This window comes from Caretta caretta, chromosome 11 (assembly GCF_965140235.1).
Source record: "Caretta caretta isolate rCarCar2 chromosome 11, rCarCar1.hap1, whole genome shotgun sequence".
Lineage (NCBI taxonomy): Eukaryota > Metazoa > Chordata > Testudines > Cheloniidae > Caretta > Caretta caretta.
The window spans coordinates 13,482,093-13,724,390 of NC_134216.1; the positions used below are offsets into that span (position 1 = coordinate 13,482,093).

The 242,298-nt window shown below is 42.5% G+C and overlaps 6 protein-coding genes across 16 annotated transcripts; 2 read left to right on the plus strand and 4 right to left on the minus strand.

Moving 5' to 3' along the window:
- Positions 1–2,590: 2,590 nt before the first annotated feature.
- On the minus strand, positions 2,591–47,484 carry PARP14 (poly(ADP-ribose) polymerase family member 14). 5 transcript variants are annotated; one of them, XM_075117755.1, is made up of 19 exons: positions 47,195–47,484; positions 42,915–43,051; positions 42,773–42,806; positions 40,015–40,032; positions 37,036–37,224; positions 33,007–33,273; positions 31,115–31,351; positions 26,608–28,886; positions 24,518–24,754; positions 24,053–24,274; positions 22,626–22,719; positions 21,300–21,449; positions 19,960–20,022; positions 18,705–18,872; positions 17,817–18,026; positions 17,117–17,716; positions 14,334–14,476; positions 10,981–11,155; positions 2,591–4,278 (listed from the first exon to the last, which is right to left on the minus strand). In XM_075117755.1, exons 1-19 carry the CDS (start codon positions 47,379–47,381, stop codon positions 3,989–3,991), a joined length of 5,700 nt encoding a protein of 1,899 aa, XP_074973856.1. In that variant the 5' UTR covers positions 47,382–47,484; the 3' UTR covers positions 2,591–3,988. The 5 variants fall into 5 exon arrangements, with proteins under 5 accessions (XP_074973856.1, XP_048724494.2, XP_074973857.1 ...); XM_048868537.2 differs by having other exon boundaries at positions 40,015–40,065; XM_075117756.1 differs by lacking the exon at positions 40,015–40,032 and having other exon boundaries at positions 47,195–47,483.
- A 6,693-nt stretch (positions 47,485–54,177) lies between these two features.
- On the minus strand, positions 54,178–69,816 carry DTX3L (deltex E3 ubiquitin ligase 3L). The gene is made up of 5 exons (XM_048869122.2): positions 69,536–69,816; positions 68,065–68,300; positions 65,464–67,011; positions 63,452–63,669; positions 54,178–54,718 (listed from the first exon to the last, which is right to left on the minus strand). Exons 1-5 carry the CDS (start codon positions 69,714–69,716, stop codon positions 54,649–54,651), a joined length of 2,253 nt encoding a protein of 750 aa, XP_048725079.2. The 5' UTR covers positions 69,717–69,816; the 3' UTR covers positions 54,178–54,648.
- PARP9 (poly(ADP-ribose) polymerase family member 9) lies at positions 69,754–104,049 on the plus strand. Of its 3 annotated transcripts, none has more exons than XM_048869119.2 (10): positions 69,754–69,822; positions 79,489–79,528; positions 85,607–86,448; positions 87,192–87,422; positions 87,510–87,728; positions 89,832–89,907; positions 92,495–92,869; positions 94,265–94,416; positions 95,824–95,998; positions 102,933–104,049. In XM_048869119.2, exons 3-10 carry the CDS (start codon positions 85,615–85,617, stop codon positions 103,370–103,372), a joined length of 2,502 nt encoding a protein of 833 aa, XP_048725076.1. In that variant the 5' UTR covers positions 69,754–69,822; positions 79,489–79,528; positions 85,607–85,614; the 3' UTR covers positions 103,373–104,049. The 3 variants fall into 3 exon arrangements, with proteins under 3 accessions (XP_048725076.1, XP_048725077.1, XP_074973860.1); XM_048869120.2 differs by lacking the exon at positions 69,754–69,822 and adding an exon at positions 69,844–70,134; XM_075117759.1 differs by lacking the exon at positions 69,754–69,822 and adding an exon at positions 69,844–70,101.
- A 2,467-nt stretch (positions 104,050–106,516) lies between these two features.
- On the minus strand, positions 106,517–114,984 carry FAIM (Fas apoptotic inhibitory molecule). Of its 2 annotated transcripts, XM_048869135.2 has the most exons (6): positions 114,790–114,927; positions 112,389–112,447; positions 111,152–111,287; positions 109,982–110,210; positions 108,593–108,642; positions 106,517–106,992 (listed from the first exon to the last, which is right to left on the minus strand). In XM_048869135.2, the coding sequence occupies exons 2-6, from the start codon at positions 112,430–112,432 to the stop codon at positions 106,843–106,845; spliced, it is 609 nt and encodes a 202-aa protein (XP_048725092.1). In that variant the 5' UTR covers positions 112,433–112,447; positions 114,790–114,927; the 3' UTR covers positions 106,517–106,842. The 2 variants fall into 2 exon arrangements, with proteins under 2 accessions (XP_048725092.1, XP_048725091.1); XM_048869134.2 differs by lacking the exon at positions 112,389–112,447 and having other exon boundaries at positions 114,790–114,984.
- A 103-nt stretch (positions 114,985–115,087) lies between these two features.
- CEP70 (centrosomal protein 70) lies at positions 115,088–137,046 on the plus strand. Of its 4 annotated transcripts, XM_048869124.2 has the most exons (19): positions 115,088–115,214; positions 116,145–116,222; positions 119,739–119,846; positions 120,206–120,305; positions 120,463–120,586; positions 121,014–121,194; positions 121,645–121,814; positions 122,914–122,973; positions 123,899–123,998; positions 124,347–124,435; positions 125,091–125,165; positions 126,772–126,874; positions 129,678–129,848; positions 130,863–131,006; positions 131,528–131,696; positions 133,837–133,951; positions 135,156–135,235; positions 136,544–136,631; positions 136,766–137,046. In XM_048869124.2, the coding sequence occupies exons 2-18, from the start codon at positions 116,214–116,216 to the stop codon at positions 136,603–136,605; spliced, it is 1,860 nt and encodes a 619-aa protein (XP_048725081.2). In that variant the 5' UTR covers positions 115,088–115,214; positions 116,145–116,213; the 3' UTR covers positions 136,606–136,631; positions 136,766–137,046. The 4 variants fall into 4 exon arrangements, with proteins under 4 accessions (XP_048725081.2, XP_048725080.2, XP_048725082.2 ...); XM_048869123.2 differs by lacking the exon at positions 136,766–137,046 and having other exon boundaries at positions 136,544–136,738; XM_048869125.2 differs by lacking the exon at positions 136,766–137,046 and having other exon boundaries at positions 123,902–123,998; positions 136,544–136,738.
- Positions 137,047–137,476: 430 nt separating this feature from the next.
- Positions 137,477–197,322, minus strand: ESYT3 (extended synaptotagmin 3). Its single transcript, XM_048869114.2, has 23 exons — positions 196,780–197,322; positions 182,555–182,596; positions 180,558–180,692; positions 179,684–179,760; positions 169,214–169,280; positions 168,054–168,143; positions 164,468–164,523; positions 160,877–160,997; positions 159,007–159,168; positions 156,142–156,224; positions 152,944–152,992; positions 152,236–152,325; positions 150,741–150,803; positions 150,585–150,650; positions 148,410–148,475; positions 146,776–146,862; positions 146,163–146,312; positions 144,302–144,720; positions 142,854–142,952; positions 142,068–142,199; positions 140,210–140,315; positions 139,469–139,518; positions 137,477–138,299 (listed from the first exon to the last, which is right to left on the minus strand). Exons 1-23 carry the CDS (start codon positions 197,101–197,103, stop codon positions 138,263–138,265), a joined length of 2,571 nt encoding a protein of 856 aa, XP_048725071.1. The 5' UTR covers positions 197,104–197,322; the 3' UTR covers positions 137,477–138,262.
- Positions 197,323–242,298: the final 44,976 nt, after the last annotated feature.

A 242,298-nucleotide genomic window follows, 5' to 3' on the forward strand; every position in this document is an offset into this window, starting at 1 on the left:
CTCCATCAGAATGGCTCGGAGCCGAATGTCCCCTTCCTTCTTGGTCCGATGCTTGAAGGATCTGCAAATTTTGCAGCGATCGCTGAGATGGGTTTCCCCCAGACAGCGTAAAAAGTCTGCGTGCAGATCACTCGCTGCCATCGGCCACCTGCAAGTGTCGCACGACTTAAAGCCTGGGGCACGGGGCATGCCCCGACCCGGGTGCACTAAACTAAGCTAACGCTAAACTAAACTACTTTAACTACAGGTACTACTGACGATGAATGAACAAGAGTTCAAGGGGGAAGCTGCAGCCACACTGGGGCAGAGCAGTTCCGACGCACCTTCGCTGGCGGCAAGAAGGAACTGAGGGTGGGGGGAGGGTGCAGCGCCCCTTATACTGCGCCATGGAGGTGCCACTCCAGGGGTGGCTAGGGGTGCTCCCCTACGGGTACTGCTAGGGGAAAAACTTCTGGCACCGGTGCAGGTGGCGAGCATGCACACCTATTGTGGAATGGACATGAGCAATCACTCAAAGCAGCTCAGTGCCTTGGGCATCTGTGATCACCCTGGGAAACAACGTACTACATCAGTAGCCTTTTTCTCAGGTGAGTACTGTACATGGACAGCAAAATAGGTTCCACTTCCAAATGCTGTGGCTGTGGCAAGAGACACAAGTTTTGAACCATTTTAATGAGCAAATGATGTAGCCCCTGATGTAGCCCCCTTTCACACTGATGTAGCCCCTGAAATCAGCAACCTTTTCCAAACCTTGTTAAATAAAAATAACCTGAGACTGAAATTTAGGGCTGCAGCATTGTTCTAGCCTAAGCACAAGTCTACTAAGATGACTGTTCATTATCACTGCTAATCATGCAGCCTTCCATTCCCGTTTTTTATTATTCTCATCATGGCGGAGAAAAATTACACCTTCTACCACTAAAAAGAAAAGGAGTACTTGTGGCACCTTAGAGACTAACCAATTTATTTGAGCATAAGCTTTCGTGAGCTACAGCTCAGAAGTGCCACAAGTACTCCTTTTCTTTTTGTGAATACAGACTAACACGGCTGTTACTCTGAAACCTTCTACCACTGTTCAAGTTTTCTACTGAAAAGTTAATTACTTTGTACTAACATATTGAGACAAAAAACAATTATCTAATTAGGATTATATTACCCAAACTATGAACAAAAAACAAGAAAGAAACGAGATCTGTCACCCCTTTCTTTCCTCCTGTGCAAAGCAAACCAGGACCTGTCTAGGCCACTCCTGGATCTCCCTCCCCAGCCCCCAATTTCTTCTGGCTCTGGAAGTGGCAGAGGAGTTTTTTCTTCTGGCTCTTGGGGAGATCTGACCCCCCCACCCCCCAACCTGTCCACCAGCACAAGGAAGGGGTCCTTCACCTCCCTGGCCAGGATCAGCTACTTCTGAGGGATAAAGGAGGGAGCTTGGCCTTACTTCCCCCCCTACCCCCAATCACTCAAGCCCACCAAATTATTAATTTCTCTGCAGGAAATTAATCTTTCGCTCCCATTCCTTTCTGTAACACACCCAGATATTGGGTGTTTCACTTTCATTTCTCTGTAGGAGGATCCTCCCTGCTCCTATTCACTTTCATTTCTCTGTAGGAGGATCCTCCCTGCTCCTATTCCTTTTTGTAACATGATCCAGCACTCATCCTTCATAAAGTTCCTCAGCTGCTGCTGCTCTCCTCCGATTTTCTTCCTCCTCCAAATAAACCCCAACCTACTGCTCACATTTCCATTCCTCTATCCCAGGCAAACTTCCACACACTCCTACATCCCTACCCCTCACCCAGGAGTCAAACCTCCAACCTTCCTCCCCAACTGCCCTCATCCCCTCACCCCATCGTTTCCAATTCCAACGTGCTGACTATTTTCGGAAGACTTTCCTGTAAATTATATGAACTATAAGAAGCGAAAGCCAAAGTATGATTGTGAATGTGTGTGGGAGAGAGACAGTGGCAGTGAAGTGTTAAGCTTTAGTAAAGAGGTAGAACTTTCCAAGGGCTTGTCTACATTAAGGATTTTTGCACTGCAGAAAAACTGCGCCACCATACAGAAGGATTTGCAATTGTGCAACTTACCCCGACAAACCAGGTACATCACTGTAGCTACCATGGAGCAAAACCCCTTCAGGCTTGTCTACATGAGGAAATTTACTGCCAGAACTATACCGGTATAATTATACTGTTATAGCTGTGCTAGTATATCTCCCCACTTTTATTTCAGAATGAGTGCTTTTTTGTGGTATAGCATACCAGAAAAAGTGTTATAAATTATTATGCAAACAATGGGTCCAATCTTGCAACCATCCACTACTGAATTAAGTAAGTTTTTGGAAGGTCAGACCCTACGCTATGTGCTGCTGCTGAATGAAAGATTATGGAATGGGATATTGCTGATATGGTCTATTCATATAGAAAAATCCTGAGAGTAAAGTTTTTCTAAAAAAGAAAAAGCTGATTAGAGAATTTGCAGTCCATATTTTCATAGCTGAATTATGAAAACACAGTGACAGAGATTTGTAACAGAAATACAAACTACCCCCGCACAAATGCTATCAGTATAACACAACATGCAACAACCATTTACTGTAACTAATTCAGCTTTATTGCAGGTACTATAAATATAACATGATGACATCTTGACTGAAGATGCAGAGTAAGAAGCTAACTGCCTGAAGTACAATTGTTCAGTATATTAGCATCATAAGGCTTAGGACATTCACTTATTAATTGGTACTATTCTAAGTTTATTTGTTCCTTGATTTACAGTGTCAGACACTGCTGTAAAATATACAAACTCATGAACTGAATACCTGGCTTGTAGAATTATTAGTTGTGCTCAGTCATAATTCTGAATAAGAAAGACTAATAATTAAAATGTGTTTGGATACAATGCAAGAATATTTTTCATTTGGTTGATATGTAATGTAATTGAGCAGTTTTCATTTTTGAAAATTGAACTCGAAACTTCATGCAGTGTAAACGGTTAGCATGTTCTAGTACAGTGGTGGGCAAACTTTTTGGCCCGAGGGCCACATCTAGGTATGGAAATTGTACGGCAGGCCACGAACGCTCACAAAATTGGGGGTTGGGGTGTGGGAGGGGGTGAGGGCTCTGGCTGGGGTGCGGGTTCTGGGGTGGGGCTAGAAATGAGTTCAGGGTGTGGGAGGGGGCTCTGGGCTGGGGCAGAGAGTTGAGGTGTGGGGGTGGGCGTGAGGGCTCCGGCTGGGTGTGTGGGCTCTGGGGTGGGGTTGGGGATGAGGGGTTGGGGGGGATCAGGGATGGGGCACGGAGTTGGGGGGCTGGAAGGGGTCAGGGATGCAGACTCTGGGCAGTGCTTACCTCAAGCAGTTCCTGGAAACAGTGGCATGTCCCCTCTCCGGCTCCTATATGGAAGCGCGGCCTGGCGGCTCTGCGCGCTGCCACATCCACAGGTGCTGCCCCTGCAGCTTCCATTGGCCGCGGTTCCCAGCCAATGGGAGCTGCAGGTGCTGCATTTGGGGCGGGGGCAGCGTGCGAACCCCCTGGCTGCCCCTATGTGTAGGAGCCAGAGCGGGGACATGCCATGGCTTCCGGGAGCCGTGCAGAGCCTTGGCATGTGCGGAGTGGGGCAACCCCCCGACTCCGCTCCCTGGCTGGAGCGCCAGAGTGGGGCAAGCCCTGGATCCCGCTCCTCAGCGAGAGCTCAAGGGCCGGATTAAAATGTCTGAAGGGCTGGATGTGGCCGCCGGGCTGTAGTTTGCTCACCCCTGTTCCAGTAGTTGCAAATATTTTTTATAAGTAGGCTCTCTTGTTTTTTGACTATTACAAAAGTATATTTAAGCAACTGGGCATATACATAACAATCAAACTTTAAAAAGCTAACATAGTAAAATATGTTTTACCATCTTTCATTGCAAATTTTTTCTCATTAACTTATGGTCTTTGAGGTAATCTTACAAAATAAAGATTAAAAGTTTCTTGCATGTAACAAAGAATGCTTATTTAGTGAAAGTAATAAGATATTCTGGGTAAGCTTGAATGTCATTAAATATGACAAACATTGATGGATTTGGCTTATTGTCAGTCACACTATCAAACAGATCTGTCGGATCAGTGTTGTTTTTTGATGGTGGTGCAATTATTCCTTTTTGTCCAGCACAATATTCTCCAACGAGGACTCGGGCCAGGTACATGTATTTTTTCCCATTTGCATCTGGTTTTGAGTAGGTATCATGGGCAGAATAATTGGCATTGACAGCAAAGTACGTTCCATTCCCATAGCATGCAGCTGCGATCAGAAAGAGAAAGATCTGAGAATTTTTCATGAACAACCATCATTTGTCTTTCACTTTTCTATATCCAAGATGCCTACAACCTTCGCCAAACCTTGCCATGAATAAAAGAGAACATCTGGAATTGAAATTAGGGCCACAGCACCATTCCAGACTTACTTGGTATGGAGCCTTTTACCAATGTCAAGTGTAATATCATCAAGCTGGCAGTTTATCACTTAGCTCCAGGTTCTTCTCTCACTGTGGAGCTGCTGCAGGACATTATACTCTCTCTCTTGGTTTATCCTAGAATCTATGGAATCTATCTTTCACACTGTTACAATTTAATATATTGTTGTTACAGATGTCATGACTGCAGTGGAACCATGTTTCTTGCACTGGGGCCCATTCCTTCTTGCTGGTATCTGGAGAAAATTGCTAAAACAAATAGTATTTCATAAGCAGAATGGCCCTGAAGTGCAGAGATATCAAATATGCCTTGAATAGACTGTAACTATACACAATCAGGAAAATGATCACCCCATTGAGTATACAAACAAGGTTAGAACATAAGAACGGCCATACTGGGTCAGACCAAAGGTCCATCTAGCCCAGGATCCTGTCTTCTGACAGTGGCCAATGCCAGGTGCCCCAGAAGGAAAGAACAGAACAGGTAATCATCAAGTGATCCATCCCCTGTCACCCATTCCCAGCTTCTGGCAAACAGAGGCTCGGGACACTATCCCTGTCCATCTTGGCTAATAGCCATTCATGGACCTATCCTCCATTAACTTATCTAGTTTTTTTTTTGAATCCTGTTATAGTCTTGGCCTTCACAACATCCTCTGGCAAGGAGTTCTACAGGTTGACTGTGCGTTGTGTGAAAAAATACTTCCTTTTGTTTGTTTTAAACCTGCTGCCTATTAATTTAATTTGGTGACCCTCTAGTTCTTGTGTTATGAGAAGGAGTAAATAACACTTCCTTATTTACTGTCTCCACACCAGTCATGATTTTATAGACCTCAATCATATCCCCCCTTAATTGACTCTTTTCTAAGCTGAAAAGTCCCAGTTTTATTAATCTCTCCTCATATGGCAGCCGTTCCATTGTTACAAGATGAGATTACAGATGTACCTTTGTTCATCCCACCTCTGCTTGCTCACAACAGAAGACCAACAATCCATATGTTTAATGCGTGAGGTGTTAGGATATAGATATTCAAGCCTGTCTGTAAAGGCCTATACTCTAAGAATTTAGGTGTATTCTTATCACTTGGCTAGTTATAAAGGTACAAAAGAGAATCAAAATCACTGTCTGCCAGTGTAAGGGCCTTTTCTTACTGTGACAGTCTGAGGCCCTGTTCTTAGGCTAAGGCCTTTGGCTAAGCAGCAGAGGCAGCCATAAGCTAGGAAGCGACCGGTCACATCCTCACATTCCAAACTAGTCACATTGAAAGAAGGTGCTATTGGGCTGTTAGGAATACAGTCCTGTCCTGATAATGCTTATCACCTCCAGAGAAAGGGAAGTGCCTAGAAAATGTAAAAGGAAACAGCATCCTGTCTGGCAAGAACTCACTTCTCAATACTGGGATGTGAAATCCTCACTTCTGTATTGTTTTGTCATTATAGTTCCCACTTTGCTATTGTTTGTCTGTATAATCTCTGTCTGGTTCTGTGATTGTTCCTGTCTGCTGTATAATTAATTTTGCTGGGTGTAAACTAATTAAGGTGGTGGGATATAATTGGTTACATAATCATGTTACAATATGTTAGGATTGGTTAGTTAAATTTCAGGAAAATGATTGGTTAAGGTATAGCTAAGCAGAACTCAAGTTTTACTATATAATCTGTAGTCAATGAGGAAGTGAGTGGGCGTGGGTGGGAGGGGGTGTGTGTGGGGGGAGATGGGAACAGGGAATGGGGGTGCAGAAATTGGAATCATGCTTTGCTAAAGAGGGGAAATGGGAACAGGGAATAGGGGTAAGGAAATTGCAATCATGTTTTGCTAAAGGGGGAAATGGGAACAGGGAATGGGAGTAAGGAAATTGGAATAATGTTTGGCTAAGGGCAGGAATGGGAACAGGGACACAGGTGTAAGGCTCTGTGGTGTCAGAGCTGGGAAGGAGGATACTAAAGAAGGAAACTGGAATCATGCTTGCTGGAAGTTCACCCCAATAAACATCGAATTGTTTGCACCTTTGGACTTCGGGTATTGTTGCTCTCTGTTCATGCGAGAAGGACCAGGGAAATAAGTGGGTGAAGGAATAAGCCCCCTAACATGAGGCATGTCTAAGGAATCCCAGATAAATTGAAGTTGGAAGCTCTCTTCCACCAGGAATAAGAAACTGGTTGGGTCTGCACACTTTCTAGTCAGACTTCAAGGAAATTTATTTGAGGATTTTAACTAAGTGATTCTATAAAAATGTTTCTCCTTTGTAAGTTCAAGCAAACTAGACTAGTAGAATGTCAAAGAAAACTTTTAAGCAATTGTTTTTGATGTGTTAAACTAGTCCATTTCAAATCAAACCCTAGACAAAGTGCATCTTTACATCTTGCAGAATGACCTGAAGATTGATAAATGCATTAGAAATACTGAAGAACTGACAACTGTTGATTATATACCTGTGGGGTTCTGGGTGAATTAATAAAAACTTGTTCATTGGTTATGAATAACTGTGTCCTGATCTGAGACACACTGTTGAAGGTAAAAGTAGACCTGAGAAGAACTGTCTAGGTGGAGAGGAGAGCAGATGCTGCATACTCTCCAAGGCTAATGCATCGGCCACACTTTCTGCTTCAAATACAATGCCTCCTAGAGCTTCCATTGGAGCACTGAGTCATCAGCTAAAACAGGCAGAGCAGAACACTGAAGATGAGCATATTAAGCTACATTGAGCTTCTGCAGACAACTATATTGATTCACAGACTGGCAAAGCAGCCTAATTCTCCCCTTACCCTCACCCCAATAAGAAATCTGAGTCCTATCCCAGCTGTTGAAACCTCCTACTACATACACCCCCCCCCAAACACACAGCACCTACCAGCTGCCTAAACTCTCCTCCTATAACCTCTCCACACCAAAAAAATAAACCACAAAGACCCATCCACGCCACTCCCAACACAGTCCTGCAAATCCTCGATAAACAAATAGGCAAGAACTGCTTCCAGCCCCCACGAGGTACTCAGTTTCCAAGTGTCATCTACCCGGAAATTGGGTAGTATTGTAAGGGTTAGATATCATCAGTACATCATACTAAAAACAACAGGCAAATATTAGAGCTACGTGTCACAGCCATGGGAGATGCTCTATTTGTCCACAGTGAACACTATTTAAATATATATATATATATATATATATATATATATATATATATATAAAAATCAGTATTTGCCAACAGCATTTTCCAGACAGCAGTACCTGAGATATCACTTTTTTCTGACACCTTGAACAGAAAATAAATTGGATGTACGGTAGGTTGGCAAACGTTATCTTTTAATGGCTCTCTCTGTATCTCTGTCTTAGGTGTACCTAATGCACCCATCAACATGGAAAATGAGGGGGTATTTCCTGTAAGAAGGCAGAGATGGGGGGGTTCTGAAAATGGGAAACAAACAGGGAGTTTCTGGAGGGATGCTGGGGCCGAGAAGGGAAGCAGAGACAGAAAGATGGATGATCTGACATAGTATTGTCATGAAAGCTCACGAAAGCTCATGCTCAAATAAATTGGTTAGTCTCTAAGGTGCCACACGTACTCCTTTTCTTTTTGCGAATACAGACTAACACGGCTGTTACTCTGAAACCTGTCATAGTATTGTCAGTTATACAGCAGTAAATAGTATTGTCTCGCAGTACTCCACAAATCTGGGGGCCTGTGAGAGGACTCTGGGACAGGACATCTAGAGAATCTCCCTGCAGCATTTCTCCTCTATCATTTTGTTTTGAGAACAGACTGTGGGGCTCATTTCCATTTTTGAGTGATCCCAGGAAGTCAGGTTCTCCACAGCTCCCTGGAAGCACAGATTCATTAGAACCGCTTCACCAGGGACTCAGTCCATTCACAGTTGTCCCCATACCAAAAAGAACATTTAGTACTATGCTGTATTATCTTTTCTGATTAACCTTCACAGGTCCAAATGGACAAAATAGTTATACGCTCCCATCCAATTCACAAATCTCTCTGATCTGCCATTCTCCACCCCTTTCCATTCTGCAAAGGAGGTTTATCCTTCTTCAACATGGCAGGTATGAGATCCGCATGTGGAGGGAGACAATCCAGACTGATGTTAACAGAAGACGAATGCCTCCACTGACGACTGTGGTGGGGTTGTCAGCACAACAATTAGTTCAGGGGTCTCAAACACGTGGCTCATGGGCTATTTCCTGCGGCCCGCCAAGCTTCCCGCACCCCCCCCCCTACTTCTGGGCCAGGGTTGGGCAAACTACAGCCTGTGGGCCGAGATTGGCCCCCCTGGCACCACGAGCCCCACACTGCTCCTGGCACCACGTCCCTGAGGGTGGGGGGGGGGCTGCGCGCAGAGGGCTCCGTGCGTTGCTTCCAGGCGTGCCCCCCACAGCTCCCATTGGCCGGGAACAGGGAACCGCAGCCAATGGGAGCTTTGGTGGAGGTACCTGGAGGAGCGGCAAAAGCAGCGCATGGAGCCCTGTGCTCCCCCTCCCCCAGGGGCAGCAGGGACGTGGTTGCGGCTGCTTCCCGGAGCAGGGCTGGAGCAGGCCAGGGGGCCTGCCCTGGCCCCGGTGCGCACTGCTGCCACCCCAGAGCCACTCTAGGTAAGCAGAGCAGAACCGAGCCGGAGCCCGCACCCCTCTTGCACCCCAACCCCCTGACCTGAGCCCCCTGCTACACCGCACACCCCTCCTGCACCCCAACCCCCTGCCCTGAGCCCCCTGCTGCACCCCCACCCCCTGAGCCCCTTGCCGCACCCCTCACCCCTCCTGCACCCCACACTCCAACTCCCTGCCCTGACCCCCTGCCACACCCCAACTCCCTGCCCTGAACCCCCTGCCGCACCCTGCACCCCTGCCACACCCCTCCTGCACCGTCTGGGGGCAGGAAGGGGGCGGAGTTGGGGTGGGGACTTTGGGGAAGGGGTTGGAATGGGGGCGGGGAAGGGGTGGGAAGAGGTGGGGCAGGGGCGGGGCCTTATAAAAGGGGGGAGTGGGGTGGGGCCAAGGGCAGCAAGAGGGGGGCGTGTCAATGATGCAGCCCTCGGGCCAACGCACTAGTCCTCATGTGGCCCTCGTGGTCATTTGAATTTGAGACCCCTGAATTAGTTTAACTTTTAAAGTAATACTGTCCCATAAAATCACCTTGCTGATTCCAGGCTCACAAGAGAACTAATCAGTTGGTCACATTCGAATTTTATTTTATGTTGGCTGCACATATGTATCTCTGATGCACTAACTGGCACACACACAAAAAGAGGGCTGGTAGTCAAAACGCCCAAGTTTCAGAGTAGCAGCCATGTTAGTCTGTATTCGCAAAAAGAAAAGGAGTACTTGTGGCACCTTAGAGACTAACCAATTTATTTGAGCATAAGCTTTCGTGAGCTACAGCTCACTTCATCACTTTATGCATCCGATGAAGTGAGCTGTAGCTCACGAAAGCTTATGCTCAAATAAATTGGTTAGTCTTTAAGGTGCCACAAGTACTCCTTTTCTTTTTGCGAAAACTCCCAAGGTCTATTTTCAGTTCTGCTATTGGTCCCTTGGGAAGATGCTGAAAGTCTTTATGCTTTTGTTTCCCCATCTATAATATGAGGATACTTCCTTGCTTTACAGGGGTGGTAGGAGCCTAAATGCATTAATGTTTGTGAAGTGCTTTAAGATCATCTGATGAAAGGAAGTGTAGAAGTGTTAAGAATCATTATTGTATTATTACGTCTAAAGCTGAGTCATGACTGCAATGGAGAACAGCTGAGGCACATAAAGAATACAACTTAAGTCAGAGGTGGGCAAACTATGGCCCGCAGGCCACTTCCGGCCCATGGGACCCTCCTGCCCGGCCCCTGAGCTCCTGGCCCGGGAGACTAGCCCCCGGCCCCTCCCCCGCAGCCTCAGTGCGCCATGCTGCCCGTGTAGTGTATTAAACTGCTCCACGTAGGAATGTGCTACTGGTAGCAGTTACGGAGAGCCATTTACACCGGCGCAACGCTCTCGGCGGCGCGGCTGTAGCACCGCCAGCCACCGGTGCTCTGTGCTGCACGTTAAGGGGGGCAGAGAGCAGGGGGGTCGGATAGAGGGCAGGGGAGTTCGGGGTGGTGGTCAGGGGGCGGGGGGTGTGGATGGGGTCGGGGTGGTCAGAGGGTGGGGAACAGAGGTGGGGGGGTTGAATGGGGGGTCGGGGGGAAGTCAGGGGACAGGGGTTCCAGGGGCGGCCCGTCAGGGAATGGGGGGGGGCGGGGTTTGGATGGGGCAGGAGTCCGGAGGGGGGCTGTCAGGGGGCGAGAAGCAAGGGGGGTCGGAGGCACAGCCTCCTCTAACTGGCCCTCCATACAATTTCCAAAACCCAATGTGGCCCTCAGGCCAAAAAAAGTTTGCCCGCCCCTGACCTATGTACAGAAAGGAATAGTCTCCAGGGCCAATAAGGAATCACTGTGCATCGGAGACATGTGTATTTTGACAGCATGAAAACGTTACACCTTGTCATCCTATTTTATCCCATGCTTATGAAAGCAACATGCTTTAAATTTCACATTACCATTCATTCCGGCGTAACTGCGATTAAATCCCTTATTATTAATAATGGTTAATGAGCCACTCGTTGTTCCATGAAATAGAAGCCTCTCATTATTTGTATGGCCATTTTTGGAATCCATCTCCTGCTTTTTTATTTGGTAGGCCTGCCAGTAGTAAGGATTTTGTATCCTTTCAATCTACAACATGAGAAAATAAAATATTATTGATAATGACTAACACCCTTGGCATCAAATCAGAAAAACAGGATGATTAATTACAAAGGGGCATTTTCTAGCCTTATTTATATTGATATTTCTCTTGAGCAACTCCACTAAACTCACTGTAATTTCTCCAAATTGACATGGGTATAACTGGTTGTGTGACTGGCACTGATTGTGTCACTGTGATTAGTTATGATAAATGCAGCACTACGTATCCCATGAAATAGAAGCTTCTCATTATTTGTGCTGCCATTTTTGGTATCCATCTCCTGCTTCTTTATGAGGTTGGCCTGCCAGTAGTAATGATGTTGTATGCTCTCAAACTACAAAGTTAAAAAATGAGACATGATATTGATAATGACCAACATCTTCAATTAAAGCAGCTTGATACTGGCATCACTTGAGAGGAGCACCTGGCCCACAATGTGATACAAAATATTTTGCTTTCAGAGCCTCACTCTGTGACCAATGTGTCATTTTTATAGTTGGTTAACAGGATATCAAAAATAAATAGAATGTGCAATAAGACTAGTAGTAGTTATAAAAACAACATATCCATTTAGGTAGATTCGTAGATTCGTTAGTTAGATTCTCTGTGTACCATTTCACTGCTGTCCCATATCTTTTATACATCTTCAGTGAGGTGCTATCTTTCAAATGCACATTGCAGTGGTTAAAATATATCAAAATATGATGGGGAGATCACCAGTTTTGGTGGATGTTAACTGTCTTGCTATTATATGATGATGTAGTAGCTTCTTGTGATGATCGGCATGCATCAAAAAGAAAAGAGTAGAGACCAGCAAAGAAGTGTATCTGAAAGGAATCAGTGCCCCACCAGACCTATATCCAGCTAAACAAGTGTATGCGTGTGTGTATTAGCAATGTAGTAATCTGTGTAGCAGAACATCTCAATTCCTCTAATTGCCATCATTTAGACTTGAGCAGGATGGCGCATCTGTACTGATGTAACAATTATTATAACTGGCAGATCTAAAGTCCTGCTTCAGGACAGGTTAGAGGATTTACAGGTATTTCAAAAGAGGGATTTTGCATAAAATTAAATGATTATGTACTGTTTATCTGTCTTTTCTCCTCTGCAAATGGAGAAGCAACAGACAGCGTTCGGTCTAGAAAAGAGAGGGAGATGGCCAGTAGGCAGAACTTCTTTTATAGGAGAGGAAGTGGAAAGGTACCTCCTCCTATTGCTCGCACTTCAGAGTCTCTTACTTGGAAAGTCCTCACTACCCCAGCCAGAAAGAAGTGGGAGCTCCCCCAAACCAGTGGGATGAAGAGGAAGGAGAACTTATCCTCCTTATTTTAGCTTCTTGGTTGCTGGAAATTAAACAGTACATTGCTATGCTTCACTGTAGGAGAAAGGCTACTATGAAAGGGTTAATATCACTGTTTACTAAACATATGACATACGCTGCATAAGATTTGCTTTGAATATCTTAACTGTGATGTTAACTTTGATAATGGTTAGTATTATGGTGATATTGATACCATCTGCTTTGCCAGTGTAAGATTCTTTTTGTAGATCATTAATATTCTCCCAAATCATCTAACTAGCAGGTTGTATGCACACACCAGTAGGTGAGTCATTGATTTTGTCTACACTAGCAACTTTCCTAAAGTCTCCCACCTTTGAAGTACCCCTGGTGCAACTGCACCGCGGGTAGTAACAGTGGAAGTGCGAGTGCAGACAAGGTATTGGCAGCCAGCGTTTTAAACATCACGGACCAGATTTTTACAGACATTTAGGCACATAAAGATGCTGACAGGAGCTGAGTGGGATTTTCAAAGGCACTTAGGTGTCTAACTCCCATTGATTTCAACCACTAGGTGCCTATCTGCATTTTTCGGCACCTAAATACCTTTAAAAATCTGACCCCATGTTGCTTTGACTTGCTCTCAGCAGGGTTAGACTACATAGTGATTACAACCCCAGCAACTGGTCTATAGTATGCTCCCACTGGCAGAGCTGCACGTAGTGCAATACGGAGAGATTTTAGGAAGAAAGCTAGTGTAGATATAATGGTAGCAACCGTCTTCATGGTCAAGTCCCTTTTTATTATATTTTTTGTAAGGAATTCCCTGTGTGTAGTAAGCTCTAGTGTGCAGTTAGCTCTTAAAAAAGCACAGCAGTAGAACCAATTAGAGGAGCTATTGGGTCTTGCTTTTCCTGACTAGTTACACTTAGGAAGATCTCACAAGGAATTTGGAGATTCCAGGGGAAATCTCCATGAAGCATCAGAAGTTTCTGAAAGGGGAATGCTGGTCACTCCCTAAAAGCACTGGACAGGGGAGGGGCCATCAACCACCTCATAAAGACTCTAGAGAGGAGAGATGATCTCCTAAATTCTTTTGATAGATGCTAGCAGACTGATGAGCTTCCCTCCCAAGAAGACCTGTCATAGGAGATCAGGACCCAGATATTCAGCTGATATAAACCAGCATAATTTCATTGGCTTCAATGGAACCAAGCTGATTTACACCAGCAGAGGTTCTGGTCCGAGATGTAGGGTGGAAGAAAGGTAGCGCTGACGGATTTCCATCACCAGCCCCCATTCTCAGCACTGTCTTGAGAAGTCTTGTTCTGAGAAACAGTCTCACTATAAGGTTGGGCAGAGTGACTTTGCTAGACTTCTGAAAACTGGTGCTACATCTGCAATAGCTTAGCTTCTTTTCAAAGCAATAATAGGATCTACATATATTATAAATAAAAACAGACTAGGAAAGGATTTTTTTCACTGTGTCTGCTCATGGTTGAAAGTTGAAGCTAGACAAATTCAGACTGGAAAGAAGGCATAAATTTTTAACAGCAAGGGTAATTAACATTTACCATTTGTCCTGGTGGATTCTCTATCACTGACAATTTTAAAATCAAGATTAGATGTTTTTAAAAAGATCTGCTCTTGTTCAAAACGAATTATTTTGCCGAAGTTCTATGGTCTGTTTTATACAGGTGGTCAGATTAGATGATCGCAATGATCCTTTCTGACCTTGGAATGTATGAATCTATTAATCCTTCCTCTCCTATCAAGGAACTATCCAAATTTAGAAAGCTAAACCAACCCCTCGTCCATCCTTCGTCATTATCTAATCTAGTGCCAGTCACCAAGATATCTAGAAACTAGGGCAGCATTTTAACCTTTTCAATTTTGAATGCTGAACACGTCTGTTGAAACTTCATCTGAACATCTCGATATTCTTTCATTTCTTGATGTAACTCCACCACTTTGACACGTTCTTGTTTCATATCACACCACTCTTCAGGGAGAGCTACTAATTTACCTGCAAAGTAAACATTCTGTTAATATTATTTACACTAGATTCCTCTGGTATGCAGGCATATACCTTATTATAAATCCTTTCTGAAAGTAGAACACCCATTTATTATTCAATCTCTAATTAATGCCATTCTTCGTCAAGAGAATGCATAATCCTATCTTAGGCCTGGTCTACGCTGGGGGGGGGGGGGGGGGAAATCGATCTAAGATACGCAACTTCAGCTACAAGAATAGCGTAGCTGAAGTTGACGTATCTGAGATCGACTTAGAATCACTTACTTCGTGTCCTCGTGGCACGGGATCGACGTCGGCTGCTCCCCCGTCGACTCCGCTTCCGCCTCTTGCCGTGATGGAGTTCTGGAGTCGACGGCAGAGCGATCGGGGATCGATTTATCGCGTCTACAATAGACATGATAAATCGATCCCCGATAGATTGATCACTACATGCCGATCTGGCGGGTAGTGTAGACATGGCCTTAGCCAGACATCTGAAGGTTCACAGGTAAGAACATAAGAATGGTCACACTGGGTCAGACCAAAGGTCCAACTAGCCCAGGATCCTGTCTTCCAACAGTGGCCAGTGCCAGGTGCCCCAGAGGGAATGAACAGAACAGGTAATCAAGTGATCCATTCCCTGTCGCCCATTCCCAGCTTCTGGCAAACAGAGGCTAGGGACACCATCCCTGACCATCCTAGCTAATAGCCATTGATGGACCTATCCTCCACAAATTTATCTAATTCTTTTTTGAACCCTGTTATAGTCTTGGCCTTCACAACATCCTCTGGCAAGGAGTTCCCCACAGGTTGACTGTGCATTGTGTGAAAAAATACTTCCTTTTGTTTGTTTTAAACCTGCTGCCTATTAATTTCATTTGGTGACCCGTAGTTCTTGTGTTATGAGGAGTAAATAACACTTCCTTATTTACTTTCTCCACACCAGTCATGATTTTATAGATCTCAATCATATCGCCCCTAAGTTGTCTTTTTTCCAAGCTGAAAAGTCCCAGTTTTATTAATCTCTCCTCACACGGCAGCCGTTCCATATGCCTAATCATTTTTGTTGCCCTTTTCTGAACCGTTCCCAATTCCCATATACTTTTGAGATGGGGCAACCACATCTGCACGCAGTATTCAAGATGTGGGCGTACCATAGATTTATATAGAGGCAATATGATATTTTCTGTCTTATCTATCCCTTTCTTAATGATTCCCAATATTGTTTGCTTTTTTTTTTTTTTTTACTGCCACTGCACAGAGTGGATGTTTTCACAGAACTATCCACAATGACTCCAAGATCTCTTTCTTGAGTAGTAACAGCTAATTAGGCCCTATCATTTTATATGTATATTTGGAATTATGTTTTCCAATGTGCATTACTTTGCATTTATCAACGTTTAATTTCATCTGCCACTTTGTTGCCCAGTCACCCAGTTTTGAGAGATTCTTGTGTAGCTTTTCGCAGTCTGCCTGGGACTTAACTGTCTTGAGTAGTTTTGTATCATCTGCAAATTTTGCCACTTCACTGTTTACCCCTTTTTCCAGATCATTTATGAATATGTTGAATAGGACTGGGCCCAGTACAGACCCCGGGGGACACCACTATTTACCTCTCTCCATTTTGAAAACTGACCATTTATTCCTGCCCCTTGTTTACTATCTTTTAACCAGTTACCATTCCATGAGAGGACCGTCCCTCTTATCCCATGACTGCTTACTTTGCTCAGGAGCCTTTGGTGAGGGCTTGACAAAGGCTTTCTGAAAATCTAATTACACTATATACAGGTGGTCAGTTGGCATCTGGGAGAACAAGGGAGTTTCCTTATTAAACTAAACATAACCTCCCTTCAAAATATAAAGGCCAAACTCCATCACAGCTGCATTTCTCTTTCTCAGTTCATGTCAGAGAGGCTAAGACCTTAGCTGTGTTGTCAGTCAGCGTGAAACTGGCTTGGATTTAAAGCAAAGGAACCCTCTGTTTAAGTCCTCCTCAATCACGTCTTTTCAAGAATAATAAAGATTTAATAAAAACTGAAACTCTCTCCCAAGAACAAAAAGAAAGAAAAAAGCAGGGGCCTCTGAGAGAACAAAGATCACCCTTCATGACTGCAATTGTAGTATTCCTTAAACATTTATTCTGGTGGGGGGAGATGATGAACAGCTCTCATTAGGCATCTCCTATGTGTTACAGTAGCACTTAGAGGCTACAATGCCACTGTGCTAGACACTGTACATAGTTAATAGAAAGATGGCCCCTGCCCTGAAGCGTTTATATAATTCAAGTGTAAGATGAGAGACAACAGATGGATATAACAAACAAAAGAGGGGGAATCTCAGGGTAAGAATGAGATGATTCTGATCTACGTGAGAAGTGGTGGTCACCGCACACTAGCTGCCGAATTATTATTGAGTTCTTCGTAGGCACCATGGTATTTATTTTCTGTATTTATCAGTTTTAATAAATCCAAGAGCCTTTATCATCTTTGTTTCTGAGCACCTCTCTCATATGACTGCTCAGAACTGTTAGTATTTCAGATGTGCACAGGAACTGCTACTTTGTTTGTCCCTTGTATAGTCTCCCCACAACTCACTCATGCTAAGCTAGACACAGTATGGCCCGAAGTAACATCGAACAGCTTTCATTCACCTTCATCTTTTGAGATTCGTAGAATGGCCATAATTTTCCCTGTGTCATCTATAGCACGTCTGGCTTCCAGATCCACTTGATAGTTTTTATTCCAAATGGTGATGTTAATCTCTTTTTGGTTTAATGCTGCAGCATCCTCTAAGCGTAGATTTGTTAGGCTGTCAAAAGGCAGGTACTGATTATTTTTTAAATATTGCCACTCAACTAGGTTGCTGAGAAGTTCTGCCTTGGACTGTTCTTCTTGAACAGCTCTAACTCTTTTGATCATTTCTTGAATTTCCAAGCAAGCACGCAAGACGTCTTTGGTAACACCAGAAACTCGAATTAAAGGCACAGGATACTTGTATTCCAGCTGAATGGACAGTTTCTTCTGGAGGTTTGCCAGTTCCTTATATTCTTGGTCATCAAAGCTTGAAATCCATTCATCTGAGATAGTGTTTTCATGCTGTTCCTTTAAAATCAGGTTTTTAATCCAGGATATAGCATCTTCCATGTTTTTTTGGCTTTCACCACAAATCTGAAAAACAGTTCTCTCAATTTTCTTTTGCAAAACCATTGCAGGCTTTTTTTCTGTAGCACGTTTTCCCAAGCCGAAGAATGCTGTAATGAAGTATAAATACTTGCGGTTACTCAGTTGCTAAAATTAAATAAGGGTTATTTATGCCTCCACTTAAAAATGAACAACCAGACATCTACTTACAAGCACATTTTGAGAAGAAGGACTCTGATGCAGGTGCATTAGCAGTACTTTCTCTTTTCTGCATGTTTGCATGGAACACACTTAGTAGTTGTGGCTGGAAGATGATAATTTTAATGTTTTTCACAATTTGAACAGATTTATCACTTGCAAAATCAACTACAGCATCCATCATGTTATCAGCTACTACTGTTGGATCAAGGCCTGCCTGACCTGTAACAAATGTAACAATACAAAAAAAAAATACATGTATCAATGTGCTGAAAGACATTTAATACAGATATAATTTTATTCAAGTAATGGACCCATGCACAACTAGATCTTAAACATAGCGCCCAATTCTGCATTCTTTTATTCCAATGATTCTCATTGATTTGAATGGAAATTTTGAGTGATCAAGGAATGCAGAAGCAGGGCTAAGGAAGAATCCGGCCTACAGAGATAGGTTTATATCCCATCCATCTAAGGCCTGTTCCTGGTCCTACAGAAGTCAGAGTAGAAACTTCCACTGACTTCAGTAGGAGCAGAAATAGGCACATAGACACCTTCCAGTGGGATATCCATGAACATCAGTTGAGACAAGTATTCATGGTTCTCTAGATGGTAATATCATATGGATATTCTCAAGTCTCTAACGTTAAAACAGGACAGTCTTAAATCACTTTATATTTAAGTTAACAACAGTGATCTCCAGCTTCCTTATCGTTTCAAAATCCTTGCTCTGAGCTTCACTAGCTGTTATTTGTCACAACAATTTTCTTAATATAGGAGAATAAACTTTTCAGGTAAATCAATTGGCTGAAGCACTGATGTCAATGGAATCGCACAGGATGAATCTGGTCTCAAGAAGGCTGATTGGTTTTAGTTTAATTTTCCAACAAAAACATAAACCTGTTCCAATTGCTGGGAAGGCAACCGATGTGTACTTCTTCAGTTCACACTCCTGGAGCACTTTGGAGACTAAAGATTTGGTATCGTTCTGGGCAACAAGATGAATTATTTTTTTGCACATCAGGTTTCCTGCTTGTGTGGTTATAAGGTCATCGTGAGGTTGTGAGGCTGAAAGATGAAAGAAAATATATAAGGCATAACAGAAAGTGATAAGTCCTTTAATTATCCATAATGCAAACTTTTCTAAATCATCTTCATCGTCTTCACCTGCCACCTGCCTGTACTACCCTTTCCTTGAGCCCCTGCATTGGCTTCCAATCTCCTTCTGCACCAGATTCAAACCCCTCATCCCTGCTTTCAAGGCCACAGCTCAGCTTCCGTCCACATCTTATCTGGCCTTACTCCTCAGCTTGCTCTGTGCACTCAGACAGCTTGGTGCAACTCAGTGCTCCACTGGTATTCGGACTTTCCTCTCTGGTTCTGTGGACTACACAGCCTCACTCCTCTTTCAACTCTCCCATCAGATCCACTTCCTTCAATTGCCTTTCCGTGCTAACCTACACATTTACCTCTTCCCTGTAGTTAAACACAGAACTCAATTTTTTCCTGTTGGATCTTTATCTTGCATAGGTTGTATCTATCATTCTTCAATAGATTATGTCTAAAATTAGATACAAGTTCCATTAAGATAGGAACTTTCCTTTTTTACTTGTCTCTAAGCCATGCGGAGGATGCTGTGGGTTGCTGGTATAAGCCAGCAGCACATTACTACTTCCTAACTTCAGAAAAAGGGACACAAAAGAAAAAGTCAGTCAGAGGATTGTGTCAGAAGCACAATGTCTTCTGAGGCTGCTGCTGGGTGGTGAAGCTCATTTCTTTACATATAAATATGTACCACCAGTGCTCAGGCTCTGACCAAAGGCACCATCTAACCCTTTGTACTTTTGCCCTGTTTTGAAGGTTTTACTGGCACAAGAGGAAGAGTCATATAGCGGAGCAGGTTCTTTTAATTTACCTTGATGCTGACATCTCTTAAGTATTTTTCTTCTGCTTTGTACTTTATTTTAACATCTCTTAAGATGTTTTACACACATCATATTAATTAATTAAGGAGTTGTGAGATCATGGATAAACACAAATACAATAGTAGGTTAATTTTCAGCAGTGGTATGCACCCACCGCTCCCACTGTCTTCAGTGGAAACTGTGGGTGCTCAGTGCCCCTAGAAAGCAAGTCACACATGTTGTATTCATACCTAGCTGAGCACATTCTGCTTCAACCTGTGGTCCAGCACCTTCCAGAATTGCCTTAGAGACACCTGAAATAGGAAGAGCCATATTAGCTTGACAAATCAAATTAAGAGTACTCAAAGTCTCACCCAGGTCAACAAGACCGAGTACACAATATCCTCTCACATCTGGCAAAAGAATAGGTCAAGATTTTTAAAAAATAGAAGCCTGCATCAGATGTTAAGGCATCTTCCTAATCTTCAGAAGTGCTGAATACCGAACAGTTCCCAATGAGGTCAAATAAAACTGTTACTTCCTTATAGATAAGTCCTATAAAATGTAATAGGGATAAACCAATAACTTGGTTTATAAATATTATAAAGCTTATAATATTTAAAAGAGAAAGCTTTACTTCCTATGTAATGTTTAAACTTCATACAGACTGTAAAAGGTCAGGATGGCTTGCCTCTTGAGGGCTGGAGGGCGTAGGGGTAGTGAACCCTTATTACTAAAGATGCACACCTGGATTAGATCAGGTAGTTCCCAACAAAGGGCAGCAAGTGGCTGCAGTGCAGTTGGAAGTTCAGGAAACTGTAGGAAGTAAAAAAGGTTTCTGCAAGTAAGAACCTAATCCCAGGGGGATTTGGAAGCAAGAACCACAAACCTGAGGCTCCAGCTAGATTGTGCCTGGGAGTGGCAAAAGGGGGAAAGGCCCCAGGCAGGAAGGCCTGTAGGGTGAATTGGAGACTGCTGGGAGCGATCAGACTCTAGCAGAAAAACTTGGGACGTAAGGTTTCCCTATTGAGACTACAGGCAGGAAAAGTTTGGGAGTGACCTGACAAGAGGGTAAAACAGATGGACTGTGTTTTGCAACTCTTGGGTTTTATTTTGGAGCTTTATTTAGGTGAATAAACTTGGACCCCTGAGAAGGGGTGGTGGTGAATGGATCAGAAATGCCTGTGTGGAGTTTGTTTAAAAAGCCCTTTGAGGGAGAAATTGTTAGTAGGTACCGCAGAAGCACCCCCGGCCATGAGGGGTACATGGGAGGCAGCTGACCCCACTGCACAGAACATAAGACAATGAATGATTCCCTGCTATAGAATTCTATAGGGAGGTTTAAACGTTCTAGAGAAAGATTCTCATTCTCTATTAAATTCTATAGGATTTTTCTATATACTGGGGCGAACAGTAACAAATTATATTAAAATACTTCCTAGTACGGCTTTCCCAGTTTGAAAATGCCAGGGCACAATGTATAAAAGAAGACTTGTATATATTGAAAATTCTTCCCTCCCATCCCCTTACGCATGCACTCAAACCACTCAAAATGTATTTCTCATTAATCTCAATCACTAGGCTAAAGTACCTGTTTTGAGGTTAAACGTTTGATTTGATATGTTCACAATGACATCTGTTTTTTGCGTGGTAATGTCTCCACTTGCTATTTGGAATGTAATGGAACCAATCTGCACTTCATGCACTCCCTGTTTTGGGGTTGAAATGGGCCCAAAGAAAGCTGCAAGAGAAAAGAAATTAAAATGATAGAAGTGTATCTCAGCAAAGGTTCTATTCCCTAGAGCAAGGGACTCACCTGCCTCTATGTGCATTTAGTAGAGAGCTCACAAAAAGTTTGATTTTTGGTCTTAGTCCGTCACATTCCCATGGAGAAGATTACAAACATACCCAGTTTACAATATAAAATTATATTGTGTTCACCCACACAAAGCCCAGGTAACTGTGTGGGAGAAAGTTGAGCCAGGGCAAGGAGATCCACCCCCAAGCTGGGTCTAGGGCACAAAGCTTCAAAACAACCTATCCTGCTATAGCTGCTGCTCCAATACGTAGGCTCAAATAGCAGCTATAGCCCCGCAATACCAATGTGTTGGAGCCACTGCCTCTTTGTAAATGGAAAGTCCCTGGTCTCTGTCTTTACCTGTTCCCATCACTGCCCTCCAATCTGGGGCAGCACAGAAAACACTTTTACAGTGTACATGGAGTAGAGAGATCCCTCTGTGATTGTAAACTCATACCATATGGGCCCACTGCAGGATATATGAGTGGAAATGTGACTTAGTATGAAAATAAGCAAGCTTGTGGATTCTCATTTTTTTCAGTAGCCTTTGAGCAGGATCTGAATATTATATTTTTTAAAAAATCTAATTAAGTGTGCAATATTTATCCTGCTCTTTGTAATCCTGTCAGGTTGGACAATGAAAAAAAAAAAAAAACTATTTAGTTTCACATTTGTTTCTCATCAGTCTTACTTTCTTGCAGAATGTCCAATGATTTTAATAGGAGCAAGACTGGCCCCATGGGATGTATGATCCAGTAATTCACCAGGCATCACAGGTGGTAGTAAGACTGTTTACCTGCTCAGAATCTTCGTTAGTTAGTACGCTGGTAAAAATACCTGTGTTCTGTCTACACTACAGCTTCTACTACGGTTATGACTGGTAGTGAATTATGGGCATGATTTTTACAAGTGTACACAAACCTATTGCTGGAGAGATACAATTTTCTGCTTTAACTGATTTTTACTAATAGGATTATCACTGTCTTACTTTGAACACTGGGACAGACATGTTCACCAAACCAATATCAAAAAAATATATATTAGGTGAAAATTTTAAGAATTTTTTTCAATCACTAGAATAGTTATAAAACTTACAAAACATTAACAAAACAAACTTACCTTGTCCTTGCTGGGCATTCTCTGGCACAGGCTTGTGCATTTTGACATTGGTAATATTTCCACTTGCTCTATTTTGCAGTTCATCTGAAAATGCCTAGAAAGAGAACCATAGTCATCACCTGTAGGCACCTCTTTAGAGTTTTCTCAGTAGTAATACAGATTTGAAAAATAAAAATTAGATCTAAAATTTTTTAGAAAAAACAAAAAGGTGATGGACTAGATGCTGTCCACCAAGCAATCTTATTCAACACTGAATGGAAATATTGATAAATTGGAATCATAAAGGAACCGTGATTCCTTCAAAATTATGAGCAAGGGAGAGAAACTGGCAAACTGCTTCAGGTTTAACACCTTCAGGCAGTACAGTGAAAATCTAATTAGCATGTAATAGGGTGCACAGACAGAGGGCTTATTCCTAACATGAGTGATACCTCTAACTCAATTCCTGTCCACACACAAAAAACCTTAAAACTCAAGTTTGGTGGTGCTTTAAACTCAAGTTGGATGGCCCATCATGGAGTATAGGCAGCAGCTCAAGTTAGCACAACTCGACAGCTGCTAACACAATCACTGTATGCTGCTTGCAGCAGCACAGTGTGGCTGCTCTCGTTCAAGCTAAGTGAACTCAGGAGGAGTTAAACTCAAGTGTAGATAACTTGAGTTAACTATTCAGTGAGGACAGAGCCAGAGAGAGGAGGGGGAAAGAGAATGCTACCTGAGGCTATGCATGAAAGATTCACATGGCTCCATGGGCTAAGGAATATTTCAGTGTTAACTTGTGCCAGCTCCAGCAAATGAGAAAAAAACTGTGCAGGAAAGGCAGGGGACTGCATATGGAAGAATCAAAGGGCAACTTTACATTCTAGGTGGAGTCCAATGGCAATTCAATCAGAGTAGGAGCAGCGATCACCTCACAGGACAGTGCCTGAATATTATCATCAAGATGGAAATCCAAGGATACTTTCTTGACTAGCATGTTAATGAGGATGTTGACACCTGCCCACATCAGAAGCAACATAATTTAACGGCCTCCAGACCAAACAGGAATCTGACACTGGACGATGACATGAGACACACTGTCTTTGTCCCCAACAGTGCTTTTCCTAATATTGCTCTGGCACCAGTGAAGCTCTACCAGTGCTAGCAACGGTGGAAGCACAAAGTAGACTGGCAACCAGTGTTTCCGCCACTCTTTATTGAGCTCTTAGCGGTAAAAATGCCCGTGGCTGGCTTACACTAGCACGTCCACCATTGCTACCAGACCAACAGTGCAAGGAGGACTGACCATTCCCGGGGTAGAGGCAGGAGGGAGAGAAGGATGAGACTTTACAGTGTTTTTGTCAGTAGTTTCCTGATCTAGGTCTGGGCCTGACATCATTTCCTTAACCCATGTGTAACAGAAAGCACAGTAATAGGATACAAGTTACCTGAATATTATCTGTATCATCTGGATACAACAGAAAGTGAACGTCCTGAAGAGACTGAATATTTTTTTTATGACTAAATTTGAACACCTGGTCAAACATTAATTTAGCAACAACAGGCTTAGGAAACCCTAAATTCCCTGTTCCAATTGCTGGGAATGTGATTGACTTTAAAGACAGTTGCTCAGCAGTCTGAAGACATTCTGTGATGATGTCTCTTAGGAGCTGTGAATCACAACAAAGTTTGCATTAGTACATGCAGTTTAATATTTTTAATAGTGTATTTTATATTAAAATGTCATAATTAACCATGGATTAATTCAAAATGACCTTAGTTACATCAAAATTAACAGAGCTGACCCCTAGGAAATGCTCCGCTGATTTCAGTGGAGAATTCACATTAAATCTACATTACTGCCAACTGAGAACCCATTCAATCAAATGAGAATTAGGAAAATAGCCTTCTACCTTCTGTACAGATTCTTGCCCATTTTTCCATCCAGGAACAATGGCATGAAGCACGAAACGGCAGCCCAGATTACATCCATCTGTTTTGAACACAGACCCTTCGCTAGCTACTTTTGCTAGCCCTTCTTCACATAATTGTTCTTGGAGCATCGGACCTGCCTTGCTCAGCAAGGCTTTAGAAAGTGGACCTTTATCAAGCTGTAGATCTCGGGCAACGCTGTTTACGATGACGTCCGTCTTAAACAAAATCAAATATCTGTTATAAGATCAAACTTGAAACATTTAAGGCTAAGTGATTATAACAGCACCTGCAGATTTAAGAAATAAAGCAAATTTAAAAAGTAGAAAGCTGGAATAAAGCAAATCTTTTGAACAAAATGAGCCAAATTATGCTCGGTTATACGTACATCATCCCACCGACTTTTGTGGGGTAGCTTGTGTATAACAGAATGAAATTTGTCCCTTATGCAGCAGTTTATATTTTACATGGAAATGTCAGAATCCTGTGTTCTTACTCTACTCCAGGTCCACTTGAAAAACCCGCATATATGATTCTCCAGCAGGGGGATCACATACTCTTAATGGTCCTGCCCATATTGCATCCCCATCAGCAGAGTAAAACTGACATGATGCTACTACTGAATTTCAGATGCCTTGCTGCTCCTGTTGGCACCACAGGGTAAACTGGTATGAGAAGGAGCAACCACATGGGTGCAGTTATGTGGAAAGGGAAGTGAAGGAGAAGTTACAGAAGAGAAAGAGGGAAAAAAAGACAAGGAATAAACTGAAGGAGAGAGAGAGGAGAGGGAAAGGGTTAATTCTCTTACTCCATAGGTCAACATGGGTTATGAACGATGTGCAAACAGCACAGTCAGTCCTGTAGAGGAGTGCAGTACATCATGCTCTAATAAACCTCTCTGACCAAAGGAGGACGTTATGTTTACAGGCTGTGGCAGCTACAGCCAGCACTCTCAGGATGGCCAGCTGGTTATCATGTGGATCCTCTGAGTGGCACTAAAAGGGGCAAAAATAAGGATTCAGAAGATGCTCTCTGCCTCAGACAAAGGGAGAGATTGCTGAATCAAAGAGAGTGAGAGTGACAGATATAAAAAGAACAAGGAGATAAAGACTGGACAGAAATAAAGTGGTGGAGATGGAAGAGAAATGCATCAACTTGAAATCCAGAGGGAAAAGACAAAGACTTTAAGGAAAAAGAAGAGATAGTTAGAAAACAGAGAAGGAAATAAGTGAGTTACTTAATTGGGAGTTTTGGCTGTTGGTCCAATTAATGGTTAAAATAATTCAATGCTGGTGGAATCTGAAAATTGGTAGGCAGTTAACATTGCATGGAGTATGCAAGACCCATTCACTACAGGTACCAGAGATAATTAATCCTTCCCAGGTAACGAATCTTTGAGAGACATGATCCAAAGCACCACTAAGACACGGAGATACTGCAGCAATGGGGCCATGTACGTTTACAAATAGAAGATAGCTCACTGTTACAGGCTCATATGTCACCAGGGCCAAGTTTCAATGGCATTTAAGGGTGTTCAGGATCAACAATTTAATTTTTACTTGTTTAAACATTTGAAGTTCCGTCATTTCCCCTCATGGAGACTATAGGCAGTTGCTACCCACTCCCCTTATAGACTAAGTAGCTATTCTCACACAGCTGGTGAGAGCACAAGAGTGCAAAGGTCAGCTTGAAAGTACTAGCAGTCCTCGTTTCACAGCTGGTTTCAGCTCATATCACAGTGTGAACTATAAACACAGACAAAACCATAAAGAAATGATGGAAGAGAAACACGTGGTTGCAACAGCTTAATGTGACAATGAATACAGTTCAAACAACAAAATACAGTCAGTCTAAAATATGTTTTCTCATCTCTATATGTGTATAGACAGCATGAAAAACTAAACCTGTCTAACCTATACAATTGTGTTAATCAATTATGACTTATATTAACATATTGTCTATGTTTAATTGTTAATTATAACTGAAAATCTAAGCATCTTTTCATATATTTTATAACTGAAAACCAACTTTACATAAAGTTGGATATCATCTGATAACTTAAAATACCTACTGTAGCATCTTCAATGCCTCCTATCTCCAGTATGATGCTTAATCCTTCATCGGTTGTTACCATCTGGAGACCCTTTCTACTTCGAGCATTTCTACTTTTTCTGGGTTTGAAGGCTGCTTCAGATGGAGGTGACGAAATGTGTCGGGGTGATTTATCTCTAAACACATCTTTGAAGGCATCAGTGAAAGCCTGAACTGTTTTCTCTGAAGAGTCCACAAGATGAATCTCTTTCAAGCAGCTTTCCCCCGGAGAATCTTCCAAGGTTTCCTTGATAGATGTTGCAATTGACTGTGCACACAGTTTTAACGGGAATCCAAATATCCCAGAGCTGATAGCCGGGATGGCTATGGAATGATGATTGTATGTTTCAGCCAGGCGTAGGCTTTCCTTTACTGCTCTTTTTAACAGGCGCACACACTTTTCTGCCTCGTGATCCCTCCACCTGGGCCCAACAGCATGAATCACCTGTTTACATGGGAGGTTCCCAGCATCTGTAATAACAGCACGGCCGGGCTGCAAAGGGCCTCGTTTCTGCACAATACGGTCACATTCTGTTTGTAGTTCTGGCCCTGCAGCTTTTGAAAGGGCCTCAGCAAGGCCACCAATATGCTTTAAGTCCTCATTTGATGCATTCACCACAACGTCAGCTGGATGACTGCACAAGTCCCCTTTATAAACTGCTACTGCAACTCCATCTTGCAGGATCTTTTCACAGTGGGGCTGGCCTTGTTTCTTATACACATTACTAACTTCACCATCTTCTCTTTGTTCTTCTTCATCTTCTCGCAGCCTGATCAGACAGTTAAATTGTTGTTTCACACCAGTCACATACAAGTGTTCTTGTTCTTTAAAAAACACCTTGGCCCCTGGTTTATCAATTACCACATTTTCTGAATGTAGAGAAGACAGAATTTGTTCAAGTTTGGTGACTGCCTGGAACACTTCCACTCTCGGTCCACTCAGGGAAATACCTTTACGTTTATTCTGTGTGCCAAATTCAATTTTCACACCTTTCTTTTTTAATTCAAGCCAAATACTGGACTTTTCCTTCTCCACAAACATTACAACTGCCACAGACTTGGCTATTATGACTTTTTGTACCTGAGTGTGTTTATCTACAAAATCAGAAAGTTGCTGATATGCTTCTGCTACTGCTCTGAAATAACCAGCAATGACTACTTGATTCTCCAACTCAACAATTATTACAGTTCCTTTGGAACAGTTATGTGCCTTGTACAAATGACTGATGAGCTCGCTCCATTCTCTCTTTTTGAGGACTGAGTTGTCCTCCAGGTCAATGCATTTGTAAATCAAAACCTTCTTAATTTCTTCTTCTGCATCTAGAAGAACTTCAGGAGAACCTGCTATCAGCATTATGTTATCAGTGCCAAGCTCATAAAAGGCAATAATTTGATTTGACATAAATAAGAGCTGTGACAGAGTTTCATTATCTACATGTTCTAGGAACTGGAAAACGTAAGGATGGACATTGATTGATTTCTGTGCCATGCTGTGCACTTTTTCTAGTATTTCACTTTTGACTTTAAATACTTCTGCAGCCACTCCACACAGACGAATACTCTTTGATGATGCATCACAACATATCTTCAGAGACGGGTACTCCTTGTAAACATTCTCCTCTAGCCCAGCAAGGCGTAAAATTGCATACTTTCCTGGGCCAACTGACAGAGTTTGTTCTATGCTCTGCTTTTCTCTTTCAATTTTTTTCCTGGCATTTTCTATTAGCTCCTTCAGTTCTTGCTCTGCACCCTTTATAATCTCTGTGTTACCAACTAAGACAACCATGTTCTGGGAAATGTCAGGTGCGATCAAAACACCATCTTTTACCAAGCTGTTTCTTATGGCTTCCCACACCACTGAATTTACTTCACATTTAATGGCCTTGTACTTTGACATGCTATGTGAGAACTTTTTAGCAACATCTTCATTCCATGTCTTGATCAACCTGATCATTGATCTCTGTTTAGATAAGGCATTTGAGGGACACAGTGTTATTTCTGGATTTGCACGGTTGGGTTGAGGCCACATTAGTTCACATTTGCAATCTGCCATTTCATGATTTATTTCCTGGATTAGCCTATTATCTGTCTGTAAAAACTGCCAGATGTAAGGATCCAGAGACATTGTAATTGGTTCTGGCATCTCTATTTGAGGCCTCTCCTTTCCATATAGAGCTGTACCCAATGAGCTGTAGTACGGATACACAGAAATTGGTACTTTGTTGAGTGAATGCTGCTTTGCCAAGACAGTGTTTATATCTAAATATAAAATAAAACAAAAATTACCCAAGTCAAATCAATTAACTGTAACACTTCTAAGCTAATTAGCTTCAGTTTTTTTTAAAAAGTTGCAATTCATGAGTCACTGCATTTCCTTTTGATTCTGACAGGAGTGCTTTTTAGGTTGAATAAGTTTTTTTTAAACTGAATAAGAATATTCCCAAGTTACTGACAAGTGACATTTTTCTAAGTACCCAAAGGCTTGTATATACTGTACATGTCCACAGCATAACAAGCCATCATACTAGACAGGACTACACAACGGTAATACTTACTCTTGCCATGTTATAAATAAATCTGAGACACTCCATCCAGAAAAAAAAAAAAAGTTACATTGTAAAGCTCCCTCTCCTTTTTTATGTATAGCATATCCATTGTGTGAACAATGAACAAGAGTCTGATTAAACAGGTGTAACTATTGCATAATTGCAGAGTCAGACCAAATATATTCTAGTCAGACTGCTGAGGAAAAAAATTGATTTATGGTAATGGGATTTTAGATGGACCTACAGAATTATAACGTTCCACATGGAAGTTTAACACAGACATTGGCGTTCTATACTTTTAACCTCTTAGCACCAGATGCCGCTTGCCTGACTTATACATAGACTTGGCAGGATTCAATTATAATCGATAACTGTAGGTAAACATCTATGTCCGCTGATACACTGAAACTGATGAAAAATAAAAATCAATGGGTCAGTGAGCCTGCAGGGATCGGGTGTCACAGCTCTGTTGCACCGCAGGGAGCCACGTGCAGCTCTTGGGAGCGGCTCCATGACAGCAGAGCTGCATGCGCTCCCACAGGGCTGGTGACACCCGATCTCTGCAGACACAAGTGCATTGGAGGGTGTGGTTGTCCTGGTCCAGCAGAGCAGAGACCCCCACCCCCGGCCAACACTTTAAGGAGGAGGAGGCCACCCCGCTGCTTAACAGTTCCTTTAAGGGGACAGCTCCCACGCTCCTGGCTGGGGAGTGAGAAAGCCAAACCTACCTATACAATTAAGGCCAGATCCTCAGCTGGGGTAAACAAACGGTGCTATTTTGATTTACTCCAGCTGAGGATCTGGTCCTATATTGAAGCTACTGGAACTTCTTGCATGAGAGACTTCTCCCATAGCGGTTTGTTTATTGCTACAAAACAGAGCTACATTTCCCATTTTAGGAGACTGGTTAAAATGTAACTGGGCAAATATATATTATTTTAAAGGATCTGGCATAATTATAGCCAAAATTAATATTGCATCAGAATTAATTCAAATACTACTGTGGCATCTAGCCAAAGAGATTGAAAGTAGTTAAGGACTGTTTATACAGTGCCAGTCATCTACAACACAATCTATAATCTTAGGTGTCTAACGTTAGGCACCTAAATCCATATTTAGGCAACTACATAAAAGATGTGAGTGCTCAGCACTAGTGCCTAATTTATAAAAATTTGGGGCCAGATTCTTCATTGCATTCTTGGAGTCACCTGAGGAGAAGTTCTCAGCTGGTGCAGAGCTAGTATACAGGCTTCTGCACAATACTCTGCATTCTGCACACAGCTTGAACCAATCCACAGGGAGCCATTCCAGCTGATGTAAATTTGCGTAACCTCAGGACTAAGGGAGCATAAGGCTCAGGGCTGCTGTAATGAAGCTGGGAGCTGAACTCACCCCCCTCGGGCCCCAGGAGTGCCGAGGGAAGAAATGTGGTAATAACACCATCTCTGCCCACCCAGCCACCCCTCAGATGTACTGAGCTCAGCTCAAGTGCCCACAAGAATTGAGCCTCTGAAAGGAACTTGGATACCATGGTGAGGAACACAGACTAAAAATCTAGGTAGAAAGACAGAAGAGTCTATCCAGGCTCCTAAGAATGCCTGATGAAAATGCACCTTCAACTTATGTGGCATTGTTGTTGGCTTTGGAGTCCCTAATTTAAGAAACAGAAAGGACAGAATCCTTGTGCAGACTCAGAAGACATTGCAGAGATCCTAACACAATGTAATATATGTCCACTGGAAACTAAGTGCCTCATATTAGTCATATTATATCCAGTCCCAAATCTAGGTTTCTAACCTAACAGAGTAAAAACCTGCCAAACCATCAAACCAGTTAACTTTTTTCTAAGGGTAAGTTAGCCATTTCTTAAAAGAGCACATTCATTTTCATGTTGATCTTTTAACTGCAAGATTAAATAAATGATTCATATTTATATGTCACCTTTCTGATCATGAAAAGTAATGATAGCTGAATTCTCTTCAGGTAACTGTTCAACATTTGACACTTGTGCACTTCCATTTCTTTTACTTTCAAAGTAGACAGTTATATAGTCATTAGATATGTTAGGTGGTAAATTTTCAGCCTTAATGCTTTTTGTCACCTCAAGATGCCGTGCTGTAATATTTTGTTGCTTTGCCCTATGGTTTTGGTTGAACTTTTCAACAAATTCCCTTAGATCTATAAACAGAAAAGAAAAACATTTGACAGATTTTTACTATTATGATGTTAGAAAGACAGAAGAAAATAAGCAATAGGTGTAGGGATCAAGATGTTCAGTTATACATAATTAATCCTTATTAACCAGCTTTGCAAAATTCTACTTTCCCACTTGCCTGAGTGATTTTTTTTTATTTTTTTTGAACAGGGAAACAAAATATCATTAATTTTTTCACTATCATCAGTCATCATGGTAGAGGGTGGATGAGTAGATTTTGTGCCTGGTCCTGTAAATAGCAGTTTTACAAATGTAAAATGATTTCCCCAAGGCTACAGAGGGAATCGGTAGCAGAGTCAGGATTAGAGAATTTAGACATTCCTGACTTCCAACTGGATGCTAATTCCCATAGAACATACTCCCCCAGAGATCTGTATTTTACACAGTGGGTTACTTATATCGGACTAATCTTTTTGCAGTTAGTATGTCTGGCAGTTGGAATCCTTTGGTATCATAAATAACCCTACTGTCTTATTCAACCTAATTTAAAAATAAGATAGCTATGTACCACTTTAAATTGCTCAAGTTCTATCTTCTAAAAAAAATAATTGTTGTTTTCTTATACAGGGTACTTCTCTTTTTTAAGTCAAAAACACGTTGAAATGCTGTATAATGGTAATACTGGAATTATGTTGTCCTAAAAGAACTCATGTATACCAGGGACTATGGATGCTGTAATTAGTGTAAAACTGTCAGCCCAATTCAACCCTACTGATAAGCAGGTGCTACTCCCTTTACTGCAACAACAGTTTTGCCTGCTTATACCATACCTGAATTTGGTCTTATGCATAGTGGCTATTGTTCTCCATACAATCAGATCTGATTTGTTAGTCAGATCAACTAAAATTCTTGTTCAGGACAAATTCACGTACACTTCTCACTGCTACATAATACAAGGGAATGCATGTCTTCTGGAATGGTTGTAATCATAATGTTCCCTATCCTACATACTGATCAGAGACACGGATGTAAATAAGAACATATTATATAAAACAGACTAAAGTATCACTCAAGAGAGTACACTATGACTGTTATATATGCGTATGTTGACACACAGAGAATAGATTTGTATAGGTTTGAAAAAAAATCACCTTTTAATGACCATTCATTACGTAGGATCAAATAATTTTCCCATTGCGGTCAATGGCAAAACTATCGCAGTGACTTTAATGGAACAAGGTTTTGGCCCTTAATGATTATTTGATAATGTCTTCTGACTTAATAAACATGCACCATTCCATTAACAGTTCTGCTGATAAAATGATGGCATCATATGGCCCATAATTATAATTCGCCAGGCACAAAATACTATTTTATATAATTTGCAATAGTTCTTTTTACACACTGCCAGCTGCCCAGCACTCCTGTACACAGGATGGTAATTAAATGACTGTAGTTCCCTCTTCAATTACTAAACTGATCTTTACTCTGGTGTAACTCCATTTACTTTAGTGGAGTTACTCCTGGTTTACAATGATGTAAGTGAGACTGGATTTTATCTGAAGCCTGTGACAGAATACGTTCCTCTGTTTTTCAGCTCAGCTAAAGTGTTAGCTGAATAGCCCCCTTTAAAGCATCAAGTGAAGACAACATATTGTACATACACATTCTATCTTACCAATATCTTTGATAAATGTAACTACAGCCGCATTAATTTCAGGTATCATTTCCATACTGAAGTCATTGTCATCTTCTGATAAGCCACTGATGTTCTCCACCAGTATAGTTAACATGTATTGTTTTATAGTCTCTTGTATATTTTCAAGGACAACTAGGGATGAAGCCATTTGTGGGAGTTCTTGGATATTCTCCGCTTGCCATGGTTTCACATGGAGTGCAATTTTCTTTACTGAGTGATCCTTTTTTCCCAAGACTTCTTGTGCATCTAGTTCCACAGAAACACAAATAAATGGAGATCTCTGTTATATACCTGTACTTACTCAGAATGGATCAATATATTAAGTTCTGTTTTATTTTAAAAGCTTCTCTCAAGTGGATTCTTGTTTTAATCTTTTCTGTAACAAGAGAATAAGTCATGTGGTCAAAATTTATGATCAAATCAAAAGTTATTCTACAGCCCCTTAAAGTGACATCCAGAGTATCCCAGTCTCCTTTTAAAAAATGCAGTTAACCCTAGTACTAAATGTTATTAGTGCCAATTAATCCTAAAGTTCCAAATATTGTTCTCTAGATTAGATCTGAAATGACAACATTCAGTGAGGGCTAATGAAGCGGATTTATTCCTGAAATATAAATATATGTATTTAGGACCCAATGTAGCAAAGTTACCACAGGCATCATTAAAGTTCATCGGGTTATTCAGGCTGGGATTTTCAAAGGGAGTTAGGTGCCCAAATCCCTTTGGATTTTTAATAGGAAATGTGTCCCTAATTTCCCTAGGCTCCTTTGAAAAAACTAGCTGAAGTGCTTTGCTAGATCTGGACTTGAAGTTGACAGTGCCACACTTAAATATCACACCTGTGTCTGAAATGTTCTTCACCATTATTTTTACAACACCTAAAATGACTATTAGTAAGACTAGAGAAAACATATTTTTCTAGTCTGTTTATTTGACAGCTCTTTGTGTATAGTCAGTTTTGCCATTTCCCCTGCATAGCAGCCAATTTCTCCTGTTTGTTTGGATCCCTCACACAGCAACAAGCAGAGAAAAGCATTTTAGAGCATATGGAAACATGACTGTAAAACCATGGAAAAGGTAAGGGGAAATTCAGGGACAGGTGTAAAACCTGAGGCTACTTTAAACTCATTTTTTGAAATTGGTTAGATGGTGCCCCATTAACCTGCCACTGAACTATGTGGTCAAGCAATTATCATCTAATAAAACTGTTCTTGATGGCTGTAGGACTATGCCACATAAGGCTTCACTCACTGAAGCCTTACTATACAGACAAACACACACATTCCTGACCTGCCAGCCACAGGACCTCTTATAGCACTCTTTTCTCCATTTGGTCAGTTCTCTTCTTGTCTCTTGGTTTAAGTATTATAATTTATCTCCCTGTTGCTCCCCTAATTACCATCTAATGGTAAATCGTGTGGAGTGAAGGGTGGGCAGTACTTGAGGCCAAGCCTGCTGACGGGGGGGCAAAGGGGTCAACTGCCCAGGTGTCCGGCAATTTAAAAGGGCCTGGACAGATGGGATAGATACGTACTTCTTTTAATAAAAATTAAGATTAAAAAAAAAAAAAGAAAAGGAAAGAAATCCGGTTTCCTGCTCCTGCTCTGTACAGAGTGCCGTCCCTCATTGTGACAATAACAGTTTGCCAGAGGGCTGCTACATCCTGCTGGTCTGGCAGAGCATCAGCAACAGCAGCCTGAGTAAGCGTGTGACATCTCAAATGAAACGTGGAGTGTCGTATTTCGAATCGGTCCTTACTGTTCATTATGGAGTACAAACGTAAGTTCCAAGCTCAGAAACTGAGAGAAAAACAAGACAAAGAAGCCCTACTTGAAAAAAGTAAGAAGGCAGTCGTACTTCATTTGATTGTGTCGTAAACCTCAGCCATACCTTTCTAGGGGGGCCCAGAATTGCTGTCGGTGAGCCTGCTTGAGGCTGTGTGGAGCCTCACAAGAAGTGAGGGTGTGAGCCAGCTCAGCCTGGGAGGGCCACAGTCAGACAACAAGCAGCTAGAGTGTGGTCCAAAAGGAAGACAGACGAATGATGCACCACATGTCTCAGTTTGACTAAGATTCTAGGGGGAAAAAATCTGAAAAGCTCTCCTGAATACTGTCATTATAGTAAGGGAAAAGCAGGTCTTAAATTTTAAAGTTGTAGGTGAGAAACCTGAGATATGCTAGGAGTCTGTTTTCCACTAAAGACCTGTGAGTTTCAACAGACCTTGGCTTCTGCACCCAGCTCAGCGATTCTGCAGAAAAAACAATTTCAAGGAGGCACACAGATGCCAGCCACGGAGATTTATGTACTTTATCTTAATCAGTCTTTCTGCCCTATGCAGCAACTTGCCTTAAACAGGAGAGTCAAACAAGGAGTTAGGAGATTCTAGTTTCTCTTGGAAGCTGCATGGTATAGATGTTTTTGGTTTTCAGGTTCAAGGCCCCCAGTTCAGGAAGGTAAATAAAGACCTTTCTGAATGGGTGCCTAATTGCAGAAGAGGAGAAACAGTCAAGGAGGTAATTTATTTGCTAATTGAAGATGAGGATGTAGTTTACTTGCCTAGGATGGTAACTTGGTTCCAGAACTCTTGACTTTACCCCCTTTTTAATTCCGTTGAGATTCCATATTATCAGGTGAATAACTAACTACCACATCAGTACAAAGCTAACCTAACCTAAAGAAAAGCCATCTGAATCTTATTTATGACTATAAATCCTTTCATCTTCCTTATCCCTATCTTAGCTGCTGCCCTGTACCTTGTATCCAGAATTTCCAGCAACTCCTCAGCCAACTGGAAAAGTTTTCCCTGCACATGGTGCCATGGCAGACTGAGTATAATATGAAGAATTTTGACAAACAGCAGTAGTGTTTCTCTGATTTTCACAATGGCATGAAACTTACTGCCTTCCTTTCCCAACTTCCAAAACCTAAAAAAAAAAAAAAATGGGACTTGTGTGGGGCAAAAGGCCAATGAGAGAATTTACCTCCTAACTGCAGCCAGTATGTAGGGTAGTTCCCCACTTGCTATTTTTGCCCATGAACAGGCTGCCCTGCCATTCACCTTACATAGTGGTTTCCATGCGTGAGATCTACATGGATCCAGTGATTTCTCCCTAGACTTATCCCAGTACTAGTGTATTCATAGCTGACATGACACCCACATCTTCAGTGCACAAAGGGTACAGGTACAGTTATTCTGTTCAGACCAGTCATCCAGGAATAACGTGTCATCAGATGTTCGGCTGCATGCGTGTTCTCCCTGTGTGCTGTCCCAGCTCAGCGCAGATAGCTGGCGACAGCAGATCCTGAGCGAATCGCCCAATGACCACAAAATCTGTTAAGTTGCGAAGGCACCCAGCCAAGTTTATTGTTGATGAAGCATGGTAATAGCACCTAGCAGACTCTATGAGGATACTAAGACATATATGCCCGTGATAATGGACACAGCTCAGTCAGTGGTGGGACTTTCCACTGCTCCCTCGGCTGGGCAAAGACACTCCCTCTGAGATACATCTTTGTACACAGATACCAACAAATTACGTACCACCCCTCTGACGTAGTTAGGTGCCACCTTCTGATGTGGCTAACCACCACACATTACCTTGTACCTAATGGTTTGATCAAAACATTTCTATCCATCATGCTGTCGTCCTGACTTTATTTTTAGGATAGGTCAGTGTGTTTCTGTTATCTTTGGGGAATGTGCTGGTATTGAGGTGTTCTGGTACCACCTTTCTGGAATGTGTTTGTGTATATATTCTTATGCCTAGCACTACTTAGGAATGTGTGTTTCTGCAATATCAGCCCTATTCTTGCCAGATTCTGTAAGCAGGGCCTGCCTCTTGCTCACAACTTAAATTTTGCTTTATATTAGCAAGTTCTGGCCATTACTTTAGTTCAGGCCTCAGATACAAGGGCTTATGTCTCAGGCTCTCTTCCTACTACAACATGGAATTTCAAAGACCCATTACCAAAGAGGGCATATTTTTGAGAAGTAGGTCTATATCATACCTTCAGCATTTTCAAAGGTGATGATTATTTGTTGATTATTTCTGATGCAGGATTTGATGGGTCCCCCACCTGACCGCATTTTATTTTCTAAGTACATGCTCACAAGGTCATCATCAATTTCCTCCCCTGGGGCAGTGATGATTACTACAGTGGATTGCTCAGAGGATGTCATCTCTTTTCCCAAATTCCCTAAGAGGATGAAATCAAAGATCAGAAATCTGATTGACTGAACAAAATTAAAAAGGAAAAATGATCTTTTTATCTTTCTTAGCATTAATATCAAGCTTATCAGCACAAAAATAATGACAGAAGAAAGGGAAATAGAGAGCTATTTCTAAAATGACTTTCCTTAAATTTGTTTCACAAAATTCTTCTAAAAAGTCAAATAAACTGAATGTATGCTAGTGAAAGGTTGTGGATCCACAGTCTGGAGACAATGTCTCCGCCACAAAACCAGGACAGCAGAGGAATGGCTGTACAAACTTCTCCACAATGCCCAGTTTGGCTCATCCATGACAAAGAGGACCACCTGTAACACTTTGATTATACAAGACATTTTCTTCTTACATTTCCTACTGTTATCACCACTAGTGCAGCTCCACCAGTGCCAGCAATGATGGGACCTCTAGCATAAACAGGGTACTGGTGTTTTAAACCACCATGACGTCTAAACTCATTCAGATCAGTGTAGGATAACAATGTTTATGTCCACCACTGTCAGTGGAAACAATGGGAAATTTGTGTAGACACAGCCAACAGTGAGAGAGGAAGTCAGTATTCAGGCTCATTCAATACTTGGCCTCTTCTGAGATTGCCAGTGAGGCTAGCGGTTCTGTGCTGTGAATACTTACGTGGCAAACTGGGAAAATGTCTGGATTATTTCTTGCATGCAGTCTTAGTTCTAGCCATATTGATCCCAGGATATTAGAAAGCCAAGGTGGGTGAGATAATATCTTTTATTGGATCAAATTCTATAGGTAAAAGAGAGACAAGCTGTGATGCTGAGAGTTCCTTTCCCAGACCTGAAGACCTCTGAGTGGCTTGAAAGCTTGTCTCTCTCACCAACAGAAGTTGGTCCAATAAAAGATATTACCTCACCCACCTTGTCTCTCTGGATTATTTTTTAGCAATATTTTGTATGACTTGGTTTCCCTTTTCAATTTTATATTGCTGCATGACTGAATGCATAGAGTTCCTTTACAGTCTCCTTTGATGCACTTTGTTAAGGAACTTCCCAAGAAAGGTAAAACAATGATACATAGAAGTCAGCCTCATTTAAGGATCTTCAAAGGAATTAAGATAACAATGGCTGGGCCATCAATTGGTAGGTGAGCTCTCCTGATTCCCTACAGGCTAAAACTGGAAACAAAGGAGACCAATCCCCTCACAGCCCCTTGCAGAAAGTGATATGCGGTAGTCAGAGAGGTTAGCCGAGATGTGTCAGTGAAAAGGCTGACTGAGGCCTGTGATACACTACAGACTTTGGTAAATGCAGGGTGGCTTACACTGACCTAATTACGTCAGTGTCTACATTAGAAATGCTGCGTCTACTGAAGTAAGTCCCCCGCTACACCGACATAATAATTACACTACAGACTTTGGTAAATGCAGGGTGGCTCACGTTGACCTAATTACATCAGTGCCTACATTAGAATGCTGCGTCTACTGAAGTAAGTCCCCTGCTACACCGACATAATAATTCCACCTTCACAAGAGGCATAGTGCTTACGTTGATGTAGTTAGGGCGACGCAGTGTCTGTTAAAACACTGCATTACTTACGTCATCTGTTGGCTGTCAGCCCCGAGTGTGGCTGATGGCTGACAGCTGGAGCTCCCCCCCCGCGGACAACCTGAGCTGTCAGCTGGGCACTGGTATACAGCTGACCTCTGGCCCCTGAGTGCTGACAACCTGAGCTGTCAGCTGGATGCAGGGATCACCCAGCCCCTGACTGACAACTCAAGCTGTCAGAGCCAGGGGCCCAACTGTGAGCCCATGCCTGGCTGACAGCTTCTGGCTGTCAGCCCTGGAGTGACTGTCAGTGGTGGGACAGGAAAAGCAGCTGCTGGACTGCCAGGTTCCAGCTGTCAGCGTAACCACAATGTCCCACTTCAGTCGGTGGAAGCACTCCTCTGAGGATGTGCACCACTGACAGAAAGAGCAAGTGTGGATGTGAACCATTGCTTTATTTACTGCGGTGGCTGTATGTCAACTTAACTTAAGTGGACTTAATTTTGTAGCGTAGTAAAGCCCTGAGACAGGCTGCAAGCAGCGTAGGCTGGTTCTCTCAACTCAGAGATGGGGAATAAACCAGACCTGCCTCAGCTGTGGAAACAGCCATTTAGGGATCTGGGGCAAAAATTGGGAATTGGTCCTGCTTTGAGCAGGGGGTTGGACTAGATGACCTCCTGAGGTCCCTTCCAACCCTGATATTCTATGATTCTAATATAAGGGAATATGCATGAAGATCTCCTTGTTGCTTTTAAATCCACTTTTTAAAGTGCTGTGTACCTCTGGGCAAAAATAAATCACGCATTGTTCTGAAGAAGTGGTTTCTGTCTCTCTGCAAATGTATGATATCACAGGCTCCCAAAATCAAAGCCTTGCAGGGTCCAATCCCAGATGGGCTAGCTGCATTAGTCATGGTTGATACCAGGGGGCTGTAACCCAGGCCCTGGTCTGAGAGTGGGTAAACTGGTCAATTCCACCTTAGGAGAAGTGAAGGCTCAATGCTTGACACCTGTGGGGTACAGTCAGAGAGACCCCACAAAGAAAGAGTGGGCAGGCTCCTCAAGGTCAGTGGCACCTTACAAAAGACACAGTCTGTATTTTTTAGACTCGTGTAATTAAGTCTACTTTGCATTAAACAAACAGCCATTAAATTTTCCATGAAGCTGTTATAGTTTAAATTTCGATGAAAACCATCAATTAATGCAAGAGTAGAATTTGTGATTGTCCTATTTAACAAACTGCATACATACCTGTCCTCTTTTCCTGCTCTACAGACACAGAATTCCCATCATCAGAGCCGACTTGAAAAGATACATAGCATTCATTAATTGAAAAAAAAAAAAAAAATCCCATAAGGTTAAATAAATGTGATTGCTTGGTGCTTATTGCAGTTGAAGGAACACTGTCACAATTTTTAGAGCTCCAAATTAATCTCCTTTGATTGTTGTGTCCTTTGACTGCAGTTACCTTAGCATTACACTTTGTGACATATCTTTTTATTTCAAACCAAGTATTATGTCACTCAAAAATAACACAAACCTCAAAAATTATGATGCATCATATTAAAAACAAACTAGTGCACCAACAGTCTGTTAGATTGTATCCATCCACTTTGTGAGAAACATGGCTAAGAACCTTTGCCATCTGTTACTTTAAAGTAAACTCTGGCTCTTGCGAAATGGATGCTGTTGAACAAGAGATCTGTGGGACAGAATCTTTTTGTTGTGAGAAGCATTACTAAGGGCTCCTGATCCTGACTGGACCCCTGGGCACTACCACAATACAAATATATAATAGTAACACGAAAGGGAGAAGGTAAAATGACAAAAGCTGCCAAACTGCGTTTATGGCCTGAAACTTTGACCCCTTTCTCACATGTGCAAGTAAGGATTACTCAAGTAAGCACTTATGATGTAGGGGTATGCAGGAGGCTAACTAATAGGAAGGGAGAGTCTTACCCATCTCTTAGCTAAAAATCTTGCAACAAAAACTGCATACCAGATGAGTTCTCTAGTCCTGTAGCACAAGGGGCTCTTTAATTTTCATTCAATTACTGGAGATTAGTTAAGGAGCTTTGTTTTATCAAATGGGAGGGTTATTTTTAAAGACCTCAATGTGGATTAAAGAAAAGTTGGTGTGTAATTACTTTCTAATTAGGCCAAGAAAAATGCAGATATGCACAGGGTTGAAAGAATCCTAAAAGCCAAAAGGTTTAAACAAATATTTCTGATGATTATACAAGTCTTTAAGAGAGATTTCACCCCACAATCTGGCCCTGAAATGTTGCTGTAGTGACATGTAGGAGCCACCAACAGCTCACAAAGGGCTGAAGGGAGTTTCATATGTATGACTTCACGCTGAGCCTAGGCACATGGCCATTGATTACTGAAATACTAGCTCATATCAAGAACAAAGCTAACATCATCCACTGATAGAATTGCTCATTGAAAACTTTCAATAGACAAGGGATCCTTTATGTATAGATTTGTTTCCTCTGTGACTCACAGTGAATTCAGGTGTTGATGGGTGGAACTGACAAAGCAAAAATCAGTTTTAAAAATAGACCATGGAGCACAGATACCAGGGTTTAGCATGAGAGTTGCATGTTAATTTTAAAGCTAAACAATGTTGACAGTGTCCCTTTAAAGTGCCACTGCTTACATTATCTTTCATCAAGCCTCAATAAAAATAAATTAACTTTTGAACTGCATTAACACTCTTAATACTGTTTCTTCAGGGCAACTGTTGTGCTGCCGATGTTTCACTGATGTTTCACAGATGAGGATTGACTGTTGATCACACTGAGTAGCACAGCTGGGCCCTGAGGGCACCTGAAATGTTCAGCAGCAATCCCCTTACTAGTGTAGTTGTAGGCATGTTGGTCCCAGGATATTAGGGACACAGGGTGGGTGAGACAATATCTTTTATTGGACCGACTTCTGTTGGTGAGAGAGACAAGCTTTCGAGCCGCACTGAGCTTCAGGAAGAAGAATCGCTTAGTGTGGCTCGAAAGCTTGTCTCTCTCACCAACAGAAGTTGGTCCAATAAAAGATATTACCACACCCACCTGGTTTCTCAGCTGCAATCAACCAGTTAAGGGAATATGCTATGGCTGCTGTAGTTCAGAGCTAGACTAACGATAAAAACTGGAGGAGAAAAATAGCTTTCACAAGAGTAACAAATTAAAAACTTTCTGCAGGAATTAGAGAGGAGGAGTAAAGCATTATAGGTGCTGATCCAGCAAAGCAATTAAGCACATGATAAACTTTAAGCACATGAATAATCCCTTTGAAGTCAATGATATTACTCTCAGTGCTAAAAGTTAACCATGTACTTAAGTATTTTGCTGGACTGGGACATGACATCGGAGCCTGAGAAGAGCCTACAGCAAGAGATAATAGAACTCACTGATCATGTCCAAAACACTACTCCCTTCTTAGGATTTGTCTGTGCTAGAACTGGAAAACGTAAATTCCAGCTTGAGGAGACTTACCCGCACTAACTGTGACTGAGCTAGCGCACTAAAAACAGCGTATCCATGGTGGCATAGCTGCCTCAGGTACATAGTTATGGGTTTGGATGGGATCATACTCAGGATGGCTAGCCTCTCCTACCATGAGTGGCTACACTTCTGGTTTTAGCACACTAGCTGGATCACTTTCCAGCTGTTGTGTACACATAGGCAGTTAACTTAGGGTTTCTGAATAACTATATTCAGCCAGGCTGCACAACCCAAATCCAGGCAGAAAAATCACATATTAGAATTTCTGCTGAATAAATCTCCAGAGGATGCAGTTCAGCTTTTCTGGATTTTTTCATTGACTTCAATGTGTTCTACATTGAGCCAAGGATTAGCAGTCATTGTGGAAAGAGTTTTCTCTCCCTTAAAAGTAGTTTTTATCTTCCATACATCATTCCTCAACACAGACGAAAAAGCTTCATTTCTCACAAATAATATTCTAGTTTTTATAAACATTAAATATTTCAGTTTTGTTTTGAAAACCTTACCTGGTTCTTGGGGTTTGCTTGGTGTCTCGGACTCCTAAAACAAAAAGCACAGTAAGCCAACTAAAAACAGCATGTGACATTCTTGCTATTACTTCAAAACTCTGAACACTGCAGGTTAGGATTCCGTTTCATATTTATTTACCTCTTTAGGACCCGGCACTTCCCCAGACAAGTCTTTTTTGGTTGCACCTGTTTCAGGATGCATGACAATCAGCTTTAATTTTCCTTTCGCTGCCCAGTCAAGCTCATGGGTCTTTTTGTTAAGAACTCGCTGCCTCACTAAAGCACAAATAAAGAAAACTGTTATAATCTTGGTAGAAGGGATGTTAGTCTATAGGTCTATGCACCATTATGGGCAACATACTCCTCCCTGCTGAGCACTGTTAACAAATCATACAACAAAACTCCAACAATTAAATAAGAACATTTAAAAAAATCATGGCACTAGACTGATGGGCTAAACATCATTCAATAAAACTGCTCTTCATTACCTCCCATTTCTTTTCCCTTGTTTGCATGTTGCCTAGTTAAGGCTAATTTTGCTCCCATTGACTTCAGGACAGGGAAGATCGTGCCCTTAGGTTTCAGGCAGTTTGGGGAAGGGACCTTGTCACACCAGTCTCTAAAGCGCCTAACACATTGTTGATGCTATATAAATAAAAGATTAAATAATTAATACATACACTACATTAGTTTCCTCACAACTTCCTTCCAATTGTTCCATTAGTAATAGTGGGGTGAGTAGAGGCATGGAACTGGGAGGGTGTTTGATTCCCTAAACCCATAGATTTGTGAGGATCTTGAGAAATCTGCAGGAACATGGGGCTTCTACACAGCATGGCAGCATGGCATTTCCCCCATGGCAGCATGGTCCCCACTGGGTGATGCTCCAGAGCCCACCTTTGGAGGAGTGTTGAATAAATATATATGGGGAGTTATTCATCTTAGCCAGTAGTAACTTCTGAGTGGATTTCTGATCTTGTGGAGTTGCAGGAAACATAAAAAATGTCATAAAAGTGTTTTATTTGGAAGAGGGCAGAGAAGAGAGAAATATATATAAGCCTGTTATTTGTATTACAGTGACACCAGTTAAATCAGAGTGCTTCACAAATACTGCAGCAAATGATCTACTCACATGAATAAGAGGGCCTATGGCTGTAACTTCTTCAGTGCAAGGACTGTCTCTTACTGTGTGTTCATAAATCATTCAGTGTAACTGGGCCACAATGCTACTGGTGTGTCTGCGCGCTTTTGTAATGCTAACAGGACTACTCATATGTGTAAAGTTAAGCATGAGCATAAGTACATGCAGGTTTGGGGCATTAGGTGGATCTGGTCAATGCACTACGAGGGGAACCCATCACAGAAAATTTCCGCTGTGCATAGCAACATAAGTATCATGGCATCATTCAGAGCACATTAGAGGATTACTCCATCCTTTATATTGGATATAGAGTGTGCCATGAAACCAGAACTCATTTACTTCCTAGTACAGTGTTTTTGCACAACTGGCTCCATCTAGCAATTGCTTTTTCTTTTTTTTTTTTTTAAAAGATGTGTTCCAAGTAAAAGATATGTATGTGGCAGGATTGTGGTAGGGACAAATGAAAGGTTTTAATCAAGAAAACACAAATATGCACAGCTTTCTGGCATGACATTCAAAAATTACAGGACACAAGAAATGAGCATCAGAAAGTCTGAGATCGACTCAGTCTGATGTGCATAGGAAAGGAAGAGTGGACATATAGATGATACCCTCTTTCCAGTCAAGAGTTATGGCCCAACGTTAGCAGGTGTAAATTCTGTACAGAAAAAGTTTGTAATATATAACAACATATTTACTGGACATTAACATAGCATTTTCCTTCCAAGTGCTTTACAGAGTTTGAGTCAGACTCTCTCTGCCACTAACATGGCTATGCGTGGGACTGTGGGAGTTATAAGGTTTACTCCACGCTTGTATGCAACCTGTCCCATTCCCAAGTCAAGCATGTGGAGGCCAATACAACGTCCTGCTTGTCAGCAACTAGGTGCAGAATGGTGGAGACAGGTACTGTGGGCTCTAACCCCCACAAAGCTTTGACAAGCAGAGCTGAGCTGACAAGAGGGAAGTATGCTCTGCCCTGTAAAAGGCTGCAGTAACCTCGCTTATCCTCCAGATCATAATTTCTTCCCAAGACTCCTCATGGGGCAATGTGCTTACAAACTACCCCTTACTCAGGGCAGGAGCAAAGGCTCCATCTACCCCTTGTATATATGCAAGAAACATTTCACCCAGCACTGAAATGCAGCCACCTCAGGCATGATACACAGGAACTGTTTAACAGCACACAGCACAGGAGTTGCAGGGATCCCACTGACTTCAAAAAAATCATATTTCTGTCTGAACTCCCCCACCCCCATAGTTACAAGAACAAAAGATTGGGGGAGGGAGGGGGGAATCGTTGTCTTTCCCCCCAGTTTGCTCAACTTCTCCAACACTATGTAGAATCATTTTCACTATTTCCCCTGCACAGTCAGTCAGTTCCCCTTGTTCAGGGTGGTATCTCACACCAGAACAGGAGAGAGAAAAATATTTGAAAAAAAAAAAAAAATTTTGTTTTTAATTCCAGTGGCACAAAAATTGGCAGGGGGGCTCGCGGGCAGGCGGAATACTGAAAGGACTTGTAACTGGCTTTTCAAAAGTGACTAGAGTTCACATTGATGGCATCTTTTTAAGGACAGGAAGAGACAGAATAGCCTAGTTAATTGAAACAGGACCTTCTGACACACACTCTCTTAGAATACACGTAGGGGGGCTTGCAGGGGCAGTAGCCACCCTAAAATTTGCCTTGTCCACCCCATAGCCACCCCTCCCAGTGCAAAGGTCACTCTTACTTCTGCAAAAAGAAAAGGAGTACTTGTGGCACCTTAGAGACTAACCAATTTATTTGAGCATGAGCTTTCGTGAGCTACAGCTCACTTCATCAGATGCATACCGTGGAAACTGCAGAAGACATTATATACACACAGAGACCATGAAACAATACCTCCTCCCACCCCACTGTCCTGCTGGTAATAGTTCTGGTTAAACTTGGATTTAAACTTGGAGAGTGGTCAGTTTGGATGAGTGAGTTTGTGTGTGTGTGTGTTTCCGGGGGTGGGGTGGGGGGGTGAGAAAGCCTGGATTTGTGCTGGAAATGACCCACCTTGATTACCATGCACATTGTAGGGAGAGTGGTCACTTTGGATGAGCTATTACCAGCAGGAGAGCGAGTCTGTGGGTGTATGGGGGTGGGGGGTGAGAAAACCTGGATTTGTGCTGGAAATGGCCCAACTTGATGATCACTTTAGATCAGCTATTACCAGCAGGACAGCGGGGTGGGAGGAGGTATTGTTTCATGGTCTCTGTGTGTATATAACGTCTTCTGCAGTTTCCACGGTATGCATCCGATGAAGTGAGCTGTAGCTCAAGAAAGCTCATGCTCAAATAAATTGGTTAGTCTCTAAGGTGCCACAAGTACTCCTTTTCTTTTTGCAAAGACAGACTAACACGGCTGCTACCCTGAAATCTTACTTCTGCAGGTCTGTGCTGCTGCTACCCTCAGAGCTGGGTGCCAAGGCAGCAGCTGTTGCACTCCCACCACCCAGCTCTGAAGGCAGCGTGGCCAGCAGCAGCAGCGATGGGGGCCATATGAGCACAGGGAAAGCGGGAGCAAGGAAATAACAAACGTGGAGAGGGAGCATCCAGGGAGAGATATGGGGAGGAGTGTGCATAAGAGAGAAGGTTCACAGGTGGGGGGAATGGGAAATCACAGGCGGGGAAGGGCAGCATCATGGGGAGGGGGATCACAGACGGGGGAAGGGGGACATGCACAGAGGAAGGCGAATCATGGGGCTGGGGCAGGATGCACAGACAAGAGGGAATCACAGCGGGGTGAGGGGACGTGCTTAGGGGAAGCGGGGGGCGCGGACTGCCCCGAACAGCGGGCGTGGGGCCTGGGGAGGAGCCCCACACGTGCAGGCACCGTGCGAGGAGCCGCGCCCGAGCTGGGAGCCCCCGGGACGCTGCTGCTGCGAGAGGGCCGGGCCGGAGCCGGGGCCGCGGCTGTCCGAGGGCTGCTAACCGCGGGCTCGGGGCTGACCTCGAGCAGCAGGTCGGGCGGCTCGGGGCCTCTCCCGCCAAGACAGGCAGCGAGAGGCCAGAGCCCGCATGCTCGGGCCCTGCGTGGGGGCGGGGGAGTCTCAGTGCCTCCCTGGGCGTGCCCACAAGCTCCGTAGTCACCCACCCCGCCGCGCCGCGCCATTTTCTGTGCAGCCCATCTCAGCTCCTCCTCCCCCGCCCCCGCCGGGGCTGGCACCGCCCCGGCTTTAACCCCAAACTGCAAAAAATAAACGTTAAGAGACGGGTCAGGGTCTCCCCCCCCCCCCCAGACGCCTTACCCTCCTCCTGGGCGAAGCAAACCAGGACCTGGCCGGGCCGCTCCTGGATCTCGCACTCCCCCCCTCCGGATTTCTTCCCGCTCTGGAAGTAGCAGAGGAGTTTTTTCTTTAGGTTCTTGGGGAGCCCCGAGCCCCCCCAGGCCCCCTCCACCAGCAGCGGGAAGGGGCACGTCGCCTCCCCGGCCATGACCAGCTCCTGCTGAGGGGCAAACCGCCCACCGGAGGAAATCTGCCTCCTCACGGTACGAAAAACACCCCAGTTGCTGAGCTGCTTTCACTTTCGCTTCTCAGAAAGCGCCTCCCAGGGTTTCTTGTCTGCAACGTGATCCCGGCCTGCCTCTGAGATAGGAAACTAGGGCGGGGGCAGGTGTTCGCTTTACGCGTGCAGCGTCCCGCCCCCCCGCCGCCTCTCTTGCGGCGTGCCCCAGATAAACCTCCCCACCTTGGGTCATGGCACCCTGCAAGCCTCCAACCTCACCCCGGGCATCCCCGTCCTCTGCCAGCACAGCCCTACATGCATCTGTACCAAATAAGCACAACAAAGATAAAGCAGCATGTAAGGATGCTGGCTTTGGTGGGACCCAACTGAGAGTACCAATTCAGGACAAATTGTTGAGAGTAGGACAGTTACAGCGCAAGGCTGAGGTTCCTTTGCACACCAAGGCAAACCAAACCAGCCAGCCAGAGAGGACTTTGGTTTTACTCCACTGGCTAACCATAAGTCACACAAGCAATTCCCTTAGATGCTCCAGTTTCCCAGTATCACCACCAGTGCCACTCCTTATAGGGATAAATGATTATGAAAGCCAATGCCCCAGTAAAAGAAAAAAGGTTATCCTGATCCCAAAGGGCCAAGCCCCAGACCCAAGTCAATATACAAATCAGATCTTACCCACAAATTACTCTGTTGCTACTCCTTTAGAATCTAAAAATCTAAAGGTTTATTCATAAAAGGAAAAAAAGTATAGATGAGAGCTAGGATTGGTTAAATGGAATCAATTACATACAGTAATGGCAAAGTTCTTGGTTCAGGCTTGTAACAGTGATGGCATAAGCTTCATGTTTAAATCAAGTCTCTGGAGTACATCGATGGTGGGGATGGGTCATGCAGTCCTTTGTTCAGAGCTTCCATTTGTAGCAAAGTTACTCCAGAGGCAAGAAGCAGGATTGAAGACCAAATGGAGGCATTTTCAGGGCCTTTTATATCCTCTGCCCTGTGGAAGATCACAGCAGCAAGATGGAGCCTGGAGTCACGTGGGCAAGCCACATATCCATGCATGACACAGTTCTTTACAGGCTGACCCCCATTGTTTACATGTTAGTTTGAAAGTTCCCAGGAAAGCTCAGATGTGGATTGGCGTCTCCCAAAGTTCATTGTTAGCCAAGTGTTTCTTGATTGGGCACTTACTGAGAATAGTCCTTTCTTAAGAAGCTGACCAAATGCTTCACTGAGGCTTCTTAGAATCAAAACACATTGAGATACAAGTACATAGCCAATATTCATAACTTTAACTACAAAAATGGTACACACATACAGACAACATAATCATAACCAGAAAATTATAACCTTTCCATAAACACCTTACACGACAACCTTTGTACAATATTTGCTGCAAATATATAACAGTGGTTGCAACAATCATCTATACAGTCACAGGTTATGTCTGTAACGTCATACAACACAACTGGGGACACCCTCTCCCCTCGCACGGTTTAAAGGGTTGTAAAATGAAAGAAATCAAGGACCCCGGTGGTTGTGGGACAATCTGCTAGAAATACACTCATCTATGTAATGAGATTTCAGGATTGTCTCCTCTCTTGTTGTAAACCCTTGAAGGTTGGTTGAGCTAGTGGAAAGGGATGGAAACAGCTACAAGCATGCTGGAGAGCTCTTTTTGTTGAGACTGTCACCAGGTTAGATAGATCATCATCGGGATTCATGGTCTGTTACTGTCCAATTTTTTAACTTCTCAGCTCTTTTCAACTTTTTTACACTTTCTGAATTACACCCCTATGACAACAGGAGTTTTCACTGGCCTAGTCTTTTATAGCCTTCTAAATCCTTCTGCAGTGCAAGGATCCCTAGGAAGGGGAATTTCCACTATACAGTCTGGTAAGTCCTAGCACTTCACCCTATGAATAAAATGGGAAAAGGTTAGATTTGCTGAAAGTTTTTCATTACAGCTGGCACTTCTGAGCCTCCTGCTGGGAGCAGCCATGTTGTGGGGATGTACTGTGTTTCATATGTGAAAGTGTGCAGTGTTGTAGCTGTGTTGATCCCAGGATATTAGAGAGATATAGTAAGGTGTGAAAGTGGCAGTGTGTAGGTCCAGTCCCTGGCTAGCCTGAGAATATGGAGCCTGCAAAATTGGCATAACTGAGAATTGCAGCTATTGGCTCTTGCTCTGCCCTTTAGCCACACCTCCTCCCTCTCTATTACAACACTTAACACTTTTTTGTTGTAATTTTTTATTTCCCCTCCCATATACAAAACCAATCTAGGAAGAAAACAAATATATGGAAATAAAAATACTGGTCTCAAATCCGCAGCTGAGTCAAAGCAAACATCAGTGTTACATAGCTGACCAAACAAAATCAGTTGCTGGGCAAAAAGCAGGAGTTACCAAAAAAAAAAAAAAAAGTCACTAAAATACACTGTTAAGCAAGCAGTTTTCCAAGCAGTAAGTCTGGCCATGATATTTCCTTATTACAGCCATCTTAGACTATATCCAGACTTCCTGTTTTTTCACTTACCTTAGTATGTACAGAGAGGGAGATAAATGTGATAGCTATTTCCCCTCTCCCTTCCCCCCAGCTTGCGTTTGTTATGCTAAGTTCCTGCAAAGGCCTGCTAAGTGCAACAAGCAGAATAATTGATAGTCCAGCCCAGTAATTGGCAGTGGCTAGGACACCTGGCTGGTTGCTGAAATTCACCCTACAGATGAGCCATTCCAGCAACATCTGTCAGTTTGGAAGGCAATATACAGACTCAGCTGCAAGCGAGACACCAGCTGTTTTTCCATATTATTGCTCATGTCACATATTCTGCTAGATACTATATTGTTTGATAGAGGAACAATTTCTAATTGCTTTCCTTGCTTCTCTGCTAGCATTATGTTTGTCATGTCCTTCACTGCTGGAAGAATCAGTTCTTCAGCAATTGTATGAGGTTTCCCAGCTTTAGCAATTCTGTAGCTAACTTTGTATGAAGTTTGAGTGCTTTATTGTTGACATGGGTTGTGTTAATAACACGCAGTTTTCCAGTCTTCAATTTGCTTAATTTTCATTTGAAAAATTCTGCAGGTTTATCTGTATACAGAGCGTGTTTTGTAGCTAAATTATGGCTGAGTTTGGCAGGTACAGTAACTCCTCGCTTAACATTGTAGTTATGTTCCTGAAAAATGCTATTTTAAGCAAAACGATGTTAAGCTAATCCAATTTCCTCATAAGAATTAATGTAAATAGGGGGCGCTAGGTTCCAGAGAAATTTTTTTTGCCAGACTAAAGACTATACACATATACACAGTATAAGTTTTAAACAAACAATTTAATACTGTACACAGCAACGATGATTGTGAAGCTTGGTTGAGGTGGTGAAGTAAGAGGGTGGGATATTTCCCAGGGGATGCCTTACTGCTAAATGATGAACTAGCACTCAGCCGAGCCTTCAAGGGTTCACATGTTGTTAATGTAGCCTCACACTCTACAAGGCAGCAGGAATGGAGGGAGGGGAGACAGAGACATACACACTGTGTGAGAGAGAGATATGCATTGCCCCTTTAAGTACGCTGACCCCATTGTAAGTACACTGCCCTTTTAAGTAGACCAGCAAGTTGAGACAGCAGCTGCTGCCAGGAAGCTCCCTCCGTCCTGAGCCTTGTTGTGTCCTCGTCCCCCTGCCCCAGTGCTCTATGGAGATGGGGTAAGCGGGGTTGTGGGGGGTAGGAGCAGCACCCTCACATTAGCACCTTTCTTCCTCCCTGCCCCGCACAGCAAGCAGGAGGCTCCCAGGAGCAGCTCCAAGGCAGAGGGTAGGAGCAGCACATGGCAGTGGGTGGAAGGACAGCTGAACTGCTGGCAATTGATAGCCTGCTGGGTGGCTGCTGCACAGGGAATTTAGGGGAGGGGGGAGCTGATAGGGGGCTGCTGGTCCACCCTGGTTCCAAGCCCCCACCAACTAGCTCCAACGGGCTGCTCTTTCTGCAAGCAGTGGACAAAGGTGACGGCATGGATCACTTGATGAGAATCTGTCTATTCATTCCCTTTGGGGCACTTGCCATTGGCTGCTGTCAGAGGACAGGATACTGGGCTTGATGGACCTTTTGTCTGACCCAGTATGGCCATTCTTATGTTCTTATGTAAAGCAGGTGGCTGCCAAACAACGTTATAAGGGAGCATTGTGGAACTTTAAATGAGCATATTCTCTAATTGATCAGCAAGGAAACCACATTAAGCGGGAAGATTTTAAGTGAGGATTTACTGTATTAAACACTAAATAGAAAGCATTTTATAACACGAAACACACTGCAGCGATTATCTACTTCTGGGGGAATTCTGCACCACTGCACAATGCAGAATTTGTGCAGAACATTAATTCTGTGCAGAATTTCATTCCCCCCCCCCACAGAATTGACATTGCAGAGCTGTTGGTTGCCACTAGGGCCCACACAGTGCCTGGCTCCTCAGCCCCCAAATGGAGGACGCTGCTGGGATAGTGGGGGACAACTAGGAGCTGGAGGGTTCTCAGCAGCTGCTGTTCCTGGCACACCCTGAAGGAAGGACGCAGCATGCGGGAAACTCCACACAAGCCCACTCTGACCAGCATCAGGCTGTTTCTCCCTCTGGATCTCTGGGCTCTGGGGGAAGGAGGTGCGGGTGTCTGGCCTGAGACTGGGCACAGGGGTGGGGGGTGGTGGTTTGCAGGTGTCTGGGTTGAGGGGCATCCTGTAGCTGGGCTTTTTTGGGGGTGGGGGGTGCAGGTGCCTGGCCCTACTGCTCAGCTTTGGGGGTGAGGGTGTCTGGTCCAGGGGGCCACATGCAGCCACCTCCAGCACCCCCCAAATACCCTCTCCCAGTAAACACAAATCCCTCCAGCACCTCCCAATGGTACCTCCCTCCCACCAGCAGTGTCAGGATAGGGACAGGATGAAAAAAGGAGAATCAACTAAAAAAACAGAGGGACAGAATTTTACCCAAGATGTGCCCAGATGGCACATATGATACACACAGACTGAGGCGCCCAACAAAAGCATGACAAAGAAACAGAAATTGGGTTGTCATAGGGGTTTTTTAACTCTACTACTGAAGGAATATTTTTTGTTGCCTGTATTGTTATAGACATACTTGCTGACAGGTACTTCGAAATAAATTACCAACATAATTGAAAGGGGCATGATTATACCCCATTATTTTGACAAATAAAATATGCAGAATTTTGCAATATTGTGTGCAGAATTTTTTGGCCCTGTATTTCCCCAGGACTAAGTGATTGTATATCTTCTTATATAATGCACATAAAGCCAAATCTAATGTAAAGTTCCTCATACTTCCTGTTCTTCTTTGTGCTTTCATTAATTTTGTCACCTTCCATATTTTTACATTTCACCCCAGTGACTGTTATTGAGTGTGCTTCCTTATTACTGACTACACTTGTGTTGTCACTTATGTCCTGGTTGATTTAATTTTTTTCTATCGTATACTTTTCTTCTCAATGCTTCCACTTTTTAACCACTGATCTATTTTTGTCACATCTCCCTTATTTTCTTTTTAACTAAAATTATTTTGTGGTGTAGACTTGAATGGGCAGCTGCCAGTACTACCAGAACCCCCCGCCCGTGAAATGACTCATGGTAGTATATCTTGGCGGGTTTGGGCCTTTGTAAGATGAGTGGAAAAGTAAACCACCTCCACTATGGTTGAATGTTTTTGATGCATTGCATCACAGCCACTTATATGGTGCACAGAGAATGTTGGTGAGACCTACGTGAAGGCTCCACCCTCGGTGCCCTCCTGTGCATGTCCAGTACAGGGTTGTGGATGGTGTAACAAGACAGGGCTTCTCCCCTTCTCTCCCAAGGGACCCCCTGCCACACCCAGAGTCTCTTTTAGGCCGTTTTATTTTCCAAACTTAAGCCAAAACAACAAACACAGTTCCTCAGCTCACCACAGGCTATAACTTCCAGGAAATTTTTTCTCTTTACCTTTCAGGATCTCACTGCTTCCCCTCCCAGAGGGGCCTAGCAATCCAAATGCTACAGCTTCCTAGCTGTGACTCAGTGAGTCGCCCTTCTCCAGGCCCAGGTGCCCTCTTTTAAAACTAATTTGGTCAGTTGATGTGGCACAGGTGCACTGACCTGGCTCTTTCTTAAAGGGTCACTGTCACCCTTTAATAGGTGAATATGTGATTCAGTGTGAAAATAAGCAAGTTTACCTATTCTCATTTTTCCCCAGTGGCCTTTCAGCAAGTACTGTATAAAAAATACTTTCATATACTGAAAATGCACTTCCCCCCACCCCACAAATGAGTTTATTTATCAGCAATATAAATTAACTCTAAAGTACTTGCTTGGAGGTGAGCCACTGCATGTGATTCATTTACAATGACATCTAGGTTGCAGAATCTTCTGGGATCTCTGCTACTTTCTTCTGGCTTTTTGGCAGGGGTGGTCAGTTATGTCAAAACCTCATTTTGTTGTAACACTCACCTATTCCTTCCATCCTTTGTATGTTGTCATAACTTACTGTGTTTATCAAAAGGTGGGCCTGATCCTGCAGCTCACATGTGACTATCCCCATTGATTCCACTGACTATTTCCTGCCCCTTAGATTGTAAAATCCTGGGGGCAGGAACTCTCTCTCTTCTATATTGCTGGATAGCACAATGCACACCTATGCCACTGTAAAAAAAGTAAAATATCTTTTTTACTTATTATCTGTATGTGCAGTAAAGACTGCATGGAATTGCAGAGACAACATGAGACGACTGAAGGAGACCACATTTTTACTTTGTGAAAACTACTTAGCTAATAATCACCAAGTGCACTAACTCAGAGCCATATGTTTTATAACTATAAATTTAAGAAAATTATTTTGTTAATGTAAAATATCATAGTAAAGTAAAATGTCTACAACAATCAGATCTATATCAGCAGAGAGTACTTCATCCACATGCTGGAAGATACATTGTGATTACAAGCAAAATAAAATTAAAAGCAATTTAAAATGCAATGCCTATAGGCTTGTGGTACATGTAGTCAAAGACTTGGAACCAGGTCCTGACTTTCAGAGGTGCCAGGCCTCTGGATTCAATGGGAGTTTTGGGCAATACAGAAATACTGTGCTTTTCTTGGAAGAAGTCCTCTAAACTTTATATATGCACCTGTAATCAACTGATATAATTAAGTAAATGCCATATCTCATAGTGAATAAAGCTTGAAAGCAGTTGGTTGACATCTTTATTCAATTCCTTTTGATTTCAGTTCTTCTCGAACACGTTTCAGATAATTAGGATCAGGATAACCAAACCTAGGGACAAGAGAGAAGACTTGTTTGGGCTATTTACATAATGAAACAATATTTCCCAATTCTACAGCACCTTCCATTAAAATCTCTTAAAGCACTTTTACAAACATTAGTCTTGCAATGCTCTGTGAAACAAACAGGCCCTAATTTACAGATGAGAAAAGTGAGGCACAGAAAGGTTAAAGCTAAAATTTTCAAAAGCAGCCATTCATTTTGGGTGTCCAAACTGACACCTTGAACTGGATTTTCAGACCTGCTGTGTACCTACAATTCCACTTGTAGTCTATCGCAACTGTGGGCGCTCAGCAACTCTGAAAATAAGGCCCTAATTGTTTCAAAATAGGCACAGTACTCAGGCAGACCCGGGGGTGTCAATGGGATGAGGCTACAAAAGTGGTGTCTTTCGTCTCTTTTGATCTCAGGCCATACAGGAACCACTGTGAATCCTGGTACAAATTACAGCATCCTTAGGGTTGCTCTAAGTCAGGGGTCAGCAACCTATGGCATGTGTGCCAAAGACAGCCTGCGAGCCGATTTTTAATGGCACGCTGCTGCCTGCCGGGTCCCAGCCACCGGCCCCACTCAGCCCGCTGCCGAACCCAGGCTGGGACCCCGGCAGGCAGCAGCATGCCATTAAAAATCCTGCCTGCCCCGGCCTGCAGTTCTCCGCCCCCCCCCGCGGGGGGCAGGGTGAAGAAGCTTGGTCCTGCCAGCTGCTGCTGCAGGTCAGGCAAACTCCCCCCTCCCCCGCCTCTTCCTCCAACGTGCTGGGTTCCTGCCCCTCCTCCTCTCCCTCTCTGCCACCATTTAGCTGATGGCTGTTGTGAGGGAGGGGGAGAAGTGAAGCAGCATGCTCCTGCTCCAGGGAGGAGGCAGAGAAGAGGTGGGGATGGGGCCTTGGGGAAGGAGGTGGAATCAGGGCATATCCCCTCCAGCCCCCTGCCGTGAGCCACTCTGGGCAGGGGGCTGGGACCATCTCCTCCACCCTAGCCCACACCCCCAGCCCTCTGTCCTGACCCTTTCACATGCCTCCAGCCCTGACCCCTGCACTCTCCACACATGCCCCCAGCCCTCTGCCCTGACCCCTGCATCCCCCCCAACCCCAGCCTTGACTCCAGCACCCCCCTCACACTCTCCCAGCCCTCTGCCCTGACTCCTGCACCCTCCTCACAGACCCCCAGCACTGTGCCCTGACCCCTGCACCCCCCCTCACACACACCCAGCCCTCTGCCCTGACCCCTGCACCTCCCCACAACCCCAGCCTTGACTCCAGCCCCCCCAACATACCCAGCCCTCTGCCCTGACTCCTGCACCCTCCTCACACTCCCCCAACCCTCTGCCCTGACCCCTGCAGCCTCCTCACACACACCTAGCCCTCTGCCCTGATCCCTGCACCCCCCCACAACCCCAGTCTTGACTCCAGCCCCCCCCACACATACCCAGCTCCCCCCCAGCCCTCTGCCTTGACTCCTCCACCCTCCTCACACTCCCCCAGCTCTCTGCCCTGACCCCTGCACCCCCCCAACCCCAGCCTTCATTCCAGCCCCCCCCACATACCCAGCCCCCCCATGCCCTGACTCCTGAACCCTCCTCACACACCACCAGCCCCTGCCCTGACTACTGCACCCCCCCACATACCCAGCCCCCCCCACCCTGTGCCCTGACTCTTGCACCCCCACATTCTCACCCCCACCCAGAGCACCAAACAGGAGCTCCTGCACTCCCCCCCCCCCACATTCCTACCTGCACCCCTCAGACCAAATGGGAGCTTCCCAGGTAAGCACTCCACACCCAAACCTCCTGCCCCAACCCTGAGCCCCCTCCTTCATTCTTGCTCCTGGCCAAACCCTTCACCCCAACCCCCAGCCTGCTCCTTCCCCCCCAGCCCTGTGCTCAGTGCACTCCCACCCTCAGCTCAGTGCAGAGAGAGAGGAAGAGAATGGGCTAGAACAGGGAGAAGGTAGGTACCCACTGTATGTGGGCAGGGCCAGGATCCCAGACCAGCAGCGGGCTGAGCAGGGCCGGCAGCTGGGACCCTGGGTGGCAGGAGCCAGTGGAAGGAACCCCAGACCGGCAGCGGGCTGAGTGGCAGCAGGCTGAGCCGCTCAGCCCACTGCTGGTCTGGGGTCCTGGCCGCTGGCTCCGCTCAGCCTGCTGACGGCCCCTTTGCCAGGGGTCCCGGCCACAGGCCCTGCTCAGCCTTCTGCCGGCCTCGATGAATGGAACCCCAGGCTGGCAACGGGCTGAGCGGGCCGGTGCCATAAGATCAGCATTTTAATTTAATTTTAAATGAAGCTTCTTAAACATTTTGAAAACCTTGTTTACTTTACATACGACAATAGTTTAGTTATATAATATATAGACTTCTAGAGAGAGACCTTCTAAAAAACGTTAAAATGTATCACTGGCACGCAAAACCTTAAATTAAAGTGAATAAATGAAGACTCGGCACACCACTTCTGAAAGGTTGCTGACCCCTGCTCTAAGTGATGCAGTGGGGCTCTTATGCTAACTGGTGGCGACATGCCCCGCCTGCCTTACAAATATTTATTAATATTTCAGATGGTTTACAATAAAACGTTTCAATTATAGGATCTTGACATGTAAGTACATACCTTATTACAAAACTACCAATATTTGACAGCATGTTGTATACTAACAGTCCAGTTTATATCATTCCTTTGACCTTTTTTTCAAATGATTTAAAACAGAACTATAACTTAATGTGTGTATATTTAACCATTCATATTCAACTTTTTGAAACCTTTACTGGGAAGCTGAATGTTTTCTGGGGAGGGGAGAAGGAACTCAGGGGCTAGAAGCTATGGGAAAGCAGGTGGTGTTCAATGGCAGGACCTCAGCCCTGTAATACACAGAACTGCGGTTGTCCCTGCCTCAATGTCCCGGAGTTGGTTTGGGGAGAGGGAACTCAGGGGCTAGAAGCTATAAGAAAGCAGGTGGTGTTCAATGGCAGGACCTCAGCCCTGTAATACACAGAACTGCGGTTGTCCCTGCCTCAATGTCCCTGAGTTGGTTCAGGGATGGAACCTATATATGTCAGTCTTCATCTATAACTCCTGACCTCTGGCTGGGTTACTTGTCTCTTCCCCCCTTCCAGGACTAAAAGGAGTCTGGCCCCACCCAAAGTTCTACTGGTCGCATTAGTGGGCTTTCGATCAATCGTTCCAGGAGTCTGGCCGTCCTCTTAGGGCCTCTTCTATCCCCCTTTACAGGTTTCTTCCCTTCTTTCTTCAACAGGGCAGAAGTAAAGTAAATTAGAGCAGGAACAAAAAGCCAAAGTCCAGTATTCCTGTTATTGTTTCTACTTCTGGTCAAAGGTCGTGGCAGTCTTCACTCCTGTCAGTGTAGGGTAGGGGACCCAGACTCCTATGGGCCCCAGCCCAGGGGTGATACAGTCAGAAACTTGTTTTGTTTAAATCTCCTGCTGCTTCTCTGAGTTGCTTCCTACCTCAGGGTCTTGCAGCTACCTGCCTGGTAATCTTCTCTGATCCATTCTGGCAATAAAATGGTTTCTCTGAGCAGCTTCCTCTGGTCTGACCCTGTGGAGCTCCTTCACAGTGGCTGTTTCTCTGGATTGCAGCATTTTACCCTTGCTGTTGTTAGGGTGCCCATTGGCTGAAGCTGGGGACATGACTGCTTCCTTTTTAACACTTTAGTGTCCATTCCCTTGTAGGGTCTATATAGCTCATCATAAGGAGGATGTAATTCAGTTACTGTCTGCTATGTATACCCTTCTTGACTATCTATTGTTCCTCTGAGGACAATATCAAAGCATTTCAATTATTTCAAAAAGAAAAGGAGTACTTTTGGCACCTTAGAGACTAACAAATTATTTCAGTATTTCTGTTGTATTCATTTCCCATGCCAGGGATATACTATTACTTTCATTCATTTTTAGTGAGTTTGTCTGGCACTGCTCTCACACCGACATGGCCCTTATATGCCTTAGGTTGCAAAAAGCAGTGGGGTACGGCCAATTACCCAGATTCTACAGCACCCAGGGATTCCCCACTGCATGGGGAAACTTCGCTTGCTCCAGTAGGGCTGCTTTATGGCCTGTGACAGCAAATTGGTGCAAAAGGGCCAAACTGGGAGCCAGGTTTGGCCCCACATCTTCTTTCTTTTAGTCTTATCCCTTATCACAAGAACATCTTTTCTCCTCGATAGTTTATACAGTAATATAGTTTACTATTTTCTCATGATAGTGTAGAGAAGTTCATTAATATAGTGCTAACCATTGTAATACTGTGGGTTACATAGTACATACAATTTCTGAGCTCCAGTAACTTGTTTTCTTGTTAAACAACATACAAAACTCTAATGCTGTAATTTAAAAAAAACTGCTGATTTGTGCATTTTGTAGTGAAGGATGTGAAAAAAATTACTTCCATAGGCTGCCAGTTTATAATTCAGAATAAAACTAAAAACAGGAAGAAGACTGGATGGTTCAAAGGACTCATAAAAGGATAAAAGAGCTTTTCATTGATATGTCACTGGTATGACTATGGCTCAGGTTAGGTCTATAGGGACCATGAATCACAAGCACTCATACCACCAAAACTGTCAATGACAACTGAAACTATTGTTGGCAACCTCAGAAAAGAGGCCAAGGACACGAAGACTGAAGACCCCAAGGAGATACTACCTTTTCGTCAGAGATGCGATACATTTGAGGGGATGTTTGCACGTCTCATCTATGTTGTACCATTTTCTATGGATAAAAACAGTCTTCAAAGCTCTGTCCACGAGAAGTGAACTACTGCAACTTGCAACAGAGTGACTTCTCTTGTACAAGCTGCAACTGAGCACAGCATCTACCCCAGCCATCCTGTTTTGAGTGCACACAGTGCTCTGCACCCACAAGCAGCACTCCTTGCAAGTGGTGCAGGATACAGGGATTGTTGCACCTACCCCACAGTTCCTAGCACAGCTTCCTAGAGCAGGTGCATTAATGTCTATGGTCTACAGAGTATATGGCCACCTGTTTACATTTTGGGTTTGTTCCAATGGATGCTTCTAATAGTTCTGGCCTGTCCAAAGACATACACATGCACTATGAGGGGAAGAGCCTATGCCCTGTTACTCCCTCACCCTTGCAGATACAATGGTGGAGAGTCATCAGGATCTCTCAAAGTGCTGCTAGACTGACTCTGGGCCTGGAGATCCAGACCATATTGCAATGATCATCTAGGACAGTGGTTTTCAAACTTTTTTTCTGGTGACCCAGTTGAAGAAAATTGTTGATGCCTGCGACCCAACGGAGCTGGGGATGAGGAGTTTGGAGTGTGGGAGGGGCTCAGGGTTGGGGTGAGGGCTGCAAAGTGGGGCTGGGAATAAGGAGTTCAGGGTGTGAGGGGGTCTCTGGGATGGGGCAGGGGGTTGGGGTGCAGGCTCTGGGGTGGGGCCAGGGATGAGGGGCCTGGGATGCAGGAGGGGGCTCCGGGTCTGCAGGGGTGGGGGGGGAGGAGGCTCAAGGCTGTGGCAGAGGGTTGGGGGTGAGGGCTCTGAACTGGGGTTCAGGCTCTGGGGTGGGGCTCAGGGATGTGGCAGATGGTTGGGGTGAGGGCTCTGAGCTGGGGATGCAGGCTCTGGGGTGGGGCCCAGGATGACAGGTTTGGGATGTAGGAAGGGGCTCCAGGTTTGGGGGGGCACTCAGGGCTGGGGAAGGGGATTAGGGCATGGGCTTACCTTGAGCAGCTCCCGGTCAGCGGTGCAGCAGGGGTGCTAAGGCAGGCTTCCTGCCTGTCCTGGCACTGCAGGCCACACTGCGCCCCGGAAGCGGCCAGCAGCAGGTCCGGCTCCTAGGCGGAGGCGCGTGGCTTTCACCTGCAGGCACCGCCCCCACAGCTCCCATTGGCTGGTTTCCAGCCAGTGGGAGTGCGGACCCAGTGCTCAGGGTGGGGGCAGCGTGCGGAACCCCGTGGGGCCCCTCACCCCAACCTTAGGAGCTGGACCTGCTGCTGGCTGCTTCCAGGGCACAGTGCGGTGTCAGAACACGTAGGGACTAGCCTGCCTTAGCCGGGCAGCACCGCCAATGGGACTTTTAACGGCCCGGTCAGCGGTGCTGACCAGAGCCGCTGCGACCCAGTACTGGGTTGCAACCTGCAGTTTGAAAACCACTGATCTAGGAGATGAGAAGATTGGATTCATTTACATATTCAATTATTTTGAAATTTGACTCTTTAATTTGACTGATTATTCTGTTTTGGTATATATGTATTTATTTATGCCCTTGGAGGAGCCTCATAGGACAAACAAATAATTTAAAAACTAATTTTGCACCTGTCATAAATATAAAGGGAAGGGTAACCACCTTTCTGTCCATAGTGCTATAAAATCCCTCCTGGCCAGAGGCAAAACCCTTTCACCTGTAAAGGGTTAAGAAGCTAAGATAACCTCGCTAGCACCTGACCAAAATGACCAATGAGGAGACAAGATACTTTCAAAGGGGGTGGGGGGACAAAGGGTGTGTGTGTGTGTGAGAGAGAGAGAGAGAGAGAGAGATATGCTTTTGCTGGGAACAGATCAGGAATGCAGCTCAGAACTCCTGTAAAAAGTTAGTAAGTAATCTAGCTAGAAATGCATTAGATTTCCTTTTGTTTAATGGCTGGTAAAATAAGCTGTGCTGAATGGAATGTATATTCCTGTTTTTGCGTCTTTTTGTAACTTAAGGTTTTGCCTAGAGGGATTCTCTATGTTTTGAAACTGATTACCCTGTAAGGTATTTACCATCCTGATTTTACAGAGGTGATTCTTTTACCTTTTCTTTAATTAAAATTCTTTTTTTAAGAACCTGATTGCCTTTTCATTGTTCTTAAGATCCAAGGGTTTGGGTCTGTGTTCACCTGTGCAAGTTGGTGAGGATTTTTATCAAGCCTTCCCCAGGAAAGGGGATGTAGGGCTTGGGGGGATATTTTGGGGGAAGACATCTCCAAGTGGGCTCTTTCCCTGTTCTTTGTTTAACACGCTTGGTGGTGGCAGCATAGGGTTGAAGGACAAGGCAAAGTTTGTACCTTGGGGAAGTTTTTAACCTAAGCTGGTAAGAATAAGCTTAGGGGGTCTTTCATGCGGGTCCCCACATCTGTACCCTAGAGTTCAGAGTGGGGAAGGAACCTTGACAGTACCAAATGTGTATGTTTTTACAGAATGTTATTATGGTATTTTTCATTCTGTATCTGGGACATGTGCTGAAGTGGGAGTTGGGGTGTGGGTTCTTGGGGGATGGGTAAAGCTGAAACAGGTGGAGAACCACCACATCTGCTCTCAGACTTGCTTGTTCTGAAGAAAGGAGAGTACTTTACAGCCAGCAGAGATCAGTTGAGTAGCTACTTGGGTGCCTTTTGTCATATATGCAGCTAGTAGGTGAGTGGCTTGACAGGTGACAGAGCCAGTGCCATTAATTGTAAGTGTCACAAAGGGTGTATCATAAATATAAAGGAAGGAGTAGCATAAAATTCCTCCTTGCAGCTGTATTGAATCGCTTTACCTGTAAGGGGTTAAGAAGCTCAAATAACCTGGTTGGCACCTGACCAAAAGGACCAATAAGGAAAGAAGATACTTTCAAATCTGGGCGGGGGAGATTTTGTTTGTGCTCTCTTTGTTTGTTCCCTCTCTGGACAGAGAGAGAGAGACCAGGCAAGAAATGATCTATCTAAGATTACAAAAATTGTAAGTAAGGCAAGGAAATGCATTAGGTTACCTTTTGTTTCAGCTTGTGAATTTTCCCTATACTAAGAGGTAGTTTTATTCCTGTTTTTATAACTGTGAAGCTGAGTCCAGAGGGGAGTCCTCTGTGTTTTAAATCTTTTTATGACACTGTAAAGTTACCTTCCATCCTGATTTTGCAGGTGTGATCCTTTTACTTTTTTCTTCATAATAAAGATCTTCTTTTAAGAACCTGATTGATTTTAGTGTCCTAAAGATAAAGGGTCTGGTCTGTACTTACATTAAAGGCAACTGGTTGGTATAGTATTCTCAAACCTCCCCAGGAAAGGGGGTGAAGGAGCTTGAGGGGATATTTTGGGGGAATAGGGATTCCAAGTGACCCTTCCCTGAATTTTTATTTAAATCACTTGGTGGTGGCAGCAATACCATCCAAGGACAAGGAAAGGAATTTGTGCCTTGGGGAAGTTTTTAACCTAATCTGGTAGAATATAAGCCTAGAGGGTCTTTCATGAGGGTCCCCACATCTGTACCCCAGAGTTCAGACTGGGGAGGGAACCCTGACACGGTGCAATGTAGAATTGTATTTGGAGGAATAACAGCATTGTTGTATCTACTGTGCTTGCATTCCCTGACCACACCGGCTCTGCAACAATAAAGTGACTGAATGGAGTATGTAATGGTGCTTAGTCTTGCCTAGAGTAGGTAAAATTGCTTTGGTGGTGTTAATGCCTGTGTATTACTGAAAGAAGTTTTGTGCATGGACACAAGGGGCCTGTTTCTCCACTGCCTTGCACCTTGTGTAGTTATTTACATCTGTGCAAACTGAGTGTAAAATGTATCAAATCAGGATTCTTACAGCAACCCACTTTTCACAGTCGTAAATGACAACACAAGGTGCAAGGCAGTCGAGAGTGTGACCCAAGATGTTTTACACAAGTGCCAGTAACTTGCAATGGTGTTAGCAATGCCAAAATTATTTAGTAGAAAGAAGGTTCAGGCCTGTCAATCCAGCATGTTTGGCAAGCATTAAATTCACTTAAAAATACTCACATTTCAGGTCCCCCAGATATGCTTGTTTTATGGTGAATATCATTCCAGGTGATCGTATCATTTGCACCAGAAGTACGTGATTGCCCCACTGTGAAGATCAATCTTTGGTCAAAGGCCCTTCTAAGCAGCTGCAAAATTTCTCTTCCTTCCTTGTTGTCAGGTAAGTATGCTGTTCGACTTGTTCCAAAATATCGTCTGCCTGGGTTTGGATGGTTTTTCTGTTTTGTAAAGAATACAACACAAATGGTCTGTAAACCCAAGGCCCTTCATTTTTGGCTCTTTAAAAAAAAATTTCTTGAGAATGTATCAGTATTTATTACAACTAAAAAAAAAATGGGGAGAAGGGCAGCAGGACGGGAAATCAGTAAAAATCAAAAGTGAAGGACAGCAGGCAGGAGGGTGATGTTTGGTACTCACAGGGGTAGAGCGATGCCCGCTACATCCTGGTATTGGGTAGGTTTGGAGCAGTGCCAAGTACTTACAGGTGCAGCAGGGGACCTCATGATATAGCAGTTGAGGAAGCCTTCCACACCCTATGGGTCTGTCACTGCAGTGGTCAGGCAGCTTCAGCTGCCAGGACCCAGGTCCCTTCCCAGGTCTGCTCTCCCACTGAGCAGAGGGAGCCATGCTGAAGGGTGATGGCCAGGAGGGGAGCAGAAGACTGTGCCCTGTGAGTACTGGCTCCCCTGCTAGACAGAGCTCCCTCCCGACCCTTTAGAGAAAGTGGAAGGGACCATGCTGAAGGACTGGAGTCAGGAGGGTGTCTGTCTGATAGAGAGGCTAGTACTCATAGGGCGCAATGTTCAGCTCCCTGTAGGCCTGTTGCTGCAGTTGGGCAGTCTTGGCTGATGGGACCCAGCTCCCTGCTGTCTCTGAAAAATTCATGGGTTCCAAAAAAGCCTGGGTGAAAAATTGGTAATGCCTGAAAACTGACTTTTTCAAAACCCCAGAATTTTTCAGAGAAAATCAGTAAATATCCAAAACAAAGGGCCTTATATATACACCATAGATACTGGCAGATGTGTGAAAACGAATCTGCCACCTCAATTTCTGCAATGCTCTTTATTCCCATCTCCCCAAATCCATTCTCCAACTCCTTCAGTCTGTTCAAAATCACATTGCATGCTTAATTTGACTTTGCCTTTCTATTTACACATCTTCTCTTTCACTTCTTCACTGGTTTCCTGTGTATCTGAGGTATCACTGAAATTCATCCTCACTTTCAATAGCCTCACCAGAACTGTTCCTTGTTAGGGCATCTCATCTCTCCTTTCTTCCCTGCCCATCCCCTTCATTCAGTTTCTCACATTTTCTTGTCTCAATTAATTCATTCATTGTTGTTTCTAAATATCATGTTCTTGCTCTCCTAGCTCTCTGGAGTTCTCTCTTCCTCCTCTCCCTTCGCTTTTCTACTGATGTCATTGCAAGTGTTATTTGGTCTGCAGTAGTACCTAAGTGTCTTGATCAGGGCCCTATTGTGCTAGATGCTGTAAAAACACATAACATAATCCAAAGCCCTTACAATCATTTCCTCCCCACAATGAACTACACACTTCTGTAGCCAAGTGCTGGGCCTGATTCCCCCCTCACAGCAGCATCACTTCACTGATTTCAATTGAGTTATTTCAGATTTACACCTACATGAAAGGAGAAACAGGCTCATTGCGTATAACAGTGAGGGCTACCATTTTGGTTTTATCTTTCATTTGTATTGATTAATATTTGATATTTTTGTGTTTCCCTTGTAGCTCTGATCCAGCATTGGGTGTTAGTACTGCATATTAATAGAAGTCCATAGAGAAATATCATATTATGTGATGTGATATGAGATCCTATTTGGAAAACTGGGATTTGTAATGTATATTCAGAGTACCAGAGCCTAACAAAAATATTGGAATAAATATCTGCTGGATTAAAAAAAAAATCTCTTTAGGATTGGAAAAATATTGGATTCTATCTTCGATTTCGGTTTTGTTAACAAACACCTTTCACACACTTTCAAATATACTTACCGTTTGAACCCCACCTGGCATACAATAGTCAATCTTAATAGTCCCACACTGAGGATAGCCAGTGACTGGATAAGGAAGCTTTGAGAAAGACATTGTTCCTTCTGGCTGATTTCCTTGTATGAGTCCATAGAATGTATTACAGACAGGACAGGCAGGCTTATACTTCATTGCCTCTTGGATGCATGCTTTGCAAAATTCATGTTTGCACTTTTGCAGTACTTCTTTTTGATAGATTTTATCCATGCAAATGGCACACTCATCTTTGTCTTCCACTCCTCCTGCTAACTTTGGACTAGGTTGTTCTTTGGGAGGAACTCTATTCATTTTCCTATCATCATCTGCATCCTGGGAAGTTCCTGTAGCACCTCTCCAGCTGGCACCATAAGTAAGAGCTGTCCCTTCTTTAATCTTTACAGGGCCTTCAATGTAAAGAAAGTTCCTGATGTGCTTTTCAGCAGCATGCAGAAGATCTGGTAAACCTTTTAAACTGAGTTTCTCCTCCTTTTTCTTAAGTATTATACCTGGGTTTTCCAGTTGTAGTTTATTAAAGTGTTTATTCAGCTGTTTTTTCTGATCACCTGAAAGTTTCAAGCAGAGGTCTTTTTCAGTTATCATTGCTGAGGCCTTCTGAAATGCACTAATGAAGCTTTCATAAGCATGTGCAGACATATCTGAATCTTTGTTCTTAGGTTTAAATATGATGCATGCTCTCTGGTTCTGTGGAGAGCCCTTGTTTTCTATTATGGTATCAAATGTTTGATTTATCAGTTCAATTTCTTTACTTAATATTGTTTCCAAGAGTTTAAGCCTAACACAATCAACTTCAATTCCATTCCTATATGTGTAAGCTTCAGATGTTATTTTCACAGGTTTTTCAAGTGGGCTGTTCACATTTTTTTCATCAAGAAATTTTTTCGCAGCCAAAATCTCATGTGCTGGACCACGCAGTATTACTGTACTTCCTTCATTTTTGGCAAGAAGATTCCTATACCTGGTATTTAATTTCTGTAGTGTTTCATTTAACTGGGAACTGTTTGTCAAATAAACTTTTTCTTGTTTTAAATCTGCTATTCCTTTCTGAAAATCAGTGATAAAAGACTGCTGAGCTCTCTCTACTAATCCAGAACTCCCAACAGATATGAAGTATACTGAAGTGAGTCCATTGTCATGCTCTTTGCTTTTTATCTTTACGTTGAAACGTTGCTGTAATTCTTTAATTTGTTCTTCATAGACATGGTTAAAGTATTCATAGAGAGCTGACGGAACTTCAATATTGTTCACTTCATCCAAACCATTCTCATTCATATCTTCCAAATCATTCTTTCTTTCAAAGTGTGAAAAATCAGTGTGTTGGTCATTTTTTATAAGGAGTTCATCAAAATAGTGATACACTTTTTCAATATCTGCATAGTCTCCTGTCACTTTCTCGATGCTGTGGTCACTAGAATTTTTTTCTATTTTTAAATTTGGCCACAGAATGGTCACTTGTTGTCTTTCCTGTTTAGTGAACAGGTCGGTATTCAAGGTTGCAGACACGTGGAGAAAAATCTGAAAATGAAAGAACAAGCAGAGATCATTAGCAGTTTTCCTAAAATTCTCAGCTTGTTCTTTCAAATATTTAATTTAAAATATCTTTCTACACTAGTTCTCAATTTGCCAAGATTATTTTGTTCTTACTATATATAAACACTCTTGCATATAGTCTTCTTTGAACTCACGTATACTGATATACTGCCATTAGTATCCCTATGTACACATGCATGAGAACCAATCTTGCTCCCAATGAAATCTGTGGAAAAACTCCCATCTTCTAATGGGAACTGGAGTGGGGCAATGTAGAGGCTATCCACAGCTCTCTTAAATTGAGACCCAGTGCACATTAGCACAACATAAAAAGCAACTCATGATCTACTTTGCTGGTACGCATTATTCCTTATCCCACAGGAACTAAGGACCATCACAAACCTCATGACTCCAAGTGCAAGGCACGCTTCTTTGACCTGCCTTCCCTACCAAAAACAGACAGAGCAGTACAGACATTCAAAAACAAATAAACAACCCAAAACCCCACCAAAACAAAGCACTACATTAGATGAGAGAATGAACCACTTGTCATAGATGTGCTTGACACTTATTGTATACTGGAATGTGCTCAGATTCTACGATGACAAGAGCAGTGTAAGAACCTATATGGAATAGAATATCTGATTGTATTTATTAGTTCCTTTGAAAGGGTTCCTGTACGTGCCTCAGTAGCAGCCAGGCATACAAATTGGTTCTGAAAAATATAAATGTCCCCCAATTTCAGAGGACATACACATGCCACAAACATAATTATGACTGCAAATCCCTACCACTGCATTACAAGTCACCATGCTATACTGTATGCCTATATGTTAATTAGGAGTATGGACATGTCTCAGTGCTGCTGACCATGAAGTTTATAAATCTAATGCACAGTAACAATTTCCAACTCTTCTATTCTGGCTAGAAGGTGAAATGAGCTCTTTCTCTCCAACTGGTGTATGGCAGCAGAGGTGTACATGTGTAAGTCATGAGAATGTGAGAGCGTGGTGAGTTATTTTTCTATATTAAACATACCTTTTCAGTAAATGCTCTAGAAGATGAACTGGCATCACGTTTTTCACCAAGCTGTTTCTTATCAGATTTCTTCTGAAGTTGTGAAAAGCCTGAGGTGCTAGATTGGCCCGAGGATTGTATTGTAGGCTGGCTTTCTCCATGATCCTCTATCTCTGAATCTGCCTGGATAAATATCTTCAGACTTTTGCCATCAATTTCTAGGGCATGGTCTTCACGTGATTTCACACAGTTCTTATCTATTGTGAGGTGGGAATAAATTGGAGGAGGAGAAGGGATCCTCTGCTTATTCTGGTGTATCAATGAACACTAAACAGTCAGATTCTCCATTGCTTTGCCCCTGTGTAGTCATTTTCACATGTGTAAAAGCCTAACATTCTGATCTGGTATGGTTTTACACCCACTCTGCACCCCTATGAATGATTACACAAGGGGAAAGGAAGAGGAAAAACAATCCCCAAGGAATGCACACATACTGTGAATTTTAAGGTTTGAAACAAAATGTGTTCAAGCCTCTTTTGTACTGCCCCAGTGCTGGGGCCCTTAGGTGCTGGCCCACGCCATGGCACAAATTAGGGCCCACCATCTAACTGTTATACTGTATAGCACTTTTCGTGTGTGCATCTCAAAGAGAACTATGCTGGTTGTCAATGGCTACTAAGGTTCCCATCCATGTTCCCTTCTCCCTGACCATGTCCCTACACCAAGGACGAAGATGTGGGTAACATAGGAGCAGTTATGGGAGTTTTACATTACTCAAAGTTTGCTCTACACAGAGTAGTACAGCCGGCACTTGGCAGAGCTAGCATGCCACGGACCCAGACAGGTTCACAGCTGGGGTGCTGCCTAGGGGCATTAGCAAGTATAGCACAGGTGGCTACGGCTGGCACATCACCACCCTGCTGAATGTCATAGCTGATATGCCATCCATTGCCCCTGCTGAGTAGCAGCTTGCAAAATGTTTCAAGGGGCACAGCCTGCTGCCATGCCGAGTGACACAGTTGGCATACTGTCACACTGCACTATGGGCGCACACGATCCCTGTGGCACAACTGGTGGGCTGCTGCCATGCCATGCCGCTGAGGGACAAGACTGGCACTCTGCATCACTGGGGGCATGGATGGCACACCCCGCGTTCTCCCACCTCTAGGGCATGGCTAGCTCTCCCAGGCTGCACCCCTCACAGGCCTGGGACACACCCGGCTTGCACACACAGACACAGAGGGCACGGCGGGCACACCCTGTGGACCACCCCCCCAGGGCATGGCTGGCACACCCCCCCCCCAGCCCCTTTTGGGGCTGGCATGCACTGACATGCTGTTGAGCTAAAGGGCGCCCCTCCCCCCCCAGCCTGGCACCCCCGCCCCCCTCGAGAAGCCAGAGTGGAGTGGGCCATGCCCTCCCCTCAGCGAGGCGCCGAGGGCACCAGCCAGCACCCGGCGCCGGGCCGGGCCGGGCCGCGCACCCCCCTCACCTTTCTCCGAGCGGAAGCACACCAGGTAGGCGCCCGGCTCGGGGCCCCGCTCCACCTCGCACTCGCCTCCCCCGGAGCGCTTGGCGGACTGGAAGTAGCTCTCCAGCTTGAGCCGCAGCTTGTCGCTGGGCCGGGCCGCGGGAGAGACCCGCACCAGGAGCGGGGCCGGGAGGGCGGCCATAGCGCGGCGGCGGCTCACTTTCGCTTTCGATTCCCAGCGTCGGTCGCAAACAGCAGAAACTCCACAGCCCGCCCCGCGCCACGGCCCGGCCCGGCCCGCCTGCCAGGTACCGGGGCCACCCCGCCCCGCGGCGCGTGTGGCGGAGTCGGGGCGGGGCGGGCGCGCTAGGGCCCCCCCGGGCGCTGCTGAGGCGCGGGCCCCGGGGCTGCGGTAGGGCGCATTGTTTGCGCCCGGGCGGTGCTTCCTTCGGGGTAGCCAACTGACCGCTGCCAGCAAAGCCTTGGGCGTGCAGAGAGGGCCACATTCGGTGCTGATCTACCCCGCTGCAGTCCTGACGACAAGGGAGCAAGCAGAGTTTGGCCCCAGGAGCTGAATGGGCACATAGGTGTGGGTTTGTGGGTCCCAGATTTTGATCTCGGTAATGCGCCGTGTAAATCAGAGTGACGCCATTAACTGATTGACGTGAGAGAGACTGCTGCCCCGGCTAGGGTTCTTACAGCCAGTGGGTGGTGGTCCCTTGCGGCATCAACAGTGAGCATTGTCTTCCTGTCGTCTGGCTTCGTTGTTATCTGCTTGCACTGAGGCTGAGTTATGGTTGACCTGGGAACCATATGACACTTTTCTGAGTTGTATATATTTAAATTCTCACCCATAACATTGCATTCAAGTATTATTTTGCATTGAAATGTTTTACTATTTTAAGATAAATTAATATATCACCAATGCATCTGAGATTTTAAAGTGTGGCGTTCCCGATATTTTCGTGTTGGTATATTTTACATGTTTGGGCTAGGGTTGCCAATTTTGGTTGGATGTATTCCTGGACGTCTCATCACATGACATAATCTTTAATTAAAGATTAATCTTTTAGTCTTGGAGACTCCAGGCCAATCCTGGAAGATGGGCAACACTAGTTTTGGGCCCAAATCCTGCAGTGAGCTTTGTGGGGGAATACTTTTGCATCTGTGTGAATCCCCAGTGAAGTCAGTGGTGCAGAGTTCTGCTCATGAAGAACTCCTTGTGGGATCAGGGCCTTGAATGTGTGTAGATGCATTTACTGAAATGGTCACAGATGCATTTTTCTGAACATCCTTGAAATCATTTGGGTAAATATGACCGCATGTATCTCACTGTGCAGATGCGCCTATGCTACTGTGTGCAGTTGCATAACTGCTCCTGGTGTGCTAGCACATCAGCAATACTGCCTGTATTTAATATCCCCTCAAGGGCTTCTATGAACCTGGCCCTGAGGTATTCCTTGATGGCCTCCATGATCTGATGACCTGATTCTCTTCTTACACCTGTGAAAATCAAGAGTCACTCCACTGATACACAACTGATTTAAGTGAGAGGAGATTTGATATTGTGCCTTACTTACATCAGTGATGGTAGCTGATTGTGCTTTTGTTGTTAATGAGCTACACAGCATTTGTGTTTCGCTTTTAGAAACAAAGTTTTCCAAGATTTAGAAGCATTTGGACCTGGGGTTTTGATTTTGTCTAGTACTGAAATTAGGGTCCGGAGAAGACCAGCAGGGGGACAGAATAACATAGCCTTAATGCAGTTTTAGAGACCAAATTGCAGAAGTTTCCATTTAGCAGAAGTTTGACTCTACACCTCACCCCCCTGCATGCTTTGCATTTCCAAAAGGGCAAAGATGGGTTGCAGAAATTAAAGAGGACATTGTTCAACATTTCCAATTAAATGATACGGGCTCCTGGAGGCAGTTAAAGCAGTATTTAGGGGTTGGTTGATTAGCAGTTTCTCAACTAAAGAATGAAAGAGCTCAAGAAAAAACAGAATCAGAACAGAAGCTAAAAAGGTTATAAGATAGTCATATTGATGACATCTTCATCATCTGGACCCATGGAAAAGAAGCCCTTGAGGAATTCCACCATGATTTCAACAATTTCCATCCCACCACCAACCTCAGCCTGGTCCAGTCCACACAAGAGATCCACTTCCTGGACACTACAGTGCTAATAAACAATGGCCACATAAACACCACCCTATACTGGAAACCTACTGACCGCTATTCCTACCTGCATGCCTCCAGCTTTCACCCTGACCACACCACACGATCCATCGTCTACAGCCAAGCTCTGCGATACAACCGCATTTGCTCCAACCCCTCAGACAGAGACAAACACCTACAAGATCTCTGTCAAGCTTTCTTACAACTACAATACCCACCTGCAGAAGTAAAGAAACAGATTGATAGAGCCAGAAGAGTTCCCAGAAGTTACCTACTACAGGACAGGCCTAACAAAGAAAATAACAGAACGCCACTAGCGGTCACCTTCAGCCCCCAACTAAAACCCCTCCAACGCATTATTAAGGATCTACAACCTATCCTAAAGGATGACCCAACACTCTCACAAGTCTTGGGAGACAGGCCAGTCCTTGCCTACAGACAGCCCCGCAACCTGAAGCAAATACTCACCAACAACCACATACCACACAACAGAACCACTAACCCAGGAACTTATCCTTGCAACAAAGCCCGTTGCCAATTGTGCCCACATATCTATTCAGGGGACACCATCACAGGGCCTAATAACATCAGCCACACTATCAGAGGCTCGTTCACCTGCACATCCACCAATGTGATATATGCCATCATGTGCCAGCAATGCCCCTCTGCCATGTACATTGGTCAAACTGGACAGTCTCTACGTAAAAGAATAAATGGACACAAATCAGATGTCAAGAATTCTAACATTCATAAACCAGTCGGAGAACACTTCAATCTCTCTGGTCACGCAATCACAGACATGAAGGTCGCTATCTTAAAACAAAAAAACTTCAAATCCAGACTCCAGCGAGAAACTGCTGAATTGGAATTCATTTGCAAATTGGATACTATTAATTTAGGCTTAAATAGAGACTGGGAGTGGCTAAGTCATTATGCAAGGTAGCCTGTTTCCTCTTGTTTTTTCCTACCCCCCCTCCCCCCAGATATTCTGGTTTAACTTGGATTTAAACTTGGAGAGTGGTCAGTTTAGATGAGCTATTACCAGCAGGAGAGTGAGTTTGTGTGTGTATGGGGGTGGGGGGGAAGTGAGAAAACCTGGATCTATGCAGGAAATAGCCCGACTTGATTATGTAAAGAGTTGTCACTTTGGATGGGCTAGCACCAGCAGGAGAGTGAATTTGTGTGGGGGGGTGGAGGGTGAGAAAACCTGGATTTGTGCTGGAAATGGCCCACCTGTTGATCACTTTAGATAAGCTATTACCAGCAGGACAGTGGGGTGGGAGGAGGTATTGTTTCATATTCTCTGTGTGTATATAAAGTCTGCTGCAGTTTCCACGGTACACATCTGATGAAGTGAGCTGTGGCTCACGAAAGCTCATGCTCAAATAAATTGGTTAGTCTCTAAGGTGCCACAAGTACTCCTTTTCTTTTTGCGAATACAGACTAACACGGCTGTTCCTCTGAAACCTGTCATAAAAATACAGGCTCAGAAGAAAAAAAATTAACTAATATTAGCAGGAAATTGAATATGATGATGACAAATCCCATTGAAAAAGCCTTTAGGTATGCAAAGCAGATGTTTTATGAAAAATGAAATAAAAATGATAGGCTATTAGCATGAAAGCTTAGAGGAATTCAAGAGCAACATATTATTCCATCAATTAAGAAAAATCAGCAAAAGCTAGTTACACACCTGAATGAAATATGTGCTGTTTTTGCTGCTTATTATAAAAATCTCTAAACTTGAGATACTCCAAGCTTTGAAGTTATTCAAAAATATCTGGAAGTAGCAGGCTTGCCAAAGATGAGAAAAATTGATTTAAGAAATAACAGAAGAAGACATCCTAGAGGCAGTAGCAAGTATGAAAAGTGGTAAAACTCCAGGACCTGATGGCTTTTTAGCTGAATTTTACAAGGTATTTAAGGAGTTATTAGTGGGTCCTTTGAGAGAGGAATTCCACGACTTGTTGTTAGGGGAGGAACTTCTACAACTTATGAAAGAAGCTACTGTGAAAGTTTTCCCCTAAAGAAGGAAAAGACCTTACCTTGTGCAGTTCCTTTAGGCCCTCTGCTGTATTGTGAAATTAAGATTTTAGCAAAAATACTAACTAGCTGATTGCAGTTTATGCTCTTAGCTTATATAAATCCAGATCAAACTGGATTAATTAAGGATAGACAAATGTCAGACAATTTTCAGAGAGTACTTGGAATCATTCATAATGCCAGATCAAAAAAATCAATTTCTCTTGTTATCACTAGGTGCCTTTGGTAGAATAGAGAGGAACTTCCTATTTCAAGTCCTGTCACATGTGGACTTTGGCCACCAGTTCCTTAAATGCATAACTGCTCTTTACATCAGCCCAAAAGCAGTGGTGCGGATTAATGGGGTTAAATCTCCCCTTTTTGAATTAAACTAAGGGATTAGGCAGTGATGTCCATTGTCTCCTTTACTTTTTGCACCTGCTATGGAGCCTTTTGCACAGAGGACAAGGAATAACTATTCAGTAAAGAAACTTTTCTGTTTTAGAGATCAAAACTCATTTTTATTGGTCCACTCTTCCCTGGTACCAGTACTTTCAAGTCAGGCACTATGTTTCTTATCTTTCTAGAAAATGTGTTTTAAACAGAAAGCTAACCTTAATAAAGTGGTCAATTAGGAAACAAAAAAATAACTAATTTATATCAACCTGTGCAGACAGCTTTCCTAATAGAAAGTTGTCCATATGAGGCCCTCTGGGAAAAGGCACTGGATAGACAAGTTACCCCAGATAAATCGGGTTTGATCTGGAAAAGAGGACTAGCATCCTCAGTGTTCCAGTGGTACCTCACACCAGTCAGGTTAAAAATAAACATATAGACTGAATAGGGATAAATGTTGGAGAAATTGTGGTGAAAGAGGAGATTTTTTGCCTATATGGTGGAAATGTCTAGTCATTAGGGAGTATTGGGCTGCAGTTCATAATCAAATATCACAAATTATTGGATACTTATTACCAAATGATCCTTTGGTAATCCTCCTGGGGCTTCGTAGTGGAAATGGTCACACAAAAGTAAATGAAGAATTAATCTCTCACCTGCTAGTAGCTGCTTGGCTATTAGCAGCCTCTCATTGGAAAAAAATAAAATAGCCCAACCATTGAGGAAAGGTTCAAAAATATGGGAAACTGTGTTGATGGAAAAATTAACACACGAATTCTGTACCCAACAACATACACAGAGGATAGATAGATAGATACTTACATATTTAGTCACCTTTTATTCAGTACTCGGACAAAATACATTCACTTGCAAAAAGCTCAACCCACCTGTCCATTTTTTTTTTAACATTAGCATTTGATAGACATACCTGGTCTGTTAAATATGTGCAGATAGAGATTTTACTCAATTTAATAAAATCATTAGAAATGACATAAGTATTGCAGTGATGCTCACTGTGTAATATGGTAGCACCCTGTGAAATAGAAAGATATGATGTTTATATATTACTGTATATCTCTTTAAACAAAAGCTAACTGTTGTAATTATTGTTTTATTGCTGATGTTTACATGTCAAGAATTTGTAAACTTGTTAAAACTTATTAAATAAATAGTGGGGGGTTTTCTAAAGAAAGAAATTAGGGCCTAGAGTAACATCTGGATTTGGATCAGAACCCCATCAAATTGTGGCTCATCTAGATGAAGACATTTGGTCTTCAGAAAATGAACAGTTGGCATAAGTTATTGATATTGCTAAAGATAGACTTCAGCTCCAAAAACAGAACGCTCTAGCACTTGAGTTCAATGAGAACTTGTGAAATTGCTAGTAGCTGCTTACACATCCTAGCTAGTACAGGGCACCATATCACTTGTCCTTCCTCCTCCCCTACTGTCTCACTCACTGCATTACAATAGGCAGCAGCTGAGTCCTATGACTCCAAATGGGCAATGTTTTAGTTTTAATCTACCTCAGTCATTGTAATGATAGCAGGTGGTTAAACCCAGATTTATGTTACTATATAAATTGTCAGGAGAAACAAGGACATGATAAGGATCAAGCCTCAGACTTTTAACTGGTTTCAGAGGAACAGCCGTGTTAGTCTGTATTCGCAAAAAGAAAAGGAGTACTTGTGGCACCTTAGAGACTAACCAATTTATTTGAGCATGAGCTTTCGTGAGCTACAGCTCACTTCATCAGATGTTTACCGTGGAAACTGCAGCAGACTTTATATACACACAGAGAATATGAAACAATACCTCCTCCCACCCCACTGTCCTGCTGGTAATAGCTTATCTAAAGTGATCAACAGGTGGGCCATTTCCAGCACAAATCCAGGTTTTCTCACCCTCCACCCCCCCACACAAATTCACTCTCCTGCTGGTGCTAGCCCATCCAAAGTGACAACTCTTTACATAATCAAGTCGGGCTATTTCCTGCATAGATCCAGGTTTTCTCACATCCGCCCCACCCCCATACACACACAAACTCACTCTCCTGCTGGTAATAGCTCATCTAAACTGACCACTCTCCAAGTTTAAATCCAAGTTAAACCAGAATATCTGGGGGGAGGGGGGGTAGGAAAAAACAAGAGGAAACAGGCTACCTTGCATAATGACTTAGCCACTCCCAGTCTCTATTTAAGCCTAAATTAATAGTATCCAATTTGCAAATGAATTCCAATTCAGCAGTTTCTCGCTGGAGTCTGGATTTGAAGTTTTTTTGTTTTAAGATAGCGACCTTCATGTCTGTGATTGCGTGACCAGAGAGATTGAAGTGTTCTCCGACTGGTTTATGAATGTTATAATTCTAATTTATAATTTTAACTAGCACAGACATTCGTAATGGGTGTGCTAATTTAACACTTTACTGTCCTGTGATGCTGATTCCCTGCTCAATATACTTTGTAGGATAAGGAGTTCTGAAACCTGCACATGATGGCCTTTGACTTGCTAAACTCTTCATGTAGCAGAAGTATAAAAATCTCACCTGGGCATGAATGCGAAGAGTTCTATAGCAGTTATCTCAGTCGGTTCCTTGATTGCTTACAGGTTTCAGAGTAGCAGCTGTGTTAGTCTGTATCCGCAAAAAGAAAAGGAGTACTTGTGGCACCTTAGAGACTAACACATTTATTTGAGCATAAGCTTTCATGAGCTACAGCTCACTTCATCAGATGCATGCAGTGGAAAATACAGTGGGGAGATTTATATACACAGAGAACATGAAACAGTGGGTGTTACCATACACACTGTAATGAGAGTGATCAGGTAAGGTGAGCTATTACCAGCAGGAGAGCGGGGGAGAAAAAACCTTTTGTAGCGATAATCAAGGTGGGTCATTTCCAGCAGTTGACAAGAACGTGTGAGGAACAGTAGAGGGGAAAATAAACATGGGGAAATAGTTTTACTTTGTGTAATGACCTGTCCACTCCCAGTCTTTATTCAAGCCTAAAGTAATGGTGTCCAGTTTGCAAATGAATTCCAATTCAGCAGTCTCTTGTTGGAGTCTGTTTTTGCAGTTTTTTTGTTGAAGAATTGCAACTTTTAGGTTTGTAGTCGAGTGACCAGAGAGATTGAAGTGTTCTCTGACTGGTTTTTGAATGTTATAATTCCTGACGTCTGATTTGTGTCCATTTATCCTTTTACATAGAGACTGTCTGGTTTGGCCAATGTACATGGCAGAGGGGCATTGCTGGCACATGATGGCATATATCACATTGGTAGATGTGCAGGTGAATGAGCCTCTGATAGTATGGCTGATGTGATTAGGCCCCATGATGGTGTCCCCTGAATAGATATGTGGACACAGTTGGCAACGGGCTTTGTTGCAAGGATAGGTTCCTGGGTTAGTTGTTTTGTTGTCGGAAAACACTTCAGTCTCTTTGGTCACTCGATTACAGACCTAAAAGTGGCAATTCTTCAACAAAAAAAACTTCAAAAACAGACTCCAACGAGAGACTGCTGAATTGGAATTAATTTGCAAACTGGATACAATTAACTTAGGCTTGAATAGAGACTGGGAGTGGATATGTCATTACACAAAGTAAAACGATTTCCCCTTTTTTATTCCGCCCCCCCTCCCCCCCACTGTTCCTCAGACGTTCTTGTCAACTGCTGGAAATGGCCCACCTTGATTATCACTACAAAAGGTTTTTTTTCTCTCCTGCTGGTAATAGCTCACCTTACCTGATCACTTTCGTTACAGTGTGTATGGTAACACCCATTGTTTCATGTTCTCTGTGCATATAAAATCTCCCCACTGTATTTTCCACTGAATGCATCCGATGAAGTGAGCTGTAGCTCACGAAAACTTATGCTCAAATAAATTGGTTAGTCTCTAAGGTGCCACAAGTCCTCCTTGTCTTTTTGCGGATACAGACTAATATGGCCGCTACTCTGAAACCTGTCAAAATAAGATGCTGAGCCTGCAGGCTGAGACTCCTGTTGACAGTCATCTGGGGGCACCATGGCAACCTGCCTGGAGGGTTCCAGAGGAGTTAGGAAAAGTCTGTTGGGAAAGGCAGTTAGACCGTGGGTGCTGGAGCTGGAGGGGAGGAGAGGGCTCAGTGGGGTTGGGGAGGAGAAGGGGCTTGAAGATGGGGAACATGATGAAGATGCTGGTAAGTGACCAGGAAGAAAGGAGAGTCAAAGAAATATTGGGGGGCAAGGGTGCCAGAGTCAGGGTATTTAAGGGAGTAAGGATATTGGAGGGATTACTCCTGAGGAGGGACAGGGAGAAGACATAAACAAATGATCAGAACATCAAATTAACTTCTCTTGGTTATGTTATCCACTTCAGGAAGCTACCTACCCCAAACTGAAACATGCTCCATGTGGGAAAAATAACCAACATGGCCAGGGAATGTGCTGGGATGAATCTTGCAGGGCCAGATTCACCCCAGTGGAATCGTATTGACCTCAGTGGAGTTGTAGCAGGGATTATTTTGTCCCCTCAGTATTTCCCTGGTGATGTGTAGGAAGTCAATAAAATTGCACTGGGTGGTTTGGCCTTGCAAGATTCAACCCAGCTAATGTGAAGGGGGCAGAGTCTTTCAGTATTGTGTTAAATTAAATGTGTAAGTAGTGTAGTATAAATATATATTGAAGTTTTTATTTCTCCTTTCCCCAAAATAAATGCTCCATGATTTTTAATGAAACATTTGTGTGTGTGTGCACATCAGTTTGATCATAGGTTGAATAACAGGAATCGGTTCACATAAACGTTTTTGAACAGTGGTTTGTAGAAGTTCCACTGTATATCAGTGTTATTAATTATTTAGGAATGTGTTTATATTATAGGTGGAGCTGGTAACACAGCTTATTATTAAATTTGTTTGACATTTCCCATTATAAGACTGTGGTTTCATTTGCTTGTAACTTTGCCAATCTTTAACCATTCAGGCAGAAATTTTCCATGATGGATGTCTGTCTCAGGCTGATTTTTGTTTTGTTTTTTTTTGTTTTTTTTGTTTGGAAAATTTCAGCCAAAATGTTGAGCCATTTCCAAGAACAAGGCTAGAGAAAAATACATTGCCTTTTAATGTATTGAATGTTAAGAAGATTATTGTTGTAATGTTAAGAAAATTTAGGTGACCTTTTCTTTGAAAAGCTGTAGCTCTCCCAGGGCTTGGAACAAGGACTTGAAATTTGGCAGGAAAGTGGCCTTCTGTCCTTTTGCCATCCTTGTGAAAATCTGTCCACATTTGGCTAAATTATAAACCTTTGAAAAATCTTAGTTTGCACACGCTCACTAGAGTGTATATTTATATGTATATGTAATATAATGTTTAATTTTTTCCCCTTACTTTTTGTATTATTTCACAGACGTCCAATCCAGTGACCTGTGAGGAAGATTACGATTCAGGTAGGCTTCTTTCTTTTCATGTTACAGAGCAGACTTGAATTTATACCCTTCTTTTTTGAACTGAAATTTCACTTCAGCCAGGGTGGATTTGATTTAAATCATGATTTAAAATTTGTTAAAATTGTTTTTAACTAAAATAGTTAAATGAAATATTAAAAAAAAATTAAATAGACTATGTCAGCCAGGTCAACATGAGAAACTTAAAATATTGGCTTCTGCAGCTAACTCAGTCGTCTTCACCTTCATTTTCCTGTTTGTTCATAATCTGGAAAAGGAAAAACAAGCTTTCCTGCTTTTTCAGGTCCCAAACAATTTCTCAATTTGGAATGAATTAGTCCAAAGTAAGAAAATATTCTTTCTACACCAGCAGAAGAAGCTACTGCTGATAAAAGTGAGATTATCACTTCAACAGTCTCTGAATCCAAGTTCACTGGTGTGACTTTCTTTAAAACATCATCAGCAAACATATATTTCTTGAATGGTTCACCCTTAGTTCTGAAGTTTATTATAGTTGGCATTATGGAGGGATGATTGCTGGATGTCCATGTCATCGCCAACTCCTCTTCTTCAGCAGTTAAGGTTTGACCCTGATACCGAGTATTGAGAATATTTGCAAGAAAATGAGCTGGAGATAGTGCTTGTCCCATTCGATTCTGTAATGCTTGTAATTTAACTCTGTCATTGCATATTTCTCTTTTTAAGATCTCGCTCAGTTCCTTCCAAGTTTCAACAGCGTCTGCAATAAAACAGCTAGTTCCCTGCATTTTGTTCAAGGCTACAGAAATAGGCTTCAGGGTACTCAGCATGTGTTCAACTTTTCTCTTAATCCTAATGTTGGGAACTTTGGCTGTGACAGTGCCATCTGTTTTTTCACAATTTTGTTCACAAACTGTCATCAGATTAAGCCAGTTCTTGATATAGTGCTCAAAACAGTCCACTACTGAGTTCCATCGCACGTCTTGTGGGAGAGTTAGCTTGGTTCCTCCCACTTTTTTCAGAGCAGCTGCTGAAAAGTGGTTGTTTTGCAATTTCAACATTAGCCTTTATTTCTGGACCACTGAAGTCTTTGGCTAGGAGGTGCATCAAATGAGCACTGCAACCGTATGTTATTAGTTTGGGACTCTCTTGTAAATAATTTCTTCTCATCTTGGATACGTTTTCAGCATTGTCTGTGACCAAGCTTTGTACTAGACATTTGCATTTTTTTTCATAGTTTGTTATAGCTTTTACTGCTACTTCTTGTAAGCATTCTGCTGTGTGTGCATTTCCTGATGTATCAGTTCCCTTCTTCTGTTGGCACACAAGCACATACAACAGGATTTTGCTCCACCCATCAAGACTCAGGTTAATAATTTTACCCTCTAGACCTTTTGCACACTGCTCAATTTCTCTTTCACACACTTTATCCAGCAGTTTGCCTGCGACATCTGCTCTGTTGGGTGGACTTTGTCCTGGTCTTAATGGCTGAACCATGTTAATGAAGTGTGGGTTCTCAGTCATATGGAAAGGAGAGTTTGTTGCATAAACAAACCAGGCAATTTTTTTCATCAATTATCTCGTTTTGTAATCTGCTGGTTCTTATCACAAATTTATCTATGGTTGTTTCTGGATGATGAAGATTTATTTTTCTTTTTGCTACAGGTGATATACTGTGGCTATGTGACATACATGATGTAACGATGCTGGTTCTGGTGGGACCCAACTGAGAGTGCCAATTCAGGACAAATTGCTTAAAGCAGGGCAGTTACAGCCCAAGGCTTGGGTTTCTGTGCATACCAAGGCAAACCAAACCAGCCAAACAGAGAAGACTTTGGTTTTACCCCACTGGCTAACCATAAGTCACACAAGGAATTCCCTTAGACACTCCAGTTTCCCAGTATCACCACCAGTGCCACTCGTTATGGGGAAAAAGGTGATGAAAACCAATACCCCAGTAAAAGAAAAGAGGTTCTCCTGATCCCAAAGGACTAAGCCCCAGACCCAGGTCAAGATACAAGTTAGATCTTACCCACAAATCACGCTGTTGCCAATTCTTTAGAATCTAAAATCTAAAGGTTTATTCATAAAACGAAAAAGATATAGATGAGAGCTAGAATTGATTAAATGGAATCAATTACATACAGTAATGGCAAAATTCTTGGTTCAGGCTTGTAGCAGTGATAGAATAAACTGCAGGTTCAAATCAAGTCTCTGGAGTACATCTACAGCTGGGATTGGTCATTCAGTCCTTTGTTTAGAGCTTCCATTTGCAGCAAAGTCCCTCCAGATGCAAGAAGCAGGATTGAAGACAAGATGGAGGAGCTGCAGCAGCCTTTTATAGTCTCTTGTCATGTGGCTTCTCTTTCTTTGTTCCAAAGACAAGCATTCGGGCATATGGCAAGATAAAACCTTAGAGTTCTGTCCATAGGCATGTCCCTGCAAACCTTGCTGAGTGACAAGGTGTATCTGCCTTCTTTCAGTGGGTCAGTTGTATAGCTGATGGTCCTTAATGGGCCATCAAGCGGGCTAGGCAGAGCTGACACCAACTTGTCTGGGGTGTCACCCAGAAGCATAGCACAGAGCTTCTCAAAGCTGGTCCGCCACTTGTTCAGGGAAAGCCCCTGGCGGGCTGGGTCGGTTTGTTTACCTGACGCGTCCGCAGGTTTGCCCAATCGTGGCTCCCACTGGCTGCGGTTCAGCGCTCCAGGCCAATGGGGGCTGTGGGAAGGGCGGCCAGCTCAGCCCGTGCTGCTTCCCGCAGCCCCCATTGGCCTGGAGCCGCGAACCATGGCCAGTGGGAGCCGCGATCAGCCGAACCTGCAGACGTGGCAGGTAAACAAACCAGCCCGGCCCGCCAGGGACTTTCCCTGAGCAAGCAGTGGACCGGCTTTGAGAACCACTGGCATAGCATATGTTTGAAATACAGACAGTATAGAGCCAAAATTCCTAACTTCAACTATAAAAATGATACACACAAACAGATAGCATAATTATAACCAGCAAACCATAACCTTGTCTTAGACACCTTATTTGACCCCCTTTATACAAGATTTGGTGCCTCTACAGGACCTTGGTTGCAACAATGATTTATATGGTCCCAGTTTGTGAATAACATCACACATGATGTGACTGAAACACTATCACTGTCAGATAACTCTGAAATTATAGAAAATTATAGTGATCTTGAAGGTGGATAGTCTTCAGAATCCTGTATGTTGAGGATGGATTCTCCTAAACAAAATAAGTCAATGCAGTTATTTAATTATTATTACCAAATTGCTCATTTAGTATTACTCATTGCATTCACTGACACTCAGTACTACTTTAAAGGTGAAATTGTAAAAGGAAGATCGGCCTGTTTCAGCTATTTATTTTTTGTATCACAACTGCATCTAAAATGATAGTACCATAGAGTAACAACTATATTTTTTGCTCAAACATGAGAATTCAAGAATAGTCCAGAAGGAAGACAGGCAGTCCTTAAGAAAGAAAGTATGAAATAAAAAAGTTTACCAACCTGAAGATCCTGCATGTTCAGACATGTTCCTTTCATCGTCTTCAATGCAGCTTTCCTCCTGAGAAGGAACACTTCTCATGATGTTGTTTCATTTGGGCAACCAGGCCCAGCATTTCTTTGTTGCACTGTTTGCATTTTGCACGCATGCCTGTCTTACCCACAGGTAGAGGAACTTCATTAAAATATTCCCAAACTGGGTCTCTTTTACGGCCTGCTGCTATTATAGGTTTCCCCTTTTAGTGAGAGAATGGTATGGTAGATCTCAACTCAATGTAGGCTACACTCAGAAAGACCTCAAGACTTCTGGAATATGCTGCTCAAACAGTTTCACTTTTGTTTCTACTGCTTGTCCCTCCCTTCTCACATTTATCTCCAGACTTCTTCTTCTTGTCCATATCTATTCCGCCCCCAACAATCTTCTATTCATTGAATTTTTTGAAACTTTGCACTTTTAGAGAGAGGTAAGGGATCGACTCTGTGTACACAAATTTGCAGAGGGACAGTAGGGTTGAAATCTGTTATATCTCACCTCTCTATATTATTTATTTATTTTAAAACATTTTTGCTGTTAACAAGCATGTTATCTCTGGAGACACAAATCCACAGTTTGAGAACTGAAAAACTAAGCATCTCTGATTGTATCTTCTAGACTGAGCACTGAGTCCCATTGGGTAGATAGAAAGATTACCTAAATAATCTATACAGAACCCCTGGAACCCCATAAGATTGCATCCTTACTCCGTGAACTATTGGAACTCATTTACAAAACTTTTCTTAAACTTTACATGAATATATTGTCTCATACTATAGAATTAGAGTTTATAATCCCTATTCCATGATGAGATACCTTTGAGCTATAATGTATCCGATTTAAAAAATTTTTTTTAAATCATTGATTTTTACCCACCCTGACTGCAGCTAAAACAAGTAAAGTTGAAAGCATGCAAATGGTTTAGTTGAAAGCAAACCAAAATGTATGACTTGGATAAGGATGTCAATTTTATGTTTCGTTAGTTTTATGTGGTTTCTTCACACCTTTAAAAGTAGTGTGCTAAAGAAAAGATGTTTTGATGGAAAGCCATTTAAATTCAGTGCACCTTACTAACAATGATAGGCAGAACAGTCTATTTTTAGACTACAACTGTGCAGAGAAATAGGTACTGTAGCTCAGCTGAAAAGTGTGGTAAACTCATGCAAATTGTAAGGATTTACACAAAAAAGTTAACAAGATACCTACTGTATATAGGCGCCGACTTCTACTGATGCCGGTGGGTGCTCGCCACTCCTTTACCCCTGCCCTGACTCCACCCCTGCCCCGCCCCCTCCTGCTCCCATTCCAACCTCTTCCCCAAAGTGCCTGCCCCAACTCCGCCCCATTCCGACTCTTTCCCCAATTCCACGCCTCTTCCCCACCTTCTCCCCTGAGCGTGCCATTTTCCCATTCCTCCCTGCTCCCTCCTAGAGCTTGCTACAGCTGTTTGGCAGCGGCAAGTGCTGGGAAGTAGGCGGAGGAACGGGGACGCAGCGTGCTCGGGGAAGAGGTAGAGACGAGGCAGAGCGGAGGTGAGGGGGGCAGGCAGGGTGGGGAACTTGGCTGCCGGTGGGTGCAGAGCACCCACTCATTTTCCCCTGTGGGTGCTCCGGCCCTGGAGCACCCACAGAGTCGGCACCTATGCTACTGTGTGTAGTTCTATAGAAATCTACCAACACAGAAGAATATATATCTCTGGGGATTAGTAATGGTATAAAGACCTTTGCAGCTCTTCATTGCTAGTTCTATCCAGCATAGGCGCCAACTTCTCCTGGCGCCAGTGGGTGCTTGACCCCCGGCCCCGCCTGGACTCCGCCCCTGCCCCGCCCCCATTCCAACCCTTTCCCCAAAGTCCCTGCCTCAACTCCGCCCCCTCCCTGCCCCTATTGGACTCCTTCTCCAAATCCCTGTCCCGGCCCCGCCTTTTCCCCGCCTCCTCCCCTGAGTGCGCCACGTTCCCGCTCCTCCCCCTCCCTCCCACAGCTTGTTACGTCGCAAAACAGCTGTTTTGCAGCGGCAAGCGCTGGGAGGAGAATTGGGGATGCAGCACGCTCAGGGAAGGAGGCGGACCGGAGGTGGAGGTGAGCTGGGGTAGGGGGCGGGCGGGGAGCTTGGTTGCCAGTGAGTGCAGAGCACCCACCAATTTTTCTCAGTGTGGTCATGCGCAGTGCTGGGAGAGAGCTCTCCCAGTGCTCCTGGTAATCCATCTCCACGAGGGGATTAGTTCCAAGTGCTGGGAGCACGGCTCCCAGTGCTCAGAACCTGTCTACACTAGCGCTTTAATGTGCTCAGTCTTGCTGCTCTCAGGGGGGTGATTTTTCCCACCCCTGAGCAAGCAAGTTAGAGCACTATAAAATGTAAGTGTAGACATACCCTAAGGTAGAGTGGGAGAAGAGAAGACTATGACAAGGGAAAATTACTTACTGATCATTCCTTTTATCATTGCAAGTCAGTTTAAAAAATAATGATTGAAAGCTTTAAAATATGCTGTGCTTTAAAAATGTGTTTGACATTGGATCACTGCATTTCTCTTAATTGTTTTATTATCTAGTATCCAGCATGGAAACTGAGGAGGAAAGCTTAACAATTCCCATCAGTAAAGATGTTTATGAAATCCTTACAAGACGAGAGAGCTGTCTACGTGACCTCATTGAGAAGAAGTTTGGTTGTATATCTCTTCTTAAGAGTATAAGATGTCCTCTTGAAGTATACAGGAAAAGCCTGAAGGAAGGAATTGAGATATCTGTTTGGATGGATGATCTGACAAGACATAACGCTGATGCTTTGGTCAATGCAGCCAATGAACATCTGCAGCATATTGGAGGCCTTGCTCTTGCCCTGGTGAAAGCTGGTGGGCCAGAAATTAAACAAGAGAGTAAACGTTATATTGAGCGCCATGGAACACTCACTACTGGTCAAATAGCGGTAACAGGCGGAGGCAGGCTTTCTTGTAAGAAAATTATCCACACAGTAGGTCCAAGATGGTCTGTATATCAAAGTCAGAGATGTTGTCAAATACTTGAAGCAGCTATTATAAATGTCCTGCATTATGTTAATGCTCCAGAGAATAATATAAAGTCTGTGGCTATCCCTGCAGTGAGCTCAGGAATTTTTGGCTTCCCACTAGATTTATGTGCTCACGTGATTGTAAAGACTATAAAGAATTTTGTGGAGCTAGCTCCATTATTTGGCTGGGTCAAAGAAATCCACTTGGTGAACCTTGCTGAGCCCACAGTTGCAGCAATGAAAATGGCCTGTGAAAAGCTGCTGGGCAGGAGTGACATCAACGCACTTCAGGAGACTCCACCAGCTTCAGCAAATCAGCTTCCAGATTCGATCACAATCAATGGTCTCCACCTACATATCATAAGAGGACAAATTGAAGATCAGAAAGTAAGTCATCACAGTGGACCCTGAGGACCCTGATCTTGTAAAGTGCTGAGTGTGGAGTTGCATCCCAGCACCTTGCAGGATTGGATCCTAAGAGATTAGAGGGCATGTTGTATTGATCCAATATATATGCATCTTGCCCTCTTGTCTTTAGTCACCCAACGTTAGAATCGGTGGACCAATACAATATATACCCAGGTGTCTTCTTATAATATGTCTTTTGAGTTTGAAAAGTTTTCTTTCTGAGTGAGCCCTGCTAGGAGAGGATAGAAGACAGCAACAGATAGAATAAAGTTATTGACTGTCCTGACTCTGTTAACATTTACTTTTTTTATGTAATATTTTAATAGTTAACATTTTTTCATGTATCCCCAAGAAGTTTACTCTCCTAGTTCCTATCATGACCTGCTTTTTTTTTTTTCCCCCTGGAATGGGACGAATGCTCCTCTGAAGACGTCTATACTACTGGCTAAATTGGCACTGCTGCGATTGGTGCAGCAGTGTTGATTTGGCTGGTCTGGTGAAGACCTGCTAAGTTGATTGGAGAGCATTCTACAAAACATCGAAAGAAGCATGTAGTGTAGACGTCCCTTAAAAGGTGAAGTTTCTGGGTGGATGGAGTTTTTATAAGAAAAATTCCACCAGCTGCACAGGTACATTTGAAGTGGGGATCTGACTGCAGTGCAGGTAGAATAGCCCTTCACCTGAAGTGAAATATACTGAAAGCTTGTGTTGTTTTCTTCCAGACTGCAATTATTGTTAATTCTGTGGTCATAAATGATGATCTGTCAAGAGGAAACATTTCAAGAGCAATTCTGCAAAAAGCAGGCTCATCTCTTCAGCAAGAATTTCTGTTTGAGTTACAAAAACTTCCTCCATCTTGTGAGAAATTCATATTGACAAAAGGATACAATCTGGCCTGCAAGTCTGTGCTCCACGTAGTATGGTCATCACAAAACAGCAGTGATTCACGCAAGGTGATGTTCTGTTAGAGAAGATTTTCACTCCTCTTCTTAATGTCAAAAAGTAAAATAAGGTGTAAAACTCTCCTTTTTTTTCTGCAGGTACTAAAAACTGCAATGTCAAGATGTTTGCTTAAGATTCAGGAGTATCCATTTCCTTCAATTTCCTTCCCAGTAATTGGATCTGGAGTATTACGTTTGCCAAAGGATGAAGTGGCAAATATTATGATTGACGAAGTTTTAAGCTTTGCAAAGGAACATCCTGGAAGGAAGTTAGATGTGTATTTTGTGATCCATCCAAATAACAGTTTTGTCTACAAGGTAAGGTATTTAGTGTTAACTATAAGTAGAAGAACTCACAATAATCATGAAGAAAGTTTCCTTGAATTTCTACAAGCTAAAGTACTTTACATACCAAACTATATGTAACATTTGTAACAATAGATAGCAAGCCTCTGGTGTGTCTTGTGAAGAAACCCAGAGGAAGATCAAACCTGGTGAGGTTGGACTGGGAATTTGATTGACATCCTTCCCTGAAAGAGACAATAAATGGCATCCTGGCAGGGGATAGGAATCAGCCTATGTAAGAAACAGATCCCCCAGGAATATGAATTCTAGTCTAGCGTGGCAGGGTGCTATCCCCTCTTTTGCCCAGTTGCCAGCTTGCTTCCTGCTGCATGGCTCTGCGGAAGGGAAAATGTGCAGATGGTGTGTGTCTGCTGGTTCAATTGGCAGGAACTCCAGATAAACTCTGACTGAAATCCACCAGTCCCCTAGGGAACTTACTTAGTTGTCTTCCTATCCATAGCCCCAACAGCATGGCTGTCACTTAGGCCTCCTGCAGTTCTTGGGGCTGGCAGGGAGTATACAATGAAGGTGTTGCTTCCCACTTACTGGGGACTTTCTAAAGTACTTCTGCTGAAGTTATGCCATGGAAAATGCATTTAGCAAATTCTGTCTAATCATCTCCTGTAGCAATGTAGTGTTACAAAGGACTTTGCCTTCTATGGTGGACCAGGCTGTAGGCACATGAGGCCAAATTGTCTGCTGATGATTTCAGTGGAACTGTCCCAGTTTATGTCAGCAGAGAATTTGGCCCAGGTGATTTATACATGGCTGTTTTAGGTATCCATATATTATAAAAATATAATTATAAATTGATGCTGTTCTTGTTGAACCCAAACCTCCGACTGACCTCAGTAGGTGAGGAGTGAGCCTGTATACTGTAGCAAAAGTAATATTCGGCGCAATAGAGTGTGGGCTGGCAAAAAGGTTACATTATGCTCTTGCTTCTGCTCTGAAAGGCTATCATGGAAAATTGAATCATACTCAGGACCAAATTCAGATGTGAAGTGTAATGTATCAGTAACTGGGTGTAAGGGAGTCTGAACATAATTTACATGCTGAAGATCTGGAAAAAGGGGTAGCCACTCCTACCCTCTTGGTCCTTCCTGTTAGTTGCTTTTCCTGATACACCATCTCTTCCATGCCATTGATGTGTAGGTTACATGAATTTTGACTCCTAGAGTCAAATAAATGGACTTATACCAACTCATTGACATGTAACTTACACTACCTTGCGTGTAAACTCTGATATTGCCCCTCAGTTTTAGAAATATTTACAATAAGAATTTCCAAGTTTAATTACAGTGACTTTTACTCCTCTATGCTTTAGATCTATAGTGCAGTTGCTTCATTTTTTTGTCAGTATAATTCAGTGTAAAATCTTATTTTCTAATGTAGTATTAATTTGCAATGTACTTTTCATGGCATTTGAAGATGATTTTTATCATTTTTTCTGTGTGTCAGAACACTGACAAATTACACTTGGTTATCATTTGTCTCCGTGTTTTCTTGGACCACATGCTCACACTGCCAGTTGTTTCACTAATATGCCAAAAGCTGTCCTCGCCACAGGCCTTGAAGGCTAAAAACCAACATGAGTAGTGTATTTTCACTGCTCAGGGAGGTCAGTCTGCAGGAAGCCCAAACCCACTGCACAGAACAGTGCTCCTCAATGGTTTTCCACATGAGACTATGGAGAGGAGCTTTGTGAGTTAGCTAAGGGGATAGTCAGTGCCTCAATGCGCAGCATGGATCCATCAGCATAAAACCGTAAGTAGAAGAAATTGCTTCTGCTCTGGCCCATAAGCTATAATAGTAGCCACAGCCTGGCCACGTGGGTTCCCCACATATTACCTCCACATGGAACTGGAGAGAGTGCCACCCATGCATGCCGTCCATGTCCCTGTACAAAGCCCTGGAACCAGGTTTGGCACAGGAGACCAGCATCAGGCCCTGTGTTTAAGGAGACTGACTAAAACTGCTTTCCCAACAGAAATCTGGAGAGACAGACTCTGTTCGTTTGTGAGTGGTTTAACACATAGCTGGTTGTAAACGGATTCTAAATCTTTCTTTGTCAAGGCTTTCCAAACCAAGTTTGATTCAGCTAAAAGCAAACTGGGAGAAGATGTGAAATGCAACAAAAGTGACGATTTGGGTAAGTAAGGAGCACAAAGGGTGAGTAAAGTTCTGAAAATTATACTCTCATAATAAATATCTGTTGTCTGGGGGTGAAATCATCACACAGGAGCTCTGTGTTTAGTTTTTGACTTGTTTCATTGTTTGTCAGACTGGGTGATAAGAGGTGAAGAAGACAAGACTGGTTTTGATATAATGGGGAAAATGTGTTACCTCTTCTAAAATTGTGTTTTGGAAAACTTGTTTTAGTATTACTATATTTAGACTCCTTTTTACTTACTGGATTCTCATTCATGTAAACAAAAATGTAACTGTTGATCTAACTATTCAACTCTTCAGACTCTTTGCAGTCTTTTGCCCCTTGAAGAACCCATGTCATTGACATTGATGTTATCAAGAGTTAGGGCTGAATACTGATCTTTGGGTTTGCTAGTTCAAAAGCAGGATTTCTTAAATGTGAATACAAACGGGAGGACAGCTGAGCTTTGACAGTTATCAATTATTCTCTCTAATCAATCATCTTCATCCCAGTTCCTTCCATTTCAGGAGCCAGTGGGTATGGTAAATTGTTGACACAGAAAGTTCTAACTACTCTGCTTTGGCACCTTCATTCCAGCTCTTGCAAACAGATATAGAACATGATCAGCACCATCCTTCTGTAGAACATAGGTTTTGTTGTATCAGACTCAGATCCTTGCTGCCTCCAGCAGTGTTTGGGTAGCTGATGCTTCAGAGGAAGGCGACCCTTCTGGCCTCCAATAACTCACCTAGCCATTTGTGCCATGCCTTTTCTGGGGCAAGAGGAGTTCCTTTCTGATCCTGACGCACAAGTTTTAATAAGCTTATGCATTCTGGCTTGAATGGCTACAAGTCTAGTTAGTGACCATGAAATTATCTAGCCAGTCCTTTCCTCAGCCTAGTTAATTGTCACTGATCCAGTGAACAAAAATAAACTTTGACTAGTTCAAATCAAGAGAAAGACCAACAGAACCCTTTAAGTTAGGTATGGTGGGGCTTGATTCAGCCCTTGCGATACCCCAACTCTGAGGGAGGGAGGGAGGGTGCCCCCTGAATGTATCTTTGGGATATGCTATTAGAAACAGATATAATCTAGGCCTGAATTGTGCCCTGTGCTTTGGTTTCTAATGAATCTGAAAGGGCTCCATGTGAAAATCATCATCACTGGTTGATTTGAGAGAAAGCTCTACCAGAGGTCCCCTGCTGAGAGGACATGAACACAACTGTCCCTATTCAGCATGGTGGTGATCAAAGTTGTTTCCTTATTTTTTTCTCAGTTTTCCTTGAACCATGCCCAGAAGTTTGTACATCTGACTTTAACTTTAAAATGATAATTAAGCTTTGGGGGATGTTGGCTGAGTGCATTTTAGCTACTATAAAGTTCCAGAGCTTATTCTATATGTTCAAGTAACAGTAAAACCTGCACTGGCAATAGGCAGTGCCCTGTCTTTAGTTAACACTTCAGAGTTTCCAGTACAGTTTTGTTCAACTTTTCGCCTTGTCCTGTGAGATGCTGAACACCGTCAGTACCAACTGCAATCAGTGGGAGTTGATGGCACAAAGTACTTCATGTGATTGGGCCCTGGTGCCAAAGGGTAAAATTTTAGTTCAAGAGATGAGGATGGCATCATGGGTTAGCATTCCTTCCCTCCTTGTAGGCAGGCGAGTTGTATTTGTTTTGTGCCTCCTACGTTCAAATGATTGCTGGCAGCACTCCAGCCCATTGCCATTTATTTCTATCAATAGACTCTTTATTACAAGCTGAGAATGTTGTCATTTGAAACATATTCTAGCTAGCTAATGCAAAGTGAGTGTGAATGAAACATATTGATTTTAGCAGTGATTTACATTGTACTTAAAAAAAAAAAATCCAGGGAGAACACAGATGTAGTTAAAATGCAAAAAGTACTTCATTTATCCAGAGCCAAACACCAGAAGGGATTTAAAAGGGCTCCTTTGTGAGTAGGTCAGTGTCCTCTCCTTCACTTCCCTGTAGAACTACAGTGTATTCTCTTAACACAAAAACAGTCCTAACTAGAGACTTAAAAGCAAGATTTATGGTTTCAGTCTGTGTAAATATTTAATTTCATCATCTCCAGTGTCTCCTGAAATAGCAGCTTCTGTTTAAACCACACATTAGAGGAATGTGGAAAAACATGAAAATTAAGAACAAGTTTCTAAATGGCTCACAGAAGAGGAACTACCATTTAATTTGACTTCAAAATGTAAAGATATTATACACGTGGGATGAAACTGTATTTATTAATTATTACTAAGGCCAAATCCTGGTCCCACATAAATCAATGAGAGATTTGCCATTGACTTTAATAGGAGTGGAATTAGGCCCTTAAATGGAGATTTTCAAAGGCAGAATTGAAAGTTAATGGGAGTTACATGCCCAACTGCCATTTATATCTTTAAAAATCTACCCCTTAGTGTCTATCGTCATATCCCCATTCTGAATGTACCATAAGGGCAGTAAGGTTTCCTTGTGCTGCAAAATCTCAGGCTGCATACAGAAACTTGTGACAGTACTTGTGAACTTTTCAGTCTACTAGTTGTACTTATATAATCAGTATTTCTTTCAGGGTCACACTCTGACAGACAAACGGAGACAGAGAATAAAAAAACTGGACCGGCCATTGAACTTATTGGAAACCGCTGTGAAGCACTGGAAGCAGCAAAAATATGGATCAAAAACATAATGCAAGTCCAGGAAAGTCACCTTATCGTTATAGAAAACAATCACATTTTTAACCTTAGCAAAAAAGATCATGCAGAACTGTCTCGTCTGCAGCGTTTCGGTGTATCCATATCGGAAGAAGTGGTTGGTGGAAAGGCAAGATTAGAGATTCAAGGTCCTCCTGGTGCTGTAATTGATGCGGTGTTCATGATTGAAAATTTACTGTGTGATGTGCAAGAGAATAATAGAGCCAAACAAGAGGAACTGCTGCTGTCAAAGGGTCAGTGTGGTTAAGTGAATAAAAACAAATATGAAGCGGAGAATATGTATGTGGCTTACCAATATTTAGATGAGCTTGTATTTCAGTTTGTATGTATGATGAATATACAGTAGGGTCTGATTAGTCTGTGTGCTTAGATACTATGGTAATAGGCACTGTGCAAAGCCTTGAAAGACCATGTGTTAGTTTGTTGACTTCAGTTGATTCACTGGGCAAGGTTCCAGTGGGTTGCAGTTTATTTCACTGGGCTAGCCATGCTATTTGAGGCGGACGTGACTGTGCTGCCAATCCTCACTCTGGGAGTTCCGCTAGGAAAGGCAGCCTAACGGCCCAGCCATCTGAGGCTCCCTGGGAGATGTGTTGAATCAGTGCATACCCTTGCTGAACTGGTCCTGCATACTTTGTAGGTTGCTTGCTGCCACTCCCCTCCTGCCAGCACACCTAGTGCTATCAGCGTCCCACAGATAGTTGCTCTGGTCGGAGTGAATCAGACCCTTTGACTTCAATATAGAAATTACTGAAGTCAATTAATTTATTTCAGTGGAGTTACAATAAGAATGAATTTGAAACCTGTACCAAATACTACCTCAAAGGGCAACTTCCTGTCTTTGAAATATCCCCTTTTTCCAGGTCAGTTTTATTTGGCCTGTAGTTAAAAGCCTATTAGGCAACCATTTTTCCTGGTCATTTTGATGGTCATTTAAGATGGGTTCCGTTGTATAAAAGATAGATACACAAATGCAGAGCTATATAATGGAGATGATACATCCTGTGTCTCTTCTGTTTCTGACTTTTCGTTGGTTCCTTTAGTAGAACTTGATTTAACAGGCATAATATATTCAGCAAATTTAAATGGAAGCTGTAACGTCCTTAGCAAAGTTGAATCACTTAAAGAATTTCTAGATCTGGACAGATAGTTATTTTATTTAAATGTACAAGAGTGTAAAAAGGTGCTGTAGTGTCCATATCCAAAGTTCATTGAACTCAGTAGAAGCTTTTTCACTGACTTCAGTGAGCTCTGGATCAAGCTCCAAGTGTCCTTGATGTTTTTTAAAACAGAAATCTTAAAATTAAAACTAATTTAGCAGTAAACTCATGACTTACTGGCAATAACCAGTTGACTCTTATAGCACAAAAGAATGCACAGTATCCCAGCCTCCCTCAACAGACCTCCTAAGTCATCACTGCCCTTATCAAAGGTCTCTGTAAAGGAGGAGCCTTGATTCAGATGACCCAAATAGCTTGCTTCAGAGAATATGTAACACTCTTCTTTGTTAACTAAGCAACCAAAATAAACTATTAACTTCCTCCTCCACTGACTTTGTTGCATTTAGGGTGAGTTTAACAAGCTAAAAGTCTTAAATTATTATTAAATATCCTGCTACTTGTATCCAGGCCAACTGGAAACTGATTATCCTCCAGAAAGACTCCGAGACAAGACAAGAGGTACCAAAATGCGTTACCAGATCTCTCCAGTAGAATCATACTGCCAGGAATTCAAGGACCGAGAAAAAATATTTGAAAAAGCTGGGCTTCGTGTTCTCAAGGTAAAGAGAGTATCCTTGGTAAAATGAATCTTAAGGTATCAGACATTTATAAGAACCTGGATGCAATTAATAAGGATACATTTTTTAAAAAGAACAAGATCAAAATCAGTTGGCTCCTTATAATACTTGAATGAACTTTAGTGAAATTGCAAATGAAACCTAGATTTATTGCTCAATTAAGATGACTGTTTAAAAAAGTTACAGCTGATACATCTTTTTGAGTGAATTAAATCTTCATTTACTGTTTCAGAAGGTACTATATGTTTATTTTATATTTTGCAGCCTCAAGTCCTCAGTTATAGCAAATTCTCAGGGATCAAGGGGTTTATTCTGCTCCTGATGTAGTCAGTAGTAGATTCCAGGCTCTACTTTAATCACAAAGGGAACATGAAGATGTATAGCATATACATAGAGAAATATAAGTCTCTGTAGTAGATATATTCTCTGTGGGGAGGAGGGAGCATTATCTAATGGTATAGCAGGTAACTAGAAGCCAGGACTTTTAGATTCTGTTTCTAGTTCTATCACTGACTCCCTGTATGACCTTGGTCAAGTGCATTGACATCTCTGTCTTATTGGAAGAGAGATTGAAGCAACAGGGACTATTTCATTTAGAGGGGAGATGATGCAGAGGACACATGATAAAGATATACAGAACAATGAATGGTGTAAAGAAGGTAAATCGGACACTTCTATTTACCATCTCATAATACAAGAACAATTAAATTGAAAGGCAGCTACTATAAATCTGATAAAAGAAAATTCTATTTTACACATTGCACAGTTGGCCTGTGGAATTAATTGCCACAATGTATCATTGAGGTCAAGAGCTCAGCAGGATTCAAAATAGGATTGTACAGTGCTATGGATATGAAATCATTCACAGTTCCAGTAGATAAGATTACTTAAACAAATAAACAAACAAACCCCATCCTCTGTGATGCAGAACTGTGCCTGAAAGGCACAATTCAGTCCAAAGACTTTTCTCAGTGTGGACTTGATCTTATGAGAGATTGAATAACTTTAACTCTCACTGAAGTCAGGACCCTCACAGGATACTCTCAGCCCCTGGCTGGATCAGGTCCTAACCACATACGCAACTCTCATTAACATTTATGGTTGTTACTTACATCTGTACAACACAACTCACCCATTAGAAATCACTGGAACAGGGCACAGTGGTGCTCCGATTGACTTCAATGAGAAGCACTGGGGTCATGGTACTTTTTCTCCTGAGCAATTGCACACTTTAGATATATGCAGGCTGTGCTACTGATTAGCTCAAAATGAAAAAAAAAATGCTTGTTAAACTGAAGATTGTAAATTATACTAGTGACAGCGTGTGCTTTCAGTGGTATGGATCTATAACTGTCTGTTTATACTACTCTGTTGTTGTTTATATTACAGATAGAAAAAATACATAATCCTGTTTTATCAGCTGCCTTCCAACGGATTAAAAAATGTGTAGAAGGAAAAACTGTTGGCAAGCAGATATGCCATAGATTGTACCAGCGTGTTCCCGCTCAGTTCTGTAGCTTGGTATGCAGAGCTGGATTTCAGAGAACATACTCCCCTCCACGAGGTAGTTTACTGCTTTCGTCTTTTACAATGCTGTTGAAAGATTGCAGAAACATGCCATTAATAGTGTTTATATAATTCTGCTCCAAACAATAATGTAGCCATTCGACATGTGTCAGTTTGCTAGTATTGCTCCATACAGAAGAGTAAGGACTGGACCAGTGGTTCTCAACCTGCAGCGTGCTTGCGACCCAATCAGTACGCAGCTGTGGCCCATGTGACATCCTCAGGGCCATACAGGTAGCATGAATATTGTATGAATGTGGACCACATAACCCATAGAGAGCTGCATATGCGGTCCACAATGGTAAATAGGTTTAGAATCACTGGACTGGATATTTGAATGTTTAGTATTTTCACTTGGAGTGTGCACTTGGTGATAGGAATATTTTGCTTCTTTAAATAAAACAAATAGTAGTTGATTAGTAAAGTTCAGCTTAGGTCAGAAAAATGGCACCTTCTTACACAAGAGATCTATTTTTTATATGTGTTCAGTCATATCCACTTACCTTCAGAACAATAAGATTTTACTTTACGCTTTTCACTCCTGTTCGTACAGCAGAGCCTATGCAGCTCTGGGAGAATGAGCTGGCTTCCATTCTGGTTTGTGCATCATCAACAGAATTGTTATCACAGATCTAACTGCAGAATCTTTATTACTGATGATGATGTATGAGTTAGAAAGAACCCAGCTTTACTTTCAGATCCCAGCTTGAGTGTGGCACTGACAGAAAAAAAGCCATATCTGATTCTCTATTCCATTACATTGGTTTTACACTAGTGTAAATCCACTGAAGTTGATGGCATTACAGTGGTGGAAGACTACTTAACAGAGTGGAGAATCAGGTCCAGCATCGTTTCACTTGAAAACTGAACAAATTTGATATAAAGCAATTTTATATACATACAAGGATCCATCCAGTGTTTTTGGAATATCATTTAAGAATCCTCTGGAATAAGCTTGGTGCTTTTCAAAATGTACTGTAGAAGAAGATATAGTCTTTGGACTAAGGAGTTTACAGTCTAAATAGACAGTGCGTTTCAGACAAGTGATGTAGAACAGTGGTCTCCAAACTTTTTGGATTGCGCACCCCTAGGGCCAGCTCTAGGGAAGTGCAAAAAAAAAAAGAGGAGGAGAAGAAGAGCTATTGCCGGCGTGCTGCTGAAGAATCGACGGAGCGGGGAGAGCCGAGCTGCCGCCGAAGAATCGACGGAGCGGGGAGAGCCGAGCTGCCGCCGGCGTGCCGCCGAAGAATCAAAGGTCTGGGAGTGCAGCTGCCACCATGCCAGCAGCGCTCCTTCAGTGGTGCTCCTCCTGCCGCGCACCCCCAGGGATGGTCCTGCGCACCCCCTGTGGTGTGCGCACCCCACTTTGGAGACCACTGATGAAGAAGGTGGATTTGTCATAAAGCACAGTGCAGGACTTTGGTGGTGGTGTTTGTTTATTATTTTAGCTCGCATAACAATCCACATAGCTTCTATTCTAGAAATTTTTACAGATGAAGAGAATAAGAATTTAGGCCCCAGTCCTACAAATGATAGTATGCAGCCATCTTCCTGTGTGCTATCAATTGCAGAATCAGGGCTAAGATTGTAAGATCTTCAGAAAGCAGGAGTCATGCCTTTCCGTGTTTCTGTGAAATACGTAAGATGCTTTTGGGTGCTCAGAATAATAAACGACAAAATAGGACAACATCTAAGTCTCATTTTATCTCAAAGCAAAATAAGATTTGGAAAGAATGTGTTTAGATACAGAATATTTTCAACTTTGCCTCTGTCTACTATAACAAACTATTGCTTGTCACACTACACACAGGAATCATAGTTAAATATTATGGGAGAAATTCTTCCCTTGGATACCAACATCCACAATTTCTTCAAGTGACTGCACATGTCCATTCCACTCTTGATATGCGCATGCCTAGCACATGTTTGTTGGAAACTTTTCCCCTCAGCAGTCCTTGTGGAGTGGCTGAAGCGCCCTCTGCCTCTGTGCGCCCTTTCAAGCAGGTCTAAAGAGCAGAGATGCCCCTGATCCCCCTCAGTTCCTTCTTACTGCCTATGATGGTTGCTGAATCTCTTGGTCTTACCTTAGCAAGTTCTTTCAGTATGCCTTTTTTGTGGTAGATAGTTAGTGTTAGTGATTAAGTTTTTTTGTTTAAATGTTATTTTTCAGTTTCCTTGCTTCCAGTTCTGTTTTTGGTACCAAGGAATGCCTCGGTCAAGGGGGTTCAAGCCTTATTTTTCTTGTTCCAAGCAGATGCCTGTGAGTGACCCACACTCCAGTTGTTTAAAGTGCCTGAGTGAATCTCTCATCTCAGATTGCTATCAAATTTGTAGGAACTTCAAACCTAGGACCAAAAAACTTCATTGCGCCATGACCCCCTTCTGACATCAAGAATTACTACACGACTCCAGGAGGAGGGGACAGAAGCCTGAGCCCGTCCAAGCCCCACTGCCATGGGCAGTGAGGGGAGCCCGAGCCCTACCCCTCCGGGTGCGGGGGCCAAAGCTGAAGCCCAAGGGCTTCAGCCTGAGGAGTGGGGCTATAACCTGAGCCCCAACCCACAGCTGAAGCCCTCAGGCTTCGGCCTTGGGCAGTGAGGCCTGGGCTTCAGCCTGGTGCCCCAGAAAGTCTAAGCCAGTCCTGGTGACCCCATTTGAAGTTCCAACCCACAGATTGAGAACCGCAGCCAAAGGACACCAAAAAATCTCACTCATTTTGATAGGAATATGTATTCTACAGCTGGGTTACAACTTAGAATCACCATCCAACAGGCTTTGTTAGGGCATTATGACTTTAATATCTGGGACTTAATATTAAAGTTTAAGGACAAGTTTAAGGACAAGTTTCTTTCACTGGTAGACGAAGGAGAGCTGGTGGCTAGAACATCACTCCAAGCCAGTTTGGACTTGGCTGCTAGGGTCACGGCCATTGCTATTACCATGTGCTTGTGCTCATTGCTGCAGTCTTTGGGGCTGCCCAGAAAGTCCAGCAGATAGTTCAGGTCCTGCCATTTGAAGTATCATCTCTATTTTCAGGGTAGACAGATGACAAACTTCATGGTTTAAAAGATTCCAAGGCAACTCTAAAGTTGTGGGGCATACATAAACCTGCCTCGAAAAGAAAGCACTTCCATCTGCATCAGACCCACTTATATGCTATTCTTGCACATCAACAAGAAAAATAATAGAGGTTATAGATGCAGACCACCTCTTTCTACTGCAATGGCTCCTAGCTCATCGAGGTGCCCGGGGGCTACTAAACAAACGTTTTGATGAGTTGATGGAGGACACCGTACCGGTCTCCAAAATTCCAGCCTCTCCTTTCCCTGTGTTTGCAAACCATCTATCTCACTTCCTGGGTCCTTGGTCCTCAATCATTTCAGACCAATGGGTCTTAAGCTCTGTGGAAGTGGGATACTTCAGTTTATTTCTAACCCTCCTTCCAACCCTTCCCTAGATTTCTTCAGGGACTACTGTCACTAGGGGTGCAATCTCTGCTTTGGTTGGGAGCCGTAAATGAAGTTCCTCAGTGTCATAGAGAGGTTTTATTCCCTCTGTTTCCTTATCCTGAAAGCAAAGGGAGGTCTAGATCAATTTTAGGCCTGCATAAATTCAACAGAAAAGGATAAGTTTTTTCTATTGTCTTGCCTACTTCCATTATCCCTTCCCTGTTGCCCAGAGACTGGTATGCTGCCTTTGATTTAAAGGAGGCGTACTTCCGTATGGTGATCTATCCAGGGCCACAGGAAGTATTTAAGATACCTGGTGAACCATTCTCACTTCCAGTTCAGTGCTACCCTTTGGCTTGCCTGCAGCCTCCAGAGTTTTTACAAAATGCAAGGCAGTGGTAGCTGAGTTTCTGAGGATATTGGATATGCAAGTGTATCCCTACATGGATGGTTGACTGGTGAGAGGCCAATCCAGAGTTCAGGTACTATCCAGCATTTCTCTTATCCAGTCAACTTTCAAAGCTCTGGGACTGTCAGTCAACACGGAGACATCTATCCTCTCCCCATTTCAGACGTTAGAATTCATTGGGGCACTCCTGGATTCGACTCAAGCCAGAGCTTTCCTTCCATGGTCAAGATTGCAGACAACTTAATCAGTTGTTTTAGATGTCACGGCTCACCCAACTATTACAGCATGGAATTGCATGAGGCTTCTGGGGCAGGCAGCCTCTTGCACATATGCGGTCCGACATGCCAGATTGCTCCTCAGGGAACTACAGACTTAGCTGGCCTCTATATTATCTCTGAGCTGTCGCCCTCTAAGGCTTGTGGTGAGGTTACCCTTTCAGATTTTAGCTTCTCTGGACTGGTGGACAAATCCTGTAAACATGTGTATGTTTGTTCTGTCTCAGCCTTTCCTGATGTTAGTGATAGATGTGTCTGCTCTGGGTTGGGGGGGGCTAATCTAGGTTCCCTTCAGATGCAGGGATTATGGTCCACAAAGGACTTGTCTCTACACACAGATGTCAGGAGGTTGAGAGCTGTCTGCCTGGCATGTCAAGGTTTCTTACTCCGTATCAAGGGTAAAAGCCTGCATGTATTCTAACAGACAACACAATGACAATGTCCTGTCTCAACAGACAGGGAGGGGCTCGCTCATTCCAGCTCTGCCACAAGACAGTCAAACTCTGGGATTTTTGTACTGCCAGTTTGAGAAACCTCACAGCCTCTTACCTTTCAAGGGTGCAGAATGAACTTGCATGCAACCTAAGCAGATTGTTTGTGTCACCCCAGATGGTCTCTATGTCCGAATGTAGCCAGGTGCGTTTTCCAGCTGTGGGGGACTCCCCAGGTAGAGTTTGCAGCAAGAACCAAGAGGAAGTGCTGGCCCTTTAGCTTTCTTCAAGGCAGGGGTGGCCAACCTGTGGCTCCGGAGCCACATGCGGCTCTTCAGAAGTTAATATGTGGCTCCTTGTATAGGCACCGACTCCGGGGCTGGAGCTACGGGCGCCAACTTTCCAGTGTACCAGGGGGTGCTCACAGCTCAACCCCTGCCTCTGCGACAGGCCCTGCCCACACTCCTCCCCTGAGCCTGCCGTGCCCTCGCTCTCCCCCCCACAGCCTCCTGCATGCCACAAAACAGCTGATCGGGAGGTGTGGGGAGGGCTGATGGTGAACGGGAGGTGCTGGGAGTGGGGCGGGGGGGACGGGACCTGATGTGGGGGTTGCCGATGTATTACTGTGGCTCTTTGGCGATGTACACTGGTAAATTCTGGTTCCTTCTCAGGCTCAGGTTGGCCACCCCGCTTCAAGGTCACAGTCAAAGTTCCGTAATGGACATTTTCCTGGACAAGCAAACTCCAGTATTCTTTCCCACCAATCCCACTTCTTCACAGAATTTTGCTAAAAATTAGACAGGAACGTGCTCAACTCATATTTGTAATTCCAGGTTGGCCTCGGGAGCACTGGTTCTCCACATTCCTCTCCTTTTTGGTAAAAGCTCTGATACTGCTTCCATTGGACCCAAACGTGATTTCTCAAGACCATGGTCACCTACTCCACCCAAACTTGCAGGCACTTCATTTAACAGCCTACATGTTTCATGGATAGATCATTGGGAAGAGTCTTGTTCCAAAGATGACAGGTTTCAGAGTAACAGCCATGTTATTCTGTATTCGCAAAAAGAAAAGGAGTACTTGTGGCACCTTAGAGACTAACCAATTTATTTGAGCATAAGCTTTCGTGAGCTACAGCTCACTTCATCGCGAAAGCTTATGCTCAAATAAATTGGTTAGTCTCTAAGGTGCCACAAGTACTCCTTTTCTTTTTGTTCAGAGAGGTTCAGGATGTGCTCTTAAATAGTAGGAAGCCATCTACTAACTCTGTTTACTTGGTGAAGTGGAAATGATTCTCTGTCTGGTCCAGACAATCTGGAGTCTTGCTGACACACTCTTCATTCCAGCATATACCAGGGTCCCAGAGCCCAGCACCAGGCCAAGCCCATACGTCTACACTGCAATTTTATAGTCCCGCAGCCTGAGCCCTGCGAGCCAGAGGCAGCTGACATGCGTCAGCAGCACGTCTTTTTTATTGCAGTGTAGACCTACCCCAGGTGGAATGTACATGTGTAATCACTTGAAGAAGAAAAAACAGTTACTAACCTGTTCCATAACTGCTGTTCTTAGAGAAGTGTTGCACATGTCAACTCCATGACTCGCCCTCCTACCCCCCTGCATCGGCGTTTCTGGCATGAATGAACTGAGAGGGGTTAGGGTGGCTCCACTCTTTATGACGGTCACAAGGCTATGTAGTGGCAGATGGTGCTCAAGCTGCTCTAACGGATACTACGGAGGGAAAAAGTTTCCGACAGCAGTGCACAGGACATGCATACTCCAAGAATGGAATGGACATGTGCATCACAACTAGAAGAACAATAGTTATGGAACAGTTTAGTAACCCTTTGTTCCCTGAAGTCAGTGGGAATTGTATGCAGGTATCTGAGGGCAGAATATGTACATCAGCATCTAGAACAGAGAAAAGTATCAGCAGACGTTTCTTTCTTCAGTTTTTTTGACCAACATAGGAGCATTGTGAAAGGTAATAGGAAATGCAGTCCAGAATTGAGAGGCATCTCTAATCTTTAGGGCTGGAGCCATGAGAAAAAAATGTCACCCTATTAAGAGAGACACATTGTGGGTGAGGTAGTGTCTTTTATTGGACCAACTTCTGTTGGCGAAAGAGACAAGCTTTGAACCCACAGAGAGCTCTTCTTGAGGTCTGGGTGGTGAAAGAGCAAGCTGAAGAAGAGCTGTGTGGCTCGAAAGCTTGTCTCTTTCACCAACAGAAGTTGGTCCAATGAAAGATATTGCCTCACCCACCTTGTCTCAAATATCTTGGGAGCAACATGGCTACAACACTGCAAACCCTAATAAAACTCATTCTTTGGAGTCTACTGTTTTCATTTTTTGTTTTTTTTATTTCCAGAACAAAAATATGGAGCTGGCATCTACTTTATCAGGAACCCCAGAAATCTAGTGGAGGATACCAAGGAAAAGTGTGAATTGGACCATCTAATTTGTGTGTTTGAGGCTGAGGTAGTAACAGGCTTATACACTGAGGGCAAACAGTCTTATATTGTGCCACCAGCAGTTGATGCAGATGGCATGAATGTATATGACAGTGTAGTAGATGATGTTCACAGCCCTGAAACCTTTGTCATTTTTAACAGTAATCAGGCCGTTCCTCACTATATATTGACATGTTCCCAGATTTGGGCTGAGGGGTCAGGGCCTTACTGGGCAACCAGGGGCCCAGTAGATGAGAGCTCATCAGAACCATGGGACTTAGGCATTCCCCAGGACCGTGGGCACAGAGCCTCCCCCATAACAAAGAGTACAGAGAGCTTCCTGCTAGAACCCAAATAGTAGCATATCTGACTCTAGTACAGTAGTGTGGTGATGGTGCCTCACCTAACCATCTTGACACATCCATGTTGGTATATACAAGAGCTTAACCAGTATGATAACCTAAGAAAGTTAAAACTATATATAATTTTATATTGGAAGAGGTATTAGATACAGAATTCAGTTCACCATTCCTGTGGTGGTTACAATACACAGCTTCAAAAATATGCAGAAATTTTATTTTTCTATAAATAGCCACAGTATGCACACTATGCATTTTATTTTACTAAGGCACCAGAGATGAGTAAATATATATTTAGTCACAGAAATGTCTGTTTTATAAAAACCTGAAACTATTTTATAAACTTAAAAATCACACATTAGCAAAAACCATCTAGTCCAAAGTAATCCATTGAGATTAAAACATGTATTTAGACTGTTCATTTAGTTGATTTTTAATTCTGCTTTCACTTATTTAGCTAACCATCTACCATGTGTTTCAACAACAGCTGTGTCATTATCTTTGGAAGTGTTATTTTATAAATAAGTTTTCATGCTTATAAAAAATAAATGTATTTGCAGTGTTAGTAGCGATAATTGTGTTGCTATAATCATTTTTATTAGCTGTACAAGGTGCCAACCGCTACAGGAAACATGTTTGAGAAATAAAAAAATTGCATGACCAAAAATAAACCAAACTGTTGACGTGTTCTGATTTTTCTCCTCTTAACAGTACATTAAGGCTCCTGACTTTGACAGTCAAACTTCAGTTAGCTATCACTATGTGTTCAACATAGTCTTCTATGAAAGATTTTTATGAAAAAATAAAGCATAGTTCTGAACCTGGGACTAGCCATCATCGGGGGCCAATTGGTTTTAGGGGGGTTATGATCTTGCTTTATGGCTAGCTGGCAGGGGCCTGTGGCCTGAAACTTTTTCATTGTAATTTGCAGTCATAGTATGGAAAAGGCTGTGAACTGAATTATTAAAAAAACCAAAAAAACAGCTTAGCCATGTCCTCAGATACTTGCAAAATTGTCTCTTAGTAAAGGCTTAAACCCCTCCAGGTCATTTTAACGGAGCTAGAAGTACAAGTCCTGGGTGTGAGACTGTTGCCAGAATGGGACTTGAACTGAGGGCCCAAAGGAAAAGGCTCCTCGGTGAATCAAATCTCAAGCACTGGTTTGCATTCATGTTTTTCTTTAAAACAAAGACTGTGTAGTCTGCAACATTTATAACATCCCCAGATTCTGCTGTTAGTTACACCTGAGCAACCCATTAACTTCAATGCACTCACTGATAAACGTAAAAGTAGAACTTGGCCCATCCTCTATTGCCTGACCAGTTATGACCACCAAGAACTACATATATGTTTACTAGGACATTTTAATTTAAAATTGGTTTATATACCTGCTGACCAAAAAAATATCAACTTTTAAAAACAGCTTGTGATGCCGTAATAGTTCAGCAACAACCAAAGGGATTATCATCTAATATAAAGTCTGCTTCTGGCCTGAAAAGAAACAAGTACCTACCGCCAGAAAGGATTTTTATCTTTGTTACAGTTTAATACAACAAAACAGGGTGTGGAACAACAGGCATCCTACTCATAACTATGGCAATGCATTAGACACAGTCTGAAACCTAAAGTATAAGATGTCAATGCTTTATAAAGCTATTGTCTCACAAAAGGACTTCAGTACATACTACGGTAACTCCTCGTTTAATATTGTAGTTATGTTCCTGAAAAATGTGACTTTAAGTGAAATGATGTTAAACAAATCCAATTTCCCCATAAGAATTAATGTAAATAGCGGGGGTTAGGTTCCAGGGAAATTTTTTTCACCAGATAAAAGACTTATACACACACACACAGAGTATAAGTTTTAAACAAATAATGTAATACGATACACAGCAATGACGATTGTGAGGCTTGGTTGAGGTGGTCAAGTCAGAGGGTGGGCTATTTTCCAGTGAATGCCTTACGCTAAATGATGAACTAGCACTGGGCTGAGCCCTCAAGGGTTAACACATTGTTAATGTAGACTCACACTCTACAAGGCAGTTAGAATAGAGGGAGGGGAGACAGCATGGCAGACAGACACCCTCCCCCCCCTTTAAGTGCGCTGACCCTACTAAGTACATTGCTGATTTAAGTAGATCAGGAAGTTGACAGCAGCTGCTGCAAGCAAGCTCCCTCCCCATGTGTCATCTCCCCTCCCCCCCCACTCTATAGAGATGAGGTAAGCGGGAGATCGGAGCAGGGGGGAAGAGAGACACCCTGACATTAGGCCCCTTCTCCCCCCAATAGCAAGCAGGAGGCTCGCAGGAGCAGCACCTGGCAGTGGGAGGAGGGACAGCTGAACTGTCAGCAATTGGTAGCCTGCTGGGAAGCTGCCGCACACAGAACTTAGGGGAGCAGAGAGTTGATGAGGGGCTGCCTGTCCACGCTGGTTCCAAGCCCCCCATCAGCTAGGTGCAACGGGCTGCTCTTTCTGCAAGCAGCGGACAAAGCAGGCAGCTGCCAAATGTTATAAAGGGAGCATTGCACAACTTTAAACGAGCATGTTCTCTGATTAGCAATATAACAATGTTAACAGGTATAACTAAGTGAGGAGTTACTGTATTCCCTTGTTCACACATCAATGTAGGTTTAAGTTTTGCTTAGCTAGATGATGGATTGGAAGGGGCTTTCATAGTACTGTCAGTTTTCATCAAAATATTTTATTTAAAAAGTGTCTTGGCACCACAGTGAATTTTTAAAAGTAAATAGTTACTTCGAATGCAGAAGCTATTTAGTCATTACAGCAGTTTTAATGTACAGATGTTAGACAAACTAGTGCGATGTCCATTCCCTTTTTTTGTACAGTACCTTCCTCTCCCCCTTTACTCTTAATAAGAGTCGTATATATTAGCATAGGTGCTGTAAATATGGAATATCTAAATTTTCAATATTTTGTTTTATTAACTTCAGCAATTACATAGCTATTTATTTTCCTAACTGCAACCAAAGGAATTTTAAAGTGACATTAGCATGTTACAAGAAATATTTTATCAATAAAAAAATAGGAGCTCAGAGCTGGGTGTACTATTGTAAAAACTGTGCAGAGCAGCTGAATGTAGAACATGAAAAGAAACAACCACATGTTAAAACACTTCTCAAAATTCAATATTACACTGCTTATTTATTTTGCATTTTATTATTGTAACAAAGATTTCCTTGTAAACAATTCCTACTTAAGTCCACCTTCCCCTCCTTATACTTAGTGTTATATATTTATATAGTTTACAAAAGAACTGGTAATATCTGAGGCTGTACATAATTGGATATTTTCATCTGGTCCTCAAAAAGATTATAATAATTTCATATACAGTAACCAGAAAATAAAAAGCACAAACTAAATGTACCTGGAAGTACATATTAAAATCATTAAATTACCACAGTAATTGAAAATCCCTGATCTTTATTTCTATAACAGATTAACTCCAGGCTACTCCAAAACCTCTGGGATTTCTCTGTCATCTACAATAAGAGTATGAATGATTCCTTCCCTTCGCTTTCCACTACTGACAGCCTTAATGCAACAGTCATGATCACCAACACTGAAGTGTGTTTCTGTTCCATCTTCTACAAATTCACCCTGTGGTCGGGAAACAAAATATCATGAAAAGGAACAATATGGTTGGCTAACAAAGTCCTGCCGTGTTCATAAGGCATCTATTATCGGATTTTCAGAGGTGTGGTGCACCTGCAGCTCCAGTAATTAGAAGAAACCTGATAGGTATTTTGGTGGCTGAAAAATCACTGCATTTGATTATGCAGCAGTTTTGATTTATTTATGTACATGTGTTACAATCAGGCGGTGGTCAAAAAAAGACAAGTTTTGTAAAATATTGAGTTTTGTGACATTTGAAAAATTTCTTCTAGCACTGTGACTGATAAAGTTAATTAAAACAGGCCAAATTCGGTTCTGGTGTAATTCTACTTGAAGTCAATTAACTTGCACTGGTTTCCACCATAGCTGAATTTGGCCATAAATTAATTCAAAGGACTTAAATAAGATCTTTAACACAAGGCTTACAGGGTCTATATGGTTTAAATGGAACTTAAGTTGTGCAAAAGGCTTCATGTGTGCCCTGAATTAACAACTCTGGAGTATGTTTGTACTGCAGATGCTTAAAGAATTCCAGGTGTGTACCTCCTGTTTTGGATTATGCCATCTTGGCCAAATTGAGTTTAAGTCTATCTTCTGATACAATAAGAGGCCAGAATGCTGTTCTAACATATAAGCACAGTTTGGCAGGCAATCATGCAGGCACACTACCTGCAGGAGTTAATAGGTTAAGAACCCATGCACTAGGAATAGTGCATTGGTTCTCAATCTAGAAGTTGCAAACAGGTTTCAGGGGGGCTCAACCACTCCCCCCACCCCTTCCTTTGTGCCTAGTTAGATGGGAGGGGAATCCCAAACCTTTTTTCTGTTATAATGGGGAATGACAGTATGGAAATATTTGAGAATGCTTGGAGTAGTAAATCAGAATTTGTGCTCCAGGGGAAGCAGAAGGTTGTACTGTTAACAGTTTCTGGAAGAAGAATTCTTGGGAACGTGGTGAAAAATAGTTTCAAAGTATAGCAAAACGAAGACCTCATTTCCCTACCCTGTCTAATTTAATACAATAGGACTACTCATGACAGTAACAGATGCAGGATCAAATGTCTGGTGAGGAAATAGGTTTTGCAGTCCTTCTGCATAGGGAAAGCTTCAGAAAATATATTTTTTTCCTTTTTACTCTAATTTTCAGTAATGGTAAGATTACCAAAATGACGGACTGAGAAAATCTTCTTATCCACAGGAATAGGTACAACATGACAAACTTCCCTACACTGTTCAGTCAAGAGGCCTAAACACTGAACTGGAGGGACCATATAGAGGCATGAAAAAGTAATTTGATTTTTATGCCACTCTGAACATCAGGCCTTAAATGTTTAACATTGTTACTACTGACCTGGATAGATTTGAATTGGCTAGCTCTATAATCCACAGGGCAATTTAGTCGGCTCCCTATTCCTCCTCCCCAAAATACTTTACTTAAAAGGCCCACAGGTATTTGCCTATAGTATCTGAATTATTTCACTGATACATAACGTCAATATTAGTGTTCTAACGGTGGTGTGTTTTATTTCAGTTGTTAAATCAGAATAAGTATAACAAACAAAAGCCTTTGTAAATGATCACATACCGCTGTTTCCATTTTTTTACCATTGCACCAGACATCCATAGTGTCCTTCTCTGTAAAAATGAGAAAAACAAAAGATGCATACCTCTTTATAGACCGAAAAGATATAGAAATTCCAAATGTTTGCCATGAAATTTTAGCTATAACTCCATAAATGTGTTCCAAATAAATAGTAATATCTGAATTACAAAGTTTGTCTCCATAAGGAGAGAGGCTCTCTCATAAGGTTGCAACTAGCTTCTTTTAGAGAGCCCGATTTTTGCCTCCAAAAAATGGTTTAATCAATGTGATTTTTCTGAAACCAAAAAATGTTGTTTCTGCAAAGTTTGAAAAAAAATTAATGATTTTTGAGTTACTGACTGTAAGTTACCATGATTTGCAAGTCTGACTTTTGCCTAACTTTTTTGGGGGGGGATGTCCCTCTAACTAATACACAGCTTGTTAATTACCGTTCAAACTTTTCATGTTCTTAAATTTTTGAAAACTCATGCACCTTCCTAATTAGAAGGAAATAGGCTGCTACTAAACAATTATTAATTTTTGTTTGTTGTAAAGCACTGTTCTAATTACATTACCCAACATAACCTCCGGGAGTACGTTCACTCTAGATTTCATATTTCTGAAACTGTCTTTGTCTGGGAGTGGTTAGTGTCCTAGGATCAAATCATGTTTGCCTCTCCCATGCCATATAAAATCAATCAAAAGAGCAGGATTTGGCTCTTACTCATGGATCCCCCCCGCTCTTTTCATACCACTTGATCTTAATACAGCTTTTGGTACTATCAGTCATTCTATCCTTGAGCCTCTAGAAGAAAACATGTCTCCAGGCCTCTCCTCTCCTAGTCCTGATCCTGCATCATTAATCAATTGAGAGCTTTACCACTGACTTCAATGAGTATAAGGATCGAGTCCCTAATGTGAGCCCTCTACCTGTTACTGAAATGTGGGGGGAAGGGTTATTTATTTATGTAAATATCAAGGTAAAATGCAAATATAAATACACATCTTGGATCCAAAACATTTCCCATGTTAATTAAAATAAGTTAAAAGACAATTCAACCACAGGAAGATGTAATACTTATCAAAAAAAGCCATTTTAGAAATAGGCTAGCTGTTTAAATGGTCACATTAAACAAGACAAACTTAGGGTATCATGGTTACCACCTTCAGTTAAGAGTCATTCCCACTGGGAGTAGGCACCAAGATAAAGATGCAGATGCAAAAAGTAGGTTCTAAATACTTCTGAAAATTTTCCCCAAGTGACTTGACCGAGGTCACATAGGAACTTTGTGGTGAAGCAGGGACTTGAACCTAGAGTTCCTAAGTCCTAAAAAAGGCATATAAGATTATATAAAAAGCACAGTGACGAGAACTAACTCAATATTAACTCACCTAACACAACTCTACAATCCATACCATCCAAGCTTAATATCCAAGTATTTGTTGTTTTTGACCGGTTCTCCAGGTACTTCTTGAGGCTTTTCCCATTGATCTCCAATGTATACTCGTACGCAAAACCACTGACTGCATCAATGTTAATGGTAGCCTTTGTTTTGGCTGCTCCAACTGTAAATGTTTCTTTACCCACTAGTTTGAACATCCACTCTTTTCTTATTTCTTCCTGAAGAATAAAATAATTAAAAAGAAGAAAATGAGTGTTAATAAAAAGTCAAATATTTTTGTCTCATTATGGAAAATATCAAGCTAAGTAGCATATGGAGGAACTGGTGCAAACTACTGTTACGGTATCAGATCCAGGACCTGTAGCGAGATATGCATAGTCTCATCAATGTCAATGGGGTTCTCTAAACACAAGGATGCATTTGTGTGCAGGATCTGAGCTGTAGCATGTGAGAATGCATGGCAGGTATCAGACATTAATCCCTATTAGTATTTCTACAAACTCACACTGTAAGACAGGGGTAGTCTATTTTTTGTTAAGGTCCAAATTTCTTGGTCAAGGTATAGAAAAAGTCTAGACTCCAGAGAAAATAATAAAGAAAGATGATAAGTAAATAAAAAGATTTCAGGGTCTGTTCAAAAGCGTCTGGCAGTCCAGATTTGGCCCACAGTCTGCCTGTTAATTACCACTGCTGCAAGACAAACAAGGAGAGAGAGAGACAGAGAGAAAGGACAGTGAAGTGGATAGCACCCTGCCCTTCTTATATTGTGAAGAGGTCAATACGAGACTGGAGAAGCACTACCAGTGAATGACATCAGATATTGGTAGAGTCTAATGTTAGTACCGAACACTAGATGCCAGAAGCTATACCAATGATTCTCATGTGCAATGCAAATAGAACTACTATTTCCCAATAAGGCAGAAAGCTATCAGCCATGCTGTCCCAAAGGGATAATATCTGGGAGATGAAGATTGCAAACCCAGGTACAATATTGCAGCCTGAAATACATTCTTTCCTTTTAAGTATTACTCAGTTAACTTTGTTACAAGGGTAAAAAGCCTGCGTTCTATTTATTATTATGTTTAACAAGTCATAGTACTTTCTACACACAAAGATACATTTACATAAGTATTGGGTGTTTTGCACATACTCATTTTACCTTTCCATCTACATATACAACACGTTTTCCTGATGTAGTTCCATGTTCAAATTCAATCTTGTGAACACCATCACTTAAAGCAACCTCCCAAACAGCCACCAGATCTGTCATCTTCTCCAGGTAGCCGTAGCGAGACCTGAGGGAATAACAATTTAAAAGACTTATAATTCTTCTATTAATGTGCTGTATATTTTGTTCCAAGTTTTATTACTTCAGGATTTTTATTTTTAATTTGTTAAAGCTGACGTAACCCGATCCAGAATTGACTTAGCTGTAGATTGTAGGAAAGATTGGTTTAGCTTTTATTTATTTACTTTCTCAACCACAATCAAATATAGCAAAAAAGTTTAAAACTGAAACAGATTAAGAGACACACAATGAAATTATGTTGACCACAAAAATTAAAACAGATAGAACAGAAATAGGCAAACACAGTTTTACTTTGACAAATACTATATGCATATATATATATGTTACCTAGAGAGGTGGTGGAATCTCCTTCCTTAGAAGTTTTTTTAAGGTCAGGCTTGACAAAGCCCTGGCTGGGATGATTTAGTTGGGGACTGGTCCTGCTTTGAGCAGGGGGTTGGACTAGATGACCTCCTGAGGTCCCTTCCAACCCTGATATTCTATGATTCTATGATATACATCCATGTAAGTGCTAAAACATCTAACTACAGAAGAACAGTAGTTACAAAACTACCTAATTCCTCATTCTCATCAGTAAATTATCTTGTTTGTTGGCATCTTCTAACATACAGTAAAAACTGAGTGACCCATTACAAATCATTTTAGGTTTTTACATTTCAGAGAATTTATATAACCATTTGTGGTATTACTGTAAATCTTTTCTAGTCTATTAAACTCAACCTTAACAGTTTGTTTAATAAATATCACACAAAAAGTGTGACTAAGTTAAAAAACCTGCAGTTAGGTCACTCTTTTTCAACCTGTGGTCTGCGGACCCCTAGAAGGCTGCAGACTGTCTAAGATTTCTAAAGGGGGCCACATCTCCCTTTGTAATTTTTTAAGGGTCTGCAAATGAAAAAAGGTTGAAAACCACTGGCTTAGGTAATATCTGATGTGTGTGTGCATGCATGTATTACGATGCACTATTTGTTTAAAGAGAATAATCTGCACATCCATAGATCTGATCACAAACAACCATTAAATTTCAAATTGCAGACATCTTTCCAGACCAGTTTATACTGCAGTGAGTGTTTGGGGTTTTTTTTACCTTACTTCATCTTCATAGAGAGTAATCTCTTCACGGGATGCCATAGCAACCAGAATGGCCTTAAATCCAATTAGCAGCAAGGAAAGAGAAAAGCAGAATGGCAGCAAAGAAAATGTCGAGTACTGCAGTTCCATCTTAATTGAGAAGTAATCCCTTCCTAGTTCTTTCCATTTAATGTCCATGGATATTTTCACAAAAACATAGGGAGCTTTCACACATATGACATGTATGAAATGTAATGTAATACAGTTCTGGACTTTTGTTAGACACAACACTGAAATATAAATCAATACATGATCTGAATATTTCATTGAATTTATATTTGCAATTTATCCACATAGGTTAAAAGTACATAGTGACTCATCGCTTATTCGATGGAAGTCCTTTTGACTAACTTCAGGTCAAAAGGTTAAGATCCTTCTCCTTTGGAAGAGTTTTACGCCAGATCAAAATTTTGTGTCTCAAGTATATCTCACTTTGAGATTTGGCAGCTGAATATATAACTGTAGTGAAAATTTACAGGACATCCATACCAAAAACCAGAATTAACACAAAAATAATACACAACTGCCCAGAAATTTTAGAGAAGTCAGTCTCAAAGAAAAACGGGAAAAGGAACTTAGTCTTACTGTCACAACAGAAACCTGGGAGGATATGTGGCTTAAGGTGAAAGATACTTCAAGTTTTTCATTCTTGTGATTCTTCCAGAACAAGGTATTAAACAGGTACAACTGGATATTTATTTAAGGCTAGATTGGCAACTCACAACAACTGTCAGAGATGCAATAGCCACATGCCAACCTTTCACACATCCTCTACACCTGTCAAAAATGCATGTGTTCTGGAACACCATACTCAAGTACTCTCTCTAAAACTGTGTCACTATTTTTTCCTTCTCCAAGCTTGTGTGTTCTTGGGGTGCTGGATGAGTTGGTAATACTAAAAATGGTAATTAAGAAATGGATTGCATGAACAATTTTAGTGTCCAAAAGAGTTATTTTGAGAAAATGGAACTCTGCAATTAGACAGACTGGCTTAGTGATCTCTTTATTACAGCATTAATTGAAAAAATGATGGTCTAATCAATAGAAATGCTTGGAAAAACTATAAAGATATTTGATCACACATGAAACTATTGCCTATTTTTGCAGTTTAATATATTAGTCCCAAATACTCATAGGACATGTCACTTATTTATCTGTTTAGTCGCTTTAATAATGGATTCCCTGAATGACCTCTACAGGTTCAGGGTTTTTGTGTATATTTTTGTTTTAACTCCAGACTTTCCAAATAACGAACATTTAATTTTGTTATTTAAATCCTCTTTCCAGCGTGTGCATGTATTTATTATATACGTTCTGTTATGTTTATATTTTATATAAAGACTAGGTTAAAAAAAACAGTTTAAAAAGAGCACTCAGTATGCCCCTTCTGCTGCCACTCCCCCCCCCCCCATCGTTAGAAGTCCAGAAAATTTCTACCAATGGAGCAAGATTCATGCAAATGCTATTTATTTTATTGGTTTAGGGAGAGAAAACATCACTGCTACCAAGCTTATTACAACAAAGAATACTGATCTTAATGACAGTAAAGTATGAGATTAAGCAGAATATTTCTGTTGGAGGGGGGCTGAAGGGAGAAGAGGCCCTGCCCAAATCAATACCCCCCCCCCCCCGCAGTTGATGGCAACTAGTACTACCCTACTTTTCGGGATCTGAAAGAAGCAGTGGCCGTCGCTTTACTGCCTACCTCTAAATAAGAGCACCTGGCCAGAGACAAGCTCCGTGTGGCATTTAACCAGACACGCTGACTAAACACAGCGCCGCTTCTCACAGGCATGTTAAGTTTGACTGACCAGCCAACCTACGCTCTCCGTTGATCAGACATACACACCGCTGTTAATACGAACAGAGCCATCGCTAAGAGAGGCGGAATGACCCGTCCGTCCTCTCCTGGCCTGCTGACCCCTATCTCCATGGGAGCCAATCATCAGGAGCCACTTTTAGAAGGGAAAGGGGCGCTCCTGCGAGATCACATTAGGAGGGGGGGGCAGAAGGTCTCCGAGAAAGCGGGTCAAGGGCTCTCCCCAAGCGGGACATTTACCGCGGAGCGGGGCTGCTCGCCCCGCCAGGACGCTGGGCCTGCCCGACAGGACCGGGTCGGGTCCTGCCGCTGCCGCTGGCCGGCGGAGCGCGGGGGCCGGGGTTCCCCGAGCGGGAGGGCGCTGCGGGCCAGGCGGTGCGGCGGAGGCGGACAGGCACCGCGGGGACTCGGAGGGGTTCAGAGGCCGCGGGGGCTGCGGCCGCCCAGGCCCCGGTGGGCTTTGGGGGTGCGATGAAGTTGCAGCGCCCCGGAGGGTAGAAAGGACGAAGGGCGCCAGCCCGCCCGGGGCTTCTCGTACCTGGGCGGGTCGCGCTGCGCACCGCTCCCCGCAGCCGCCTCTCTCCCTCCGGCCCCCGCGGCCAAAATGGCGCCAGGGGGCAGGGAAGCGACGCGGAGCGCATCGATTAGAGCGACCGCCCGGCGCATCCACCGGCAGCGCCGCCGCCAGGGTGTGCGCGCCCCTCGGGCGGGGCGGCAGGGAGCGCGCGGCCCTGCCCCGCACCGCGGCGGCTCGCTGCCCGACGGCCAGTAACGGGCGGTGGGGGGCGTTTCCCTCATGCCGGCCCCCGCGCTCCGCGCCCTGGGAGGGGCGGCTCCGCCCTCCCCATCCCGCTGCTCGGGGCCAATCGCCGCCCTCTGCCCCGCCTCTGTAACGGCCGCGGAGCGTGTGGCGGGGCTGGAGGCAGAGGCCGCCCAGGGGAGGAGGGTCGGGAAGCGGCCAGGGTACGCGGTGTGGCGGGGCTGGTGGCCGAGAGAACAGCCGGGAGGGGGAGGGAACGTGTTGGGGGAGCTGTGATCGGACTGGGAGGTACCTCCCGCTAGTACAGGTACAGCCATAGCCTGCCTGGCTCGGCTCGGCTCGGCTCGGCCCGGCCCGGCCCGCGGAGTGTATTTCCCATCCTCGCCAGGCCTTGGGCCGCCTGGCCTGACCCCTCCGCGCGTCTGATTAGCGCCCGACCCCCGCCGGCCCAGCTTCTTCCCGTATTGGGCCCAGCAGCTGAGTGAGACAAGGTGGGGGCGGCAAGATCTTGTACTGGACCACTTCTGTCTCTTTCACCGAGAGAAGTTGACCCAGCCAAGGCAGTACCTCCCCCACCTTATCTCGCTAGTATCACCCCTTGTAGCGCGCCAGCAGGTACCAGGCACTTGGTAGAAAGGACTGGAGAGTGTAGCTGCTAGGTAGAGACTCAAAGGAGAGGAGGTAGCATGTACGGCCAAGCTTGAGCACACTCACACAGCCTAGTAGTTTGACAGTTTTTGTTTGGTAAAGGAATAGGGATTTTTAGCCATCTCGCCTGGTAACACAGAGTAAAGAAGCAGGCATTTAACTAGCTGTCCTTGGCCAAAATACCCCATCCACTGTTGTGTTGTATGCCAGCTGTCTGTCTTGAGGCTCTAGAGTCTGCTGCTATATGTGCATTGATTGGTCTGTATACTATCCTGGATTACATACTGTGGTATCTGTCTACAGTTAAAATGCTTTGGCATCTTTTGTGATGCAAAATCATGATGTCTGGGGCCAAACCTCTTCTGCACAATACCTATAAATGCCATTGTCTGGCAATGAAGGATTGTGCAAAATATGTATTGCAGGGTACAACTCAGTGTTGTTTTCTGACTTTTGTTGTTTTCTCTCCTTTGATACTTGAACAGCTTCCGATCAGAGATCAGTTTGATAATTTAACAATCTGGCAGTGAAAACCAACAGCACAGGAGTAACTTATGACTGAGGTATAGTACTAATTAATCTGAACTCTATATTACACCATAGAATTTATTTATTAAAGTTTATCTGCTGGATGCTTCTTTGTGTTAAAATTTCTGGAATTAGCAAATTGGCAGGCTATAGTGGACAGAACTGTCAAAGATGGTAGGCCCACAATTTGACCTACAGTACTGTTACCGTTTTGCAAAAAATAACCCTAGCCTTTCACCCTAAACAAAAAACTAAAGTACATTGCAAACACAGCACATGATAAGCCAAAAAGACTAATAATTTTCCAATATGAACTGCTGCATGTCCATACACCTCCACGTGGTAATTCATTAAAATCCTTCTGGGAATATGTCTACACTGCGAAGTTGTCAACAAAACTTCTATCTTTCACGGGTACTTAAACCCCAACCCCACCCCTGGCGAAAGACAAAAATTTTTGCAACGCAAGTGGTAATGTGAATGCGGCTTTGTTGGCAGGAGCACACTCTTGCTGACAAAGCTAATGCCGTTTGCAGGACTGAAAGTATTTTTGTCAGCAAAAGTGCCGACAAAGCGTTTACACACACTGACTTTTAGCAACAAGGCTGTGTCGACACAGCCTTGTCGCTAAAAGCTGTGTAATGTAGACAAGCCCTGGGTGTGACTTTCAAGAGGGTTGAACACTCACAACTGCTATTCAGTTCTGAAATCAGGCTCTATCTGTATAAATACAGCCACTATAGTATTTTGTTGCATTCTCTAGCTACCAAATGAAAATGCAGGCAATTATCACTATAGGAAGGAAGAGAGAAAGCAGTGAGTTTATAGAAATGCCCCTGGCCCACACTATTTGTAGGATTGCTCATAATTAATGTTCTTACTTTTAAATTAAAAGAATTACACTAAATTCTGTTTTGAATGGATGATTTTGGCAAAGATTTTCAAGAATAGAGTCCAGATCTTCAAAGGCATTTAAGCTCCTAACTTCCATTGAAATCAGTACCTAAAATAACAGAACACCACTAGCCGTCACCTTCAGCCCCCAACTAAAACCCCTCCAACGCATTATCAAGGATCTACAACCTATCCTGAAGGATGACTCAATACTCTCACAAATCTTGGGAGACAGGCCAGTCCTTGCCTACAGACAGTCCCCCAACCTGAAGCAAATACTCACCAGCAACCACATACCACACAACAGAACCAGGTTTCAGAGTAACAGCCGTGTTAGTCTGTATTCACAAAAAGAAAAGGAGTACTTGTGGCACCTTAGAGACTAAATAAATTGGTTAGTCTCTAAGGTGCCACAAGTACTCCTTTTCTTTTTACATCAGAACCACTAACCCAGGAACCTATCCTTGCAACAAAGCCCGTTGCCAACTGTGCCCACATATCTATTCAGGGGACACCATCACAGGACCTAATAACAGCCACACTATCAGAGGCTCGTTCACCTGCACATCTACCAATGTGATATATGCCATCATGTGCCAGCAATGCCCCTCTGCCATGTACATTGGTCAAACTGGACAGTCTCTACGTAAAAGAATAAATGGACACAAATCAGATGTCAAGAATTATAACATTCATAAACCAGTCGGAGAACACTTCAATCTCTCTGGTCACGCGATTACAGACATGAAAGTTGCGATATTACAACAGAAAAACTTCAAATCCAGACTCCAGCGAGAGACTGCTGAATTGGAATTCATTTGCAAATTGGATACAATTAACTTAGGCTTGAATAGAGACTGGGAGTGGCTAAGTCATTATGCAAGGTAACCTATTTCCGCTTGTTTTCCTAACTACCCCCCCCCCCAAGATGTTCTTGTTAAACCCTGGATTTGTGCTGGAAATGGCCCACCTTGATTATCTGACACATTGTAAGGAGAGTGATCACTTTAGATAAGCTATTACCAGCAGGAGAGTGGGGTGGGGGGAGAGAAAACCTTTTGTAGTGATAAACACCCATTTTTTCATGATTTGTGTGTATAAAAACAAGCATCTTCTTTATTTTCCACAGTATGCATCCAATGACGTGAGCTGTAGCTCACGAAAGCTTATGCTCAAATAAATTGGTTAGTCTCTAAGGTGCTACAAGTACTCCTTTTCTTTTTGCGAATACAGACTAACACGGCTGTTACTCTGAAACCTGGAAATACTTTTGAGGATCTGAACTTCCACTGAAATCAATGGAAGTTAGGAGCCTAAATATCTTTGAGGATCTGGGCCTATGTGCCTAAAGTTAGACTCCTAAAGCCATATTGAATTACCGAAATAAGTGTCTTAATTTTCAGAAGTGCTGAGCAACCAGCATCCTCCACTGATTTCAGATTTTTAAAGTTTTTGGCCTTTTATTAATGGTTCTCTGTAAATTGAATTAAGAAAAATATGCCTGCTTCAAAATTATAGTTTTTAGACCTCAGTGTGAGAAGTTTATAAAAACATTTGGCCTCATCCTGCAGTCCATTTTGATGTCAGTAGGCATTTTGGCCTAAATTTTCAAGAGTGAGTAATTATTTGGAGTACCTCAGTTTTCCCTAAAAGGGCCTGATTTTCTGAGGTAGGGTACTCAGCCCTTTTTGACAATCTGGGCCCTTCTAAGCTGTCGCCCCAAAACTAAGGTGCTCCAGATCACTAACCACTCTTGGAAAATTTAGGTCTTTGCATTCGGAAAGACTGGAGGATTGGGCCAATGGACAGACAAGCACTTGCAACATTTCTGTGAGGTAGGGTGAATCTAGTTCATGTTTTACGTATGCAGAAACACGATCTAACCTAGTATTTTCACAAATTTCCTAAATGGAAAAAAGGTCACTGTGAATCAGTGGTAGAACCATTATTATATCTTTGGAGCTCTTCTGCCTAGGTCTGTGTTTGGTTCATGCAGTGCTTGGTGTGTGCCATATACAAGGCCTGTTGGTTTTTATTTTTAATTTATTTTAGTTTTCCCAGGAATTTGTGAGTATTTATAAAAAATAAAAATTGGTGAAAATTAGTGCAAAAAATTTACATCACAGCTTGCTGGGTAAATATCAGGGTTAATATTGGGGGACGGGAGGATGGGAAAAAAAGCAACAGATAGAGAAAAGTGGAAGAAATACAGGAGGTGAAGGAGCCGCCTCCTTATGTTGCCTCTTCCACTCCTTCTGCTTCTGGGCCCATTTTAGAAGCAGAGATGATGCTGAGCCACCATATCTTTCCAGAGTGGGGAGCTGGGTCCAGGGAGTTCTGGCACTACTATTTTGTTAGGACTGGCGTGCTGATCTCTACTCACGCACATACTCGTGTATTTTCTGTACCATTGCCTTTCTTTAATAGACAGCCTCACATTTACACTTAGACTAGTTTATTGTTAACATAAATGCATCTACTTAATATAATGTATTTTCTTAACATAATCAGTATTTTCCTGTAAAATTCAGGTAAAAAACACATAGGCTTTTGTAAAATCCTGAACATTTTTGGTAAAAACTGAAAACAAAGGGCTTGACCGTATAGCAAGGATTAGAGGGCATTCAGCATATAACTTTTACTTTGTTCGTGTTCAGGTCCCACAAAGTTGTGCATTGTCAAGTAGTGCCCTAGCAGGCTCTATGCTGGTGACTCCAGCACAAAAGTCCGCTGAATCATGGAACTGGAATGCAATAGGGTGTCAGGTAAGTCTTTTTTTAAAAAAAGTAGAATGTGTAAATTTGCAAAGCTTTTCCCCCCTTTGAAATGTGAATATAGATTGTTTGGGGAGTTAGCATACAGTATTTAGTATACAGTTTGGTGCATTTTTCTTTACTTCTTGCACATCATCGCTGAAGGTGAACTGAAATCTTTTAAACTGCCAAGAAAGAGCTTAGGTGCTGAGTTCCTTTTATAACTGTGGCATGTTGTATTTTGTTGGTTGGCATTAGAAGAAGCATTCCATTGTGCACACAACTAGAGGGAATAGTAGAATTATTGAATACTATTAGATAACTCTCAGAATTCAGAGTCTTATCTCTTCTATCTCTCTTCCCATCTGTAGCAGGAGCAAGCAGAATGGGAAAAAGTAAACAAATTATTAGTGCGACATGGCTTAAAACCTGTGTGCCTTGCTAAACCAAGAAACAGCAGAAGTCTGTCAGGTAATGAAGTGCTGTTCTCTAGTAACTCTTATTATTTAAAAATATTAAACTTAAGTTCATAAATCGTCTTTTGATTTAACCTTCTACTTCCAGTGTTTATGGAGGTGCAAGTTGCCACTCCTTTTATCACTGTCTTGTCTATCTTAAATGTCTACAGATATGATTGTTTTAGATAAGCACTCTTCACTGGGGATAAGACTTGCATTGAAAACACTGGTGGAAGACACTGAACGACAACAGAAAATGATGCATGGCCTTATAGAGGCTAATCGCCAGCTTAGGTAAGACTTACTGTCAGTGAAAAGGAGTTTTTCACAAATGTGAAAATGTGTGCAAGAGGCATACTTTCTTAAAAATTACCAAACCATTAGTTCAACTTTCCTTTTTCTGAGTTTTGGAGTTTTTATCCTCACTTAAGTCCAAATCCTTAGTTCTTTTGTATGGGATGTGTGGGATTTATGGGTCATGGTGGTACCAGATCAGCTGCTTTGCCATTACAGCTGCTGCTTCTGTAGTCCCCTTACTCGGGGTTCTGGCCAATGGAGCTGGCCTTCCTCACTACCCTACTTGCATGGGCTGCTACTGAGAGTCCCCTTGTGCCATGTCTTTGGGGCCTATCCTCCAGAAGTACCAGTATTTCACTACATTACTGAAGTCAGTTTATTATAAATGAAGGTAGGGCTCCATTTTTTTTTTTTTTTTAATTAGGGATGATATACGCCAGGAGAGAGGTCGAGCATGTCGACAGGAACAACGAGCCAAAGAGTTGGAAAATGTTGTGGAGAACATCAAATCCAAAATTTGTCAGCTGGAAGATGAGTGTATAGCTAAAGTTTGCCAGCAACAGAATGAAGTGAAAGAACTTCAGAAAGATCAGCAAGCTTCACAGGTGCTTCTAACAGTAACTATTTGGGGACTCAAACCACAAATGCTTTTGACTGGTTTAAAGGGCTTTTGAAATATTTTCAGTGATCAAAATAACAGATGTGAAAGTGATATGGAGTTTAAGGTCAGAAGGGACCACCAGATCATCTAGTCTGACCTCTTGTATATCACAGGCCACCAGCACTACCCATCACCCTTGCACTAAACCCAACAGTCACTGCAAATTGTTATACTGTTGTATTTATGGTTTTGAACCCCTATACAATTCTTTGAAGAGTAGGGTTGTAATAAAGAATAAAATTACCCCTCTTGCCCCACTTCTCCCACCTATTCACTACATGTAGACCGCAAGAACTTAGATTTTGTGAAACAATTGTAGTTTGCCAACTCTGTATCTTGTATGGCACATTGCGTGTAAAACTCCTTTTAGAATTTTCTTATCACCTATTTGCAGACAAAGTACCATCACCAAAATGAAAAGTTGCATGAACAGGAAGAGACTATTGCACATTTGCAGAAGGAGCTCCAGAAGGTTGGGATGGAAGAGCAGCAGCGCGTTGCCACACAGAACAAAATGTTCTGCCAGTTTTGCAAGCGAGCCCCAAAGTCTCTTTTGGATCAACGGTAAGCAACTCTTTACCACCATGGTCATAAGTGTGAGTCTGATAATATTCTATGTAAAATGAAGAAACCATTTTTAAATAGCTATTCATTATAGTATTGGGTAGAAAGCATGGCCAGTTTAGAAATTACATGTCCTTTTTACATATCTGTATAATAATTATTTATGTATAATAAAACTGAGTTGGGTGAGTAGTTTCATAGAGAAGAACAAAAATTACAGACCTTGTACGCTAGGTGGAAGCAAAGGGAAGAAAGTGACACACTTTCCATAATGAGTAGAGTTCTAAATGGAGACATGTGTAAAGTATACTACTATATAGGTTGATCCTATTCTGTATTTCTAAAAATTAGGATTTAAGCCGTTTTTTTTTAAAGAAAGCAGTCTCTGCAGCCTATCCATAAACATCCAAGGCAGTTTGTGGAGGTCGCCTAGACTGTTGCCTTCACAGAGGCTTATGTGAATTCCATAGAAATTCAATTGGCAAGCTCTGTACTCCCTGACTTCCTTGTTAATGTTGGATGAGCAGGGGTGAGGCAGTTCCTCAGGTTGACTGTTTGTTGGGAGAATTGTTCAATAATTGTGCCTTGCTATTTCTTTTAGTAGATAAGACAGCCTTTCATCTCCAGTTCGTGTCTGGTTTCTTTTTAAACGAGTGTCCATAGGCTAGCTGGCACTTGTATGATCAGAATCTCCCCTATTAGGGTACTCCAGTCCTAGGGCTTGAGGAACTTTGTCAGGCTGTTAGCCCTGATGGGGATCTATTTGCAATCTGTTAGTATGTGAGGTGCTCCTTACTGCCACAGATTTGGCTTTTAACTCTGCACAGCGAGCCAACCTTCTTTTGAATGGTTACCAATTTCAGCCTGGTACAGGGCTAGCACCTCTGGTTTGCATAGCCTAGAAAGTTATGGCTGTTTTGTGCTGCGTTCATTGAACTGATATAAGCAAGAAATGGCACAGACACGAAATTTGGGATATAAGCAATTGTATCAAGCGATTTTTGGTCACAATATTTTGATTACTATATTTTAAAATTACACAGAATAATTGCTTGTGGAATATTTTTAAAGTTTAAAATATGTTTCTTTCCTCCTTCAGGTTTCTTAGTCTAATTGATTATTATGAATCTCAAATTAATCAAATGAAAAAGGAACTAAGGTAGGATTAATCCTTTCATTAGTAACACTGTTGAATTTATGGTATATAAAGTTACATTACATACTTTTCCGATTGAAGTCCGATAGGAATTTTCCCCTGGACTTCAGTGGGAAGGCTCTAAGGGTCTCAGCATCCTTAGCTACTACTGAAACCATAGGCGTTGAGGGAGCTCAGCACCTCTTGAGAGGCACTGAGCACCTTTCAGGGTTTACCCCTAATTGAAAATTAAAGTGGTTAAATGATACATATGTGTTCCAAAAATTACTAGCATGTTAGAAGCAGCAAGAGACTATAATGGCCTTCAGGTTTAGATACTATGCCCTGATTCTCATCAGCATCCATTGTAATGGAAGAGTGAATGAAGAGTGAAAGGTGCACCACCTTTTCAGGTCCTAGATCATGGAGAGGTCTGGCAACCAGCTTTGTTCATGGCATAAGATAGAGTGGCCCAGAGATTACTCCAGCTTTTGTATCTGGCTGCCCACAGTCAGGAGGCCATTCTGCAGTCAGGAAGTGCAGAGCATATATATGCCCCAGCTCTGCTGCTTTTTCCTCTGGCTATTTCCCCCTGCGAGGGTCCAGGAGATAGAACTGCTATGCTGGGGAGTTCTAGCTGGTAGTGCAAAACATCCAGCATGTAACTGACCCAATCATCTGAGATGATCTGCTTGGAAATTGAGCAGTGTAATCTGCTTGCATTGGGCTTCCCTCTAGTTGTTCCAGGGCATTTGATTCAGTAAGTGAAATGCAGCCTGAGAGAAATTAAGAGGAGTGTGTGGTCTGAGAACGGAATGCTGTTCTGCTTTTCATCTTTCATTTGTGGTCACATCATTTAGTGTAACTTCTGTTGGTTAAGCAATTTATTCATGTGTATTGAATTTCAGTAAGATGGAGTTTGTTTATTTTCCCTCTTCTCCACCCAAAGCAGATATAAAAAAGATACAGATCATGTACAAGGAGAAGGAAAAAGCAAAGAAGAATTCTTAAATCTAGATGCCACACCTAACTATAGAGCACTGCTTACGGTATGGAACTGCTAGATATTAATAAATTCAGATGTTAAGACAATGGTTACACGTGGGGAAAAAATAAGTACTTGTTCTGTATTTATTTGATTTTATTCTTCTACTCCCACTCTTGTTGTCTGGGATTGTATGCTCCTAGGTTTGTTATTGTCTTAGCTTTTTATTCACATATCATCTAGCACAATGAGTTCTCTATCTTAACTAAGGTTTCTAGGTGCTATCATAATATACATATTACAATATCCTCTTGATTTTACAGTTTTATAGATGTAAAAGTGCACAGACCAGTTAGATGGGTGCTTTGATTATGTATTGATTGAAAAAATAAAGATGCAGTCTGTATTGCAGTCTTTCCAGGATCAGCTCATTGAGACAAAAGCCAGGAATGAACAACTTATGTGTGAAAATACAGATCTCAAGAAAGATCTGGAAACAAGGTGAGAAGTGGAAATTTGTCTTTGGCAAAAGACATTTCAACAGACTTTACAGCTTTTACAAGAAAAGAAACAAACACCATCATGATGCACCAGCAATTGTACAAATATACCAAGAAATCTGCTATTAAAAACAATGCATGGACTTATCTAAGATGCTGCAGCAGTAATTTGCTTTAAGCTTTAAAGAGAACCATCAGTTACTGCATTGAGCATCCTGTCTGATAGTCCTCCCCTATTGGGTACTTGCCCTTCATTTAGTGGTCAGAGGCAGAGGAACTGAAGCCATTCGCACATGTGGGAACCTGAGACCCCCTTGATGAGCTGACTGCCAGAAGCAGCTTGTAAGAATGGGATCTCTACACTAGTAGCATTGTTACTGCTGAGGCCCATTCTGCACTAGAAGAGGTTTGCTGGTATAGCTCTACAAGCAAATCCTCCTAGTGTATACACAACTAATAGCAATAAAAGCGCTTTTATACCAGCAAATCCCCCAAAACCCTGTGTAAACAGTCTTCTTGTGGATACAGAAATACTACAAAATGAATCATACTCCCAATACACGTTGCTGTACTAGCAAGCGTTTCCAGTGTAACCCTGACTTACAGGTAGACATCAGTAAAGTATGATGTATAATAAAATATTTTCTTTCCAACAGACCAACTTCACAGGACTTAAAACTTTGCAAGCAGCAAGTGAAGAAATTGGAGAAAATGCTAAAGAAAAATATCAGGTAAGTATATTTAACTTTGAAACACATAGTAATGAATGTTTACATTCTCTGGTCTTTTAAAAGTGAAGGTGTTGTACTGTGTACAATTTATACGCTGGCTCATGAACCTGTTCCACGTTGTCATTCATGAGACTGTGGTTTATGACCAATATTTTGCTGTACATATGGAGAAATCTGATGAATCTCTGAAATGATGGGATGACATCCAAAGAAGAGAGCTGACAGTTCAGCTCTGGGCCCCATCTACCCTAGGTTTAAAACAATGTTGTTTCCATTGGTTTTTAACATAGTTTCAGACAACATGAGAAAGGTGCCAAACCATTCTGGTGTTTTTGGGAAGTTTACAAACTGTTCCAGCTATCTAGGCTAGGGTACTATTTCTAACCCAATTAGGTCACATCCACACCGGTTGAATAAGCTGTTAGATACAATTTTTGTTGCAACCTTTTTAAGCAAGAGTTTTAAAAGTTAGAAACCTAGCATAGCTGGAGGAGGTTTTTGTCTGTAGCCTCATTTGACCAGATGTTTTCTCAAAAAGTAATCCTGTTTTTGCGCGCACGTTTGTGTATATGTGGAGTACCATCTGCGCACCTAGTTATACAGAACTTGGAAGACACATAGCTTATATACACAACTTCAGGGTGTGAACTTCCAGAGATATGCAACGTTTTCTCATCTGTTAATTTTAATATATAATGTGGGTGGTGGATTTATACTGACAGGCTTCTCAGAATAAGTGCATCTTGAGGAGAGGTTGTTTGCCTCACGCAGTAAGAAAAAGAAGGTGTTCAGGAGGCAGTATGTAAGGAAGGCACTCTAATACTGTATCAAAGAGTGCTATAAAAATGTTCAAATGCCTATAAAAACTGAAGACCAAATTCTGTGGTCCCTACACAAGTAAAATTCTCATTAATTTCAATTAATTGACCACTGTAAGAACTGCAAGAATTTTTCCATTAAAGGTGGGGACAGCTTGCAAAGAGTAGGTGTGCATCTGAATTTAGAAAGGGATGGCAGTGGAGAAGTAGACTGGAATAAAATTGTGTAGTACCTTGAAGGTTAAGAGCAGAAACTTCTGAGGTTAGATGATGATACTTGAGTTTAGTAGTCTTACTCCTCAAATACTTGATGTCTCTGGGATTTATTGTATAGTCAGATACTGCTCAACATAATGAGGGTAACACAATCTAGCCCTTGCTAATTCATGCTAAACATAGTTTAAATTTGGTGGTTGCTAGGACAGTTTCATCCTTGGGTACTCTTATGTTGTATAATACTGGGCATATTGACCTTGCACCATCTAATTACAACTGGGGAATAGTGTGTTAGTGAGTTCAGTGTCAGCTTTTACATTTGAATTTTCATAAGTTTAGGGTTTAGGGCACAACTTTTAACTTTAAAACTTTCTATTTAAGATGATCTGATTTCAGTAATATGATGCAAATGAAAAAAGTGTATGTATAATGCAGTCTGTGTAACTATAAGGAGACTAAAAAAGATAGAGATTTTAGCTGTAAGTGCCAGTGTATTTTTCCTCTACTCAGGTTGAAACTAAATGCTGCTTTGAGAGACCTTGTATGAAATGCTGTATTTGTTTTGCATGTAGATCATATGGGATTATTAGTGGAGAAAAGATAAAAGAAAACAATGAATCTGAGAGTATGACAGGAGAAGATCAGCTACAAGCAGGTTGCAGGAGATACTTACAGGTATAGATACACATTTCAAGTGCGTTGTGTTCAATTATAGCTAACTGTTCTATAATGAAACAAAAGACTAATCTCATATAACTATTTAAACTTAAGCATGTAGTGTTGTGATTCAGAGTTTTCATATGTAGTCCCATGCCTCATAGTGTCTAATAGTCAGCATTTTTGCACTAAGGATAAGGCTATTCAGCACGAACCTATTATAGTGTAAATTACCACATCAGATTGCAAGGAGGCAGAGAATGAATTGACAGAGCACAGAAGTGACAGTGCCTGAAACTCTTTCCCAGACAGAAGGCCTGCTCACCTCAATGCCCTTTGCAATACTTATGCTCCATGTTAAGGGCTTAAGAGGTGTGGAGGGACTGAAGTTGTTCCTCTGTACTGTGGGAAACTTCTTCCTACAAAAAATATAGTGGGTTAGCTAAACGTGAACTCGGGGGTAACAGTGTAATGAGGGATGAGTGTTACTGTGACATGCAAGGTGAGGTATGTTTGCATTTTTGTATTTATTATTTGTATTATGGTAGTGTCTTGGATCCCTAGTCATGGACCAGGATCCATTGCGCTAGGCCGGTGGTGGGCAACCTGCAGCCCATCAGGGTAATCTGCTGGAGAGCCGCAAAACGGTGTTTATATTGACCGTCCGCAGGCACAGCTGGCTGCAGCTCCCAGTGGCCGCGGTTTGCTGTTCCCGGCCACTGGGTGCTGCAGGCAGCCGTGCCTGCGGACGGTCAATGTAAACGCTGTCTCGCGGCCTGCCAGCAGATTACCCTGACGGGCTGCAGGTTGCCCACCATTGCGCTAGGCACTGTGCAAACACAGAACAAATATGTGGTTCCTGTCCCCAAAGAACTTACAATCTAAGTAAGCATTCTGACTTTCCCCTCTCCCCATCCGGACAAGGAAGTGCCGGCACAGTGCTCCTTTCACAGATTTAGCTCCTGCTGTTTTGCCTGCTGCTTGGCACAAGTAGGAGACAAAAAGAAGCATCTTAAGACATTTTTCACAGTTTCAAGCCCTTTACAAGTGAAGTTCCATTTGAACGCATGAAAATCGCTCTGACAGAAAATTGTGAAAGGCCCAAGATGGTACCACCATCTATGGCTTCTGTAACTTCCAGAGAAGTACACTTCATACCATCTACACAACCACTTATCCAGTGGCTGTCAATCAAATGCTGCAAATGTTTCTGAATAACTCAAATAGTGATTGGTAATGTCTAGCTACTGTAAAGAACAGAATTATCAGACACATAGATGAACATGGTATGTTGGGGAAGAGTCAACATGGCTTTTTTTAAGGAAAAATCATGCCTCACCAATCTATTAGAATTATTTGAGAGGTCAATGAGCATTTGGATAAGGGTGATCCAGTTGAGATAGTATACTTGAAAGCCTTTGACAAGGTCCCACCCCAAAGGCTCTTAAACAAAGTAAGCAGTTACAGGATAAGAGGGAAGGTCCTCATGGATCAATAACTAGTTAAAATATAGGAAACAAAGGGTAGGAATAAATAGTCAGTTTTCACAGTGGAAAGAGGTAAATAGTGGGGTCCCCCAAGAATCTGTACTGGGACCAGTGCTGTTCAAAATATTCATGAATGATCTAGAAAAGGGGCATAAAGAGTGAGGTGGCAAAGTTTGCAGACAATACAAAATTACTCAAGATAGTTAAGTCCAAAGCTGACTGCAAAGAGTTACAAAGTTGAGACACAGTCAATCTATGGAACTTTTGCCAGCGGATGTTGTAAGGCCAAAGGTATAACTGGGTTCAAAAAACAATTAGATAAATTCATGGAGGATAGGTCCAACAATGGCTATTACCCATGATGGTCAGGGATGCAACCCCATGCTGTGTGTGTCCCTAAACCGCCGACTGCCAGAAGCTGTGTTTGGACAATGGGATGGATCACCTGATAATTGCCTGTTCTGTTCATTCCCTCTGAAGCATCTGGCACCAACCACTGTTGGAAGACAAGATACTGGGCTAGATGGACATTGGTCTGACTCAGTATGGCCGTTCTTATGTTCTTATGTAGCTTTGCTTGGCCATTGGTGATGCATTCCATCACTTGGTAACACCAAAGGCAAGCAGTAATGCTCTAGAACAGGGCTGATGTGTTCGCCGTTAGTCAGCAACATTGCTATTACTGCTCCCTTTTTCTTCCCCAGCCTGCTTGGCAGTCATTACTCGATAAACCTCACTATTCTGTACCAGTGACCTATCTTTACCTCCTCCCCCATTTGTGTGGATTAGCGAGGTTCTCATGTTCACTTGAACAAACATAAAATGCTGCGTGTAAGTGCCATGAAAACAATTTCCAAAGGAAACAAGTGGTTATGTGCAATGGAATAGCATGTAAAAATTCTGGCTAAAATTTGCACATTTCATTGGTTGAATTTAAGTATGTATAACAGCAGATGTTGAGATGTGTTGTAATGCATACCAAACCTCCGTGAGTGAGGCTCTGTCCTTTGTGTACACCTGTTTTGAGGGCCTGCAAAATAACTTTTTGAAGCTTGTCTTGTAAGATTTTCTCTAGTCCTCTCTTGTGAAGTATGCACACTTTTTTTTTTTTTTTTTTTACTGTTAGTGAGCATTTTAGTAAGTGGCTTGTAAATGGTGATGTGACTGACTAGATCATTGTCTTTAAATCAGTTACATAGATTAGTGTTGAAGTATACAGATACACATTCACACTGTACAGTAGTAACTATTGAAACTATGATATAATTTCCTGGGCTAAATAACAGCATTGTGTTAATTATTTGAGTAATAAAAACATTTCTTTGGTTTTAAAGGTGCTGTCCAGGATTGATTCTGTTATAAGTAGTCCAAGAGCTCCTCTGGTAATATATAAGTGGAGTAAAGGGCCAGTCCAAAATTACATGAAAGAAAATGGACAAGAATGTGGTTTTGAGCACCTTCCTCCTACAGTGGAAATGTGGGCAGACCAGCTAATGTCCCTAAAGGTAATAAATTATTGTACTTCGCTTTGCATTCCTTAACAGGTGACCATCCCTTTTTTTCCATGTTCTACGTTAACATATGTAGCTTCCAAATCTATTATGGCTTAATTTTATTTTTAAAAAATTCTCATGTTATTATTCCAGTAACTTCGTTTACGTACCCTTTTAAAATGTTGTATCCCAGCTACAGCTAGGTGATTTTTTTTTTTTAATGGAAATTTGGTGACACTGAAGAACTTTACAAATTCATGTCTTTTGCCAGATGGTTCATGGAAAACCCCTTTTCCCAAAACAACTTAAAATCAAAATGTTTTGTTTCATTTCAAAAGTGGTTTCAGTTCTTCAGTTTATAACAACTTTTTGTTTGAAAATTTCTTGTAGTTTTTTTTTTTAAAATTCATTTGTGTAAAAATGGTCAAAATTGAAACAAAGATTTTCATTTGACCTGAAACTAATTTCAGAAAGTTTAAAAAAATTACCAATGAATTGAAAAAATTAATTATTAACCAAACTATAATCCTGTGGGATGGAAAAGGACTAAATATCTTCCTCCACCCAAATATTGTATCAGACAACACATTTGTATTACTCGTTAAGTAGTTTAAGAGTCCCTGGAAAAAATCATAGGATTTATATTCTGTGTATTTTATGTTCTAGTGTTCTCTCTCTTCCTTCTTGCCAGACTGTTGGCTTTTTGATGTAAATGAAGATTTTATGTTTTAATCCAATCCCACTGTAACAAACTGCTATCTGTTAACAAAATTATATCAACTACACTTTTTAAAAAAAAAATCACATGCACAGAGAACAGTGATGATTTACTTGAGTCTGAGAATAAACAAAGAGCTTCTGTTCACTGGTTTCATGGAAACTAAATCTACAATCTGTACCCCTGGGTTATGCATTTTGCATTAAATCAATCTACTTAATTCTTATTTATAAAAGTATTAATTGCCTGGTATTCTACTTTATTAAGACTTGTGCCTTATTTAACTGTTAAATTGTTCGTTGTTAAAGGACTTGCATAGGTCCCTGAGAAAGCTATCACTGGAGTTGGTGCCCTGGCACACTGTAGATACACATAACACTGAAAGCATTCGAGTTGAAGACCTACAATTCATAGTAGATACAATCTTGGAAGAAGTAGAAAATAAGGAAAAGGTAAGTTTTCAGAAGTTAAATGTTTTCCATATCAAAAGCTACTCTGAAATTCCTATTTGTATTCCTTGTATATTGATTAGAGTTGTGCATCTGGAAGCCTGTACAAGGTTTTGGAGCAAGATGCATGAAAATAAGTATTATGGCAAAAACTATTAACATAATTAATTAATATATTAATAGTTTAATCCCAGGTGTAACTCTGTTTAAATCAAAGGAATTAGACAAGGGATGGATTTGTCTTAAGACGTGTAATCATCATTTCTTCTCTTCCCTTATTTTGTCTATTTCTAAATCAGCAAAGAGAATCCTTAAATATATTCCCCAAACCATTAAAAAAGAACATTATTGGACATTTCTGGCTAGGAACTTTTAAAGTATATCTTTTGTCTGAATAAATTCATTCCTAATGTTCCTTTCATAAGAGAAGTCTATTTTTCTTCAGAGCCTAGTTTAAATATGTTCCATGGCTTAAAGGGTATTGTTAACTTTCTCTAACAAGTTATTTTTTGTGCTTGTTACAGAATGGCCAGATGCCTTCTTTACAAACACTGTATGCAATTGTGTCTCACTTCCAAAAGTTGTTTGATGTGAGTTCTCTGAATGGAGTTTATCCACGAATGAATGAAGTTTACACAAAGCTTGGAGAAATGACCAATGCTATGAGAAACCTGCATGAGCTCTTAGAACTAGGTAAGGACTTACTGCTTTTCACTTAGTCACTTTACAAGTAACTAAAAGTTGGTTGAGAAGAAGTTGGTCTTGACATAGAGAAGAGGATGCACTAGCTGTGTTGTGAAATGAGTAGTCAGTCAGTCACAAGGGTTTGTGAGAAGAAAAATAAAAACATGGCACAGCCACCACCCATTAGTCTGAAGAGGGGAAGCTCATCTGTTATGGATTGAAAGGATCGGTGCTATGCCACAGCTTTTTAACAGTCTCTTGGAGGAACCCTTCAGTGTGCCAGACCCCCAAGGAGTCCCATTCTTCCTTCAGGGTAAGCATCACTGCCTCCTAGACTCAAGGCTCTGGGCTCCAGCTCACCATGAGCTCTGCCCAGTGAGTCTAATTGAAATAGGCTCCCTGTAGAGACTTGTACAGAGACTAATGCTCCTCAGCAAATATTTACAGTGATACCCAAGCAGCTTTTTCAAAACAGTAGGATTTATTAGTCAACTGGAACACAGCATGGAAAGTCATTCGGTTAACATAAAGACATAAAGGTAAAAGCATAGTCCATTCTGGTCAAGCCAGAGCAAACCACCAGTTAAGTTGTAGCAGATTCCATCTTAGGCTCTGTCTCTTTTTCTGACCTTTTTAGTCATCCCCGTGAGAGAACAGCCAGCCTCTTCCAGAACCAGAAGTCTGCACTTATCCTTTGCTAGTCACATCCCAGCCCTTTGTTCTCGAGCTGGAGTTTCTCCTCGGTTTCTCTGCCGAGTGTGTCAGTTCATGAGTCATTGGTGCTTGCATTGTCTCTCTGGATCTCATGTTGATCTGGATTGATTTCAACCACTTCCTTAATGACTTTTCGTTCCACCCAGACAGCCAGGTGACACACACACCTGTGCAGGAGCAATGTTAACCCCCACTGGAGAGCAGTGCAAAGTATAGAAGGAAACTGAGGCACACACAGGCTTTGAAAAACATACAGAAAATTCCTGCTTTGTCACACCATCTGTGTGATTGTTGTTTGACCTGCAGCACTCTGTGACTGGGAAGAGGTGGTGATTGAATAATGAAGGAAAGCAAAGCGAGGAAGCTTTTGTTTTTTTCAAAATATTTAATTTAAAACAATAACATTTTATATTACATCTATCTATTGACCCTCTGATTGTTATACTTGTACATTTTACTCCTTTCTCTATGTGAAGGGCATAGAGTCTAAAAAGACAATTTTCATCTGCATTTGGAGATCTTCTAGCACGTATTGAGTGTTACTACAACTTAAATAACTGAATCTGTCCCCTTAAGAACAGCCATTCTCATGCTGTTGTAGACATCTTTTATGACTCTCCTCAGTGACTTTGCTTTTCCATGCCCAATTTTCAGTCTTTCGAGAGCTTGCTTAACCTTTTTTCTTCCTTGTACTATTTTTTACAAAAAATTAGAATGTCAAAAATGGATCTATCCGACTCAAGAGAACCTACTCAGTTACTCCCAGAAGGGAATAACTACCTTGCTTACTGGTTTTTGTGTGATCATGGACTAGCTGCTGCAAGAGTCTTTCCCAGCACACTTCCCATTTGACTTACCAGTGTGGACTAGCTGTTTGACTGCTCTGGGGGTGCATATGTAAATCAGTCAGAGTAAAATACTGATCAGCCATTATATTGGGAAACAAAGGTCAGTTGTGTAGCCTGTGTTTTAGAGGCAAAATAGATGGTTGTGGTCATTGCCTCTGGCAATTTTGGGTAGCCATGGAGATTGCCTTATTTCATCATTAATACATAGGAAGGGAGGACCTTCGGTGACTGAAGGAATTAATGTTACAGTAAGTGACTGGGAAAAATGGAGCTTTCTTCTGTCAGATCCTTGTTGCAGTTAGAAGACTTAATAGCTCAGCACATTTTATTCTTTAGACTGAATTTAACACCTTTGCAACAGAAATGCTTTCTGAGCCATTAAGAGATTCCTAACTCTAAAACAGCCGTACTGATCACCATGTTTTCAGCTAATAAAGTGAAGAATTACAAGTTCTACAGCTGGAGTATCCAGAAAGAGGTGTGAAAAGATTAGTGAAAGCAGGGATACTAGAATTGCTTTGTGCGTAGAATACAGTACTTCCATGTTGTTGCTATTTTGGAAGCTATGACACCTGTGTTCTTTCCAGATCATTCAGCCCCACCCGCTGTACTGGTGAACACTGTTGGAAAGCTATGTAAGGTAATTAATGAAAATGTGACTGGACAGGTAGAGCAGCTGCTGGGGACCCAAGACATCCAAAGGTATTTGGGCTTTTATAACAGGTGTAATAACACATGATTGAGTTATGAGAACTGGTTAGGATTACTTTATAACTTTCAGCATCACCATTTTAAACTCTTACACAAATGGACTGGAGAACTTGCTTCAGGAAAATATGTTTCCAGGCTGCACTGGGGGGGCCTAAAAATTAAGGCTAAAGTCAAGATCTAAAGTTTCCGCTTTACTTGAGAATATAGTCGGTTTAAACCAATATCCTATTAAAGTTGTGAATTTTACAAGGGAGACAAAAAACAAATATTGCATGTGTGACATAGGAAGAACTATTATTACAGTGGAAACATCTTAATGGGATACTCATTGGGAAACTGGTTGGTTGAGTTAATTGAATTGATCAGGCCTGTAAATACTTTTTAAAACTTCTTTTCTAGTTCATAATGTTTTCACTTGTGAAAAATGTGCATAGCTTTGGGGCTTGTCTGTGTGATTGAACCCCGAGTGGGAAAGAACGTTACAGGAGGCAGCTGCAGGTAGATAATGGTACATCAGGCTTTCCTCTTTACCTCCAGGACATTCAGTGAAAATGAAAGGTATCAAAGTTAACTGAAAGAAATCCTTTCACACAGTGTACAAGTAGCCTGTGAAACTCACTGGCTCAAGGTATAATTGGAGAAAGGAGTTTAAACAGGATATTTATATAGATAACAGGAACAGCCAGAGTCAGTAGTAGTCCCCTACTGCAAGATTTCTTGCACCTTCCTCTGAAATAGCTGGTACTAGTCCTTGTCAGACAATATACTGGATTATATATACAGACCACTGCTCCAATCCAATCCTGTAAAGCAAGAGTAGGGAAACCTTTTTTTCTATTGGGGCCACTGACCCACAGGAAAAAAAAATCAGCTGTGGGCCCCACAGAGCTCCACAGGGGGGGGTGGAGGCTTGGGGCTTCCCCTGCAGCAGGGCAAGCCAGTGCTCACCGCTCCAGCCCTGCAGGGACGCATGGAGGCTCGGGACTTCCATCCTGCAGCAGGGAGACTTGCCGTGGGCCGGATGAAATGAAGCAGCAGGCTGCAGGTTCCCCACCCCTATTGTAAAGAACAAAGCCATGTCTCTTACAGAAACTTCTTCCTTGGTTATGGCAAAACAGAATAAGTTTGCATGGTTCCTTTGTCTAAGTCATTTGTGCAGGACTATAGACTTAAAATTACAATTGACTCATTTCAGTATCATCAACAAATTGGAAGAACATGAAGACTTCTTTCCAGTATTTCAGGCACTTATTCAAGATTTACTTTGTATTTTAGGTAAGTCATTTTTACAAAATGGTTTCAGCCAGAATTTCCTCAACCCAAAATGACTTTCAGTGGAAAGTTTAATGTGTTGTATGTGTACATAGTCATGGTGTTGTTAGGCCTTAATTCCAAAGTGAGGGAGTGGGGCGAGTGATGGTCTGCCTCCACATCTCCCATTATTACTAGCATGCTATGTATTGCTTGTTGTAGGGCACTAGAATGGGGAGCCTCGGAGCGGGTGGGATAGAACAAATTGATCCTGGATCTTAACTATGAGGTTTGTAGTGAAGACATGCCATGTATACAGCCAGAGTTAACATGGGAGCTAAGGGAAACATAACAGCCTCCCACCACCCATCTGGCCCAAGTTTAGTGGTGCTTTCATCCCAGACTAGCTGGCTTATCTAGAGCTGTGGGCTGCTAACCTACCCATGCTGAGGTGAGGAGAGACTAAGCCACTCACATGCTGATAGTCCTACAAGTCCCCACCACATGTGCCCAGAAACTTATTAGGACAGAATCTGAGGCAGTAAGTGGAACTGTTCTTAGAAGTCTTAGTGACATAGGTTGAGTGCGGCTTCCCTTTCCCAACCCATTCTTGGATCATGCCTTCCTGAGTGAGAATTGCTGTTAAAGTATATAGTGAGTCATGCAGAAGAGATCTGTTTGTCACTTAACTGAAGGTGGGTGAAGAATTTAGTCCCACACATGTGCAGCATTATTAGCTATCAATCACCTGATTTCTGGTTGAAGAGTTTAGATGAAAATGTGTAGCTTCTTGCTAGTTATGTAAATAAGGGCTTACAGCTTGGCTGAGAGGTGCATACTGCAAATGGCTCCATGTTGCATTTCTACTTGTTTTTAGAGGGTCACAGCCAGTTTGAAAAACCTTTTTGATTGTTACACCTACTGTGATTAAACTTTTTTCCTTAAGATTTTATTTATGCGCAGTAGGAATCAGTTTGAGGGTACACACACTTCCCCAGGCCTTGCAGCATGATAGGAGTAGCACTGATTAGGCAACATGCAGCAGCTGGATGCAGGGAAAAAGTGGGCCTGACCATGACTTGTTGCTCTCAACTTCAGGAGTAGATGAGATGGGTTTGCACTAGCAACCTAAAGTCCTTGATTGTAGGCTAGCATTGAAAGACCTTGACTTGACAGCCCATCACTCAAGAGAACTTAAATTTTAGATTAGAACTATCAAGGTTTTATTCTCTGAAATAGGACATTTCTAACACTGAAGCTAAAACTTCAACTTGTAGGCCATATCACTTTCTGTATGTGTGTGTCACTCCTGTGCTCTTAACTTGTTTTCAGAAATCAGTAATCTGGATGACATTGTACCTGCTGTGCACAGTCTGAAATTGCTAGCTCGATGAAGATTTTAAATGTGTAAAACTCAGCTGTAAGTAAGACTAACAATTAATACATTTACAGCTACCTCCACCTTGTTTGATCTTAATGTACAGTTTTATAATGTTTTGACTAAAATAAAAGTTGAGTAAAATCTTTTCTCTGTTGCACTTTGTCTATGAGCAGGTTAGGGAAGAGATCATGGTTCTGAAAAAAGAAGGAACAGAAAACAGCTTCAGACCATCCCTGGCTGGATTGGGTAAACTATTAATCCTTTGGCTTCTAGATCTGTTGTAAACTCAAGTACTGCATGTAGAACTATGCTGTAGAGGTTTACTCAAAAGTACAACTAAACCACTTCACACCAATCACTGCAGAAAATACTGTATGAGAATTGCAAAAAAGACAAGGAGTACTTGTGGCACCTTACAGACTAACAAATTTATTTGAGCATAAGCTTTCGTGAGCTACAGCTCACTTCACTGGATGCATTCAGTGGATGAAGTGAGCTGTAGCTCATGAAAGCTTATGCTCAAATAAATTTGTCTCTAAGGTGCTACAAGTACTCCTTTTCTTTTTGCGAATACAGACTAACACGGCTGCTACTCTGAAACCTGTATTAGAATTGAAGCGTAAGAGCCTATTCTTGCTGTATGAATTAGTGACCCATGTTAGCTGATGCTTACCCACTATTAGACTCATGGCTGGCTGCTGTAAAGGTTTTTTGGGATATTGACAGTCAGGGAAGCAGGAGTTTGATGTTCTGTGATTCAGGCAGATTGGGTTAAGTTGGTAATGTCTTACAGCTAAAACACATATTTGAAACTAGCCAGCTTTGCTGCTGAGAACTAGATCTTGGTTTTAGTCTTGCTCGTGAGACAAATGCAACCTGAGCCATCATCTTTAAACAATTTATTGTACATTTTGAAACTAAAAATATACTGAATTCCTGGAAGTATTTTGGTACATCTTAGCCCATCTTTAAATAAAAACTGTAGTTATTTTTAAGGGGGCTGTGCATTATTAGCAAGGTTCACAAGACAAAGTACAGTAATAAAATTTTCAATATTAAGGCATCACACATTAAAAACCCTCTTGATAATTTGGCACAGTTATTCACCCTGCTTTGGTGGCTCATTACATATATATCTTTCCAGATAGCACCTATAATCAACTTTATAAAAAGCTCCTGAACAGCTGAATGGTAGCACAATAGACTCTTAGTGGCTCAAATAGAAGCTATTACAATCCATATATCAGCTTGCAAAATAGACTTTTGAAACACTCCATTACAACTCCTATAGTTTAATGCATTTTGTTAAGATACAGACAGCCTGGAGAAGTGAAGTCTATCTTAAAGTCAGCCCTGCTATACTCTTGGGACTAAAGGTATTGTTTAAATGAAGACTCAACTATGGAAACTAAAGTTTCTTTGAAGATATGCTTTGTAGGACTAATCCAGGAACAGATGCTTGAGTACCTAACACATTTAGACCCAGTCTAAATCTGAAGCTTTAAATTTCTTGTATTCCTGCCTTTTATAAAATGCTAGCCAGTCATTGACAAGGGTAAACTATAAACATTTCACCTTAGAACTTGCTTTAGGTACAATATTCTGAAGTTTTAAAATAGGTTACAGAATATACATATATACATTGCATATAAGGCACATGATACAGGACATCATCTTCTGCTCCGTCTCTTTGCTATCAGCTCATACCTGCAAAGGACAGCAAGTGATATGTCTTTAAAAACTATATTTGAAAGAAGCACCTATAAGAAAACAAGCCTAGTGTAGTTTTAACAAGTGCCCTCGAGGAGGGATTTGACTCGTTTTTGTTTGTGTGAGACAAGGTGGGTGAGATCTTTTTCACCAACAGAAGTTGGTCCAATTAGAGACAAGCTTTTGAGCACTGCTTCAAGCTTGAAAAGCATGAAGCAGAGCTCAAAAGCTTCTCTTAATGTGTAACATTCATTCTGCAGGAGTAGGAAATAGCTACACAGCTCTTCATGCTTTTGAAGCTCTTCTGCTTTTCTTTATGTAACATGCATGGAATGGGGGAGGGGAAGAGAGCTGAAGCCATTAATTCCAGCACTCATTAGAAACTTTAAAACAAAGCACTGTAAACTTGCAATAGGGGAAAATTGGAAATAGAAAGAACTTAGGAACTAGGTTGAGGCCTTTTTGAACCCTAACTAAGTTTGTAACCAAAACAATATAGATGCATCTCTGGTGGCTGACATGTCTACCTGATTTCAAACTGCAAAACTGCACACAAGTCATGTTAAAAATTTGGAGCTGGTACTTCTACTAAGTATCTAATACTGCAGTGTTTTCTTTTTGCTACTGTAGCCTCAACCATGATAACTAAAGTTTTCAAATATTAAACTAGACAGGCATGATCTTGGATGCCTTGATGTTTAATAATTCCTATACAGTAATACTGTCATTTGAAATTTGTCAGAAATCAGTATTGCTGATTAAGACATAGCAAATTAAGATATTTTATCTCCAGGTTATGAAAGAAACCAAGTGCCTTGTAGCAAACAATATTCCATTGAGACGCTACTTTTGTTTTTCCCCCAGAGGCTTTAATGTAATTATTCCACATTAATCTGCAAAATATCATTAACATACAAAATATTCTTAGTTTATTAATCCTCTGAATACATTTCAAGCAGTAGGTCTTGTACTAACGAGTTAACCATTTAAATTTGGTTCCTTGTCCAAGCTAATTCTAGTTAGTTTTACATTTGCAATTGGTAATGGACTATTCACTCAACCAAAATTACAAAACATGGCCCATAATTTTTAAAATAAAAGTAACACATTTGTAATAAAGGTGTTTCACTTATGATGAACATGCTTTGAAGCTATAACAAACTTACCATTGTGAAAAGCCTTTGATTAAATCTTCCTTTGACAAATCAATCAGAACCTTTAAAAAATAAGCCATAATTTTATAGCCAACATTAAATTTACAAGACTGTTAGCAAAGTTTAAATGTATAACTGTTAACCTCTCCTCCAGTCAAAATTCTAGAGGTATTGCTCCTGTTCCAAGGAACTGAGCTTTAAGCATTCTGTTACCATCCTCAGCACTGAGAACAGTTGCTCAGGAATGCATCCGATGAAGTGAGCTGCAGCTCACGAAAGCTTATGCTCAAATAAATTTGTAAGGTGCCACAAGTACTCCTTTTCTTTTTGGGAAAATTAACTGGCAAAACTAAGATTTCCCATCAGCAAATTATTCCCATGCCTCAGCAGCCCATCAGGCAAGTTGGCAAGGGGAGCCCTGGTTCATTGGCAGCCAGGGAATGTATTTTGCAGTGGAAACATTTTTCTCTTTACTAAACTAAGTATTGCAGAATTCTAGTTCCACAAAAAATTGAGTTTGTGGCTTTTTATCCTATTTTGGCACAAAAAAATTTCCAAAAATTGTTTTCTGGCCAGCCCTAGCTGCTGGAACTACAATTTAGTGGCAGAAAGCTATCACCGGTGATACTGAGGGCCAGAAAACAGTTTAAGTGTAAGTCTTATACAAAAGTTAGATGTACAGTCAGCTTCCATGGTAAAGACATTTAAAATAAATGTTTAATATCAAATAGTACTTCATAGTTTAAAACTTACTTTTCCCAATTCCCTTCTCTCACGTGAAATAAACGGCATGCTATTTTTCACTGCAACGTCTAGTGTCCTTTTCTTAACTTCTTCCAAAGATTCAAAAAATTCAAATCTAGAAAAGAGTTTTCAAAAAAATGCATGCCAATAAAGGGACCAGAATCAATGAAGTCGAACAGTATTAACCACCAGAAACTAGACACAAGTGTCCATGGTCAGAACAAACTAGTATTGCGGAGTCAGCATGGCTGTGCTCTACAGGGTAAGGTATACTGTACAAAGCGAGTCAACACCACAGGTTGAGAACCTCACTATCCATTTGAATACAAACCTTGACAGTATTAGTGTCCAAAACAGGAGTTTTATATTTGATCAGAGCAACTTGCAGCAGGGTATGAGCCTTTCACATCGCTTGTTCAGCGGAGACTAGATCCCTACGTGTCTGTGGCACTAGTAGTAGCAGTATATCCATAGTTAACGCCTATTAACCTGAGCAGTTGTTCCAAGTCCCTTCTAGATCAGTGACAGAATACAGCAGCATTTGGGGGCGGATTAGCCCTTTCCACCACAGCAAGAGAACATGGGTAATACAGAAGACACATGTTTGGGACGAACCTCTATTTATGGCCATTTTCTCCCACATGCAGAATCGGAATGTCCACAGGACAAAATCCATCATTAGATGGAAGAAGCCCACAATCAAACCCTTACATGTGGGGGGATGTTCCTGAAATAAACTAACCCTGGGTCATATTAAGGCAAGATGAAGGAAGAAGCAGGGGAATAGAGTTCTTAGTCACAATTCTGGCACATGCGATGCTAGTCATCCAAACTGAAGACAAAATTAGGTCTGTGAGGTGCTGTGTATGGAAGAGTGAGTTTCAGCATGGTTAAAGTTTTTTCAGAAGTCAGGCTTGTAAGGTGGAGTGTTTTGAGATAGTGAATACTATGTATTTAGTGAACTGCATTACAAGTAGTACAGGACTGTTGAGATACTGGAAAGAAGGATGGGGGAGAAGAGGAAGCATTCCCGACAGCAGCGGTGAGGCAAATACACAGCAGTCATCCAGGGGAGTAAGAAACAGTAATTCCACAGTTTTAAAAAGTCCAGGGTTAAGATTTTTCAATAGTTACTGATTTTGCATGCCCAGCTTGAGACAAAGTCTCTCTCCATTTCCAGAAAGTGCTGAACCTCTGAAGTGTTAAGTGGGGCTCCAAAAATTGAAGCCCCCAAAGTCACTTTTTCAAAAATGTTGGCTGAACAGGTGAGTAGCAGCAGGTTTTAAGCACTGTTGGGCATGACCCCATACAAACTGACAGAAAATATGGTTTACAACCTAAACTAGATCATGTAATTTAGACAGGTAACAAACCAACTGGCCCAGCCTACGGCCCAGTCTCAAAAAGGTGACTTTTTAAAGTCTTTGTGGAAGAGAGAGAGGACTCAGTGGGCTTCAAAGGAAGGGTTTGGATGACAAGAAGTAGGCTGGTTTGGTACAGGGAAGACAGTCACATGCAAGAAGAGAGGATACAACAGGAACATGCCACATTAAGAGACAAGCAACAGCATTCAGCATTTACTGAACTTTGGAAAGGCAGGAGGGAGGGATGTCCCTAGAAATACAGGGAAGGCTGGTGCTTGGTTCTGCCCAAGTACCTTAATTACTGGCAAATTCCAGCCCCTAATGGTAAGTTTTGTAGAAAAGCTGTAAGTCTTTGCACCATATAGTCCTTTATACATAACAGATGTATACAGCTCTGCAAAGTATTTCATTAGGTACAGTGAGTGCCTGCTAAAGATCTTTATTATAATCAGTTTAATCTTTTCTGTTAATAGTTCAGCTGTGATATGAAGTTTCCTACTTACTTCTCATCATAATGGGGGTTCAGTGTTTTTTTCTTAACAGTCGTCTTCTTTCTGCTTGCCCATCTTTTATCTGGAAGCAGGTAGACACGAACATATGGATCTACTCCACGATTAGAAGCTGGCATCAAGTTTCTTTTAAAAGAACATAAGTCTGTGTTGATATGACAGGGAGCCTCTTTACTATGTACATTCTGAACTAGTCAAAGTCAGGCCAAACTTAGGCTAGAGGATAAAAGTAATAGTCTTGGTGGCTGATTTGTAAGCAAGGAATGATTTTAGGTGTTTCAAATTCAGTTATATAAAATTTTCCAGACTCATTGAGTTTAGTGGGAGCTGCTGGACACACTGCATTTGAGAAATGAGGCCACTTACATAGGGGGCCTGAGCAGGGATGTAGTAATCTAACTGTAGGCATCTATTCTTGAAAAAAATCGAGGCCAATACACCTTGTGTTCCAGGGTATACACCAGCCAGTAGGGTTAGTAAGCAAGTTACTGTATTAGCATATTATTCCATAATTTTAACAAATCCTATAGTGGCCATTTCCACTGAACCTGCTGTACCAGCCACTATCAGAGACAGAATACTAGGTTGATGAAATGTGGTGGTGGTATCTTCCTGTGCCTAGCAAAGTTGCACAGTTTAAGAGTCAGCAAATGTTTCCTACAGCAACTGTTGTGTACGCTGCATGTGAGATATATTGAAGTGAAGCATTAACATGTACAAGAAAAGCTACGTTCTCATTTAGATTACAGGTAAATACAAACAACAGTATGTAAGTGTTACCTGCAATTATTTACCATCACAATGAGACTCCGTCGCAAAGAGGCATATCGGACAGTGAGCTGGATCTCCCCGAGGAGCACTGCAGTTAGATTAGTTCCACTGTAAGACAGTTACACATTCAGGAATTTCAAACTATTTAGCATCAGGATGCATACATAAGATCAGTACACAAGGTATGTGCTATGAGATACAGGGGTTGAGGTTCATTTTCAATTGATCAAGTCACAGCAATGGGGAAAAACATTAAAATGCATTGAAATCCAGTGCATCATTAAATCAGTCACTCACCAAAACACAGAATACATCTCACCTTGAGAAATGTAAACCCAGTTTTCAAAGCACAGCACTTATCTGTTTCTGGTATCCTCCATTTGTTCCTATAGAATAGGAGTGATCCAGAAGACCTCTACCAGAAATAATGCTCATTTTAAAGCCAAGAATGGTCACTGTGTTTATTATATTGGTATCTGCTCTTGGTATTAGTGTATCATAGGGACGACAGCACATGCTTCCATAATTTAAATAAATATCAGATTATTGTAAGTGCTCTTTAATAAGTACAGTATGTGTGTGTAATCCTCTGTTAGTGGATTCGTTTGGGGGTCATGTCTCTGTACATCACCTGGAATGTTATTAAAATGGTCCCTGAGACACAGGCACTGTCCTACAGCAAAGATTCATAACAAATTCCTATTTTAAATTAATAGGACATCCAGTATATGGAAGTATTGACTTTAAAACTAACAGCTGAAACTGGTTTGATGCCTCTACTTGGATCGACAGAAACTTCTGTGCTTCTTTCAGCTCACATACAGTGGCTAAAAATTTCTCAAAAGGGAATTAGTTATATAAAGCCAGATGCATGGGGCTCCCACTGACTCCTATGGGACAGACCCTATCTGATAGCAGAACTGGCTCTCATACACTTTTCCGACCTCCTAACGAGACCATCCATGCACGGATTGTGAAAACTTTTCAAAGTTATTCCATTTTCAAAAGTGGCTGGGAAAAAAGTCAGCCAAACCTACCTGATCTTCACACAGGTTTCGCTTTAATGTGTATTATGCTTGAAGTTCTACCCTTTACAATAAGCATATTTGGGATTAAAGGTATCTGAGTCAAGTGTATTTTTCAATGATGTGGGACTTACTACGTGAACCCTGTGGAGTGCTTTAAATGCATAAAGCTAAATTCAGCCTTCATGTAAGGAGATGCAATTCCCCTGAAAAAGGCAAAAAGAGCTGCATCTGCTTACACAGATGTGAATTTGACCCCAGAAGTTTACTTGCTCCTGACTGAAATGTTTACGCGAGTTCCATGCTAAATCCTTTTGGAGTTCGAGTCAGTATTGTGGGCTGAGACCTCAAACATTCCTTTGTACATAGTAGAAGCCTATAAAAAGAAGGGTGTCCAGGTAATGCAAAATTCAAGTGTAAGAAGATACATACTTAAGAAGGTTGGGATAGCTGTGATCTAATTCAAAGCATGAAGAGGCGAGAGAGCCCAGTGAAGCAACACTGGGGACGGCATCGTGTTCCAGTGTTCTTGTGGGCAAAGGCTCCAGTGGTTGGGTTTCCAGATTTTGTGCCCCTGCTGGTGCATTAAGCTCAGTGATAGTCTCATTTACGGCAGGGCCTGCTGGGTTCTCAGATTCAGTAAGATCTGCATTGCTCTCCTTCTTAGCTTCTTTGGATTCAGGCACTCCAGAGTCTTTGCTCACACGGGGCATTTTGGAGGGTTCTGGTTTTGATGGTAGGGGATTTTTGCATTGGTTTCCTCCCTTCTCTGCTGCCGGTAAAAGAACTTGCTTCAAAGCATTAACACCAGTGTAGTTGCTTTGTGGATCAGGTTCCTTGATGCACAAGGCCTAAAACAAAGAGATAAAAAAAAAAAAAAGTAGTCAGCTAGTGAGTAATGTCAATATTAAAGTGCATGCTCATTCTGAATAGCACAGTACTACTGATTTCCTGTTAGATTATCCTAGACCATCCTCACAGCACCTGATTGTCTCATAGGAGTCCTTAGATACGATATGTGCTAAGTAATGGGGCTTCCACTACTGCCCTTAGGACACTTGCCAAACTCTAGGAAGCTGCTTTCAGTGGCTTACACTTCCCCCAGTTTCATCCCTTCTCTCCCTATGCAAGTAAGGGGATGATTTTGTACTTAAAGTGCTGAATTGGAACTAAAATTGGGTTCCAATCCCAGCTCTGCTATATAGACTCCCTATGAGACATTGGAATAGTCAATGTTTTTGTGACTCTGTTCCCCCATCTGGAAAATGGGAATCTGCTTCCTATCTTCTCTATTGAAATTGGAAGCTTTGGGGTAGGGACTAATCGCTTGCTGTGCATGTGTGTACCTACTAGCATTATAGCACCCCGATTCCTGCTGGGAAAGGTGGCCAGCGGGCCCAACATAGGTTAGGAAAAAAATGTTCAAAACACCATGGCCAATATTGGGGCAGGGAGAGGAAGCGTTTAGGGTTAGGTTACCAAATGCAAATTCAGGCCTTTATATAAGTGGCCTAAACTGCCACTGGGGCTCATGGGTGTTCAGCACTTTTGAAATCAGGTCACTTATTCAGGTGTTTAAATATTCATTTTAGCAGCCTAACTGTAGGTTTAAAAAACAAAACAAGAAACAAACACACACACACCATTGGCCCATACCTTCAAAACTCTTGACTTTTACCAGTTTTTCCCCTCTCCCCCCAGGAGAGAAGAGGACAATACACGAGACGAACACATGCTCTAACTGGGATGAAATGCAGCATACCAAATTTCAGAAGGACCAGTTTCTTTTAAGGGAAGTAAGGGGGAGAAATCAGGCTTACAATGAGAAGCTAGCTTCAATCTTAACTATAGGGCAGCTACTACTGCTACATCATTTTGCACACACAAGTCTTGCAGCTAAATGATAAAGTAAACAGGGTGTGTCTATTTAAGAAAACACTTGGCAACGGTTTGTAAAAAAAAAATCCTATCCTATTGGGTAGGGCACACAGTACGTGAGTTCAATCTGATGTAGTTCTTGTATTTGTTTGCAATGACTAAGTTAGGAAATACAATCAGTTTAGTTTGGGTGTTATCCTTCAGGACAGATTAATGTAGTTTCTGTTGAGTTGCAGTTAAATCTGAGCATATAATTTCATAACTGCTAGCAGTTTGTTGCATTTGTTGGGATGTACAGATTTTTAAAAAATGTATCTACACAGGCCGTGGAGTAGAGATTTATAGGTTTATTTCGGTAAGGCTTCTTCTGGGGAAATCAGAGTAAAAAAAAGTATATGAAAGAGGAACAACATACCCGCAACACAAGTTTCATCTTAATAAAACTGTCTAAACCAGAATGATCCAGCTGAAATTTCTGATCAAGAGTCATCTCAGAATCCTTTAGCAAGTGGGAGAGAGATACAACCAAGGTTCCCAGTGCATTCTCCTGATCCTTATCTTTTATCTGGAAAGAGGAGGTTTTTATTAGAAGGCAAGATGGTATGTATGTATTATGTATACAGCAAAGCTAGACGTTTGGAATAACCTAACGGACCAAAATGTGGAAAGAAGGCGTTTGTTAATTGTAGGGCCTACTATTGAATATGGATGCATTCAGACAGGCCAGGCCAACATTCCAGAAAGCACAACCAGTTAAAGCATTTTAAGGGCAAATCCTGCACATCTCTCTGTGACTGGGGAGACCCCCCCCACAGAAACTGAGATTTCTGCAGGGGCTGGAGAATTCATTAATCCTTCAGTCCTTCTCCCCCTAAAGGGAGCACACAAGTCCACAGACTGTGTTCCAGCTCAAACAAATCCCAGCAGGCATGCAGAGAAGCTGAATCAAGGCTGCATCACAGCCACTGTAAATAGGCAAAGACAGACTATAAATTCAGAGAAGGCAAAGGAAGAACACCCGTTTTCACCTCCAAATGAAGCGACTGGGACTGTGCACTGTGGACGAAAAACGTGAAAGCCTGGCCCCACACAGGATCTTTACTGAAGTTGCAGGTCTGTAGAAAGAGAAGAGGATTGTGGTATTTTAGCTTTTTGTTCTTGTCCAAGTGTTTATTAGGACTTATACACAGACATAGGACAATGATGTAGGATTGGAAATCCCTCTACTGTGGTTGTTTTATCCAAAAGATGCTACATCCAAGCAATAAAGACAGTGCAATTCCCAAGTCAGACAAGTGCACAGAAACAAGGTCACTGGCTGGCAAAGCCAGAACAAGTTCTGCAGAACATGTAAGTGCCAAGACAGGTCAGTTGGGTTATAATCGGCTCTGACTAGTGTTCCCACGACCTGCATCATAAGGATTCTTCTCTGCCTTTCAAAATAAAAAGGAAACTAGTTGCTTCCAAATGGAAGCACACAGAGTACAGGAAGCGGCTTCCAGTCAGTCACCAGCTCTTAATTCCACTAGGTACAGCAGGTAGAAATGAAGGATACAGAGGCTGAAGCAGAGATTCTCAGGCTGGAATGCACAGAAGCCCACCCAGTGGTCTGTATGTGATGTTGCAGGTTCTAACCCCTTGTGTGTGACTACTTCAGAAGCAAAGAGAGCTGCCTCTGCCAACCCCAGAGTACTGCCAGAAGGGCTCACTGGCTGGGGATGGGAGCACCAAGGACTTCCGAGAAGGGAGAATTAGTTTCGGGGAGAGGGGCGGAAGACAACTGAAGTGAGAACCTAGGAAGGGGCTGCAGGCATCTGAAGGGGCAAGGATTAGGGTAAAACCAAATTTCTTTGGGGGGGGCAGATGGAACGGGCATAACGGGAGAATATTTGAGTTTCAGTGCAGGCAAATTGAGCTTGTGTGCATGGGGAATAGGATTCACTCCAATTTGTCTGGGAGGTGAGAGAAATGTATTTGTAATAAAAGTGACTGTAGGGTAGCAAGTCGAATGGAGTTAATGGGAGGGAAGGACTGACTTGAGCAGGTATTTATTATGTTTGTCAGGGTGAGAACTGATTAACTGAGGAAAAGAAACTCCTTGCAAGTGGATTTTTATTGTAAAGAGGAAAATGATCCAGGAGGGGAGTAGGAAGAGATTCATTTTAATTTGGCTGAGGGTGAAGGAAAAAAAAACTGTGATGGGAATTTGTTTTAGATATAATTGGGAGGAGAATTTATTCTGATGACAGGGGCAGATACCAGCCTGACACCAGAGGGAAGGGATGTAGTCCATGCGATGACCACACTACAGAGACGCGAGCCACACGATGAAAAAGTTTGGCAAGCCACTGTGTTCTGGAAACAAGCTTGTATTGGCCCATGTGACCTGTCAATCACCACATAAAATGTGTCTGTACAGCAGATGCTAAAAACAAATTGCTACCTCTAAATTCAAGCTTTACTTGAAATACAAACCTAAAGCCATGCTTGAAGTAGTGCAGTCCTTCTATATGTAATCTATATGCCATAAAGCTGTTTTCATGTATATAACTGATGGATCAGTTTCACTAGTTACTTTTTCTGAAAGTCAGCTAAGCATCAAAATAGCTTCATGTAAAAAGTAATGTTTTAAGACAAACCAAAGGATTCAACAGCCTCTCACCTTGCTTTTCTGAATTTTGTTACCCACTGTGAGCTGGACGTAGGAGGAAGGGTCTTGGTCCATCTTCTGTTTCCCCATTTTTTAATAGAAGGGGAGAAGACAGTTATTAGTTATTTTCAGCCAGCAATACAAAGCCATTTCTGCTTTAGCTAATCTGCAATATTCAGCTGGGAGGAAAAAAAGCAACCCTAACTTGACGTTTAACTTTCAAGCTGAGATTTGGGCAACCTATTTCCATTAAAATTAATAGGAAATAAGCAGCCAGATCTCCTAAATCCCACTCTAAATATTTAACAGAAATCTCTTCGCTATTTTGGGGTTTCCCCCCTAAAGAGGATGGTTACCAACAAGTAGCCTGGCCACCTCCTTGCACCAGATACTGCTCAGATATTTTTGCACCACCTTATCCAACTTTGTCAGTTCAGCATGAACTGAGTAACTGTCTGGATGGGAAGGCGCATATGCAGTAAGGAATGAAAAATGGTACAAAAGTGTCAGCCAAATCATGTGCTAGTTTGAACATAAACGTAAGTTACATTCTGGACCATTTTTAAGTAACTTTTAAGTATTGGATTTGCATGGCTTGCTGCTACAACTTAAAAACTATATTTTGATCTTCCGCTGTCCAAGTTTCAGATTTAAGCCAAACTGTTGTGCATTCTGGATATAAATAGATGGCAGCTATTAATGTAGAAGTGGGGAGAAAAATAAAAACAGATAAAGATTCTTCCCCTCAGCAAAGATTCCCACATTCATAAGCTACCCACAATTCACTGAAGCTCAGGCCCCAGCATGGGGATTTTCCTAGAATCTGTATTCATTGTGTACGCAGCTAGAGGGCCAGCCCTTGAAACTTCATGACAAGATGCACTTTCCCAATAGAGGATAGTTCCTTCCGAGGATGGGTAACGCTGAGCCCCCAGCAGCAGCCTCCAGCAAAGAGAGGAAAAAACCCACAGGCCCCCATGGGCTATCGTTTCTCACTCAAAAAGCCTACAGTGGTACTATTAAGGAAACAATATATCCCTCACATCAACAACCTCTCCCTGATGCTGAGGAACACCCATAGGATCCTGTTTGGACTCCTACTGAAAGGCTGTGCAAGATTTCCCTACTTGTTGTAGTATAGGTCAGTGTTTCTCAACCTTTTTGTTATCAGGAACCAGCTTGCTGCCTTCCGTGTGTCCACAGACAGGTCATTGAGCAACTCTGGTATAGGTAATAAACAAACATAGGAAAAAAGGGATCTACTGCCCACTGTTGAATGACCAAAATAAGATGGGTGGGTGGAGAAGATAGATAGGACTCAATTCTCCTTTCCCCAAGTGTATGACAACAACAAAAATAGCCTCGGAGTGATCCTGAAGGCGAGCAAGATTGAATCCAACGGGCACAGTAATGTAGAAATCTTATTGTCTATGTTGTGTAATTCAGCACACCTCAGGTCAACCGATCAGAAATGGGATTAACTCAAGATCCTGTGGGATGGATATATAGTTGGTTTGAAAGAAGAGTAAGCGGGTATAGCTGGAGACGTGTCCTGGTCTGATTACAGAAAGCCAAGAGAGGTAGGTGCTTTACAGACACACAACAACATTTGAAGAGTACAGGGAATAAGTGGAAGGGAAAAGAAGGAGGAGCTCAATACGGTAGGGTAGCTAAGAGAATACTAAGAGAAAGGGGTTGTACTAGATTTTAAAGCAGACAGGAAGTCAGTGACCATTTCTGAGAAAAAAAAAAGATGACTGTTAACCCATTTTGGAAGGATGGGCATTTGCAGAGATTGAACTGCAAGGACACCATAAGACTAGCCTTACAGCTGTGAAGATGAGGATAGGAATTAGTCCAATGGCTGGGTTCTCTTATTGTGTAAGATGGTGGGGTTGGGGTTTTTTTGGTAAGAATGTAGTTGAGTATTCTATTGTTTCACATTCCCTCACTTACACAGAGTCAAAATGAAATCACAGAAAAGCAGCAGGCTGTATCCATTGATGGAGCTAATGGAGTTATACCAGGGCTGGCTCTGTCCACTGATGTAGAGAACAATGGTTATTCAGACTCCAATTAAGGAGATGGTTGAAATGTTTTCCTTTAGTGGAAACCAGCCCAACCTGTTAAATATTGTGTAATGCAGCATGTGTTTTTATGGGGTGTTGAGAAAATATATGTATTTACCTTGAGGTATTTCTGGTTTAACTTCTTTGCACCATATTCACCATTTGAGTATTCAAAGTGATTTTTCTGTATCAGTGGAGAATATATTTTACAATAGTTAGTGCTACTTTTTAAAAAACATTAGAAGCATAGGCTGCTTGTTACTTCTGTACTTACTGGAAGGTTGCAAGCACTGTCCAAATAGACGATTAACAATGCTGTGGCTAGACCATTCTTATCCTGTGAAGATCAGCAAACAAAAACAAAACTTATCAGGGACAAAGCCATGGTAGAACGCAAATGCGTAGGGTACCTACTAAGACATGAGTTGCTAGACTGAAACAAACAACTTTTCAACTTGCTCCTAAAAACTGGCCTTTAGGGGCATGCAACTCAACGTCTAACTGTTCAAAAAGGATTGAGGTCACACGAGCGGAAACCACAGCATTGTACGCGCCAATCCTGCTCCCACTCAAATGCAGTTTTGTCACTGAAGTTAATGGGAGCAAGATGGTTTCACACACAGTTAGATCTGCACCCCAAAAGCAGAGTGGAAGTGAGGAGAATTATGAATCTGGGTGCACAAATTATGTTCCAGAACATATTTGTTTCAAGACAAGTGGCGTTCAGGTCAGATGACTGTAGCCTGATGAAATTAGTGACTAGGGAGAAACTGGATGTGGCCAACAGCCAAATACAACTGGAGTGACTTGTATCACTCATTCATTGCCATGTCATCAAGGCTTAGATTAACCTAAGGACATTATATGACTCCAGGGCCAGCAAGGTTCTGTTCTCCATGTTTGAACATTATCAATTTGAGGTCCACATTATCTAGACGTCTTTCCTTGTCAGATTTGCCATGTGCACATCTAAATATATTAGGCACAAAATATACACATTAGTGAGATAACATGATCAAGTCAATCCAGTCAGTGGTGATGGAAGTTTTAAGATGCGTAGCATGTCTCTAATTACAATTGTAATATCATTTTAACACAATTTAAAATGAAGTTGAAAAGTTCAAAGTGACTCAACTTCTCAAAAAACGTATAGCGAAAGTGTGGCCAATTAGGGTTTAGTCTTAAACGTCACGACCTCAGTGCTATGCAATTCCTTTACTAGAGAACTGAGCCCCTCATTCAGCAAGGCACGTAAGCATGTGCTTTGCTTTATACCTGGGCATGTCCATCTCTATTGGTTGAATTGTGGCAAGAGGGAACACTTAAAGAGAGTGATGCAAACTAGCCCACTGAAAAAAAAAAAAAGAGTACTACTACAGTGTTCTATAGCCATAGCCCCAAACTAGTTTCACTGTTGGAAGTTGGTTTACGCTATGTGCAGGGGCTCAGATATATTGGTGATTTGGGGGTGGCAGAAGGAAGCAGGGAGAAGAGAGAGATTATTGGGTCACTGCTGTCAAATGCAACACTTCTTTTTAAAAAGTAAGAAGGGTTGCATCTTTTTCCTTATTTTAACCTAATCTGGAATTAGATGAGCTCTCTTGAGGTAAACAAATTCAGTCTAGGGGAAAGTTCATATCTAAGCTCTGTCAAACAAATATAAACTCCAGATAGATTACTTCTGTTTCATAGTTGGGTCATATTACTCTGCAAAGGAGCCTATCAGACTGATCTATAATGTCGGAATACCTGAAACAAATAAAACTCACCTCATGTAGTTTTTCTTGGTCAGTTACTAATGAAAGCCACTCGAGCTTTAAATGCAAGTGTCCACTTGCAGTCTTACTTAAGGGAAACCACTAAGTGAAGAGAATAAAAAACAACCTGAGAACTGTTTGCAGAAAGACACATTCTGTGTCGCAATCATACTGTGAATTATGTACAAGTGCCAATTTAAATTGCACTTTGAGCTTGAATTTATGCATAAACTGACCTAATTAAGTGTATTTAGAAACAAAGACTTGAAACATTAACACATTGAATAAGATACTGATCATCATATGGAATTAACAATACCAATAAGGACTGGAAACTGGTGGCAGCAATCTCTGCATTGTGCTGGATTCCAGAACAAAAAAGTGTCATAGTATAATTTATTGTTTCTTTGCCTAGGAAGAAATTTTGAACTAAGATTTATTTAGAGAATTGTACAAACAAACATTCAGGACACACTCTGCATATGCAACACAAATGCAAAATAGCAGTTGAGTTTGTACTGTGCTGGCAGGAGTTGCCAGTTTAACTGAAAAGCCATTCCTTTGGGTATTTCAAGTTTTATGAGCAACAGTAACCAGCTGTCACTTCTCTTTCCTGTAATAAAACTATTAAAATAACTAACAAGTCGCAAGTGTGCAGAAACATCACTGAATGTGCAAGATCCATATTAGAACATTTGGAAACAGACCACAGATTTTTACCTCATCAACAATTCTGTCATTCATTACATCAGCAAGGTTTATAAGTAAGCTGCAAGACAAAAGGTGAACATGTGACAATATCCATTACTACATTGTATGTTTTGGTGAACAGCATATTATAATTAATGGACAAGACATGGATTCCATTATAGATCTGTTTGGGGAAATATTCTTGTATGGACAAAAGCTACACGTTACCCTCAGCATGTGTAACTGAACATGCTTGGCTTTTATGAATCTTCTCCCTGTGGAAATGCTTATAAAACACATCTGAAGGGCCCTTTGAATTGCTCAAGTGTCCTTCATTTTAGGAATCACCACTTATTTTACTCCATTACTGATGTTCCACACAAATTCGAGGGCCCATCACTTTTAGAGCTCAGAGAGATTTGCATCACAATCAAATAATTTTTTTTTTTTTTTAAAGAAGGTGGTTTAGAGACAGTTATTTGGACTAAAGGAATTAATCCCTCAATGTTAAGTTTCCTGCATGAATAAATTTGTGCATCTCTCAGTAGTAATAATTGGGCCTACAAATATACTCTAATTGTGAGCTTAACTGTTAGTGAAAGTTGATAAAATGTCACACTATAACAAATGTTGATGGGAAAAAATGTGAAAATGGGAGACAGACTGAATTATAATAAACAGAAAGGCCTATTTATAGAATTCAAGGACTCTTGAGATCATGCCTGGTAAACAAGAAAAGTGTGGAACTGGAAACCACCACCATCTTTTTCTTTCTCCTCCAGAACCCTCAGGTGCATAGAGTGTCCACCAGTTTCCACGATTTATTTTGGTCTTTTGCTAGACTGTTCCCAGGCTTCTGAGTGTCATGTTTCTGGATTTGGCTTTTCTCGCTCTCTCTCGTTCTGCATATGTTTCTCTAGGTTCCCCTCTTTCTAGGTGATTTCCATATCATTTGCAGTGGAAGTAGTGTTCATGGCATCCTTAAAACGTGTCCTAAATACATCCATGTTGTCTTTTTACCATATTTGATGCCTTAGATTGGGTTGCTCTACTTAGAATTTCTGATGTTGCCAGAAACTCTTGCCAATGGACTCTGAAGATCTTCTGCAAGCATTTACTTTGGAATGAGTTGGTCATCTTTTCAATTTCTGTTAGAGATTTTTATGGCTCTGCTCCATAAAGGAGGACAAACATGACACTGGCATTAGAAAAATCATTTTTGTATCAGTGCCAATCATGCTACTTTCCCAAAACTTTGCAAGTTTTGGAAGAGTTATTTGCCCCTTTGGAGATTCGTTGCTTGACATCTAGCATGATGTCACCAACACTGCACATCTCACTTCCTAGGTAGGTAAGATGACGGACTAATTCTAGTGTTTCCTTCATCCATTCGGTGGCTACTTTGGGGACATGGATAGCCATCTATTTTTTCTTACCATTGTTGACAAAACTGGAAATCTGTGAACCAAAACTGGTGTCAGAATTAGGCCTAATTGGCGGACAAAAACAACAAGGGGATGGGCTATTCCACACATCATTCCCTTTTAGGGGCGAATAAGCAGAAGAGAAAGCTGCCTGCCAGCAACCACTGCAGCGAGCCCTACCATCAGAGTTGACACCCCACTGTCTCCTGGGATTTTCCATAACACAGTTGGGCCCTCATCATCCTGATTCTAAGAGATGCGCGGATACAGACTGTGCCAGAGAGAGGAGCCCAGATGACATTGCCACCTCCGCTGGCTCTGGCTAAATACCAACCCACCACCCGAGATGGGAGACTGTCTTTCTGTCTGACAGTGACACACATGGTTCTGTTCCTTCCCCACCTTATTTCTTAGCTCACTCCTTTTTCCTCCTGTCTCAGGACAGTCTGGCTTAGCTGGCCATGACTGTATATTTTGCAACACTGCGGTAAACCTGTGACCAGAAAGGCAGCTAACGGCAACCTCCTAAACAGCCGGATGCGAGTTTGCGAGGCCTCAGAGTGGCTAATAAAGGACACGTGCCTTGCCTGCGTTTCTCCAGCAGTGAGAAAGTCAACACCAAAAGACAAAAGAGGTGTCTTCTTTGATATTCTCCCCCCAAACCGTGGGCGCGTACCCCCCTCGTTTTGTCTTCTAGGAAATGGGATCGGGCTTTAAACAGCAGTAATGGCTCCAGCCCATGTCAATTAATGTAATATCTGTCCTTTTAGGAAAAAGGAGCATCATTTTTAATACTGTCAAATGGGGGGAGGGGCGGGGTGTTTCTCTACAAACTATCCAGCTAGAGAGAGAACGAATACGAGAACGAATATGGGATGTTAAGAAACCCTTAGCTAATACTTCCCATTTCAAGTGCTTTAATGATTTTTCCTTTTCAGTATCTTCAATAAAAAAAAGTTAAAAAGATTTTTTAATGGTGTTTGTGCCATGGTTGTAAGCAGGTTAAGTTCTGTATACCAAACCCCGAACCTTGTTTCATGTTGGACAGTGACAGGCTTATGTTAATACCTTGAACTCTTTGGGCCATTCATTCCATCAAAATTAATACAAACACCTTATTTTGGGTCTTGGTCGCATGCCATTTTTGGGTGGTGGCAAATTGAGTAGTATGTTTTGAAGTGCTTCATAAATGTAAAGCACCTCTTTTTAAGAAGCCAGCTCTGATATACTGTACTTAGGTAGGTGGGATTTGGTTCTTCTCAGTTGTGTTCTGCAAAGCTTCCCCTAATGTGCTGCTATCTAAGAATGCCATGTTGATAATCCTGTCTGTCCACAGGACAGGTACAGCTCATGAAATAGCAATGCAAGTTTGCCCTTCAATCCTGGCATGCAGAGCTCAGGCTCATTTCAGATTCTTGGTCTCTTCTAGGAAGGCAAAAAAACAAAAATCAAGTGCCAACTGCAGTGGTTGTTTTTATGACCGGGACCCCTCTTTGTTAGGAACCTGACAGAGCATCACATTAGTTTCACATACATCAGTGATTGGACAGCTGGGCAGTGTAGGGACTTCATCATCATGATTGGTCTGGGATGGATTAGAACTAGAAACCTAGAGGAGGAAGGCTCCACCCACCAAAGTTATTTTACAAGAAGCAACTACGTTTCTCATAAGGTTTACATCTCCCACTGAGCAACCACCACTGAACTGTCTATGCCTTTATTCTTACAGGGGACTGCTTTTTAAAAATTGATCATGCATGTACTATTGAAAAGAGGGGGAAAAATAGGAAATTATGTGTATCACCTGCCCAGAAAGTCATCTTTATCTGGATCTTCATCATACAAGTCCACTTCTAAGTCCTGACCAGGCACTTCATGAACAACAAACTGCAAGGGTGGAAAGAGAAAGAGTCATAGGATTTACAGACAGACAGACAAACATTCACAGGCCACATTAAAAGACTCAGGCTAGTGACAAGAATGCAGCATTTCTCAGGGTATATTGAGGAAATATATGCGCTAATGCAGGGTCAGTATAAGCATGACATGTTTGCACCTTGTCTAAAATCCACATACATATAATCCATTTTCAAGCTGATCTGTTAGTTCAGGGACCAGGGTCAAGTTTGCAGGGCAAACATCTGCTCATTTGATTAAGGGGTTCTGAAGATACTAGTTAACTTGTCATTTCAGTTGGTAACATAAAAATAGCCTAAGTGTATTGGAACAGATAGACTAGGGGAAATCACAGAATCATAGAAATGTAGGGCTGGAAGGGACCTTAAGAAATCATCAAGACCAACCCCCTGCACTGAGGCAGGACCAAGTAAATTTACAGCATCCCTGACAGGCGTTTGCCTAAGATATTCTTTAAAATCTCCAGCGATTGGGATTCCACAACCTCTCTTGGAAACTTATTCCAGAGCTCAACTACCCTTACAGTTAGAAAGGGTTTCACTTTCTAAAATCTCCCCTGCTGCAGATTAAACTCATTGCTTCTTATCCTACCTTCAGCGAACACCAAGAACAACTGATCCTCATCCTCTTTGTAACAGACCTTAACATATTTGAAGATGATTACCAGGGTCTCTCCCCAGTCTTCTTTTCTGAAGACTCAGTATGCCAAAGTTTTTTTGTTTGTTTTTTTTTAAACCTTTCCTCATAGGTCAGGTTTTCTAAACCTTTTATTATTTTTTGTTGCTCTCCTAGGACTCTCTCCAATTTGTCCACGTCTCTTTTTAAAATGTGGTGCCCAGATTTGGACATAGCGGAGGCCTCACCAATGCTAAGCAGAGCAGGACAATTACCTCCCACGTCTTACATACAACACTCCTGTTAATACATTCCAAAATATTCGGGTCTCTCACAACTATCACATTGAATCATTCAATTTGAGAACTACTAGAATCCCCCGATCCTTTTCTACAGGATTGTCATCTAACCAGTTATTCCCCATTTTGTAGTTGCGCATTTGATTTTTCCTTTCTAGGGGGAAGTACTTTGAATTTCCTCTTGTTGATTACAGACCAATTCTCCAATTTATCAAGTTTATTTTATATTCTAATCCAGTCCTCCAAAGTGCTTACAACCCCTCCCAGCTTGGTGTCATCTTCAGATTTTATAAATACAATTTCCACTCCATTGTCCAAGTGATTAATGAAAATATTGGTTAGTACCAGACCCTGGATTGACCCCCGCAGGGCCCCACTAGATATGCCCTCCCAGTATGACAGCAAGCCATTGATAACTACTCTGCATACCATTTTTCAAACAGTTATGCACCCACTTTGTAGTAATTTCATCCAGACCACATTTCTCTAGTTTGCTTAGAAAAAGGTCATATGGGACTATGTCAAAAGCCTTTCTAAAAATCAAGATAAACGCCCCTCTCCCCTCATTTGACATCTACTGCTTCCCCTGATCCAGCAGGCCAAAAGATCAAAGGAGGAAACTTGGTTTGGCATGGTTTGTTCTCGACAAATCCATACGGGCTATTCCTTATAGCCCTATCATCAACATCATCTAGGTTCTTATAAAACTGATTATCAAACAATTTGTTCCATTATATTTCCAGGTATCAAAGTTAGGCTGACTGGTCTATAGTACCCCGAATCCTCTTTTTAAAGACAGGTACTATGTTTGCCCTTCTCCAGTCCTCTGGGACCTCCCCAGTCCTCCATAAATTCTCAAAGATAATGGAGAATGCTTCAGCTAGTTCGTTAAGTACTCTAGGATGAATTTCATCAGACCCTGCCAACTCGAATACATCTATTTTATCAATAGTCTACCATGTTCTTTCCCTATTTTGGCTTGCATTCCACCTCTCTCACTGATAATGTTAATTGTACTGAGTACGTGGTCATCACTAACCTTTTCAGTGAAGAGAAATAAAATGGGCATTAAACACCTCAGCATTCTTGAGGTCATCAGTTATTAGCTCTCCTTCCTCACTACAACTTTCCTTTGTCTTTTTCTTGCTCCTAACATTAATAAAACCTCTTCTTATTGCCTCTTCTTATTGCCTATGGCTAGTTGTAACCCATTTTGTGCCTTAGCCTCTCTCTTTTTGTCCCTACCTACTTGTGCTACTCTTTTGTACTCAGCCTTAGCAATTTGTCCATGTTTCCAATTTTTTGTAGGATTCCTTTTCAATTTTCAGGTCATTAAAGAGCTCCTGATAGAGCCATATATTGGTCTTACTATTCTTCCCATCTTTTCTTCACATCAGGACAGTTTGCAGTTGTGCCTTTAATACTGTCCCTTGAGAAACTGCCAGCTCTCCTGAACTCCTTTTCCCATGGGACCTTACCTACACGTTTTCCGAGTCTGTTAAAGTCTGTTTTTTATGAAGTCCAGTGTCCTTATTTTGCTGCCCTCACTCCTTCCTTGTCTTAGGATCATGAAATCTATCACTTAATGATCACGTTCACTGAAATTGCCTTCCATCTTTAGATTTGCTTCCCATTCCTCCCTGTTGGTCAGAATAAAGGCTAAAATGGCTGTCCCCTTGGTTACTTCCTCTACTTCTGAAAAAAAAAGTGTTTTCCCCAATACCTTCCAAGCACTTATTGAAGAACAGAAGAAAAAAAGTGCCCAAACCAAGTATAATCCACATATAAAGACAAATATTACAACTTCATATGGTTAGAAAGATCAATAGATTCTATACCTCAGACATTTCATTCCAGATGGGATTAAGATTTCGTTGAATGGTCTTGCTTCGGAACTGCACCAAGCCAACTCGAAGAATAGCATAAGGGTCAGACTTCCCCCGGAAGTGGTCTTTCTGGACAAGGTTTTCAGCTTCTAGCAGATGAACCCTGACTACTCCCTGAACAAAACAGGACATTGTAGATCAACATGAAAACACAGGCCTCTTGAGAATCTCAATACATTGCCTCTTAAAATGAGCTATTCCGGGCGTTGATTCCAATCATCATTTAGCAAGACTACCATGGTATTTTGATACAGAACATTTTACATAACTGAGATGTAAAACAGGAAACATCTTTAATGTGTAATTTCATTTACTTAGAAGAGAGCAGTTTATACTGAGGCACAATCTAATGTAGGCTATCTTCATATGGTTATAACTGGGCAAGGAAGGTCTCCGGTTGACACTACACGACCACACAATTGTAAATAAGGGCCTGATGCTGCAAGGAGCAGAGCTCCTGATTTCCCACTGACTTCATTGGGAACTGAGCATGCTCAGACCTCTTAGGATGTGCTCCTCTCCCAGAGCCTGAAAGGACAAAAAATAGCATCCACTGGTAAGGCATGATGGTATGATATTTTTGATTAGTTGTTGCAGAGGTGGCCATTCAACTTCCATTTGGTGATTGCATATAGGTGGAAAACAGCCACCTATCCATTTTTCCTTACTCACCCAATATCTAGAATATTTATAGTATATTTAAGAGATTTGCATTTGACAATGTTTTGGATGAATTTCTGTAAGATGATTTTATTTAGTAAAAAGATTTGGGATTTTATGCCTTCCTACCTGTTATTTAAGCTCTTTCATTATTAAATAAAGAATTGCTGGGTTAGCATATAAATGAAGCACAAACTGAAGATTCATCATATTCCTTCATTAACCCAAAGCTTTTACTTGGTAAGGGAGATCATTGATTAATCTCTTAAACAAGACTTATTTACTGTATGTACAGGATATACAAAGACCAAGAGGAATATCTTGCCAAGATCTACTTTTGTACCTTAAAACTATTGGGGATACTATATGAAGATCAGAACAGGACTATGTAGAACATGGGTAGTCTATTTTTTGTCAAGGTCCAAATTTATTGGTCAAAGGGATTGTCAAGGTCCATCCTCCAGAGAAAATAATAAAAGAACCCCTACAATAATAATAAGTAAATAAAAAGATTTCAGGAGCCGTTCAAAAGCATCTGGCAGTCCAGATTTGGCCAGCAGTCCAGATTTGGCCCACAGTCCACCTATTGACTACCCCCCGACGTAGAAGATATTGCTGAAATATAACCCAGTGTGGGATCAGAGATTAAGAGTACCTAGACACCATTGTGATGGGTGCACTAGAAATACCCAAGATAGGCAAATACCTCTCCTTTCACCCACCACAGCCCTTTCACCCACCACAGCCCTCATTCAGTATCCAGCATCTTTAGCAGCATTGGCTCAGATTTCTCCTACATATTTGAGCTGACTTGATTCAGTTTTAATAGATATGAATGGGAGAGAAATATTGGTTGGTATTATACATGGTATGAGCAGGCTTTCCCCTAAAGTTGAGGCACTGCACCACAGTTCAATACTGCAGTAACTTGTGTTTTCAATCTGAACTGTCTGAGCAGATACCTGCTATCATGCTTCAACCAGTTTTGGTAGGTGGACAATGTCAACTGGGGTCATGTCAACAATACTAGTTCCCACAGTTTAGAGGTTGATGCATTAAACCTGCTGTGCACACAACTCATTTCCCCTCCAGTCTTAGCGTACAGCATATTCAGGTGATTGTGTGTCAATATATTAGGTCATACAGCTCAAAACATACTCACATATGGGATAGGGAATCGCAGGTGGGAAATTTTCATATTCTTTTTCAGTGGAATTGTGATTCTGTTTGGCAACACCAGCCGGGCAGCAATCAGGTCTTGGATTATTGTGTCTGACATTGAACTGAATGGAAAATTAAAACAAACACAAATAGGTCATGACTTCAGTTACAACAAAAGACATCGCAAATGTTATCATTCTGCCTTCCCCACGCCTTGAAAGAGAATGCCTTTAACTCTCAAAGGAGGAAAGGACCAAGATTTCAGTCCTATCTGTGATCTTGCTCATTCAGCTGTGCGTGTGCAAGGGCTCAAAGTTTATGTTTGCACATGTATAACTGAGTTGGATGTGCAAATCCAGAACTGTGCATAAAAGTGGCTATTTGTATGCACAACTGCAGTGCGGTGCGTCCAAATCTTGCAGTTACAAAGGTTGGCTGGAAATTTGACCTTAGAAGACTAAATAATGAACAAGAGGATACAAAAGATGAGGCAGGACGAGATGAGGGGGGAACAAGAGGTCCAAATCTGGGGTATCTTTGGCACTACCTCAGGAATACACATGTTCATAGTGTTTTCACAATTTTGGAGTATCTTATTTGGAGTTTTGAGAACTTAAAAAAATGTAACAACTTCACAGCAGCATAAAATGACAATTTTGGACCTTGGATCCATGCATGAGGCCATCAGTGACTTCAGTTAGAGCCCCCGTGTCTAGAATTTGATCTCCAGCTTCTCCTTATATTAAAGTTGTTGCACTAACAGCCCTGAAGACTGAAGCCCTCCATGTTTGTCCAGAATAAGCACTGCATGTACAGTGATAACATGAGCTTCTCCCACCTTTCCCCACCAGCTTGTCTTAATCTATACGCTTCAAGGAATAGCCATGTTTAGGCAATTCAGCTTCCATTCACCCCTTAGTATCTCTGCTAAAACTGCCAAGAAAGTGAGCAAGTTGTGAGGTGGTTTTTTGTGATGCAGGCAAATTACTGGAGTCTTGAGTCCAGTGCTGTCCTTTCCCAAGCTAGATTTATTGAAGAGCAATAAAAAAAAAAAAAAAAAAAAAAAAAAGAAGGAACACGATTGTAAATAGGAAGCTGAAGCCAGTCAAGTTAAAAAAAACAGGAGGATGATTAACCAATGGAACAATCTACGTCTCCTCCAAGCACTCTGGTCTTTATAGGTTATAAAGAATTAAAACAAAAAGGCATAAGCTCCCCCAACCCCCTTTCTAGGTCACCTTTTTAAAGTAAAATGGTTTCAAGGAGATCATGTGATCTTTACTGAGCACAAAGATCCTTTGCATCCCATCAAATCACAGGAGCTGCAGACTCAAGGTAGCAGCAATTGTTCACTTCATGTGCAAGTCTCTAGGAATAAATGACGGCTGCTAATCAATCATCAGAGCGGAATTTGCTGGGTTTCATTATATATTAAGAACGAATGTCTGGAAACAGAAGCCAGACATTTCCAATTTGAATTTAAGGCACACATTTTTAACAGTGAGGGTAATAACCAATGGAACAAAACTATCAAAGGAAATGATGTGAAGACCTCACAACAACATGAAGAATCCACCAAGACTGGATGCCTTTCTGGAAGATATGCTTTAGCCAGTTATTGGGTTCAGTACAGGGGTAACTGGGTGCAGTTTAATGGCCTGTGATATACAGGTTAGACTAGAATGATCTGGCCTTAAACCCTATGGAATTTATGAAATGCAATAAAATCAATGCTTTTTTTGATCTTTCAGTTTTAGCCTCATACTTGGCCCTCTATTGTGCTCTCCACTTCTAATGGTGAATGAAGTGCTTTAAATGAACAGCAATTTGGCATGAGCAGGTCTGTACCTACAGGGCAGGATACCATTAGGGGGAAAGACTAAAACAAAAACAAAAAAAACCCCAACAGAACAAAAAACCCAACCACCACTCCCTCCCGACCTCATCCCATTGAGAAGTAAAGTGCTAGTAAAAAGAGGAGTATGCTGGATAAGGCTGTTCCATGATCTGGTCATGGTGCACAGTTTGACCAGAACAGAAGGCTGAAATCCCATGTCCTTCCAAGTACAAATGCAGAGCTCACAGGCTCAAAGAGGGTCTGATGACAGGACAATCATTTCCTGCCCAAACCCCCATCAACAGAAAGATTATGAAATCATGTGAATTTTGGCATGGACCTGAATCCAACTATGTGTAGTTTTTAACAAGTAAATGACTAAGCAGGATTTTGTATTTCTTTACTCTTCCCCATAAATCAGAGAGTCATTTAAAGGAAGAGTTCTGGTTCAACCAGTCTTTCAGCATGTTTCACATCCAGGCATGTTTGTTCATAAAGCTTTCATGATCAACAGAGTGTTTATATTTAACTATAAGGGAAGTAGGAAGGAGCAAAGCAGTCAGGCTCCAGCATTTTGCAGCGAGCCAAATGAATTGTTGCTTGTAAGTGTGCAGTATGTACAGGCCTTTCTTGCAAGGGTTTAGAGAATTTGCAACAGAAAGAAAAAGAGATTAGATCCCAAGTTAAAAAGGGCATCTCCTCCCAGGGTAAACTCCAGGGCATACAGCTGCTCTAGCCTCAAAAGGAGCTCTCTGCCACTGTACATCAAAAGGCTTGTATACCTTTACTCACATTGAGTAGCAGCACAGTCCCATTTGACTCAGTGGAGTAAGCAGCTACTCAACATGCACAAGTGTGTCTCCATCTGGTCCTAAGCCTTTTTCAGCAGGAAGAGGAGGAGATAGAAAAGCAGCCCCTAAAAATCATTTTTAGTTTAAAAAGAAGGACTCATGAGTAACCAATTGGTAGGTTACTTTTCCTTTCCATGTGACGAACAGTTTTCTGCTTAAGCTGAAAGAACTCAGAAGTAGAAAATGCATCTTTGTTCCTGATGAACAGCTTGAAAATCCAGAGTAGTGGAGCCAAATAGAGAGATGTGCACATTCACTGTGTAACTTAAGTATAAACAATCAACCAAATCGGTATTTGAGAAGGGCTGGGGCAACTTTGTTGTGTTTCTTTTGGGAATCTGAAGAGTCAATAACCCATTGTGGGAAAAGCAGGGGAATTTCTGCCATTTTGTTGTTAATTTAAAAATAGATTCCATGATTAAGAAAACTACAATAGAGTACACAAAGCCCAGGATAGGTGGCTTATATTTGTTCACCTCAAAATACAGTATGCAAATCCTTTAACTCTGGATATCTGTCCTTATAAACTATCAATGCAAAATCATTTTTGCGGTGCAGAAAGGAAGGCCAGCTTTTTAAATGTAGGCCTTGTTATGGCCTCAGTGTCTTTTGTGACTTGGCACAAGAGAGATGGCTAGCCATAATACTTCCATCGTGAGCCTCAAGTGTGATGAAATAGTAGAAAAGCAATTCTGATGCCTGCAATAGAGTTTGAGTTTAGATTTTACAGATACTATTGTTATGGACAACAGTATAAACCCCTATGATACATAGTTCTTGAAAATCCTTGGCTCAGTTTCTAGAGAAAGGGGTTCATTTCTAGACCATTCCCCCTCCACCTCCCACCCCGCCTGTTTGTTTTTTAAAGGGGGAGAAAAAAAAGAAGAAAAAAGTGAACACTCACCTAATTCCTGGGGCATCTAGGAGGTTGGTCAGGCCTGCCCAATTGACTTCCAAGTGCTACAGTAAGCAGGGGGGGAGAAAAACCACACACACACACCAAACTGAACCATGTTAATGAATTTGCAACAAATGATTAATGAGCCTAAAAAACAAGACATATCCAGCTAGTTAAAGAAAACCAACTGGATTATGTTTACACCTAAAAAAACAATGGCTGAGAATGAGACATTTCCTCCTTTATTTGAGCTGCCAAGACCTCCATGGAGTCAGTGTTTCTTTGGGTCTTATCCTCCAAAGACTTAGGAACATAGAAATTGCCATCTGGTATCAGAGCAGCAAACTGGTCAGTTCAGTGTCCCACCTGAGAGCAGCCATTACCAAGTGCTTCACACACAGATGCAAGCAATCCTGTAGTGGAGAACTGGGGGGCAATCCACGCATCCAGGAAGTGCCTTCCTAATTACCTCATGCCCTGAAGCACAAGGATGTGTAGTCCATCCAAACTTGTGTGGTGTTTATATTTCTAATCACAAATGGAGGAGATTGCCATGGAGCCAAGCGATAAGTTAATTGATCACCTGCTGACTTCCCATAGGACATATTCCAACAACCCAGCAACTTCAGAGAGCCATCATTTTAAAAAACACCTTCAAGATGTCAGAGTATTGTTTCCTTCTTCTGTGCCCCAAAGTGATTCTGCCCTGTGACAGTAACAGTTTTTCTATACATTAAAAAAAATGTCACAGCTTTAAAATCCACTACTTCATGGCTCTGCTGAGTCACAAACATAGAATTCCTTTCCTACTGGGATAGCTAGAAGAGCTGTTTATGTGGGACCAGATCCAACTAAGGCAATGGGCTTTACATGCAGAAGGATTTAAAGAGGACAGCCCTAACAACAGGCTAGCTAACTGAGAGACACTGGAAATATGGCCCAATGTTTTTGAAGACACTCAAACTGTTTTAGCAGTGCCTTAAATATAGATGTGGCAGCTACAGAACATGAATTGGGCAGCGTGGTATCAAGGTTTTATGCAAGTCATCCCAAATGAGCAAGGATTACTTGTAAGTGGTGAAGCTGTAGTGAGTCATGTGACCATCTCAAACTCATCCTGATAAAGCCACATTACTACACCCCACCATCACCACGAATTCCATCCCCACAGATTAGCTAGGCATCACAGCCATCAGGAAGGCGTCCTCAACTGGCTCGTGTCTTCTGACTTTGCTCATATCCTTCTGAAGGGAGCTATCAGGGACTTTGCACACTTCCTTTGCTAGATGTTTACTAAGGAATCAAGTGTGTCCCCCCCATCCCGGCCACCCCCAGAGAACACCTCAGTTTGAGGCCATTCTCCAACTGCGCCATGCCATTAGGTCAGCTTGAACAAGAGATGTGTTCAGAAAGCACATTCCTGGGTGGCTAGAGTGACCCAGCAAAGTCACATATGAGCTGAAGTGCTAAAGGGAACCCAAACGCTCAATCCAGAGTAGCAAGACTGATTGCTCAGTGCAATAACTCTCTGGAACCACCTCTCTGGAAAGGCCTTTGAAAAAAGGTTTTACAGTGAGTCCAGAGAGGACTGGAGTTTCATGGATCTTCATACAAGCTCAGACTAGACCAGAGCAGCTGGTTTTGTTTGAGACGTGACTACGTTCTTCTCCCTCATACGGATTACAGCAAAAGATTTACAGGTGTTTGAAGTGAATGTTTGCAGTTCATCCTCAATAACTGCTGCTACCTTCTCCCCTTCTTGGATCATAAATGCGACATTTATCATGTCCCTCTGCTGTACTGCTAGTGATACAGTTAACTTTTCCGACAGTTTGGAATCTATTTGAAATAGAAAAGTCTACCACTGCCTACATGTCATGCAGTCCACCTTACCTTCCACTGTCCTGTTTTCTTACACACACCCTTCCCGCCACCATCTTCCTTTGTACCTTTCCTTTGTTTGAAACAAACAAAATCCCCAGAGCTAGAAGACTCCATTTCTAATTTTTAAACTTGCATTTTACTAGCCTATAGAGGTTTCCTCTATTTAGCCTCTACTCCAAGGGTAAGATCCCCAGCTCATGTAAACTGCGTAGCTCCACTAACTTCAGTTTACACCAGCTGAGGATCTTGCCCTGAAAACTAAGTTCTTTGAGGCAATGACATCATCTATGCACTAATCCAGGTGATTAAGGCAAGGATCTTTAGTAATACCGGGCTTTTCAGCAAAAGAGTGGATTTCATTTTTGCTTCACTCTACTACTCCATGGGATTTCCCTCCTGCCTATGCACGACTTATGCCTCTTACTGGATTTTATGTTTTGCCTTCAGTCTCGCCATTGGCGATACGTCCAGCACCATTTCTGTCTTGCTGAACTGTTGCCAGAGTTACTCAGAGCCCAGGACCAGTTGCCATCTCATGCAAGTAGTAGATTGCTGGGGCTGATCATTTCTTAGTTATGTACCATATTAGTTGTATTGCCAGAAATATTTTAATGTTGGTAAATTACACTGGTGTCTTAGTATACCCTCTCCAACAACATGGCCAACCTATACAGTCACTTATGGACTAAAGCAGATACTATGATAAGTTTGTGACTACAACAGAGGCACACAGTAGCAAAAATTTCTTTAAATTTTAATGCAGATCAGAAATCCACTCCCCAGAAGTCAATAATCTGCTCCACATCTAGCCTCCTCCCCACAGCTATGTTCTTCTTAGCCTACACCAGAGACCACTGGATATTCCCACAGTATGTACCATGAATCCTTATAATCCAAAAATACACAATGATCAAAATTCTGCTGTTGCAACCATGCAGCACACTGAATTCAGTGGTGTTGTGTGGGGGTAGCAGGAGAATTTTCTCTAGTCTTATACTGTGCTACAGTCACTGGAAACTGGAAGTATCTTCATTATAGCTAATGCCAACCAAAGGGCAATGCTTCATGGAAGGATTTATAAGTGTGACCCACATACTGTGTGCATTTGGTCTCTAATTACCTTTACACTTGAGCAAAAATAAAAAAATCCACACAACTCTATCCAGAAATACATTTAAAAAAAAATAAGTGAGTCATGTTATAAGCTGTCACTAGAAAGAGAAAGATGCTCCTCATTTGGGTGTGTTGGGATTTAATTCACAGCAGGTGGCATTCACAAGGTTACACAATTAGGCCTTCAATGCAAGGAGAACACAGACTGGCACCTAAGCTGGCTGCATTTATTAACTGTATTAGTAATCGGTCAATGGTCTTGCAATAAAGGCATATGGACAGACTATCTACCACAGTCACTAGGGAGTCTGTGCATTCATAGAAGCTAAAGACTAACTTGGCATGCAACACTGCAGGAGAACAAAATGCAGAAGAACATTGTTCATTATATTATCTAGATCTCTAAAAAGAGTAACATTCCTCATTTTTAAAAATCACATTATTGTTCAAAATTCTATTTAAGTATTACATATCAGGCAGGGAAGTAACCAAGCTATTACAGACAGATGTTTAAAAGGCAAATTGGCCCTCACTATCATATGAGCAAAGATCCAGAGTCAATCAGGCTGCAGAATGGGATTCACTACAGACTTACCGGTTTTTGAACAAAACACATTGTCAAGGCTCCAAAGAAAGGCACATCTGTGATAAGAGGTTCCAGTATCACCCGTAATGTTCCATATAACTGTGAAGAGAACAGAGGGAAACTTTAGTCTGAAGGCAACGGCCAGGATGAACCTGAACTGCTGCCTCATTTACAGAGATGTGTGGTCAAAGCACACAAACGGGACATAGTACTCCAGAGTTCTGGCCCTAACATCGATACCCAGTATCATAGGATACGCTTCTCAAAACCCATTCTTTATTGCCAGGGTCCTACACCGTCTCTTATCTGAGCAATGAATTCACAGAGCACTTATCTTCTCTAACTTCGGTGGTAAGCTTGGGCTGGAACATCATCTACTTAGTTTGTAACAAGTTATGTTGAGAGGAAATCCAAAATGAAACGCTTTTCACTGGCATTTTAAACACAAACCACAAACATCAAAACATTTCTAAACTATCTTAAGTGCTTTTAAAAAATGTATCAAAGTGACTTCGGACCCCAACCCCATTTTCAGAAGTGACTGAAACTCAGGTTCCCAAGTGTTTAGGTCACTTCTGAAAATGGGGCTTGGGTGCTTTTGAGAATTTTACCCCTGCCATTTTGTAGAATCTTGTTTCCACAAAGTTTAAATTTGGAGCCTAAAAATTGATTTAAATCTACCCCAGTAATACTGGGATTAACTATATGTGGGCACCACTGCCCTTTACTAGACAGAATCAGCACTTCTCCCCTGTGTGTCTGAGATCACATAACCGCTAATGGCAAAAGCGGAGATTTTCAAACAGGTTGAAGGAAGTTGCTATGCTCCTTTGAAAATCCAAGCCTCAGAATAACTCCATTAATTCAAGTAGCACAGGATCTTCTCTCTCCACAGTAACTGTGAAGTTCCAAGAGGTTTAATATCATCTCACTATGCGATTGAGATTTTCAGACAGAAAGCACTAAGTGCTTCCAGAGGAGACATTTTACACGTGGGAAAATGGAACCACAAGGCAGTGAAGTAACTTGTCAAAGGTCACCCAGCAGGCCAGTGGCAGCATCAGAAATAAAACCCAGGTCTCCTGATCCCCAGTCTGATGCCCTAACCACAGAGCCACGCTGCCTCAATATAAAATACAGCATCACATGAACATCTGCATTATACCCACCTGTATTCCTTTCACTCCTCCTTTAAACTTTGATACTTCCATGTGAATCTCGCAGTCCCCTATATAACTGAGAGAAAGTTCTCATGTTATTCCAGTGTTTGCAATACCCACACTTGAACAAAATGGAGCTGTAAAGAAGACAAGGGAAATGAGCATATCAACCCTAATGTAATATTGCAGAACTGGATGAGCGTGCACACGCTGCTGAGAAGCAGCGGCTAAATTCCTTAAACAAAAAAGGTGGGAATTTTTAATTTATTATAAACCTAAATATCAACTGGGGATGCTAGCATAGCAGCAATATGGAGCAGCATTTTTATTTCAAGCTTAATTCCCCACCCTTAGGCCTGGAGACGACAGTGTGCGCTCATTTCTACTAAGGGAATAAGGAGGGTTATTGGGGTACAAGGGAGTAAAGAAATAGCATGGTGCTCTCTCACAGCCCCTGCTAAGACTCTGATCCTGCACCAGAAGCCATGAGAACAGACTCCTGTGCCCATGCAGAGTCTCACTGAAGTCACAATCACAGCCTAATACACTATTTCACTTCTCTTGGCTCATGTCACACCTTTCAGGTCATCACAGCAGGCTGGGCCAGAGATGCCTAATACAGGGGCAAAAAAAAAAAAAAAAAAAAATCAACCTTAAAGAGAACCCAGTGGCCTTGAGGCGGACCCATAAGACAATAGGTCAATTATTGGGCAGTTACCATTGAGAGTATCAGACCCAGAATAAAATTCACGTGGAGTACAATAGTTTTGGAAGTTGACAATAACCCCTGAAAATAACCTATTTTTAATACTGTTCACTATAAGACTACAACTTCTTGATTTTTAAAACATGGCTGCCTTGCGCAGAGTGGTTTTCAAGTATGCTACAAAGATTCCGTTTTGCCGGATATTTAAAAAACAAACAAAAAACAACCCCAACCACGACATCTGAGGAGTAAGTCCCAGATTTTAATAATCTTTGGCAAATTCACAAGACACTACAGGCTCTAGATAAAGAATTATTTTTTGGATTTATACACCCCCAAGATGAAAGCCCACAGCCAATTTAAATCCTGATGAGATCTGAAAAATAAACCAAACAAAATTCCATGCAATGTATTTACCTGGGGAAGGAGGGTGGAGGAAGAGAGAAACATCTACCAGATTAAGAGGTTTCTACTATAAAAATTGAAAGCTTAAATGTTGTAGCAGTGCAATTTTGCATGTCAATTTTCAGTATACCTTGTAAGGTAATACTGGTTAATCTTGAGTGATAATCACATTTTAAAAAAATTCTTAGTTTTCTGGTAAAGTGATGCATTTCTACAAATAAACTTTGGGCTCTATTTTGCAATCCTTGCTCAGGCAGAGCTCCCACTGACTTCACAGGGAGTTGTCTGACTAAAGAGCCCAGAGGAAGGCTTGAAGTGAGCCCCCAAGTTTGCAATAAACAAACTAGGAATTTAGAAGGCAGTTATGACTAGTATGTGATGCAGAAGACACTATTTTGGTTTATAAAAATCCCTGGTCTTTCTGCAGAATCAGAAACTCTTCCAAACAGTCATTAATACCTTTTATTTCTAGCAACCACTTAGCTGCAGAACCGTGTTTAATATTCTCTCAGAATATTCTTTCCTGACAGAGATTTGTATGACAAAAGTTCTCTTGTGAACTATTCAGTGCGATCTGTACCATCAGATCATCATCGTTTAGGCGGTTCTAAATCAATATTACGTAGGAACTGCCATGCCAAGTCAGATCAGAGGTCCACCTCACCCACTCCCCTGTCTGACAATGGCCAGTACCATATGCTTCAGAGGACAGTGCAACAAACTCTAGTAGGGAGAGTTATGGAATGTCTTGCCCAAATGGGGAGTTTCTTCCCAATCTCCCTCAAAGGTTGGTTTATTCCCTGAAGCAGGAGGGTTGATAGCCCTCCAAAAACCCCTATTTTAATCTTATCCATATGAATGCCTAATTCTGTCTCAAATCTTGGTCTAATAGCTTGGAGGTAATGAGTGCCATGGATTAATTATGCGTTGTTAAAGAACAATTCTCCGCATATTGAATAGGACAGCACAAGGATAAATTGTACGGCCTTTGTGGTAATGCTACTGTTATTCACAGGCTCTGAATAATGGTAGCATCACACTGGGAAACTAAAAGGGATGCCTGACAGACTGGCACGATACTGGAATTTCCTGAACATACCTTAATTCCACAAGGTAATTCAGTTCAATGAACCCTTATTGAGTTAAGGTTTAATACCTTCAGGGTACATGGTATTAAAAATGGAATTGTATCTTCTCTAGTAGGGAGGGCGGATGCTAATGAACTTCCTCCTTACCAATCTTTGAAGCCATCACCCCCGGAGAGATTCATATATATTACTTCAAACTGGATTCTCCAAAGACCTAATGGACAAAGAAAAGACTTTTTGTTAAATAGCTTATGTTTAAACTGGCCCAGCACCTTCTGATCCAGCAAACAGACAGGTCCATGGAGGGCCCCAATCCTTAGGGAAGGATTGGAAGGACTAGGCCTACAGAGGCCTAATAAGAGTGTGTGCTTGTTCTGAGCTGAAGCTCGATGAACTTGTAACTGCAAAGAAACTCCTTTGGTGGGGTGATGCCCGGTAATCTTATTAGCATGCACGTAGGTGCGTTTATTGTTTTAGTAGGCCTTCTCGGTAATGGTTTTTACCTTAAGAATAAAAAGTAGGCTTGCTTAGAAAGAACGGTGTGGTAACTTATAGCTGTAGCAATCACTCCATTATCAGTCTCTGAAGAGAAAGGAAGAAGGTAGATTCTCTGTAACTTGAAGTCTTTAAATCATGGTTTGAGGACTTCAGTAACTCAGCCAGATGTTAGAGGGGTCTATTACAGGAGCGGGTGGAGAAGGTTCTGTGGCCTGCAGTGTGCAGGTGGTCAGACTTGATGATCATAATGGTCCCTTCTGGCCTTCAAATCTATGAGCAAAGTTTGTTTAAGCAGACTGCCTCTGCTGTGAAATACACAGTGAAGGCAAGGAACTGTACAGTCTGGACATATCGTAGTCAGAAGGCAGTGAGATGCGTCTCCAAGAGAGGCTACAGATGGGGAGCTGGAACCCTAAGACTTGTTGGACCACTAAGAGGAAATACAGGAGCAGCTGCCCTGAACTGGAACAGGCTAGTTTTAAGATATTCTATTGGTAGGCTTTTCATTTCTGGAGTGAAAGAAGAACATACCACATTGGGCGTTCAGGTGAAAGCACATTCTCCTTAGTAGAGTTTGTCAAAAAATTGACAATTACAAAATCTATTGCAAGGAAGTCTTTAAACCAGCTCCTAGACTTTTTGAAAGATTTCATGCAGTCTACATTTCACCGTAAAAATTTCTAATAAGTTTTTCATGAAAATCTGCATTTTTCTATCAGCTCTATTCCCTACAATCCATCAGTTGCACTATTTAGAAATGAAGCAGCAGCCCATTCCAGCGCTAAAGAAGATTCATTCATTGTATATAAACTTCACTCTTACTATTAGTTCGTCACTTACTGGAACTAGTGTCTGTCACAGTTGCTCTATAGTTTACATGATATATTTCCTCTCTGCATACACGTGCATCTCTTCCTGTGTTTTGGAGGAATTGAGTCTGTCATATCCTGCTCGGTGTCAAAACTGATTTGTTCAGTTAGTAACAGATTACATGTTTGCTCGCTCACATGCAGCTTTAGGCATTAGCTGAATAATTCTTACTGCTCTGATCCCCATCCTACCTCTCCCAAACCCTGTCTACTCTTTTGCTTGACCGGTCATGTGTGAGAAGCAAGACTGGAAGCTCTTCAGGGTAGTGGTTTATCCATACTGTGCTGCAAAAAAATAAATAAAACGCTTTCTCAATTTCCTTTTAAATTCTTGCATGAACATAGTGTCTATTGACAGGTACTGTGGTGGTGGGGTGCGGGGGATAAAAACAAAACCCCCACCCCACCCCACTCGCCTGCCCACCCACCCCACTCCTCTCTTCCAGCAATCAGATGAGTTCACTGCACTTGTATTTATCATACACCTACAACCCTATGGCTGCAGAAGACTGAATCACAAGCAGGTGTGTGAACAAGAGAACCCACAGAATAATTTCCCTTCTGATTATTTCATCACAGAAGGGTTTAATGCAACCAAGGACTCTATACATCCTTTGCTAGAAGATTACAAGGCCTTCAACATTCTTTCCATATGAATATCCTTCCTCTCAGAGAAACACTTCGCACTGCTATAAACACCTTTCTAATAGACTTTGTTTCTAATGGGTACAGTCGATAGTTAGTTTTGCAGTTTCTTAAAACAACTGAACGATTATCCTGAAGCAAAGCAGCTACAGGATATAAAGTGGCTGCACTTGAAAAGTTCCTTTTGTTTTGAAAGATTTTATCAGTTTAGAGAATCTAACTCAGTGTTTTGGGAGCCAAGTCAGGTTTTTTCCTCAGTTCTGACATTGTTAGGTGCTCCCTGGAAGAAGTTTGCATCTTCTGACCACCTGCAGAAACCAGATTCCTCCCTAAATGTAGTTTGAATGCTGTACTATTTTGCAATGAACAAATGGTATCCATACATCTAGCTTTTGAACTGGATAAATGATGGGAAAACAAAAACACTTTGTATGTAACTCAAAAAGAGCAAGTAGTGATTTTACCTAACGTTTCTTCTTAAAATCGCTTGAGCTGTTCTAAGATTGACCACAGCTTAAAGTATTTTAAGATTTGCTTTGACATTTTAAATCTGAACATTTAGGCAGTGTGGTTTGATGGGCAGAGCAGAGGATTGGGAAAGAGGACCTTTGGGTTCCATTCCTGGCTCTGCCAAAGATTTCATGCATGACCTGTGGGCAAGTCACAAGTTCTGTGACTCAGTTTCCCCACCTGGAAAAAGGGTTGTATTTATGTCTCAAGAACATGATAAGAAATAATTAGTGTCTATCAAACGCCTTGTGATACTCTGATGCTATGTAAACGCAAGCTATTATTAACAGACTTAATTTGAGCAACATTCTTCAAGCATCTGTTGTTTCCCTTGGTAATTATGAGTAATATGGAGACCAGAAATTTAGTTATGGGTCACACTTGTAGTCTGCTAAGCATACACGTCACTGAGAGTTTTCTTCCTTAAAGGTAAACCATCCCAAAGTGATGCTTATTAAACTTTACTAAGAAGAGGTGGAAGCAACAGCTAAGACAAAAAGTCCTTCCCCACCCAGGCTAGGAGTCAGGAAACTGCTTCGACGGCCAGTTCTGCCATGGATTGTTGTGGGACGCTGGCCAAGGCAGTGTCTCGGTACCCTAGCTGCCCCGTGTGTAAAATGGGGACAATAATCCTCCCTCACAGGGATGCTGTGCAGCCAAAATTCATTAGTGTTTACAGGATGCTTCAAGATCTTTGGATGCTACCTAGACACAAAGCATCTTAATAACCGATGGCAGGGCCTGAGCAATTTTTAAGGGAAAAGGAATGATGTCACTGGATAATGATTTCCTGCAGCTCAAGTTAACAAATGCCAAGATAAAGGAGTCATGTTTATTTTTAAATTTGGAGTCACTCATTCTTTAACACCTACTACTACTTACCTGTTAGTAACCCTGCTATTAGGCCAAATGACTAATGGAGATGAATGATAACTGTCCAGTACTGAGACCTGAAAGAAAAGAGTTCCCAAAGCCTTATGCCCATGCAGAGTTCCTATGACTTGACTGAAGTCTGCATGGGTGTAAGGGTCCACACACAAACACACACATCCCCTTTTCAAAGGCCTGGGTTTGAAGTCTAAAGAGCAAACAGATTGACAGCAAAAACATATCATTTCTGATCAGTCACTTTAACCCAGAACTAGAGGGGGAGGGATATCAGACTACCATAGCATTACCTACAGACTGATAACCGTTAAATAAACAAACACGCTACCCTTTTATTAGTAACCTCTTCGGACTGCTGACGTCTTAATTTTATTTCACCTTCTATTATAAGTGTGATGGAATTGTTTAAAATAGTCATAGGTGTACCAAGTGTCATTGACCAAAAGGAAACATGAGAGGAAAGTAATTTAACTGGAGAAAAAACAGCTGTAGGGAACTACCACTAACGAGCAATGCCCAACTGAACAAATATAAATTCAATTCTGTATATTAGGTACATGAGCTTTACTCATGTCCCAATCTGAAGGGCACTTCCTCTGCTAGCTGCAGTATCACGTGCATGGACATCTTGCCTCCACAACTACGAGTGCTAGAGTTAAGGCCAAGTTCCATCTCCCTCTCAGTCTCCATTTCTATTTGGAATAGAATTCCTTTGAGGAAGAATTCTCCCCACACGTGATCTCGAGTTTGAAGAACGTTTGAGTGACACAGGTTCAGTTGCTTGAGATACGTGAACAGGAAAAACCAGACACCAACACACTTCACCATGACATGCACATGTTCTGACTAGAACTCTTCACTGCATGACCCCAAAGAAGAGAAAGACTGAAGCTAAAATCTTCCACAATTGGATTATTTTCTAGTTCTGAGAGAGGGCCAGGGTCTGCAAGCAAAGGCAGAGGAACGGATGTAGTTTTACTGAATGAGGGGCTCCCGGCTATGAAAAGGCCAGCCAGAGCAGACTCTGCTCCACTGCATGTTTAAATGGTGTTCTATAGCAGTCTCTCCATGGCACTAGTTTAGGTACAGGGAGGGATATGGCCAGGAGTCTGTCACTACCTGGACCAAACTGATTAACACCTCCTCACCCAGAGATGGGAAGCTCAGGGGTTACTGATGCTACTATAGTTCAGAGGAGTGACATGTGTGAACGGGCAGAAGATATCACTGAAGGACAACTCTCACCAAGCAAACAGAATTTGTCAGCTTACAAGCACAGCTGATGGCTAAATCTTAAAACAGACCCAATATCTGCATATATTTATTGGCAAAATACATGTGGTTCCTGCTTATTTTCACTTGGGTCTGTTCCCAAGTCTGACATCAGTGAAAAGGTAGGTACCCATTTGTCAAATATAAAGGGAAGAGAAGGGTAACCACCTTTCTGTATACAGTTCTGTATCCCTCCTGGCCAGAGGCAAAACCCTTTGGGGGGGGACAAAGGGTTTGTCTGTCTGTGTGATGCTTTTGCCGGGAACAGATCAGGAATGCAGTCTCAGAACTTCTGTTAGTTAGTAAAAAGAAAAGGAGTACTAGTGGCACCTTACAGACTAACCAATTTATCTGAGCATAAGCTTTCGTGAGCTACAGCTCATGAAGTGAGCTGTAGCTCACGAAAGCTTATGCTCAAATAAATTGGTTAGTCTGTAAGGTGCCACTAGTACTCCTTTTCTTTTTACGAATACAGACTAACACAGCTGCTACTCTGAAACCTGTTAGTTAGTAAGTAATCTAGCTAGAAATGCATTAGATTTCCGTTTGTTTAATGGCTGGTAAAATAAGCTGTGCTGAATGGAATGTATATTCCTGTTTTTGTGTCTTTTTGTAACTTAAGGTTTTACCCAGAGGGATTCTCTATGTTTTGAATCTGATTACCCTGTAAGGTATTTACCATCCTGATTTTACAGAGGTGATTCTTTTACCTTCTCTTCAATTAAAATTCTTCTTTTAAGAACCTTATTGATTTTTCATTGTTCTTAAGATCCAAAGGTTTGGGTCTGTGTTCACCTGTACAAATTGGTGAGAATTTTTATCAAGCCTTCCCCAGGAAAGGGGGCGTAGGGCTTCGGGGAATAATTTGGGGGAAGACGTCTCCAAGTGGGCTCTTTCCCTGTTTTGTTTAACACGCTTGATGGTGGCAGCATACGGTTCAAGGACAAGGCAAAGTTTGTACCTTGGGGAAGTTTTTAACCTAAGCTGGTAAGAATAAGCTTAGTGGGTCTTTCATGCAGGTCCCCACATCTGTACCCTAGAGTTCAGAGTGGGGAAGGAACCTTGACACCATTGATCTAACTAGGCCTGTAGCACACAACTCCATCTTAGAGCACCGGCTGAATCTTGAATAGACACTGAGCCAAATTTCCTGTCTGACCAACAGCCACTACCATCTTATGAACAGACACGAGAAATCCCACACACACACACCCCACCATGCTAAGATTAGGTGTAATCTGACTTCTTTAATCAATTTTATGTTTAGAGTCAGTGGGTCAGATTCAGACTTAGTGTAAGCTGCTGCACTTTTTCACATTGGAAGATAATGGAGAAGCTAGCACAGTTCAAGCAGGTCTCTCCTTTTTATTACCAGCTCTGACAGTGCAGGGAATTACCAAGCTAGTCCGAGTTCATAGGTAACAATAGCAGCGTCTATCATCCGCATTCTTTGGGGTGCATAACTGGATAGGCTGGCTTTTTTATCCACCTGAATCCACCCTTCACCAGGACAATTCTCTTAATTTAAAGAGATGAACTCACAAATAACTTCAGTAAGACATGAGGATGATTGCACGTTCCATCCTAGCAGAGACTACCCTATTTACAATGGAAGTCTACCTCTCAGCAATATCCAAGCACACCCATTTTCGTAGCTTTTCTTCTGCATCCTGGGGAAACACAGTCAAGGGGCAAAACCCACCCTAGCTTATTGTGCTGTTTCTCATCGCTACCACGTGCATTAGTTCCTGAAGCGACTGTCCAACCAATCCAATAGACAGCTGGTTTGCAGAAACAAAAGCCAATATATTACTTATTTTTAGAACAGTTGGGTGCACAGCACTGTCCAGGACATACAAGAGACACAAGACAAGCCTGAATAGACAAGATATGCTGGATGATCCCATGACAGTTCAGTTATGTTTTGGTCAATATGATGGCATAAGACCATAGTTCAGCAATGCTGAAAGGTTTCATGGAAGAAGCAGGTCTTCAAGAGGGACCTGGATAAGGAGTGGAGTGGCCAACTAGGGCACAAGAGGGAGACTGTTCCAGGATAAAGGTGCATATCTAAAAAAACACAACTGCATGAGTGGGAGGATCCAGATGGAGCAGGGAAGGGAGGCTTAAGAGCCGCAGGAAAGGGAGGTGTGATGTAAGCAGCAGAAATTCCTGCCTGCCTTTAAGGCTCTGCAGGGTAATGACCTTACTGTGCAAGGCGTGATACACAAACACATGAACACAGACTTGCTAAATGTCCTCAAAATGGTCTGACTGTAACAGAGGGAATTCTACAATTGTTACATCAGAGAGCATGTTGTAACATTGCCAGTCTTGGTATAAGAGTAAACAGCATGGAATTTTACAGTTTGCTAAGGGAGATGCACATTTCCTGTTAATTTTGGTGAGGTTTTCCACAGACACACAATGTAAAGGCAGACGCAGTTCTTGTTTGAGTGATGCTACTGTCCACATCACTACATGTTCTTTGGTGCACACTGCTGTTGTGGCATTACCATGCAGGAAAGCAGCTTTCATTAGGGGACTATCACCCTTCGGAAGTTTCAAAACTGTAGGCATTCACAAGAAAACATTTTCCTCTATGATCCTACCCCTTCAATGTAACTGAGAAAGGAGCTTAAGTATGAAGTGTTTGAGCTGCTAACAAAAACAAAACAAAAAAAAATCATTAAAAATTGCCACTCTAGGACTGAAGGGTAGAAAATGTTGTCCCTGTATTTAAAAAAGCTCTATGGATGATCCTCTGCTCAGTATGCGGTTGAGGTTAAAAAAAGCAAGATGTTGTGTTGCATAAGGAATGGGTGATGAACAATATTGTTACAATGCCTTCCTATAGGCAAATCAAATCAATAGAGCAGCCTCATCTGGAATACCAATCACCTCATTTCAAAAGTGATATTGCAGAACTAGAGGGGAGGAGAATAAGGAAGATGAGAATAATCCAGGGCCTGGAAAGACTCATATGAAGAGAGACTGAAAAGACTGGAATTGTTTTCCTTAAAAAGGGGATGAATAGAATAATGAATGGTACAGAGATGGTGGATTAGGAACTTCAGTTCCCCCCTCCCCTCCATCTCATAACACAAGAACAAGGGGACACTCCAAGGGGGGGGGCGGGGGGGAATTCAAAGCCAATCAAAAAGAAATATTTTTTCCTACATAGCATGATTAAACTGTGAAACTCACAGCCAAAGGATGTCATTGAGGACAAGAATTTTAAAAGATTCAAAGAGGAATTGGATATTTTTATGGACATCAAGAATATCCAGCAATGTTATAATTAAAAAACAACAAAAAGTTCTATGGATGGGATATTAAGCTTCATGCTTCAGGGAGTAAGCCAATCTCTACCTAGCATAAGCCAGGAGGAGACCTACTGTGGGGGCCAGACTATCCCACACCTGCCTATTGCACGGTTCGTACTTTCTTCTGAAGCATCGTGCACTGGACACCATCATACAGAATACCAGACTGGATGGATCTCAGGTCTGATCCACTGGAGCACTTGCTATATTCCTATGTAACTGCTTGAAGGGCAGCAAGTTAAGAGAGTTTGATATGAATAATTCAATATTACCTTATTTGCAAGTCCAGGATCACTTGTCTACTATCAATTTCCTTAGTATAAGTCTTTACTCCATTGATTTTAGGGCACTGAAAGAAGGAGAGACACATACAAGATATAGCACAGTTAACATATTTTAAATTAGGGCCAACTGAAGACTTCTACCTGCTTTATTCAACCCAGGTACATTCTTTCATTAAAAAGTTACCTGTTAATAGTCTAAAATAGTGAGTGAATTGGAAAGTTTAAAGGAAGATGTAGCACAAACTTGTAAAAGTGAAACAAGTTGGTGTTTTTTTGGGCGCACTTTTCTTACCCTTGATTTTCTCCAAAATCTGAGAGGAGTTGCACAGCTAGATCTAGAAGCATGGGAGCCTCAACAGTGCAGTACCCCTTGGCTCCCTCTACTATTCTGCAAGATCAGTACATGAGTCCAAGTCCTGCTGGGCAATCTTGATGGCCTCAGACAAGCCTGGTTCCAGATGAGCGATGCCACATTTCAAGGATCATAAGGAAACTTCTTTAAACTTTTAATGAAGGGGTGACATACAGGGATGCTGATAAGAGGGCCACCTTTACTGCCTAGCATTAGTCATAAGTTATGCCAGGCTAGGGTTACAGTCACTGGGAAGGTATTGTGTCCTCCGAATCCAGATACAGTCTTCCTCCTTTTTGGTTAAATAAGGGCTTATTTAAAAGCAAAGGAAACTGAGGACAGGATGACTCCAATAGTAGCTGGATTAGGACTGATGCAGTTAGTTTTCTAGTATTATAGAAATAAAGGAACTGTACACTAGAATCCCAACATTCACCTTCCCCCCCTCTGCGATTTTGGAGCAAAGCAGAACAAGATTGGTCTGTAACCCTTCCCGGTGACTTCACCTACCTTCTCTCCAAAGTGAATTTTGGTAAAGGTACATGTTTTCAGGTGCACATTCTTGGCTCTGATCTTTGGTTCAATCTTTTCTTTAAGCGTTTTTTCCAGGACTGTCCCAAAGTACGGCCAGGCCTGCACAAGGACCTATAGAAAGCACAAAAAACACAGTGTGGATTCTTTGTACAAGATGCATCCAGTTAAAGAAAAACTTAACTCCACGCTACACAGCACATATGGCTATTGGCCCTCTACTTTGTAATAAAACTAGTTTTTATTCACACCTTCAAGAGGATTTATTCCAGTTCCTGAGATGATGGTTAAAAAAAAGATTTAACACATACTGTTTGTGACAGATACAATGGACACATGACAGCCGTAAGACTATCCTATCAACTTTGTAAATGTTCTTTGTATCTTTATGAACTAGGGATTATATTTGGGGAACTGGGGAAGATTAATGCAAACCCCTAGGCAGGTAGCCAGCCTGGAGAAGCTTCACCTGAGGCAGGTGGGAGGGGTGCACCAAAGAGACTGTTTTTAGCTGGTTGGAGAAGTCTGGCAAACAAAGGACTGAAAATCTGTGACCACCCTGAAATGGGGGTGGGAAGAGGAATGTGTGGCTCTGATCACATCCAAGCTCAAGTGTGACACGATGACCAAGGGGGTCAGACCTTGCAGCACTGTATCTCCATCAGGGTCTCTGTGTGGAAGATGGGGGACTCCCTGGTGAACTCAGGTCTTCATAGAAGCTGTTCACTGTTGTAAGATACATTTTTCTCTGTAATGCTTTTGTTCTGTATAGTACTGTACTTTGCTTTACGAAGGGTGACTGGTCATTGATTAACCCTGTCATTGCCCCGGAGAGAGACCAGAGCTACAGATGCCAAGTTAAATTCCAACCTGTTGTGCATTGCAGGAGGAATCGCAACCTAAATCCCTGGTCTAAAAAGGAGGGAGCTGTGGGACTCTGACTGGAGAAAGGTCTCAGGCCTCTAGCTGTCATCTAAGTGGGGTGGCCTCAAGGAGGCCACAAAGGGGTCAGAGGTGCAGTTACCTCAGGAACTGTAACGCTGTTAACCTAGGTCATTTTGCTGAACGAGGAGCTTGGTTTCAGAGCAAAGCTTCCACACCCGATTAGAGATTGGTGGTGCCCAACATGAGACACCTTACAAAGTACTTCAGCCTCGGAAGTTTCTGGACACTGATCTTCTGAGAATCTGGCCCCTTTGAGGTGCCTCATATCAGGCACCTAGAAAAATAAAATAAAAATAATTTCTGAAAATTTTGGCCTTGTTCTACTTCTAACTGTTCCTATTAACTCAACAAGCAAACATGACAGTTCTCCTCCCACAAGAGCTGGCAATTCAGACTGGATGAGACAGCAATAAAGGGTGACAGTGTGCAGCAGGGGTAGGAAAGATCATAGATGAATTACTGCTACACAAGCATGTTCGTTCCTGGTATTTAGGTTTTAAGCAGCATCTGTAGTGCAGTGGTTAACGAAGGAAGACTGGAAGTCTGAGTTTTCAGGAGGGGTTTCTTATGTTCGCCAGGAGAGAAGGCCCAGCCCTCATGAACAAGACAAGCACTCAGCTCAGACTGAATCTGCACAGATTTCGTGTGCTCAAAGGTTTAAGCAGAGGCAGGGCTGGCTCCTGCTTTTTTGCCGCCCCAAAAAAAATTGGGGGGGGGGGAGGAGAGCAGGACCTGCTGACAAAGAGGGAGTGAAGGACCCGCCGCCAAATTGCTGCTGAAGACGCGGACGTGCCGCCCCAATCACGGACAGAGTGCTGCCCCTTTCTGTTGGCCGCCCCAGGCACCGGCTTCCTTCGCTGGTGCCTGGAGCCAGCCCTGAGCAGAGGCATTAAATCTGATCACTCCCTAAAATAGCAAGGTGTTGCTTTTATTATATTTGTATGTTTAAGTCCGTGGTAAGGGGCAACTCCAGAGTAGAGACCGTTCACTAAAAATATTTTCCAGATACAGCTCCATTAACACCTTCTCACCTTGTTCAGCCATTCCACCCGCTCAACATCAGGGGAGCGGACCTAGTGACAAAAAAAAAAACAAAAAACGTATTACATCGTGCAGTGCACATAACTATGGAGCTTTATGCAAGAGTAGCTGGGATGTGGAAATAGAGCTCAGGTTTGGAGGCATGCAGTCAATTGACAATCTCACGTCCCCATTTGTCTTCTATTATTACACAGTTACTTCTGAAATGGCATGAATTCAAAACAACTTTGAAAATTGGAGAATTTGTTTGAAATCAACAAGATGAAATTCAATAAAGACAAGTGCAAAGTACCACACTTCAACAACAATCAAATGCACAAATACAAAATGGGGAACAACTGGGTAGGTGGCAGTACGGTTGGGGCTATAGGGGATCACAAATTGAATATGAGTCAACAACATGGTGCAATGGCAAAAAAGGCTATTATTGTGGGGGGTATTAGCAGGAGTGTCATATATAAAACATGGGAGAGAAATGTCACGCTTTACTTGGTACTGGTGATGCCTCAGCAGGAGTATTATGTCCAGTTCTGAACAAACTGGAGTCAAGAGGAGAGCTACAAAAGTGACATGAGGCAAGGTCCAAAAACAAACAACAAAAATGTATACACCACACACCCCACACAAACAAAAAACAAAACCATGATTTTTGGAAAATAAAATAATTTTTTTTTTAAAATAAACCTGTTGAAAATTAAATCTGAATTTTACTATTAAATGTTGAGAAGCTTATGTATCAAACACATTTAAAATGATTTTATTAAATAAAAGTTTTGTTATGTGTTTAATTAAATTCCATTTACCATTCTAATGAAGGTTAATGTAAATCATGAGCAAAAATTAATAAGCAATAGTATGTTATATCATTCACCATTTTCTAAAACGTACAATTCTGAAATTAAGCTACATAATTGCTTAAATAAATGTATATAGTTATAGTGTACCCTCCTAAGTACCAAATCTAGTGTAAAATCTCTATTTAGCTTTGCAAATCAACACATTTTAATAGTTCTATCAACCAATGAGAATGCACCTTTCTTGAGAAAAACAAGAAGTACAAATGTAGAAGTTGATTCAAATCGATTACTTCAATCAAGGCTTCTCACTTGATTTAAATGGCGGACTTAAATCAATCCACCCTGAAAAAACTGGGTATGGTTAGTCTTGAGAAAAGGAGACTGAGGGGTAACCTGATGACAGTCTTCAAACATATCAGGGGCTGTTGGAAAGCGGACAATGATCAACGTTCATATCCACTGAAGGTAGGACAAGAAGTAATGGGCTTAATCTGCAGCAAGGAAGATTTAGGTTAGATATTAGGAAAAAAAAAAAAACTCTTTAACCATAGTTCTAGTTACGATGTGCAAAGGGCTTCCAAAGGTTGTGGAATCCCTTTAGAGGAGATTTTTAAAAACAGGTTCAACAAAATGTGTCAAGGATGGGCTAGAATAGATTTACTTGGTCATGCCTTAGTGCAGGGGCCTGGTCTCAAGGTCCTTTCCAGCCCTACATTTCTATGATTCTTTATTCATACCATATAGCCTTTAGGCCCATTCACATGATTAATGGGAAAACTACATACCACCACCAATAAAGCAGCATTAGCAAAGAGTTCCCTTTCCCCTCTTCATTATGCAATGGGAAACTGAGGCACTAAGCCAGTTCTGATCACAACAGGGCCACAGTATATTGAGAGAGAGAGAGAAAGAAATCAGTTTCAGACATTTACTTTGTGGTTTGTGAATAGATCAGCCCATTGCCATTAGTGAAGTAATCCAGTGCCAGAGACACGGTGGGAAAAATAAACATTATCTGAAAAATTGCAACTTGTGACACATGGCCAGAAAGGGTTAAGCATCCTGCAGGATAAGTGACCCAAATTCAACCTCTAGGGACATATTTTAAATAATATATATATTTTGTTAGAGGTTAATCATGTAACCAAAGGGGGTTCCTGTCTATGCTGCATTCTGTTAATTCAGAGATCAAAAAGGGGATTTTAACATTTAAATGAACTGTAACAATAGTGCTATCGCTGTATTCATCTCTCTTTGAAACGTACAGCAAGTCACCTGTGAATGGTGGAAAACAGGCAATTGCCTTATGTTACTCCCTGTAGCTAATTACTGGTGATGCTTAGGAAACCTGTCTACTTCAAAGTCTCCATGATTGCCTTTTGTTTACCTCAGGTTTCAGAGTAGCAGCTGTGTTAGTCTGTATTCGCAAAAAGAAAAGGAGGACTTGTGGCACCTTAGAGACTAACCAATTTATTTGAGCATACGCTTTCGTGAGCTTCATGCATCCGATGAAGTGAGCTGTAGCTCACGAAAGCTTATGCTCAAATAAATTGGTTAGTCTCTAAGGTGCCACAAGTACTCCTTTTCTTTTTGTTTACCTCAGGACTCTGAGCTGTGAAGAGAAGTCCTGGAACTGTATAAAGGTGACTTGGGTCCTGATCCTTTTTATCTCAGATATGCTTGATGCTTTATGCAGGGGAGGCTTAGTCATGGGACTGTAGATCTCCAGTCCCATCTGGATCACCCTGAATATGAACATTGGACTATAACTCATGGACTCATTCTGAAAGAACTCTTTGCAACTACAAAGCTCATCATCTCTACTACCTATCTGATCTCAGAACCGTACTCATGTCTGTATGTATACTGATCTTTTAACCAATACTTTTTTTTTTTTAAATTCAGTTTAGTTAATAAGAATTGGCTGCAAGCACGTAAGATCTGAAATATTAACTAAACTGGGAGGTAATGTGTCTGATCCTTTGGGATTGGTAGAACTTTCTTCTAGGATGAAGAAGATTTTCAGTAATCCTCATCATATCCGACTTGGATGTCTGGATGGAGGCCTAAGGCTGGGTTGCTTTAAGTGAATGGTGTTTTGGCTTCTGGGTAATCAGTAAGGTATTACAGACGCTGTTTGAAGCTAGCTTGGTGGATCTAAGTACTGGAACAACCATCAGCTTTGGGGATTGTCTGCCCCATTATTTGCAGTTTGCCCTAAGTAAGTAACCTTGGTGTGGCTCCCCTGGAATCCCAGTCACACAAGTATAACATGCATTTTTATATATTCCTCAACATCCATGCGTCAGAGCTTTAAAGATGCTACCTGACTAACTCAGGCAGTAAAAAACAATGAGAAGTCTATTGAGTAGCCTGGATTTATGCAAAACACAAAAAACCATTGCAGCATTTTCTCTCATAACCTTCTTCAGAAGTCAGCATTTATAACAGTCGAGTTTAATAGAAATTCACCAAGAATAAACCGTGTTAGAAGGTTATGGGCTAACAGAAAACCCGGAGTTAAAAATCTCCTTTTAAAGAAAGCCTTGTGTCCATCAGGAGTTCAGCTCTCATGCCCACCTCTTAGACCATCTCTCCCCAGCACCATTCGGGGACGGGGCAGGGGAGGAAGAGATGGGGATATTCGGGTGGAGGAGGGGAAGAAGAGGACAGAATGCCAAACCTATTTATCTATTTTTCCCTTGACAAAGTAGCCAAGCTATTGCTATATTTCTGCTGCCACCTTCTTTAAAAGATGGAGTCAATTTTCATCCTTGCAAGAAACAGACAGCCATCCCAGCATCACACTCTATACAGCCAATTACAGTAATCTTTAATAGAAAAAAAATCTGTTTGCATAGAATACATACAAAATAAAGGGAAAAAGCCACAGAACACGCAATAATTACAAATGAATTTCAACTAGTTGACAGGACAAGACAGGCACAAAGCTAGTATTGCAAAGCATGGAAACAGCTACAGTATAGATGAACAAAGCTTGCCTCTCAACCTAAGACTGGTCTGGACTTTTTTTAGCTTATCAGCTCAGAGTGTTTTAGCCCACATCTCAGTCCTTCTCATAAGTACCCCAGACACATATGACCTGAAAAGGACGTGCCTAGCCAATTGAAAATACAGTACCCCATTGAGGAGGGTGCCCCACTGGAGAACAGAGAATGGCTTGGACAAATGTAGTTCATTTGACACAATTAGGTTGGCCTCTCATTGTTTCAGTATCCATTCCGAATGCTCGCAAGTATACCAACATGTATGTAATTCAAGTCTCCATTCTCCCCTTCCCCTTTCTTCGCCCCCGCCGCCTCAAAGCCACCAAAAGAATTCACTCTTGGGGACGGTTTCAGAGGAACAGCCGTGTTAGTCTGTATTTGCAAAAAGAAAAGGAGTACTTGTGGCACCTTAGAGACTAACCAATTTATTTGAGCATGAGCTTTCGTGAGCTACAGCTCACTTCATCAGATGTGTACCGTGGAAACTGCAGCAGACTTTATATACACACAGAGAATATGAAACAATACCTCCTCCCACCCCACTGTCCTGCTGGTAATAGGGGAAGGTGATCAAAAAGTGGTTTGCCAAAGAGGCTAACAAGATTTCATGCAGTTTGACATCTCATTATCATTCAAATGCATACAGCCACCAGTACCAGACTAACAGTCATACAGACTAACAGACAACAGAATTCTGAACTTCCCAACATTTACAGGGGATGGCAAGACACCACTCTCAGCCAAACCCAAGGAATATCAGCAAAAAGAAAAAACTTGGGTGAGCAGAGAAATCTGTGTTTCCACTTACAGGCTTGGCCAGAAATTTATGTTGAGCTTTCCTTTTTGACAGCGCTACAGCCTCTGAAAGACTTTCTGCCTTCACTCGTGATGCTCTGGAGTGGATGCTTCACACTGACTAGTGATGCTCCAAAATGCACTGCTGCGGGACATCATAAATATCCTGCATTTCAAGTGAACCCAGAAGAGCCAGTGGACTTCAGAGGCCATAAGCAAGATAGTCAAGAAAGCAAGTTAAACTTATTTCTGCCCTAGAAGTCTGGTTCTTCTCACCCCTTGCCACCAGAGCCTTAGTGATGGCCCTCGCAAAAATATTTTTGCATGTCTCAGTTTTGCCATTCACCCTCACTGCACTGATTTTAATCTCACAGTGCTTTACAGATTCTCCTGAGATGTTCCTTGCTTCTGATTACTTTCTGAACATGCCAGTTGTTCTCACAGAATGAATTAAACAGTATTATGAAACACAGGCACTGGTTCTTCAGTATGGCCATGGAGTGCTGAGCACAAGCCCCGAGGCGGTGGCAAAGTGGAGGGGCACAGCCATGGCAAACAGAGAACTATTTTACTGGGATCACTTTTCCAGGCATCTCATTCTGCTAGCCCAGGGCTTGCCAGGGAAGATGTTTCTGGCTGTTTCCACACAGGCAGTGGGACAGTCTTCAGCTGTAACCGAACCACATCATCATCACTCAAATCAACTCTTAATTTAACACTGGTTGCAGTTAAGGCAGCAGCTCCAGTGGCTGCCCGGCAAGTTGCAGTGGGGGAGGTTTAGATTGGATATTAGGAAAAACTTTTTCACTAAGAGGGTGGTGAAACACTGGAATGCGTTACCTAGGGAGGTGGTAGAATCTCCTTCCTTAGAGGTTTTTAAGGTCAGGCTTGACAAAGCCCTGGCTGGGATGATTTAACTGGGATTTGGTCCTGCTTCAAGCAGGAGGTTGGACTAGATGACCTTCTGGGGTCCCTTCCAACCCTTATATTCTATGATTCTAAGTGTGTCTGTCTCTCTCTCTCACCCCCCCGCCCCCACCCAAATGGGATGCTGCAAAACTCTACTTGCAGAGACAGGTGAAGTGGGGGCAGGGCACCCAAAAGGAGGAAGAATGGGCTGGAGACCCTCTAGGGAGTGTGACAGAAAACAGAAGTAGATGTGCTAAAGGAAGAGAGGAGGTGCCTGCCCTGCAAGGCCCCACATGAGTACTAGGGTTTAGAATGACCAAGGCTACAATCTTGATGTACTGTTTGAAACAATATTACATTAAAGCACACTAGGGAACAAACGCACTCAATGCTAAACCAGAGGCTCATTAACAAGGATACAGAGCTTAAAAACAAATTACATCATTTTTATACTCATAATAAAAATTAAATATTCTATTTAGATAAAAATTTTGGGACGTGCCCAGTGAAATCTTCTCATTTTACTACGAAAGAAAGCCCCAAAAAACCCTGATACTACAGAACTCAAAAATTGCTGAAAATAACACCCCCACAATTAAATTAATAAACCCAGAAAAACAGATGCCCTAGGTACAAGGTAGTGGTCAGGTAAGTTTAATTTTACTCTTGCAAGCTATTGAGAGTTTCTGTATCATGTTGCAGGATAGGCCTGTCTCACAAATAAATCTTTGTTAATTTTGCTAGTGAAGGCAGGTGTCTAATTATCACTCTGTAGAAGTGATGGGTATAATTAAACCAAGTTCTTTCAAAAACCAGCAGCATACCTTGAACTGAATCTCCTGGACAAGGATGGATATTCAGCCTAATTCAATCACATGCAATTTAGTTGAGGTTGGTCCCGCTTTGAGCAGGGGGTTGGACTAGGTGACCTCCTGAAGTCTCTTCCAACCCTAATCTTCTATGATTCTACTGGGCACACAGTATTCAGAGAGAGAGAGCGCGAGCATGCAAGCATGTGAGAGAGAGAGTAAGGAGTGGCAGACTGTCATGCTTCTTAGAGAATGAAAAAATCCATGAAGTAGAGAGTTTGAATGCTTATTCTAAGATAAAGAAACCAGATAAAACTATTTTCCCTTGTTTCCGAATAGATATGAATGGTACCCAATCGATCAAATGCATGCTTCTCAATTCAGGAATGTTTAGAGTGCTTTGAAATCCTCAAATAGAAGTGCAAATTATTTACCTTTTATTCGACCTTGCTTTAGGATTTAGTTAGGTTTTTTTTTTTAAGTCATCATCAGCTCCAGTTATTAGATTGAAAGCAAAGTGGTGTCAAGGGTGTTTCTTTAAAAGAAATTTGTTTTGATGTTCTAAATGGTAATAACTCTTCTTTAGTAAGAGACAGGCACCCAGGTTTACTAAAATGCCAATCTACCCAGCTAAATTTACACAATAAAGCAGGAACACTGCATCTGAGGTGATGATCAATACAGATGAAACACTACTGACATTTAACATGAAGGAGGATTACAAGAACCAGATGATCTCCACCTTTAGTGTCAGTCTGTCATCATGCGTGGAAAGGTCCTTGGAGAGAGTCATAGAGTCAGCCAGTTCTCAGTTTCAAGGCAATAGTTATTTATAGTAAGGCGCCCCAGAGCCATCCCATATTTGATCTCTAGTTGAATGGATTAAGAAATTTATATTTGCGTTCGGTGAACAGTCCTTATTGGGGGCAGTGTCTCCAGGTGAGGTTTGAGATGCATTAATGGAGGGGTACTGAGAAGCTTGTATTGCTGCAGCCCTTCGTTCTGCAGATTAACAGATTACTTTAGATTACCAATGCTCCTGGACAAAAGGAGCAAGTATCTTTTTGAAGATTAAGAAACCTATGTTTGATTTTTCATTCCTTCCCCACCCTCACATTTGCGTTCTGATAACCACGTAGCATTGTTTCAGATATTGAAATAGGGGTTGCCTGGCCAGCATGGGCCATTGTAGCAGTAAGTCATACAAGAGTAGGGGCATTAAAGGGGAAGAATTGCCCAGTACTTAGGGCACTAGCCTAGGACTTGGAGACCTGGGTTCAAGTTCTGACCCTGTTCTGCCACAGACTTCCTCTGTGATCTTGGGCAGTGTCTCTGCCTTAGTGACATCTGCAAAATGATAAGAGGAGCACTGCCCTCTCTCACAGCAGTGTTGTAAGGACAAAAACATTAAAGACTGTGAGGTGCTCTACTGTAACGGAAGCCATACAACTACCTAAAATAAACTGATCAGCAGGCTATTGGTGCATACCTCAGATGCATTGTGGGGCAAGACCAAAGGTAGAATTCTCCTGTTAACACAGAAGTGCAGTTTTATTAGGTTTCTTAATATGAGAGACATGTTTTAAAGTTACAATTATATATAAAAAAAATCCTTCATCCCCCCCACAGGCTGAGCTTATGTATCACATTGGGTTGCTGCTTTAGCCTTTTAGAAGAAAGAAGTTTAAAAACTAGTTTTTAAAAGATTTCAAACAGTCATTCGCCCACCCCCCCCCCAATATCACTGAAGGCTAACAAATGATTTAGAGATTTTCATGGGATCCACTTTAAAGAACAGAGATCTTAACTACACCTGGATCCTGCAGTAGCTGCAAGCAGAAGAACATGTCTTTCTCCCTACACAGTACAGATTCCAGGCTAAATCCGGTCCCTAATTAAGTCAGTACCAAAACTCCAAGTGACTTCAATGGCAGCAGGCTCTGACAATGTACCAGCATCACATGCGTTGCAGAGATGAGGGAGCGGGGGAAGGCATATAACAAGACACTCCCTGTACCAAATCCTAGACGTGTAAACCCAGGATTAGCATCCAGGAACTCCCAAGCTCAGTGCCATACCAGAATTAGATTGTCTACATAGTGTTTAAATGGTCAAAGTCAGTTTCCCCATCTGTAAAATAGGGATGACACTTGCTAGTACTTTCTGCATTCCTGATACGTTGGCAAGTGTTTGAAAAGAGCTTTGAAGATCAAAAATACTTGGCAAGTGCTAATTATTATTCAGTGAAAAGACTATATAGTTTTTTTCCACATCCACTCCTTCCCCAGAGGCTGGAAACACCTATGGCCATAGCTACAAAAACGGAGATTCTGACATGTCTGAAATGATAAAGTGATCTGTTCAAATATTACACAAGTGTGTGCCTGTAGGGTTTCCTAGGAATACTGATTTCAGCAAATGGTACACAACCAGCACTATGCCCAGGAAGCAAAACCATGTTGATTTTAAGTTTCAGAGTAGCAGCCGTGTTAGTTTGTATCCGCAAAAAGAACAGGAGTACTTGTGGCACCTTAGAAGCTAACAAATTTATTAGAGCATACGCTTTCGTGGGCTACAGCCCACTTTATCGGATGCATATGCTAACTAATAAATCTGTTAGTCTCTAAGGTGCCACAAGTACTCCTGTTCTTTGTGGATTTTAAGGGCAGTTTTGCCTAAATAAGGAGTTGCTAATAGGCCTTTAAAAAAGGCATTACACTGTATGCCTGATAATGCGATGCAAGGAATTCCCATAGTTAGGTTACATGTAGTTTTACATTAGCATGAGGCTTAGTGAGTGTATTTGAACATTGTTGCCTGTATTCTTCCAAGACTGCAAATGCCACAATGACAGCTGATCAACATGGGGACCAGAGTGAAATTAAACATTTTGCAAAGTCAGTTTGACTATTTTCTCTGTACAGAAAGCAAAACAAACAGTGCCCACTGTGTTTGTTCATTCACACAGAGGGAAAGGAGATGTCCTAAAAACAGGAATATGTGGTTGTAAGCCATTGAAATCAGCAGGAGTAGCATTAACTAGATTTCAGTTGATGTCACTTTACACAAGATAATTGTTTGAAGCCTCCTGCACTATACTATCTTTTATGTCTGGCATTTTGGGTCTACATCCCAAATTTGAGCCTCAGTATGTTGAGATCTGGGAAGGACTATTTTCAAAGACCATTTTCAATTTTGCAGCTGAAAACTATCTTTGTAAACAACTTGTGTACATGCACAAAGATAGGCCATAAGATAGAGAGTAACTTTAAAGTCACTATACATTTCATACTGTAGCAAAGGTCAATTTATAAACAAACTGTTTCCTCAGAGATGGACCAAAGCCAGAACTGGACACTGCAAATATTCCCAAACCCTAGATCTGACTCCAGAGTGAACTGACCCCAGAGTCAAAGGTGGTGAACGGACTCCAGAGTCAAAATTCACAGCTTAGAGCCATTTTTACAACCTAGGAATCTTTTAAGTTAGTCCATTTTAGGTCAGCTCTCAAGACAGATATATGTTTAGGTTCAAGAGCCCTTACAATGCTAAGTCTGAGCCACATCTAAGTGTAGGATAGTTTTCTCCTGTTGATTAGTCAGGTGTCCTGCTGATTGTTGCTGGTTAATGGAACTAAATTACATGCCATGATTTTTTTCCATTTATCCCTGTAAGTTAGCAGGGCTCTCTCATCTGATCTTTCAGAGCTTACCATAATGAAGTATTGTTCTGAGCCAAGGGAGGACCATTACAGAGCACACCTAGGCCAGCACTGCAGTTTCACATTCAATGTCTTTAGTAGACTTTACACCATAATTCAATTATTCCCGAAATCCTAGCTTGCCACAATTTGAGTCTCATTCACACTCCCACCTCCGAATATTAGAAGAGAAGGGGCTCTATAAAAGGGGTGTTCCTATCTGAAGGCTTTCAAAAACCTTGAGGGAGGAAAGGTTTAAGAAGAACTCTGAAAACTTGGTCTAATAACCAGAGAGCAAAATCTAAAGAGAAACTAAGCAAAGATGAGTGGCACAAAGGAGATGAGAAACATAGCTAGGGAACAGCTGGACAGAAAAAAAGTGAATAGAAAAAAAAAGGAGAAAAATGGACAAAAGAAAAATGTCAGAAGGGAAGAAAAGAAAGAGCTAGAAAGTGAGGCAAACTAAAGTTTCAAAAGCAAGCCAGAATCTAAGTCTCAAACGTAAAACTGAGCAAAGATTAGAAGGCTGAATAAAAACCACATATATGGAAGAGAAACAGACCAGAAATAGCAGGAGAAAGGAAGGTGAAATGTAAGTAGATGCTTGGTTTTGTTTCTTTGTTTTATTGTTATTAAATCTTAGTTCCTACCATCGTTTGACAAGGCAGTTCTGTTTTTACCTATCAGTATTGCCAATCCTAAACATTCAAAAAAAATCAAGAGTCAAGCCTCAAAAAAACCCCAACAACTTGTGTTCTCTCTCTTTACCTTCTGGCTCTGGAGCTTTTAGGGCACATTGCTTATATCCAAGCTTTTCTCCACAACCATGAAAACTAGAAACTTACTTAAAAGAATACCACATTGTTTGGCTGTTAACCAATCTCATAATATTTTTAGAATGTTTAGTATTCCCTACACTTATGGTAATTTGTGTAACTATGAATTAGATTCCCACCATGCTTTTCATTTATGCCACATTTCAGTGCATAAAGCAGGTGAACTGTATAGCCTCTATTGTTTGTGTATGCAAAACCATTCAGAAGTTATACCAAATATAAACAGGGTGCAAGGATAATTGGTATATGTATAAGACGACAAAATTTAGTATTAGGAATAATTGGTGCAGATGCCTTGGTACCCTGAAAACAAGTTATGAAGCCACATAAGAAAAGGGATTAAAGGGTTTATGTTAATGAGGTAACACCTTGGGAGTTTTCTATCTATTGTAAACAAATTGGACATAAAAAAAATTATAAACTCACTTCTACCTTTGGAATAGAAAAGAGCTGCAAACCTGTTTCCCCAATTTGAATAAAGTATTGGCCCCTTCTGTATTGTGCTAATCTGATTAATAAACACCAACTGAGCTGAGTTATCTAAACTAAACCCTCTTACAAAAGGATAGTTGAGATTACATGGGAATCTCTTGATTCCATCAGCTGGGATTTAAGACACACCAAACATCCTGAGACTCATGATTAAGTAGCAATCATTGGCAACAATGCATTTATTAATCTTTCAAGTTGTATTCCTATGGGCAATGACTCCAAAGTAAATCAGAAATCCCACCTACAAATGGAACACTGGGGCCAGCAGAAAAGAGGCAGAGAATCCCTGTGGGGCAGATGCATTAGTTTAAAAAAAACAAAACAAAACACACACACACACACACCGGACCCAGTCTTGTGAGGTGCTAAGCACTTTCCTCTCCCACTGAAGGCAGGTTTCAGAGTAACAGCCGTGTTAGTCTGTGTCTGCAAAAAGAAAAGGAGGACTTGTGGCACCTTAGAGACTAACACATTTATTTGAGCATAAGCTTTCGTGAGCGACAGCTCACTTCATCGGACGCATACTGTGGAAAATACAGAAGATGTTTTTGTACACACAGACCATGAAAAAATGGGTGTTTATCACTACAGTGAGAGTGGAAGGCCACCAGAGCCTTCCAGAATTTGGGCCATTGCCAGGTCAATTTACAGCCCAAAATGTAGCCTTTGTATGACAGTTTGCTACATGTTTTGATCAGTGGAAATGCCTCCATTTATTATTCTTTTTAAAATAGAAATAGAAACAGTTTATTTTCTAAAAGACAAAACATTCCCCTGCTGCATGTGTAAGCGAACATAACAATATCTGGCTACATCAAAAAGTAATGCTGACCATAAGAGAAATTGACTAATCAGTTTTCATTATCCAAACAGAGACTTTACAGAGAATGAGCCACCAAACACACACACAGTTAGGAGTACATGTTAGTACACACACAGTTAGGAGATTTATGGCATTTCAAGTTGAATAATTTAGAAACTGGTAAAAAAATACAGAAACCTGTTTGAAGTTGGTCTGTCTAAGTCGTAACCTGACAGTGTCAGTTTGTTAAATGTTTTATAAATGTGGAAGTCATTATGTTTATGGGGGATTGGAGATTAATGCTAATAGAGGAGAGAAAAGATTTTTTGGATGAGCAGGATTCTGAAATAAATAGCTAAGACTGGAGAAAAAAACACTTAACACAATGCATCCCAGATATTTCAATAGTGTGCATCTGAAACAGGATTCACTGGGGGGGGTTGGGGGGAGGCATCATCCCTTACCTGTTACATGAATCCATACAACCATGTTTGGAACAATGTGTCTGTCACTAATATTAAAGCTTTCAGATTAGTATTCACTTTACATAGTAATGCAAGACAGACATTTTTTCTGGCCTAAGGAACTACTGTTGGCTTTATTTCACCTCCCACAATATCCTGGTACATATTCCAGTTTATTTAAGCAAGCAGGAAAATGTCTGAATGTACAGATCCAGCAACTCTGTAGCCAGCATAAATGCTAATTTCCCTACGTGTTGCAAGCAAGCAAAGGTAACACCTGACATTGACAAGGGCCTCAAAGTAGCAGTACTCTTTATCAAAAAGTCCGATGTAATTTACCGACAAAATTCCTTTTGTAGCAGTCACCACCATATGTAAATAAGCTGAATAGCCGCATAAAGGCAAAGCCATATGCCTCTATATGATCTAATGACAGGGAGTACTTTCGAGAGAAGGAACTAGACACAGGCTGTCAATACCTTCACGTGGGAACTAGTTGTTTTGGTTGCTATCGCCCAAGCTGTTGCACAAGAGATACACTTTACAGGCCAGGAATTTTACAACAGCTTCTCATTTCATAAAAAGGAATTTGATGATAATAAAGTTACTTGGTACAGATCCAGTAACTAGAGTCAGGCATGTAGAAACCCTTTCCATTAGGCAGATGTGGTTCATGGTCATGGGGCATCAGCAACTTAAAAGTCACACTAATGTCTGAAAGCGTTTTCCTTACTATGGTTATAAGTAACAGGTGTTGAACTTGAAAAACTGGAGAGAAAGTATTTATTTATTTTTACATTTATTTTGTACATTTCAGGGTATTTGTACAGCCAGTTTTGCTGTTTCCTCTGTATATCATTAGCTTAACCAAATGTTTGTATGGGTCTTCCCTTCAACAAAGCAGAAAGACATTTTAAAATGGGGAAATAGAATTGTAAAGCTGGAAAAATTCTCAGGAAGGCTTAATGGCAGGCACAGTACCTCCAACTGACTGCGTTTCAGGATAATGGTGTCCCTGTTTCAGAGTCAGGCAAAACCACAGACAGCAGAGAACTATGTCATGTTCACAACTCTGTTAGTTTTACACGTCCAAAGTAAAGGAAGATGGCCAGGCTCACCCTGCCGCTGTTCCATCACGTCTGGGTCACAGCTGACTCCCCCTGGCAGAACTGACTTATCCCGGCCCCAAGAGATTTCCCAAGTATTTTAGAATGAACCAAGAGCCAAGTAATTTATAAAACGTTTCCCCAACAGAGGTAATCCAACCCTCTTCCCCAAAACTGGGTCCTGCTACAAGGTCCAACCCCCTCCTTGAAAGAATTACCATTCAAGTTACAGAGATGGGGCCGAGGGGTGTCATTTGGAGCCAGACTGCCAACACGCAGAAGCTGCGAGGACCCAGGCTCCCCTGCAGCCTATGAAGACGACACTGGCCATTTGCAGAGCGAGGAGCTCGACTCTCCAACACGCAGCCCAGCTGCTCCCGGCCTGACCCCGCCAGCTCTGCCGAAGCGCTTCCCCCGGCAGCCGGGGAGGTGCAGAGGCCCCTGGGCGCCACGCCCAGCCGGGCCGGGCCGGGCCGGGCGCTGCCCCCCGCACTCACCCACGCAGGCAGGTGCTGGGAAGCGACGCTCTGGTGTCTCTCCTCCTCCGCGAGCCGCCCAAACGCCGCCGAGAGCCGGGCTCGCTTCCCGCGCCGGTTCCGCCGCCACCACATCCACAGCACCAAGCCCGCCAGCACCCAGCTCGAGCTCAGCCCCAGGGCGCCGGCCAGGTAGACCGGGGCGAGGCAGAAGAGCGCCCGGGCCACGAAGGCGCCGAGCTCCTGGAGGAGCCAGGGCGGCTCCTGCTGCTGTTGCCCGCGGGGCTCGCCAGGTGTAGCGGCGCCGGGGCCGGAGTCCCCGCGGGCGGCAGCCGCGGGCTGCATGGCGGCTCGAGCCGAGTCTCCCCCGCGCACGGGTCCGCGCTCGGCGCCGGGCACCCAGAGTTAGCGCAGCTGCTCCGGAGCGGGGCACCGGCTCCCGCCCGCCTCCTCCATGCGGGCCTCGGCTCTTACTGCGGGGCGGGAGCCGCTCAGGTGCGGAGCCACTGGGCTCCCGGCGGCTCCGCCCTCCCCAGCTCCTGCCCCCGGGCGCGGCCGCGCGCTGCGATAGGCGCCGGGTCCGCAGCAGGGGCAACCTGCGCTCCCTGCCCTCTGCTGCCCCCTGCAGGGGAGTCTCCGCCCGGCTAGGGAGCCGGCTGGGGCAGGTGGTGTTCAGCGCTCCAGGAAAGGCTGGTGCAAGAGCGGAGCCAGGGGTGTGGAGCTGCTGGGGGCAAGCGAGCTGCGGCAGGAGAGGAGCCAAGGAGGGCGAGGTCTGGTTTAAATAAATGAGGCGCTTGGGGAACGGAAGGGATGGGGGCAGGTGAGACCAGGACAGCAGGAGAGGAGGAAGGAGAAAACTAGGGAAGGAGGACAGGGGGAGTCATCCCTGGAGGAAGGGAGAATGTTAGGAGGGTAGGACGTTTGGGGGAAGGAAAGTGTTAGCCTAGGGAAAGGGAAATGGGAGGGAGGGAGGATGAGCGAAGGAAAAACCTCACACAGGATTGCAGGAGAAAACGAGGAAAGCAAGAAAAACCTACATTTGGAAGGAGATTTAATGACTGGGGGGGGGGGGGGATATTGAGGTGCAAGAAGCTGGGGCAGAAATACTGGGAAGGGGAGAAAGAGAAGAGAGACCCAGCTGACATGATAAGTCAAGCGGCTAGAGGTGCCCGCCTGGCCTCAGCACCAGGTGTAACTGGTACAGGGTGGTAGATGGGCAGCTCCTTCCCCCTTACAGAAAGTGCAAGATGGCCCCTCCTGCCTCTGTTTAGCCTGGCACAAACAATACTCTCTCACACTCAGTAGAAAAGATCCCATCCCCAGCCTGATCCCTCTGGGTACAGCCTGGCACAACAGGACCCATCCTCGGTCATCTGAGAATCCGCTGCTTAGGGTGACTCCTGCAGTCAGCAAATTCAAAACAGGAAAAGGGAGAGGCGGGATTACAGATTCTCATGACAAATCTTTCCCAACTTGACTTTGATTAATTATTGCTGCTTTAGGGAACCACCTCTGCCCGCTGTAGGGGTCTTACACCTTCCTCTAAGGTACCCAGTGCTGGGCACTGTCAGAGACAGGATACTGGACTAGATGGACCTTGGGTCTGAGCCAGTATGGCAGTTCCTATTCCATGTTTTTCAGTTGTCCAGTAATAAAATTCAATTATGATTGTTCCCCCTGTTTAAATACAGAAGGGGGGGTCAGTTTAAAGCAGTGGCTCTCAACCAGAGGTACATGTAGCCTGGGGGTACACAGAGGTCTTCCAAGGGGTACATCAACTCAACTAGATATTTGCCCAGTTTTACAACAGGCTACATAAAAAGCACTAGCAAAGTCAGTACAAATTAAAATTGCATCCAGACAATGACTTGTTTATACTGCTCAAATTACTATACATTGAAATGTAAGTACAATATTTATATCCTAATTGATTTATTTTATAATTATATGGTAAAAATAAGAAAGTAGGCAATATTTCAGTAATAGTGTGCTGTGACACTTTTGTATTTTTGTGTCTGATTTTACAAGCAAATAGTTTTTAAGTGAGGTGAAACTTGGGGTACGCAAGACAAATCAGACTCCTGAAAGGGATACAGAAGTCTGGAAAGGTTGAGAGCCACTGGTTTAAAGCATAAACAGGTCTGTATTTGCTCCTTTTGGAAACTGCTGATTTTTTATCCCCCTCTAATTTTGCTGGGTTTTGGAGAGTTTCGATTTCGCTTGGGACCTCCAGAATTTTTTTTTAAATCAATGCAACCTTAATTCTGTCCCTTTTGTGCACATGCATTAGGATATAGTCTTTAGTTATATGATCACGTATTATTGTTTCCTCAGTCAGTATACAGAATGTACTGTGCTGATTGACTCAGTTGAGAATGTGTGGTTTCAGAGTAGCAGCCGTGTTAGTCTGTATCCACAAAAAGAAAAGGAGGACTTGTGGCACCTTAGAAACTAAGAAATTTATTTGAGCATAAGCTTTTGTGAGCTTCAGCTCACTTCATCAGATGCATCCGATGAAGTGAGCTGTAGCTCACAAAAGCTTATGCTCAAATAAATTTCTTATTCTTTAAGGTGCCACAAGTCCTCCTTTTCTTTTTGAGAATGTGTGTGACTGATGCTGGTTTTTAGGACTCCTGCCTCATCTGTAATGGACAATGTAGGACACTACAAACGAAAAAGCCTGTAATTAAGAAAGTTAACTGTGACTCAGGAGCACTGAGTTTTATCCTGGGCTTTCCCACAGACTTGCTATTTGATATGAGCAAGTTATTTAACCAAAAATTTTGAAGGTAGCCACTAACTGTGTTTCTATCATTTTGGCTCTCCAATTTGAGACGCGCGAAGTCAGATTTTCAGGAGTGGTGAGCACACACAACTATTGTACAAGTGAAGTCAATGGGAGCTGCCGATGCTCAGCACCTCTGAAAAAGCCTGTCACCAAACCTGAGAACTTCCTAAGGGAGAGGAAAACTCATTCAACAGTAGATAAAATTAAACTCAAAATTAAGATATTAAAAAAAGGAAAATAGGAGGAAAAAGGAGAAAAGCTTAATATCACATTGAGTTTTGACAGGACAATTAATAAACAAGTTACAAATGTAAATGTAAGAAAAACAGAAGTTTGTGCCTAAATATGAGATAATGAAAGACTTTAACTGACACTATCAACTGACAAAACACAAGAGGCAGATAAAAACTAGAAAAGCTAGAAAACCACAATATGTGATCAATACCACAAAGCTGAAGAAAGCAACTGGGAGCAGGGCCCATCAATACAGCTTTACAAATGTTCTGAGGCCAATTTCTAATGGTGTACTTGTGTATATACTAAGTTAGTCATAGAATCATAGAACCATAGGGTCTGACAGCATGGCAAGGGCTAACCTCCTGCCAAGATGTAGGATTTGTTGTGTCTAAACTATCCAAGACCGGTGGCTACCCAGCCTCCTTTTGAAAACCTTCCATGAACTCCCTAGGCAGTCTGTTCCATTGTCCTATGTTCTTACAGTTAAGAAGATTTTCCTGAGATTTAATCTAAACCTGCTATACTGTAGTTTGAACCCATTGCCTCTTGTCCTGCCCTCTGTGGCAAAAGAGAATAACTTTTCTCCATCTTTTTTATGGCAGCCTTTCAAGTACTGTATCTGAAGACTATCATATCCCCCCTTAACCTCCTCTTTTCTAAATTAAACATACGCAGTTCCTTCAGCCTTTGCTCATATGGCTTGCATTCCATCCCTTTGAACATCTTCATCACTTGCCTCTGAATCCTTTCCAGTTTCTCTATGTCCTTTATACACATTGATGACCAAAACTGGACACAGTACTCCATCTGAGATCTAACCAGCATCGAGTAGAATGGTACTATCATTTCCCGTGACTTGCATGCTATGCCTCTCTTAATGCAACCTAAAATTGCATTTGCTTTTTTAGCAACAGCATCGCATTGCTGACTCATGTTGAGGTTGTGATCCACTACAACTCCCAGATCTTTTTCAGCAATGCTGCTTCCGAGCCAGTTTTCTCCCATTCTGTATTTATGCATTTGTTTTTTCTTCTCTAAGTGTAGCACTTTACATTTGTCTTTGCTGAATTTCATTTTGTTGTCTACAGTCCAGCTCTCCAATTTATCAAGATCCTTCTGAATTTTAGCTGTACCCTCCACAGTATTGGCAATCCCCCCTAGCTTTGTGTCATTTGCAAATTTGATCAGTGTGCTCTCTATTCCTCCATCCAAGTCATTAATAAAAATGTTAAACAACACCCAACCCAGAACAGATCCCTGTGCAACACCACTTGAGACCTCCCTTCAATCTGACATCATTCCATTAATAGTTACTCATTGTTTGTGGTTGTTTAACCAATTATGTATCCACTTAATTGTAGTCCCGCTGAGCCTGCATTTCTCCAGTTTACTTATCAGAATGTCATGTGGGACTGTGTCACAAACTTTCTGAAGTTCTGGTATATTATGTCCACTGCATTCCCCCATCCACCAAATCACTTACCCTGTCAAAGAAGAAAAACAAGCTGTTTTGGCATGATTTGTTCTTGGTAAATTCACGCTGACTGCTAGTGATTATCCCGTCATCCTCCAGTTATTTGCAAACTGAATGTTTTATACATTGCTTGAGTAGCTTCCCAGGTATTAAAGTCAGGCTGACTGGTCTATAGTTCCCTGACTCCTCCTTTTTAAGATGAGCACTACATTAGCCCTTCTCCAGCCTTCTGGGACCTCTCCTGTCATCCATGACCATTGGAATAGATTGATGTTGAGCCCCTAGTGTTACATCTTTTAGGAACTGCCAGCCCCCTTCAACTCCTTTTCTTCCTAATTGATCTTTCCAGGAGACCTTGCCTATTTCTCTGAGTTGGTTGAAATCCACCTTTCTGAAGTCCTTGTTTTGCTGTTCTCATGTCCTCCTTTCCATAGGATCTTGAATTCTATCAGATCATGATCACTTCCTCCCAAGTTCCCAACCACCTTCACGTTTGCAACTAATTCATCCCTGTTGATCAAAACCAGATCTAAAATGGATGATCCCCTAGTTGTTTCCTCAACTTTCTGAATCAGAAAGCTGTCTCCTATGCATGCTAAGAATTTGCAGGATGTATTATGTCTTGCTGCAATAGTCTTCCAGCAGATATCAGGGAAGTTAAAATCCCGCATTAATACTAGCTCAGGTGCGTTAGCTAATCTTGTTACCTGCTTGTAGAATGACTCATCCACTTCGTCTTCCTGATTTGGTTGTCTATAATAGACCTCCTCCCCAACAACATTGCTACTGTTCTTTTCCCTTTTTATCCTCACTCAGAGACTCAGGGCTTGTCTACATTACCTGCTGGATCGACAGGCGGCAATCAATCCAGCAGGGTTCAATTTATTGCGTCTAGTCTAAAAACACGTTTTAGTCATCTAAAAACATGGATGAGTTCTTGAGACTCACCATTGTCTGGATCTTCTTATAGGAGATGCAATATTTTCCCAATTAAAAAAGTAAAGAGGTGATGCAGGTTTTTTTAAATGGCAAAGAGAACTATGAGTACATCCATCAGGAGGAAAACATCAGGCTTTTCAATTTCACATTATAGCAAGCGTGATCTCGACTGTCGGCTATCGCGTGACTAGAAATTAGACTTATAACCTCTGTGTTTCCAATGATATAATTAAAGCATTTGTGCTGGCTGGCGGTGAGACATTGCACTAGAAAATATGCAGGATTTTTGAAAATGTCTGAGTACTAATTTTGCTGTTGCTCTAAAATTGGCCCATGGTAACTGAGACAACTTGCTTTAAGGGTGGAGGATTATGAAAAACTACTGTCAATGCCTTTCTCTTAAAGTGTATAGAAAATGTATAAAGGTTTTTTGTTTAAAATATGCACCCTAAGCAAAATCCATGCTGGTGTGGTCTAAAGCAGTGGTTCTCAAAGCCTGTTCACCCTTGGCCCACGCTGCTTCTCGCAGCCCGCATTGGCCTGAAGTGGTGAACCGCGGCCAGTGGGGCGGGGGAAAACCTGGATTTGTGCTGGAAATGGCCCACCTTGATTATCATACACATTGTAAGGAGAATGATCGTTTTACATAAGCTATTACCAGCAGGAGAGTGGGGTGGGGGGAGAGAAAACCTTTTGTAGTGATAAACACCCATTTTTTCATGATTTGTATGTATAAAAACAAATCATGAAAACATCTTCTGTATTTTCCACAGTATGCATCCGATGAAGTGAGCTGTAGCTCACGAAAGCTTATGCTCAAATAAATTGGTTAGTCTCTAAGGTGCCACAAGTACTCCTTTTCTTTTTACCCGAGTAAGAACTGTAGCATCAGGCCCGTTGTGTTGTCCAGGAATGCAACATGAGCTGAGCATGAACCTCATGTCATATTGCGCATTCAGTAACTTTTGGCAGAAGCTGTGCACATAGGCGATGATCATGAAAATAATTATGTATGTGCCTCACTTTACTTTTTGTGAATGGTCTCATTGACTTGAAGCAACCCTAACACTAGCCCAGAACCAACTAACCAGCCCCAACCCTAAGCCTTAGCAAGGGCCTTAATCCTAACTTCTGAAGTCAGTGGGACTATTCTGATGCATAAGTCTTTGCAGGATTAGTAGGATCTTAGCTAAGTATGCATGTAACCTTATGTTTCACTTTTTGTTTTCCCCCTACTCTCCTTCATATGTCTTGTCTTTGCTTAGATTATACATGCTTTGGGGGTAGGGACTTTATTTTATTGCATGTTTGTACAGCATCCAGTACAATGAGGCCCTGAACCTGACTGGTACTTCTAGGCACTCCTGGTGTACACATAATAATTGATTTGTTTCCCTTGTCTGCTTCCCCTTGCTAATGAGGATTCTGGTTCTGAGAGCAGCTGAGGAACAGCAAGTGCCATCATCACAGCAGTTGGGAAAGATCAGAGTGTATCTAACTCAAGGGAGACACAGTGAATTGGGAGGAGTCTCCACTGGCCATGTTCCCTACGCTCTGAGCAGGGGACATGAATTGTGTATTTTACAGAGATGAGGCACAAGAAAGTAGAATTAAAAGTAGGGCTGTCAAGCGATTAAAAAAATTAATTGCAATTAATCGCCCAGTTAAACATTAATAGAATACCATTTATTTAAATATTTTGGATGTTTTCTACATTTTCAAATATATTGATTTCAATTACAACACAGAATACAAAGTGTACAGTGCTCACTTTATATTTTTTTTAATTACAAGTATTTGCACTGTAAAAAAACAAAAGAAAAAGTATTTTTCAATTCACCCAATACAAGTACTGTAGTGCAATCGCTTTATCATGAAAGTTGAACTTACAAATGTAGAATTATGTACAAAAAAACCTGCATTCAAAAATAAAACAATGTAAAATTTTAGAGGCTTCAAGTCCACTCAGTCTTACTTCTGGTTCAGCCAATCACTCAGACGAACAAGTTTGTTTACATTTGCAGGAGATAATGCTGCCTGCTTCTTGTTTACAATGCCTGAGAACAGGCATTCGCATGGCACTGTTATAGCCAGCATCGCAAAATATTTACATGCCAGATGCACTAAAGATTCATATGTCCCTTCATGCTTCAACCACCATTCCAGGGGACATGGGTCCATGCTGATGATGGGTTCTGCTCAATATCAGTCCAAAGCAGTGCGGACCAATGCATATTCATTTTCATTATCTGAGTCAGATGCCACCAGGAGAAGGCTGTTTTTCTTTCTTGGTGGTTTGGGTTCTGTAGTTTCCGCATCGAACTATTGCTCTTTTAAGACTTCTTCTGTTTAGCATATCTGGCACGTAAATACCTTGCAATGCTGGCTACAAAAGTACCAAGCAAATGCCTGTTCTCACTTTCTGGTGACATTGTAAATAAGAAGAGGACAGCATTATCTCTTGTAAATGTAAACAAATTTGTTTGTCTCTTAGTGATTGGCTGAGGACTGAGTGGACTTATAGGCTCTGAAGTTTTACATTGTTTTGTTTTTGAGTGCAGTTATGTAACAAAAAAATCTACATTTGTAAGTTGCATTTTCATGACAGAGATTGCATTACAGTATTTATATGAGGTGAATTGAAAAATACTATTTCTTTTGTTTATCATTTTGACAGTGCAAATATTTATAATCAAAAATATACACTTAGATTTCAGTTACAACACAGAATACAATATATATGAAAATGTAGAAATTTTTTTATAAATTTAAATTGCTATTCTATTGTTTAACCGTGCAATTTAAACTGCGATTAATTGTGATTAATGTTTTAATCACGATTAATTTTTGACTTAATCATGTGAGTTAACTGCGCTTAATCAACAGCCCTAATTAAAAGCAACAACTATGATCAAAATGCAGAGAGAGAGAAAAAAAAAGAAGCTTTCCAAACAGAAAGCAACATAACGAGGGGGGTCATTGTCTAATAGTAGTTACAAAGGTGTAATCAAAGTTGGGATTAATGGATTCTGGTTCTGTTCCTGGTTCACAATGTGAGAAGCAGGATTGTAGCTACATGAGTCCCAGGATATTAAGAAGAGCTCTGTGTAAGCTCGAAAGTTTGTCTCTCTCACCAACAGAAGCTGGTCCAATAAAATACATTGCCTCAATCACCTTGTCTAGTTGAGTGATAATTAGCTCCTCTAAGCTCAAAACTGACAAAAATGATGGTGTACTCTATCTCCTCCTCTTTTCTGTACTTAGTGGTATGCTGTTGGTGCCATCTGCTGAACAAAACAGGTATTGCATTAATACTTTGAAAAGGCATTGCATTAATACTTTGAAAAGACACAGGAAATACTGTGTCAAAATATGTTCTACATTATTACTAAGTACTAAGAGATAGTTATCCAGTTGCCTGTGAGTTTGAAATCTACTAGAGGTGAATTTTGGGATTAACTATGAACATGCTTAAAATTATTTGTAGAGAACTGGCCTGAGGTGTCTGTGTCTGATCATTATGATTTGCCCAGTGCTCAGGTTTGGGAGGCACTGTACGGTACAAATAAAAAGACAAGACAAAATCTCACAATTTAATGTTAGATGATGTATGTGATGGAAGCAATATGATCTAGTGGATAGGGCACAGGACTGAGAGTCAGGAGAGCGTCAGCTTTCTTATATAATTCTGTACCCAACGCAAACCTTTATTATTGCACTGCATGTTTTTAAGCTCAGAAGCACAGCCTGTTAAACAAACTTCTTTGTTTCCATTTCTCAGTTTATTATATGATTAGTCAAATCAATCATATAATAATCAATCTTTCAAAATCAAAGGATTCATGGGTTTAGAGCTGCAAATGTTTCAGCCTAAAACCCGTTAAAGGCCTTTTGTTGCAGGACAAAAACTTCTTGATAACCTTTGTTAATCCTTTCAATAAAAAGCATCTCTTCAAATGGCTGTTCTGCTTTGTTGATTGTATAAACAGTCACCACCCATGTGAACAGTGCTCCTTCGAGTTTCACTTGTGTACTTCACTATACATTTCTCCATAATCGTGGATCCTGATATGGAAGATACCTGTCCAACCACTCCAATGGGAATTTGACCCTTAGAAAGTAAATAAGAGCCCTCGCAAGAGGTATTTTAACAAAAGTGCCAGAGCTTTGACAAAGTAAGGGCCTGCGTTTTCAGTGGTGCTGACTGTGACAGGTTGGACTCCTTGGGAAGCCGCTTGATGTGCTGAGACACCACTGAGTCTACCTGTTCTGCCAGCATGGACCCCTCTTAACCTATCTTGCTGAGCCAGGCTCTTAAAACCTCCTCTAACACACACACACAGGCAGGGCCACACCCAGGTGCCAATCAGCACTGGGAAGACTCAGCTTAAGGGACTTTCTTCAACACTCAGATGTCCAGCTCCCTTGGAGTGCAGACCCAAAGACATATTATGAAATTCGCCCCCTCCCTCAATGTGGAGAGAGGTGTGCAGACTCTTCTCTCCCCCCACCCTCATTACAAATTACAGAAACTTGGTTTAATAATAAACAAAACAAATTTTATTAACTATAAAAGGCAGATTTTAAGTGGTAAAAGGGGGTAACAAACAGAACAAAGCAGATTACCACACAAATAAGATCAAACATGCAAACTAAGCTGTTTTCACTAAAGAACTTGGTTACAAATAGTATTTCTCACCCTAGATATTGTTGCAGGCAGTTTGCAAAGCTTCTGTGGTTGAGTTCCAGTTATATTCCTTTTCAGACTGGACCCCTGTCTTAGTCTGGACTCCCCCCTTGCCTTCAGTTTTTCTTCTTGTGCAGACTGGCCATGGAGAGGAGGAGTCCTGTTTGCCTTCATCTCCACTCTTAAATAGGATTTACATAAGGTGGGAATCCTTTGTTTCTCAAACTTGGCCCCCCCATTCCCTTCCCTTACAGTGGAAAGTTACAAGGAGTCCTCGGTAATGTTTTAGTATCAGGTGACAAGACTACCTGACTCTGAGGGATCACAGCATCTATGAGTCAGGGGCAGTATGGAGTGTCCCCAGGAAGGCCAACCCTTTTCACAGTCCATTGTTCTGGCTGATGGGCCATCAGCCCTATTTGGCTTTTCCATTGCTGTACCTGAAGTGTTAGCAGTGGTCGTCACCCAAAGTAGCATAGTTGAAATATGCAATTTGACCCTTTTGGCCCCTGCTGTTGGCGGGCCTGCCCTAAGATTTTAAGGCACAAGTAGTGTTTTGTGTATTCTGTGGCACACTGCACCTAAATCCAGTTTTTTTGCAGCAAAACTAATGCTGAATTCCACAGCATGTTGAAATTGCTGTGACCATTCAAGAAAGTTCCAGACAGAGCTTTGTAGTGAATGATATATCAATAGTGAGTTTCCAAATGGGCATGCAGTATCATTTCTATTCTCATCTTTAAGCCCAGAATTTAAAGGAATTACATAATCCAGACGCTTCCCAATTTACGCAATCGTTCCATTCCGGAAAGCCTTGTGTAACTTGAATTTTGCATAAGTTGGAAATGTATACCTGACCATTATGCAAAAAAAACCAAAAACCCTCCTATTTCTAGTTTATGGAACTTTTTCCGTAAGTGCAAATTTGCGTAAGTCGGGTCTTGCATAACCTGAGGAGCATCTGTATTCTAAAAATAAATCACTGAAGGCCAGAGACTGATACTTTTATACACCCTGGACAGCTCCTTACTCCACAAACAGGTCCCACTGAGGTCAGCAGGGCTACTAATGGAGTAAGGTACTACTCAATGTACTCAAATCAGGTCCTGTGTTAGTGCATCTCTTGAGATTTATCAGACCCGTTTGATGGTACTTGCATTGCCTGTTTTAACGTACAGAGGGACACACTTGAAAAGCTGACACAGCAGGGAACTTCAGAGTAAGACACCCTTGTAGATCACCAACCCCAAATTCACATTATTAGACAAATGAAATTATAGTGACTAGGGTATGAATTATAAATGGGAACAAGGCCCATCCCAACCCTGCTCAACCCTGCTAGCACAAAAAACTTTCTGATGCCCATTATCAATCCCTGTCTTTGTGACATTCAAAGCAGGGGGCCCATTCTGCACGATCTGAGTTCTTGTTGCCCTCCAGCCATAGGTGCTGACTACATGGGTGCTCTGGGGCTCAAGCACCCACCAAAAAAAATAGGGGGTTCTCAGCACCCACAGGGCTGGATTAATCTTTTGTGGGTCCCAGCACCCTGACTGTGGCCCCGCCCCCGTGCTCCGCCCCAAGGCCCCGCTGGCTACTCTGCCTTGAGGTCCTGTCCACATTCCGCCTCTTCCCCCAGGCTCCGCCCCGAGACCCCACTCCCACTCAGCTTCTTCCCCCCGAGGCCTCACCTGCCACTCACACGAGGGGGGGGGCAGAGAGGAGCACCCACCTGCAAAAACAAAAGTCAGCACCTGTGCTTCAAGCCTTCAGGGGTTGATTGTCAAGGTCACAACTTTCCTATAGAAACCTGATACAGGAAAATCGATGGAAGTGTCTTTATACCAATTGTACAAAATTGCCTAGTATGGTTTTAAAAAGTCCTCCTCCTGTGCACACTGGGAATTGATCAAATTTAATAAATATCCCCTGCCTCCGTTCTTGCTGCAATTCATTGCTGACAATGACTGGTCAGCTCAACAGAGCAGAGAGCAGTGACAAGAGCAACATTTTAAAAATCACTGGGAACTTGAAAATCTTGAAAGACAAAGGATAGAAGGGATTAATTTATGAGGTAAGGGTAGACATCAGTTTGGTTCAGTACCAACGAAGGTGATGAAAAAACTGGTGCCAATAACTTACGAAAAGAATGTTTACCATTGTATCTAGCAAAGGACTCCAAATTATTTAAAGTATTAATTCACGGCCTATAAACTAATTCTCCATTGGTGATATGCAGTATATTCTATCTGGGCCTTGTCTGATTGCTGTTTCTGTGAGCTCCTGTAGGGTCAAGTGGCAAATACCGCTACTTGCCTATTGTGTTAGAAACATCTGACGTAACTTAACTTTGACTTATTTGTCAAATCAGGAAGTAAAGCACAACTTCATCCACATCACTGCATGAAACTGAGAGTGTCCTATGAGAAGCTGAGCACTCTCAAATGCCAGTGAAGGCAGTGGGAATTGAGGATATAGGCACCTTGCAGAAGCAGGCTAGATATTCCCAATACTTTGCTTTTCTCTGGTAATATTTGTCCCAGTGCACCACCCAAACCTTTAACATGGAGAATTGAGTCTTGTGCCTGGGGAGTGTTTCACATTTAATGCAACAACAACAAAAAAGCAACAGCTTCTATAATAATAATACTTAGCACAGAGAGGTAGAACTAAAGGTATAAAGCCAGATCCTCAACTGATGCAAATTCGTGTGGCTCTATTAATTTCAATAGAGCCCCCCAATCCTGTAATCTAATACAATGGCTCTCAACCTTTCCAGACTACTGTACCCCTTTCAGGAGTCTGATTTCTCTTGCATACCCCAAGTTTCATCTCACTTAAAAACTACTTTACTTACAAAAATCAGACGTAAGAATACAAAAGTGTCACAGCACACTATTACAGAAAAATTTTACCATATAATTATAAAATAATAAATCAATTGGAATATAAATATTGTTTTTACATTTCAGTGTATCGTATATAGAATGGTATAAACAAGTCATTGTATGAAATTTTAGTTTGTACTGACTCCGCTGATGCTTTTTATGTAGCCTGTTGTAAAACTAGGCAAATATCTAAATGAGTTGGTGTAACCCCTCAAAGACTTCTGTGTACCCCCAGGGGTATGTGTATCTCTGGTTGAGAACCACTGATCTAATAGACATAATACTCTTGTGAGGTAGGTACACATTACTGAGAGACATTATTGAGGTACCAGACTGAGAGACTGAGGCAGAGAGGTTAAGTGACTTGCTCAACAAAACAGGGTAAGTCAGAGCTTGGACTAAAACGCTAGTTTTTCTCTGGAAAATAAAAAGGGAGCATAATGTTAGGATTACTGACTGAATGTTTAACTGCTGTACCACATGGGGTCATTGTTTCCTACTCTGTTTCGTAAGATTTTGAGATTTTTCAAAAAATCTGTAACAACTAAGAATGTGATTCATTCTTTGTCATTTAAAAAAAGACAACTTCTGGCATAGCATTTGGCAAGCACTTTGGAATTAATCTTTCCTCTGTTCATTTCCCTTCAGGGGTAAAATAGCACTGTATGGCTTCAGGATAAATTAAATTGTAGCATGTGAAAAGTTTAACAACTGTATGTTTAGAAAACAGCAATTTAGGTCTGGCCAGCTGGTGTTCTAGACATTGATAGCTCGTGTGTTTCTTCTGTACTAGACATGTTTTTCTAGAAAATTACATCATGTCAGCAGCTTGTTTTCACCATCTCATTTCCAAAACTTCAAGCAAATTCTTTAGTCATGACCATGTTCCTCTGCTGGGACAAAATTAAATACACATGTGAAACTTAAGCAAACATTTGAGGAAGCATTTGTTTACAAAGAATGAACCAACCCACCCTCAATCCAACCCCTTAGAAACCCAGAATAAATGGCTTTTGGGTCTGTAGCTCGGGGAGGAGGGGAAATAATGCACTAGTGGTAAAAAAATCACAGAAACTGTCAGAAGAAAGTGATTCTGAGCAAGGAATTTTATTAGTACAAGGAAAATAATATCATTCCTTAAAGTTACTGGGTATAATTCTCCATTCCCTTACAAAAGCATTCATGAGTAATGTGGCCATAGGCACTGACTCTGTGGGCACTCCTGGGGTGGAGCACGCACAGGGGAAAAATAGTGGGCTCTCAGCACCCTCCAGCAGCCCCATAGATTAGTGCCTTCCCCCTCTCTCCCAGCGCCTCCCGCTGTGATCAGCTGTTCAGCAGCATGCAGGAGGTGCTGGCGGGGAGGGAGAGAAGCAGGGGCAGGGAGAGAAGGGGGAGGGAGCGGAACAGGGCAGGGTGGGCGGGGGAAGGAAAAGGCAGGGCAGGGGCAGAACAGGGGTGGAAAGAGGCAGAGTGGGGCTTGAGGCAGAGTGGGGGTTGAGCATCCTCTGGGAACTGAGGCCATGTCTACACTACCAATCTGTGTCGACAAAAGTGATGTCAACACCCAAAAGTCGACATCATAAAAATCACAATTTCATGTTCACACTTGCTCCCTCTGTCAGCAGATTGCGTCCACAGTGGGGCCACCATCATCGACAGTGTGAGCAATGCACTGTGGATACCTACCCCACAGTCCTTCTCTCACTAGGTGTTGTGGGATGACGGAGCAGATCACGGCGCATCTTGGGACAGTGCCAAATGTCCCGTGATGCATTGCTTTCTGTCCCAGCACTCCATGGGCTTCCAGCTTTCTTTCGTGGCATTTTTTCAATGGCCCTTCTTTGCTGTGCACCCCAGCATCTTTGTGAGAAGGGATGGATCCTGCACTGCTCTCCTTTGCTCTGTTAACTGTCATGAAGACATCGCAGATGGCAGTGGAGTTAATCATGAAGTTCCTAACTGAAGAAGACTCGCAGGTGTCTGACATTCTGCATGATGTGGATAGGAGCAACTTTAGATTGCTTTTGGCGTTCACAGAGCAGGTGCATAGGGTAGACCGTCGCTTTGGGGCTCATGAAACCAGCGCGGAATGGTGGGATCATATCGTCATGCAGGTGTGGGGAGATGAGCAGTGGCTACAGAACTTTCGGATGCAGAAAGTCACCTTCCTGGAGCCGTGAGCGGAGCTCGCCCTGGACCTGCGGCGCAAGGACACCAGAATGAGAGCTGCCCTCTCAGTGGAGAAGCGTGTGGCAATTGCTGTGTAGAAGCTGGCAACTCCAGACTGCTACTGGTCGGTCACAAATCAATTTGGAGTGGGGAAGTCGACTGTTGGGGCTGCATTAATGCACGTGGGTAGGGCAATAAATCATATCCTGCTACGAAGGACTGTGACTCTGGGAAATGTGCGTGAAATAGTGGAAGGCTTTGCAGAAATAGGTTTCCCTAACTGTGGAGGGGCGATAGATGGCACACATACTACAATTTTGGCACCAGACCGTCTTGCAAAGGGGTACATTAATAGGAAGAGGTACTTCTCCATGGTGTTGCAGGTGCTTGTGGATCACCATGGCCATTTCACTGACATCAATGCAGGGTGGTCTGGGAAGGTGCATGATGCATGCATCTTCAGGAACACCAGTCTGTACAGAAAGCTGCAAGTGGGGACTTTCTTTCCTAACCAGAAGATTACAGTGGGGGGTGTTGAAATGCCCATAGTGATCCTGGGGGACCCTCCATACCCCTTACAGTTGTGGCTCATGAAACCTTACATGGGACACCTGGACAGCAATAAGGAGCAGTTCAACCACAGGCTCAGCAGGTGCCGGATGACAGTGGAATGTGCCTTTGGCAGATTAAAGGCACGCTGGCAATGCCTTTATGGCAGGTTGGACCTCACTGAGGTTGTAGCTGCTTGCTGTATGTTGCATGATCTCTGTGAAGCTGAGGGTGAAAGGTTTGCTTAGGGGTGGAGCAACCTTGGCCACTGATTTTGAGCAGCCAGATACCAGGGCTGTCAGAGGAGCCCAGAGGGGGGCTATCTGAATCAGGGAGGCTTTGAGACAGCACTTTGACAATGACCACCAGTAACATATAGCCCTGTGAGAGTTGCTTCAATGTTACCTGCTGTGTAGTTTTCCTAGGGGGCAATGGTGACATTTGGGGCCTTATATTCCTGTAATAAAGTGATCACAATGCCTGTGCATGTCTTGGCAGTGCCTGCAATCTCACCTTGTAGAAACAAAATAAAGATGATTTAGTATTGTGAACGTTTGCTTTTATTGCACGAAAAACAGCACACACAAAGACACACTGCTTGGCGGGAAAGGAGGAACCAGGGAAGGGCAGACTTCCACAGTTGTGTGCAGGTCCAGCTGTCATTGTGAAAGCTGTCTGAAGGAGTGTAGCAGAGTGGGAACGGAGAAGTCCCAGAAGGTGGAAAGGACTGTCTGGGTGGAGTTTGGGGAGGGGGCACGGAAAAGAATTCCGAACATGCTGCAGTGGAGGTTGAGCACTGATTTGCTTAGTCTGTGGCATGATTAAGGCTTTCAGCATCTGAGTTTGCTCGTTCATGATTTTTAGCATCCGCTCAGTAGCGCCCTTAACAAACGCATGGTTCTCTTTTCTGTCCTGCTGTTTGGCTTCCCAGCACTCCTTTCATTCCCTTTTTTCTGTATTGGAGCACTGCAGGACCTCCTGGGACATGTCTTCTTTGCTGCGCCTTTGGCGCTTTCTTATCTGGCAGAGACGGTTGGCCGGGGTGCGTGGGGTGTTCCCGAAGGCCACATCTGGTGAAGCACGGGGACAATGCACAGAAGCGGGATTGTTAAATGCAGCATTGAAACATTTCAGTTAAATAAACCTTCTGCAACATTGCCATCACTTTCTCACTGACCCTAGCCAGGCACACATCTTTGCGAACACCCACAGCATGATGAGTGTTGGTGTGTGGGGGAGGCGCGTGGGTGCACCACATGGGGAAAAGAGCACACACTCTTCGAAAGGGTCATGATGCAGTATTCTAGGAAACAAATTCTAAAATTCTCCCACACTTTTCCACAGGCAGGGGTAATTCTAGCAGACATCTCACTGCTAACGGTAAGCAGGGAAAGGGGGTACATCTACACCATGCTTCTGTCTTCCACCCTGCTCTCTATGCTGCTCGCCTGTGTGCTGCTTTGGTCCCTGCACAAGTGATTGCCAAATGGCATGGGAAAGTTTCCTACAATGGGGGAAGGAACAAAGCAGCTCTGCCATGGAACCTTTGGCAGAGGATTGCTCAGTACCTCCAGGAAAATTTCCTGGAGATCTCTCTGGAGGATTCTCATGAGATCTCGGCATGCATCAACATCCTGTTCCTCTGTACTGATTAGCTGCACAGGGAAATGTCCAGCTCACAGAAACATAGCCAACCTCCCAAATTTCTGTGCCCTGAACCCACCTCCACACTACACAAGCCACAGTCACTTACCACGAGTCTCATCTCCTGCTTCTTGCTCACCGGAGAGTGACTCCTGAGACTGGCTAGATACCTTGGGAGTGGAGAACAGTTCCTGGCTGCCTGCCCCAACAGGCGACCCCACCGGGAGCTGCACATCCTCATCTAACTCTGCCTCTTCATCAATAACTTTGTCCTCTGGTTAGCTCCTCTTTCCGCCGCTTCCATGCCCTCCGAAGTATCCATGGGGCTCTTGGCAATGGAGGTGGGGTCACCACTGAGGATAGCATCCAGCTCCTTATAGAACCATCGGGTCTTAGGTGAAGCACCTGAGCAATGGTTTGCCTCCCTCACCTTATGGTACGCCTGCCTCAACTCCTTTATCTTCGCGCTGCACTGCAGCATGTCCCAATCATAGCCCTTTTTGCACTAGCCTAGAGAAATCTGCCCTTAGATATCGCAATTCCTGTGGCTCAAGTGCAGCTGGGACTGCACAGCCTCCTCTTCCCATATACTGATCAGATCCAACAGCTCTGCAGTGGTCCAAGCCAGGGAGCGTTTGCTGAGATAACCCGCCATGGTCACCTGGGAAGATGCGATGGGACCTCTCCACGCCAAGCAAACAGGAAATGGAATTTCAAAAATTCCTGGGGCTTCTAAGGAGGAGGGGCTCAAGGCAGTGAAGTTCAAACTGCTGGCCAGAGCGGTCGGGATGGGCATTTTGGGACATCTCCTGGAGGCCAATCAAAGCGATGAAATGAAGCGTGGTGTCTACACTTGCACTTTGTCGACAAAAATGTGGAGGGAAAAGATGTAAATCTCTCATGAGGGTGGATGTATTTTGTCGCCAAAACCGGGCATTCTCCCCGACAAAAGTTGCCTTGCAGTGTGTACGCACTCACTGTTTGGGTCGACAGACGGCAGTTTTGGCGACAGAACTTGGTAGTGTAGACAAGGCCTGAGGAAGTCAGTGCCTATGAATATGGCCATTCCAGAGTCTTGAAATATGCCTTTTATACCACACCTATCACATATTTTATAAGTTTGTCTTCCTATGTAGTAATGTGAAGCTAGCTTGGAAAATGTCAGCGTTCTAAGGGTTAATAATAATCAAAGTCACACAGAGGTAAAGGAAACACACAATATAAACCAAAGACTGCTCCCCAAAACACAATGGACCCAGTTAATATGTGAGCCTGGCTATTTTGCACTGCTTCACTGGCACAAAACAGCTGTAAACTTGACTTAACTGTACCTTTGAGGATTCCCCCACCTAGGGAGAATCCCCACGTGGTGTCGAGAAACTGCAGCAACATCTGTATCACTCACCCACCTTATACTCCTGGTGCATGGGTGTTCCTATGCCCTGGTGATCCCTGACTGCCAGAATGGTCTCTGGGAACTATGGGCAGCTGGCATAAAGTATAGCAGTCCTGAGGCTACTCTACTTTAAACCAGGGGATAGTCTTGGACTGAGCACAGCTAGACTAGACCAGAGAACCCAGCCCCAAGAATGAAGGACAATTAAGCGACCTTGTGTCTGGGGAAATGGAGCATGAAAAAAAGTCATCTCATGACTTGAAGGCTGGGAAGAAAATGAAGAGAGTTTTTATCTCTGAGTGAAAGCATCATAGGTTAGAGCAGAGCTGTGAGAAACAGCGGTCCAGCCTGCTACATGCATTGCTCTGTTCCTGACCGACAGCTCCCAGTTTTGCGGCTTGGAGTTAGTTTTGTTCAGTATAGACACATTCTACTTTTGCATGCAGATTAAGAGTCCTGCCTTTCATCTGGCCAGAAGGATGTTATTGTTTATGATGAATTGTTTCTGTCCCAGAATAAAGAGGAAAGATCCAGCTGCTGATCTACAAACTTTCCCATATCATTTAAGCTGCCATTTCCTCCTTAAACAGAGGGTGTATTCTGTGCCCCACATCTCATTTATTAGATGCAACTTCAGCTCTTTTGCTTTTCCTTTTTCAAGGATGCTTGTTTCTTCAGCAGTTAAGCTGGGAACAGCCTTATTTAGTGGTGTCTGATGGATTCAGCGAGGGGGTGACACTTGTTCAATCAGTTTGCTACTGAAACTCCCACCTAACTCAAAATTATTGTGATTCTCCATGAAGTTATGAAAGTGACCCAGGACTTTCTGGCATGCAGAAAGTTATCCAAGTTAGTGGCTTCTGGCCATAGCGTGCCATTGATTTTAAACTCTTGTTTACCCTTTCTCATAATAAATGAGGCAGTCACGGCTGTAAAGAGCTTACAATCTAATTTAAGACAGCCGTGACAAGTGGGTGTACTGTACAACAAACAAATGGAAAAATGAGTGAAACACGTAATAGTTACCTCAGTCCCCTATGGGAACTGTAGATGTTTCTGAGTTAATTAATGTTGAATGAGACATCAGTTCAATAGATATCAGAAGTCTCTATGAAGTGGGGCTTAACAGGGACAGGAGAATGGCTTTATCAAATAATTGGGGGAGGGGTTTCCATGCATAAAACACTACCTAGGATGAAGGCACAAAGACAACTGTGGGAGAAGTGGACAAATGGGCTGTTGAGACTGGTACTGTTGGTGGAGAGGAGCAGATCTGGGTAACTAGGGAGGAGCTAACTTGTGAAAGGCCCTAATGGTAAAGACAATAGGTAAAATTCTGGCATCATTGAAGTCAATGAGAGTTTTGCCATATACTTCAGGAGGTCCAAGATTTCACCCAAGAAGTTTGTATTGGATGCCATGCAGAAGAGGGAGCCAGTGAAGGGCAATATATAATATGGCAATTCCTATGTCCTTAACCAAATTCCCCATTGGAGGCAGGGGGAAGCTGTGCTTAAAAATCGCTGTCACTATGTGGCGCCTTATTTTATAAATGAAATGACTCAATAAATGCAGTGCTGGATATTCTGGGCCAGATCCTGGGCTGGTGTATATCTGGGCTGCACCACTTAAGTCAGGAACTGGTGTTGAATTGCCAGCACTGCATCTACTAAACGGAGTTAAACTTCGCTGAGATTACGAGGGAAGAATTTGACCCAAATTACTGACGACTGGTGGTAGTCTGACTCTTCCATAACAAGGAGTGTTCTGATAGTTAAGTGAACATCAAAGCCTCTAGGAAACTATGGAAAATTTTGTCCCAAGCTCTGGACACTTTAACTTGCAGCTCTTGTGGAAAGTGTGTACGAAATTATTTTGTGACTACCATTTTTCATTGTTAGTTGCATCAGAAACGCTGGGCTGCTCTGCAGATTTATTTCATGAATCACTGTAAACTCAGCTTCCAATTTGTCCTTTTATTTCTTGATTTCCAAAATGCTGTGTATCTCCTGGTGCTAGAAGAATATAAATTGTCTAGCAATAAATTTAAAAAAAATACACTTCTTGGTGCCAGCCCACACCAGTCTTGTGAGTGTCCTCAGATTTGCAGCCATAATGGCCAAGTACTACAGGATTCCCCTGCATGATATATAATAATTCCTCCCTCTTCTTCCCCTTCCCCTCTTATTTGTTCAGTCTTCAGCTTCTTGTGAGGTTCTAAATCCACGAGGTGTCTACAGAATTCTCCTGTTAAAACAGAGGCGAGAAGACCCAACATTTCCAGTATAAAATAGTAATTTCTTCTTTCCCCCTAAACACTCTCTCCAGTGGTGGATTAATGATTTTGCCACCCCTAGGCCCAGAAATAATTGCCGCCCCACACCCTCCCAGCTCACCTCCGCTCTGCCTCCTCCCCTGAGTGCACCGCCAGCTCCTGCTTCTCCCCCCTCCCTGCCAGAGCTTGTGCACGAAACAGCTTCGCGAAAGAGGCGGGGAAGTGGGGGAACGCAGTGCGCTCAGCAGAGGAGGCGTGGCTGGGGCGGGGATTTGGGAAAGGGGAGCAATAGGGGCAGGGAGGGGGCGGGGAAGGGGTGGAGTTGGGGTGGGGCCAGGGCTGGAGGGCGTGAACCGGCACCAGGGGAAGCAGCCTCCGGCTGCTATTATAAATTTGCCACCCCTGCAAATTTGTCGGCCTAGGCATTAATATGCTGCTGACTCTCTCCCAGCACTCAGGTCTTTATACATGGTAAAGAAATCAAACAAAAAGGCACAAACACATTTTTATCTTTCCATGTCACCTTTATAATTAAATGGTTTCAGGGAGATCATGTTTTTGGCCTCTGCTTTACTGAGCACATAAAGATCCTTTGTTTCCCATCAGGAAACCCAGACATAGGAGCAGCAGGCTCAAGGTAGCAGCTATTGCTCATTTCATGTGTAAATCTCTGGGAACAAATGACTTTGCTGTTAATCAATCATCAGAGCTGAATTTGCTGGGAAACATCTACAATTCAAGGACTAGAAACACTAGCTTCATTATATATTAAAAACCAATGGCTAGAAGCTGAAGCCAGACCATTTCAAATTGGAAATAAGATGCAAATTTTTAACAGTCAGGGGGATTAACAATTGGAACAAACTGTCAAGGGAAGTGGTGGATTCTCTATCTCTTTAAGTCTTCACATCAACACTGGATGCCTTTCTGAAAATGATATTTTAGTCACACCTAAGTTATTGGGCTCAATACAGGGGTACCTGGGCGAAATTTAAGGGCCTATGATACACAGGAGGTCAGACTAGATGATGTAATTGTCCTTCCCAGCCACTCCAACTGTTTTGTTCTGAAGTCACAAAGTCAATTTCTTTCTTTGCCTGGTCGCCAACTCAGATAAGGCAGTCAAGTGCACACATGCAGGTAGCTTCTACTTTTCACCCTGAAGTGAGCAGACAAAGAACAACTTGCTAGAGGTGGAGGTAATTTAGTGAAGCCCTACTGCTTCCTAGGACATTGTGATCATGACAGATGCTGGAGTCAGCTTCCTTTACTACCAAAAGCCAGTGAAACTGCAGTGATGCTGTGCTTAGTGTAAGATTTCTGTACGGGCCTATGCAAACTTGCATTTGTCCATTCTCCAGCCACTTGATGCTTTCAGCTTGTCCTCAGACTGTGGGCTTGATTGTGAGCCCAGCTGCATGACTGTGCAGGGGAGTAAGGGGGTATAAGAGTCCCCTTATTCCTTGGTGTGGGATACCCACAGTCCCAGTCCCTGCTACTGGGCTGCTATTCCCTCTTCTGCACTGTTGTGGAGCGGGAACATGAACAGAGCCCTGGCTGCACTATCTGGCACTGCAGAATCATCAGAGAGCTCCACCAGGAAAAGGGCTGATGCATCCTGCTTCCCAGATCCCTGAGCTCCCCCTGGGCCACACAGGTACATGGTGTCCTTTACTCAGGGTGGACTGCAAGGTGCTGAACCAGCCCTGGGTTTGGATCCTTACCATCTGAGTCACAATATTGCTCTTCCACAGGGCTATCTAGTATGTTATCACCGGGAATTAGACTTGGCAAAATACTTCAAGTTGTTAGCATAGCTATACTTCAGTTAGTGAAGAGACAAACCTGAGTCCTGGGGGACCCTTTTCAAAGGGGTTCCTATGAATATTTAAGGGCCGAGGGCCAAAATCTTCCATGATCGTTCAAGTAAATTACCAGTCGGGGATCTTCGCAGTATATGATCTACTTTGCTCTCTGGATGACTGCAGAATTTAGCACTAAGTCCAATGGTAGCCCCCATAACCTGTTCCACTTTTTTGGCCGCGGAGCTAGAAGGATAGAACCGAGTCCTCAACAATTAGCTGTGCCGGAAGATTCTAAAGACTCTGTTTTCCATGAGTTGAGAAAACAGTTTTTACTGAACTCTGAGCTTAATAAAGTCATGACCCATTTCAGACTTGAGTGTACAACAGAAGCAGTCTTGGCCTCTTCCCTTCCCTCCTTCTCATCTCCCTCCTTCCCCACAATTAGCATGCAAGCTGGAGAATTTCTACTGTATCTAGTTTATTAAAAAAACCACCCCATAGTTTTACCATAGTAACTATGTTATTGTGAAGAGCTGGTGTTCACAAGAGCAATTAAGGATAGCACAAGACTCAAACATTCAACTGAAACCTATTCAGCTTCCACATTGGTCCTGGGTATTTTTAATGGGTTGATTTGGGTCCAAATTAAGGTGAAATCAAGAATGTTGAGTACAAAGAAAATTCAGCACCCCTTTGAGGTAGAGAACTCATCAGGCCTTGCTCCTTGTTGTACCAATAAAATAAAAACCAGCAGGATCTTATTAAAGGGAAAAAGGCAAAATACCACATTTATTGTGAATACAGAAAGAATCATAGTAAGCAGTTAGTTATAGTTATAACATTCCATTCAATCTCATATTTATTCACACATTCATTCATACAAACACACACACAGGTTCTGCAAGGTTGTTATCATAGTTACCAGCCTTAGAGTTGCTCATGCCAAGCCACTGGCCAGGTGGCCTGGACATGAGGAGGGAGCAGGGCCTTGTCAGATGCTCATCTGATGCTCCTGGAAGTTGGTTTGCAGAATCAGACCCCAAAGTTCTCACTTTTTAGAGTCTATTTTTATAGGAATTTCTTCCTATGCCAGTCTATGGGAATTGCTTCATCATGCTGTTGCTGAATCAATCAGCAGATAGCACATTCCTGACGGCTCCAAGATGTTATCTTGTTCTTTGGTTCTCCCATTCTTGAGGCTGTTGGGTGGATTCCAGTCTGCCCTCCGGGTGGGGTCCTCTGGTTATTTCCACTTGACGCCTTCTTCAGCCGATGGACACTGGATTCTTAGGCTGGCACCTCCCTGATCATTCAGTTATTATCCACACCAAGCATCCATCCACATACATCCTCTATCTCTATTTTAATCACAATTGTTAATACAACAAAAGGGCAGGGAGTCTCTGGATGCTGTTTCTGTTGTTAGAGTATTGCTTTGAGTCTCTCTCTGTGAATTGCTTTGAGAACAGACTCTGTCTTAGAATGTACTAACACAATTAGCAGCTTGCAAGGTTCACACATAGAGGGAGAGAAACAGTACCAAAAACCAAGAGAGCTCTTAATTAGTAATACCCTGGAATTTAAACTATGGGGAATCAAACTCATTTGTGATTTTAATACAGACCTTCTTTAATATGATCCAACATCCTGTAAAACCCATCTGTGGTACACAGCAGGGTATGTACAATTGTTACACTGTGGTGAATGGAAGCTACAACTTAAGGCAAGTAAGGTTAAGAACTAAAGTGTAGGCCTTCTCAGTGAGTAGCAGCAGGACTCAGATTAGAAACTCTATGGAAAAAGAACTGTACCTTCCTATGTGTTTGTATAGGGCCTACCAAAATGAGGCCCTAATTGAATCCTCTGGTCACAACTGTAAGCAAAATAACCAATAGTAATAACTAATAATTGAAGTCAACAGACTGGAATAGGACCTTTAACAGATGAGAAAATGGTCCATTGACTTCAGGGCTGAATGTGTCCCTTTGGCTTTAACTGTTCTCACAGTTACTAACCTAAGTATGACTGGCTCAAATACTCCATACTACATCTGTTTCTACGCTTTAATGGAGTTATACTTGTTTATCCCCAGAGTGGAATTTGGCCCAATGGAGTTTCATTCACAGCCACTACAATCTAGATGTCATCTTTCACTGTGAACTTTATGGAGTTTAAAAAAAAAAAGTTATAAATCAGGGATAGCTTTTTCCATGAGACAGCTGATGATCCCATGCTTTAAAGCTGTCAAATTTCTTTAACATTCAGAATTCTTTCAGACCGTTGTGCTTTTTGCAAGTTTGAGGGCAACATGATATGAGAGTCATTGCTGGGAAAGTTCTCAAATATCATCTCTATTCCAAAGTAAACAAGCAATTCACATAGGACTAGACCTCTATCCTCTTTTTACTCAAGTTGCTGTAGGAAAACTTAATTCAAAATAAGATATTGACTCAAAAAAGGTTTCAAAATGCATTTGATATGGATCTGAATAGTTAGGGAGTTTCTTATATGGCAGTTTTATAAGGCAGATTGCTGTCCCTTATGGAAAAGATTCATGCCAGGATTTTCAAGTGTGACTAGTAATTTTGGGTACCCTGCTTCAAATACTTTAAAGTCACATGATTTTCATAAAGCACTGAGTAGTCCCTGTCTGAAAATCAGGCCTCTTTAAGGTGTCTCAGGTTGGCTACCCATAAATGAGCATCTAAAATCATTCATCACTTATGAAAATCTTGGCCTTATGGAATTTAATGGAAATGCAACTGATGGGGTTCTACCAGTGGTACCCCAAATTTTCCTGTCGCACCCCCCCTTACCAGTAATGGAATCTATCTGCACTCCCCCCCCCACCCCCATTACTGCACAGTTGGTTCAGCAGAAGAGCTGGAGCAGAAGATGAAGCTTGGGGCAGAACTGGAGATAGGGGAGGAACTGGGGATAGAGGCTGAGCTGGCTTGGGGACAGAGAGGGAACCAGGGCAGAGCTGGGCTGGGGCAGAGCAGGGGGTGGAGTGGAGCTGTGGCTAGGGCCAGAACTGGGCTAGTGGGCGCTCCTTCCCTTTCCCGCCATGGGGGCTGGCTCGGGTCCCACTGCGTACCCCCCAAATGTTCCCCCATGCCCTCCTAGGGGGGCATGCCACACAGTTTGGGGACCACTGGTTTACATAGAAATTAACAGATCTATAGAAATTCTACTAAAAATTCTGGGTCACATCCTCAGTCGGTCTAAATCAGCAGAGCCCCACACTGAAATGGGTGGATCTTTGCTGAGGTAAGCCAGCAGAAGAGCTGAACCTAAGGAATTTTAATAGAGAATGATATACTTTCAATAGGTTTTTGCATAATCCTATATAATTCTATAATTGGGAACTCTCTATTCAACTCCACATAATGTTCCAAACCTTTTTCTAAAAAGTTTATCATTTTCTATTACATTCTATAGGACTTTTCCAGGATGGGAGAATGTTCTTAAGTTTTCCCTTTTTTGCCTGATAAGTTAAGGCCTGTTACCGTCCCTGTGCATCTCAGACTCTCATTGACCTGAGCGGGCATTTGAAGTGCATGTGAACAGAATGCAGGGTTAGGTCCTAAGTGGGCACGTCTTATGGCAGCAACAAGTAAGGCCGTCACAAAAGTCCACACAGGGCCAAATTCTACTGGTTTTGCAAATGGATGTAGTCCCAATGGGACTGACCATTTGTAAGGTGAGCAGGATCTGATGCACTGTAATGCAGTTTATGTTAAGTGCAGCATTATCAAGTGCAGCATTCACCTTACACTAGCCTGGAAAGGGTTAAGGTGGCTCAGAAGGAATTAGGTAAGAGGATGGGCCAAACCCTGAAGGAGAGACAGGCTTGACAGGCAAGCACTGACTGAGGATGGATCCCAGCTTGGCAGGAGCAGGCAGGGCTGGTATAAGGTCAGGCAATGAGGATAGGAGGGGGCTGCAGTGTGGAAGCCTGCAGTCATTCTGTGGGCTTAGGGAGGGAAAGGAGGAAAGAGTAGAAACCCTGGGAGCCTGGCCCCGAGGGAAGGGTTTACCCAGAAGGGTGGTGGATAAGGAAGCCTAGAGACAGAGTAGGAAGCAGCCCAGGGAAATATCAGCAAGTTTTGGGACAGAGCAGACCTTAGCTGTAGGATCCCTTGGCTGGTATCCAGAGTAGTGGGTGGGCCCACGTCTCCCTACTAGCCCCTGGGGAAGTGGCACGGTCTGGGCAGTAGAATGGAAAACTGCTTGAGACAGATTGTCCGATGATACTTTAATACCCTGGAAGGGGGAAACTATAGTGACCTGGCTGGGGGGCCAAGCCACGAAGAGGGAGCATCCCAAGCTACGAAGAGGAAGCACTGCAAATCTTGGAGCATGAGAAGAGATGCAATGTGAATGAGAGACAGAAGGGGGCATCAGACCAGGTGAAGCTATTCCCACAAGAAGGTGCCCTAGTGGTGAGTAGAGAGTCTGTGACAGGGTGCTAATGTCAGAGAGGGAAATTTTGAATGATTTCTACATTTTGTTTCTAATCAGTGCAGCTGCTGGTAGTTTAGCTGAAACAGAGTGAGTGGAAAATAACTTATTTTCAGCTATTTATTGAGTGATCTTGATAAGTATGTAAAAGGGGATGAAAAATAGCCATGTCTTCCTTTCTGAAGGAAAACAGAAGAGTATCGCCTCTTCCGAGTAACTGGGGCAGAAAGCAAGAAAGGACTAGAAACTTTCTAAGAAGCATTAAAGAAGTCTTATTGCAAACAGAACTGGCATACCATAATTACAGGAGTTACAATAGTGAAGTAAAATAGGTTTTATTTATATAAATGAAGGTCAGAGGTTTTGCTGTAGAAAAAAATATTTTACAAAAGGTTGGTAGGGTAAACATTTGTAAAGCATAGTGCTCCTTAAAATTTCTGACTGCTCTAAGCTCATAATGAAGGTAAGCAAGAACAATGCTGCTTAGATAGTGGACGAGACTGAAAATATAGTAGGCCAGGTATTCTGAAGGTGTAAACTGGTGTAGTCTATTAGAATCAGTGGAGCAAGTCTGATTTACACCAACTGAGGACCTGGTCTCCGTGTATTAGGGCTAAACCAGGGCTCTCATTAAATACAGTCATACAACTAAAATGTGATTTGTGCCCCTCTCCCACAAGCCCTGCTCTTGCGGGATGTCCCAGTGAATTCAATGGAACAGTTCCCTTGTGTGTGGATTACTTGTGAAGTTTGCAAGACCAGTCTGTCAGAGCATGATCCAGCTCCCATTGTCACCAGTGGAAGATTTCCATTGTTGGACCAAGCCCTGATTTGGTCGGTGTGATATTATAGGTAAACCATGGCAAATATTTAAAGGAACAAGGTTGGAAAGAGGCAGATGTTTATATTTGTGAAAATAAAATGATGCAAGAATCCAGGCATATACAGGGCTTTTCCATTGTTAACCAATATTACAATTACGTTAAAATGACGGTAGTTCTGCCTATGTGCTATGTAAATAATTATTTTATTTAATCTTAATAGGAGATGGACTACCAAATTTATCTTTGGATTTCTTAGCCTTTTGTGGACTAAAATTGGACTTGAAACATTACTTTCCCAAGCGTACTTGCATTCTGTAATTGTGAGAATTTCATAAATTCACAGATTTTAAAGGCCAGAAGAGACTATTATGACCGTCAAGTCAGACATCTTGTGGAACACAAGCCATAGAATTTCATGCAGTGCTTCTGGCACAAAGCCCAATAGCTTGAGGTTGAACTAGGGCACTTCAATCCTCTACAGGAGCCAAGATCTATTCATATAGTTTTATTTCCACCAGCATGTTGTCAAAATCAAACTGTTTTGTCTTTCAGATCTTTTTGGGAAACATTTGTAAACAAGACTTTATGAAGAGCTTGCTTCTCCTCTCATACCATCCTAGTGAGACTTTGCCCATAGTTAATATCTATTTTAAATTAATCATTTACTATATAAAATCCCCCCTAGCAACAATGTGCGCTGGGCTCCAAACTCTGGAATAGCAACTGTAAATGGTTACTTTAATAGTAATACCTAGCACTTTTTGCCTCCTAAGTGCATTACCAGCTTGTACATAATTAAGCTTCACATCTCCCCGGTGAGGTTGTGGTGTTACTACATTTCAGTCTCGGAAACGGAGACAAAGAGAGGTAAAGTGACTTCCCCAAATGGAAGTCTGGTGCATAAGGCACTGGACTGGAAGTTTGAAGACCTGAGTTGTATTCTTGGCTCTGCTACTGACCTCCTGTGATCTTGGGTGAGTCACTTAATCCATCTTTGTTCTTCTGTTTCCCCATCTATAAAACGAAGATGATATTTACCCTCCTTTGTAAAGTGCTTTGACAGCTACAAATGGAAAATACTGTATAAGAGTCTTCCAGGGCAAGGATTGTCTCTATCCTATAGGTATGTCTACACTGCAAAAACAAAAAACTCAGCGGCAATGAGTCTCAGAGAGACTGGCAATGAGACTGGGGTTGTGCTATGGTGCTGATAACAGCCTTGTAGCTGTTCCAACTCAGGCAAAGTGGAGTGGGCTTCAGAGCCCATGCTCGAGCCTGAGCTGGAACATCCCACATGGCTATTTTTAGTGCTGTGGCATGAGCCGAGTCGGTAGACCTGGGCTCTCAGAGACTCACTGCTGCTGGGGTTTTTTGAAGTGTAGACATACCCTGTGTTGCTACAGCACCCAGCACAATAGAGCCTCAATGCTGATCAGGGTCTTTAAATATTTATGTTCTGGTAATGCCTATTACTGATAAAGTATTTTTATTTAATGTAAAAGTTGGAATAGACCTTAGGAATTCCTGGCGCTCAATCCCCCTTAGAGGCCATTACACCTTTTCTCACCTTTAATGAGTGAGGAAATGATCTGATCTGCTATTTGACATTGTGACGGGGGTACCTATCCCACACTGGTTCTGCAGGTGTTAACCACACTTTGTGGGCTGAAGAAGCCACGCCCCCTCACCCTTGCTGGGCATGCTCAGATTGGAACCAGAGTATAAAAAAGGAGTAGCTTACCTCAGTCTGGGCTGATCTGCCAGGAAGGAGACCAGATGTGTATTGCAGGCTCCTACTGGGAAGCTGCGAGCCCAGAGCCACAGAGGCCAGCAGTGCTGAGACCCAGGTGGACACCCAGCTGACTGCCAAGGCCGTGAGATTGCTGTCACTGGAAGTCAGGGTAGGAAGCAACTCAGGGATTGGGACTGTAGCAATGAGCGACTGAGACTGATCACAAAAGTACTGGCTCCTCTGGGCCCTGCTTTGGGACCTGGTGCAGAAGGTTGGGGCCAGGTCCCTCTACTCTGGCTATACCACTGGGCAGGCTTTACTGTCAAAGGACAGTTTTATAGACTTTTGCCACTGGGCTGTGCTGCCCTGAGCAGAAGGGCTGCCATGTTGACATGAGGTACTAGACCACTTGACCCTCAAATCCCCATTTTTGTCCCCCCCTCCCATGACCCAACACCCTGTGACAGGGTGTACCCTACCCTGTGACAGATACGTTTTGCATTTAAAAAGTGAAAGCTAAAGTAATACATTCAGAAACATTATTTCACTCTAGCTCCCGTTGCTCATGTTGCAACATCGGTGAGGGGGCAGTAAGTGCCCATTCTGAAAAAACTCACTAAACTTCTATTCCAATTTATAAAAAGTTTGTGGAACGTTTCACTTGAAACAAAACATTTCCCTCTAGGCTCATGTGTGTGGGAGGTATGGTATCACCATACAGGACAACTGCCTCTGTATTTCCCCTCAGTGGTTCAGCTAGGACACCCACGTTTAGGCTTCCAACTCTGCAGCTGTTGCCTTTTGTGGATGGAGACCCATGTCTCTCTCCCTTCTGACCAGGGCATGGCCAAACTGCAAAGCTCCCTACCTTCACTGTGCATTTCCCAGCCAAGTCAGTGTGCCTAAACAGACCTCCTTATTGCTTCTTCAGAGACTGATAGGAATTTATATCTGTAGCAATCACTCCTACACAGTTCTTTCTACTTTATTCTTAAGGTAAAAAGCATTACAGAGGAAAACATACTAAAACCAATAAAAGAACCTGCATGCATGCTAATGAGCATACCAGAGTTCACCCTAAGATGGATTCTGGCAGGCCCAGTCCTTCCAACCCTTCCCTAAGGCCCTCTGTGGGGCAGGGGTCCTGTCCGGTTGCTGAATCAGGAAGAAGGCCATGAGCCTGTTTAAACTCGAGCTATTATTCAAAAGTCTCTGCTTTGTCTGTTGGGCTCTGGAGAATCCAGTTTGAACTAGGCTTTGTCTACGCTGGACTTTCGTCAGTAAAACTTTTGTCGTTCAAGGGTGTGAAAACCACCCCCCACCATGATAAAAATTTTACCGACAAAAAGCGCCATCGTGAACAGGACTTTGTCGGCGGTAGAGCTCTCTCTGCCGACAAACAGCGGCTACACTGCACTGCGCCTTTTAGCGGCATGGCTGTAGCAGCACCGCTGTGTCGCTGAAAGATGTATAGTGTAGACATAGCTGCAGTGTATGTGTATCCCTCCAGGGCAGGGGCTTGAAAGGCTGATAATGGCGGATGTTCATGAGCCTTCCTCCTCGCTACTAGAGAAGGGACAGACAATGCCACAAGAACACATACACAACTGCATGTTTAATGTCATGTACCCCAAAGTTATTAACCCTAATTCAACCGAGTTTATCTTAATCCCATAAGGTTTCTTCAGGATATTGTCAGTGTCACATGGGGGTTGGAGGACATATGGGATAGGGTTGCTGTATGCCTGTCCCTAGCTCCGAAATGAAGGAGGGGGCCCTGCTCTTGCCTGGTTTTGTGGTTATTCTTACAAAGACTGTTCCCTTGGGATTTGCTGGGGTTTATTAAAACCAAAAGAGCGATAGATGAGTAGGGATGATCCACGTCAATGCATGTAAACAACCCCGGGTGTTTGAGAGATTCAATGCGGGGCCCCCTCTCTCAGAGCCGGTGTGCTGCTGTGATCACCTATGGGAATCTTTTCCATGAAGCAGCACCCGTGGGGCTCCAACAGTGCTCACAGGCACTCGGTGACCTGCACAGGGTTCTTTTCAAATGGCTGATGATTGGCTGAGAAGCTTCACTTTAGCAGATTCCTCCCATCCTTGCCCAGTCCCAAAGCTTCTGCATCAAGGTGTTCCTGCCCAGATGGTTCCATTCTGTAGAATGCCAGAAAGAATGGACCAAGGAGTGACTTTAAACCCTAGGCTCACCTCCCCAGTTGGAGACTTAATATCTGTTTAAATCAGGGACTATTAGTTCTTGTGCCAGCTGGTCTCAGCTGCTGCAGTATCACACAAGGAGAAGTGTCAGGATCCAAACTATCTAGGGCTTGGAGTTCCCTATTCTAGCTTTGGAACGACTGTTTAGTATAGCAAGAGGCATTAGAGACTAAAAGGGCTGATTTTCCCCCTACCATTGCTGTCAATGAAAAAACTCCCATTGTTTTCAGCAGGGTCAGGATCAGAGACAAAATCCAGATTGTAAGCAGAAAATTCAGCGTGTGTCACTTTTGTAAAGCTAACTTTCCTAAACATCTCTATCTGCCTATCTATATAAACACATTATTCCAAATAAATGTGACAGGATAATGACTCAAAGGATAGCTAAGCACAACTGTGTTTCTCCAGAGTGTACAACTCCAGTCTGATAATCTAATCCAAATCAGGGAGGTGGCCAGGAATTCTTGCAGATAGACACAATGTTTGGGTCTCCAATAGCAAAGGGCAGAAAAATAGCTCTAACATTAACATAGATTCCTCTGTTTATTTCTTTTACTCCCTCATAAAGAGATGCTCAATGAATGAACTAGGACATGTTGTTCCCTTGTCTGGTCTTCTTCTGATTATGAAGACTCAAGGATGAAAGCCAAAACTCCCTGGAAGAGACTCTAAATGGCAATGAAAGACCAGACTAAACTGGTGACTTTACAGTGACTTAATAAATTCCCCTAGATACAAGATCAGATCCTCAACCGTAAACAACTGATGTGTAAATTGGTGCCACGTCATTGACTTCAGTGGAACTTCAGAATGCCAACGCTAGCAACTTTACTGAGAGTCTTATGATATTCAGTGCTTTTCTTGAAGTTCCAGCTCCTGGAGTCAGGTGGTTGTGTGAGAAAATCTCATCTAATCTATCTATCGATCTTTCTTTCTTTCTATAAAGTTTCTCATTCTCATAGTAGCAGAGAAAAGTTAGAAAACGTAACCTTAATGACTTAAGGCTCAAAAGCCAGTAGGCAATGAAACAAAGCCCCAATTGGTCCAGTCTTAACTTCTGACACCGGAGGAAGCATAATCTCTTCCTTCTCCATCTCCCAACTGGGGACACTGCACAGCAACAAGGCAAGACCTCATCTAGTGCTCAAAAGACCACAGGGAAGGGGACCCAGCTACCATGCCCATTGCTACATCATGGCCCCAGTGAAGTGTGATCATCCCATCTGGGCCTTAAGTATCTTGTACAACATGGCAGAGGAGGTCTGTGGAAGAGCTAGGACTACAGTCTAGAACTTCTGGGTCCTACTCAAGTGCCAACCTTCCTTCCCCTGCATCACTCCCTTTAGCATGGGAAAGTGAAATTCTCCCCTATTGACTGGTATTGAAGCAAGCAGAAGTTCACCTGAACTAGTGAGCTCAATGATCTGAGCTTTATTAATCATCAGTAAACTCGGAGAAACAAAAGGCAGTGCCTGAAAGTGCCTGATAAGGCACCGTAGTATTGCACGGCTCTGAGGCGCGTGGCTCTTTCAGCAGAGTCAGCCAGCTGGCTGAGAGAAAGGTCAGAGTAATACTGTGGGAAATCATGTATCGCATGCACTTAACAGCAGTTTGAGTCACTGCGCCTTCCTGCAGTCGCTGAAGCTGCTCAACTCCCTGAAATGAGAGGGTCAGAACTTGAGTTGGTGTAAGATCGTGTAGTTCCATTGATTTCAATGCAGCTACCCTGATTTATGCCACCTGATGATCAGGTTCATGCAATTTGGGGGGCGGGGAGAAAGGGGGAAAACAATGCAAGTTTAACATGTTTGTGTGATGGATAGGCCAAGCCAGTGACGTTTGAACTTATTTTAAGGCAGCCTTAAAGAATGAATGTATGTAAAGTTCCATGGGAATGAGAGAGCAAGCACTCAAAACTAGCAGCTGCCTCTGCAATGGGGAGGAAGACTACTCTAAATTTAAAGAAGTGGTACACAGAATGACATCTCCCTTCAGTTTCACAGCTATGTACACGGCAGTGGCATTGCCTTTGCTAACTGTATGGACTACTGTGGATGTTACATTCTTTATAAGGTAGCCTCCATGCGTAGTTGATGGCAAGCATAGTATAGAGGTCAGGAAAGTTTTTGTTAAGATCAGACAGGCTACCGTAGATGGTGAATAAGGTGTTGCTTTCACTAGCAACACTAACGGTGTGCTGGGGTTGAAGCTAGGAGTATCGCAAGTCAGTATCGACAATTCTTCAGAGGCTTGGGCAAGAAATAAAACCTCAGTGCACCAATCATTCTCTGCTTTGTTGTTCATCCAGAAAGGAAGCTAGACGTGTAATCAAGCTTTGGAAAATGCATTGGAGTTGTTCCTGTTTTATACAGCATCCACTACAAATATAACTTATGGCTAGGAAAATCAGCCAATGTTTATTGGTGCTAATGCAGTCTGCCCGGGCGAGATTAAACATTTCCTGCGCTCATGAATAAAGAGCTGGACTGTAATTAAACTCTCACTAGGCACTAGCTTTGGTTTAAGCTTGTTGGCAGTAAGGATTCATTTATATTTAAATAATATCAAATAACGTTTATTAGGTTAAGATGTGATCTCATGCTGAGGGCCTTCATCTAACAGTCCTGAGATGTAAATGGCTGGGGATTCTAGGCTGGGTGCTCTGGACTCTGCATCTGCCTTTCCCTGTTGGTCTGAGAGAGACAAAGGCTACGTCTACACTAGAGACCTTACAGCGGCACAGCTGTACTGATGCAGCTACACTGCTGTAAAATCTTCTGTGTAGCCACTCTATGCCAGTAGGAGCAAGCTCTCCCATTGACTTAATTAAACCACCCCCAATGTCGGCGGGAGAGCATAGTGCAACTCGCATCGCTCAGGGGTGCGGTGTTCGTTTTCCACACCCTCAGTGACACAAGTTATACCGAGAAAAGTGCTAGTGTAGACATAGCCAAAGTTTGTTGAACTTCACTGAAGGCTGCAAGGCCCATGAGGCTAGCATAAGTCTGGACAGGGGATTTCCCCAATTTCAGCTATTGCAGTACCTATACCGGTACCTACTTTGGACTGGTAACGTTGCTATTTTCAGCAGTACAGTTTATCCTGGATTCAAGCAAAGAGAAGCTCCACCAAGGCAAATAGCAGCTTTCCCTGTTGCCTCCACTAAGGGTTTACATTGATGCAGCTACATGAATGCCTGGCTCCCTGTGGCTGGATATAGGGCACATCCCCACTCAAGGAGAGGCCTTATGTGAGTCGTTCCTTGGGGTGCATGTGGATTTTAAGGATGGGGAATGTAGGATTCTCTACCACCAAATCACATTTGTTTTATATGAAATGTGTTCTTAAATTCTACACTCACCTAGAGTGCATATACAAATGCAACAGTTACAACGTAGCTCTGTAGACAATTGCTTCAAGTCATTTTCATACCATAGTCCAGAAAGTCTTTAGCAGGGCTAAAGGCAGGGCTATCCCATGGCTTTATAGAAGTTAGTTCTGCACCATTAATTTGTAGTATTGGGACAGCAGCCTCACGCGAGTGGGGTCACATTATGCTAGGTCAGGGGTGGCCAACCTGCAGCTCCAGAGCTACATGCGGCTCTTCAGAAGTTAACATGTGGCTCCTTATATAGGCACCAACTCCGGGGCTGGAGCTACAGGTGCCAACTTTCTAACGTGCCGCGGGGTGCTCACTGCTCAACCCCTGGCTCTGCCACAGGCCTTGCCCCCACTCCACCTCTTCCTGCCCCCTCCCCCCCCCAGAACCTCTTGCACACCACGAAACAGCTGATCGGGAGGTGTGGAGAGGGACATGCTGATTGGTGGGGCTGCTGGCAGGTGGGAGGTGCTGGGAGCGGGGGAGGGAGAGCTGATGGGGGGGCTGCTAATGTATTACTGTGGCTCTTTGGCAATGTACGTTGGTAAATTCTGGCTCTCTCTCAGGCTGGCCACCCCTGTGCTAGGTGCTTTACAAACATTTCTGAAGACATGAGTCAGGCTGCTCTGACCACTGTAGGTTGGGTAAGAAGGCCAGAATGATGTAGAGGGACCCTGCCTGTTGTGGGTATTGGGACAGCTGAGTGTAAGGGGATCCTAAAGATACGGGCATTGCCAACTATCCCCATTTGCTCCCAGCATAGCCATCATTAACTGATGGATAGTTTTGTTTAGGCACGATTGCAGAGAGATGTGTGGAAGAGAGATGTGAAAGAGCAGGGGTGTTTTAAACAGATCGGGGGAACAGTCCTTGCAGAAAAGGTATTGTGGAAGAACACACAGGGAAGCTTAGGTAGAAGCTGATAACTGGGTAGATAAGGCTTGTGAGACTGGCAGAGCAGAAGAGGTGGGGGAAAGTTGGGGAAGAAAGCTGCAGGAAGAGACAAGAGTGGACAAATAAGGAGGGGTGGCGTTGAATGACCTTAACTGTTCTGCAGTGTCAGTAGGTGTTGTCAAACAGCTAGCGGTGAGATGATCCTCCATGTGCAAAGACATGTAATGTGACACCCTGGGGTGGGTCATTGGTGTTGGGGACTGCACCTCTGGATTTAAGAGGCCCAGATCAGTTAGCTGTAAGGCAGTAGCAGACTCAGAAACCTCTCTGGGTTACAACTACCGTGGGGGAAGAGAACCCCACATTCTAAGCCCTGGCTACATATCATATGGGAAAGATGCATGAACATCCATAAGCCAGAATTTACCTGACTCAGCAAGTCACTTGAGCACTTCCCTCACATGAGTGATTCCATGGACTTCACTGGGATTGTTCACATGCTTTAAATGAGGGCTTGTCTATATGGTAAAATTGACTGGAACAACTATTCTGGATTAGCTCTGTGTGGATTGTTACTTTTGAAATGCATTAATTAGTTGGAATAAAAGCCACTCTTGCTCTCAAACAGAACATTTACATGGGCAGCTGCTCTGGACTATAGGTGTTCTGATCAATTTCCTTGTGCAGACAAGCCCCAAGTACCATCCCAAATTGGTGCCATTGTTTGTAATGTTTGTAATCTCAATGCTTTGAGATTATTCAAGATGAAGGGTGCTATATGAATGTAAATACCTTATGAATATGAATAGTTCCTACCCACTGCAGCCAGGCATATCACTATATAGAACACCCATGCCTGTGGTGTCAGAAGCAGCAAGTATGTCCAAACATTACACAAGGACAGAACAGCAAGCACAATGGAGAAGCAAAAGCCTTGATTATAATGGCTGAAAGCAGTTCTGATGCCTCAGGTCCATTTTCAGAGCAATACACAGGGCATTAAATAGGCAATCCTATTACAAATAATGTGAATTAAACCTATGCTTCACTCACTGCACTCAAAATTCACTCAGTGATATATGCATCTAATATCATTGCAAAGGCAAATTATTATTGATGTGTAGCCAACACACAGACTATGGGAGACCAAGCTGGTGACATTTTATATTTTTAATAGGGTGTCAATTCATTGCTGAAGCAAGTGTAATTTGGTTAAGAATTCTGAAGCCCTAGCTACAAATTTAATCAGCTGATTAAAAAAAGGCACCAATATCGGTAACTTATGTAATTAAAATCTCTCTTAGCAACTAGTTGAAAAGCTTTTCTTACAGCAGAGAAAACTAACATCACAAAAGGTGAAAAAGAAGATGCCCAATAACGGTGAGATACAATCCTTAGGGCCTGATTCTGCAATCTCATTCAAGTTAGCGGGAGCTTGTAATGCTCAGCACTGTAGCACCTTGCAAAAAATCTAGCCCCTAAGGTTCATCTGAAAGCTCTCCTTTGTGAAACATGAATGATACTGGCATGATGGTATCTGACAAGTGAATACCTTACACGAAGGCATTGATAAAGTGTCTCCATTGCTTCATAGCATTGATATAGCATCTCTATTGTTGGGACCACTGAAGCCAGTGACAGAGAATCACCGGATGTTTGTAAGAATTTGATCTCACATTTGGAGCACTCATGTAGTTGCCAGCATATGTGTTGCTTGACCGTGCCTTAGTGACTAAGCAGCTTCTGCGGTTGCTGAATAGTGCAAGTTACTCTTGCCAAATCTGTCTGGCTATCTCTGCTGAATCTCTACCTTCCAGCTCTGCTTTTTTTGCTGATGTAATAGAATCAATACAAAACACTAAGCCCTGTCTGGTTTGGGTCCTTGTAGAGAAAGAAGGCATGTGTCCACAATGTAAACACAGGAGACATGGATCTGGGTATCTGATCTTTCTTGGAGGATAGGGGCTGCATCCCTGTAGATCTTTAAGTGCTAATGGCAAAGTCTGCTATTAGCCCTTTGCTGTGGAACAACCATCAGTTTTTAAAATCCTTTTCCTCTCAATGATTCGTTTCTACTGTTAAAACAAACAAGGTTAATTTAGTTTATGGAGCTGCCTGAGCACGGTTTCCTACTAGTCACCGGCTCCGGAAGGAAAGAACTAGAGCTGCTGGAGCTCAGTGACAGCTGCTGGATAAGCATGCATAGGGCACTGTAATCCGGGGCATGGTTTAAAAGAGTGGGAGAATTGTGGAATTCTACCCTCTGGGATAAGGGAAGGCAGGAGGCCTGACACCTGAGGGGTGCACTCAGAGACCAGGGAAGAAACAGAAGTGCAGCTAGCCCTGCCACCATGGTGGGGTTTTTAAAGGCAAAGTTGAAACATTTTGAAAAGGGACCCCCCCCACTCTCCAATCTACACACCCTTTTTAAAAACCTGATTTTTTAAAAGGTCTTGAACCACTTCAGCTGTTACTTCTCAGTGCCTTGGGAAAGCATGCCATTGATTTAGGTATCTAAATTTGGGGTTAGGGCCCCAAGTACAGATACCCACATTTGAGATTTTGGGCTGCAAAATGGGGATCTCTCTGATTGGTGGCCTCCAGATATTGTTGGGAGGGTTAGTAGATTAATGATTATAAAACAGTTGGAAGATACAAATCCTGAATGTTATTATTTTGCATTCAGAAAATTGCTTAAAAATTTGCACAGGCGTATATGAGAAAATCCTGACCATGTGCATTTAAATGCTGATTCCTTATGTTTGAAATATATTTTCATATACTTCTTTTAACTCAGACACATGCTGCAGTTTTTCCCCAGCGACCCTATAAAATGTCATTCAATTTAAAGAGATTGATGGCTTTTCTTATCCTTACGAACAAAAAGTGATGTTAATGCTAAATTATCTAGTATTCTAGCCCAAAGATGATTTGCAGATGAAAACATTAAGTCTCCTAATTTTTAAAATGCACAATTCTAACCTAATTTAGTTTTTCAATGCTCATATTTTAGGTAATCACAGCGGTAAGTGATAAAGCATGATTCAGAATTTTCAATATATATTACCTCCGCTAGCGAGACAGGCATTTGCTAGGTAAGATGAATGCTTCTTAATTTACCAATATAAAGTAGATAATAGTTTAGCCAATTAATCCTTTTCAAAGTAAGGGAGGAAGAGGCAGATTAACTTCTCTCCAACAGGCACAAATTTACCACATCCTGCAAATCAAGTTACATGCTTCTGCCCCAGAGAAGTCAATGGGAGTTTAGCCTAAGTTAACCGTGTATTGAAGTGTTTGCCTATATGGTCATTATTTCTCTCTCTTTCAGGAGCAAACCACGTGTTAAATACACACATAGTATTATGGGGCTAGTCTGGAAAGCCACTACAAGTTTCTCTGCAAGAATTCTTAAGTTGCCTTTTCTAAAAGGGATATTAGGGCAAGGAAACCATATTTTTTTAAAAAATACCTTTAGTGTTCTTGGCAGAGTGTACATGCATATTTTTATGGCCAGTGCTTGGATGATCTAAGTTACATTTTAAGTGGCACTGATAGAGATTCTTGGACAACACAAAATGTTGTAATGGAGTTAGTCCTGTTAAAAGTACCTGGGTGTAGAAATGAGAAGAAACTTAGCAGCAGCTGCTAATTTTTAGTGCCCTAAATGGAGAAAAGGAGGCAGGCACCATTTAAAAAGTCACTCTTTGGATATTCACAAATACTTCCCTTTAACACTGAGGTTTTCCTCTGCTAGATTTTGGTCATCCCCTTTAGAATCATAGAAGATTGGGTTCGAAGAGACCTCAGAGGTCACCTAGTCCAACCCCCTCTCAAAGCAGGACGAACCCCAACTAAATCCTCCCAGCCAGGGCTTTGTCAAACCAGGCCTTAAAAACCTTTAAGGATGGAGATTCCACCACCTCCCTAGGTAACCCATTCCAGTGCTTCACCACCCTCCTAGTGAAATAGTTTTTCCTAATATCCAACCTAGACCTCTCCCACTGCAAATTGAGACCATTGCTCCTTGTTCTGTCATCTGCCACCACTGAGAACAGCTGAGCTCCATCTAAAAGGATTCTGTGCTTCTCCAGTAGGCGACTTAAGTGGCGCTCTCATTGTTTTTGAGAACACTTTTTAAAACAATGTACTAGCTTATTTACAAAAATAATGTTTAATCATAGAAATAACTGTTCTGTGCGTGCCAGAAAACTTCTGCATTTAGTGGCTGGCACACTTCAGGAAGAACTTATTATTTAGGCAAATTTCAAGTTTTTAGGCAAATGTACAATACATGAGTTAAGGCAGGGGATGCGCAGAGTACAATTAAGGAAGAACACAGGAAGCTAAGTCCCTTCTATCCCTGTTACAAATAGAGCTACGGGGGAAATGGGTTCTCTATTTCATGAACATTTTTTAGGTTTCAGAAAAGTTTCCTATTCCACACTAGGACAAAACCAAAATCTTTCCAAATCTGGTGCAAAAAATGAGTGAGAGAATCACCCCCCTCCCCCAATAGCCAATTCCTAATGGTTAGGGCACTAACCCAGGTCTCCCATAACCTAGTTCTGAATCAGGCAGAGCAAGGATTTGAACTTGGGTGTCTACCACATCCCGAGTGTCCTAATCACCGAGCTAGTGTGAGGTGGGTCTCAGAGCTGAGAAGTTCCTGACAAGTTTAACTTCCTGACAAGTTTAACTGAAACTGATACATTGGTCAAAACCAAAGCTTCTTAGTATAATCAGCATTTTCCTATAAAAGAAGTTTCACTGAAAAATTCCCCAACCAGCTTCAACTGTGAGTACTTTTTTAACCCATGTGGGATAAGCAAAACCAACATTCATATGCTAGTATGATATGGAATAGAACTTGGAATTACATACCTAGTGCCTTCCATAATCCAGGTATCCCAAAGTACTTTGTTGTAGTCAGATGGGGCAGTGCAGAGATTATAGAAGCAAATGTGTGGCAGCCATTGTGGGGTAGATTCCAAAGATGTGGCCAGTCAGTTTGCCCAACTGTGGTGTGTTGCAGAAACACAACTTCCTATAACTGAAGAATCTGCTATACTGCAAAAAGGAGAGTCAGATTCCTGGGGGCACAAAGGGGACATTAGTGACCTAATGCCCCCTCCCCCCCGCTGCAAAGGGGTCACCCTGGGTGGTATGAAGTCAGCTCCACACCTTCACACTGTGGAGATAAAAGGTCTGGCTGCTAGACCACCTCTGTGCAGCTGCTGCTGGAGTCGTCCTTGGGGGCTGTGGAAACAAAGCACTTCCTCTCTGCATGCTGATCCCTGTAAACCCTAAAATGCAGAAGCAAGGTGCATCACTTTGAAGACCTAATGGATGGTCCTGGGGTTCTGCCAGTTGGGGGCAGGAGCTGTAATTACCACACAATTCCACAGCAACTCCACTTCTGGAAACAGCACCCTGATGAGAGCTGTTTTACCAACACATTCTCTGGCTGCCCTGGCCACATCCCTTTCCCCACCCACTTTCTGACCCCTTCCTCCACCACCACTATAAGCAAAAACTTGGCTGCTTTGTGCTGCCTCAGTCTAGCATACTGGCATCAACCCTTCTAATGGGGGTCTTTACTCTGGTGGGGAATTGAATCCATGTATCACGTATGTCCCTGCAAATTAGAATGTTAAAGAGACACATCCCACTAGGCCTGTTACAAACATGACACATTTCCTTCAATAGAAAAAGGAAGCAGCATGTACCTCCCATATTTAAACACTCAGTGTAATAAGAGAAACTCTACAGAAACACAGTACTTTGTAACTGTCCAGATTTGCCTTGTTGGCAACTGTGACTAGGCAGCTATCAGAAACCTACTGTCCTACTTAGCCTTTCTGAAACAGCAAAGAAATACGTGGCTAGGACTTGCTGTAGCTGCCTGACACACATAGGAGAAAACAGACTCCCTGGTTGCACCACTCCTAATACCTTGAGCTTTTTGGTGTGTGTCAGCATTTGTCTGTTCTCGCTTAATCTAATTTGGTTTCTAAGGGGCTGCATGTTGAGTAAGTATTTCTGGCATGCGGTTCTAACACACAATGTGCATTGCAGCATTTCATTACCTTACAGGTTCACAGCATGTAGGAGTCAAGCTTTTTACTCTCAGCTGTAGACATCTCAGATTATTCTTCCAACTGAATAACTAGCTCTCCTTGGATAAATCGAACAAACATGCCAACATACTATTTGCCTACAACAAAGAACTGCTTTATACCAGCTGCTTGGCACTAGGAAAAAAGTTATATGCATCTCAGGGAAGGGGACACTCTACTTAAAAACTTCCCCTTAGGAGAACTCTCCCTTAGTTACCTTCCCAAAGTTCAAGCAAGGATGTGTGTTTGGTAATACCTTAGAGCACACTTTCTTCCAGGGAGAAGGGATCACACACGCACACTGGGTGAAGGAGTTCTTCTAAAGGGCCCACTCAGGCAGCGCAGTTCAACTGCAGGCTTTCACACAGAAAGCTTTTCTCTCCAATGCTGGTCATAAGCTTGCATGAGACAAGGTTTAACTAGAATATACCACAAACTAGAGAATAAACAAGCACTACTTAACTTACTGCAAAGCCAGCCCCCATCTAACCTGTCATGGAGTTCCTGTGGTTGCTTTGTATCTCCCTTTCTCCTAGTCAATGAGCCCTGTTCATCACCAGCTTTCCCCTCCCTCAGGAGCTCTCTCATCTCATTACCCCACAATCCATTCCACCTGCATGACACTTGAGCAAGGAGTTAACTCCTTCACTGCTGGAATCTGGAAGGAACTGTACTCAGGTGGCTCTAGTCACTAGCTGGGGATAGACAGTCAGCCACACCCAGGGTAGGGTTCTGTCTCTCTCTTCGGGGCTCTCTTTGTCTTCACAAAGAAAGAAAAGTGCACAAACACAAATAGTCTCATTAGGGGTTCACACTGGGTAGGGAACTTTCTGAAACCAGAGGCTTCACAGGAAGGGGGTGGGCAGGCAGACTCCTGCTCTGATTACCAGAGAGTATCCTCTCTCCTAGTTTTCCCCTCCCTTCAGGGAAGCTGAGTTCATCTTTCTATTGTCCAGGTGAGAGTGTGGGCCAATCATGAGGGGCTGATCATCTATGTCAGCTGATTCGCAGCACCTGTCTGCTGGGCTGCTCTCTGGGGCAGGGTGCTGCTCCCTGTCTCCCTCCTTCCCCCAGATATCAAAGGGGCAGATTGCCCTGTCATAGGGACCAGCTTGCATGTTAGTTCTTTGTGAACAATAACAGGGCTAAATTCACCCCTCCCAGTACAAAGCTGGAGTGAACAGCTTAGGGTGGAGGTTAAGAGTCAGGGTACGTCTACACTTAAAATGCTTCAGCATGCAGCTGTGCCGCTGTAGCGCTTCAGTGCACACTACCGTAATGGGAGGGGTTCTCCTGTCACTGTAGGTGATCCTCCGCCCAGAGGCCATGTCTACATGAGCAAGCTTACAGAGATACAGTTGCGCTGCTGCACTTGCATGAGAGGAAAGTGATCAGGAACAGCCAGCATGGATTCACCAAGGGGAGGTCATGCCTGACTAATCTAATCGCCTTTTATGATGAGATTACTGGTTCTGTGGATGAAGGGAAAGCAGTGGATGTATTGTTTCTTGACTTTAGCAAAGCTTTTGACACGGTCTCCCACAGTATTCTTGTCAGCAAGTTAAGGAAGTATGGGCTGGAAGAATGCACTATAAGGTGGGTAGAAAGCTGGCTAGATTGTCGGGCTCAACGGGTAGTTATCAATGGTTCCATGTCTAGTTGGCAGCCGGTATCAAGTGGAGTGCCCCAAGGGTCGGTCCTGGGGCCGGTTTTGTTCAATATCTTCATAAATGATCTGGAGGATGGTGTGGATTGCACTCTCAGCAAATTTGCGGATGATACTAAACTGGGAGGAGTGGTAGATACGCTGGAGGGGAGGGATAGGATACAGAAGGACCTAGACAAATTGGAGGATTGGGCCAAAAGAAATCTGATGAGATTCAATAAGGATAAGTGCAGGGTCCTGCACTTAGGACGGAAGAACCCAATGCACAGCTACAGACTAGGGACCGAATGGCTAGGCAGCAGTTCTGCGGAAAAGGACCTAGGGGTGACAGTGGACGAGAAGCTGGATATGAGTCAGCAGTGTGCCCTTGTTGCCAAGAAGGCCAATGGCATTTTGGGATGCATAAGTAGGGGCATAGCGAGCAGATCGAGGGACGTGATCGTTCCCCCTATTCGACATTGGTGAGGCCTCATCTGGAGTACTGTGTCCAGTTTTGGGCCCCACACTTCAAGAAGGATGTGGATAAATTGGAGAGAGTCCAGCGAAGGGCAACAAAAATGATTAGGGGACTGGAACACATGAGTTATGAGGAGAGGCTGAGGGAGCTGGGATTGTTTAGCCTGCAGAAGAGAAGAATGAGGGGGGATTTGATAGCTGCTTTCAACTACCTGAAAGGGGGTTCCAAAGAGGATGGCTCTAGACTGTTCTCAATGGTAGCAGATGACAAAACGAGGAGTAATGGTCTCAAGTTGCAGTGGGGGAGGTTTAGATTGGATATTAGGAAAAACTTTTTCACTAAGAGGGTGGTGAAACACTGGAATGCGTTACCTAGGGAGGTGGTAGAATCTCCTTCCTTAGAAGTTTTTAAGGTCAGGCTTGACAAAGCCCTGGCTGGGATGATTTAACTGGGATTTGGTCCTGCTTCGAGCAGGGGGTTGGACTAGATGACCTTCTGGGGTCCCCTCCAACCCTTATATTCTATGATTCTATGATCGCTCGTGTAGCAGCTCTATGCTGAAGGGAGAGAGCTCTCCCCCCATTGACATAATAAAACCACCTCCATGAACGGCGGTAGCTATGCCGGCAGGAGAGGCTCCCCCTCCGACATAAGGCTATGCACGCTACCACTTGTGCCAGTGAAACTTACAGCAGAACCTTGAAGATACAAACACCAGAGATACAGACTGACTGGTCAACCAGACACCATGTGAAACCGGAAGTAACCAACCAGGCAGTAGTGAACAACAAAAGCAAATACTGTATTGTGCCTCTATTGCATCTTAAAGGTAGGCACATCTGGGCTGCCTGTCCCCACCCTTTTCCTTACCCCCCACCCCCGTGCGCGGGGCACCCACTTACAGCTAGGAGTTGAATATGCTGAGATTCGC

Coding starts and splice junctions, on each gene's coding strand:
- PARP14 (XM_048868537.2), bottom strand. CDS start 47,381: ATGGCCGGGGAGGCGACGTGCCCCTTCCCGCTGCTGGTGGAGGGGGCC. Junction 18,873..19,959: donor AGCAGAATGTGCTCAGCTAG/GTATGAATACAA, acceptor TTCATCTTTCAG/CCTCACAACCTCACGATGAC. Junction 17,717..17,816: donor CTTCTTCTCAAAATGTGCTT/GTAAGTAGATGT, acceptor ACTTCATTACAG/CATTCTTCGGCTTGGGAAAA.
- DTX3L (XM_048869122.2), bottom strand. CDS start 69,716: ATGGCCGCCCTCCCGGCCCCGCTCCTGGTGCGGGTCTCTCCCGCGGCC. Junction 67,012..68,064: donor CTAGAGCATTTACTGAAAAG/GTATGTTTAATA, acceptor TTTCATTTTCAG/ATTTTTCTCCACGTGTCTGC. Junction 54,719..63,451: donor ATATCTGGGGGACCTGAAAT/GTGAGTATTTTT, acceptor TCTTGTCCCTAG/GTTTGGTTATCCTGATCCTA.
- PARP9 (XM_048869119.2), top strand. CDS start 85,615: ATGGAAACTGAGGAGGAAAGCTTAACAATTCCCATCAGTAAAGATGTT. Junction 87,729..89,831: donor ATAACAGTTTTGTCTACAAG/GTAAGGTATTTA, acceptor TTCTTTGTCAAG/GCTTTCCAAACCAAGTTTGA. Junction 95,999..102,932: donor AACATACTCCCCTCCACGAG/GTAGTTTACTGC, acceptor TTTTATTTCCAG/AACAAAAATATGGAGCTGGC.
- FAIM (XM_048869134.2), bottom strand. CDS start 114,917: ATGCGCCGGGCGGTCGCTCTAATCGATGCGCTCCGCGTCGCTTCCCTG. Junction 110,211..111,151: donor TTGTATATGTAGATGGAAAG/GTAAAATGAGTA, acceptor TTTATTCTTCAG/GAAGAAATAAGAAAAGAGTG. Junction 108,643..109,981: donor GGATTGTAGAGTTGTGTTAG/GTGAGTTAATAT, acceptor TCATTTTTACAG/AGAAGGACACTATGGATGTC.
- CEP70 (XM_048869124.2), top strand. Junction 120,306..120,462: donor AAACAGCAGAAGTCTGTCAG/GTAATGAAGTGC, acceptor AAATGTCTACAG/ATATGATTGTTTTAGATAAG. Junction 125,166..126,771: donor ATGCTAAAGAAAAATATCAG/GTAAGTATATTT, acceptor TTTTGCATGTAG/ATCATATGGGATTATTAGTG.
- ESYT3 (XM_048869114.2), bottom strand. CDS start 197,103: ATGCAGCCCGCGGCTGCCGCCCGCGGGGACTCCGGCCCCGGCGCCGCT. Junction 150,651..150,740: donor ACAGTGCTTGCAACCTTCCA/GTAAGTACAGAA, acceptor CCACTGATACAG/AAAAATCACTTTGAATACTC. Junction 144,721..146,162: donor AGATGAAACTTGTGTTGCGG/GTATGTTGTTCC, acceptor TCTTTGTTTTAG/GCCTTGTGCATCAAGGAACC.